Here is a 234,144-nt window from a genome sequence, read left to right on the forward strand (position 1 = left end):
CAATTGCATTTTATTGTTCAAGTTTACATGCAGTATGTTACATGAATTGAAAGGGGCAGAAATCAATCTACATCCTATTAACAGTGGTGGCACCACATCTATAACAAGCAAGGTATAAAAAAATAATAAAATGAATGATGTCAGCATTATAAGCTAAAATTTACCTGAGAAATTGCATATTTATGTATTGTTATATATTTATTGTTATAAATATATTTTACAGCAATTTTGTCTGTCCATAAACACTGTATATATCAAACCTAATTAGATTTGAATTAGTATAAAACTGCTATGCAAGTCTTTTCATCTCTCCAAGCAGGAAAACTTACTGTGAGTGTGTCCAGTTGTTGCTGAGTTGAGGGCTTAGTTAAAACAAATGAACACGAAAAGTATTTTTAAACATAGAGAAATCATTAAAAAATCATTTTAAAAACCCTCCACTGATAAGCCTTACTTAGTGGAGTTCAAAATTAACTAACCTCTTCACTATGCATTAAATAAGGTATTTAAATAAAAGCTTTGGCATTTAATTATAATCAGTCAAATCCACGACATTTCTAAAATAACCAAATGCTGATTTTAATTCAACTGAAGAAACATGGGGACATATGACAGAAACAGCAACAAAATCAGGGTAGAAGGTTGATTATAACAAAACTCAAATATCCAGACTGGGAAAGAATACAATAGAGTTTGAAGGGACCTTGGAGGTCTTCTAGATGAGCCCCCTGCTCAAGCATGAGAACCTATACCATTTCAGACAAGTGACTGTCTAGTCTCTTCTTAAAAACCTCCAGTGATGGAACACCCATAATTTCTGAAGGCAAACTGTTCCACTGGTTTAGATTACTGAATTTCTCAGACTTGATCAGAAAAAGACAGCGTGCTTGCCTTTTATCCTACAGACACTATTACATCAATCAGACAGACAAAATGTATCAGCAACATATATTTTTTTGAGTATACTGTTTCACTGAAACTACATTGATACTATTTGCATCTTTTGAATATTTGTTGTGAATTAGGGCTCTTAAAATGACAGTTCTCAGGATTTCCTGAGAAAAGAGAAAAATCATATTTCTTTTGATACCATTCCTTTATTTAAACACTCTTGAAGGTAGAAAACAGTACATCAACTGATTAGTGTTCATACATTTATATTTATTCATTAGATTTATATCCTTTTCTCCAAAAGCTTAAGGCATTATACATAGTATTAGGGGCATCTGAACAATGTTTTTAACAATGGTTTACAATTGGCTGCAGTGAGAGGGAAAGATAAATGAATACTTCTGATTCCAAGAATGGATCACTGATCCTCTGTGGGAGGAAGAAAGAGACATGGCTTGTGTGGCCCTAGAATATTGGCAAAGTGAGAATTCCTATCTAGATCAAGTTGCCTACAACTATTCAGCTACAGCATGTGGGGTGGGGGGGAGAAACTATATTTGCTTCATTTCCAAATCAATCAAAACCTGATTATGATGGTTAAATCATCAGTCTAAATTTCCCTTAGAACTGAATGTGACTTGGCTGAAAACATGTGCTGATTTGCTATTGCGGAGTGGAAAAATTAATTGATCAAGTAAACATATTCCTATAGTGGAATTTGGTCCCCGTTTCTCATAATATTTATGTACTTACAAGCTACTAAATTGAGGTCAGAGGTGCAGTAACCCAACTGAATGTCAATGTTTTTTAAACATGCTTTCATGATTTGCTAACTTACTGTTAGTTTATGGGGACAGTCGCCCATGCAGCAATTAAGAGCAACTCTCATGGCACTGAACTTTAGGCTCACTATCCAAATGAGAGCACAGTCATGGAAAGTTAAACGACAATATGTACAGTTAAAGCCATGTTTTTATTTATATTTAAATTTTTATTTTAATTTTATTTACAATTAAAACCATGTTTGGATGAACAACTTTGAGTGCATCTATGCCCCCTGAAAAGGAGACTATTTGTTCAGCCAACTCTGAATGAAGAAAGTATCCGCTTGGGGACATGCAGCGATCCAATAAAAATTAGGGTTTAGGTGTACACACTTTAGAGTAAATGGAAAGTGTCACAAGTCACACGCTTGTGGTGCTAGAATAAGGCAACTTGCTTTTATGTATGTTGTCCATGTACAGTACTACCTTTTCTCGTGTGTTTGATTTAAACTTTTTTCAAAATGATTATACTAGCTACTATTGATGCATTGTTATTCCTGATGGTTGGGTTGTATTAGATATGGCATCTGCAAGTAGTTGTTTGGCCTCCTTTTGTAGGTAGGAAACACATTATAATTTATGGAAGATTGGTCCCATTTTGGACAGGACATCTAATGCTGATCCTATTTCAAGCTCCAACCCACAAAACATTTATCTAAAACTGGTGTGTCCAATCTATAGCCCACAGACCACACGTGGTCCTGGACAGTTAGTAATGCAGCCCCCAAGATCATAATAACAATATTTAAAATAAGTTTTTTATATACATCAATTATATATTTTATATTTTTTAATTTTATTTTAATTCCATTTATATCCCGCCCTTCTCCGAAGACTCAGGGCGGCTTACAAGCTTAGCAGTATGCAGCCCAAGACAATTCCTCTTCACTTAGCATGGCCCAGGCAAGCCAAGAGTTGATCTAAAATTTGACCTGATACCTGTGCATTAGAATATGGGATATATAACTTTTTATATTGAAATAAGAAAATTAGTTTGATTTATGCCTATCCTGTCTACCCATAAAGTGCGGAAATAGTCAACAGTAAAAATATAAACAATTAAAACCAGTAAAAATAACCCAGCTATGACTAATTCAACCCCAATGCTTAGTGAAAGAAGACTGACTCTTTCCCTGAAAGTGTAAATAGAGAAATTCCTGAGTGAAAACTTTAAATGATTTTGCTATGGAATGGCCTCATATATATAAAAATACTTGTATTTCTGCTTGATATACAATATTACATTTCTCCCTTATTTGAATATCAAAGTACTTACTGATTTGTACAATTTATTTTTATTTTTTTTATTTATAATCAAGGAAATTGAAACATTGTAACATTAATTTGTATATTTGAAATGTATTTAAGCTGTTTTTTTTTCAAAAAAGTAGTTTAACTTATGCTTAAAATACCTGAAAAATAAAATCAACAATAAGATTATCTTAGAAAATAAAATTGGAGTGACTAGACAAATAAAGCTTTCAGTCACAATCTTTCTTAAAACAGGTCTTATATCTCTGAAAAAATGCATTTACACTCAGCATCAAACATTATACTGAAATAATATTTGAAGAAATTATGTTACTTCCAGCTTTTATGCCATATCTGGCAATATGGAAAAAACAGTATACATATTCCTGTTGATGCACTGCAGACAATTTTAAGTAAAACTTGGCCCACATTTAGAAATGGCTTTAATGTCAAGCTATTTATCGACTATTGAGCAAAAAGACTACAAATGACATTTCCTCAAAATATCCCATGTCATAAAAGACAAATGAACCTTCTTTAAACATGTCTTTAACCTAAAGTTGGTCTCTTCAGTTATTGCATAAGTTCTCTGTTGAACAGACCATAATTGAAATGTGGCATGTTTAAAATGTCAATGCTGTAAATTGTGGATCAAACCCAGCTGTGAAATGGGAATATTTGACACTTCCATCTCCATCAGAAGGAGGCTGTCAAGAAGCAGCTCAGGTTCTTCATCAGTAATCTGCACACCACTTTGGAACAAACAGTGGTTAGCGCAGGCACTCACCAAGTTCACATTTGGGTCATTGCAATCCACAATACTGCAAGCATATGGCTGCCATTAACTCTTTGTTCCTGCTTTGGTCCCCAAATCAAGAGCACCATGTGACTATGAGAGGTTAATCAGGGTTTTGATCGCTTTCTCAGAGAAAGAAATTCTGCCACTGAAATCCCTCTATTGGTGGCATATAGAAAAAGAAACACTGTCCTACTGAGTGATGTGGAATTGTCCTCTATGAAAAGTTATTCATTATACTAAAACACTGCTATTGCAGAAACTAGTTAACTTTCAAAGGCCTTTCATTTGGACTATTTAGCATGAAAGAAAAATGTAGAGGAGGGAAAAAGTGGCTTTTTGGAGGTTGCAAAAAGCTTCTTACTGCCTTTTTATGCAAAGCATCTTCATAATGGCCTTTAGGATATTTAGAATACAAATATTTTAAAACTGTTTATTCACCACCAAGAAAGTGTTTCATCCAAACTTAATCCACCGAATACTGGCATAAGGAGAAATAAACAATACTGAATTAGGCTTTCATTTACCTTTTTTTCAGGGTTGATGAGGGCAGCTGACTTTGCGGGAAATGGAAAAGGGGTCTTTTGGGGTAAGGCAGTGAAAAGACTTACTTTTAGTTCCTTTCTCAGCTTTATGTACATTGTAGGCTTGTACTAAGCACCCTCTTTTCAATTACACGACATGATTTAAAATAAAGATCTCTAATTTTGTAGATGCAATTTCTGATTTTATTTTCCTTAGTTTATAATTATGCCCAGTTGGGACTCTTAAGGTATGGTTGGGAGAAAAGAAAACATTATTTCATGTAGTTTGTTTTTTTCTGGTAATTACAGTTAAGAAAAGACAGACCAACATATATCTCAATTTTTGTCTAAGACAAAAAAGCTATCTAGAACATGAAAAAAATATCACACCAAATAAAATATTCCTAATTTTCATTCAGCTTCTTATTGTACACGATAATAGTAGCCATAATAAAAGCAACATAGTCTGTTAAGAAAATACTAGCTTTCCGTGGCCAACTTGCCATGGCCAACTTGTGGCTGGACAAAAGGTACACTAATAACAAAGAAATTGTGGAACAGAAACATTAAAGAAAGGGTGCAAAAGGAGTGACAGAATTAAATGTGATCAACAAAAATTTAAATATTTTTAATTTATTTAAAACAATTAAATAGAATTGTTAAATTGTTCTGCAGTGAGTTGTCCCAGGGCAAGTTGTCCTGCAGCGAGATGGCTACATGGCTATGGCGAGTTGGCGGTGGCAAGTTGTCCCATTTCCCTCCCTCCCTCCCTCCTTCATTCCTTTTCAAGTCTAGCAACCGATGCCTGGCAGAAAGTGATCATATAAACCCCACAAACCATGGCATGTAATAGAAATCTAAGACATCCACTCAGTGTTGAAAACTGGCCAATATATTTGAATAATGCCCCAAAGAAAAACAGATCTCTTATTTATCATATTTTGATTGCAATTTATTTTGCTCTTATTATAGGACTGCAAATAAGAAACCTAGTGAGACCTATCTTTATTTAATATTAGATATATAGTGGCAGAATTAAAGCAAAGTAAATAATCCTGAGAAAGATTTATTGCCTAATATTATTCAAATATGACAAGTTTCCACTATTTATTTATCAAATTTACATGCTGCTTATCTGAGAACTGAGAACAATGTCTCAGTTTATTACCAAAGTCAGTATAAACTTTTTTTTAACATTACAAAATGATTTGGAAAAGAGCCTGACATATTTTTTTATCCCTTTGGATGATATAAATCAGATATAAATGCAAATAATTTTCAATATTGACACCTTTTGGATGATAATCTCTGGTTTTCTGAAGTATTATCCTAATATATACCTATAATTAATATCTATGCATTTGGTTTGTTTGTAGAAAACTATGCCATCAATATTTGTATGAGACAGAATTTACTCCTCATTCTCCTATCATATTACAAGTATCCACATGTTTTTTTAAGATTGTATAATCTTAATTAGACATTTTCTGCCAGTTTAACTTGAAGAAGACTAAGCAAAGTTATTACCAATCTGACTGAAGACAGATTGATCAATGCTATGATAGATAGATATACAGACAGACAGATCCTGTAAGATCCAAAGTGTGTTTTCAAACTGGTAGCAGACTGTGAAACTATGAGAAATGAAGTCCACACATCTTAAAGTTGGCAAGTTTGAAAAACACTGATAAGGAGACTAAAACTTTCTTGGGCTAGAATTATTTTCAACAGATCTAAACCTTGCTTGCTCTGCCATCAAGTGGCAAAAAAGAAACATACATTTGCAAAGCTTTCTTAAGCAATTAATTTCAATGTTATCAAACCTGATTGGATAAATGTTGGGTAATATGCATCAAACTGTGTCTGTTTTTGCAAAATACCCAGGAGCATTGGGAATATGTTACAAAAGTTGATATGCAATATTTCATGTATAATCTTTTCATTAAACCTCCCATCTTGAAGAGGCATGGTAAATCAATCGTGCCTGATATCATATGCATTGTAGGCACCGATGCTGACAAGGGAGGCACCAGCAAATCTCAGGCCAGAGAGAGAGCTAAGAGTTACGTAAGCATAGTACAGATGTGAAAGTCTGGGGGGAGACAAACACATGCCTGTAATCTCAGAGGGATGAGAGGAAATTTCTAGGATTTAATCCCTCAGTTACACACACATGCTTATGGTATTTTCTTTTTTGTGCAATAGCTACATTTTCTATATACATATAACTTTCTTGCTTGCAATAAGCCAAAGTATCTAGCTGTGTTAATTCTGTGAAGTTTAAACTTTAGCTAAAGGATTTTTAAAACATTTCTGGAGAGTCAAAATTTATTGTCATCCTGGTATGAAGTTTAATATACATTAAGAAGAGGGATGATCATACTAATCTTTTTCCAGGTCTAAACCTAAAATATGGAGTTTTGTGATCAATCATATCTTTATATACCATTTCTGGTGGGACCAAATATTGTTCTTGGACTCAGGCAACAAAATGATACTTAGGACAGCATATTTAGGACTATGTAGAAGTGTACATCCTACTAATTGTACATCTTTATGCAATTAAAATAAAATGCAACAACAACAACATCATCAACAACAACAACAACAACAACAACAACAATAATAATAATAATAATAATAATAATAAAAATTAAAATAAAATGCAAGTAGAAAAATAGGAACCAATACGGTGGGAAGGTAACAGTGTTCCATGCACCTTTGGCGTCTAGTCATGCCGGCCACATGACCACGGAGATGTCCTCGGACAAGCGCTGGCTCTTCAGCTTTGAAATGGAGATGAGCACCGGCCCCTAGAGTTGGAAACGACTAGCACGCATATGTGGGGGAACCTTTACCTTTATGCAATTAATTAAAATACATTAAAATACTTTTGCTACATTTGACATACAGAGCTTCCAAAAAATAGTTGAAACTAACTTGATTTAAATATTTGTGAAATGCCTCATTCCAATAGTAGAAGATTCAAAAAGAATTAATCAAGAACAGAGCTTGTGTCTTTCTAGAAAAAAAAATTGATAACAATTTTTTTAAAATTATAAATAACATTAGCAGGAATAGACCATAGAGGTGAAAATATTTGGCTTAGATTGAAATGAGTCTTGCTGAAGACTTGTTATAGGTATAGTATTACGGTATATGTTACAGGGCTACTTCAGGTCACTTGCATTATAACAGAGACAGATTCTAGTTAAACCATGCCATACTTCCTAGGATAGCCAGATGTTAGGTGTTGTCAAGTTATAGTTTAGTATTTTCTCAAGTGAGATGTCAGTCCTCTTCAAAAAAAATAAGGCTGAAATAGGCCACAATTTGTGTGAAAACAACAGGTCAGTCCAGAGGAAGTTTAGTGGAGGTCATTAGAATTAACAAGCCTCCCAGTCTTATTTTATACTTCCCCATTCTTCACAATTGAAGCTCTGTATTCAAAGGCAATATATACTACTGGTTCCTGAGTAAATTTGGACCTTGAGTAGTTGGGCTAAATGTATTTTGATGAGAGTCCCTGATACTGTGTCTATGTTCCAACACTCAAAAGAAATCAAGGCTGGAATGGCTAGTATGAAATGAGTTTTTGATTTTAACTACACACAAAAAAGGAAAGGGCTTTTATAACATGGGGATAACAATTGAGGTTATACAGATTAGACCAGCGGTGTCAAATTCACAATGTCATGAGACGTGTCGCATCGTATCACGACTTTTTCCCCATTGTCCGCAACGGGGTGGGCGCAGTTTTGTCATGGCGCATCCGGCCCGTGGGCCGGCAGTTTGACACCCCTGGCTTAGACTGATGGTAAATACTCACCACTTATTTAATCACAATTCTCTATGGAGAATTCTCTTCCCCTTTGTAGTTTTATGGTTGTGACTAGTTGGGTAAAAGTATTTCTGGTCTAGAGACAATAGAAATGAACTTCTCTACCTTTCCTTCAGGGACAATCTATTCCTTGTGTGTCTAATTACACTTGGCCAAATAAAGTACAGTACAATACAGTATGGGACTTAAAATTAACTAGTTTGTATCTAAAACTAGTGGCTACATAAAGAAAGGGGTTATTTTGCTGCTTCTAGGTAAAGCTGAGTGTTTTCCAAACCAGATTAAAATACAAAAAAGCAATTTATCCCAGCATCATACAATCAGCACCAAATTCAATAATTTATTTGCAAATATATTTGTATACTTTCAAAATTTTAAAACAAGCAATACTGAGAAAACATGAACTTTGTTGCAAGCCACACTCTATCAATGTGATGGGGATGAAATAGGGCCATCTTGTCATGATTCACTGTAAGTCATTGCAAGGTTTATGATATAATTTGTACCTGCCTCCTTATCCCATCGCTTGCCTGTCTCTGCTAGTTTCCCCGTTTCCTATTTGACTGAACGATTCAGTACATTAGTCAACTCACAACTTAAAGAACTTTCTATATTGTTCATTGTTTTGTGTTAACACAAGAAACTGCATCAGCTAGACAGATGCATTTCTTCCTTTGTCTATTTACTGATTAGAGTTTTCTGATTTTTCATCTAGTCAATAATAACCATCTCTAATAGTACCTTAATAAGCAGAATATCAGCCGGCAAATAATGTTAACCTCCATGCTGTGAGAAGCTGCTCTTCAATGGATCCAATTGCAGTAAAGAGCATAAAAACTATTTTATAGTTAGGATTAACATAAAGCAAAACACAAGTGCAATTTATAGCAAAAAAGAACAGAATGCAGCAAAGTATCAAGCAACATAAATATAATACTTCTATAATATACAATACTTTTACTTTGCGAGGTGCACTGACTTCCAGCAGTCTTCCAGATGCAGTTCAAGTTATCACCTATAAAACCCTCTACAGCAGGGGTGTCAAACTCGCGATGTCACATGACGTGTCGTGACGTATCATGATGTTTTTGCCATTGCCGGCAAAGGGGTGGGCACGGTTTCGCTATGATGCATCCGGCCCGTGGGCGGGCAGCTTGACACCCCTGCTGTACAGTATAGTACAGTCATTTGCAAGAAACCCTATCTCTGGTGGTTTCTACCCACCCTACACACTCCGGTTGAGTGGACATGTTCCAGGTTCCTTCCTTAAAGCAATGTTATCTCGTGACACCTAGGAAACATACCATTTCTGTGATGGTACCTTCCTCCTGAGATATGAGTTGTCCCAATTCTGTTAGCCTTCAGGAAGTGACATTGGGACTAAAGAAGCTCATTTTGAAATTTGGAGTCTTATATTGGTGCACCCCAATTATTTGGTTGTGTTTTCTGTTCTATTGCAATTTTGTTTATTGTTGGACACCGTCCAGTCAGATTTTTGCGAGTTAGGTATCCACATAGATCATGAAATTTTATTAGAAATCAATTGCTATTAAATTCTATAATACATACTTTTAATTATTCATCATGTGTGTGAAAAAGCCACACAGCAGATAAGGCAAACAAGGGTTCAAGCATGCTTTCTATAACCACAAATTCATGATGTCACCTAGTAAGAATATTTCACCTTGCACAACTATCTCCGGTGCTGGCATTTTACATTTTGGGTTAGAACTTTGTTTCCTAGTCATGTGCTGTCAAGAGTCCTTCTCCAGTTTTCTTCCCACCTAAGTGACATTTGTGTTCCAATCATGTGACAGTCCTGTCCTTAGAAGACCCTACCAGGAAAGAGTGAACTTATCCTCCTGACACTGGAAGAAAAAAATAGCTGGCAATTGAGAGCAGCAGTTCAGCTGAATTTTAAAGCAGTAGCCTTCTATTTTGTACAGAATTTCATTGCTTCCCAGAATTTTATTCTACCACCATCTTAAAATATAGGTGTTCATTTATCTTTGAGAACACCTAGGCATGCCAATTAAAATATTGAGGCAAAACATATTTGCACATGAAAGGGTTCTTTTCATAGTTTAATAGTATATCCTTTCCCCAGGAAACGGGATCACTTCAGTCCAATATTGACAAATAAAGGGCCTTAACAGCAGAGCTAGGAAAATCATTGTTAGGCTTTTACCAATTAACATAGACAATAAGCTAATTTGATCTGATGTATTGACATATATAAACAACAAATACCATGTGCACCTGAAACTAAAATTTTCTCCAAGATAAAGTAACTTTATGTAAAAGGGACAATGTTTCAAAAAGGAAAAATTAAACTTGTTAAACTACAGGTTTTTCTTTGCATCTGACAATCCTATATAAAATTCTCTGTAAATCAGGGATTTTGTTCCACGCCCAAACAAGTTATATCAGTAGTTTCTTAACATACAAGACTCTTTTAAGAAGTGCTAAATTTATGATATGGTAATTCTTGCTAGATAATTGTGTTTACATCATACCAAAGGCAGGTTTGGCCCAACCTATTCTCAAGCTTACAACCTGGCGTACAAATATGTTACATAAGTATTAAAAGATGCCAATTCACCTCTAGGTCATTTACTGTTCATTTACATTTCCACACAGCTAATTGTGTTTTCACCTATTTATATTTACGTTTGCTATTATTCTATCCAATTAACAATCCAAATTTTCTGCATTGTTACAAAGTTATTAAAATAGAATAAAACAGAGAAATAAAATCTAATTAATAAAGAGCCCATTAAAGCTTTGCAGTATAGCAACATCAGCGTGGGCTGTAAACTCACAAGTTACGTGGTTGTTTTTTTTTAACGGCCAGTATCATTCTTACTATACAAAGTTACCCTATAAAGGCAGCTTATAAATATTTTAAATGACTAATTAAAGCGACCTCTTCTTTCCCTCTCTGTGTGTAAAAAAAAAAAAAAGATTGATGGCATTTCTCCACTGGGGTCACCCGTAAATCCAGGTGGAGACCGATTCTGCAACTTAATTCTATAACCACGATACGCGGCCGGATGTTTCGGAGACAGGAGAGGGAAGCGCTCGTCTAAAGTTTGAAACGGGGCAGCGGCCTTTCAAGGGTCCACTCTATGGGGATCGCCCCCTCCTCCAAGCCAAGCGCGCATCTCAGTCCCCTTCGCCTGGCGCTGCCGGCGAGGAGCCTCCAAAGGGTTAACGCCTCGTCCCGAAGGACCGCTCTTCTCTTCCTCCCCCCCCCCGCCCCGTCCTACGCCTCCCTTGTTGCTATTAATACGGCGAGCACATGCCGTGTCCTAACGCTTGAAGGGGACCAGATAACATGAATGTGCCCTTGCCGGCGACCCTCGCTCAGAGGTTGCCCCATCGGGAGGAGGGAGCAGTATGGCGCCCTCCCCACAGTGCCCTCCAAGGATGGGGGGTCCTAGCCAATGTGCTGGCGGGTCAGTCCCCCCCCCGCCCCGCCGGTCCTCCTCTTATCGCGAGACCCGGAAAGGCTATAAATAGTTGGAAAAGGTAAAGGGCTGTCTGTCCGAAGCTGTGTGACCCGACGGGGGTGTAGAGTTGGTTGGGGAGTTGCCTACTCTGTAGGGACTTTTTTTTTCTTCCCCTTTCTTTTCTTTTCTTTCTTTTTTCTTTTTTTAAGGGAAGGGGATTTGGAGCGTCGCTCTCCTTAGTATGGCTGACCAGGCTCTCAGTTTTCTTAAGGACTTTTTGGCGGGGGGTATCGCTGCTGCCATTTCCAAGACGGCTGTAGCGCCTATTGAAAGAATCAAGTTGCTGCTACAGGTGAGCCGAGTGCCTGAATTTGGCGATGTGCTGATGCTCTCTATCCATAGAGTTTGGGAGGAAAACTGCTCAGATATTAATCTGGCACCTGCCATTGGAAAGGCTGTTTGGTTTGGCCGGCGTTTCCTAAAAAGTAGAGAGCGAAGACATTCCTCCCTGATGGGAACATGGAGAAAATTACTTGGGGACTCTTCCTGATACGTTTCTCACAAGTTTCTTCTAAGACATGTTGGAATAATAGAGCAAATCTGCTCTCCCTCAAAGCAGTTCTCTGTATTTCTAGCAAAAAAAAAAAAGTCTCCTTGCATGGAGCCAAGTGTGAGGTTGTTAATAGGAGTGGAGTAGGAATGTTAGTGTCAGATGAAGTGACTAAATATGGAAACTGCAGTTGTGCAGTTCTGATGACAGAAGATCAGTGCAGCCCTTTTTCTTGGCTTAGTGTACGGCAGGCGTGTCAAACTCAATTTCATTGAGGGTCGCATCAGCATTGCGGTTGCCCTCAGGGGGCCGGGTGGGTATGGCCTGGGTGGGCATGGCCTACTGGGTGGGCATGGCTAGAGTGCTTATGGCCTACTGGGTGGGCATGGCCAGCTCTACATCGTTCACATCAAGGGTGCCTATGGGGGCCTGGGCAGGAGTGGGACAGATCTGAGGGTCTCTGGCAGAAGGAGGGTCTCTGGGCCAGGGCCAAGGCAGTGGGGGCCGTTCCCTCACTGTTTCCAGGATGGCTTCGCGGGCCACATGAAACCACTTCGCGGGCCGGATCTGGCCCCCCGGCCTTGTATTTGACATGTCTGGTGTACAGCAAGCTACCCTGGGCTTGAGGAAACTCCTTCAGGCCTTGTTTATTCTCTTGTACATGCGGTGTGCCATGCAGCCCAATCCAAAGTAATACTCAATGGGCAGTGCAACTGGTACTGTGCCCTGCTCATATATTTCCTAACCTAGTCCATTTAAACTATTCTGTTGCATAAACGTTTGTTGCAAGGCTCAATGGTTTGGTAACTTTATGTAGATTGACTGAAAGAACTAAATTCCCAAAAGAGAAGCTTACGTGAAAGAAAGCTTGCGTGTATATGAATCGGTTCTTTTTGTTTGAAATAATATAATCTCTTTTTATTTAACATATACAACCTATAAAAGTGGTGCAAAGGGGTGCTTCACAAAGTGCTGATATGTAAACCAATGACAAACACAAAGTGTATTGGTATGACAAAAGTGCACTTCCTTGAAATAGTAAAACAGGTGTGTTCTGAAAGGTTAACACTGCTGTTTTGAAGGCAGTCCCTGACTGTCCGTATTGCATATTCATACAAAGAGAAAACTGTATTGGCAGTCTCAGGGAAAGTGAAGCAACTGTGCCTGCAGCTAAGGACAACCTTGAAAGAATCCATGCAGGGTTTCCAGAGGACACGGCTGCTTTAATACTTCAGAAATGATGCTTTCCTTTTGGTACATGTTTTGCAAATGCTCCTTTTCAATAGCTTTGTATAATTTCACTGTCTAATCACCTTTTAAGATATGTACATATAGCTCCCCACAGGCTCCCCATGAGCAAATAAGAACTGGCTAAAGGAACAAATATATTTGTTATATTTATTTTTCTCAGATCTTGTGTCCAAATAAATTAATAGAGTTAAATGCACTGATGCTATTGCTGTTAATTTTGAATTGATAACTGATTTTGATATGGAACAAAATTCCACATTTTGCAGTGAAATATAGGTATGTGTTCATAGCTATGAGGAGATTTACACAAGCAACAATTATCCTTTCCCTTTCCCTTCCTTTTGTGTTTTTCCCCTCCCTTTTTTGTTTCATTCTTTCAACAGGTCCAGCACGCTAGCCAACAAATCACAGCTGAAAAACAGTATAAGGGAATCCTAGACTGTGTGGTAAGGATTCCCAAGGAGCAAGGCATCATTTCCTTCTGGAGAGGCAACTTGGCCAATGTCATCCGATACTTCCCCACCCAGGCCCTCAACTTTGCATTCAAGGACAAGTACAAGCAGATTTTCCTTGGGGGAGTGGACAGACACAAGCAGTTCTGGCGCTACTTTGCAGGCAACCTGGCCTCTGGAGGTGCAGCAGGTGCAACATCTCTCTGCTTTGTGTATCCTCTAGATTTTGCCAGGACTAGGCTAGCTGCTGATGTGGGCAAAGGGCTGAATGAGAGGCAGTTCTCTGGGCTAGGCAATTGCATTGCTAAGATCTACAAATCTGATGGCCTCAAGGGTCTCTACCAGGGATTCAATGTGTCAGTCCAGGGCATCATCATCTACCGAGCTGCTTATTTTGGCGTCTACGATACAGCTAAAGGTAAGAAACAGAAATCTAGTGATGCTGAAAGAATGATCTGATCAGGCTTCCCCAAGATGGGGCCTTCTAGATATCTTCCCAGCTAACATGGCTGTTGGGGGCCCAATGAAAGGAAGGCTAACCTGAACACAGCTTTATTTATTTATTTATTTATTTATTTTATTGGATTTATATACCGCCCTTTCCCGAAGGACTCAGGGCGGTTTACAGGGTATTTAAAACAAGGAATACAAAAGTTAAAAACAATTCAAAAGATTAAATCAATCCCTGAAAAAAGTAAAAACCCCAATTAAAATTAAAATTCTCAGCCTGGGCCAGAGAGCTCGAAGAGCCAGGTCTTCAGGTCCCAGCAAAATGAACGAGTTACATTTCAATTGATGGGATTTGTAAATGCTGCCTAAAAATGTATGTCTTGAGTGAATCAACTTATAATTGAGAAAGATATAGAACTCAATTTTCCTTTTGATCTGTAATTTTCAATGGTTTATGATAAGTATGATTTCTTCTATATGAAGCAATAAATTGATTTTCTATGGTTAATCAACTTTCTATGGTCTATCAACTTAAATTTAAATAAGTCTTTTAAAAAAATAATTATAGTAATAATCTCTCAAAGTTAGACAATTTGGTGTTCCCTAATGTTCCAAATATCATCATGGATAATATCTATGTGGTTGCTAAAATCAACAATAACTTGGTGGCACATGCTGAAATCAAAATATACCAGCCTACCTTGGTACAGTTTTCCTAGCCTTCAGCAAGCTACATCTTAATCCTAACCATATTTCTATAAAATGTAAGCCAAAGTTGTGAAACAAGCCATGATGATTTGGGCTAATGACAGGCAAATTCACACATATCACTGAATTATAAAGAAACTACAGTGTAACTTAGCAATATGTGTGTAAATAAGGTGACTCATTTCTGAGTTTAAGAGATGTTTTAAGATGGCAATATGATAAAAATCTCCTTGGACTGAAGTTGATTTGTTGTGAGGTACTCTTGACAGCACTATAGAAGTGGTTTGCTCTTGTCATCTACTGGGATTGTATTTTTGACTTGCATTCTAATCATCTACTCTGGTATTTCCAAGTACTAACAGGTCTGACTCTACATACAGTAGGTTCCCAGTCTCAGCAAGGTTAACACAATTCTGCCATCTGCAGAAGCAGAATGGCAATGCAGTTAAGAAACAATTCTTTAGATCTAGGACACTTCTTCAGACACTACTCAAGTATAAAAAAATTGGCAGTATACTACAGTTTTTCAAGATAATGATTACACTGCAGTGGTTAGAATGTTGCATCTGAATAGTGGAAGACTACAGTTGAATTCCTGCTTAGTCATGAAAGCTCACTGAGGGCACAAAGCTACAGTAACTATAACTCTCGAAACATCCCATATAGAGCACCGGTCTCCAACTCCTGGTTTGTGGACTGGCACTGGTCCTTGGAATGCCAGAAACTGGGCCGTGCAAACAAGCAAAGCCCCATACGTGGGATGCAGGCAGCACCCAAACCCAGACCCATGCCCTCTCAGGTCTGCAGAAAAACCTCTCTCCACGGAACCAGTTCCTGGTTGGGGGCCACTGCCATAGAATATCAAGGCTTTTTTTATTTAAAAAATAAAAGTAAAAATAAATAAAAATAAAAAATGAACTGAAGTTGTATTTTCCAACTTGTTGCAGATGGTTGGCAATTGGCATGTATTTATGACAGTTACAATGTCAAGGGGTCATGTGTTCACCTTTTGCAAACTTCTGGCAAGCAAAGTCAATGGGGAAGCCAGATTCACTTAACAACCATGTTACTGTCTTAACAACAATAGTGATTCACTTAACAGTTGTTGCAAGAAAGATCATAAAATGGGGCAAAACTCACTTAACTGTCTTGCTTAGCAACAGAAATTTCGGGTTCAGTTGTGGTTGTAAATTGAGGACCACCTGTAATTGTATAAATGGACTGACATTAGTAATGTCTGACATATATTCTTTTTTCTACCAGACAGCTCTGCAATTTTGCTGTGGCTTCAGGGTAGAGACAGTGTGCAGACAGTATCATAGATCTGCTGGTGCATGGAACAGAAATTATAAATGATACTGACAATTTCTCCCTTTCTTCCTGCTTTCATCTTTGGGCAACTTTCCCTTGATAATAGGCATGCTGCCTGATCCGAAGAATGTGCACATCATAGTCAGCTGGATGATAGCCCAGAGTGTAACTGCAGTGGCAGGTCTGGTATCGTACCCTTTTGACACCGTCCGACGTAGAATGATGATGCAGTCTGGTAGGAAAGGAGGTAAGAAAATAACCAATTCCCTCATCTCTCAGCACTTTCGCTTTTCAGACAGTAAAACTGGATTTGATATCATTGGGCACAAAGCTCAATTATTTATCTAATCTAAAGAGTCTGTTCCTAGTAGGTTAGTGGGTCTTGCTCATTGACCTCAGCTACAACCTTGACTTAGTGACTGTTCAAAGATACAATGGACCACCCCAAATGTACATATGATGGCTGCCGAACCCCACTCCTCCAGTTATGTGACTATATTTTGGGCGTTCAGCACCTGGCCCACATTTATGGCCATTTAGTGTCCCTTGATCACATGAGCAGGGGATGCCGCAAAGAGGGGGCAACTTATTCTCCAAACCACCAGAAGGCAGGACAAGAAGCAAAGAATGGAAACTAATCAAGGAGAGAAGCAACCTAGAACTAAGGAGAGATTTCCTGACAGAACAATTAATCAGTGGAACAACTTGCCTCCAGAAATTGTGACTCTCCAACACTAGAAGTTTTTAAGAAGAGATTGGACAAACATTTGTCTGAAATGGTATAGACTGAGCTTCCTGCCTTAGAAGGGTTGGACTAGAAGACCTCCAAGGTCCCTTCCAACTCTGTTATGTTAGTCTGTTATTTGTGACATTTTTGTTGAAAATCAGCATTTACTTCTGTTTTTTGGCAAAAATGCCACATAGCGAACAGGACTGCTGGGGCTTGATTTAGCTTCCCAGCTACCTCTAGTTCCCCATCTCCAGGAGCATATAGTTGCCAATTTAATGCTAAGAAAGCTTCAGTTTAATTTCTGCTTTTTTATTTGGAATATAGCAGTGAACACAAACATTATTGCGGAAACACAATTTGCAAAATTTGAAAAATGTTATATTTATTTGCATTTGTTCTGTTACAATATTGCCTTCAGATCAGTTCAGTTCTTAAACACAGAGATGAAATTATCTCTTGAGCTTCAAGGTTAAGAGGAAAAATGCAATTTTTATTTTACAACCTTTTGAAGAAAGAACTAGAGAGCAACTATCCAATAATGATTTATTTGTTGGAATTAGAGGAATGATTGTGTTATACTGATCTATTTCTCTCTTTCCAATGATTTTACCTGAATATGTTTACTTCCACAGCTGACATCATGTACAGGGGTACAATTGACTGCTGGAAGAAGATTGCTAAAGATGAAGGAGGCAAGGCTTTCTTCAAAGGTGCCTGGTCCAATGTGCTAAGAGGCATGGGAGGTGCTTTTGTGTTAGTCTTGTATGATGAGATCAAGAAATATGTCTAAGCAAGTCAAACTACTTGCCTCTTATGTTCTGTTTAGTTACATATTTACATGTGAGTTAAAAGGCAACTAAATATTTCCTACGGAAACAGAGGTGGCTACTGTGGGTCAAATCCAGCTGAGAGGTCAAATTGTGGAACTGTAAGATTGCTTGGTGATGGTTTATAACATAAGTCAAACTTTTTTGTATGGAAAGCTGAAGAGGTCTTTGTATATATACATTTATTAGACAAATATCAATAATATATTCCTATGAATAAAAATATTTCCTGAGGGGGTATGTTGATAAGTATTTAAACAACTAGAAAAGTGAATTTAATAAATATTATAAATTAAAACCTTTTTTCTGTGTGATAAAGCCACTGCAGAAGTTCTTTCAAGATTGTAGCTTCCAGCTGCTAGTGAAGAATGTTTTCAGAGATGGGTGTGTGTGTGCAACTGTGTGGTGTTAGGGTAGAAGAGAGGGGGTGGGGGGTGGCAGAGAACAGGTTTCTCTTTCTCACTCTAAGCTAGCAACAAAATGTACAACTATGAGGTTGATTCTGACTCATAAGAAAAAAACAGCTAAAAGCTGTGCAGCAAATAGCAAACCACAAGAAACGCTGTTCTTCATTTCTCCTAATTTTATCTCTAATCGCTTTGTTCACACTTTGGAAAAAATACTTATGTCAAACATAATTTCCTTTTTGTCATGTTAGGATTGCAATGCTCATGCACATTCCCAGAGATGTCATAGTCTGGATGAGAAAATCTAATTTTCCCCCCCCCCCAGGCCTTAATATCTCTAAAATATTCAGTAGTGATTACAATAATGACCATACTTTTTAACTTTGGGATCATATCCTCCTGGTGGATGCTAAAAGGAAGTTTGCTGCTGAATGTGTACAGCTAGTCCTCGACTTACAACAGTTCATTTAGTGACTGTTGAAAGTTAGAACGGCAATGAAAAAAAGTGACTCATGACCATTTCCCCACACTTAATGACTGTTGTAGCATCCCCATGGTCAAGTGATCAATATCCAAATGCTTGGCAGTTAATTCATATTTATTATGATTCGAATGTTCTGGGGTCATGTGATCACCTGTGACCCTCTGACAAGCAAAGTCAATGGGGATGCCTGATTCACTTAACAACTGTGGCAAGAAAATGGAGAAAGGTTGGGTTCAATTGTGTTTGTAAGTTGACAACTACCTGTATAGTCAGATACAGCTCACCTCTTATTCAATTTAGTATTTGTATGATCATCAACATATGGTTAACAGCATCCATTTTATTTTCTTTGTTAATTGTTGGAAAGAGCAAAAGCAGTTTGAGCTCCTGGAACATTCAGTGACGGTAGTCTGTTTGAAATCTGTGCCTTGACAGATTTTGTCTCAGAATAACATACCGCATGCATTCAAAACTGAGGAGTCATTGTTCCCATGGGACTGAAATTTGGTAAAGTTGTCACCACTTCAGTGCTCCTTACACTTCCCAGAAACCCAGAGGTTGCATGATACCTCCAATCAGCCAGCAACAAGGCCTGACAGGTGACCAGTGAGGGCAAAATATGAACTCTTAATGGCATTGGGTGGTGAGGGAAGGATAAGAAAGTGACTCAGATGCCTGCTGGAGGTAGAGCTGGCTAGGGAGTGCCAGTGATCAATGGGTGAGCCCTCTTCCTTCCTGGAAGAAAGGGGCTCTTGGGGACAATGTGGGGTTGGGGAGTGAAGGTAGTTCTGCTTGCATTCTGTGGCTCCCTTTGTTTCCCCTACCCCTCAGCAAAGTGGCAGGCAATTTGGCAGGTGAGGAGGCGGCTGCTTCATCAGGGCTCTGCTGAGGGTCATGAGGAGAGAGGTTCTGGCAGCAGCCTATATGTGAAAAGGATGACCCAATGAGTCATGGGTTGTCTACTACTGTCAGCCTTTGTGATGGAATGTGTATCTGGAGAAGCAGTGGGGGAATTTTGGCAATACAAAGTTTTCCCAGAGAGGTTCGGATTAAGACTTAGCAATCCTGAGCTGGATTAGGGGAGGTTTAAGGCAGCCACATCTACAATCTCTCAGGATATATCTAGTAGGTTAGAAGGTGATAGGCTGAGTTTAGCAAGATTCTGTCCATTAGGTGTAAGCAAATAAAGGATTGAAGCCAAGTGGACTTCACTGTGTCATCTCTGGCCTTGGGTCCGACAGCCCATCCAGGTAAACCAGGCACAAAACACAACTAGATGAGTGAATTCCACTTTATTGTAAGGCTACATTAATAAAATCTTTCAGGTCTAAAGGTACAAGTTTATTTTCTCATATTTTTTGCTCCTTTCCCCCCATTACAATCTTCTTCAACCTTATGGACTATATCTAATGAGTTTCTTGAAATATAGATACCATTTTTTGAATCATAATTGGAGGCATTCTAGAAATAGACTTCATGACATCAGTGTGTGAGAGAACTGAAATAGAGAAAGTCAATGTGCAAAAAAAGTATTAATCTCCTAATTAATGTATTTGGAAACTTCTGTCTTCCTCTAGAAATGTCTATTGTTTACACTGGGTTTTGCAGTATCCTTCACAGTTGGGAGCTGAATAGATGTTAAATTTGATTGCATTTTCAGTTAAAAAACGCAAAACAATTGTTCATGCATTTAGTACTTCCCATTTATGCCATATCAGAAATTACAAAAGAGTGAGAATTTTTAGAAGTTATTCATTCCTATCTAAAATCTTTTAGAAGCTATATATAGTTCTGGAGTTGTGTACCTTTGCATTACTTAGTAGTAGTTCACTGATAAAACATATATGGGCATATAAAATGTATTACATCCATTTCCTGATGTTTTCTGATGACTAGAATATTTACTAGATATAAATTCCTTATGTTCTGAGGAGGTTGTTTTTCCACAACTGTTTAAAATATAAAGCTGGATGGTACTGCAAATAAAATGCTAAAATGAACTCTAGTACCTTATTTACAGGTGCAAGTACCATAGCACCTTTTGAAAAAAACCATCCATTTGCAGAAGTGGTGTTTGAAATCATTAGGAAATATGCTGAAATGACAAGCATGCTGTGAGAAATAAATGGTTTCTAGATATTGTTGCATTCTCCCTTTATATTGTTCCTATTTTTAAAGAAAATCAAGCTTATCTCCATAGTTTTGCTTTTGTATTACTTCAATACTTAATTAATTGTAATTGCACTGTCTTGGTGCCTCTTCATGTAAAGCTTATGTTCATTAAAATGCAAATGTTTTGTTCATGTATGCAATTTATATACAAACATGAATTTACTGATGTATTGTACAGATAATTATGGACAGATAATTGAGATAGACTAGAACTCAACCTAGTCTATTACAACCTACCGTAGAAATATAAAGATAAATGCGTATGTAATTCAAACAGGAAATTAACTAGAAATTGTTTCTTAAATCAATGAATGATGGGGAATCCAGATAATATTCTGGAGCAGACAACTATTACAAATATAATTAAAAGTAGAATGTGATTTTTAAAACCAAGTCACAATATTTGGCTCAAATTACAGGAAAAAATGCACGCTAACGCGGTTCAATCAAATATTTTACTTAATTTTTAAAAGACAGATGCACAATTTTCATACCTTCCTAACTAATCACTTTGTAGTTTTTGTCAAAGAAAAATATGCTTATGGAAAGATTCCAAAGTGCCAAGATTTAAGAAGTGCACCCACAAGATTTCTGTTCATTTTTACTTCAAGAAACAAAATTTTAGAGAATTTAATAAATATAATTGTGCAAATACATCACAGACCAAAACTGTCAACACATTACAGTACAAGAGTTCTAGATAATAGACAATACTTTTTACCTTTATTTAGATATCTACTGGTTATCTAAAATCCACATTTTTAAAATTAAACTAGAATTAATCTGAAAAGATTCAGTTTATGTTTTCCATGTTGCAACTGATAGCACCAAGGCCAAGTTGTAATATGTTCACTCCATCTAATATTTCTGTTAGATCTTGTAAATTATGAAATTAAAAGTTTGCAATAACAAAGTTACATTAAAATTCATGGTAATTCAAAATTTAAGACTAAACACAAGTTTTCAAACCTAAATTTCATTTGATTTTGAGAAAATAAGGTTTGCAATATTGTCACTTTTTAATACAAGTATTAAGAAATACTGACTATAAAGATACTGTCCAACACATACTAGAAAGATGAGAAAAAGAATCAAGATTGTATCCATTTATAGTTAATACTACTTTCCAGTATCCTTTAATTATTCAATATTACAACAGTCCTGCACAGAATTACAGTAATCCCCAAAACATCAGAGTTTAGAATTCTGATAGCAAAGTGCAAATTATTTATAACCAGGCGCCATGAATGTTACTGGGGTTCAACTGCTGCAGTGCACCATTTATCAAAAACTGGATTTTCACTTCTTCGATTTATAGTACTGGATGCACTATGACTGGAAGTTCGGGATGTACCTCCTGTCAAAATTGTACACAAGAGAGATCATATGAAGCTTTAAGTAAACAATATAAACTTAAGCAAGTTTAAACAGTATACAGTTTAAATCACATAGCAGAGTAGGATCAGAAATGCTCTCTGGATTTGAACACCAACAGGTGGGCTGCTGCTTATAAAGGTAGGCTTGTTCAGTGGTTATTGCTGCTACTTGAGATATAGTCACTCATTTATTCTGGGCTCAGGAGATCAACATGCATGTAGTATAGAGGGCTTGGCAATATGTAGGAGCAACTCACTTTGGGTAAGTGCTAATTGTATTGTACAATTTTTAGATTCAATCCTTAGGGTAAATGATATTATTTGTCATCAAAATGACCTCAGTGAACATGTAAATATTAAATACCCTATAAATACTAGAAAAAGTACAAAAGGAGATATACATAATTTCCTTGCATAGTGAATAGAAATTAAGGCATAGAAGATGATCAGATTTGATTTCATCAAACAGTAGAAATGAAGGCCAGTGAGGGGTTGTTTTTCACACTTCAATCAAACTGAACTTAGCAGATGAAGATTCTGGAATGACTTACTAGATGGACTATGATGATTCAAGGCAGACATTCCTCGCCTCGGAGTTCCAGCAGTGCGAAAGTAGCCCATCTGCCGCTGATAGTCTGTGAGCTGTTCTGAGCGCTTCATGCCAGCTGTTGGTTTCACTGCTTCAAGTCTTTTCAAAAAAGCCTTTAATAACACACAGACACACCTTGATTAACAGATAGTGCATTCCATTCACATTATGACCTGAGATACCAGAATCTCTTAACCAAAACCAGGCCTCCACAATATCTGATGTCTTGGATTACAATTCCTTTAATTTCTCACTAGAATTATAACACTCTAGTTCAACATATCTGGAATACACTAATTTGAAAGAGTTATTAGGAAGCACTCTATGTAAGAATGGAGAAACAACAGGGCCGCTGGGAACACTCATTTGGTGGCTTTGCCTTTGTTCATCATCTACATAAACATTTATATAAAAGGCAAAACCTACAAACTATAAAGCGACGCCATAATGGCCTGGGACCAGTGCTTTCCATACCGAGTAGCTCAACCTTATCATGCTGACTATGAGAGTGTGAGCGAGGCCAAACAAGCCTCACTGGAGATGAATTTCCATAGGAAATCACAGATGAGGGTGCCCTTGCTCTCACGGTCATCTAATTTCTTAGCACAGCAGCAGAAAAAGCCAAAGATGTTCTAAATCAGGGGTGTCAAACTGCCGTCCTGCAGGTCAGATGCATCATCTGGAAGCCGCAACCACCCCATTGCCGGCAATGGCGAAACAGCCCCGAAACGTCTCATGACGTTGCGAGTTTAACATGTCTGTTCTAAGGAGTTGTGAATTTTACTTATAAAGCTCTTACATTCTATGCTAGTTACAGGCAACTAGTTTGCACTGTTATTTGGAACAAATACTTGTTTGTTTACAAACAACTTGCTTGTTTACTGTGTTCTATCTAGTACATTTTGTGTGTTCTAGTACTACATTTTGTGATTTGAAGAAATGGAAACAGAAAGATTGTTGTGTATGGAGCAGGAATCTTGTGCATATCCCAGATCAGTGATGGCAAACCTTTTAGAGACCGAGTGCCCAAACTGCAACCTCAAACCCACTTATGTATTGCTGGGTGCCAGGTGGGCGTGGCCCACTGGGTGGTCGTGGCTGTGGTGGTCATGGAAGATTGTGTGGGTGTGGCCAAGGTGGATGTGGTCACCTTAATGTCGCCCGTGGGGAGGGACACTTGTGAGGGGTGGGCAGGGTTGGGGGAGCTCCAGGAGGTCTCTTGCAGGTGGGGCGGTAGGCAGAAGACTTATCCTGCGGGGTGAGGCGAGGCAGGGTGGAGGTGCCATTGCCATGGGGCAAGGCAAGGGCTGGGGTGGCTGTTGCCTGGCACCATCGGCCCCCGCACACAGAAGCCAGCGAGCGCATGGGGGCCAACGGTATCCGTCAGTAGCCACAGCCTGCCAGCCCCTTGACCGGCACACTCTGAGACTCCGCAGCCCATCACCAGCAGTTCAAAGAAGCCACCTCTGAGATGGATGGCCGGCCAACAGCTGAGGAGGCGATGCAGTGGGTCGTGCCTGAGAAAAGGAGAGTATGCAAGGCCAGGAGGGACGGGGTGGGGGGGGAGGGAAACCAGCCATGCTGGGATGCATCTGGCCATGTGGGACCTCGGCAAGTTAGCAGGCGGCTGGTTGAAGAGGGACAGTTGCCACCTCCGAGGCATGGCGCGGGTGCCCACAGAGAGGGCTCTGAGTGCCACCTCTGGCACCCATGCCATAGGTTCGCCACCACTGTCCCAGGTTATTATGCCAGAATTTGATTGTTCAAACCAAGTCAGTCTTCCAACCACTTTCTCAGGAATCCCAAATGCAGACGGTTTACATGTACTATAATTATTCCATTTCAAAAGAATGGAACAAGAGAAAATGTGCAGAAAGAAGTCATCTGAGAGATTTCTTGGAGTTTCTTGTTCTCTACGAGTATGTGCATGTATTCATGCATTTTTGGAATACCATATTAAAAAGGGACTAAATGTTGTGGCTTTTGATTGCAGCCTAAAATTCTGAATATTTTAGAAACAGTATATAGCACCGAAAATCAGAAACAGGCGGCCAATTTCATCTGGGTAAATTCATTCCCAGTCTTTTCTATGTTACATTGCAGATCCAATAGAAATTTTTTCTTCATGCAAAATTACATCATGAATATTTGACCAGTTCTAAAGAACTATTACACAGAAGACGAGTTTTCATTTGCCTCAAGATATGTTGCCATGGTTACTACAATGCTTCAGTGATATAAATGTTATTAAATTAAAAAAATTAATAGTGGAATGAACAGCTACAGAAACTGAAATTGACTGTTGGCTATGTTTTCAATTATTTTCACTTTATATTAAGTTGTGAGCTATAATTGTGTGTTACTGACAACATCATGTGTGTTTGCTGATCAATGGCTAAAATAAAATGATGGAGTGACTTAATATCATCAATCAGTTTTTTTCTTGCTTGTTACCAAGATCACTGAATTCCTTTCCGGTTAATTTTTCTTATATCTAAGATAGATGCTCAACTTTGAAAAGAATCATGTCATTTTAGGTTCACACACACACAATATAGATAAATATATGTACACATGTACACACAAATGCATATCAAGATACTTCAACAACTTTTTTGCATAGTTCAAAGATATGCAAATACTATTCCAATGAAGCTCAAACATTTATTCTTTATACTATAGAGAAATCAAAAGGAAGAGAAAACTGGGTTAAAGCCACATGTTCCATAACCCAGCACAGAGTTAAACTTGCTTAAATTTAAGTGAAATTAGTGCAAGTAATGAGAGCCAGTTTGGTATAATGGCTAAGGCATCTGACTAGAAACCAGGACACTGTGAGTTCTAGTCCCACCTTAGAAACAAAGCCAACTGGGTGACCTTGGACTAATCACATTTTCTCAGTCCTACAAAGGAGCCTGTGGCAAATCTCTTTTGAAAAGCTTTGCCAAGGAAACTGCAGGGACTTGTCTAGGCAATCTCCAAGATTTGGACACAATTGAGCAGAAAAAAGAAAATGCAGATAAATAATTATACTGGGCAAGAAATTGAATAGGAAACAAGCATATTTGATGGGTTAAAAGAATTTTTCTGTCAATTGTATTAATTTTAAATAAAGAGCAAAACAAAATAAGTCGTATATGACAACCTATAACCAAGGACCATCAGTTGAGGAACCACTGGAAATCTCATTGTGCTGTTAAAATTTGAGATAAGCAGGCATCTTCAGGTTTGGGTACCATCTCTACCAATCCTGAAGTTCATTATGGCAGTGGTTTTTTTAGTGCCTCCATATATTTATCATCCATATTTGGATACTTTCAGATAATGGATTTTTATCTCTCCCACCCACAGCAAGCATTTATAAATAGGCATTCAGATGATAGATTTTCTTCCACTGCTAGTACAATTGAATTACAGGTCAGATTTTTGATTTAATAAGATTATACCCACTTTTCAGAGAACAAAACAATGATGCGTTAAGTCATAGTTTGCAAGCCCATGGTTTATAGTACAATGCAGGGCTTTTTTTCTCATAGAACGCTCAGAATGGAGTTCCGGCACCTTTTTGGGAGGGAACCTTGTAGGGTAGGCAAGGCGGGTTGTATGACATGTGTGAGTTCTGGCACCTTTTTCTTTTACAAAAAAAAGCACTGGTACAATGCAATACAATTTGCTAGGTGCTCATCTATCATGAGCCTCAAACTTGTGTGGATAGACTTGCCTAACATACTAAGTTGAAGAAGTCTAGTTTTTAATTAATATTGTTAAATCCAGAACTTCCAACTAACCAGATTCTCTCTGTCGATCCTCTGCTGTTCCCTCTGCCTGTTGATGGCACTGTGGTACATTTTGGGTGCTGAGCCTGAAGGTTTTTTCACTGAAGCACTTTTGTTTCTGGGTTTTGCAGAATGCTTTGTCAATTCTTTTAAGAGCCTTTGGTTTTCCCGATCAATTTGCTGAACTTCCTCATTTGTGAATGAGTAGTTTTTCCTTGATCCTAGAGAAGACTGATTCAAAGCCAGTTCTTGTTGATCCTTTTTCTCCAACTGCAGAAAAGCTTTGGACACAAGTACATATTTAAGAAAGCATGTAGCATGACTAGGCTTTTAAAAGATCACTTCAAAACTATAAAACCTATTTTCAGATTTAGCCACACAAACTATCTTTGTTGGCCCCCAATTCTGAAGTTGGTAACAGAAGTTTATTTATTATATTACAAGACCCTCTTACACAGCCTTTCTCAGGTTTATAATCACCAAATGTGCCAGACAATAGCTCCCATAATTTCTAGACAGCATGACATTTGGTGGAAATTATAGGACTTAAATTGCAAATATATTTGAAGGATTTAAGATAAAAAGGTCCAAGCATATAATATTTCTGCAGTCGGGATAAAATGCAACCTTATATAAACAAGGCAGTGCCATTTCCTTCCAATAATTACAGAGCTCAAGTGTAATGCACCACAATTTTTGCTTCCAGAAGAAACACACTACGGTATAAACATTCCCTACAATCACTACAGAATTAGTATACATTATAAGGCAGAGACAAAATGAAGCTTATTACAAAAAGAATTAATTCATCTGATCATTCTTAAATTTGATTTGGAACTAGGCAATGTGAACACCAGACCCAATTAGAAATATAAAGTGCATTTGTAAATAGAGCTGAATATTTATCTTACTCAGTACTAAATCAAATTATTCATATGCTATCATCCATCCCTCTTTAGCAGATTATCGGCCAACCAGGAGAACTAAAGGAGGTGCTGACTTACATTCTCACAATTTTTAGTACAGAATGGTGAGCAGGAGATGGACTTTCCCAACATTCTGATTGCAGAAGTTTCAGGTCTACTTTTTGCATATCTAAATAAGTGTCAGGTATGCAGTCACACTTAAATAGTTTCAGATACAAAAAAATCAGTTCATGACAGTAAGTTGTGCACAATCTTAAAATTGCCATCTATTTTTCTTTCTGAAGATTGTGACATTTCACATTTTACTTCTAGAAATGTTAAGAGTTTTGAAATTTCTTAAACATGTCTTGCCTACTTTTAATCTATAATCGAAGTGAATTTCTCACCCCTTCTCAGATCATTAATTGATTTGCTGTTGATATACCATAGTTAAAAAGCCTTTGGCACTGATATTTAATTTCTTTTGTGTTACTACTCTTCTACCAAATTTATAAATCACTGATTCTGTAACATAGTTTGCAGCAAGCTGGTTACCATCTGTGTGACAGATGACTTGGATAGATGACTAAGCTGTAAAATATTTGAAAATAACTTCAATGCCAGAGAGCCTGAAATTGCTGAATGTATTTAATAGAATTATTACATTGTTGAATTTATTTTCAAAATATCATGTGAAGATGTGGTATGTACAAAAATGTTGCAGAAAGTTAAATGTAACAGTAGGAATTGTTCCTAAACAGATCCTTCACCACTTAGTTAGAAAACCACCAAAACTTCTAATTCACTATACTATATTGCTAAATATATTTAGGAAAGCAGAATTTTTGGAAAAGGAATAGAGAGGTAAGAGTAGCATGTGTAGATGGTACTCGGGATTCAGAAACATAAAGGATACGCCAATGCACAATAGATAACAGGGAAGAACGTGGAAGTTAAGGTATACTTTTGACTTCAGTAATATAGAAAAGGTGCATAAAAAGAATGCATATGGAGAACAGCACCATGAGATACATTTTGTAAAATAAGACAACAGTCAAACCATTGGTTTACAATAGAGATACATCCCTTTCAACTGAATACCATTGAAAGCAAGGGGTTTGCAAATACATGTCATAATTATATCAAAGACAAGTTCCAAGAACTAATATTTCCAAGGAATGTACAATAAATATAAAGTTTCCGTAACAAATAAATAGTTCTCTCCACATTTATGTGGAACTCCATATGATGCAAAATTAATCACTACTGGTATCAGTGAAACTATTTTAGACATCATTTAGTCGACAAACATTTTCCAAATTTGAGAATGTAGTAAATCTTGCAAGACACATAAAATGGAAATTACAGTACTTTCAAATCAGTGATGTCTGTTAAGAGGTGGCACATTAAAAATAGCTATTCTATATGTATTTTTGCCAATTATCCCTTAAATGATATATAATGTATCTATAATTTTGCTTTAACAAGCACATAAGCAGTCTGTTCCTCAATGTATACCTGAAAACAGTGCTAATTTGGATTAAATCTGGAACATTTACCATAGGGATATTGATGTAATAATTGGTTATCATCTGATAAAGATTCAGGGGATAATGATATAAACAACCAGCAATAAATCCTTACTACTTCACAGGAAAGCTGTTATAAAATTAAAATGTCTTACTCATAATGTTCCAAAAGATAAAGAAGTTAGGGTAAAGAAGAAGTGCATGCATATAGTCTGAAACAACCCTTCAGAAGAATTTATACCATCTTAGTAGAAACTAAAATGCCCATGAACATTAAGAACAGATGGGAATGGAAAGGATACTACTCACGGAAGTTGAAAACAATTATCCTATAACGTCCCATTTAACATGGGAACAAGGGACCCCCAGAATAGCGTCTGGGCCAATACAAACACAGGGAAAATGTTGATATTTCTGTACTAGTACAAAATTAGGGATTGATACTAGAAAGAGATTCTTCTCTGTTAAAAAAAGGTAAAAGGTTCCCCCGCACATGCGTGCTAGTCGTTTCCAACTCTAGGGGCCGGTGCTCATCTCCGTTTCAAAGTTGAAGAGCCACTACTTGTCCGAGGATGTCTCCGTGGTCATGTGGCCGGCATGACTAGATGCCAAAGGCACACAGAATGCTGTTACCTTCCCACAGTAGTGGTCCCTATTTTTCTACTTGCATTTTTACGTGCTTTCGAACTGCTAGGTTGGCAGAAGCTGGGACGAGTAAAAGGCACTCACTCTATTACGCGGCACTCGGGATTCAATCCGCCAAACTGCTGACCTTCTGATCGACAAGCTCAGCGTCCTAACCCACCATAGCAGAATATCCTTCTCTGAGAAATTCAGATGTCCTGACCCTGATGCTTTTTGGAAACTTATCAAAAGGGACCTTTTCTGGAGGGCTTTTAATTAATTAGCCTAGTCCCACTGTAATTGTTAATTGCAACTGGGAAGTTGTTTTATAACCATAATGGAGCCTGCCCATCATGATTATAAGTTGTGATGGTTGTAAAGTGAGTCTCCCACGATTGACCTGATGTTTTGATTTTTATTGCAGTCAATAAGTGACTACCATGATTGTTAAGCGAACTAATGGTTCACTCTGGTGTTGCCAAAAGTAGAAATAAATACCATTTTTTGATAAAAAAATCGGACACTCGACTATGGGACACTGCAAATGGCCATTAATGCAGGTAGGTTGCTGAGGGCCTGAAATGTGGTCATGTGACTACACAGGGGGGGCATCAGAATTTTGGAACCAGGTCATAAATATCCCCTGGTGAGATCCATGTAATTTCAAATGTTCGTTAAATAACCAGTTGTAAGTCAAGGACAACCTATATATTGTGTTGTGGATTTTTTATTTCTGTAAATTGCTGAGAACATGAGATTGCACAGTCTAAACATTTATTCTGTATATAATTGAGTTTTAATTTGCTTAAGCTTTAATAAAGAATTAAAATATGGCAAAACATAAAACATGCTATGCACTTATGCTTTAGCTATTAGAAGTCAAGCATTGTGGAGTTATTTTTTTCATCAAAACTGTATACTAGGGCTACAACAGCACAGTACTATTAAAGGAGGATATATTGGGACAACATTTGAAATTTGTGGGTACTACTGTATAATTGTTTGGCAGAAGGAATAGTGGAGATTCTTTTAGCATGGTTACAAGTATCTCACTTCATGTCTTGAAAAAAATATTTAACCTTTGCAAATAGCTAGTCAGGTATCTACCATATATTAAATTGCATAGGAAGAAAGAATGGAGCTAATAATATAGTTCAGAGGTACCTTATTATAAAGCAGTGCTACCAAAACATGCTAACAATAACACAGATAGCAGTATTATAAATACGGACTTGAACTAATCTGTTCATCCTTCTTTCTCCAACATGGCTTTAAAAAAAATTGAAGTTTGCTTTTATGTCTCTAAATTCATAGAGACTGTGGATTATTTTGTATACCGTCTGTGAAACATAGTTTCAAACTAGAAATTATGAAATTGGCTTGTTATAATTAACCATTTAAGATTAACCAAATTAACTGTAACTAATATGAATTTTTTTTAAAAAAAGGAGTGGGACTGTACAGACTGGAGGTACTAGAACAAGCCTCTGCAATCCTACTGTTTAGTCCACATATTTTACGATAAACATCTGGATTCTGAAAAGTTATTTTTTGCTAGCTGAAATCATTTACTGCTTGGTGTTTCTCTTTAAATGGATAACTGATAAATCATGAATTTGTTTCAGCAACTATTTTTAATTAGTGTTTGTGTATTTAAAATTAGATTTCAGCCATTTTGCTATCATATTGCTATGGCAGCCTCTAATAAGCATAATGAGAATAGTTAAATAAATAAATGTTCTAGAGAAGAGAGCTTCTAAATGGGAAATAGTCGTGTTGGTGAAATTCATCACTTTCAATATTATCTCCATAAACCTTGTGTGCGAGAACTTCAGTTTTAGACAATCACCAAGCAGTCTTGATAGTTGCTGAAAGTGTCAATGCAGTGTGAAAGAGCTTTAAAGCTGAAGAGTTAAGGTGGGACCCAATTTGTCCAACACCCCACCTCTCTAGAGAAGAACCTGTGACCATGTTGAGTATTACTTGAGACTCAGCTCAATTTAGAAATTGTAGAGAATATTTGTAGTTCGGGTTGTAGGTTTAGGCAGAGGTTTGTTCTCCAACTTGCTGCTTGGCTTCTGGATGTTTTGTCACCCAAATAGGTAACATCTTCAACAAGATGTTACCTAGTTGGGTAATGAAACATCCAGGAGCCAAGCAGCAAATTCATGCGCTCGTGACCTCCTGGTTAGACTACTGCAACGCTCTCTACATGGGGCTGCCCTTGAGGACCACTCAGAGGCTTCAACTGGTGCAGAATGCAGCCGCGCGAGTTGTGATGGGAGTTCCCCGATACTCCCGTGTAACACATCTTCTCCGCGAGCTGCATTGGCTTCCAGTTGCCTTCCGATTGAGATTCAAGGTGCTGGTGATGACCTATAAAGCCCTAAATGGCTTGGGTCCGGATTATCTGAGGGAACACCTGCTGCCGGCATCAACTTCCCATCGTCCTGTGCGCTCCCACAGGGAGGGACTTCTTAGGGTACCGCCGGTGAAGGATTGCCGGCGGGTGACCCCCAGAGAGAGGGCCTTCTCGGTGGGTGCGCCTGCCCTCTGGAACCAACTTCCGATGGAACTTAGGACTGCCTCCGACCTGCACTCATTCCGCCGGGACCTGAAGACTTGGCTCTTTGAGCTGTCGGGCCTAGACTGAGGGGTTTTAATTGGGTTTTAATGTTTTAACTTTTTAAATTTTGGGCTCTAAATTTAATTAACTGTTTTAATTAACTGTTTTAAATTTTTTAACTTTTGTATGGTATGATTTTAATTGCCCTGTAAACCGCCCTGAGTCCTACGGGAATAGGGCAGTATATAAGTTAAAATAATAAATAAATAAATAAATAAATAAATAAATAAATAAATAAATAAATAAATAATAAATAAACAAACAAACTGAGCTCAGTGCTGGAGCACCGTGGCTGTCTATGGGGAAAGTAGCAACAGAAATGTTTTCATTGTTTCTATTCTGACACTTCATGAGATGTCCAATGGTGGCAACTAACCACCACATTCCTCATCACTTTGGATCTTCCCAAAGAAAGGCCAATGCTTTCTGACCTTGACTAAGGTATTTGGCTTGATCAGAAAAAGGAACTTTTGCTATAGAAAATGTAGTGACCAAAAATAATCATTTTATAATATTAAAATTCTATTTTTATATTGAAATGCAGAGAAACAGCTACATGCTATTAAATATTAAAGAATAACTTACACATCTCAACCCTTCATTGCTTGATGCCTCTCTATTTAGAGAATGTCTTCTATATTAGAATGCTTTATCTTTCTGCAATGGATAAATTACCCCAGTCTTGCTCTATCATACAACCCTACGGAGTACAGTTGGAAATACATTAGTACTTGATACATAGTAATTCAATTAAAAAATGTAAGTAAAGGCCCCAAACCCCAGATTAAACCACACTTCTTTTATGAGTAACGAAAACTTCTAACATTAGTCTATACCACAGGTCTACAACCCGCGGCTCCGGAGCCGCATGCGGCTCTTTCAGTCGTCTCCTGCGGCTCCCAGTCCTCTGCCATGTGCAGTCCCCCCCCCCAAAAAAAAGTGAGACTAAAAAATTTCAAACAATCAATTCAAATATGCAGGGTAGGTGCATATTTCGCCTTGGCTCCACTCTTCAGTCAAACCTTGTTCTGCGCATGTGTGCATGTACACGCATGCGCACACATTTTTTTTCGGCTCCCAGTTTTTCCTTTTGTGAGGGAACCGGTTCCGAGTGGCTCTTTCACTGTTTCAGGTTGCTGACCCCTGGTCTATACCAAAAAGCATTAAAAAATATTCTGACCTTCCCTATAAATAAAGCTGTGGACAAAAAAAATATTATCAAAGACCAGCAGGATAATAGGTTATTTCCTATCCTTTTTTTTTTTTTTTTTTTACAAAAAATGGGTAGGTAGCTGGGAATGCTGAATATAAGAATTCTTCAAGGAAACTGACTCAACCACTCTAATGCCATCTTCATTAAATGGATTTACTCCTTTAATGTGCTGCCCAGTTCCAGATTAGAAAGGAGATAAATTTACTTTCTCTGTGGGTGGATGTTAGCAATTTTTAAGCTGTTATCTAAAAGCATCCCAGGAAGGAGAGTTTCCTTATTAATACTAAACTGATAGGCTGAATCTGGATGAAAAAAAAAACTTATTTAAGCATTGAACTAGTGAAATAACTATTTCAGGCAGCCCAGAACATCCCATTTCTTAACCTCAAGGAAAAAAAATCTACAATACATTAACTATAGATTCATAGAGTTCATGTACTGATGAAGATCTTGTTTGATACTTGATAGAGAAAATGTTAACATCCATCCAAAACTGGTGTCATAATACCCTAAACTGGGACCCAGAATATATAGAGAAAAAAGCAAGTTTATCAATTAATTTAAAATTCACACTGTCAATGAAATGTCAAATGTTGCTCTAGATATTAAATAATGCCAATGTAGACAGCCACAGAAATTTAAACATGCTAAACCTGGATATCATACAGTCTGTTATATTGGATGTTATTTTTTTCCCTTTAAGCCATTTCCCGAATTTGCTGCTAATTCCTTTTGCAGGACTATGGCATCTACTACTGAGAACCAAAATAGCTTCTTCCTAAACTCTAATATATAATATCTGGCTGAAAAAGACAGAGATGTATATATTTCTATGACTCTGGCAACAGGACAGCTATGGCAATCACAAACAATACTGAAAAGACTGCAATTAGACAATATGCAAATAAGTTTGTGGAAAAATAAATCTTATATATATTTCTTTAAAAAAATCTGACAAAAAAATCTTCTTTTACACTTCGCCTAAAGTTCTAAACATTTTAATTTCCCTTTGTTTTTCTCACCTATTTTCTTTCAACACAGAGAGAAACAGATACACAGATACTGTATATGTTTTAATAACATGAAGAAATCCTGCTTTCAGCTCAACTCTTGAAACATTTCTAACTGCCAGCCTGCCTTAATAAGAATCTGCTTACATCAGCAATACATCACAATACCTTTCTACAAGACTTCTCCTATCAATTGAAGAACAATTAAATGGGACAAAGTATTTGAAGATCCATTTATTGATTTTACATTTGCAATTGAATTTATGATTAATAGCATTATAAGGTTTTGTTTTAAAAAAAAGGTTCTTTAAAATGTAGTAACTTAGTAAGCACATAGTAAATTGATTTGGTCAGACAATAGCTATTTACAGTTATAAGACAAATATTTTGGACTGAACCCAGAAAACAATTCACTGCAGGTTTTTCAATTCTGTGTTTTAGTTAACTTCTTCTCACATTTTAAATTAACTGAACCTTTTTGGTATCTTTCAGGGATAGTCCTCCAGATTCTGTTGCATCATCATATAATTAAGTATGAACATTAGGATTTCCAAACTTTTGAAGTTTCGTTTAAATGAAGCTTTGAGTGAAGCAGTCCATTAAAACATTGTGCCTCAAACTGGAGGGCTTGAATGACTGTGGTATGGGGGCTTTTGGGCATGCACAAGTTTATGAGTAAAGATCAATAAATCAGTTTTTATTTTAGTGCTTCGCTGAGGAAGAGTATCTCATCTCTTTGAGGCACTTTAATCACAATAAGGAAAAGTAATGGATCAACTGAGATCCTCATGGTCTGAATGAATAACAATTGTCATATTAGATAAATCAGTGCTGGTATAATTATGTCTACCCAGATGTTCTTCTTTCTACTATATGAAGATCTAGGAAAGGAGAATCAAATAGATTTTGCAAGCTATAAATCTGATCATTTAGGGGAAGCACAATCTCTTCCAGAAAAGGTTAAGAAACTACATTTCCAGTCTACTAATCTCAATTTATCTAGATTAAATTTCAACTTGTTCCTCCTCATCCAACATTATTAAAATCAGATAATATTCCAGAAAAGTTAATGATTCCTAACAAAGAGTAATAGAGCTGAGAATCATCGAGTTCTGGATAATCTCAATGATTTTATGTACATATTACCCAATATGCAAGAAAGAACACTTTAGCCAAGAACATTAGTGCTGAATGATGGTCCCACAGCACCACCTCCTAGAGCAAAGGTCCCCAACCTTTTGGGCACCAGGGACCGGTTCCGTGGAGAGAGGTTTTTCCATGGACTGGACGGAGTGTGGTTTTGTGTGCTGCCTGCATCCCACGGATGGGGCTTTGCTTGTTTGTGCAGACCAGTTGCTGGCATGCCACAGCCTAGTACTGGTCCACAGACTAGTGGTTGGGGCCCCCTGTTCTAAAGAACATAACAGTAAAGATGTCTATTTCTGCTATACAGTACAGTATTGCTGAAGCCCAATCCCACAGTTGTAAGGTAAAGGTAAAGGTTCCCCCGCACATGCGTGCTAGTCGTTTCCAACTCTAGGGGCCGGTGCTCATCTCCGTTTCAAAGCCGAAGAGCCAGCGTTTGTCCGTGGACGTCTCCATGGTCATGTGGCCGGCATGAGTAGACGCCAAAGGCGCATGGAACGCTGTTACCTTCCCACCGTAGTGGTCCCTATTTTTCTACTTGCATTTTTACGTGCTTTCGAACTGGTAGGTTGGCAGAAGCTGGGATGAGTAACAGGCGCTCACTCTGTTACGCGGCACTCGGGATTCGACCAGCCAAACTGCTGACCTTCTGATCGACAAGCTAAGCGTCCTAACCCACTGAGCCACCGCGTCCCTCCTTCCCACAGTTGTACTATTATCAAAATAAACAGTACTAAAAGTCTAGGAACTGAAAGAAGACCCTCCTCACCAAGGCACAATGTAGATTATTCACCAAAAATGATCAAAGTAATGAATTGAAACTTAAGGCCTAACTGAAATGCATTTATAATCAAATATACCTCAAACTACAACAGTTTTAATTGAGTAAAAGACTATTACTGCTCTTTATCTAAGAAGATACATACTCTTCCAGCTTTATTTCTCCTATATCCCTATGTAAAAGTAAAATAATACCAGATGAAAAATCTCGAGAGGTTGTAATGGTAATTTGGAAATGACTTTGGGGAGGGGCAGTGTAGGTAGATAAGAGGGGGCTTAGCCCGCAGCTGCCTAAAAGAGAGAGAAGAAAAACTTAGAAAGGAACCTCCCTAACTTATCAGGCAATAGAAGAGACCACAGGAGATCTGTACTTTCAGACATGCAAGATTCTGTTAATGTAGCCTTACTATGAAGTAGAATTAGCTCATCTGGTGTGTACTCTGTCTGATCTACCTGGAAAAGCTGACAGAAAAAGCATTTAAAAAACCCCAAAACCACCTCAAAGCCAATTGTTCACAGCACACCCATCACGTCTTCCAATTCCCAAGGTAGTACTCTTTCCATAAGCTTCACAGAAATACCAGTATTGCTTTTACATAGGTGATACTTTAACATCTTTCTCTAAAACTAGATGTCATGTTTATAAACAAAAAAAATTAACTGGTCAATGGTGCATTCAAAGCTTTAGACGCAACAGTGGACAGAAAAACTAGAGCAACCAAATGCATTCTCATGATAGGCTGCAAGTGTTTGAAGTAAAATATGTGGTCATAAAGATACAATTTTATTTACATATGCATGTCAGCTCTCTGTGTGGGTTGTGTGTGTGTGTTTGTGACTAACCAAGCCCAGCTTCGTTTGAAAGATACATAACTTATTACAGAATTTTAAAAACTAAGTTGTGTTTATTTCAATTCATACATTTTTACTTGACATTACTATGTCTAGAAAACAGTGTAAAGAATGAACATAATTTTTCATATTCAAAGCAATCCATAAAGCCATCCTTCCCTCCCAAATACTATATTGTAATGCACTTACAATGAAAGTATAAGGAGAAAAATAACACTGAAGAATTAAAAGAAAAAATACCTTTCAAAAGGTTATTCAAGTCCATAGCTTCATGCAGTACCTTTTGAAGACATTTGTGATTTACCTCAGGTTCTAATGAGAAAAAAGTATAAAGAATTATATTAAGCCTAGTGTTTCTGCCATGTATATGCTTTAATAAGTTCTGCAAACTTACCATATAACTCCTGGCTCACATTTTGTTGTCTTTTAACCTTTAATTTGTTATCATTGGATGCTGCTACTTCAAAAGATTGGATGGGACTGATATCCGGTGTTGACAGAGGAGTTACATCAGTCACTGTATCTTCAGACTCTTCTGCATGGTCACCCAGTTTTGATTTTATTTCCGACTTCATTCCTTGGCTTGACTGTTTTTCTGATGAAAGAAGTGGTGATGTTATGTTTTTCTTTTCTGAAGAACATGATGAGTCTGACAAGCAACCATCAGAATAATCTGTATCAGAACTAGATGAGGGGGAAGAGGAGGAGGAAGAACTAACTTTCCTATTAACTTTTGCACCATTAGGTTGTTTAGAGAACTTACTATGTCTAACTCTCTGATTTCTGCTATCATCACTACTGTCTTCTCCATCTGTGTAGTAATTTTCTTCACATTCTTTCTTTCTTAGGGGAATATGCACTGGAATGTTTTCATGAAGGGCTTGTTCATTTTGTGCTGTGATTCTATCAACTGGATCCTCCAGATTTAAAGAAGCTAACAAAGAAAGAGCATTATTTGAATTATGCGCACCACTGCCTAACGTATGTTCCTTCTGAGATTCTGCCCGTTTAGATTGCTTTTCTTCCTCAGTACTGTTATCCTCCATCACTTTAGCTTCCTGTTTCAAATGACAATCATCTGTAACTGAATGTTTTATTTGTGCATGCCCAGAATTTTCCATTTTATCTATTCCTGTTGTTGCTCTGTTTTTCTTCACCTCTTCTTCAAAATCACTATCAAAGAAAGAGTGATCCACTTCACAATCAGATATATCTTCATATCGGTCCATACTGAAGTCAATACTGCTTAAGTGTTTTTCCTACAAATAGAAAACTGGAATTATTATACCAATCACTGAAAGAAAAATCTTTTTCTAACCTTTTATTACAGCAAATTTCCCCCCCCCCAAACACATACCGGTATTTTAACTTATCCTCTTGCAGTAGCAGCAATTACAAGTACAGCTTTATGCAATATTCTGTTGTTTCATTAGGTACAATCACATAACCCAAGTTGCTTTAATACTGTTCAATATTAATTATATATATTGGAAATATAAGTTTGTGGATTTACTTTTATATCAAGTGAACGACTATGTAATTTAAAATAACATTAATTATAGTATTATTAAAATCCAATAATAATATATGCACTAATTTAAAGATAGAAATAAAAATCATAGGTGGATGATATAAATTCAAAATGTCAGGAGCAATGCAAACGTTTAAGAAGGCAGGAGACTGGGGAAAAAAACAAAGGTTTCTTCCCCCCAAACGTACTGAAAGGACCAGATCTGGGTGGTACCTTGACATTTTCAGAACTGAAAAGAGGGAATAATTTCATCTACGTATAAAGTTTGTATGATATCTGCACCCTCTATTATTGACTAATTCATTTAATTTGCCATCTTCATCTGATACAACGTATAGGTTTTTCCATTCCTTTTTTCATTCTCTCCTTTTTTGTACCACCTAGACTGGCAAGCTCCTTGTTTGGTCCTAGTAAAAATAATGTCCAACTATGGCTGTTATAGTAAAACAGTATAATACCACATTAAGGAAAAGAAGCCTTGATTACAGTACTTGTGTTCCATTACAGTGAAATAAAAATGGTCATCTGTTCTCCATTTACAATAATATACCTCCAGTTGATATTTAGTTGGAGTATTACCATCCTTTAGACATTTTATTGATTAGTTCCAAAAAGATTGAATAAAATACTTTTATAGCGTAACAGATTTTTCAAGACATTGTTGAAGCAGCCTCTCACCTATGAATGCTTATGGACACAATAAAATAGACAGCCTTTGAGATATCAATGTGCCTCCTTTCAATCCAGTTTGCAATGTTAAGCACTTCACACTGGAAGATCGCCTGAACCCTTTGCTATAGCTTCATTGAGTCAGTGATATTTGAAGGAGGCTTCACATTAATTCATTAATTGCTATGCCAGGCAATAATAAATTATCCTTTTTTTTTAAAGGAAAACTGTATTTTAAAACTTTTCAATAAAAAAAAAATTAGCTCTTTTTCATATGTTATGGACAATACAAAATCAGGTATATAGTTTTAATTATTCCATTTCAGCAGAACAACATAGAGCTAAATTACATTTAATGCACTAATTCTGATAATAAATATTTCAGTAGCTTTGGGAAAAAAATAATAAATTATCCTTCTCTAGTTCAGTTGCTATGACATTGCTGTGAGCTGAGCTGCTGATTTTTTTTTCTCAAGACAGGGATATTAGTCATGACACTAAACTCAGAATATATGTTTAATATATTCAGGAATAGGCCGGAGATTATTTCTGGATATTGACACTAGTTTGCCAAAAGCTTGTTTCCTTCTCAATTGTTTATAATAGCAACAACAAACAATCTCATACTCTGTCCTACACTGGGCTCAAGATTCTTAATCAACAGTAACTCAGATACAGATTTTCATCCATGCAAGTCATCCCAGGGCATGCCTGGTCCATGGAGTACAAGAGATACCTGGATCCCCCCACACCCCCAACCCAGGGCTCCAATTATTGTTTTGTATACAATTCTATTGATTGTACTAAGAAAAGCACTATTAAATTATCCCTAATTACCCCCTAGTTAATTTCCATTTAACCTAATACATTCTCTACTTCTCCAAGAACTCTTTTCTAGGTTATTTGTCTATATTTAACAACACATTTTTGTAATCCTCTCCACAGACTACTTACTGTAAGTAACAAAATGGCTGTTGCTCCTAATATTTGTTTTCCCCTACATTCACTTAGTAACTACAGCAAAGCTTATCAATGCTTATGACATGAGGGGGAGTGTGTATTGTCTTTTTCAAACAGGGCTTGTTGTGGGGCTTTGAGTGGTCAGGGTTAAGAGGGAATGACTAGGCCTTTAAAATAACCCTAATAAATAGCATATTAAAATAAAAATAATAAAAAGAATGATTAGGGCTGAGAATGACTAGTTATAGGTGATCCAGCTGCCTTGCATGCTTAAATAAAGATAGAATCAGACCATCAGACCTTAATAAATAAATAAATAAACAATACACTTATGTGGCTACTCTACTGTAGATAACAAGGTTCTAAATACGCATACATGATGCTACCTACATGTTTCTATTATTCTTCGGAAGTACAGCTACTTTTTAATTGAGCTGTATGGCATATATAGGCATAGATGGACTTTTAAAAATTGGTTTCATAGTATATCCTTCCCTATCATTTAGCATTACCAATTCAGCCATGAACTCTTATTACTGAAATACGGAATATTTTCAAGTGGGACGATGAAGTTTCTTTCTTACACCCCCCCCTAGGTATTCACAAAGTTTGATTTAAAAAAAAAATAGATGGCAACTATGCTGGTACAATTGAACCCCACTGGTGTTTTTTTAGGTATATTGCAAAGCACATAAAAACAGGCAAAAAGTTTAACTTTTATCATGTTTCCCGTCTTACCTTTTTAACCATATTCTGCAGACACCTATGCATTCCACATATTTTGGTAATTTAAAATTTAAAGAATTTGAAATTAAAATAGATATCATTACAAAACACTGCATATGCCTGTGCTGATACACCTACACAATCCTATATAAAACCTTATTTCTCTGTCTCCTTGGAAATGCAACAGAGAAGTAATTGCATTTAAAATTAAATTTGCACCTTATAATAACTGCTGTGTAGGATTATTGAAGTTGAGGGAGGCAGGCTATGGAGAATATTTTACAACTGTTTTAACATATGTATAGCACAACTGCAGTTGTCATAACAAATTTAGTTAATATTTAGCATCCAGTCAACCTGACCCAGAGTTAAGGAATGATACAGACAGTGATTTTCAAAATGTGGTCTAGGGAGCCCTGAGATTCTTCCAGAAGACTATGGAGACAATATTTTAAAATCTTTGTCTTAATTTCTAATTCAGTAAATATTGATAGATACAATCCACATAAACCAAAGCTCTTTGGGCCCCCTCAATCATTGTTAATAACACAAATGGGTACTGACACTGAAATGCTTGAGAACATCTGATAGAGATAAATGCCAATTTTTCATCTGTCTGGTAAGTCTTCTTTCAGCACTGTTAAAGCCCATTATTTCAGGTTTTAAAAAAAGAGGAATAAAGTTCGTGTTTAAACCTTTGCTAAAATTTGCTCATCAGCCATGCTCTACAACCCACCCTGTGTAGGAGACTTCATTACTCAGAAACAGCTTTCTCTAACACATATTGCTTTGCTAGGGCAGAACTATCATTTCTGTTGTTTTAATCTCTTCAAAACAAGACACAAGGGAGATAAACCACTTTGACGGTTTGGGGAAAGGTTTACAAGCCAACAGGCTATTTCACTCTCTCAAAAAGTGAGGAGAGGAAGGAAAACATTTGTCCCTAATATATTTTTCCTTCCATCCAGTCTTTTCTTGCAAGAAGCAATATGGTCTAACTTTAAAGCACGGTACTGGCTGAGGAATTCTGGGAGTCGAAGTCCACAGTCTTAAAGTTGCCAAGGCTGAAGACCCCTGATTTAAGGAATTAAAAATGATATACATCTTGAAATGGTAATCAGTTTGCTCTACTCCCATGATCTACAAATATCTAGACGAGATCTCACTTAGAATTCGCAAACTGCTTATTTTTACATTTAATTCATGCACTGCATTAGAACACGATTTGCACTGTTTTAAATAAAATATAATTGCCTGCGGTAAGCAGAATTAACTTAGCTTCGGCAAAGCCCCCCAAACCGCTTTATTTTTAGCACGTTGCAAAATCGAGTCATCTTCTGCAGCCCCGAAATACACGCCTTCGAAGAAAACATCCGACGCGACAGCTGTCCTCAGTGTGTCCTTACAATTAGCTGGATAAACTGCGACTTCTTACGGAAAGGCAAGTTTGCGAGTCGATTTGGAACGATTAGTCGTAACCCCGCCACTAACAAGTCAGATTCTCACCGAGCCCTCAGCCTCTTCCGCAGTTTCACCAAAACACCTGACGGCCCCCACATCCGTTCTAAGTCCGAGTATAAAGCACGTTGGTTGCAATTTGCACGTGTAAAAAAAAAACTTACAAATAAATTAAAAATATAACTCTTGCTAGCTCCGATAAGTAACCCATAAGAGATAAACAGATTTGCTGCATTCAGGATGGCTATTTCCCGAGGCACAGCCCTCGGGACAAAGGGACGGAATTTCGCCCACTCTTCTCCGGTACTTCGCTAAATGTTCTGTCCCTCCATTCCGAAACGGCGATGCGCCCGCATCGAATCACTTTCGCGGAGGGGCGACTGGCCCCCTAACCTAGCCACGAGGCCGAAGCAAGGCTGTGCCCGGGGATGGGCTGGATACTAACCCGCAGCCGGCAAAAAGAAAGGCGTTTTGCGCGCTCCCTCCACAATTCTCCAGTCTCCCGCAAGCGAGTCCGGACTCTCCCTCCCGCGCTGTGTTTGCGTAACCAGGAAAGGGAGGGATAGAAGAGATGGAAACAAACATTTCCGTCTCCGCGTTGGCGCGCCCGGGCTCTCTTTTCAAGCGGTAGGGGGAAACACGGAGTCTTCTTGGTCGCTGGAGCTGAGGCAAAGCGGGTTCGCCGGCTAAACGAGCCAGCATCCTATGTTTGACGCAGCCTTAGAAATCTTCGCAAATAACTTTTGTAAATATATGGCTTTCTAAATCATGTGACACCACCCCCCCCCCTTAATGTCAAATTGTATTGTATTGCTTGGTATTTCCCCAAATTAAGCTCAGCTGAACAGGCAGCTTTAAAAGCGTTTCAAGAGATCGGATTAAAACACTTTAAAATGGTGTTTTTCGAAATTGGTAACATGCTAGGGCAGGGGTAGGCGACCTTGGCTCTTTTATGACTCGTGGACTTCAACTCCCAGAATTCCTGAGCCAGCATGGCTGGCTCAGGAATTCTGGGAGTTGAAGTCCACGAGTCATAAAAGAGCCAAGGTCGCCTATCCCTATGCTACGGAATGCTGGCTAGGGAATTCTGGGAGTCGAAGACCACAGACACCTTAAAAGTTGCCAAGTTTGAAAAATACTGCTTTCAACACTTTGGCACCAGCTAAAATAGAATTCTTTTCTTCATAAATTAAGCGCCAGAACTATATATAGCCACCAGGGTTTGTAAATAGTGTTGTGAAAATCTAAATGATACCTACTTGGTGTACTACCCCAAAATGAATAATGGGTTGCTTCGTTAGGTGAGCAAATTTGCAGATGTCTGTGTTATGATGCTGTCATTAGATGTATTTACTTCCCGGTCGGTTTCACTGGACGGCGAACCGTAACCTGAGAAAACATTACTCAATTACTAGGTAACCGAAGATGTTACCTAGTCTGGTAATAAAACGTCGGCAAGCAAACAAGCTGAGAGAGTATCGAGGACTCCATTAAAAAAAACATTTCTTGGAGCGTGGTAGGACCGGTATTAGCCATGTGTCTCATTGCAGGTAGCTATTCTGCAACTGCACGTCTACTTGGGCTAAGGATTATTGCACTAATGCAGGGGTCTTCAAACTTGGGCCTTTTATGACTTGTGGACTTCAACTCCCAGAATTCCTCAGCCAGCGTGCCTGGGAGCGTGCCTGAGGAATCCTGGGAGTTGAAGTCCACAAGTCATAAAAGGCCCAAGTTTGAAGACCCCTGCACTAATGCGTAAGGCTGGATTGCGCAACAGAAGAGCGTAGAAAATAGCCTATTACAATGACACCCCTCCCCCTCCCTCGTACTTGGAGGCGCGTAGCGAAGAAGCAGCCCTGCAAATCACTATCGAAACGGCGACCAAGAACAGTCAGTTGAAGGTTTCAGAGAAAAAAAAAACCCGGTTAGCGCTAAGATGGATGTAACCATCAGCCAAAGGAAGTAAAGGAAGGAAGGAAGGCGGTCCCGCTCGCTGCTTTTAGGCGACTGGTTCCGCCTTGCTTAGCCGGCCCACGTGGCTGGGTTTCCGGCCGCGCTGTCATTCAGGCCCTCCCTCCTCCTCCTCCTCCTCCGGCTCCTCCCCGTCTGCAAACCTAGCCAGTGGGGCCTCGGCTGCCTCTGAGGTCAGTCGTACGGAGCCGGCCTCTGTGGTTGGTGTCAGGAGCGGAGGGAAGGAGGCGGGGACGCTTCCTTCGCTCCTCTCGGGCATGAGCAGCGCCGGCTTCTGCGCGCCCAGGGGCTTGAGCCGGAGGTTGAGGAAAATCCCCCTCAACGGGGGAGCCGAGACCTTCCGAAGAGGGCCCCGGCGCGGGAGATGTGCTGCTTTCCGGCGGCTCCTAGAGCAGCATGTTGCCCGATACTGGCGCTAACACCTCCTCTGGCAGGGGCAGCGGGCAGGTGGAATCCGCGGGCGCCGCGGTCGGCTCTGGCGCCTCTGGAGCCCCAAGTCCCGGGCGCGGAGAATCCTGCAAGAAAAGTAGCAGCGTCCCGGCCGCGGCCGAAAGCGACGGCGAAGAGGACGAAGAAGAGGCGGCGGCGGCGGCGGCGGCGGCTCCCATCCTGTGGACCCGCTCCATGCTGGCTACCGGACTGGGGATGGTGGGCTTGGCCGTCCTCCTCTTCCATCTGGGCCAGCAGAAGCCGCCGCCGGAGAAGGAGGAGGAGGAGGTCGGCGGACAGCTGTACGTGGCCTGGCTCCTGCTCCGCCTTGTCCTGTACCTGGTTTGTGCTGCCGGCGCCTTCTTACTCGGTTTACTGCTGGCTTTGAGGAGCCAAAGTCGGGGCCGCCTCCGCCCCCCGCCGGGTTTCCTCGCCGCTTGGAAACGCCGTTACCTGGGAAGAGCGAGCGCGGCGTCGTTCTGGCGAACTGCCGGGGTAAGCGATTCTCTTTTCTCTGACCTCAGTTGGTTTTTCTTCTCAGCCTCGACACTTTTCGACTCGAGGCTGGTGATTCCCCCCCCTTTTTTTGGGGGGAAACGGGGCTGAGTTTAAGCCGGGAAGCATCTTGGCTCAGCCCTCTTTTGAATCCAAGTGCCTTGAATCGATGAAACAACTGAGACCTCCCATCTACTACCTGTCGTTGGGGATTAGAGGCCTTCAGGTATTCTGGGCTTTCAACAAATCACTGTTGCCTGACATTAAAGCTCTATTGTACCTGTTACAGAGGGTCGAGGAAAAATGGGAAGAGGGGATGTGGGTGAGTGGGTGGGTGTGCGACTTTCATTTCCCCTCTTTGGGAAAATGTTACTTTGGAAAAGTTGAGGAGCTTTCTGACACCTGGGTGTGATGGGGAAGTCAGTGTATTTTTGGTACACAGTCCTTCACGGTACATAGCCCTTGCTTAGGGGCCACGATTGGGATGGCAATTTGGTTGTTAAATGAAGCAGTTGCTAAGTGAAACTGCAACTGTGCTTATCTTGTTTCAGCTTTCCTTTGCTTTATAAATGGATGTAGGCTGTAAATCTGAGAACTGATCATAAAGTGAATTTTTCATCAGTGTCATAACTGAATGGTTACTAAATGAGGCAGTTGCTAAAGGAGGACTTACCTGCAGGATTAACTTGGGTCACATTGCTAGCATGACCAGATGTTTGATTACCGCTGGGTCACAAATAAAAACAAACACTGCAAACCCATTGAAAAGCCTTGAGAATTGCATACCTTTAATTTAAAAAAAAGATTCTGTGTGCCTCTGCATAAAAGCTAACTTACAAACTTGCAGAACTCTCTGCATTGTTTTAGCTCTTCAGTCTGGAACAAATGGTAAAAAGAAGCAATGAAGTAGTAATTTTTAGCACATTGATAACGTGGGCATGTTTTTTTCATAACCACTCCTTCAAGGTGATACATAGGCTTCCATGGGCAGGCCTGTGACCTCCTATGGTGAAAATGGATTGCTTGACAATATATTATCACTGTTATTGGGGAAAAAAGCTACTGGGGTATGGCAATTAAGATTGTTGGATTTTGATTAAGCAAACTTAGCTTCAGTTCTCTTTTAGCCATGGAGTTAGCTGGATATTCCTGGCTAGTTTTCTCACAATATTTCCCACAGCTAGCAAGGTAGTTGTTGTGGGGATAATTTGAAGAGGAAGGTTTGAAGACAGCAAAGTCCACATTTTGGACAGAGAGGACCACTGGTTTGAAAGAAGGGTCAAAGAGGCCATCTATGTCAAAATTGAACAGCCCTCTTTCAACAGAGGAGAAGGGATATGACATCTATCTCTAGTCTACAACACAGTCCTTTCAGCAGTTCCAAGAAGGCTCCACACCCATTTATACTACTCAGGTGGCCCCAAAGAAACAGATAAATCTCCAAGTGACCTCAATGACTCTTTAAAAGAATGCAAATGACCAGCTGTCTGCAAGGAATATAAATCCTTCCATTCCCGACCATCCAGTCAGAGTTGAAGAAGCTTCTTGGATGAGAAGCTTAACATCTTCAAAGAAAAAGTCCAATCGACTCTTGAAAAAGCATCTTTGAGACAACCAGGACCTGGATGACTGAGAATCTCCATAGACAGATTCCATATATTCTATTTTGAGATTAATTTTTCCTCAAATTGAAGTTGATTCTTGGTGACTTCATGGGCAACTGTGGAATTTACATTGCCTTTTTTTAAGAATATTTTTCAGCTTTGGGAAAGCTTAGAGCTCAAGAGCTCTCTAAAAATCTCTAATCGAAGTCCTAGCCAGGTACAAAATCTACTTAGTTAAACCCTCATCAGTTAAATGCTGCTACTTCCTTTATGCATCTTGATGTGTAATCTTTTTGTTATGGTTTTGATTACATGTACCCAGGATCAGAATGATTGTGGTTTTGTTGCACGCCAACTTTTTGTACATTTTATATAGAAATTATATCTGAAGGAAAACTGCCAATATAAAACTCAAAAATTTGTTAATGAATCTGATTCTATACCAATTAGCATCTGAAATTGAAAAGCAGCTTTTGTGTGTTATATGTATGCACACATTTATCTTACATATTTCTAACTAAATTAATATGTACATTAAATGAGAAGGTTGTGGTGCTACTGTGTTAATGTGGGATGTGCTGTATGTATGTTTGCTATGTATAATGGTGTAGAATGTAATAATTTGCTACAGATAATTGTCAATATGATCTCCTTGCATTTTGGTTTGTTGTTTTTGTACCTTTAATGGCTGATGTTTATGATATCGGATGTGTTGACCATAATTAGCAGAATCAAATAAGTGACCATATCTGTTGAATGTAATCTTTTCACTTGGATGTGTTATCTTCTGAAAGGGAGTGCTGTTATTGTCAAGATTTTAAAAAACACTGTTATTAATACAGTCTCATTGGAAATTAATATTTTAAACATCCTTGTATTCCAGCTGCACCTTATAGAACAATATTGCATATAAGTCGACAGGAGTTATGAACTTACAACATGTTGTGATTGCTAGTCTTGAGTCTTTAACAATTGTTCATTGGCGAATCTGTTTTTGTGTGCAAGATTATTCATTATACTGAACAATTCTTTTATTGATTTGTATATTTACATAACTAATTAGGCCTTAGTAATGCAAACGGTTTCTTAAGTGAGAGAGTTTGCTGATAACTGCTATCTTTGGACAATGACGCAACATTTCTTTTACCTTCTAGATTTCAAGAATGAAGGTTTCTTGTTCTTAGTCTATAGAAACCATTCAGATAGGATAGATGGGCAAGTGATTGCCTATAGATTTCTAACCTTGGACTGACAGCTTCAGCTGTGATAATGAAACTCAGCTAAAAAACAATAGTTTTGCATAGTTCTCACTTTTTGAGTGTCCCTTTATAATTGTTGTTTTGGCTGCTTTCTTTTCCAATAAGTTTAGTTTTCTTTTAGATTCACTTTTTCATAAAATATCCTGTCTATTTTTTATGTAATTGTCCATCTTATCATGTCAAGATTTTTGTGTGTATCATTGGGACAACATTTAAAATGTTCATGAGTGCTCTGAAAATAAACTCGTCTTTTAAATCCTACAAATACTACTGCTAAGCTTGTAAGCCGCCCTGAGTCTTCGGAGAAGGGCGGGATATAAATGGAATTTAAAAAAAAAATCATCTATCTGCAGACCAAGATTGAGCAATGTGTAGAGGGGAAAGGACCACACTGATAGATAAATAAAAATCTTCCTAGTGAGCTGCAAAAGAATGTCTGGCTCACTTAATCAGCTGTTCTGTGGCCAGTGAAGCAGTGTTTGTCCTGGAGAAAGTAGTGGTGAGGCTCAGGGGCATTCAGCAGCCCATCTTTTTGGGATGGTGTCCCCATAGATATTCAGTAAGTTATAGATGTTACAGTAATAAGTAAGAAAAGAGAGACCATCCCTGTATCCTATGTGTTTCAGTTATGAAATACTGATATTTGCCTTTTTAGGTTATGTATAGGAGTGTACATTATTTTCAAACATTTAAATGTACTATATATTATCACATTTTATTTACAATTGTTTATATTTCATAGAGACACTTTATGAAGGACAGATATGGAAGGTAGGATATAAACCAGGGGTGTTGAGGGCCGCATCAGCATTGCGATTGCCCTCAAGGGGCCGGGTGGGTATGGCCTACTGGGTGGGCGTGGCTAGAGTGCATATGGCCTACTGGGTGGGCATGGCCAGCTCTACATCGTTCGCATCAAGGGTGCCTATGGGGGCCTGGGCAGGAGTGGGACAGATCTGAGGGTCTCTGGCAGAAGGAGGGTCTCTGGGCCAGGGCCAAGGCAGTGGGGGCCGTTCCCTCACTGTTTCCAGGATGGCTTCGCGGGCCGCATGAAACCATTTCACGGGCCGGATCTGGCCCCTGGGCCTTGTGTTTGACATGTCTGATATAAACTGATTTTGTTTTAATGTTCACATAATCTACTGAGTTTTTAAAAAGCCAAATTCAGATATGGATTCTATGATATAAAATTGCATAAACATTAGCTTGGAAGGAAATTTCTTATTTAATTATGATAACTTGTACTTAATACTTTGTACATTATATCAGACTTAGCACAGTTTGTGTTGGATGCATTAGTCAATTCTTGTTCTATGCAGTATTCAACCATGTCTATTATGGGTGTATCTTTTTCTGGCTTTTAGAACCTCATATCTGGAAATGTACAAGAACCAGTCCAGTCAAGGAGAGTGGTAATTTCTCATAACATGGACAAAGCTCTGAAAGAAGGTAGGAGTCTTCTAAGGTCTTTTTGAAATATCTCATACTCTTATTTTTCTCTTTGCTCAAATTTGAACATTTAGCAAGAATTACATGTATTTTCAACATCTTTTATTTTCATCAGAAATAATTAAACCTCTGTTTACCAGATTTCAGTATCGTAGAATCTAGTCTGAATTTCTATTCCAGTTTGCATAACAAACATGTAAGTGATGCAATTGCATCATTTGCATCACTTTATGTCATTTGCATATTGAAATAATAAAGCATCTGACATTTTGCTACTTGATTTATGTCCACATCTATCTCATTATAGAAATATGAGTTGGCATAATTTATACAAAGGTCCCTCAAGTATACTTAAAATGCATATTATAACTCTGTCAGTTGGGAAATGTATTCATTTTCTACAAGTTAGGAAAAAAGAGTATCCAGGGTGGAGTATGCATTGCACTTGCTTGCTTTGACAATGTCAAAATGATCCTTGCCAAATAATGATGACTTTGGCAGCTCTGGAATAAGAAATTCCATGTTTGACATCTGTAAACAATAACATATACTGCCTCTTCAGCATTCTTTTTTCCTCCATGCCTTCAACTTTAACCACTATTACAAAGTCCCTGCAGTATTCCTGGCAAAATTTCTGAAGTGGTTTGCTACTTCCTCTGTCCTAGGCTTGAGGGAGAGTGACTGCCCCAAGGTCATCCATCTGGCTTTGTACCTAAGACTAGAACTCAAGTCTCCCAGGTTCTATCCTGATGCCTTCAACATCTACACCAAGTCTAAAGTCTCCATGGCCACCGGCCTGCTGTCTATATCAACCAACACCTTTTCTGGGCTCTGATGAGCATCTGCATCGGGCGCCTTAACCCAGCATTCGGTTCATCCCGCAGCGCCAGTTCTGCTTACCAAAAGTGGCCCACTAGGTATCTCGCATTCCACGTCCAGCTCCATGCCAGCGAGCTGGGCTTCTTACCCATTTAAAGTTTGAGAATAGGTTGAGATTGTTTTGGCCACAAGACCTCTAATCATTCGCTTGACCGGATGATTAGATATTGTCCCCCTGCAATGATTTGGAAACATGCAGCCCCAGGTAGAGATTACATTGAGTTTTAAGGCTAATAACCTTGATAGATTGTCACCTTAAACGCATCCAAGTTAGTGGTCATCTTCTCATCGTGTAGTAATCTATTTCAAGAGTTGATTAGAATTTTTTTTAAAAAAACCCAATTTTTTTGTTCTATCCTTCTAGTCAGCTTCATTGAATGATCCCCAATCCTAAGTCTTTACACTTTAGCTTTTTATGCCATTGCTATTCACAAGATTAACAGCTGCTTTCTAGAGAGTGAATATACACAATCCTGTCTCAAGCCTCAATGCCAGAAGGAGACCCACAGCATTTTTATTTGTGTCAGTATCAGTAAATACCCTACTTCTCATACATTCTAGGATTACGGCGTAAGACACCAGGAAGATGGGGGATGCAGCACTAAGTACAAGAAGAGGTTTAATACTTCCAGTGTTTCACTGCCTCAGATTGTTATCCTAACTATAGAATACGTAAATCCTATTGGCTCTGTTAATTAAATGATCAAGTTCTCTAGTGTATTATGAATTAGCTGTCTGGTTACTGGACAGTGCACTTTAAAAAAAAGATTATTGGAATAATGAAAAAAAAAGATTTACATTAGTAACAGTTGAATAGCACAAGGATAAATACAAAATAGATGAATAAAATAATTTTGAGCAATTTTTCTACTAATACATTTTTCTATTCATTGTTTTTCCAGTTGCTGAACAGAATCTATTTATACTTTGAACATTATATATTGTTGCTAGTATCTATTTAAGTCTTTTCATCTAATATCTTTGATTGGTCTCATTAGTTTTTTCTAGAAATCATGCTCCAATTGTCTAAATTTGCCCTATATAATATGTAGTGTACAGTATATGGGAGTCATTCTTGCTCAAATTTGGTTGTATTTCCACTATAGATACACTGTATGCTTTCAGTCTTGCCATCGCTGCTTATTGTCCATTGTTAGCCTCCCAATCTTACATTATCAGCAAAGTTCCTCTTTTGTTCCAAATTGGAAGATACTAGATAATTTTCTGGACAGTAACATTCAAGTATCTGGCAGCTGAAGACATGGGAAAGGCAGTATCAGAATAGTTCTTGGTGTGTTTTCTTATTGTCTATTGTGCTGGCTTCTATTATAAGATTCAAATCAACAAAGCTGATAATTCTACAGTATACTGCTGAAGTGACCAAATGAGAGTGGATTGTGCCCAGACCCAATTTAGTCTGGCATTTGTTTTCTCACAGTAGCTAATTGGATGCTTCTGAAGTGATTACAGGGAGGAATTAGAAATATATCCTCTTTCCCATTATTGTCCCCCTGCAATGATTTGGAAACATGCAGCCCCAGGTAGAGATTACGTTGAGTTTTAAGGCTAATAACCTTGATAGATTGTCACCTTAAACGCACCCAAGTTAGTGGTCATCTTCTCATCGTGTAGTAATCTATTTCAAGCGTTGATTAGAATTTTTTTAAAAAAAACACCATTTTTTTTGTTCTATCCTTCTAGTCAGCTTCATTGAATGATCCCCAATCCTAAGATTGTGAAAGAAAAAAATAGATTGTGTAAATACAGAAAAGACTAAGTTAGTTATATGACCAATAGATTCCAGTGTCCTTATGCAGATATAAAGAATCAAGAGGAAGGTTTAATTTAGGAAGTCAAATTTGAGGTAACAGGCATTACCTACCCTTGGTGGGATGAAACCCGTGAGTAAAATGCAAGTTTTGTAGGAAGCAATTTATTCAGAAAAAACAGGAACAGCAACAACATACAGTAGTTTTTTCTGTGTGAGAATAATCAGTGACGATGCATTATTATTTTAAAATGTTAAATACATTGATTTAGACAGGTTCATTAATATTTGATATTGTTCACTTGGAACCTTCATGAATATTGAATTCCTAGAGAGGAAAGAATCAGTTGTAGGATCCTGCTATTGGTGCAGCCATTCCTTATAAAACCAATTTTCAGGCATTGGGATATGGTGGGAGGTAAGAGCAACCAGAGTAGAAGATCCTGGTTCCTAGGAAATTATAGAAATAAGGTGTAAAAGCATGGTTATACATTATTTGAATCAACTCATCAAATGATTGTAAATTTGATAACCAAAATCAATTCTAGTATAATAGGTGAGGTAAAAGTAGAATGCTACACGATGTCAACTATTATAGGAGCAGATATTTGTATACTTATGAGCCTTATGTTAAATATGCAAAACAGAAGACATTGGTTGCCAAATTGAGAAATAAATTTGTCAGGCTGAAGGTAGGTGCTGATCATTTTTGATAATTTTTTCCCAGAATAGAACTTGATTTTGCTTATGATGCATTTTTGACAGACCTACTTTGTTCCAACAATTATGGTGTTTGGTTTTTTTAACATGAGATTGGGATAAGTCTCTTGGACTTTCCGTTCAAATATCTGGCTGAACAAATCCACTTACGAGCTTTCTGTGTTGATTTCCAGTAATTTTTTCTTGGATTGCGTTTCTTGTGTTGTAAGATTGCCATTCTTATTTTAGAGAAGGAAGAAAATGTAAATGTTAAAAAAGAAAGTTGGCAGCTTTTTCAGGTATAGTTCCTACTTGACTTGGCAGAGTCAGGGAGGTGTTAAATATGGATTCATCCTGATATTTTTTCTTTCTTGCAGTTTTTGACTACATCTACCGAGATTACATTTTGTCTTGGTATGGAAACCTCAGTAGAGATGAAGGACAGCTGTATCATCTACTGTCTGAAGACTTTTGGGAAGCGGCCAAGCAGCTGCGGCACAGGCTCAGTCACATTGATGTAGTTAGAGTCATTTGCCATGATGTAGTGAAAGCTGTGCTCAACCATTTCTGTGATCTTAAAGCAGCCAATGCCAGGTAATAACACATCCCACAAACACACATATGTATCTTTTCTATTTGTGCGTTAGTTATGGTTACTTTTTTTTTGCTTGTGTCTGAACTGTATTGAGATGGCAAAAGCAACTTTGAGGTAGTACTCGTGGAAGCATCAGTGGTGACATGCCTTCTTGACAAAGGTGCTGCAAGCAGGTCCAAAATGTTGGACATTATGTCTCAGTATCATGCTGCTGAATTACAGATGGTCTGCTCAAGTACAGCATTGTTCCAGAGAGATTCAAATTCTGGATTTCACTAAAGCCAGAGCTATGATTAGGCTTGTTTATAGAATTTTATAAATTTCAAGAACATATATCTGTATTTAATTATTTTTCCAAATATACTTCTTCTGTTTGATAACTCAGGTTTTTGCTCTTTTTTAAAGTTGGGCAAATAAGCTTAACAAATATTAACTTTTGCCATTAATGCTTACATTTTTTAACCAATAATCATGTTAACTAGGGTTATAAGATTTGAAATCCAACACACATATATGGCACTAAGTGTATGCATTAAGTATACATTAAGGTAGTTTCAGACATGGGTGCCTGACTCATTCCTTCTATTCTTGCAAAGAGATTAAAATCTTCAGATATCTGTTCCCAGGGTCATTTATATCAGGGGTCCCCAATCTCTTGGTGCAGCCTACTACTATTTGGAATTGGGCCACGCCAGTGGCTGGCCAGAGCGTGCACACGCATAGCTCAACTTGTGCAAGCAGCAGGCTGGCAGGCAATCACACATGTGTGCGCTGGCCCGCCACTCGTGCAACCCAGTTCCCCCCTCCTGCCCAGCTGATCCGCCAACCCACAAAGATTGGGGACCACTGATTTATATGAACTCCTGCAATGACATCTTCTGTTGTAATTTTAGATATCCTTTTTGATTCTGCTGAACATTACAGCAATGGTTGGTTGGAGTAGTTGAAAGGATTACTACTACAAGAAGGTGCTGATATCCTCTGTTTCCTATCCAGGGACATTGTCTACTTTCTCATTAAAGCAGTTTATGGAAAAGTGAGTTTCCCTGTCATTTGCACCTTATGTGGCAAGAGACTGTATTAGTAAAGGATGCTAATGCTCAGAACTTAGACGAAAAAGCTTGGGATTCTCTTCATCTTCACTCCCTCCTCCTCCTCCTCCTCCTCCTCCTGTCTTATTTAAAATGATTTAATAATTGAGTAGCAGTCTTTAAGTTAGCATGATTTAATAATGGTTGTAGTATGAAAATTAGAAAATTGAATTTCAAGGCCATTGAAACTCAATGGATAATTATAGACCAGTTGTTTTCAATTTGTTGTATTTATATTTTGATGAGTTTTCCAGGAAATGTACAAAGTGAAAAAAAGCCAATTAATTGGATTAAAAAGCAGCATCACATACAAGAACATGGAGGGAAATTATCAGAGCTGAATACAAAATGACTTGGCCCTGGAAATAATAGAAAAATTGGCAGCAGGGTTTATTTTGCTATAACCTATTTAGTAAGGTGGTCTAGGCAGAAAAGTAGGGCCATTATGAAAGAAGTGATGTTAATTAATGTGGTGATATATGCTTTTAGTCATTTTGATAATCTTACTTTATTTAGTTTACCTGATTTAAAAGACATGGCTAGTATTCTCTGGAAGTATCATAGCCAAAAAAAATCATTTATTCTAAGTAAAAGCTTAATTGAGACTGCTCTAAAACTGCATCTTGTGTTCATGCATTGTAGAGATTGTTTATCTATCTTTCTCTGCCTAAAATCTTACTGAGGTGATGCAAGTAAATAGATTACTTTCTTCTGATGAAGTTAGCTTTCTTCCGTAAATTGAAATAGCAGTTGTGGAATAATTCCTACATTAAATCTCAAGACAGACTTCTACTAAAAAGATGTGCATAGTGCTGCTTTGTTTCCAAAAAGCTAATTTATGATTATGCCACAGCCCACTCTCATTTTTTTTTTCTGGCCTTGATAGTAATTAAAGGTATGAGTTTATTTTAGTTACATGTTCAGTACAACCTATATGATTTTAACATTCTCATGTCTTGTGACAAATTATATGCAAGTTGCTTAATTGCCATTGATATTCTTACAGCTTTAAAAATGTGTAGAAAAATCAAATTCACCTGAGAAATAGATTGAAAGATAGTTGAAGTACTGTTTGTACTCTATCCTTTGCCTTCCTCTAATAGCTTTTCCAGTACACTCATTTTAACGCATGTAGCAAATGTGGGAAATATGAGAGGATTTTTATCTGTAAATCTTTAATGCCTGTCAAAACATTCTAAATATAGGTAGAAAATTGATCTTCTCTAGTCTACCTTTTTTAGCTAACTTTAACAAACTGAGCATCCATTTTACTGCACATTCTTTACAGTTGCTAGCCTAAATTAAATCTTATCCATAAATTCCTAATCAAACATCTTTTAGTTTAGCAATTTTTAAAACTTAGGTATCTGAGATATGCAGATAAAGCTATGAAGTTATGTGCCCTAATAGAAAAGCCAAGGAAAATTTTAGATTTATTGTTGTGGAAACCACCTCTCAGTTTCAAGTCATGCCTGTTAGGGATCACAAGAGATCTGTCAAGGTAAAGAAGTATCAAGATAACTTCAAAGACACATCTTTATTTAAGGATGGAATTAAACTGATAAAATGCTTAAATAAAACAAACCCAAGTTCCCTTGAAAAGGTTTGTTTTTTTTTTTTTTGCTTTCCTGGACCAGTTATTAATATATAGTGCTGTGAAAAAGAAAGTACACCGTCTTTGAGTTTCATAGTGACAAATCAATGTAAACTGATTTTTTTTTCTGTATCATAAGTGTACATCTTGGTTCCCAGAGACACTCAGTATTTGTTTTTTGAAACTAAGGTATAGTGAAGATGAGTCAGGGTTGTGAAATATTTTACTGCTATGTCTTTTGGTACTTAGCACTGTAAAAAAGTTTCCAGTTTTTAACACAATCCAATCCAAGATATTTTTATATAGTTGCCCTCTGCATGCAGACTTACATTGGAAATATTTTACTGGTTGGTAGTCTGGATGTCTGCTAAATAGATCTCACATTGATATTACAGGTTGTTCTGAAAATTGATGGCTTTTTATAAAAAAACAAATTAAAACCATCCATTATGTCCATAAAAATAGAAATATTACTTAATAAATTTTATATTAAAATGTAATAAAATGTAGTTTGAAACTACGAAAAAAATAAAATTGTGGTTTTCTCATAAGAAATGTATGTAAGAAAACTTTCTTTGAGAAAAGAAATAAAATAATATGATGGCTTATTCAGCTAGAATATTTATTGTCAAGTACAATCCCAAAACATCTGGGATCTCCAGTTATACACTGTCGGAAGATTAATTTAGAACAGTTTACATCCTGGAATGATATCTTTCAACACCATCAAACAAAATCTACCTACCCTAGGTCCTTGGGAAGGACTTGATAGATGGACTAAAATGACAATTCCAGTCTAAACATGTGACTGACTATGCAAACAACAACAACAACAACATATGCTAGCACTTCAAGATTGATGGAATGTTACTTTCTTAGGATTTGCAGATTATAAAAGCCGGAAATAACACATGGGCACATGGAAAACTATATACAATAGTATATTAATCAAAATTTAAATGAGATAATGTAATTTGTTACTGAGTATATGAAACTACCCCCTTCAGAAATTAATGATCTATTAAATAAACTTGTGGGCTGTTTTTCTCTTTAATTCGATTTTTCCCCCATCAAAGTGGAATAGTTAGTCTGTCCTGCTCGACTATGCTTCATTTTTGTTTTAAACAATAGTGCCTTATTATTATATTTTATTTTTAATCACAGCAAAAGTGAGAGTTTTTAAAAGATTGAACTGTTCAACTTAAATTAATTCTTTGTATATTCTTATTGTTTAAATGATTTGCAAATCCCCTCTTTAAAACTTTTTCAATGTATAAGGGCTGAATATCACAGTACTTTGATCTTTTTTTTGCATGATACGGAAGATTTGATGTAAACATTATTGTTCTTATTTCTCTTGTAAAAATAAAACTAAACCCACTGACAATTTTGTGATAATTTTGTTTGAAAATAACTTGGATGTTTACTGGTTCTGTAGATGGATATAGCATGTAGAACTGTATGTCTTCTTCTCTGTGTTTTTTCACTGATTATACTTGGGATTTGGGAGATATAATTAGCTAATGTGAAAACATCTCTTAAGATTATCCAAGAGCTGGAAGGCAGCATAGTCCATTTCTTCTGGCAATGCCACTCTTAACCTCCTATCCTTTTCTTTCTTTTATCTCTATCATAGTGGAGAATACAGGTTATGTGAGAAGTTCATAGAGAAATTCCTCTCCCCTTTCCTTTCCTTTGTGCCTTTGACCATATTTAAGGGATGGCACAGCGTAGGATTTTGTTGGAGCAGTTGTTGGCCCTGTATACCTCCCAGTAAATTCATAGGCATTGTATGCAATTTCTTTCTTGCATACATCTCTTTGGGAAATGTATTTGAAAGATTAAGGTGGAGCTCATAAGCAGATACTACATATCTGTAATTTGCTAGTCACTTAATGCCTAAAAGTAAAACAAAACAAATATGTCTGGAAGCACTGTAATGCTTACCATTACTGTGGTACTTGCCTAACTAATAGACATTTTTTAAAAACAACAACAACAACAACAGTGTATCACAATCAAGCCAGGTTTTGAATGTAAGAATGTTTTAAGTTACTGAATAATTTAAGATAGAGGTTTAATGGTAAATGTCTAAGTATTAAATCCACATAAGTAAAAGCTTTGAATAAATTTAATAAATTTCACTGTTACTGAATTGCACAAAATTAATGTACTGTAGTACAAAGAAATTGGAAAGTTCAGCTTTTCTATATTATGAAGCTGCTGCTTTGTCAGCGATAAGTGATTGGTTTAATTTAACACAAGTGAGATTACTAAATCTTGAAGGCCATGATTTGTTATTTGGTTGGCATGCATATTTATTGTATGATAAGAAGGTGGATAATGTGTTGAAGGTACATATTTTAAGGCATGCTCTGTTGCGAGTTTGGAAAAAGTATAGACACAAGTTAAATTATAAGATACCTATATGGGCAATACCGAAACACGCAATAGAAAATATAAGTGTTGGGTTTAAACATGATGTGACTACATATAAGGAAATTTTAAGTTTGGAAAGGAATGTATGGCAATTAAAGCCATATAATATTTTAAGAGAAGAAAAGATTGTACAAACCTGGTTTCAGTATGGGCAATTACAGGCCAGGTGGAAGGAAGACCAGAAAATTGGTTTTTCAATGATTGATGAAAATCTGGTAAAGCAAATTAGAGATCAAGGTCAAGCACATATTAAAAGGATATATCTTGCATTGATAGAAATTGATTCAGAGACAGAACTTGTTAAAGACTGTATGATAAAGTGGGCTCAGAATTTTCAAGAAGTCATTACAATGGATACTTGGGAAAAGATTTGGGTGAGAAATGTAAAATTTACGCAGGCTCAAAACTTAAGAGAGAACTTTTATAAAATAAAAGGTGGCACTTAGATCCTAAAAAATTAGCAAGCATGTATCCGAACTGCCAGCCCAAATGTTGGAGGTGTGGCGGTGACGATGCAACGTATTTTCATATATGGTGGACCTGTAAAAAGGTTAAAGCTTTTTGGATTAAAATTTGGTGGAACATGCAAAAGATATTCAAGAAAAGGATAAAGTTTTGTCCGCAACTGTTTTTACTGGGCATTATTACTGATACTACTGTTGTGGACACTAAGCTGATGTTGAACTTAATTACGGCAGCGAGACTTTTAGTAGCGCAATATTGGAAGAAGGAAGAACTGCCGACTATAGAATAATGGACTTTAAAAGTTTCCAATCTGGCGGAAATGGCAAAGATCTCAGCGTACTTGAAAGACCAGTCGCAACAGAGATATATTGTGGAGTGGAGAAGATGGATTGATTATATTCAGAATAAATATGGGACTAAAATGTTTCATCTAGCATTTGAATAAGTATTGATGTGATATTTAAATTGCTTGTAGTTATTTTATAAGAGTTAAAGTGCGATACATTTAATATTTTATTGTTGTTTGCATAAGGTAGACTATGATTGCTTGTATTTTAATACGCTGTATTGAGCTCTGGGAAGTCGGGGAGGGGGGAGGGGGAAGGGAGGTAGGTGTTGGAGAGGGTTGGGGAGAGGGGAGGGGGTTGGGAGGGGTTTTGTCTTTAAAAAAATGTATTGTAAAACTTTTCAATTAAAAAAAAAGAAAGTTCAGCTTTTCTTAGCCCGAATTTGGATTTTATAAGAACTAGTCATTATGTTTTCCTGGTTATGGCTAGAACTAATTTAGAAATCTCTTTCTCTCTTTCTTAGAATAATAAGCAAAAGGCAAAGAATTGTAGTGGAGAAATGAACAGTTATTCCATACGCCATTGTGAAATTTGTTAGTACACAATTCAACAAAAGGAATGCTTTTCTCATGTTTTTCTCTGGCTTGGTAGTTCTAAATAATGGTGATTGAAGTCTAATTGCAATGATATTGTCTCATTTATAGATCGGAAGAACAACCACGGCCATTTTTACTGCATCCTTGTTTGAGGAATTCTGAAGAAGAGGCAAGATTCCTGCAAGCATGCTCTCAGACTCTGGTCTATTGTCTTCTGCCATCAAAGGATGCTCAGTCTTTAAGCCTGCGTATAATCCTAGCAGAGATACTTGCAGCAAAAGGTGAGAAATAAATACCAATGGAAAAGAGTTTATTTGATAATCTCAATCCAAACTGCTATACATGTATTTATCTTGTTTAAGTTAGTATACAAATTGAGCAGTTATGTAAAATACTGGATGGCATTAATTTGAAATTTGTTCTTAGCAATTTTTCTTCTAAAGGTTTAATTGACTGATCAACTGATTTAAAGCTTATAGCACCAGTTTTCCAATGTTATAAGGTGATGTTTACAAGAATAGATTAGCAATATTGTAGTAAATTGATTCTCAAATCACAATTTGAAATCTGTGATCACAATTTTTAAAAGTGTTGTGAACTTTATTTTTTCTGTTTCAGCAAAGGCTATTAAGGGTAGAAGTCGACTTTTAACATAGGAAAAATCATCATGAAATACAATGGTTTTTTCCTGAGTATTGAGTAGAATTATGTTTTAAGAAATAAACTTTATATATATTGAAATAAGTTCTTATTAAAAGTGTTGGATTGATTCTACCTAACATATTTTCTTTTTGTTTTTTGTTTTGTTAATTTTAGTACTGAAACCAATAGTAGAACTGTTGAGTGATCCAAACTACATCAACCACATGTTGCTTGTCCAGATGGAATACAGAGAACAGCTGATTGAGCGTCACAAGAGAGCCTATACATATGCTCCTTCTTATGAAGAGTTCATCAAGCTTATTAACTGTAACTCAGATGTTGAGTTCCTCAAACGATTAAGGTATCTCGATGTTTGTTCCCAGGAAACATAACAACTCCCCCTCCCCCTCTGTTGCTTTAATGGAGGTGGATTAAATGTGTCAAAGTCAAATATTTCAGTATTTATGGCGCTAATGTTATCATAGTCATATATAGGCTATATATGACCTATATATGGTTTACATCTCTGTACCCAAGAATTTGAAACAGCTTATTCTGGTTTCCTGACCACAGAACAGCAAGCCCCAAGAATTTTTATCTTGCTGAACATTCCTGTTGCTTTTTTGAGCCACAGAAAATAACGTTGAAGTTTCTGCTATAACTAAAGAGAATCTGGGGTTTACTTGAACACCAAAAGTCTTGTATATCTTACATCATGTCCCTTTAAAATTTCAGTTTTAATTTTCAGGACTTCAACATTTATCTCATAAAGTGTATTAAAGTTGCCATGTCAACAATTTTCACTTAATTCATAAACTGAACAATGTGTCTGATCAAGTAGTTCAGTTGCTCTTTGAATACAATTTGTTTTCATTGTGAAGAGTTATCTTGGGAAAACTTAGTGGTAAAAGCACTCTTGGTTTTATTCAGCCTTAAAATGAGGAAGAGCATTGATCATTCTGTTTGGAACTGCTGGTGTATGTAACTTGGCAACATCTGGTCTCTTGCAGATTTACCATCTTTCTTTCATTTCATTCTTTAACAGTGATAACCTTGCCAGAATACCTTTTTGAGGCACATGGCAGTTGTGGGAAAGAGCAGTATAACCTTGGCAGTTCTCATCTCTGCAGATAAACTCCACAGATTTTATTTTTAGCTAAAGTTGTACATATGCACATTAACCAGCTGTTTCATATGAACTAGCACTAGCTGTGGTTACGTTGTTTAACAACATAAATACTGGCTTTATACACTGTTTCTCTTGATAAAATATACTGACAAATGTTTGTAGGGTTTTGATAGATTTCTATATTATGCCAGAATTCTGGTTATGGGATTTAATTTTAGTGTATACTGGCAATTTTCATTACTTATCCTGTTAGAGCTGTTCTATTTTTCCCAACCAGACTTATAATTTGACAGAATTTCTAGACTATTCTCAAGGTTCTATCCCATCCACTTTCTAAGTCCACTATCTATATTGCATATATTTCAGGTTATGTTTTCCAGTTTATTCTACTAAAAAAAACAGTCTTTGATCATTGACAGATGACATCTTAGTAGTATTCTTTTTTTCTGAGAAACTTAACTCAGGAGAAACTAAGGCTGTCAGTTCAGATGTATAATATAGGGTTGGCTTAACTGTTTATTCCCCCCAGAATAAAATCTTCAAACATTTTAGCAATGTTCTGATAAAATAATTTGTTTTTTTAAAGTTTACAATTAGTCCTCAACGTACTACTGTAATGGAGCCTGGAATTTTTATCAGTCATGATGGTCATAAGTAGAAGCATCCAAGTGACAGGACCTGATTTTATGACTTTTTTGCAATGTTCATTAAGCAAATCCATACATTATTTTAGCACTTTCGTTAGAAACTGGCTGGAAAAAATTGGGATACCGGCAAAAAAACCCCAAAACAAATACATTATAAATTGTGGTCATTGATGTTGAAACACTGCAACCAAGCATAAAGGTGAAGTGGTTGCCAAGCACCAAAACTGTAGTCATCTGAGTGCAGGGTGTGTGTGTGTGTGTGTGTGTGCAGTTTTTGGAAGTTGCAGAATCAGGATGTAAATAATTTTTGGGTCTGTCTTTGTCTTGGAACGATCACCAAGAGACTGGTCATTAAGCAAGGACTACTTGTGTTTTAGAATTATTCCAAGTGATACCAAACCCTCCTGCACAGACAGAGTTAGCATTTATATTAATATATTAATAGTGCTATATTTATCAACTTTACAGGCAGTGGATAAAATTTGAGTCCAGATACCCCCTGCAGAACATCTACATCTGTTAAATTTAGGTTTCATAATGTTTCTGGGAAGATGGGGGAGCAGGCTGATGGAAGATTTGGCAGCAGTGTTGGAAAGATTGGATGTAGATGAATCGGTGAGATGTGTCATGATTTGAAGTTGGCACTAATGAGAGCATTGTTGGGAGGACACTGTCTTAAGATTGCATTTGCAGTGCAGTGGGGCACTTTCAGCTTTGATTTTGGAAGTTGTAGAAGCCCTTCCTATTTCCTTAGAGCTGCCATATTTCTCCAGCCAGTCCTGTAGCAAGTGAGCCAGGTGGTAGATAGGGTGGCAGCCCTAGAATAGACTCAACTGACTTGAAGGAATCTGAATTTAAGTGGAAATCTGAATATTATAAACTATTACTCTAATTGAGTTTTATGCAACTTACTTAGATCTAGCTTACAAAGAGAAACTGCATATTATTATATGTTTTAAAACTATAAAAATAACATACTGATGTGGGTGATGTATTTTTGTGGTTGTAGAACTGAAAATTTTATGAGTGACCTGTGAAATAATTTGCAAGAGCAAGAAGACTGCAACAATTTTTTTAAAAAAAGTGAAGCCTGTGTGCACTTTCAAGACTAACTCATTTTATTTGAGGCTTCATTAGAGCCTTTATTAGAGGCATCAGCTTAATATCAGATACATAAAGTGGATTTATCTATAGTATTTCTTAGTAGTTTTAAATGTTTTGATGGTGTCTATGTATGAGAGAGAAAGACTGTGTCACAATAATAAACAATCTGTTTTACACACACACACACACACACACACACACATGTATCAAAGCAATTTACAAAAAAAAAGATACCTTCTTATATAATGAACGGTGTATTGGTTTAAGAAACATGGGTATCTTTTTAAGGAATTCATCAGAGCAAAGCCCAGATTTCTTATCCTTGATATTGCATAAAACCAATATCTCAGTCTTATTCCCTGAAAAACCCTAGTTTTCATTATTTCTGGAAAATGTAATACTGAGTTTACAGAAGATTATGTCAGCAACTTGGCCTTTTCTTCTTTTTGAATTCAGGTATCAGATTATGGTGGAAATAGTTCAAGCAACCACTATCAGCAACATCCCCCAAATGAAACGCCAAAAAGGTAAGTTTTTTTTTTACGACACATTTAAACATATTGCTAAATTGTGCTTATAATCATTTGTGCAGAAATGGCAGTGACTGACCATTTGTAGTTGTAAAATTCTATATGACGGTATGGATTTCACAAAGCATCCAGTACTATAGGAATCAGACAACTACTAAAAAAAAATAAGTCTAAGGATTTCTGGAATGTTTTCCTCAAAATAACAAAATATATTGCGTGCAGCTGACTTTTCAAACCAGTGAGGATTTTAAAAATATTGATATATTGTGCGGAATCAACAGTTCAGTCAGACTCAGACATAGGAAAAGCTTTATGGCAAGAACAAAATCGAATAAAAAGATGGAAGAAGGAGACCACTTAGAAATTAATAACATTAAAGGAAGATATGATTGAAGGATCCAATCTCCTTTATACTACTTGGAGAACCTGAATAGGATGAGGGTTGAAGTGCCTAAGTGTAAAACCGATATGCTGAAGTGGAAGCTCTTAGCCATACAACATGCTATGTGAATGTGGAGAGACACAGAGCCCAGCTCATTTGCTGGTATGTTGGCTACTACCAGAAACATACCAATAATAACTTACTTTGACCAACAACAAAGCCATGAAGGTATCTTCATTCTGGCAGTTTAAAGTTTGATCTGGACACAGCAGAAAACCATTTTTTTCCCTTTTTAAGTCAGAGTCTTGTAATTTATTACAGGTAATCCTTGATTTACAACCATTCGTTTACTGACTCTTCAAAGTTACAATGACTGACTTATGACCAGTTTTCATACTTACGGTCACATGGTCAAAATTTAGGCTTTTGGCAACAGGCATGCATTTATTACAGTTGCACTGTCTTGGGAATGCTAACTATAGTTGATATTTGCAATTATGTGTGATCTGTATGTGCTCTGGAACCTTTGGGGCACCAAAGACTGGTTCCGTGGAGAGAGGCTTTTCCGCGGACTGGAGGAGGCGTGGTTTCGTGTGTTGCCTGCAGCCTGTGCATGGGGCTTCTCTTGTTTGTGCAACCTGGTTTCTGGCATGCCGCAGCCAGATGCTGGTCCATGGACTGGGGGTTGGGGACCCCTACTTTGGAACATCCTCAGGAGGATTACAGGGGGGCAGATTTATCTTTAATTGAGCACCAGACAAACATGCTTTATTTTCTTTTTTCAGATTTTTAAATATTTTGCAGTTTGAGGAACTTTTTTTCAGACTGCTACTTTTATTTGATTGCTTTATTTGTTTCAGAAGTTTCTGATTTTAGAGTGTTGTAACATGCTCCTCAAAAACAGCTTTTCTTAAGGCACCACAGGTATTTTCAAAATAAAACTTAAATAAAAAAGTATTTTGTATAGACTATATGATGCTATGTGTCTAATGAATTTTTTAATACTTGTTTCATTGCCTACTTTTTAAAAATTAGGTGTGCTTCTATAGTTTTTAATCATTCTAAATATTTTATTGATTGTTTTAAGCAATTAAAGACATCCAAACCTATTGAGAATCGGGCAATAGATAAGAAGTTGTTGTTGTTGTTATGCCATGTGTGCTTTGATGTCAAGTTTTAAAAGATTCAGGTCCAGTTAAGTGAAGCACTTTCATTATAAGAACAATGCTGGATAATTAAAATAATGCCTGTCTTAGACTTTTTAAATTCTGCAGAAGCAAAGAAACCACTTTCATTTACAATCCCAGTACTCTTAATAAGAGTTGTGTATTTTGCTTCTCTTACTGTATTTCTACTTGATGTAGGTTCTGTTGCCTTAATTGCCTTTTGATCTTTAAGAAAAATATTTCCTTTCTAAGAAACCTCTATTTGTCCAGTTTATCTTTTTGGAAAAAGATCTGTTTCCCTCTTATGTATGCATACTTGCATTTATTAAATGTGCATAATTTCATTTTCTATTTTGATGAGTTATTCAGGTTATTGTTCGTGTTCTTAGAGGAACACTATTTATAAAAATAAGATCAATGTAGAAGTATGAAGGATATGTGAATTAATTTACTAAAATGTCATATAATAATAAACAGAAGCTGCAGAAACTGGAAGCTAAAAATAAATATGTCTGTCTTAGCTGGTAGTATAAATAGATCCTTGTGTGCTTTATTTCTTTAAAAAAACAACAAACTTAAAATTAACAATGGAGGTCTTGAAGCTTGAATAGTAAAATAATTATTTGTTCAATTTTGAGGACCTTTGTTGTTCTGAACATTTTTAAATGGCCAATTTTGTGTCGTTCCCTAGAAAAAGACTGTTGAAATGTATATTTTTTTCAGATTTTAGTGGAACAGAGTGACTTCTCTGCTGATAGCTATTGTTTTGTAAAAGAGGGAAAACACAGACAAAATCTTATTATGTTATTGGACATCTGCATCACTTGGTTTCCACAAAGGCAGAACACTTTTTAACATCTCTTTCAGCTGAATTTTAGAAATATGTTTCCAAACGCTTTGGAAGAAAAGCTTACAGGGTTTACTGTGAACACATTGGGTTCTTTGTTGCTTCCCTTTTGCAAAGTATCTGAATGGGTAGATAAGTAGAGAAAGACTTAATAGAGGAAGACTATGGTGCGTTATAAAAGGGACGCGGTGGCTCAGTGGGTTAGGACGCTGAGCTTGTCGATCAGAAGGTCGGCAGTTTGGCGGGTCGAATCCCGAGTGCCGCATAGCAGAGTGAGCGCCTGTTACTCGTCCCAGCTTCTGCCAACCTAGCAGTTCGAAAGCACGTCAAAATGCAAGTAGAAAAATAGGGACCACTACAGTGGGAAGGTAACAGCACTCCATGCGCCTTTGGCGTCTAGTCATGCCTGCCACATGACCACGGAGACGTCCTCGGACAAGTGCTGGCCCTTCGGCTTTGAAACGGAGATAAGCGCCGGCTCCTAGAGTCAGAAACGACTAGCACGCATGTGCGGGGGAACCTTTACCTATGGTGCGTTATGGTCCCATTTCTATCAGGCATTTGTATCAGTGGTACCCAGAAATTTTGCTTTAGTTACTTCCTAGTTAAAGTCTTGATCAAATTTGCAAGCAGAATACTGCAGAAACTTTATTTTTTCTAGAAGAGGTTTTCAATTTTTTGGGGGGGCAAACTAAAACACCTACAGTACATTTTTAGGAATCTCTAGGGTTAATGCAGCGGGTTTTAAAGGAAGCAGCTATTCCATATCCTATATACAAAAGTCAGCCTGCACAAAGATTGGTACTTTATTTGAAATGATTTATACTTTTCATTCAAGGCAATAAAACTAATTGGGCATAATATAATCCCAAAATTAGTATTTTGGGGTTCCCTCCATATTTTCGGGGTTTGATTGTTTATTCCAATGGATAAAAAACTATAGAGGAAAAATATCACTGATGCAGTATAAATGTAGGCACATTTAACCTCCAGGCCTCTCTGATCTGATTATATCTTTGGAACTCAAATATAGGATAGGTTCAAAATAACTAATCTGATCCTAATTCCTCACGTTGTGCTGAAACTGCTTGTATAACTTTAATGTTGTTATGCTATGCCTTGGCCCTTTGCTATACATCATTTAGCAGACTGTCTTTAAAATATGGCAGAACTAATTGTGTTGACAAAACTAGCTGAAGTGCTTGAGGTGTAATTTCTTTTATTGCTGTTGAATAATGCTGCTGTTTTGGGTGCAGTGTAAGGTAGAGGTTAATCTAGTATTTGTCTGCAGGGAGTTTGTGTGATTTCAGTGGTCTTGGTGGGAGTGGGTCTTAAGTGGATGGCTCATTTCTTTCAATATTCCAGCTACCCAAAGGTCTTAGTGGGGCTGATGATAATCCTCCAGGAAAAAAACAGCAAGACTAATTCTTTCATGAGTGGCACTCCCTATTAAACATTAGTAGTAACTCTGATATGAGATCACCACAAATAGTCATGCTGGGTTCTTGGCATTTTCTGGGCTTGTTGGATTTCCTGCAGAAGTTTGATTACCCGGCTAAATAACATCATGGGAAACAGGCATGGGAGATATGATACACAGATTGATATGGCGATGTTACCTAGCTGGGTAATAAAATATCTGTAACAACAACCAGGTTCAGGTAATAGTAAGAGCCCCGCTACATATATTCTCTACTTTGGGTACTAGATCTATGTTGGAGTTAGAAAATATTTTTTTCCAATGTCATTACTCAGCCGGTGGAGCTGAGGACTGCCCCCGACCTCCGATCATTCCGCCGGGGCCTGAAGACCTGGCTCTTTGAGCTCTCAGGCCCAGGCTGAGGAGAAATTTTTAACTGGGGTTTTAAGTATACAGGGTCAATTTAATATTTTTTAATTTGGTTTTTTGACTTTTGTATGGTGGATTTTTTAATTCCCTGTAAACCGCCCTGAGTCCTCAGGGAATAGGGCGGTATATAAATGTAACTAAATAAATAAATAAATAAATTACTATTTTTTTTAAAAAAAAATATCATGAATAGGTATGAATGATGGTTGGATTATTTTTACTCCAGCCTTGAATCAAAAAGGCTCTGACAGTAACTTACAAATACAATATTTTCCTTTGCAATCTGAAAGAAAAATATACAAGAGATAAAATGATGAGAGGAGAGGAGAAAAAAAGGTAAGCACAGCCACTATGTTCTGCTGTGACCAGTTGGCGAGAGTTAAAATAAGGGTAGAGGCAATTGCTTCTTTTCCAGGAGCCTTGGTGGAGCAGTGGGCTAATGCCTCCTTAAGTAACACCAGCTGCCTGCAATTAGTGCAGGTTCAAGTCCCACCAGGCTCAAGGTTGACTCAGCCTTCCATCCTTCCCAGGTAGGTAAAATGAGGACCCAGATTGTTGGGGGCAATTAAGCTGACTTTGTAATAATGCCGCTTGGGTGTGTGTGTGTGAAAGCCCTAATAAGCAGGCATATACATAGAATGAAGGCTACTGCTAAGCTTGTAAGCCGCCCAGAGTCTTCGGAGAAGGGCGGGATATAAATGGAATTAAAATTAAAAAAATTAAATTAAATTAAATTCTGCCCTCCAGCATCATGACTGGTAAGCATTGCTACTACACACTTTCCTTTAAGTGCCCCTTTTGGCTAATATATCTCTCCCCCCCCTCCTTTTCCCCCCAAAGAGAGATAAATCCTCTTCTCTGCAAAATGATTTCAGCTTCAGATGTTTCTTTCCTATATCCTTGGCTAAACATTCTGCCAAAAATGGCATTCTGACAAGCTGACACCTAATCCTTATTGAATTTTTGCAAAGATGAGAATGAAATGCTGGACATGGCATAAATATCACAGAGCTTTTCTATGTAGCTTTTCGATCTGAGTGCATCTCTCTTTCTTTGACAGGAAATTGAATTTTCCCTCAATTCCAATGTTCTATAAAATCATTAAGAGGTGTTATTGAAAAATCATACACCCTGGATATTCTCCTCTAGTTTAAAAAAAGAAAAACCAGAAGCTAGCTGTCTTTCTTTGCAGAGGAAACATCTTTTCACGTGCTTTATTTGGATGAAGTAATGGGATTTTGAAAGATAATATGGTTTGTTTATTAAATTAGTCTCTGACTGTAATCAGGCTTCATATTGGCTGTTCTGAAAACATAACTTTATACTTTTGGACACCTAGTTCTGGGGATTCTAGAAGATAGTGACAGGATAGCTGATTGTGCTGTTACTTCTTCAAGGTAGTCACCTCTTATTGAAACCAACTTGACTGTGACTGCTCTCTAAACATCAATATCTGCAGAAGCTTTCAGAATTTTATCAGAATGACAAGACAGCATTGCTGGATTTACATTGCAAGCCCTGTCCATTTCATATAAGTGTGTCATGCGTAGCGCACTTATAAAAAAGATAAGCTTGCATTGTGCAACTTTCATCTTTCTGTCTTCCCTTGGCCCTCACGCAAATGCTTCTGCTTTTTAATTCTAACCACAGTTAGCTGGATCCAGAATAGAGTATGATGGCAGTCTTAGTTCACAACATTTGCCCTCCCCTCCACTTAAATATATTTTAATGATCAGTATGTCAATTTTTAAAATAATGCTTCGTGACTTGCAGGATATTTTATATTTGGTCTGGAGAGGAAAAGGATTAGAATAATTCACACAATTCAGTGTTAATTATATATTACTAGATATTGCTAGAGGATTGTTTGCTTTATCTTTGATTGGAATCAGCCCAGTCTGCCTTTTGTCCACATGGAAAACATGTGAAACTGGAGAAGCAAGTTGGTTATAAGATATATTGGGTTTAATGTGTTTCTGGACCAATAAGACATAATACATGTGGTTACAATGAGTACTTATTTTGGTTTTAGGTTTGAGCTGAATAATAGGCTCATGCACTGACATTGTATCAGAAACAAGCACAATGTGATGAAATATCAATCATTTTATCTCATAAATATATGCTATTCCACAAAGTTTTAATTTTAAGCTCATTCAGAAAGAAGAGGGAGAATGGAAAGACTTTAAAAGAATGGTGGTATTCTTACATATCAGCCTGCCAAGTGCTTTCAAGGAAAGGTGTGATTAAAGACATGTATTTCTTTCTTCTTTCACCTACTTGGTCATGGGCCACTAGGAGTACCTGTTTGCTGTACTTTTCAGCATGAGGTTAGTCGTCTCTTTCAAAATTTGAACAAACACTCCATTAGTGAACATTCTTTTTCAGAAGGGTTTGTTCCCACCTCTACTTAAAAGAGATTTCAGTTCGAGTAAATACAGTAGTATCAGTTAGTGTCTCAGTTAATTATAAGTTAAATTATATATGAAACAGCTTTCTGCCCCCTAGACATTTCCATGTGGATAGGTAATGTATGTGTAGCTTTTAAGCTGTTGTGGGAAAACACACAATTCTGTAGGCAGAAGAAGCTTACAGGTGGTTCTAGGTAACAAAGCATTGCCAATTTTAATTCTGAATTTTTTAGCTATTTTATCATATTTTACCATTTTTGCATCATTTCTATCAGGAAAAATAGATTTTTGGATGACAATAATGCATTAGAGTTATAGCAGTGTATATCCCCTATTTTGTAAGTTGCACCCTGCCTATTAAGTGTTTCACGGGTTTTAACCTAAGCTGGCAGAGGGAGATGGAAAGAGAATTAATCTGATTTTGGAATGAGCTGTTCCAATCTTATCAGAAGTGTTCTAATACAGAGGTCTCCAACCTTTCCGTGCTCACGGCTCGAAGGGAAGGAGAGCAGCTTCTAAATTGGTGTGCACACCATGCAAATGGGGTAGAACACACCCGCCCAGCACTAGCATGCACAAACGGGCTGCATACACCCACCTGGCGCTAGCAGTCCCATTTGCACATGGGCAAACGGGCCTCACACACCTGTCCCCGCTAGCAGTCTCATTTGTGCATGTGCAAACAGGCCGCGCACATCCACCCAGCACTAGCAGCCCCATTCGTGCATGCGCAAATGGGGTCACAGGCTCTAGTATGGGTGGGGGGGAGTACATGCATACATGTGCTTGTACCGTCCAGCCATTGCCGTGGCCCACTGGCCAAGAGGTCACGGCCCATAGGTTGGGGACCCCTGCTCTAACATACAAATGGCCTGTTCTGTTGTTGGAACATATCTGGAAAAGTTGGAACAGCTGAAGTCAAGATGTTTTGATCATTAAATATTTTGTGTTTCATATATTTCTGATTTGGAAGAGAAGAATCATATTAGCAGTCTGGTAGCTTCTTTTCTAGCATATTGTATGAAAAGATGAAAACTAAAAGTCTGCAGTTCATGAAAGCCTATTCCTTTTAATAAAATTTGTTAAATGGTAAAGGTGCTACCAGACTTCTTCTATTTTTTTTCCACAGCTCTGTAATTAATTACACCATTTTCCTCATTTCTTTGAAACAAATTTAAGGAAGGCCAGCATGTATTTTTCAGAGAGACAATAATAATCGTGAAGTCATCCCTTTTTAAAACTTTTGGCACATGATTTTCATGGATTAACCTATACTGAGCTAATGCCGGTAGTCACTTGATTTCATAATATGATTGAAAGTTAACTGTTGATACCTATCCCCTTTCCTTTTTTTTTGTAGCATCCTCTAATGGTGGTAGGAATGACCTTAGGAGATAGGTGGAAGAGCCATGAACTAGACCTGGGGTAGGCAACCTTGGCTCTTTTATGACACGTGGACTTCAACTCCCAGAATTCCTGAGCCAGCATTGCCTACCCGTGAACTAGACAATAGTCAGACAAAGGTAGCTTAGTCCACAAAAAGAATGTGGGTATAAGCAAACATCTCAGAAGGGAACCTAGGCATTTTTTGGACTATAAAGTTGAGGAGGGAGAGAGGTCCTTTTACACTAGCAGGATTCCCTTAATTAAACTTACACTAAAATTAGAACTAGTACTTCTAGGTGTGCTTCTTGTCTGGACTGCCTCATAAGGCTGATGTATCCCCTCTCTTCTTTACTCCCTGGCTTAAAAATCTAACCTGGGTTTTCTCCTAATGAGGGTTTTTTAAACCAAAATAATTTCAAATTCTGATTAAGAATTAAACCTGCTAAACCTTCAGTAACTGAAGAAAGTAGGGAAAAGCACTAGGCCACTCAGGTATGAATTAAATCATATCCCTATTGAATATACAGTAGAGGTGACAAATAGATTTAAGGAATTAGATCTGATAGGCAGAGTGCCTGAAGAACTATGGACAGAGGTTCGCGACATTGTACAACAGGTAGCAACCAAAACCATCCCAAAGAAAAAGAAATGCAAGAAAGCAAAATGGCTGTCTGAGGAAGCTTTGCAAATAGCTGAGGAAAGGAGGAAAGCGAAAGGCAAGGGAGAAAAACATAGATATGCCCAATTGAATGCAGAATTCCAAAGAATAGCTAGAAGAGATAAGAATGCCTTCTTAAATGAACAGTGCAAAGAAATAGAAGAAAACAATAGAATAGGGAGGACCAGAGATCTTTTCAAGAAAATTGGAGAGATGAAGGGAACATTCCATGCAAAAATGGGCATGATAAAGGACCAAAATGGCAGGGACCTAACAGAGGCAGAAGAGATTAAGAAGAGGTGGCAAAATTACACAGAAGAACTATACAAGAATGAGCTTAACGTCCCTGATAATCACAATGAGGTGGTCACTGACCTCGAGCCAGACATCCTAGAATGTGAAGTGAAGTGGGCCTTAGAAAAGCTGAGCAACAACAAAGCTAGTGGAGGTGACAGTATTCCAGCTGAGCTATTCAAAATCTTAAAAGACAGTGCAGTAAAAGTGCTACACTCAATTTGCCAGCAAATTTGGAAAACTCAGCAGTGGCCACAGGATTGGAAAAGATCAGTTTACATTCCAATTCCAAAGAAAGGCAGTGCCAAAGAATGTTCAAACTATCGCACCATTGCACTCATTTCTCATGCTAGTAAAGTCATGCTTAAAATCCTACAAGTTAGACTTCAGCAGTATGTGGATCGAGAACTACCAGAAGTACAGGCAGGATTTCGAAGAGGCAGAGGAACTAGAGATCAAATTGCCAACATACGCTGGATCATGGAGAAAGCTAGGGAGTTCCAGAAAAACATCTACTTCTGCTTCATTGACTATGCTAAAGCCTTTGATTGTGTGGATCATAACAAACTGTGGCAAGTTCTTAAAGAGATGGGAGTACCAGAACATCTTATTTGTCTCTTGAGAAACCTATATGCGGGCCAAGAAGCAACAGTGAGAACTGGACACGGAACCACTGATTGGTTCCAAATTGGGAAAGGTGTCCGGCAAGGCTGTATACTGTCGCCTTGCCTATTTAACTTATATGCAGAGCACATCATGAGAAAGGCAGGGCTAGATGAATCAATAGTTGGAATTAAGATTGCTGGAAGAAATATCAACAACCTAAGATACGCAGATGATACCACTCTAATGGCAGAAAGTGAAGAAGAACTAAAGAGCCTCTTGTTGCGGGTGTAAAAGGAGAGTGCAAAAGTTGGGTTGAAACTTAACATTAAGAAAACCAAGATCATGGCATCTGGCCCTCTCAATTCCTGGCGAATAGATGGGGAAGAAATGGAGGTAGTGACAGATTTTGTTTTCCTGGGCTCCAAGATCACTGCAGATGGGGACTGTAGCCAAGAAATTAAAAGACGCTTGCTCCTGGGAAGGAAAGCCATGGCAAATCTAGACAGCACACTAAAAAGCAGAGACATCACCCTGTCGACAAAAGTGCGTATAGTCAAGGCTATGGTCTTCCCAGTTGCAATGTATGGCAGTGAAAGTTGGACCATAAGAAAGGCTGAGCGCCAAAGAATTGAGGCCTTTGAACTCTGGTGCTGGAGAAGACTCCTGCGAGTCCCTTGGACTGCAAGGCGATCAAACCGGTCAGTCCTAGAGGAGATCAATCCTGACTGCTCTTTAGAAGGCCAGATCTTGAAGCTAAAACTCAAATACTTTGGCCACCTAATGAGAAAGAAGGACTCACTGGAGAAGAGCCTAATGCTGGGAAAGATCGAGGGCAATAGAAGAAGGGGACGACAGAGAATGAGGTGGCTGGATGGAGTCACTGAAGCAGTAGGCGTGAGCTTAAATGGACTCCAGAAGATGGTGGAAGACAGGAAGGCCTGGAGGAACGTTGTCCATAGGGTCGCGATGAGTCGGACACGACTTCGCAGCTAACAACAACAAACCTTCAGTACTGGTACCCTTAGGGAAATGTAGTATTTAATCACCATTAAGAGAAATGCTATGCCTTTCTGTTTAAACAGGTGACAGCAAGAAGCTGACTGTGTATCAACTCTGCATCTAAGAAGGATGATCAGAGCTGATTAGTACTTGCATGGGATAAATTGATATCAAAACCATTGCTCCTTTCACTGTGATCATGTATTCTAAAAATCTCCAAGAATGCGTTGCAGAATGCAACAATCCTTGGTTTTCACTCAGATTGAATTTAATTTATAACAAAAATCTGATCGATCCTTATTACTAGCTCAGTTAGCCAAAAATCAAATAATTGTCTCTTGGAAATTGTAGAAGAGCAGGAAAACAGAATTTATTTTCCTGCTTTGGGGATCTTTGTGCCTGATGGGCACAGTCCCACAAAAGCACAGTATGACATTTGAATACATTTATTGATTATTGGTACAGTTCCCTCTTTAATATATTCCTTAACTTCACTGGAACTAATTAGAGATGTACATTGTTCATGAACACAATTTTTCAACTGTATACACTTTTTAGACTGAGCATTCAGCTTATGTTTATGAGGCTTATTTATTATTTTATTAAATTTATTTGCTGCCCATCTCATATTGAAATGACTGTGAGTGGCAATTATTAGCCATCGTGGTCACTAGAAAGCTTCATTTGCTGGAGAAGCTTGCAAAGAACTATCCATTCAACCATGGATGATCTCTGATTCAACCAGTTACTGGTTTCTGAATATCGAAAGCACCCATCCAGCAGAAAAAAAATAAAGAAATCCCTTTTAAAGTCTTCTCTTTCTTCAGAGAAAGGAATGAAGTCCCATAATTTAATGTCTGTAGGAAAGATTGGCAACATACAAGTCTAAATAAATAAATAATAGGAAGATGAGATTTTCTTCCCAAATTATTTCCTGTAAATTGAGTTAGGGATTCTCTTAACATTTGTCGAAAAGGATAAAATGAGCAATAAAATAGAAGTGCTTCTCAGTTCTCAAATGTGTGGATTTCAGCTTCCATGCTGGCTGGGGAATTCTGAAAGTTGAAGTTGACACATCTTAAAGGCCCTGCAATTGAGAAACAGTTTTAGATTTGACTGAAGATCAACTGCTTCAGGGATAGTTGACCTGGAAAATTTAACGTTTTTGTAATTTTATAATACAGGGTTCATTCTTCTAAGATGCACACATGTAATGGAATGGCTGAATCCATTGATAATTCAAATTTGAATCACTGATTGTGACATGGGTGTTGTAATCAGTTATGATGAAAAACCATGGGGGTATTACTGCAAGCACTCAGTGGAATTTATATTTATGAACTCTTACCCATTGCTACCAAATACTGTAGGTAGTGGTAATGTTATGCTCTGACCTGAGAGTTTGTATATTAAGCAACTAATGCAATTTTAATTGACTACTATGTGATCAGTATTTTGCATTTCATGGACTGCTATGAAAAGAGGATAATTGCTGGTCTGCAATTATTTGTTGTGGTTCTTGCTGGGAACTATCACTGAATTGGTGGAGGGAATTCAGGATTTGAAAAAAAAGTTTTCACAATATATATTATACTTTATTAATATTTTGAATGCTATTTAACCAGCCTCGCCAATCACCTTAAGTATTACGTTTGGTTTCTCAATGTAATATATAGATCAGGTCTGTATTTTCATTGTTCTGAAAATATCGTCTTAAGCTATTTGAGTTAAAAAAACAGAATTATTGAGTGGCCTCAAACCTGATGCATACAAAGGTTATTTGAATGAACAGTTCTATCTTTTGCTCTTATGTTTTTTTCAGCTTCAAAGTTTGCAACAGCTAAACTAAAATGTTTAAATTACATATATTTCCATCTGACAAGATTAATCATTTTATGCATATTTAAATGCAGCAAGATTGTTATTTGCTGATAAATATAAAATCTGCACCTTAGTTTGATATAGTGCGATTATGTATGATTATGTGGAAAAAAACTTCTTGTCTGATTTTTTTTTAATATTCAGGTTTAGAGTGGCACAAATATACAGCAATTTCCTTCAGCTATTTTGAATAGTTGCTATGGAAGCATCATTTACAGTCAAGATAATTTATTTGTAGAGGCAGCCTTCTTGGTTTTTTACCTATTATCTTTTCATTCCTTTTCACTGGTATGTTAAAAAATGGTTTGTGGGATTTTTTTAGAGTAAATTATAGGGAAATTAGCGATTATTAAAAAAAGATGCTTCATTTGGGAGCACAAAGACTACACTAAAATATATGAAGAGAATGATTGATTATACGTTTGTATATATGCTTTTGTGAGCAATACATTGGTGTAATGTTAATAAAAAGTACTGTTTTTCCTCCAGATTTTACTAGCTAGGATAATTTGGATTTTATTAAAATCAAAAAATAAAGGAAAACTAGAACTCTTACAAATCTTTTTGGCTTGTTTGCTGGAGATAATTCATATTTATCATTGATAATTAACCAGGATTGTTGACATTGCTTCCCCTAATCTGAGGAAGTTTTACTCAACCCAGAATATAGAATTAAATGCTAAACCATCTAACTGACCACATTTAGAAGCAAATACCTATGTTATCTTATGTAAGGTAACCTTTATTGTCATTTTTTACTATGGACACACTGGCACATATTAAAAATGAAATTCTGTTGCCTGCTGTCAAAAGTGTACACGTACATATCATACATATAAACATGCTATATACATGCATATGTATATACCTATACCCTTACATATAAATACATATAAACATTAATCACTGTGCATCTTGAATACATAGCGGAAAGAGGAAGCTTAAGAATTCACAAGGTTGATACTGTATGGAACAAAACTGTGACTGAATCTGGATGTTGTGCTTCGGACCCTCTCAAGCAATGCTTATATGCCATGTCCGGGATAGAAGGGACTAAACTGCCAATAATCTTTTCTGCCATCCTCACCACTCTCTGCAGTTCCTTCCTCTCTGAAGCAGTAATGCTTCCAAACCAGACTGTAATGCAATATGATAGGATGCTCTTGATCGTCCCTCTATAGCAGGGGTGTCAAACTCAATTTCATTGAGGGCCGCATCAGCATTGCGGTTGCCCTCAGGGGGCCGGGTGGGTATGGCCAGGGTGGGTGTGGCTAGAGTGTGTATAGCCTACTGGGTGGGCGTGGCCAGCTCTACATCGTTCGCATCAAGGGTGCTTGGGCAGGAATGGGACAGATCTCAGGATCTCTGGCAGAAGGAGGGTCTCTGGGCCAGGGCCAAGGCAGTGGGGGCCATTCCCTCACTGTTTCCAGGATGGCTTTGCGGGCCACATGAAACCACTTCGCGGGTCGAATCGGGCCCCCAGGCCTTGTGTTTGACATGTCTGCTGTATAGAAAGTGGTAAGGACAGGGGAAGGAAGATGTACTTTTCTCAGGAGATGCAGAAAATGTAGGCACTGCTGTGCCCACTTCACCAGTGTCTCGCTGTTGAGTGACCAAGCCAGCCTACTTCTATGGATGGACTGCAGTATGTAATATTTCAATATGCATTTCATAATGTAAGACATTCAGAATTCCATGCACTGTGATTTTAAGTAGATTTTACTGCTATATGGATTAAAATGCAGTCTATATTTTTTAATACCAGACATTTAATTTTACTACAGAGAACAAGGTTAAAGAGACTGCTGCAATGAAAGCAGATCATTTGAGGGCCAGAAATATGAAAAGATATATTAATCAACTAACAGTAGCAAAAAAACAATGTGAAAAACGCATACGACTTCTGGGAGGCCCTGCTTATGACCAACCAGAAGATGGTATTTTTGAGGATAGCGAAGGTCCTCAGAGCCAAAAGGTAAGAAAGCTTTGTTTGAGGTGGGGCTGGCTGAGACATATGGAGTAGAGGGAATGAGTGAGTTGCCACGTGCAGAGTATTTGGGTTTTAATTTTAGTAGCTAAGTAGTGATTGCACTATGCCTCCTCCCTATAATACTCAAAAAAATTAGAAGCATTTAGACTGATTGGGGGAGTCAGCACTGCACTTTTTTCTCAACCAGCACTTAGTCCAGTTTCTACCAAGCATGCAATTGCCACTGAAAAGTGCTATGACATGTTTCCTTCATGCAAACGTCCAGTAAGAGTGATCAATTTGAGAAAAGGTTGCATTGTTATAGCTCATGTGTTGTCTAAAAAAATAATCAGAAGGGACTTGTTTGCGTGCCTAAAAACAGTTCAGAAGTTAAGCCATTGCTGAACATTTTTGCCATGACTCTCAAGAGACATTTTAGTGTGTCCAGTAGAGCTGGTCCAGAACTAGCACATTTACTAAAATGCATGGGAGAACAGAATAGAAGGCCTGCCTAAAATTATTTGGAGAACAACAGAGACAGAGGTTCATTTTTCTAAAAACTGTTCTGTTTTTTTCTTTACTATTTTTTTTTCTGGGGGAATGAAAAGTGTTGGTGGAACCAGTCAAAAAATGCAAAAGTACATTTATTTGGAGGCCTCTATATAAATCAGTAAAGGAGGCAAAATGGATAGGACAAGTGGCATTTGTAGAATTGGAAGGATACAAAAGCAATAGCATTAGGCTTATATATACTGTAGTTCCTCACCACCACCACCATTCTGCTTTACATCACTCTCTGGATGGTTTATAGTGTTGAAGCACTATTTTTGCTTCAACAGTCTGGGTCTTCATTTTACTGACCTCAGAAGGATGGAAAGCTGAGTCAACCTTGAGCCCTGTCAGGATCAAACTCCAGGCTGTGGGCAGAATTTGCCTGCAATACTGCACTTTAACCACTGTACCACCAGGGCTCTTCCCAAAGAAATGGTGCTACCTTTTCTTCTTTATGTTGCATCTAAAACATGATTACTATCTTTGGGGGGGGGGAATCCAAAATTTGAGATGGGGAAAAAAGATGTTGCTCTGCCATGTAGTCTATTGAGAAAAGAGTATGGAAATGGCATATCCAAGCCAAGATTCCAGAATCAGTTTCTATACATATAGGGACGTATGTAGTTACCTAAAACTTAAAAGAGATTCAGAGGTGTAAAAATCTTAAGTTTCTAACTTCAGGAACTGAAATAAATGTTAGTTTATAGACAATGGTTTGCCTTTTTTGCCACTGATGCTTATACTTTCTTAGGGGCTTAATAGTGATGTTACTGTACATTGAATTTCATTCTTATAAAGCTTGGTGCATATTACATTTCAAGGTTTTCCAGGCTTTTTTCAATATTGAGAAAAGGTTGGAAGAATCAAGTTCACATTGTCTTTGAAAACCAATTGGGAGGTCTTGCTTCGTTCCTGGTGCTTGACACCATGGGATCAGGGAAATGTAGGAAACTCTTTTTATTTTGTGCTTTTGAGTTGGTCTTGACTTCTGCTGATGGCCTAGACTAGTCCCTGCTGTTTTGTTGGCAAGATTTTTCAGAAGTGGGTTGCCTCCTTCATAGGGCTGAGAGAAAAAGTTACTGGCCCAAGATCACCCAGCTACCTTCATGCCCAAAGTGGGACTAGAATTTACCATCTCTTGAATTCTAGCCTGGTGCCTTAACCACTACACTAAATTGGCTCTCTGCAGACTAAAAATGGAGATACCAATTTTTAAAGGTATGTTTTTGACTCTTGCAGTTCACTTCTAGGTAAAACCATTGCTGGCTGTTCCTTTGTACTTGGTGCAACTCAAGAAATGTCAGTCATATACAGAGTATATTCATGGCAAGCGTGCAAATGTTATGATCCAGGTTGCCTAGGCAGAGGCAGGCTGTTGTGATTCAGGGTCAGCCTGTGGGTTCGGCAGTTGGGTCGGACGACTCAGAGGAGGAGGAGGGGGGTGTTGAAGAGCTTGCTGAGAATAATATTGAGGCTCCACAGAGCCCTCAGCCAGGCCCCTCCCACCTGGTCATGACGCAGACCCAGCTGTGTGAGCCTGACAGCGTGGATGAAGATGACCCACAGCTGGCCCTGTTCAAGGACGCAGGAGGCAGTCAATCAGGAGTAAACAGAGGAAGGCAATGGGGCACCTCGGAAGGAGGCAGAGAGAAGCCACGCCCTGAACTGTATAAAAGGGGAATGCATGGGAGGGCTGGTTTGCTGAAGGCAACCGCTTGAATAGCTCCTGTTTCATGGTTCGTGTCTTGTTCTGTTTGCTTTTGTATCCATAAATTTGGCAGGCTTAGTTCCAGCCTTTTGCCTTCTTGTAAAAGGGGTTGTCCCTGCCTTTTCTGCAGGGCCGGTAGCAGGCTGGTACAGAACACAGGCATCCTTTATTGCTCTGATTAAATGCCACAACAACGAGCCCTACTGTGGCCAGTAAGGCTCTACTCTACACTACCGAGAAGGCAGCCACCCTCAGTCCCCCAAAGCCAGAAAGCAACAAAGAAAGTCCAAAAAGAAGGTGCAAACTCACGGGGCAGTGTCCAGAGTCCAGGTACAAAGGGCAAGCCCTCCTTTGAGCTTGCCTCTGCTCTACTCTCCATGCGCTTGGATTGAATGAGGGAGGCAGCTGTTCCACATCAGCGGGGATCTGCTGCTTATTAACATCACTGCCTATCTGCAGCCAATCCTCCCCAATGTCTATGAGGGCAGGCAGGTCTCTGTCCGGTCAACCACCTCCCCCAATGCCTGAGGGACCTGGGATAGCATCATCTTCAGCCCCTGGCCTCTCCAAACATTCCAAGGGAGACGTGCCATGCCCATTGGACGGTCCCGGTTCCAATTCCTGCTCCAAACCAGGCTCTGATGGGGCGATTTAATAATTTAATAGTTTAATTTAATAATTTGATTTCTATACCGCCCTTCTCCCGAAGGACTCAGGGCGATGACAGTAAGCCTTCCAGAGGACATGGCTATTTTAATGCTTTAAGGAAATCATTCATTCATAACACAGTTGAAGGGCATAGTGCCCCTTTCACATGTTTCCAGAGTCCTTTCAAATTTAATTTGCTAGGTAGCAGGTCTTAATGAATTCAGTGACATTTATGAAGAAATGTGGCCAAAACTGCCATATTGCTAGTAGTGCAGTTTGTACCACACTGTCCATGTAGCACTATTTGAAACATCAAATGAAATACTCTGCATGCTGTGTCTTATATTTATGGATAAATTGCACATTTTAAGACACAAAGAAGCTAAAACTCATATCCTAGAGGACATTAAACTAATGCTCATGCCAGAATTATTAGGACTTAGTCTATGAGATACTGTTTCAAGAACGGGCATTATTTGTGTAGAATATCTAATTTGAGAGTAATACAACTAACCTGTCAATTATGACTGCAATCTTTTTACACCTCTCCACAGCATGTAAGGGGAACCTATGCATTATCTTTCTATTTTCTGAGTGTTTATATTATTGTATTCTTACTAAAATTTGAAAAAAAGCTGAAATGCAACTACTTATACTATCAGAGCTACTAATCAAAGAACGTGAACTTATTGACATATGCAGATTCTCACAAATACTATAAGGAGTTCTTTTGGATTGAAGGAAATATTTTTCTGCTCTAACAGCATGGCATGTTTTTAGAAGAACGTTGAGTTTAGAGGGTATTATAAAATCTGTGAGGCACAAAAAAGGTTTCGGGATCCAACAAATTCTTACTGCTCCTTGCAGCCTTAAGTAAGTAATGGCATGTGTGGGTTTATTCCATGTAATAGAGATTGTAACCAGTCGGCTTGCTTATAAATAGTTAACTGTCATAATGTTACTCATTCCTACCTCTCAGATACTTCAGTTTGAAGATATATTGTGTAATCCATCCTACAGAGAGCACTTTCAAATATACATGGAAAGAATGGATAAGCGGGTGCTGATCAGCTATTGGGAATCTGTAGAATACTTGAAGAATGCTAACAAGGTACATGAATAAGTATGACAAGTGTGGTTACTGAAAATTAGTCTTTATTGTGGCAAAATTTAGTTTGTAAGTGTTGCACCAAAATACTTAAAGGCCTTTCCCGTTGCTATGTTTGAATTGGCAAAAATTCAAAACAGGTATGAACTGTTGGTAATCTCATTGTCAATTTCTATCCTGTTTCAATTTCCTACAGTGACTTCTCTCCAAACAAATAGGTGACAGATGGCCTAGCAGATTTTGTATACCTGTGCTGCCCTTGGATCATGTTGGAATAAGAGAGAAAACACTACAAGCCCATTTAAGAACAACTTAAAGTATCTCATCTTTGGGCTGTATGACGGCAACAATGTGGGGATGTGGCAGAAAAACAGTGTTGCCAGACCATCTTGGCTCCATGTTTATATGCAAATGGAAAAAGACACTTTAGGTTTTTTTAATGCAGCTCATAAATGGCAGTTGCTTTAGTACATAAATCATTTCTTTGATGGGATGATATAGGGGACAGACCTCAGACTCATTTATCATATGAAAAGAAGAGAGAATTAAGAAAATGAGGTACTGAAAATGTAAGCTATGGTATCTGATGATTGAATCATGGGTGCTAATGGAGGCTGGAATTCAAATCCAAAATTTTATAGCTGCATGTTTTTGTTCCTTGTTATGTTTTAATTCTAAAACCGAGAACTGAGTTGTGTTTTATGAATATTATTTTGCTGCTTAATTTAAATTGACCCCATTATGATCATCCTCCTGACCTGATGCCTCCAGATGTGTTGCGTATGTACCTCGTACAATTCTCAGCCAACATGTCAGCATATCTGCACTATAACTGGTTAAGGAAGGCTGTTAATATATTTCCTTCCTATTGAATGCCTGACATTCACCCAATTTTTCAAAAGTAATAACAGGAAAATAGTTCACCATATTTGGGTATCAATATTCCAGTGGAAAACTTGATTTTGTTTTATGAACTCTCTAGCATATCATATCTGTAATCTTTTGTTTATTTATATATTTCACTTGAATTTGATATTGTCATTTACACTTTATTAAATTTATTCATGATATTCCCTACATTCCAAAGTTCCTACTTCTTACAATAACTTTGTAGGATTGATTGAGTTAAGAGACAATGATTTGAATATGGAATTCAATACTCTGAGATTGTTTTCCATTGTGGTGCTTTTAGGGGCACTGCACTATTTGAGGACACAGGCTGGTGAAGAACAGTCAAACCGCCAAATCTACAAATGATACAATTGTATACAAATACAGGTATATTAAATTGGGACTCTGCTTCAGAAAATTGAATTAGGGTAATAAGATCCAGAATCAGTATTTGGCAATCATCAAAACAGCTAAGAATATTCAGTTTGTAGAACAAAGAAAAATATGAAAGCTTTTGAGTTCTGTTCTACCTGTAGGCAATAATGATAGCATATACTTTGGTTTCTTTCATTATCTGCTGTTTCTTGACCATCCTCACCCATTGAAAAACTTTGGAGAACTTCAATATTTTGAGCCTGTTCTTTCATTTTGGTTGTATCTAGTGAAGTTCTGTGGAATTTTATTTTCTCATGTAACTGTTTTTTGATCATTGGGTTAGAGGAGGAATTGTCAGTATAATGTTAAATTTTCAAATTAAAACAATATTGTATTGTGGTTCTCAGCTGGAACAAACATTTAACAATTGCTGATGATTATGGATGTTTTTCTTCTCAGGCTGAAATACCTCAACTTGTGAGTCAAATCTATCAGGATTTTTTTGTGGAGAGCAGAGAAATTCCTGTGGAAAAAATACTCTACAAAGAGATACAACAGAGTCTTGTGGGTAACAAGGGCATTGAGGTGTTTTATAAAATTCAGGCTGATGTTTATGAAACACTGAAAGACAGATACTATCCATCATTCATTGTCAGTGATTTGTATGAGAGGCTGATCAAGAAAGAAGAGAGGAGTTCTGTCCAGATGGCATCTGATGACAAAGATGATGTGAGTTGGGCCTACAAATGCCTTTCTGCTTTTTTCCCCCTTTGTCCAGGTAGCTCTTTCCTTTACTAGTATCCCTTACTGTATTTCAGGAACTTTCAGGTATCTTAGACTATTTTCCAATTACCTTTTCCTGTTTTAGAGCCTTTACTGTAATTGTTGTGAAATTACTAACATGTTTTATCTTCAACAGCAAGACGTATTATGTTCTCCTTTAATTTTCTTTAAAGTCCAAAAACTCCAGTTCTAAATGGTCTCATTTTGCCAGTGAAACTGTTTTCTCAATCGAATAGCATGACATTCACAGATAGATGATTCTCTTACTCTACTTTTTGAGGAAGGAGGTTTTATGGAAAACAAATAAGGAAATTCTTGGAAGAACTATGCCTGGGAGAGCTTGTTTCTGAAGAGATGAAGATAGTTTCCTATCTGATTTATATACACCTTTTAAGGTGAAATAACCTGTTTCCTTATGATTGCCCTTAACTTTTTTCCTAGAAATTTCTTTTTTAAAATAAAATACGATACATTTGTCTTTGATGGCCCTTTTTAAGGTAACCTGCTCTCTGGAGTGGGGGATAAGTGACAGGAACATTTTTTGACCATTGTGAGGATTATTCTTGCTATTTGACTGTTAAAGTGGTTCAGATTCACTTGGAGGTGGCTTCCAACTGGACAATTCCAACAGGGGTACCTGGGGCAGTTTTATAAAGTTGCCTGGAATGTATTTTTGCCTGTAATTCCTAATCAAGTGGGCAGGATCCTCCAATCTGTGAGCTCAACCACCTGTTTGTTAAATACATGTCCCCCCTCCCCCCATTGATCAAGGCTTTCTGAGAGGTGACCTGCCATTGGGTCCGTGTAGTGATAACTGTATGAAGGGGATTGTCTTTGCAGTCTTGAAGGTACACCCTCTCCTCAAGAGGCCATCACTGAATCCAACAATTCTGGACAATTTCCATCTACTCTCAAATCATCCTTTATAGGAAAGTTTGTTGAGAATGGGGTTGGGCTTCAATTCCAGAGCAGACTGATTATCTGGACCCTTTTCATTTGGCTTTCAGGCCAAGTCACATTATTCAGCCAGCGTTGGACATTCTTGTGGATGACCTTGAGTTCTCAATGACTTTTAATACTGTCAATCACAGCAGCTTGAGATTTGGGGATGGGATCACTGTTTTACATTGGTCTTCTTTTTCTATGGCCAGTTTCAGTCAGGGCTAAAGGAGATGGGGTGGAAATTGAGGTTTCTGCAGGGCTTGATAGGTGATGCTGCTTCCATTTAACATCCTCATGAATCTGCTGGGTGAGGTTATCTGTTGGTTAGGATCATGTATCATCAGTATACTGATGATTCCAAACTATGCTTCTTGGTTCTGTGTCAGTGAAGTGATGCTATGTCAGTCAAGTGCTTGTCCCATTTTCTGGAGGCTGTTTGGTTTGAATGGGAGGCCAGACTCTGGCTCAGTCATGACTACATGATGCATGACTACATATATCTGACTGCGGAGAAATTTCCTTTCTGGTCTGGGAAGGGGTTGCACTTCACCACACGAGACTAGTGCACAACCAGCAGGTGGCAGCTGTGATCAAAATGGCCTTTGTACAAGTGTACTTAGTGTGGCAGTGCCTACAGACCATCACTTGTGCCCTAGTTACCTCATGAATGGGTTACCATAACACAGTTTACATGGGGTTGCCCTTTTTTCTTTTTTATATATTATTTCTATGGCCTTTTCATGATTTTTTGTGTATTTTTTAAAAATTGTAATTGTAAGCGACCAAACATAATGGATATGAGGCAACCTATAAATTGTATAAATAAATAAAAAGATTTTTTTCTTACCTTCTTGCTGCTTTTAGTTATGACTAATCTGATAGCAATGTTCCCAGCTAGCATATTATTATACTTGCATTAGCACAGGTAGAGTAGAATGTTCATGCATGTTTCCTAGTCAAGCATTCTTTGGTACATTTATCATAATTAGAAGTTGTATGAACTCCTGATTTTTGAAACCATGTTCCAAAATGAGAATAGAATGAGCAAGTATTCTACTATTGCAGTTCTATATATAAGACTTGTATTAAAGTATTAGAAGATGTAAGAATATAATATATAAAACATTTGAGTATTCTACACCATTTTGAAAACAAATACACTTTCTATTGATTTTGAGAACAAAATCAGAACTAAAATTTTATGACACTTCTGGTGAAGACGCTTTGATTCTCTTAGCCAAGGACTTCTGTATTTGAGGAGAAACATAAGTAAAGTTATGGCAAAGGACTTGTCGTACACAGTTACAAGGCTGTAAATCCTAAATATGTTTTTCATCTGTGAATATAAAAAATATTGATGAATAGTTTTGTAAATATTATGGGTGTCTTTATTTATTAATATTTTCATTCTCTGCTCAGAAACTAAACATACCAAAGGAAACTTGCCTGAACTGGCACACTTTCATAAAGTCAAAGAGATTTAAATCAAAATCTCATTTTAGTTTCATATCTTCATTATTAGTTTGCACTTGCTGTTCTTTACATGATAACATGCCAGGCGTCCATGAAACTCTTACTTGATAATATGCCAGGCATCCATGAAACTCTTACTTGATAATGAATTCTGTTTTTCCTAGAGACATGTTTGTGAAGAAGTTATTGATGGAGGAAGCTCAGAAATTAATGAGCAGACCAGTTATGCTGTAAATAAACTACGCCTATTAAATGACAAACTTGAATATAAGAGACAAGCTCTAAATTCTCTCTGCAGTTCACCAAAACCTGACAAAAAGGTAGATGGCTATATTTTTTTAAAGCATATCAATCAATGTATTTTAGAGTAATAGGTAGTTTTGCTTAAGGGGTCTTTCCTTCAAAGGTAAATTTAAGTGTTGCTATCCTGTCTTCTCATTTACTATTGATTATATATTACTGCCTTTGTAAAAATCTTAAAACATGTATGGAATCCATTCAATATCAGTATTTCCTCCGGTAGGTGCGGTAATTATTTCTCTATTGATGTCTGTTTTATATTTATTGGTCTCCAAATACTGATTCCTAGCCTGAAATCCTCTTACAAAATACCAGTGGCTGGCAAATAGTTTTGGAACATGAAGATCCCAGATTTTTGTTTATGTCACAAAGCCAGATTTCATTATTTGCTATTTGGTTCTGTTCTGCACTGGACAAAAGAGAGAAAATTGGATCAAAGCTGACGGAGTGCACGTGTGTGTTCTTTCCTTCACTCTGGTCATATTGTCTTTGATTATGAAGATGCGAAATAACATATCTGCCAGAAAAGCCATTGGCAACATCATCAGTTGCCTTGATATCCAACTCTAAGCCAGGTACCTGATTTGAGAGTGTGTATGCAATTTCTTGTTAGTTTCTTTCCACACTTTAACTATTTTGCCTTGTTCCTTTGTGGGTTGGAAATGGACTTAGAACATAAAAACAAACCAGGAATAAAAGAGACCAAAACAATCTGGGATTGTAAACAAGTTTAATCCCTGGATACAGAGTGAATTGTTGCTCATACTGGTGTTTCTTGATTTCAGCAAATTTAAGGTGTGTGAACTTACACTGGGTAGGGAATCAAAGGAGTTGAAGTCCTCATATAAAGTTGCTGAGATTGACTAACTTACTTTAAATAAACTGGTTTGCTGAAAACTGCTACTGATCATTATCAGTTTAAGGCTTAACACTGATATCTAAATCAACTGTGCAGATATTTTTCCCTTGGCAGATTGTTTCTAAATTGAAAGATGAAATCAGTCTGATGGAGCGAGAACACAGTGACCTTCAATTGCATATTGAAAGAACAGATTGCTGGTGTGAAAATCTTGGCATGTGGAAAGCCTTCATTAATACTGGAGAGGTATGGCATGTTCTTTCATCTTTTTGCTGCTGCTTCTGTTAAATGAATGGAGTCTTGCTAGTCAAATGTTTACTTCAGGGGTCTCTAAGAATGAGGTAGAGGGACGCGGTGGCTCAGTGGGTTAGGATGCTGAGCTTGTCGATCAGAAGGTCGGCAGTTTGGCGGGTCCAATCCCAAGTGCTGTGTAACAGAGTGAGCGCCTGTTACTCGTCCCAGCTTCTGCCAACCTAGCAGTTCGAAAGCACGTAAAAATGCAAGTAGAAAAATAGGGACCACTACTGTGGGAAGGTAACAGTGTTCTGTGCGCCTTTGTTCTGAACCAGCCCTCTTCTCGCAACCCCTATTCAAAAAGAAGAGACTGGAAAGCGTCCAAGGCTAAAAGGCTTCTGCCAAGATTTAATTACGCAGTTAACAAAAACACTAGAGCTTGTCTTCTCAAGCGGAAAAGTTGCTTTCAGCAACCAGCCCCTCCCCAAACACTCCTTTTATAGAGAGCTCAGGGCGTGGTCTCCCTGTGCCTCCTCCCGAGGAGTCCCATAGCCTTTCTTTGTTTGTTCCTGCTCGACTGCCTCCTGCGTCGGGCGTCCTTGAACAGGGCCAGCTGTAGGTCATCATCCTCCGCACTCTCGGGCTCACACAGCTGAGAAGAGGTCCCCGGCTGAGGACTCTGCAAAGCCTCCAAATCATCATCAGCCGGTTCGTTTCCCTCCTCCCCCACATCTGAGTCATCCGATACATCGGAGCCGGCTGTCGGACCCACAGGCTGGCCCTGAGTCACAACACTATCCCGCACCGCAGGGCCCTTCCCCCGGGTCTGCCGATCCGGATGCGGTCGGGATGGGAACTGTTCGTGAAAAGCAGTCACCAACGCAGGGGCATGAACGGCGGTCGCGTCTTCCCATGTGAAGTCCTCCGGCCCGTACCCTTTCCACTCGATCAGGTACTGGAAGCGACCTTTCAGCCAGCGGGAATCCCTGATGCTGGCGACCTCGTACTCGGGGGTGCTGTCGCCATCACGAGGTCCTGATGGGGGAGGTTCCGCTTGGCGAAGTGGACAAGCCGGTTGTTCGGGGACCAACAAGGACCGATGGAAGACGGGGTGCACGCGCAGGGAACGTGGCAGAGTTAAACGATAGGCGACCGGGTTGATGACGGCCTCGACTGGGAACGGTCCAAGGTAACGGTGGTCCAGCTTCCTCGCCGGCCGAGTGGATGGTAGGTTCCTGGTGGACAGCCAGACCCGATCCCCCACCGATAATGGAGGCGTATCCCTTCTCGACCGATCGGCGAACCTCTTGTAGTCGGCCTTGGCCTTCTCCAGCTGCCGTCGCACCAACCGATGGATCGCCTGTAACTCCGCCATGAATTCGTTCGCTGCCGGCTCCGGTGAGTCCACGGGAGAAAGGGGGAAAAACCGGGGGTGATAACCCACGTTGGCCAAGAACGGTGTCATCTGCGTAGAGGTGTGCTGCGAGTTGTTAAAGGCAAACTCGGCTATGGCCAAATAGTCCACCCAATTGTCCTGCTGCAGGTTAACGTAGCAGCGCAGATACTGCTCTAAGATGCCGATGACCTTCTCAGTACCCCCGTCGGTCTGAGGATGATGCGCGGACGAGAGGCAAACCTTAATGTCCAACGCCCGCATCAACTCCTGCCAGAAGCGGGCTGTAAACTGGGCCCCCCTATCGGAGACGACTCTATCGGGAAGGCCGTGCAGCCGGAACACCTGTTGGATGAACATGCGACTAGTGGCGCGAGCTGACGGTAAGCCGCGACGGGATGAAGTGCGCCATCTTGGTCAACATGTCCACCACCACAAACACTGTCGTGAAGCCGGAGGATGGGGGTAGATCCGTCAGAAAGTCCATGGGCACAGCCCCCCAGGGTCTCTTGGGCGTTGGCAAAGGCTGCAGTAAACCAGGCGGGGCCCCTGTCGCTGACTTGGCCTGCCTGCATGGGACGCAGGAGGTGACATAAGACTGGACATCGTGTCGGACTCGGGGCCACCAGAATGTACGGGAGACCAGGTTCAGAGTCTTGAACAGGCCAAAATGCCCCGCAGCCGGGTTATCATGACATTGGCTGAGGACGAGTCCCCTGAGTGGCCCTCCTGGAGCATAGAGCCGGTCACGATAATACAGGAGTCCATCCGTGACAGACCAAGGCGAATCTGGCCCCACCTCTTCCTTCCGCTGAGCCACCCACGCCTCCTGCTGCTGCGCCTCCCGGATCCGAGCCCGTATATCCACCGGCTCCCGCACCGCAGCAAAAGACTCGACGGGGATCACTGTCCTGGGCGGAAGCTTGTCTTCCACTCGGGTGTACTCGGGCTTCCTGGACAGAGCATCCGCTCTCTGGTTGTGCCTGCTTGGTATGTACCGCACCCGGAAGTCAAACCTCGCAAAGAAGAGGGACCACCGGATCTGGCGTTGGTTCAAATTCCGAGCGGTCTGCAGGCTTTCCAGATTCTTGTGGTCCGTCCGGACCTCGATTTGATGCCGCGCCCCCTCCAGATGATGCCTCCAAGCCTCGAACGCCGCCTTGATGGCCAGCAGCTCCTTCTCCCAGATGGTATAGTTGCGCTCCGAGGGATTCAATTTCCGAGAGTGATACGCGCAAGGGAAAAGGGTACCGTTGGGCGTCGCTGCCTGGAGTAACACGGCCCCAATGGCAATGTCGGAGGCGTCCGCCTCCACGACAAACGGCCGTTGCGGGTCAGGATGCTTCAAGATGGGCTCCTTCATGAAGGCGTCCTTCAAAGCTTGGAACGCCTGTTGTTCGGGGGCGTTCCACTGGAACCGAGTCTTCTTCTGCAGGAGCCGGGTGAGGGGGGCTGTCAAGGCAGCAAAGCCAGGGATGAATGTCCGATAGTAGTTGGCAAATCCAAGAAGTCGCTGAACATCCTTCACGCGACGCGGGGGTTGCCAACTCTGCAACGACTCAACTTTACTCGGTTCCATGGCGATGCCCTCAGGAGAAATGCGGTGGCCCAAGAAATCAATGGTCACCTGGTAGAACTGGCACTTCTCCAACTTGGCAAACAGCCGATGTTTCCGGAGGCGCTGCAGGACCTGACGGAGATGCTGATGATGCGCTTCACGCGACGGGGAGTAAATCAGGATGTCGTCCAGGTAAATCACAACAAACTGGTCCAACAGATCCCGAAAGATGTCATTCATAAAATGCTGAAACACAGCGGGGGCGTTGGTCAGGCCAAACGGCATCACCGTGTACTCGAAATGTCCATAGCGAGTACCAAACGCCGTCTTCCACTCATCACCCGGCCGAACCCTGACGAGGTTGTAAGCTCCACGCAGGTCCAGTTTCGTGAAGATCTTAGCCTCCCGGAGTCGGTCCAAGAGCTCGGGGATGAGGGGCAGCGGGTAGCGGTTACGCACCGTGATAGCGTTGAGTTTCCGGTAGTCACAGCAAAGCCGTAACTCGCCCGACTTCTTTTTGACGAAGAGCACGGGCGCAGACACTGGCGAGGACGAGGGCCGGATGAAACCACGAGCCAAGTTCTTTGTCAGGAAGTCCCGCAATGCAGCCAACTCGGGCTCCGACATGGAGTACAAACGCCCCACTGGGAGAGGCGCATCAGGGACTAGGTCAATGGAGCAGTCGTAGGGCCTGTGCGGGGGTAATTGGTCCGCCTCTGACTCACTGAACACGTCAGCAAAGTCGGACAGTTCGGGAGGCAAGGAAACCCCTGGGGAACCCTCCACCTGGCCGGCACAGATATGGCGGGTGTGGTCCACGCACTGCAAACTTGGGAAGGTGACCAAGTTCTGAGACCAATAGATCTGTGGATCATGCGCCCGGAGCCACGCCAGTCCCAAGACCACGGGGAAGTGCAGTTCCGAAGTGACGTAGAACTGAATGGCCTCCACATGGGTACTGATGGCCATACACACGGGTTGCGTGGCGGCCGTAATAGGCCCGGACAGGAGCACTCGACCATCGATGGTCTCCACAAGCATGGGCGGATCCACTGGACACTGGGGAACAGCCCATTTGGCCACAAAGGCCGAATCCATAAAGTTAGTGGTAGCCCCAGAGTCAATTAAGGCATGGACCGGAATCCCCTCTGGCTTGCCAGGAAGGATCAGTCGTGCCTCCAAAATCAAATGCCGTGGAGGTTCACAGGCACCGTCGGAACGGCGTCGCTCGGCGTGGTCGTTGTGGATCGCCCGATCTTTCACACCGTCTAGATCGGGCTCGGGCCGTTTCCCGACAGCAAAGCAGGGGACTTTCTCAGGGCCGGCTTGGTCACTGACGCCCGCTGACGCTTCTTCGGGCAAGAAGCAGCCAAATGTCCAGGGTCCCCACAGTAAAAACACAACCCCTCCGATCGTCGTCTGTCCATTTCCGTCACCGATAGACGGGACCTGGCGGCACCCAGCTCCATTGGCTCCTCCCTCTGGACTGGGGGCTCACGCACAACAGGGGCGGCAGGGGTCTGTGGGGTGGCACGGCGACTCTTACGCTGCTGCAGCCGGGCATCGATCCGCAGACAAAGATGGATCAGCCCATTCAGGTCTGAGGGAATGTCCACGCGGGCCAGCTCATCCAACATCTCCTCTGACAAGCCATCCTGAAAGGCATCCACGAGCGCAGCCTCATTCCAGGCGGAATCCTGGCTAAGCAGCCGGAAATCGCTGATATAGGCCTGTAGAGGGCGCTGACCCTGCCTCAAAGCTTTCAGGCGTCGGGTGGCAGTCTGCGCCTTAATCGGGTCCTCGTACATGAGGCGCATATGGTCACAAAACCCCCCAAAGTTATCCAACAAAGGGCTAGGCTGTGCCAACAGAGGCGTGCCCCAACGAGCTGCATCTCCCGACAGAAGGCTCAACACGAATCCCACCTTATCTCGGTCAGTGGGGAAATCAGCTGCTCTCACGCTGATATAAAGCTGGCATTGTCCCAGGAAGGCAGGAAACAGTTCTGGTTTACCAGCAAATTTATCCGGCATAGCTATCTGACATTTCCTCCTGGGTGGGGGGGCAGCATGTACCTGAGCCTGCAGTTGTGCCACCTGAGTGGCCAGCAAGGTGAGTTGCTGGTTGAGCTGGGCATTCTCGGCAAGAAGCTGCTCCATCGTAGTAATAAGGGGTGGGTGGCTGAAAGCAAACTGTTCTGAACCAGCCCTCTTCTCGCAACCCCTATTCAAAAAGAAGAGACTGGAAAGCGTCCAAGGCTAAAAGGCTTCTGCCAAGATTTAATTACGCAGTTAACAAAAACACTAGAGCTTGTCTTCTCAAGCGGAAAAGTTGCTTTCAGCAACCAGCCCCTCCCCAAACACTCCTTTTATAGAGAGCTCAGGGCGTGGTCTCCCTGTGCCTCCTCCCGAGGAGTCCCATAGCCTTTCTTTGTTTGTTCCTGCTCGACTGCCTCCTGCGTCGGGCGTCCTTGAACAGGGCCAGCTGTGGGTCATCATCCTCCGCACTCTCGGGCTCACACAGCTGAGAAGAGGTCCCCGGCTGAGGACTCTGCAAAGCCTCCAAATCATCATCAGCCGGTTCGTTTCCCTCCTCCCCCACATCTGAGTCATCCGATACATCGGAGCCGGCTGTCGGACCCACAGGCTGGCCCTGAGTCACAACAGCCTTTGGCGTCTAGTCATGCCGGCCACATGACCACGGAGACGTCCTCGGACAAGCGCTGGCTCTTTGGCTTTGAAACGGAGATGAGCACCGGCCCCTAGAGTTGGAAACGACTAGCACACATGTGCGGGGTAACCTTTACCTTTACCTAAGAATGAGGTACAGGTAGGGGTTGTTTCATTGTTTAGAAATAAACCATAAAGAAGTATAGTATGTCTACTGTGATGTCATCAGGTGTAGATGAAGCTGCAATATTCTATAGTTTTATTGTTAAAACCTTGGGAAAGGCTATTGAAAACATGCACATAAGACTTGTATCACCTCCTTTGTTTCTTGAATTGTGTGAAATGAGAGACAGAGAGCATGCAAAGGCACAGCTTATCATTTATCCCAGCATTTGAATGTGTGTTCATACAGAGACAGTTGGAGCAGCTTCTGAAAATGCCACACAAGCATGGCTGCCAGAATGTTTCTAAGAAAGGTGCTTCATATGTATTATCCCATTGTAAGGATCTCTTCTGAACAGTCTGCCAGTCCTAATGCAGTCTTTCTTTCTTTATATATTTCCTATCCAGAGCCAAATAGGAATATATTTGTTTCTTACCTTCAAAAGACAATTTGAATCTTCTGTATTTCTGTCATACATGGAAAATAAGCTTGCTACAAAATCTGTTAAGTGCAATAATTCTTGTGAAAATATAAACAAGTTAATATAAATGTTCTTTAAAGTAATGGTCTGTAGAATTAACATTGTATAACTGTTTTCCTAGGTCATTGAAGAAAATGGTGAACAAGTGCCGTATTATTCTGTTGTAGTGATATTACGGGAGATTGGCATGGTTGAAGTGAAGGAGTGGACAGTTGTCCGAAAGCTCAATGAGTTTCAAAGTCTGCATCGAAAACTCAGCGAGGTACATTGAAATTGTGGAGAGAATTCTTGCTTACCTTGAGAGTTCTTACTGAAATAGTTTAAATCTTATTTAAATAGTTTAAATAATATTTATAATTTTATTATGAATTATTTTTAATGTTTGTTTCTTTTTATAATCTGTTTTGCCCAGAGTCTCGTTTTGTGTGATGGGTGGGCTGTATAAATGTGATGAATAAGTAAATCAGTAAATCAGTAGGTGAGTTTTTTGGATGTAAGGGCACTGTATAGTTTCATTTAATAAGGCAGGACTTGGAGGTTGCCCCAAGTGGAAAGCTGATTGGGTGACTTTGGCCAGTCAGTCTCTTCCAGCCCAACCTACCTCACAGGGTTGTTGTTGTGGGGAAAATAGGATGAGGAATGAGTATTATGTATGTTTGCTGCCTTGAATTTTGTATAAAAGTAATAATGGGATTAAAATAAATAAATTAAAAAATAGGAGCTGTTACAGTCCTTAGGCTGTTTTAGATGATGCCTGTGGGTTTTTTTTTGTTGGATTGTTGGGTCTTTGGGCTTATTTAAGATATTTTGGAGAGGTTTAATTGGTTTATGTGCTATGGTGATGTTATGCAGTTGTAAAAATCTGTTTCTCAGAGATTTTTTTAAAAGTATCACAATGTTATCTTGCCTTGTATTGGTATAACATGCAGAGAAATTGAAAATCAGGATTACCTAGTCATTTCATTTAATACTTTGTTGGCTTTAGTTAGGCCTATCAATTAAAATGGATTAATAATTAGGAATTGCTTCTTCTTACCTAGTGTTTTCCATCATTAAAGAAAACTCAGTTGCCATCACTCAGCAAATTGCCCTTTAAATCTGTAGACCAGAAATTCATGGAGAAATCTAAGAACCAATTAAATAACTTCTTAAAGGTAAGATTCCTTAATGTGTTGATAATTCCAGAGAGTTCATTGTAGAAGTTTCCCCCCACCTTTTTACTTTTTCCGATAATACATTGTTTCACACTGCATTCCAAATTCAGCCTCTAGATTGATAAAATGACCTAATTTTGTCATCAGTCTATATACCTTTTCTTTCACTGGGATTTAATGTTTAAATATACTTTTGAATAAATAGTGTGACAGGTCAGTGTTTCAAAATATGTTGAATGTAAATTCTTGTTAAGGAGATAGAATTGGTTAAAAAAAAGGTAAGCTTGCATTTATCGTGTTATATTCTCTAAGGACCTATACTTTGTTCCATTTTTGCATCTATAAGCAGATACTTTCTGATATGTTTTGGGAGGAAAGACTACAGACTCTAAAAAATACTCTTAGTGGCTGTCTTTTAATAAGTTCTGTTGTACAGGTAGTCCTAGCTTAATGATCCTAATTAGGACTGGGATTTCTGCAAAGTGGCGAAACATCATGTGATCATAACCTTCTCTCCACTGCAGCCTACCTATCCTAGCTCAGCTGCCACCCCATCTGATCATCATCTTCTTCCTCCCACTGCTGATGAGGCCTCGTGAAGAGCAAGTGCAGGGTGGTCAAAATGGCAGAGATAGAGGTGAGAGAGGTGGGCCTCATGAAGGGGCATCAGCTGCCTCAGCCAGGAATGCTTCATCAGCAGTGGGAGGAAGAAATTGGCAAAGATGGAGGTGAGATAGATGGGATGGGGAGAGTTGAAGGACATCTGTGGTCACAAATGCAGGTGGGCTGCCAAGCACCCAAATTTTAATCACATGACCATGAAGGTGCTGCAATGGCTGTTATTTCAAGAACTGATTATAACTGCCTTTTGTTCAGTGCATTCATAACTTTGAACAAATGGTTAAATAGTTCACTGTGCCTACCACAGTGAGACCTCATCAGTGTTTTCCAATCTCAAAAAAAGTCCCAGTTACAGAATTTGAAGACTGAGCTTCCAGATTTGAGATTTTACATTTCTGCTGGATGCAATAATTAACCATAATAACTAATTAATAGACTACAATATATTCAGTTACTACAGAATATTTGTTCCCCCGCACATGCCTGCTAGTCATTTCCAACTCTAGGGGCCGGTGCTCATCTCTGTTTCAAAGCTGAAGAGCCAGCATTTGTCCAAGGATGTCTCTGTGGTCATGTGGCCGGCATGACTAGATGCCAAAGGTGCACGGAACACTGTTACATTCCCACCGTAGTGGTCCCTATTTTTCTACTTGCATTTTTACGTGCTTTCGAACTGCTAGGTTGGCAGAAGCTGGGACGAGTAACAGGCGCTCACTCTATTACGCGGCACTCAGGATTCGACCCGCCAAACTGCTGATCTTCTGATCGACAAGCTCAGCGTCCTAACCCATTGAGCCACCGCGTCCCTTATTTGTTTACAGAAAATCAAATCAAGTTATTACACCAAAAGTGCTTGTAGAATACCTTTTAAAAACCTAAGCCCATGTTTCTTGAAGTGCCTGCAGTGGTACATACACGTGGTCAGAGCTGATGGCCAGCTGGCCGGCAGCTCCAAGGGCAACCAAAAAAGTAATGGATGGACTGCCTGCATGAACACATGCAAGCCATAGGAGTGTGTCCCGCCGATGCTGCGAACAGGACAAAGTGGCGGGTGAAATGCAAAACTATTGACCTCGTGATATGACAGGAATAACGCAAAAAACAAAAAGATATGTGAAACAAGTATTCATAATACAATATATATAACTTAATTTTCTTAGTGTGAAACATACATTTGAGTACATCTGTATCCCCTGATGGAAAAACATTCTTAGGGTATAAATTGTAATCATGTTTTCTTCTTTTTTTTATTGTATACCAGCATTCAGTTCTTTTGTCAGAATGCACTTGGAAACCCCTTCCCAAAACACTGATTCCAGGAATAACTGTAGACTTTACAATTTTCTAAGATGTTGATGCTACTGATAAATATTTTTGCTTTGTTACAAAATAACTAAATCAACTATAATGGATTGTAATATGCAGATATTTCTTTTTTAAAATATAAAATAATCTACTGCTTGGTATCTTCAAATACCATATCATTTTCCTGCAGAAATTGCTTTCTGATGAAAGGCTGTGTCAGAGTGAAGCACTTTATGCCTTTTTAAGTCCTTCTCCTGAGTACCTTAAGATTATTGACATACAGGGAAAGAAGTCAACTTTTTCACTCTCTTCCTTTTTGGAGAGGCTTCCTGGTGACTTCTTTTCTCATCAGGAGGTAAGTGGATGAAGGCGAATTGTTTTTGGTAGATAAGCATTGGTAAATAATGAGACAACTAGACCTAGGTCACATTGTGTTAAGCCATAACATGGTTTGTTAGTTTCTGACTTAGAGTGATATGTCATTCAAGGAAGCAACTAAATTACAAAGGTAGGGGAATAGGTTTGTTAATCTTACTAATGTAAAAAGAGCAGAACATATGGAGTAAATTCAGATAGAATTATGAGTAATTTTAAATGAATCAATGACCAAGATAATACCGGTAAATGTTTTTTAAAAATATTTTGCAATAAACAAAACATTGGAGGATCTGTTGTATACATTGTCTTTAATTTCACTAGTTTCAGAGTGGTTCTAACAGTTAGTTCCTATATTTATCCCACAATATGTCAATATTTGAAACAGCAAATCATTATTCCTGTCTTAGAGACAGAGAGAACAGAAATGCATTTAAAAGTTCAGTTAAATTTCCATGCTATTTTTATGATATCCAGGAAGAAACTGAAGATGATGATCTATCTGACTACGGGGATGATGTGGATGGGAAACGGGATGCCCTTGCAGAGCCTTGTTTCATGCTAATAGGAGAGATTTTTGAGCTGCGAGGAAGTAAGTAACGAACTGGTTGTTTAGCACATAAAAAGCAATTGAGTAGTAATAAGTGACATTAGAACTTGAAAGGCCCAGGTTGAAGTGTGCCCTAGGCAGAGATGGATTGGACATCTTTGGTCTAATTGGACCCTATTTCAGTTCAGTTTAGTTCTTAGCGTAGTCGTTGTGAAGATAAAATGAAGGAAAGTCACAGCTTTTGCTCAAGACAGAAAACTAAACAAATAAAATATTTACATCTTGTATAATTTTCAAACCTGGGAAGATTATTTTTCTGCCTCATTAGATCCACTAATGCAATTTCTGTTGTGGATCTTAAGAACATATCTTTATAAAATAATTTATATATTTATAGATGTCATAGAAGGAGATAAGCATGGTTTTAAAATTGGAGGAAGAAACATCAATAACCTGCAGTATTTCTGATGACATTAGTCTGATAGTTGAAAAGTAAAGGATCTAGAAGTAATAAAATTCAAGCAATACATTGAAAAATGGGACTAAAAATAAATATAAAGAAGAGCAAGCTAATGACAGTAGAAAGAACGACCTACCTTAGAATTGTCAGTGAAAAAGGTAGATAACTTCTACCTTTTAGAATCAGCCATCAATTTTAAAAGAACAAGCAGTCAATAAGTATATTTCAAATCAGCAGTTGACAAAATACCCATGAAGGCCTTGAAAAGATATTAAAAAACTGTGATCTGCCTATACTTAAAAGATCAGAACCAACCAAGCAGTAGTATTACCTTGACATTACAGAAGCAAAATATGGAATTTGAAGAAGCTCGGTAGGCAGAATATTAATGCTTTTGGACCTTTGTGTTGGAGAAGACTCTCAAGAATACTGTGAACACCAAGAAAACAAATAAATGACTCATTGAACAAATTAGCCCTCAGTTCTCTCTGAAGGCATAAATGACCAGGCTCAGATCCTACTTGGGGGCATTATGCAAAGACCTAGCTCCCTAGAGAAAGCCCTAATGTTGGGAAAGGTTGAAGAAAGAAGGGGGCAATCAGCAGCAAGGCAGATGGACTTAGTTACATTTATTCTGAAACAAGAAAAAGCTTATAGCTGAATGTGACTGGTGAATTATAAACAAATACTTGAAATAGGTAAGGTTGGCTGAATGTAAATTTAATTAAAGTGGTTGTTGGAGTTGACACTGATGTTAATACATAATGAAAGAACATCAACTGGAGGTTCTAAATACAGGAGATATAAAAATTCTACACACCCCTGTTAAAATGCCAGTTTTTGACATGTAAAAAAACAGACCAATTTTGAACTGATTTATCTTATTTATCTAATTTTTTGTACATCTCAGAAACCTGGCATTTTAATTAGGGTGTATGGACTTTTTTATAACCATTGTATGATCCCCTACCAGGTTAAAAGTAATATAATCTCTCAACTAACTCAAGAGTAATTTAAGGTATTAAAGGTAATCAAGTAGCATTCTGAAAGTAGAAATGGATTGGTAATTAGTACAATTGTTATACTGAGATTACATGATAGGATCACTTGACCCGATCGTAGTTTTGGTTGCAGACTGCGTGGTGACCAAGGTTGGTATGAAGGACTTTGCAAGTATCCCAATCAAACAGTAACTAATACACTTATCAGGAGAGATTGATCCAGCAGTCATTTCTAATGAGACAGTCACTCCTGTCCCATATCACTATTCAAACAATTAACAAGAAGGCCTGGTGTATATTCTAAAGCTGCTGGCCAGAACAGAATGATGCCTCTATCAATGAGCCTGATCCATAGAACCTCTTTTCATATCTGGATTTAATTTCACTTGTTTATCCTCATTTTACCTGTCACTTGATCTCAGACACTACAGACTTGTATGGCTTTCACAGAATCAGATGACAAGTGACTCAGCTGAATTTTGCCCTTAATTTTCCACTGAATATGTTTGAAGAAAAGTTCTGTACCATCTGTTGAAAATTACTCTGTACAGCCCTGGATTATCTCTCCTCACAATTTCATGTAGGTAAATTATTTGCCCAGGTATACAACAGTATACTTAAATGGACATTAACTGCAGGTTTTGCATTTACTTCTTTGCGCTGCTTGCTTTTCTTTTTTTTAGTGTTTAAGTGGGTGAGGAAGACACTAATTGCACTAGTTCAGATCACTTTTGGAAGAACCATCAACAAGTGAGTGTACTATACTTCCTTTGCTTCTAAAAGTCCTGTCTAAGAATTAGTTGTTTGATGCATAAGCAGTCAGAAGTAATCCAAATAGAGGTTGTGATTGACCTGATCCTAAAATCAGACAAAACTTGTTTCTATAGATGTATTTATTTACATACAAATAGAAAGGGTTCTTTCTAAGGTGTGCTACGTTTTTTTTTTTTATTACATTTATATCCTGCCCTTCTCCAAAGACTCAGGGCGGCAGTAAACATTCTATCCCAAGATATACCAGAAGTTGTGCCAATGATGTCTGGATTTGTAATCTCTTATTGATTTGAATAGAAACATTATTATTCCACGCCTAGAAGTAACAATAATGAAGAAATAACACTGAAAGCAGTGCAACTAACTTCTGAATATAAAGATACAGAATTGCATTGTACTATTTCTTCAGATACAGCAGAGGTATTTAGACAGGAAACAAACCTGCTTCGAAACAGGTTGAGATGGGACCCTGAATTTTTCAGCTGATATCAAATGTATATATGCTTATATACAAATATGAGCTATGAGAGTGTATATAATGATAAGAGTCTGTACGCTAACATGTTTCCGTACAACAACATTTCTGACACACTTTGAAATAAGGTGTACTCTAAATCACGTATGGTCCTAAATCCTGAGTTACCTGGCAGGGGAGATACTTGATCATAACTCCCTTTCTACAAGAAATTGCAAGACTATCACCAGCATTTAATGAGTTTCCATGTATGTTTTGATTTTTAACATTTAAGTGACGTGCATTGAAACAGAATTAAATATGACTTACAGGAATACAGTGCAGGGTACAGCCTCTTTCTTATGTGGATTATAAAAGAGTAGGTGCTGTGGTGCAGTTGGCTCAGGGGAGAGGAAGAAAGAGTCTGGAGATGAAACAATAGTACTTATACTGTTCAGTGCACTTAGGCAGACACAAGCCAACTTGCTTTCAATTATTAAATGCCATCAGCAGGAGACACAAGTGATACTTTTTCTATGATTATACTTTAGAATACACTAATTCAGTGAATGGTATATATTTTGATCAGTGATTGATATTGAGAGATCTATTGTACTGCTCAAAGATAGCAGAAAGTGATGATGATGATGATGATGGCGGCGATAATCATTTTGATGGTAATGCCATTTGTAATATCCTCAGTCGGATATAATGATGGGAAAATAGATAATAAAAAGTTAATCAGGTCCAGTAATGTAGTGTAGTAAGATTACTATCCTATGTGTGGTTGATCAGTCACTGATCGCACTGGGTGGTACCTAAGAGATTTGGCGTGTGATTACATTAGAGGCTCAAAACTGCTCTATTATTCTAAAATATCTATCTAAGGGAACACCTGCTGCCGGCATCATCTTCCCATCGTCCTGTGCGCCCCCACAGGGAGGGCCTTCTCAGGGTACCGCCGGTTAATGAATGCCAGCGGGTTATTCCCAGGGGGAGGTCGTTCTCTGTGGGTGCACCTGCCCTATGGAACCAACTACCCACAGAACTTAGGACTGCCCCCGACCTTCACTCATTTTACCGGGACCTGAAAACTTGGCTCTTTGAGCTGTTTGGCCCAGACTGTGGGGTTGTTAATTTAATTGGGTTTTAGATTTACTCTTGGGGCTTGAATTTAATTTAATTGTTTTAATTGATTTTAATTTTTGTATTTCATGGTTTTAACTGCCCTGTAAACCGCCCTGAGTCCTACGGGAAGAGGGCGGTATACAAATTCAATAAAATAAATAAATAATAAAAAGAAAAAAAGAAAATCAAGTTAGGTCCAAAGGGAAAGGTAGACTTGTTTACTGTTCTGTAGGACTGTGCAAAGCATTGCAGTGGGCATTTTGTGAAGCACATTGGCCCAGTTGTACCAGGAGATATGAAAATGTGGTTGTTTTAATGTCTCAAACAAAGGGGTGTCTTTTGCTTCCTTGCTCTCTACGAAGGATGTGTTTTGATTGCTTTGCACAGCACTCTGTTTAAGGCAAAAGGGAGTTTTTCCAAACTACGGTACAGTTTAGAAAGTTTTAATGGAAATAGAAGTGCCAAATCATTAGTTGATTTTCTGCTGAACAGGCAAATGAGCAGAGAAATAGTGTGAATAGCAATATCTTTTTTTAGCTGTAATGCTGTGATACCGATAAAAGAGAAACCTCAGAAATATTAAAACAGACAAATAATTTTTTTTCAGCATCTAAATAATATTGAACTATGTTAGAATTGCAAGAAGACCTTAAAATGCCTAGAAGGTCTTATATTTAAAATTATTCTTTCTCAATCTGGTGTCCCTGAATGTGGTAGGACCTTAATATCAAGCAGAAAACAACAACCTAATCAAGGAAGTACCAGGGAGAAGACCACATATCCCAGCAATACTGGCAGGGCAAGCTACTGCATATAAACAGAGCAGAATTATTAAATTTAATAGATAAATTCATTATCACTGGAAATGTTATTTTAGTTGGGAAATGAAGCGTCTGCAATCAATGAAGCTCAGAGAGCACTGAAGACTCCACAGTTCAACTCTTAGCTACATATATTCTCTTCTATTAGGACTGTAATTCCTAATCAGGACAACAGCTTGTGTCAACATCTGAGATATCCGCATCAGAAAACAGTCTCCAGAGAAATACTGGAGCTCTATTTTAGCCTATAAGAACAGAATCTTGAAAGCCTAACCGTATTTTTCTTTCCCTCCTCCTTTTACGGAAGAGCAATTTAATTTTTTCCTAACGTTTTCTTCCTTCCCTAGGCTTAATTCATGTTTTGCTAACTGATGTATTCCTTTTCCAAAGACATCTCTGTGGTTTCCTAAAATGTGGGGAAAATTGATCAAATGACCCCCCCCTCTTTCCAATTTACATGAATATAATGTAGACAATTAGTATAGTCTATTTTTTAGTAAATCAGTAAAACACTTGCACTTTTAAACAGTACAGTGGCAAGTAAAAATTGGTAAATGCTGCTTTTTGCATTATTAAACTATACAATTTACTTATTTAGTTTACATCATGCTTCAATTATATTAAAATATTAAATTATATTAAATGGAAAACAATCTATTCAACCTAACATTTATCACCTAAAGCAACAGTGACATAACTAGATTGCATTAAAAAGACTTAAAAATAGACTTTCCAGTGTATTGGTGAGCATTAATGAAAGTGACTTTTCCTGTCTCTGTCTCCATTTCTAGCATTCAGATTCTATTTGTAGAATTCTGATGGGATGATGAATTATATTGTGTCAAACACATTCACTGAAATTAGAAATGATAACAATTTATTCTATTACAATAAAATAATTATTAATATAATTATAATTATAAAAATTACTATTTCCACTGTAATGTATAGAACAAATTTTGCAAATTTATTATTATTATTATTATTATTATTATTATTATTATTATTATTATTATTATTATTTATTAAACTTATATACCGCCCTTCTCCTGTAGGACTCAGGGCAGTTCACAAGGTTTTTTAAAAAACAATACAATTACAAAAATTAAAAACAATTAAAATGATTACATTAACCTTGAATACATAAAAATCCCAATTAGAATCCAATTAAAACCCCAATTAATACTCTCAGTCCAGGCCAGAAAGCTCAAAGAGCCAGGACTTCAGGTCCCGGCGGAATGAGCGAAGGTCAGGGGCAGTCCTAAGCTCTACAGGCAGCTGGTTCCAAAGGGCAGGCGCACCCACAGAGAAGGCCCTCCCCCTGGGTTTTGTCCGCCGGCAATCTTTTACCGGTGGTACCCTGAGAAGACCCTCCCTGTGGGAGCGCACAGGACGAAGGGAGCTTGATGCCGGCAGCAGGTGCTCCCTCAGATATCCCGGACCCAAGCCATTTAGGGCTTTATAGGTCATCACCAGCACCTTGAATTTTAGGTGTGTAGACTTCAACTCCCATAGTTTCCTGGCCAGCTGAATATTCCTGATCATTGTCCTTGTTAGGATTGTGGAAAGCTGATCCGAACAATATTTCATTTGGTTGTTCCACTCAACCATATTTGGTACTGTATAATTATTAGCACTCATTTTTCTAGAAGGATCCTAGTTATAAAATGATTCTTTGAGACTATTTTTATGGTTCTCCTTAGCAATCTTGCTTACAATTTTACTTATTTCCAATTGCTCCATGCTGTATTGCTTGAGTATCATAATATAACATGGGGATGTAAGGAAATTTCATGATACCAACTAGTGTATACTACCTAAAATACACGGTATACAAAAAGTCACAGACTCTTATGTAAATTACATTAAGTGTTCAAATTGGTTGCCATTTTTTCTAAACACTTAGTTTGTCTTCATGACCTCTGAATATTCCTTGGTATAATTATATTTTCTTTTATATTTACAAATTATGATGTGACAGTCTTCTTTAGATTGTCTGACAATGTGGGGCCTGACTTTAGTGTGTGTGTGTGTGTGTGTGTGTGTGTGTATCTCTACAAAGGGAAAAGTGGTTAAAACCTTTTTCTTAATGCCTTTCCTCCAAGACAAATTCGTGACACTGTAAATTGGATCTTCAGTGAGCCAATGCTTGTTTACTATATCAATATTTTTCGAGATGCATTTTGGCCAAATGGGAAACTGGCATCCAGCCCAAAGCCAACAAATGAACAGCAAAGTCAAGAAACAAAAGAGAAAGCACAGCAGAAACTACTTGAAAACATTCCAGGTGAGATATTCTGACATTATTTCAATATTAGAACATTATTTTTTGTTTCAGATTTTTATTAGATAAACTGTTAGGTTTATCAAGATATAAAATACAAAAGAAAATGAAAATAGTGGGAAAATGCAGGAGGAAAAAGGGAAAAAATGTAGAGGGAAAGGGGGGAAAGAAAAACAGTGAGTTCTGATTCTTGAGTGCAGTAGAACAGAATAATAACACTGCAGTCTACAGTCTACTTTTACATGCTAACATATATGTTCTTTTGACAGCAGAGGTCAAATTTGATGAACAAACATGTTTAAGTAAATCTTCTCCTTGGCTATTTAATAGCAATAGGATTTAGACTTACATACCTCTTCATAGTATTTTATAGCCCTCTCTAGCAGTTTAGAGTCAGCATATTACCCACAACAATCTGGGCCCTCATTTTACCAACCTCAGAAGGATGGAAGGTTGAGTCAACCTTGAGCTGGTCAGGATCAAACTGCTGGCAGCCGGCAGAGTTAATATGTAATACAGCATTCTAACTATCACGCCACCACAGCTCTTCCATGGTATTGATATTTCAGAGTGAGGATAAAGAATTTAGAAGAAAGAGTATAGGAACTAGAGATAATTGAACTTCCATCATTTCTTTTATTCTATTACAGTAGTTAGACTATTTTGTTGCCATTGCACCCAGTTTGGATCATTATATAATTGCACTAGTGTGGATATACTCCTATTTAATTATACACTGTATTTTTAGATTATATTCCCTCATAAATGGTTGAAAGTATTAAAATCAGAGTCAGACTCTTTTTTAAAAAAAAATGCTTCTTTCAGACACTCTCCAAAGTCTTGTTGGACAGCAAAATGCTCGCCATGGTGTAATAAAAGTGTTCAACGCACTTCAAGAAACCAAGGCCAATAAGCATCTTCTTTATGTGAGTTTAACTCAGACTCAGCTTGTTATTTAAAACTTTTCAGATCTAGAAGCTTCACTGTCTAATATACTGTTTCATAGAACTTTATTTTTTTTACATAGAATGGGTGAAACCCAATTACGAGAATATACAGTATAATATAGGGATGCGGTGGCTCAGTAGGTTAGGATGCTGAGCTTGTCGATCAGAAGGTTGGCAGTTTGGCGGGTCAAATCCCGAGTGCTGCGTAACAGAGTGAGCGCCTGTTACTCGTCCCAGCTTCTGCCAACCTAGCAGTTCGAAAGCATGTAAAAATGCAAGTAGAAAAATAGGGACCATTACGGTGGGAAGGTAACAGCGTTCCGTGCGCCTTTGGCGTCTAGTCATGCCAGCTACATGACCACGGAGACGTCCTTGGACAAGCACTGGCTCTTCGGCTTTGAAATGGAGATGAGCACCGGCCCCTAGAGTTGGAAACGACTAGCACGCATGTGCGGGGGAACCTTTACCTTTACCTTTTTTATAATTCACACCTAAATGAACTATGGCCATGTTTTCTTCAATTTCTTATCTTCTCTAGCTGAGTAGTAGCTGAAGCAATGAGTACACATGTGCATTTGTGTACTTGCTGTTACACATAATCTGAAGTAGAGCAATCCTGTTCCAGAACATAAGGCCTTCTGACAAATTATTAGGAGACCTTTTCATTATACTTCTCTACACAAAATATTTAATTTATTTAAATTTGATTACAGATCAGGAAACATGCTGTACTGGGCAATAAAGGCTTTTACCAGAAGGCCTTATTCTTTGGAATGGTTATACCTCCAGCCTCCCTGTAACCCCTAAATTGGCCATTGTTGGGTCCCCAAGATGTCCCTTCAGAGGAAGTGTGCTTCAGTCCTCTTTATACTGTAATATTTGATGTTCTAATGTCAGTTTAGAAGGAAAAAAAATCACATTTTAATTTTTCTCTCTTAGGTATTATTGGAAATGCTGCTACTTGAATTGTGTCCTGAACTGCGAATTCATTTAGAAAAGGTTAAAGCAGCTCAGGTTTGAATGTTCAGGTGAATTAGTAAGAAGAATGTCTATTGGTAATAATAGACTTAAACATTTCCCTCTTTTCCACGGAGGGTTGACTGAAAACTTCTGAGAATTTGTATATTTTTCTTTTCTTTTTTTTTAGATTCACACAACGCAAAGCAGACTTAAAAAGAACAGATAATAGAGTAGAATGCCAGCAATGTGTAGTTTCTGGCTTTTATTTAACTTGTTATATGAATAAATCTCTTTAAGATACAGATTGAAATGTGAATGTTAATATAAGATATATGAAATATAAAGTATTTTAAACATTTACAAAAGGCATTTTGCTTTAGTAATATCTTAATGGATGTTGTACAGTTATTTTTTTCGCTGAGGATACTGACTGTTCCTCTATTTTCTTGTGTATTGATGAGCCTTGTGCAATATATGTAAAGATACTGTGTAAATTTTATTGCTTTTATTTTTACCAAAGATTTTCCATAGTTTGCAGCATTTGTAAGCAATAAATTATAAAAGTAGAGTGCACCGCTTCATATTTACAACTCTTATTACAGCTTGAAAGTTGGAGTGTTGTTTCAGAGAAATGTATTTATTTGTTTGAACATTACAGACAACCAAACTTTAGTGCTACCTTGAAATACATTGTGAGCAAATCATCCTTAAGCAGGATATAAATATCTTATCATCCTAATAAATTGGAAGTGCAGTTAAATCATCCAGCCCGTTTTGATGTTCTCCAGGGCATGTTGTCTGCAAACGTATCTCTTTTAAAAGGGCTGTTACACCCATATTTAATCCTATGTCAAGGTTGCCCATTTAGCCATTTAAAGAACAGATAGTAAGCTATTGTTGTTAGAGTAGCAATGTGTATTCTGAACTTAATTTATTAATGTGTTCTGCTAAAAAAAATTACAGTATTTTCAGGGTATGTATATCTTAAACACAATACTACCAACAACAGGTGCAGAGAAGAATCATAATCCAGCAAATTATGAGATGGTTGACCTTTTTATATATTTTTTTAAAAAAACTTAACGATTCACACATTAAGCCAATTAACTTGTTCTTTTTAGCAGCAATGACCTTTATGTAATGATTTTAAATACACAATGTGATTTTATGGTAATTACGGATCCAATACACAGCGGCCTTTACTTCTGCAATGCATTATCTGTATATCACAATTGGTAACCTATTTCAGGGTTTATTGATTTCAAGTAATTATTCAAATGGACGTGGTCTAATAGTAGAGATTGATTTAAACAGATGCAAAAAAACAACAACACCAAATAATTTTTCAGCAACTGTGGAAGAATGCTTTAGGAAGTTAGGCCTTTCAAAGGATGTTTTAAATTTGTTTCTAAAATTAATTATACAAACGTGCACACTGCTAATTTAATGTTCTCAGTGTTTTTTCTAATGTACAATGAAATGTTTTTATATATTAGACAAAGTTATTTCATATATTTTATAGTAAACAAAAATAAGTACTGTGACACAAGCCTACTAATCCAGTATACAACTTGTTAAAACTATATCATCTTAGGCTGTATAGCTAAGTAGTCCATATTTCTTTAAGATAACTGAAGAATTCCTGGCACTTTGATATTCACAAACTGAAAGCACTCTGATGTGACAAATAAACATCCAAGGTTTTCCTGGAGTTTTTTGGAACCCATTTTTTACCTAGAAGACAGAATCCATATAAGCTGTGTGAAGCTATGCAGTACACTGGCCACATTTCCTTTTGTTTGTGGTCAACCTCACAGCGCATCGTAAATAATAAAAAAAAGGTTTTCTGTATTCTGTCCTTTTCTTCAGCATCTGAAGACGCGTTGTGCAGGATTACCTGTAGTGACTTCTGTTTTTTACCAGTGTATGAAAGAAGCTGGTATAGGTTAGTGAATGTATAGGTTTGTTTTCTTGAAGTGTTTTTATGCTTTCTCTTTATCCCTTATCCTTTATGTCATTCGACGTAGAAATGATCTTGCTTGAAATCAGTTCTGAGAAACCCAAGAGAATTGCATTCTCTAAACCTCATGATTATGACAGAATTTGTACTTAAGGCAAGGACTACTAGATGCTTTCTTTTTCTTCCGAGAGGCTGCCAACCTTTCTCCACTATAACTACAAAGGATAACAAGAAATATTATGTAAGGCAGAGTATTGACATAGCACACAGTCTTAACAATGGATAGCTAATTGCAAATGCCTTCAGAAATGTAGTCAGTGATCATCAGTCAACTTTTATTATATTAACAGAATTAAAGAATAGTTTTACAAAAGTAATGGTTATAACTTTACTGAAAGAAATTTATATGCATTACTCTGAATGAAGAAAAGGGAGAGAAAAGAAGTTTGCTCATATTAATCAGAAGCTGAAAGAAATGTGTGCCTCAGATTCAGCAAAATAATATTCTAAATTCTCCCATGATTAGCAGTCAGCTCAAGATCAGCAGCTAAAGCAGGATCCAATCGACATGCCTTTAAAAACAGAAAAATATATTTTAAAAAATAAAATTGATCTTGTGTGTATTGTACAAGCTCACTGTGCTAGTAGATATTGTTTCCTAAGCTTCTTTGGGTTAAATCATTAAACTAAAAATACACTTTTGATCTCCTTAATCTGTTTTTTTTAAAACTCTCAAGATTAACTGATATGGCAAGGTAGCTTTCAAATATGGAAAATCTATCATGGAAAAAGTTAAACTGAATTCTATACTTGCCAGATGTTTAGACTGGATTTTGCATTTTTGTCCATTTATCAAATCCTTCCCAAGAACCTAGGATAGGCACATGTTGTTTAATAATATTAAAAGCATCATTATTACTATTCTTGGATTATAAATTCACTCCATTATTGCTATAGTTAAAATGAAAACTGACAATTGGTTATTTTATTTGATATTTGTAAAAGAAAAACAAGTGATTATTTATAGAGGATATTCACATTTATTCCACAGAAAATGTCCAATCTCAGTCACAAGGTACTTAATTTTTAAAAAATTGAAACACAAACAGGGAACTGAGTCAAGAATACTACTAAATCATAGCTCGACCTAAGTTAGCACATTCCTCCAATATAGCTGTCAAGAAATTTAAATGCTTTCACTTCATTTTTGAGTATTTGCAGCTTGCCTTATGGTCTTAAGTTTGAAGAAAAAGTGAGTGATGTTAACTATACTTACTAGAAACAAGCTAGCTTCAGGCCATAGCTCATAAAACTAATTTATCCACAATAAATTTACTTAATATTAACAAGTGAAGCTTCCGTAAACTTTAATTAATCTAAAAACAGAAGTGGAGAAAGCAGGGAACATATAAACCTGGAAATATGGTAGACTTAGTCAGAAACTGGTATTCCCCACACTTAAGATTACAGTGTCCTTCAAAGCAGTGAGATTGCAGGCTGCAGAGGATACATGCCTTTGATAATCACATGAACAGTAAGAATATCTATTTAGAATTTGTATGATTATGTCTGTACCATCTATCTTAAAGTTGGCTTTGAAATCTTTCACTTCAAGTGGAAGTAAACAACAAATGGGGCACAAACCTAATTTAAGTCAATCTGACGTTTTTGTTAAATTCTTTTCAAATATTTTATAAATGGTTTAATTTTCATGTATAATTCTGTTTCGTATATTACAGATAACCCTAACAGTAAACTTAAGAAAGTAAACTCACATCCAATTTAAAAAGATAGAGCCACCCCTTTCTTACCTTAGAATAATAACTTTTAGCTGCTGTTATATCTTGTTGGGTTCCTCGGCCAAGCTGGAGGCATCTGGCCAAGTAGAAAGAAGCCATTGCAAGTCCTCTGCTTATGTAAAAAGGAAGACAATCTGTTTCCTCTGCTATCTTTTCAACATTGTCATTTTCTGTTACTCTATTTGGAGATGCACCATAGGGTAAAAAATTAGTAACTTCAGAACACGAAAGAATAATTCAAATAATTACTAAGAACAATTTTGCCAAAGACTAGACTTTTTGTATAAAAGTCTAATGGGTAGTCCTTGACTTATGATGGCAATTGGACTGGAATTGCTGTCATTAAATGATGCATCTGTAAAGCACAACCATGTTGCCTAATGATGACAATCCCTATAGTCCCAGTTGCAGTCATTAATTGAATTCCACAGTTGTTAGGTGAAGCAACTTCCTGCTTTCCACACCCAAGCTCAATGGGGAACTCAGCAGGAAGTTGCAAGTTCCAGGCAGGAAGTTAAGTGGCTGCTTCCAGGTAGGGGATACCATGGAACATGGGAAGAGGTAGAGGGTTCATGAGATGCACATGTTGGGGAGGGTGGGGTGTGAAGCATGGCAAGGTCAGAAAGGGTGAGCAAGGGATACAGCATGGGTCAGAGACAGTTTGAGGGTGCAAGAGCGGTATTGCTTGGATTGGGGAAGGTGCAGGGGAATGCATGAGAGGCAGCACAAGGAGGGTGTACAAGAGCGAGAGGGAAAGCACAGTGAAGGTTGGGGAAAGTGTGTGAGTGGCCCGAGTGGTACAAGTGCAAGAGGGGTGCGCAGGTGAGAGAGACCTTCCCTGCCGGGGAAGTGTGTTAGGATTCCCCATTGACTTGGGGTTGAAAGATAAAAAATTGGGAAAAAGACATGTAACTTTGTTTTTATAAATGATACAGCAAGATTATTGCAATATCTATAGCGCAGAAATACTCCGTGAACATAAAACGTGCTGACATGGCCAGATTAACATGTTTTATTAGAAGATATACAGTATATTCGTTATTTTGTTCTATTTACATTCTTTTCATTTTCTTCCTTTATTATTGCAAACAGTAGCCCCACTGTGAAAGAGATGGCAAAAAAATTTAACAGATAGATGATAGACAGACAGACAGACAGACAGATAGATAGATAGATAGATAGATAGATAGATAGATAGATAGATAGATAGAGGTAGGTAGGTAGGTAGGTAGGTAGGTAGGTACACCCAACCAGCCAGCCAGCACCTTGAACTGGACCTGGTAGGAAACTAGCTGTCAATGCAGCTTGTGGAGCAGACTTGTAACATGCCACTACATTCAGTACCATCTGAAGCTTCTGGATGCTATTAAAGGATGGCCCCTTGTAGAGCGACTTATGATCTATGATTATGACAATTAGATAGGATACATTGTAGAAAGAAGAGACTTGCAGAGGTAAATATACAATTGTACTGTACAATTACTATAACAAGATCAGGAGCCAATTTTATTTTATTTTAAATTTTTTCTTTTTCACACTTTAGATTTTTTTTAAATTCATTTTATTTTTTCCTTCTTACTTTAGATTGTATTAATTTTTATTCTTGTTTTGAAAACTCTCAATGACATTGCATTAAAAAGAGCAGAGAATTTGCAAATTTATTTATTTATTTATTTATTTATTTATTTATTTATTTATTATTTATTAATGGGATTTATATCCCGCCCTATCTCCCGAAGGACTCAGGGCTGCTAACAACAATAACATATAATAAGTACAGAAATTAAGATAAAAATAAAATTAAAATCATCTGTGCAATAAATTAAAATTAAAAATAAATTAAAAATTGTAAACATAATTAAAATGCCTGTCTTCGGCGCCGCGCCGCCACCGGAAGTCCATGTAGGGCTTTAAAGGTAAGTACCAGCACCTTAAATCTCACCCGGAGGGCAACCGGTAACCAATGCAGCTCATGGAGCAGAGGTGTTATATGGGAGTATCGGGGAGCTCCCATCACTATCCGTGCAGCCGCATTCTGCATCAGCTGAAGCCTCCGGGTGGTTTTCAAGGGCAGCCCCATGTAGAGAGCATTGCAGTAGTCTATACGGGAGGTAACGAGTGCGTGGGTGACTGTACGTAGGGCATCTCGGTCCAGAAAGGGGTGCAATTGGTATATTAGGCGAATCTGGGCAAATGCCCCCCTAGCTACGACTCCAATATGATCTTCAAAACTGAGTCGTGAATCTAGGAGGACGCCCAGATTGCGTGCTCTATCAATGGGAGGTAACATCTCTCCTCCTATAATCAAAGGTGGAACCTCTTGGATTAAACGAGATGACGGTATGTAAAGCCACTCAGTCTTGGCCGGGTTGAGCCGAAGCCTGTTCTTTCCCATCCAAATCTACCGCTTCCAGGCAACGGGACATCACATTGAGGGCATCACTGGGTTGGTTCGGGGTGGAGATGAAAAGCTGGGTATCATCAGCATATTGATGATACTTCACCCCGAAGCCACGGATGATCTCTCCCAGCGGCTTCATATAGATGTTGAACAGGAGGGGCGAGAGCCCCGACCCCTGAGGCACTCCACAATTAAGGGGCCTAGGGCTTGACCTCTGCCCCCCTGCTAACACCATCTGCGAACGGCCCGAGAGGTAGGAGGAGAACCACCGCAGAACGGTGCCTCCCACTCCCAACCCCTCAAGACGACGCAGTAAGATACCGTGGTCGATGGTATCAAAAGCCGCTGAGAGATCTAATAGGACCAGGACAGAGGAATAACCTCTATCTCGGGCCCGCCAGAGATCATTCACCAGCGCGACCAATGCCGTCTCCGTGCTATACCCGGGTCTGAAACCCGATTGGTACGGATCCAGATACTCAGTTTCCTCCAGGACCAAAGGGAGCTGTCGTGCCACCACGCTCTCAACGACCTTCGCAAGAAAGCGAAGGTTGGAGACAGGACGGAAGTTGTTTAAAATAGCTGGATCCAATGCAGGTTTCTTAAGGAGGGGCCTTACCACCGCCTCTTTCAAGGCGGCAGGGAAGCACCCTTCACTCAATGATCACTTGATCACAGATGCTGCCACCAGCAATAAGTTGTCAAGCACACAGACTGTGATCAGGTGACTATGGAGGTATTCAGATAGCAGGATCTCCAAGAACTAGTCATAGCCACCATTCGTTCAATACCATCGTAATGTCAAATGGTCACTAAACAAATTGTCATAAAGACTGCCTGTACATAAAAGAGATTTTATACAGTCATAAACTATATCCAGAATTAATGTAGTGTACAAGCATAGCAAATACTAATTGCTCATAGATAGGAAAAGTTCTTGCATAAAAATCTTTGTGCCTGAGGACTTTAAAAGCCACAACAGGAGAGATTTTAAAATGTTATTTATTTTTAAATAATGTATATATCACATAGCATCTGAAATACATATGCTGACCTCTTGCCCGTTAGGTACAAATGTTCAGTTGTCTACCCACATAAATACTGGTGAATTTGATTTATGCTTTCTTTTTCTCAATTAGCTTCCCCTTGAAGAACAAACTAAAATGAAATCACCTTTTGGCAAACTCGGCCGCTTTTATAAAACATTTTCTTTTGTAATAATATTCCACCAAATGGCCTTTAGCATAGACATTTCCTCGATCTGATGCCTGATTGAGGCACTCCAAAGCAGCCTTCACGTTTTGACGTATGCCATGTCCGTGAAGATACATAATCCCAAGGATGCCTTGCGATTCCAAGCTTCCATTCCCACAAGCTTCTGAATGCCAAAAGAATGCCTGCAGAAAAACAACTTTCCAAAGATCATTTGGGCGGGAAGAAGAAAGAGATCTTTGCTATATTGAGGCTATGTGGATTGATAGATACAGAGCTAAAGATTATGCTTTGGGTAGACTGGGTTGTCCCAGTCCTGGTCCAATTCCTTAGTCACTATACCACATTGGGTCTCTGTTCTCCTCCTCGTCTTGCTGCCTCTTTTTTTGTCATTTCCAAATGGAAAGAGACTCTATTTGGCCAGTTGAATGCAGGGCTTGGAATAAAACTACCCCAAAGAAAAAGCTACCTTTTTAAGATCCTTAGCATGTGCTGAATACAGCATTCCAAGCGTACTCTGAGCCTTTACACTTGCTTTTGGGTTCCCATGGTCTGCAGCAAAAAGCCATAATCTAGAAAACAATAGTAACATTGATGGATTATTTTCATTCATAGCCGTGTGGAAGTTTCTCAGATGTTGTGAAACTTACTGTACACAGTTCTTCAAAAACCATCAAACTGTAACTAAGCAGTCCCATCCAGCATAACCAATGCTAAAGCATTTTGGGTGTTGTAGTTCAACATCACTGGGAGAACTACAAGTCCCTTATCCTTGCATTAGTCCATTGTGTTGAAATCATGGCTCAGACTATATTATTCTAGTTCGCTGCAAAATTGTCAGGCTGATATGCCCACACATAGATGCATTCTAAAGAAAGGTTACCTTTCAGCTTCTTCTTCAGAAAATTGAGTCCCACGTCCTTCGAAGTAAGCTCGGCCAAGGTTGTATGCAGCAGCAAATTTTAAATGTCTTGCTTTAGGAGAGTCAGAATTGAGAATCTTCTTCATATATTCAGCTCCTTTCTTCTGCAGGTGAACCAAAGCAAAGAGTAAGTGATCATGTCAGGACATGACTCACTTGTGAACAAGCAATCTACTTGCATGCCAGACCAAGTCATGAAAGTTTTATGTTTGAGATGAAATGTTAAAACATTTAATTGATGGAGATACGATTCCAACAGCAATTTCTATTGAGGTGAAACCCAGAGGAGGTGTGTCTAGCTAAGATACTTGGTGCTTTGCAACGTAACATTAAAATGGAATATAAGCCGGAGTTTGATTCTGACCGGCTCAAGGTTTACTCAGCCTTCCATGTTTCCAAGATCGGTAAAATAAGGACCCAGATTGTTGGGGGCAATATGCTGACTCTGTAAACCCCTTAGAGCAGACATGTCAAACTCATGACGTGACGTTGCGCAATGTATCAGGATAGTTTTGCCATTGCCGGTAATGGGATGGGTGTGGCTTCCCGATGAAACGTCTGGCCCACAGGCCAGGAGTTTGATACCCCTGCCTTAGAGAGTGCTGTAAAGCATTATGAAGAGGTATATAAGTACTATTGCTATTTCACTTAAAAACCAGTAGAATCTTCAGGAACAATTATCAAAATTCAAGCAAGAAATCTTGTATAAATAAACTCTTTTATTAAAAGGACTTTTTGGTTCAGAAAATCATAATGAAGGTTTGGCTCTGAAAATTAAGCTATTGCTGCCCTAATGAAAAACATCTTAAGCCAGTTGGGGAAAACCTTCCATATTAATAGCAATCTCAAATCTGTCCTCTGCCATTCCTGACTCTGAATTTACAGAAACCTTGGCAGATCCAACTTAAGTCTTGTGGCCTATAGGTTTTGGAGATGGTTGCCTCTGGTAAGATTTTCATAAACCACTTTTATGGACATTCATTTAAACTGATAGGTGCCTACAGGGATCACACGAATGTGATTTGTGAGCCAATTACAAATCCATCTAGTGGTGATGCTGCCTGTCCCACATTTTCAAGTTTTGACCTACTTGGTCAAATGCCTTAACTGAAATCCAAGTATACTATGTCCACTGCATTCACTAGTCCACTAATTTAGTCACTTTATCAAAGAATGAAATAAGATTTGTTTAACATGATTTGTTTTTGACAAATCCATACTGTCAAAAATGGACTATTCATGCAGAAGATTCCCAGTCATTGTAATTTTGTATTTTGCAGATGCCATATAGGCCAGGGCTTTTCAACCAGTGGTACGGGTACCACCTGTGTTACATTGGCACCTGGCAGGTGGTATGCTACCATCCTACAAAAGTAGTGGGGGAGGGGAATGAACTGAACCGGTGGCAGCACCACACAAGCCTGAGCGAGAGATGGCTGGAGCTGCAGGGCTGTCAGGTCTCAGCGGAAGCACCAGGATTAGTGCCAGGCTCCAGCTGGAGCTCAGCGCAGATCCTGGCGCTTCTGCTGAGCCCAGAAGGAACGCTGATCAGCTGGAATGTTGCAACATCCCCAGGGTCTTGTGATTTACATTCAGATGCTTGGCAACCGATTCATACAGTATTTATGACAGTCACAGTGTCCCAGGGTCACGTGAAGCCCACCCCCACTGCCAGTCCTCAACAGAAATGCTCACAACAATGAAAACCTCGGACAGGAGGAAGAGTGCTGCCGGGCAGGCAGGCAGGTGTCTTGCCCGGCTGTTGCTTGGGGGGCACTTTTTTCAGTGCCATTGTAAGTTTTTGACACCTTGCTAGGCCCACTGGTGGTGCTCGGATGTTGCCATAAACTAAAAGTGGTACAATGGGTGAAAAGTTTGAAAAGCCCTGATATAGGCAATCCACTATCTAGTAGATTTGTAGCTACCTCCCATGAGAGGGGACAACTTCATATATTGAACCATGGAATTAAAAGATTTGCAGTTTCATTCCCTTTGCATTTTTCTTGTTCAGAATTTGTGCTACTGTTGAATAATAAATGTACAGTGAGGGAAAGAATTATTTGATCCCCTGATTTTGTATGTTTGCCCACTGACAAAGAAATGATCAGTCTATAATTTTAATGGTAGGTTTATTTTAACAGTGAAAGACAGAATAGCAACAAAAAATCCACAAAAATGCATTTCAAAAAAGTTATAAATTGATTTGCATTTTAATGAGTGAAATAAGTATTTGATCCCCTATCAATCAGCAAGATTTCTGACTCCCAGGTGTCTTTTATATAGGTAACGAGCTGAGATTAGGAGCACTCTCCTTATCTCAGTTTGTTACTTCTATAAAAGACATCTGTCCACAGAAGCAATCAATCAGATTCCAAACTCTCCACTATGGCCAAGACCCCATTGTCAAACATGAGGTGGAAACATTATGCTTTAGGGGTGTTTTTCTGCTAAGGGAACAGGATAACTTCACCGCATCAAAGGGACGATGGATGGGACCATGTACCATCAAATCTTGGGTGAGAACCTTCTTCCCTCAGCCAGGGCATTGAAAATGGGTCGTGGATAGGTCAGCATGGCAATGACCCAAAACACATGGCCAAGGCAACAAAGGAGTGGCTCAAGAAGAACATTAAGGGCCTGGAGTGGCCTAGCCAATCTCCAGACCTTAATCCCATAGAAAATGGGAGAGAGCTGAAGGTTCAAGCTGCCAAATGTCAGCCTCCAAACCTTAATGACTGGAAAGGATCTGCAAAGAGGAGTGGGACAAATCCCTCCTGAGATGTATGCAAACCTGGTGGCCAACTACAAGAAACATCTGATCTCTATGATTGCCAACAAGGGTTTTGCCACCAAGTACTAAGTCATGTTTTGTGAAGGGGTCAAATACTTACTTAAATCAATGTATAACTTTTTTGAAAGGTGTTTTTCTGGATTTTTTTGGTTGTTATTCTGTCTCTCACTGTTAAACCTACCATTAAAATTATAGACCGAGTATTTCTTTGTCAGTGGGCAAATGTACAAAATCAGCATGGGGATCAAATAATCTTTCCCTCACTGTATGTATATAAATTATGAAAATTAATGAATATTTACTTTCTGGTTACAACTTACAGAATTTGGAGGAGTTCCCAATCCATCATAGTACATTACACCCAACTGATACATGGACTGAAAATCTGTGTTTTGTTCAAATTGTAATAATGCATCTTCATAACGTTTCTGCACCAAGCACATAGAAAATCAAATATTTAGGATTAAATCAGCTAGTAAATCTTACAAACTGCTGAAGCTTTCAGAATATTATTCCTATCTAGATACTATATTCTTAATTTAAAATAATTAAAAGGGTGACTAAGCATCTTAGAAATTTGAAATTAAGTGCATCAAGGACAGTAGTACTTCATCAAATTCAAACAATATTAGGACCTGAAATGATAGGTAAGCATGTTCAGAAGAAAATGCTTATAAGATATATTTATACCTGATTCTGGCTTAGATCCTCAGAACATAAACAAAAGCCTAACAGCAAATAGGTTCCTGGACAGAAACCTTGAAAAAGAGTAAAATGCTTGGATCCAAATCCTTGGATCTGCATCTGCTATAAGATAAATGCATATTTCTCCAGTGAAGAAAATATTCTAGAAGCTAGGTTGGAGAAAGTATACTTCTTTCTATTGGGTACTAGGGAACATTAGGAGATTGTTATTGCACCTAAGCATCCAATCGCCTTGGCTATGTGAATAGTGCAGACTAATTAGGCCATTGTTCTCAATCTACATGGTTCCTATGAAATGAATGGCAGTATCCTTGTTGGCATGTTTGTTGAGTAGATCATTGACCTTTGTGTTAAAAAAGAGGAGGTTGTGCAAACCCTTTGTTAATGACTCTGGATTCCTATTGTCAATCAAACTGGAATCCTTGCAGCTCCCAACAACCCAAGCAAGCATGAGAAATGGTGGGGAATGCTTGGGAACTAAAGTTTTAGCAATATAAGTCAGTGCCACATGCTGCCTACTCCTCGGGTAGAATATGAATGCCTAAACTAAGACCACACATAGCAGTCTTCCAGTATTTGCAACCAATATTTATTGAACAAGACATATAGGCCTGATTTACTTACACTAAATCAAATACAGGACTATGTAAACCAAGCTAGTAGTGTAATTTTCTATATTCTTAATTACACTAAAATCAATTATTTTCTCAAGCTTGAAGCTATTCTACTGTGTTGGAAATATCATACTCCCCAGCTAGTAGGACCAGTAGAGTTGGGAGTTATAAATGCTACTGTTTCTGGAGAGCACCACATTGGGGGAATGAGTTCTAAAATATTGGCATCTGAAATTGTCCTTAATCCTTGCTTTTGATGCTGTCTCCCTCCAATATACTTTACTTTCTTTTAAAAGTTGTACAGTTTCACCTCTTCAAAATAAAGTTGCCCTTTGAGAAAATATGCCAGTGACTCTCCATCTTTGATTCGCTTTTCCAGAAGTTCTTCAGCCTTTGCAAGCAGAAAACTATGATCGGAAGCCCCTGTTTAAAAACAGAGACACAGCTGTGGTTGTTTATGCAATAATCAACATATAAAGCAGATGTGGAGAAGCTTTTTGGACCAGAAAAAATATTTTTTCTTCATAGGCATTTGTTGAAGCTGCATGTCAGTTATAGGTGGATGGGAATCAAACTCATTTAGAATGAGGGATGGATGAACAGAAGAAGTAGTGTGACAAGGATACAAGGAGTTGGATCCAGAGGCCTGGTGACTTGATTAGTTGTCAAGTAGACACATCTTAGGGGTGCGATCCTGATTGTATTATAGAAAGTCATGTTAAAAGCTCAGTTCACATCTCAGTTCTGATATTTTTTCCTTCAACTGTTTTTTCCCCAAGATCCTGTAGGCAAAGAAAATGGCCCCAATCCAAAGATATTTGAGCACAACATGTATGCAGATGGTTACTTAGTTTTGAAAATACTGATCATGCTCGATCATACTCAGGAAGAAAAGAGTTACATTTCTCCTCTCCTTACTCTCTACAACTCTCAATGCTGACTGCATTATCTGTCAGGAAATATACACAGAAATGCACTCCATCATTCATTGTACTACTATGTGGATACCATATTTGTAGGTGGAATACTTCAAGAGGAATCTTACCCAGAAAGCTTGGATTTTTTGCTGCACTGGGGTGTCTAAACTTTAACATTATTTGAATGTAAACTTGACAATGAAATGAAACAAAAAGAAAAAAGCCTCCAAATGAAATGCAATTTGGAGTCATTGATTACATCTAGTTGTTAACTGCATGTCAAAATACAAAAAATAGAGACAGAGCAAATGTGTTGCCACTTATACAACTGTCCCTCCATTTGTTGAAGGAAAGTATTACAAAATAAACTGCAATACCATAAGGGGGTTATTTTCTAAACAAATTCTATGAAATACAATTCCCCAACCAAAGGTCAATGCTTTGCTGAGAAGCCCTGTGGTGTTATTGATATGTCTAACCCTGCAGAGCTATGCATATAGTAGAGGAAGAGATGTAAGGTGGTTTACACTGAGAACTAAATCAAAAGGATCAAATCTAACTGCTATGGTTTTATAAGTTTGTTTATTTGTTTAATTAAACCAGGATTTTATCCCATGTATAATAATTAGCCAGAATTTTCTGAGCAGTGTTTTTGTTCTAGCTGCGAATAATAGAGAAGAGGGAGAAAAAAGCATGATTCCCTGGAAGATTAGCTTATTTATAGTGAGAGGTCAGCAGCATAATCCCTCTAACCTTTCTTGAGAAAAAGAACCGCCATTTTAAAGAAGACAATCTATGACACTGCAAAAACCTCTCTTCCTTTTCTTGGCAGAGGTTCTGGCTATTTATAGCTCCTGTAATTTCGTTCCTCCATTTGTTCAGGAAACAAGAGTGTGGCTTCTTATAATTCAAGTACTATGGAAGTATCCCTTCGCCTTATCCCAACCATGTGATAAAAAATGAACTGTGAAAGCTAGAATGTGTATTGTTTTGTTACCTTGATGGGATAGCCATTGTAAATTATCCAATTCACTACTGGACTCCTTTAAAATGCACTGGAGAACAGTCTCAGTACTATGTTCCCAAGGCAGAGATTCACTGGTTGTCTTCATTTTTCTCTTTTATATTATTCCTGTCTGTAATAAAAACTGAGAAACATACTCAAGCTTGAGAAATGGTTACTTGCTTCGCCTTTAATTCCCACTTTCCTTAGGATACCAGGCTTTTTTTTTTAAAGAATTGCTTCTTGGACTGATTTCCAATTATTTCCCAGTGACCTCATTGGGTAAGCATATTTACTTACTTACTTATTCATCAAATTCATGATTCTGGATTGCTATCAGTGTTAAAATATAAAATAATTAAAAAACCAGAAAACCAAAAAACAACACATAAAGAAGCAGTATTCATGGTTAAAAACGAATCCACTAGTCACAAGTTAACCAAACCTAACCGATGCACTCAGCCACACTCCTCATGATAAAGAACTGACCATACAGAGGTAGTCCCTGTGTAATGATGGCAATTGGGACCAGGATTGCCTGCATAAATGATGCGGTTGTAAAGTGCAATGTCATTGTTTAGTAATGGCAATCTTGGCAGTTCATGTGGCGTAATGGGAAGGTTGTTAGGTAGGATGAGACAGAATATCAGGTAAGGAACATAGGGATGGGAAGTGCCATGGGGTGGGTAGGATGCCAGGGACATCGTCTGAGAGCCAGCAAGGCGATACACTAAATGAGGAATGCCAGGAAAGGGCCTGGGCGTCTTGGCTTTTAATTTAGCACCCATACTACATTGCTGCCTTATATTCCAATTGTGATTAATAGATTGCAGCAAAATATGCATTGTTTTTAACTCTAATATACAACTCTACTTTGACTTTTTATTCATTGTATTACATCTCACCTCTCTTCCAGAGGCTCAAAGCTCTTCCCAGCATTCTCAGGGACTTCTAATTGTATATCACTGGAACAAAAAGGAAACTCCTTGACTTCCAAAAGTTTGACTAGAGAGAATTTCTAGAATTACAAGATTTTCAAAAAGGAGCAACAGTGGAGAAAAAACAAACTTGGCAGTTTTGCCAATTTCACTTTATAACCAGTCCTTGGTATATCTGCCTAGTGATTCCAAAAGCTATTTTACACAAAGTCTACATATTCTTCTATTTATTATGTTTCCATTCAAAATGCGCAAAGGACTTCCATGAAAGCTGTTCCACCAATTAAGGACTAGGGCACCGCAAGAGTTAACAGTTGGGCTCTCGCTTTTTAAAGCCCTCTTCATAATTGTTACTTGGAAACATGTTACTGCAATTGCTAACAAAAGCGGCGGGACTGGAAAAAAAAGAGAAGAAAGGAGCAAAATGAGCCCGCCCGAGTCAATTCCCATGAATTGTGACTCACTAGATTCACCGGCGGTGCCCATCGCGAATTGCGCCCTCCGGCGAGTAGTCGCAGAGAGACGAGACAAGCACGCGTCGCTTAGCAACGCTGGTACCAAGCGTTTCTCCAAAGACCCACGCCCTGCCATCGCCCCGCCTCCTTCACTTTCACGGCCGCGGGGAAATGGGCATGCGCGCACGCTATCAGAGAGGCGGGGACAGCGAAAGGAATGGAGCGCTCGTTATTGGGTGTTCAGTCTCGTCAACGGGGCACTTGAGCGGAGGAGTTGCTCTTTCTAGACTAGAGCCCTGTTTTTCAACTTTTGCAACATTCAGATGTTTGGATTTCAACTCCCAGAATTCCCCGGCCAGACATGATGCACGCCGGTCCTCGTCCTCCAACCCCTGCAATACAATAGAGCAAGCCACTCAAAAAATAGTAGATACTTATCCTAAACGCGTATACCACATTTGATATATAGTCTTGCAAACAATCCGAAAGAGTGGTTCGAAGAGGTGAACTTGTAAATGGAAAGAGAGAGGAGCTCAAATGCCAAAGATGAAGCAATCTGAAATTTGCCAAATTTCAATCCCACGGGAATCATGACTCCCAGATTTTGAGTGCATTCTCTAAATTAGCCCATTTGAGGTGTCTTCGTTCAAACATTGTTGCCTATGATACACTTTCTCTCAGTTAAAGGTTACAGACGTCACATGAGTGTTTTAGTAGTATACAGATGTTAGTCATAATATAGGCAATCTCAAGACAAGCTTGGCTTAGCCACTTTTTCATAGTACCCACAAAAGAGAAGCAGTGAAGTGAAGTATGTTTCTCTTCTGGTTTCCTTTATCTTACATAAAGGAGAGAGGAAAAACATCTGCTGTTAAAATGATCACATAATGCTGGTCTTATTGATACTTCAAAAAAGTAGATTTTGATAAACTTAGAATGAGGATTATTAGAATTTCATGTTAGAAGAAGCTAATGGACAAGAAGGATGGGAGTTTCTAAGAAGGGAGTTAGCAAACATTTCCAGGGAGTGTGTCCATATATAGGGGAAGAAAGACAGCAGAAGAAATGTGGCTGCATAATAGGCTTAGAGAAAGTCTGGAACTAGAAAGAGGAACAGAGGATGAAGGAAGAGGAACAGCATGAAGAAATAGTGCATATTTATAGCCTAGAATTGTAGAATTTATGTCAGAAAAGCTAAGGATCAAAATGACCTAAGGCTTAGTGAAGAATGCTAAAAACAAAAGTTTTTTCCCAGATATGTTCAAAATACGAACAAGAGAACAGAATTTATGGCATAGCTCCTCAGTGCAGATGATAACAGAATAATAACAAATTTACTCAACTTCTTCTTTGCCTAAGTCTGTATATGCTTTCCACTGGGCAACTGTGAGGACCTGACTGAAAGTTTCCACCTTGAGCTTGTTGGAAACAGAATATTGAACCTTGAACTAGTTCGGATCTTCAGGCTAGAGATGTATTGCATATGAATCTGAAGTACAGTATAATAATCAGCCTGAATTTATTTGGAAGAAATCACATTTCACTTCGGGTAACTTCCTAAATATATTGCAGGAACGTATCTAGATTTCTTCAAAGCGATGACAAGATATATTAGCAAGCTAGATGACTATTAGCTGGATGACATGTCTATTAGGCAGACTCATTGCTGGTTTGAGAGAGTGCTTGGAAATGGCACGTCATCTAGAAAGATGAGAGACGCTGGAGGGCTCAGTCCTGGCATTTCACACATTTTAATTAATAGCTTGTGGAAAAGGATGGAAGATTCTGACCAAGCACTACTTTATCAAATTTGTAGATGAAGCAAAATGGGGTGTGATAGCAAATAGAGTAGAAATAAAAATTCAACCTGATTTTAATACAATAAACAAATGGGCTGAAATAACAGACTGAAATTTAATACAGGCAAATGAGAAAACAAAATATATGGGATGGTGGATATCAGACTTGGTAATAATACATGTGAAAACAATCTGGCAAGAATTATAGATAATCACAGATACTACTCAAATATAATTCCAAGATAATTTTGTTCTCTTTGTGAAAGACAAATTGGGATCAGTACTACTTTTAGAAGGACAACATTGAAACTGTCTTACCAGAAGAGACTTAAGGAAGAGATGTACATTTAGCTTTGACAAAAGATAATTGAAAGAATAGAGCTTACAAATAACCGCTATAACCATCATCCCAGAGAGCCAGATACAAAATGATGTTGCAAGATTTTGGCATTGCTAGAAAAACTTCCTAACAAAGTAGTTCAGTAGAAAAACAAATTGCTGAGGAAGGTGTGCTTATCTTGGGCTGTCTAAGTTAACTTTATGTTTCTGTTTATCATTAAAGTTGTATATATATATATATATATAAAACAGCTGGAGTCCTATGCCCTATAGTGTCATTTAATTTAAAAGATGTTTAAGAGTAAGATCTACTGAAGTTTAGGTAAGCAGACATAAGACACAGTATAAATTTTAATATGAATTGCATCTTTAATATCTGAAGGGTGCTGAACTCTTCTGAAACATCTTGCCAAGACAGGCTGAAGGAACTCCATCAATCCACTCAAGAATTAACTGGTCTGTAGATGTAGGAATGTAAAGGGAGGAGTCGGAAAGCAGAGCCATCAATTGTGGTTAACTGTTGTGTATGTGTGATACGTGCCTGGTTGGACAGTGCTGCATGGCTGCTCCACCTGTCCTCAGTATTTCCTGCTCCCTCCTATCTCATAAGCATAACAAGTTCAGAAAAGCCAATCATCTCCCCAGCCAAACAGACTTGCATGTGCTCTTGTTTGTGTACGTGCAGAAACCAGTTTGCTGCAGAGAGGGCGGGACTGCAGCCAGAGTGAGTATTCATGAGCTGAAACTGCCAGTCTTAGAATCAGATGCACTAGCATGCACCACAAAGCTGTGCTCAAGAAGCCTACACCGGTTTTTTTGTGATAAATCTACCAAAGACAAGCAAAAATGCTACTTTGGGATAGCAACTCAGAGGTAAGGAATATATATATATATATATATGTTGCCGTAGGTTATTATTTTTTTAGCAATTTTCCAACTCTATTGCTTGTACAGTTGTACCATTCTCCTAGTAGAGCTCACAAAATCACTAAATTCTGAAAGGGTGACTATCTTGAAAATTGCACTTCTTTTATAATGTTTGCCATTTCTTACTTCTTTGTTAATGAAAGAGCGGTGAATTACACAAGGACTGTACTTCAAATGCTCCTCTGTTTTATAGCCTCATGGTCCGAGTCCTCTGTTGGAAGCAGGGACTGAAGTCAATCTAGCTGCTGCTGCCTTTGTTCAGTCACCAGCTCATCTGGCAGCTTGTGGAGGCCATGCCTTCTTCCTGCTTTGGCAACTACAGACGGGAGCCAATCTGAACCAACAGGTACATTTTTAACTTTTCAGATCATGGAGCTCCAATGGAGCCTGACTTATCCATTTTATGTTGGAAGGAACAGCCACTGAGACTATGAACAAGGCACATGTAACCTGGACTCACACCTAAGTAGTTTAGAACATTCTACTTTACTTTGGGTAAGATTGCCATTGAGTCTGCAGTAGTACTAAAAGAAGCATCATAGTCCTAGGAATAGAAAAATGTTTTGTTCAGAGAAGATATGTTAGCATCTTGTTCCCAGGACTATTTTTCAAAGGACAAAAATAAAATTTATTATTTTCAAGTTAACTTTGGTCATAAGTTTTAGTAGACCCAATCCAGAAGATTGTATTTTTTTAAGCTCATCCTAATGGATATTTTTTTAGCAGCTTGAAAATAGTATCCACTGAGACAAGATTTTGGGATTGATAATTATATTACACCTGAAATTAAACTTCTTTAACCACCAACATTCTTTTAAATATTAACACTGAACAATGATGAAGTGATTGGATTTACAAATGAAGTATTTATTTGTTATTTAGGATTGGAATGGAGAAGCTCCTATCCATAAGGCAGCTAAAGCTGGGAGTTTGGAGTGTCTCACTTTACTCGTTGCCAGTCAGGCCAACATTGAGTAAGTGCATCCCATACTGGTTTCATCAAATAAGTTCACTGGTTTTGCATTAAATTATATGTTCAATTGAATGTAACTTTTTGTCCTAATCTGACTTTCTGAAAGGATGCTTGTGGCAAGCTACTCAAAATGTGAAAAAGCTTGCCTAATTTGTTCAACTTTGAATTTTACAGTAATTTTAAAAAAAAAAACTTATGTTAATTGGGTGCATGAAGTTTCAAATTATTTCTTTTCCAAAGAGGATAGATGTTTAGGCTTAAATTCAACACAACTACATTTATATTTCAATCCACAAAAATTGAGAGACCGTAACATTATACATAACTTGTGGTATTGATTTCAACAGAACAAGCTAGTTATTCACCTAGTTTAATTCTACTTATGCGTATGCAGAAAGAAGTCTGCTTGCAATTTGTTTCAATGGAACTTATTTCCAGTGTAATACAATACATGGTCTTTTTTAAAAAAAGTCCTCTGTGGATTACAAAGCTTATCAATAGACATTTATACATTTGGGTTGTAGTGTTTCAACACAACATTTTATCCAATATTTTAAAAAATAAAATTTTATGATGGTTTAATTTTATGAGAAATGCAAGATTGCCAGTCAAATGAATTGATTTTCTTTTAAATGTGTGCTTCAGCTTGCGCAATAATAATAGTCAAACAGCAGAAGACCTTGCCCTGGCTTTGGGGTTTTTGGAGTGTGCTCAGTTCCTCATGAAAGTGAAACAAATTCAGAACAAGAAAGCAGGAGCAGAGTGTAACTCTTCCTTGCGTGACAATGATGAATCCATCCATACCGATGATTCCAAAATGCAGAAAGGAGTATGTGAAAGGAATAGACTTGTCAACAGAAAGAGAAGGAGATCAAGTGGTAAGTATATTACATAGGGACAGAACTAGTTTAGTTAGAATCTAGGGGATGTTGACCAGGATACTTCCAATCCAAAATTTCAAGCAGACCATGCTATCTAGTCCAGATTCTGTGCACCATACTTCAGGAAGGATATCTATAGCCAGGACTTTGATCACCACCTCATGGCTGCCTTTTGGAGGCCAATCACTGTTGCCGCAGGTGCCCTGCTTTGTGTGTGTTTGTGTGTGTGTGTGTGTGTGTAAATTGATTATGTCCATTCTTTTGAAGCCAATGACTGTCAATGCTAGGAGTATTATTCAGGAGCAGGTCTAATTGATTTTTAGAGGATTATAACCAGTGTTGGGATTCAGCTGGTTCGCACTTCGTCAGAACTGGTAGCTAATTTTTTGTTGCCCAGGCCCAGAATGGACTTACAGAAGCGGCATCCACACAGAGAACCGGTTGTTCACATATTTGAATCCCGCCACTGATTATAACTATTGTACAGTAGAAGGGTTAGGGCTCATATCTGAGACTGGTAGCTTTCTCCCCTCAGTCCAGGTAGTCCTCGACTTATGACCAGAATAGATCCCAAAATTTTTGTTCCTAAGTGATACATTTGTTAAGTGAATTTTGCCCCATTTTGCAGTCTTTCTTGCCATAGTTATTAAGTGAATCACTGCAGTTGTTAGTGACACGGTTGTTAAGTGAATCTGGCTTTCCCATCGACTTTGCTTGTCAGAAGGTTGCAAAAGGGGATCACATGACCCTGGGACACTGCAACCATCTTAAGTGTGAGTCAGTTGCCAAGCATCTGAATTTTGATCATGTAACCATGGTGATGCTAAAACAGTTGTGTGAAAAATGGTCATGCCACTTTTTTCAGTGCCATTTAACCTGACACTAAATGAACTGTTGTACCTGTAGTTGTAGTCTTATGGATCTTTTATACTCATTGTTTTCTTTTAAGTTTTCTGTTGATAATTGCCATGTCTAACCTGGTATGCAGCACTCTAGGAATTTTAGAATGCCGTTTAGGATTCAGTTTTGTAATGTTGATTTAAAGATAAACTCCAAGCTCAGTGAAAGTAATTCTAGACATCAATATAGTGTTAATATATTGTTATTGTTAATATTCTTTTTGTACATTGTCTAAGTGAGTACTTGTTGGAAAAGTAATTAAAATATTGTGGTGGATTGAAGGAAGTTGGATTATTATGGGAGGAAGAACAAGGATCTACATAAGCCAAAAGAGACTAGAGCTGAACTGTTACCTGCCCAGAATTAATTTCTAAGACTGGAATCCGTTATATTGAAATTAAATGTTGTATATATGTTATAGCACATGCTTAATTTGAAACAGGTTCTACAACTGAAAAACAAATCTTTCCATTTATACAGATTTGAACTCGAGTCATGTGAAAATGATGAGAAATACAAAGCGATGCAAAGAAAAACATGAATATAAAGCCCAACGCAAAGTATTTTGAACAATGCCTTCTAAGAAGGCAAGTTTGTTCTTCCTGAAGATCTTTTTATATAATTCCTGCATGTGCACAATAATATACAGTAATATTTTTTCTACCATTGATTCATGTATCATTGATTTTGCGACTGGTACTGATGTTCTTTACTCATGTGAACACATACATAAGCAAAGCAGTAGACAGTATACTGACAATCAACAAATTGTTCAGATTAAACAAATATGTATTATGTTGATAAAAAATGTGTTCTGTAGATGTGCCTACATCTGCAAATTTTGTATAGAACCTTTTTGTAATAACTTGCACTGTAGCTATAGCTTACTTCTGTTGCTGTGAATCTGAGATTGCAAACCTATTCAACATTATGCTGGGAACATGCCACTTTCAAAAGACATATAGAAGTGGGCTGTTAATATTCGATGACAAAAGCAGAAAGCTATTCAACATTAATAGGATATAATCAGATTTTATTTGAAAAATAATCTTATACATAATTTGTGCTCTGAAATACTAGAGCAGCAATTTTATTTCAACGGGGTTGTAAGAAGCATGATATTAAATATAAATAAATCATATATACAGAAACCAACTAGTTTATCACCACTTATCATTCAACATAGGTATTCAAATACATTTTGGTCGCTGAGGTAGACACAGATTATAATAAGCATCTTTGTTCCAGAAATCTGGACCCTTCCAGCCACACCAGCCCTGTAAAAAAAGAGAAGAGAAAATGAAATCCAGTGCTTTAATACCATTTCTGGTGTATTAGTGAAAGAACTGGTTTTATGTTTCCGTACATGCATAAAAGCTAAATTTAAAGCTATAAATAATTACAGCTACTCAGCCGCAGATTTATGCATTTTGAGATAATAGGATTGTATTTGGTTTACGTCTTTATTCACTGGGTGTGTGTTTACAATGTAAATATGGCTAATAAACTCCCAATTTTATATAAAATAAAGCTATAAAAACAGAAAACATTATTTGCCAGAGACAAACTCTTTACAAACTGAATTAGGGTAACCAATTGCCAGAAAACTAGATTGAACTGATAGATGTGCCTTTGAATTCATCAAGCGTAGACCACAAATAAAGGGGATATTAACTGCTTATAGTTTAGTAAAATAGAATAAAATTATTTAATATATTTATTAATATTAATTAAATATAACAGAATGTCCCCTTCATGGATTACTGCCTTGTCGGGGCGAAGGGGCTTGCGTAATTCAATGAAGCTATGAGCTATGCCGTGCAGGGCCACCCAAGACGGACAGGTCATAGCAGAGAGTTCTGACAAAACGTGATCCACTGGAGAAGGAAATGGCAACCCACTCCAGTATCTTTGCCATGAAAACCCTATGGACAGTACCAAAAGGCAAAACGATATGACGCTGGAAGATGAGCCCCTCAGGTCGGAAGGCGTCCAATATGCTACTGGGGAAGAGCAGAGGGCTAGTACTAGTAGCGCCAGAAAGAATGAAGCGACTGGGCCAAAGCCGAAAGGACGCTCAGCTGTGGATATGTCTGGTGGTGAAAGGAAAGTCCGATGCTGTAAAGATTTTTTCTCCATAGGAACCTGGAATGTAAGATCCATGAATCAAGGCAAGCTGGACGTGGTCAAACAAGAGATGACAAGACTGAACATCGACATCTTAGGTATCAGCGAACTAAAATGGACAGGAATGGGTGAATTTAATTCAGATGACCATCAGGTATACTACTGCGGGCAAGAATCCCTCAGAAGAAATGGAGTAGCCTTCATAGTCAATAAAAGAGTAGGAAAAGCAATACTGGGATACAATCCTCAAAACGACAGAATGATCTCAGTTCGAATCCAAGGCAAACCATTCAATATCACAGTAGTCCAAGTCTATGCCCCAACCACCAGTGCTGAAGAGGATGAAATTGACCGGTTCTATGAAGCACTACAGCACCTTATAGAACTAACACCAAAAAATGATGTTCTTATCATCATGGGGGATTGGAATGCTAAAGTAGGAAGCCAAAAGATAACTGGAATAACAGGCAAGTTTGGCCTTGGAGTACAAAATGAAGCAGGGCACAGGCTGATAGAATTTTGTCAAGAGAATACGATGGTCATAGCAAACACTCTTTTCCAACAACCCAAGAGACGGCTCTACACATGGACATCACCAGACGGTCAACACAGAAATCAGATTGACTATATGCTCTGCAGCCAAAGATGGAGAAGCTCTATACAGTCAGTAAAAACAAGACCAGGAGCTGACTGTGGCTCAGACCATGAGCTTCTCCTTGCAAAGTTTAGGCTTAAACTGAAGAAAGTAGGGAAAAGCACCAGGCCAGTCAGGTATGAATTAAATCATATCCCCATGGAATATACAGTAGAGGTGACAAATAGATTTAAGGAATTAGATCTGATAGACAGGGTGCCTGAAGAACTATGGACAGAGGTTCGCAACATTGTACAAGAGGTAGCAACCAAAACCATCCCAAAGAAAAAGAAATGCAAGAAAGCAAAATGGCTGTCTGAGGAAGCTTTGCAAATAGCTGAGGAAAGGAGGGAAGCGAAAGGCAAGGGAGAAAAAGAAAGATACGCCCAATTGAATGCAGAATTCCAGAGAATAGCTAGAAGAGATAAGAATGCCTTCTTAAATGAACAGTGCAAAGAAATAGAAGAAAACAATAGAATAGGGAGGACCAGAGATCTTTTCAAGAAAATTGGAGAGATGAAGGGAACGTTCAATGCAAAAATGGGCATGATAAAGGACCAAAATGGCAGGGACCTAACAGAGGCAGAAGAGATTAAGAAGAGATGGCAAAATTACACAGAAGAACTATACAGGAATGAGCTTAATGTCCCTGATAATCACACTGAGGTGGTCACTGACCTAGAGCCAGACATCCTAGAATGTGAAGTGAAGTGGACCTTAGAAAAGCTGAGCAACAACAAAGCTAGTGGAGGTGACGGTATTCCAGCTGAGCTATTCAAAATCTTAAAAGACGATGCAGTAAAAGTGCTACACTCAATTTGCCAGCAAATTTGGAAAACTCAACAGTGGCCACAGGATTGGAAAAGATCAGTTTACATTCCAATTCCAAAGAAAGGCAGTGCCAAAGAATGTTCAAACTATCGCACCATTGCACTCATTTCTCATGCTAGTAAAGTTATGCTTAAAATCCTACAAGCTAGACTCCAGCAGTATGTGGATCGAGAACTACCAGAAGTACAGGCAGGATTTCGAAGAGGCAGAGGAACCAGAGATCAAATAGCCAACATACGCTGGATCATGGAGAAAGCTAGGGAGTTCCAGAAAAACATCTACTTCTGCTTCATTGACTATGCTAAAGCCTTTGATTGTGTGGATCATAACAAACTGTGGCAAGTTCTTAAAGAGATGGGAGTACCAGAACATCTTATTTGTCTCTTGAGAAACCTATATGCGGGCCAAGAAGCAACAGTGAGAACTGGACACGGAACCACTGATTGGTTCCAAATTGGGAAAGGTGTCCGGCAAGGCTGTATACTGTCGCCTTGCCTATTTAACTTATATGCAGAGCATATCATGAGAAAGGCAGGGCTAGAGGAGTCAAAAGTTGGAATTAAGATTGCTGGAAGAAATATCAACAACCTAAGATATGCAGATGATACCACTCTAATGGCAGAAAGTGAAGAGGAACTGAAGAGTCTCTTGTTGCGAGTGAAGAAGGAGAGTGCAAAAGTTGGGTTGAAACTAAACATTAAGAAAACCAAGATCATGGCATCCGGCCCTCTCAATTCCTGGCAAATAGATGGGGAAGAAGTGGAGGTAGTGACAGACTTTATCTTCCTGGGCTCCAAGATCACTGCAGATGGGGACTGTAGTCAAGAAATTAAAAGACGCTTGCTCCTCGGGAGGAAAGCCATGGCAAATCTAGACAGCACACTAAAAAGCAGAGACATCACCCTGTCAACAAAAGTGCGTATAGTCAAGGCTATGGTCTTCCCAGTTGCAATGTATGGCAGTGAAAGTTGGACCATAAGAAAGGCTGAGCGCAAAAGAATTGAGGCCTTTGAACTCTGGTGCTGGAGAAGACTCCTGCGAGTCCCTTGGACTGCAAGGCGATCAAACCGGTCAGTCCTAGAGGAGATCAACCCTGACTGCTCTTTAGAAGGCCAGATCCTGAAGCTAAAACTCAAATACTTTGGCCACCTAATGAGGAGGAAGGACTCACTGGAGAAGAGCCTAATGCTGGGAAAGATTGAGGGCAATAGAAGAAGGGGACGACAGAGAATGAGGTGGCTGGATGGAGTCACTGAAGCAGTAGGCGTGAGCTTAAATGGACTCCAGAAGATGGTGGAGGACAGGAAGGCCTGGAGGAATGTTGTTCATAGGGTCGCGATGGGTCGGACACGACTTCGCAACTAACAACAACAATAACAGAATGTAACAATTTTTTTGCTTCCATTTCAATTGCCCACTATTAGGGATTGCATCTAAGTCAACAATGAGCTTATTCCAATACTTCATTGAAAGTTGTTATTGAATGTATTTGTTTACAAGAAGAAAAGGTTAAGAAGAAAGCAATTTAATCAAAACCAGGCACAATGTGTTTATTTTCTTAAAGCCACACACTCACACACTATAAGCAATTCATTGTTTCCCACACTTTTAATGACAATTAGAAAACAAAGGAAAACACCAAACGTGGAACAGTTTACCCAGATCTTTGCATGTGAGGGTCATTCTAGCTGGAATTATGAAAACAAGTGTTTCAACACTGTTCCCACGGTGTAAGAGAAAAACTTGCCTTGGTGGAGCAGTGGGCTAATGCCTCCTTAAGTAACACCAGCTGCCTGCAATTAGTGCAGGTTCGAGTCCCACCAGGCTCAAGGTTGACTCAGCCTTCCATCCTTCCGAGGTAGGTAAAATGAGGACCCAGATTGTTGGGGGCAATTAAGCTGACTTTGTAATAATGCCGCTTGGGGGGTGTATGAAAGCCCTAATAAGCAGGCATATACATAGAATGAAGGCTACTGCTAAGCTTGTAAGCCGCCCTGAGTCTTTGGAGAAGGGCGGGATATAAATGGAATTAAAAAAAAAAAATAACAGTATACTGTACTGGCTAAAAGAGAAAACACATTGTTCACTCTGATTCTCTGTTATAAAGAAAATCATGGAAGTTATATGTATTTTAAAACTAGTTGAAGTTCAGGTTTATTAAGTTAAACTATTTCCTATTTAAGGGATTTCCAGTTTCTACTGAAACTGTTTCAGCAATATTCAAGAGGATTTTGTGAACTTGACTGCATTGATTTATGCATTAATTTAAATAAAATGTGTGTTATCACAGTACAGTTATATATTTCTTTGACAAGACCGCTCTCCTATGTAGAAATTAAAATTGTGAATTTTATACAAAATACCAGTACATTCAAGAACAATGAATATGAATGAATACAGTGCTTTTAATAAATCAAAATCTCTGGTACTTAAGTCAATTGTGAACGGAGTCTCACCTTTTCTAATATAACCTGCAGATCCTCAGCACCAGTGTAATGCGGATCCAGAATCAAAAATTTAATGTGCCCAGTGATCTCATTCCATGCCACCCCTAATATAGTGTGTGCCAAGACTCCACCTCCTGGGAAGGCAAGAGAAGAGATAAAGCCGAAGATAAAGTTGAAGCAGTGTGTTCCATGGCAACTCATGGCCACCAATATATACAACTTATTTTCAGTGTCCTTTGCTGCATAATGAACATGTCAATCCTCAATGAGGGATTGCTTGGTGAAGTGGTCTCCTTCCTTTTAGCAACAGAGAATGTCCATGAGGACTTTCTTTGGGATTAGATGTTGGCATGCACTTTGTATTTCACCCAATGAATATAGCCTTTGGGAATGGATGTCAACCTTGCTTCATGGGATCATCCTTTTTTCAAGGGATCATCCTTGAAAAAACAATTAACTGTGATACAGAGAAGATACTTAGCAGTACTATATTCTTCCCAACTCTTTCATTTGTCAAAACAAATAGCAAAGAACATAATGTACGGATAATTTAGAAAGCCATTATGCCCAGTTGTGCTTAGAAAATATATACAATTGAAGGCTATTCCTTTCCCAAAAGCCACAGAAACATCAATGTCAGATGCTCCATAATGTTTTATTTTGCCAAAGATCTTTTTTTTTCTTTAGGCATTGTAACACAGGAAAGGAAGGAAATCATAGGCCAGCAGGGTTTTTTCCTACCCCCAAGCTGCTTGAAAACAATCTAAGACAATAAGCAAAAATAAAGCCATGGTTGTCAAGTCTGTATTTAATTTTTTTAAAAAATGATTTTAATTAATTTTAATTCTGCCTTGTTATATGTTTCCTCCAAAAAATGCTGCAATGTCTTTATCATAGCTTATTTGACTGAAAGATGCATTTTGTAATTTTCTTGCTTTCAACCCTACAAACATAATAACTAGATGTAAATAAGATCAATGTCTAGAGATTGTTTGACATTATTAGCCTATTTGTCCTTGTTTTTCCCTTAAAATAGTTTGAAAACTTGCTTTTTTGCTAACTGAACTTTCAAACATTTTTGCTGATTACTGATAATACTAGCAGAATCAATTTCAACCAGCATGAAATTTCATATAAATAATGCCAATGAACTCTGTGATAATGAAATTCATTGCAAGTCTCTGCATTTTTACTATGAAAGAATTGACCAAAAATAATTCTGTCAATTGCTATAATCTCATTTAAAATTGAGGTTTAAATATAAGGTAATGCAGAATTTCTAAAAATATAAAAGAAGGTGGGATAATGCTAAACAGATCTTTTGTATAAACAAAAGATCAGTTCTTTTCCATCTTAATTTTTCTGCTTCTTGAACATTTAACTTACTGTATTGACTCTGTAAACCTCAAATTGGACATTCAACTTACAAATTCAATTCTGCAGAACATTTAACCTTAAACTCAATTAACATGGAGTTGTAAATTCACATGTTAATTGGGAAACAAATCTTTGCATTTAGTTAAATATAAAGAAGAATGATGCACACTTTTACAGAATATCAAATAAGCATATATTCCAATGTCTGCAACATTTCAAAATGAAGTTGGAGGATCACTATGTCATCTGTAGGAGTGGAGAGTCTATAGCTCTTCAGAAAATTTCTTAACTCCAGAACCATGGGATTTTTTTTTTAAAAGTGAGTGAACATTCTAACACACATTCTAAAATAATATTGTTCAGAGGAATCAAGGAACAAATCAGGATCTTCAACCCACCACTTTATTCATAAACTGCCAATAAAATATTTTAAATTAAAAAAAAATTACCGATCATCACTGGTGTTCCTTCAATCTTGAAATGATTAGCAAGTTCTCTTCCTTGAGAAGCCAGTTCAGATCCATGGCTATGAAAAAAAAAAAAAAATCAGCACCAATGCTACCACTAACTAGCATGAATGGTAATTTAGCACTGGTAATTTAAGAAAGGAATAATGAAATATAGCAACCCCCATTATCAGGTTTATAAATTAGAGCCAAATCAAATCCTCTCCACGTAACTTTTACCATGGTAATTGTCACAAAAAAGTCAAGAATCTATGATGTTTTACCTATTACCCCCATAATATGATGCACAATTAATTAATTAGGTCTTAATCTATGTATTATCTATATAGATCTTCCATCCGGCATTCCTTCCTTCCTTCATTTATCCTAGGTGGTATACATAAGCACACCTTCCTGTCATTTTTTTCACAAAAGCGAAGTAGGTTGGGCTAAGTGGGAATAACTGACCTAAAGTCACCCAATGAAATTCTCTAGCTGAGAGGGAAACTGAACTAAGTCTTCCTGGTGCCAATTCAATACCATACAATACATCACATTGACTCTTATCTGGGCAGTGTTGATGTGGATCCACTAATATAAAGTTGTGAACAGTCCAAATGGAGAAGAGCTTGGCAACTGAGTCATATTTATGACGGCTGCAGTGTCCCAGGGTCATGTATCCTTCTGACAGGTGAAGTCAATGGGTAAGACAGATTCATTTAACAACTGTGTTACTAACTTAAAAACTGCAATGATTCAATGAACAACTGTGGCAAGACAGGTTATAAAATTGGACAAAACTCACTTAACTAATAAATAAATAATAAATTTTGGGCTCAGTTGTGGTCGTAAGTTGAGGACTACTTGTACAGAACTTGATTTTTCACTTTGAAGTTGCTTTGGGATTGTTTTCCTCCTACAATGTCTTATTCACAAAGGTCTAAATTAAATTGTAGGCTACTTGTACAGTAGCTAGGAAAAAGGAAACATCATGTATAAACTTTACTATGCTAATTATTACACCAACAGTAAAAAATTAAGTTGAGTACAAGTTATTATTGAGCAAGTTATTATTAGCAAAATATTTGGTAATGTTATTTTAAAATTAACTGCCCTAAGCAGTTTAACAACTGTAGTATAAAAAGGTCGTAAAATGGGGCAACATTCACTTAACATCTGCCTTGCTTAGCAATGGAAATGTTGAGCTCAATTGTGGTCATAAGTCAAGGACTACCCATGCTCTCTTTCCTCCAAAGAGCTGGAAGGTGTACTGGATATAAAAGTAAGGTAACACAAAATTGTTGGCGATTACTCTGCAATCTTACCTGACAAACAATATTTTTGAAGTTATCCCTAATAGCTGACTCAGCACAAGTTGCACTTCAATAGAACCAATCCATTGGCACGATCCAATAAAGTTGGGTGGCTTGTCTCCAACACTGACAAGGGCCTTCAGTCAGGTCACAAGAGAAAGATGGAAAAGAGTAGCAGTCAGTTGCACAGGAATCTATCAAATCCAATTTAGTAGGGGCCAAGGGCTAAGAAAGGGATTTTATTTTAAAAATTAAATTAGCTCAGCGCTTCATACAAAATGATTGTACAATATGTTTCTTTGGCTGCATCAATATTAGCAGATCCTTTGCAAAAGTCACACAAATGTCTCACACTTGAATTGCTCCTCCTAGAGTTTACTTATAGCTACTGCGGGATCTCTATTAAAATGAAAACCAGCCACCAAGATATTCCATCCAGTGAATCTCAAACTGAAATCTAAACTGACACAAATGAGGAAAAGATTTACAGATTGCTGAGAACCAGGCTTAAGTAAAGATTCGGAAATCTTATGAATTACTGCAGTGATGGAGCACACTTAGAATCTAGAATCCAGAACAAATAGTTGCCTATAAGACAGAACACTGTCAGAATACTGAGAGCTACATGTGGACAACAAAATGTTGGATTCAGGGGTGTCTGTGCTGGGAGAAAAGAAAAACACACACACAATGTTGCAATGCAAACTGCACTGTATGTAACTAGTGCAGTTTGCATTGCAACATTGTGATTTTTTTTTTCTTTTCCCCTCAGCAATAGACACCCCGTACCCAACCCATATTTGGGTGCAACATTGCAATGCAAACATAGAAACAAAAGTGATTAGTTATGTCCCACCATACTCACCATAACAATATTTACATGTAAATATAAATGAAATCAAATTTGATGTTTGTCCTGACCCAAGGCCATCTTTTGGGTATACTATATGGCATCTGGCTTACTCCCAAAGCTAAAGATGCTGCCTATCGCCAAAGACGGCCCTCAGTCTGGAAAAGGACAGGCACCACTGATTTAGAAGTAGTGTGGGCAGAAGTGCTTAAATAAAATATTCCTTCAGGAGCAGCTGTTTTCTCCAGTGGATCCAGATTTAAAAGAACATCTATACCTGTTGTATCTCCTTGTGTGTAGGTATTCCTCTGTCTGTGTACCCTTGATGCTTGAACCAGGAACAGATAGTCTGTAGAGATCGATAAGCACAGCCCCATCCCTTATCATCAATACAATCCTGCATGTAATGATGATAACTATATGTGCCGTACAGTAAATACACCTGTGTCCAAAAAGAGAGCATAATTTGTACATGTCAAAATAACATTTGCTTAAGCTAACATGTTGCCTTTCAGATATGTATAATGAAAATGAAGATTATTTTTTAGTTATTGACTCCATATTTGAAAGACTATTCAAGCTAATGAATCATAAAGTTACATAAGGAGGGAGTCTGCAAATGGGGATTAATGATGATTAAGCCGTGGAACGAGTCTGTCTCTCCTTCTAATGCAGACATGTCAAACACAAGGCCCGGGGGCCGGATCCGGCCCGCAAAGTGGTTTCATGCGGCCCGCGAAGCCGTCCTGGAAACAGTGAGGGAACGGCCCCCGCTGCCTTGGCCCTGGCCCAGAGACCCCGCTCCTGCCAGAGACCCTCAGATCTGTCCCACTCCTGCCCAGGCCCCCATAGGCACCCTTGATGCGAACGATGTAGAGCTGGCCACGCCCACCCAGTAGGCCATACGCACTCTAGCCATGCCCACCCAGTAGGCCACGCCCACCCAGGCCACACCCACCCGGCCCCCTGAGGGCAACCGCAATGCTGATGCGGCCCTCAATGAAATTGAGTTTGACACCCCTGTTCTAATGCTTCCAGATGGAGTAGTTGATAACAGAAGATATCGCAGCAATTCTGTTGTTAAATTAAAGTTCTGGAGCAAGGATTCTCCTTAAAAGGCAAGGTTTACAAAAAGCCATTGTTCTCAATGAACTTTGTAAGATTTCCCAACCAGATTTCATCCACCTCTCCTGAACAAACATGAATGAAGAGTATGATGGTAATTATGATTCGGTCCCTTTTTTGTTATTGTTGACAGACAGGCTGAGGGAGAAAAATCTGGTATTTGTATCTGCAGCTTCTGTTCTCAGTTTCTACTTATGGCTTTTCTGCACTGTAACCTTCAGTTGCTTAAGTTTCAACGCATAAAGCAGCTGGAAATGAAGCCAACTTAAAGAAGTCCTTTTACGCCTTCACCACCCTCCCCATTTCTTCATTCTGCCCAGGTTTTCCCTATGTACTGTGGTCACCCCTGGCTACCACTGGACGGATCTTCTTGCTTCTGTTCCTCTCCCACCTATGTCAGGGAAAGCAGAGGTCAAATGTCCTTCCTTCCTTCCTTCCTTCCTTCCTTCCTTCCTTCCTTCGTTCCTTCCTTCCCTCAGCTCCCTCCCTCCCTATTTCACTCCTTCTAAAAGGATCTTTTAGGTGTGTGTGTGTGTGGGGGGAAACAGTATTTCATGGCTGAAAAGGAAACTTGGCATAATTCTTGTCAATTTCAATTTTAAAAAAATAATCAAGAAACTGTATTTTACAAATCCCAGTACCAAGAAACATCCCCACCCCTCCAAAGGTACAACTTTTCACTGTAGGCAGCCCAATACAAAGGCTGTCAAAGGTGGGATTAGGGTGGTGCGTATATCTGCCAGAGCAGCAGCCACCAAATGGAGCAGAAACATTTTTTTAGGAAGTCATGAAAGGCAGCGGTTAGATTGGGCTGTCCTGAAGTGGGAAAATGCTACTTTTGATGGATGGAGGTCCCCATCCCAGCAGCCAATGGCATCTTCCATTTCTGCCCTTCTCCAAAGGTTGCTGGGCTGCCTTCCATGCTGGGGCAAGTAGGAAGTACAGCCATTATACTTGATATTAGAACAAGCAAATGGAGAAAAGAACTCACCAAACCAGACTCTATTCCAGGTGGATTGAGATGTAGATGTGGGTTTCTGAGATACCCATCTTTAAAAGATTCATCAGGAAAGTGATAGGCATTACTTCTTCGGAAATAAGGCCTATCAAGCGGTAGATTAAATTGCTCATGTAATTCCTAAATGCAAGGCAAACATGAATGAGGGTGAGCAAGTAAATCAATAAAAGATCCAGACTTTTTTTCTCTTTTACTTTCAAAATTAAGATTATTATAGTTTAGAGAACTAAAAACCCTGCATGTTATAATATTAAACCGCCTTTCCCATAATGAGTTCTTAACTATGGAGCGATCACTTTGATACATTTGATTCAGTAGGAGGCCAAAAAGTTTTTTATTTCTACAGTATTGGTGCAATCAAAACTATTTAGTAAGTATAGCATACCAAACAAACAAAAGAGATAATTGAAACCAACTAAAAATCCATTTCAGAATGAGAAACCCATCCAGTTTTAGGCAAACAAAAGGAGTGTCCTTAATTTCTGAGGAAGAGGGCTAGTTTCAAATGTGACAGACAAACAGACACACAATAAATAATCTAGGGCAGGGGTCGGCAACCTCGGCTCTTTTATGACTCGTGGACTTCAACTCCCAGAATTCCTGAGCCAGCATAGCTGGCTCAGGAATTCTGGGAGTTGAAGTCCACGAGTCATAAAAGAGCCGAGGTTGCCGACCCCTGATCTAGGGGTACAATTTTTACCACTTAAGAACATAAATATTGTAGTCCTGTTGAATCAGAGCAAGGGCCATATTTAGTCAACATTTTGTTTTTCACACTAGCCACCAAATGGTTCTGGGGTATTCACAAACAGGAAGTGCACTTACATTTCTCCTAATGTTATTCCCACTACATTTGGAGACCTGCAGTCACCAGCTGGAGATAACTCTGAGTCAGTCTGCCCTTCATTAATGTATCTAAGCTGCTTTTAAAGCCAATCAAGTTAGTGGCTGTTACCAAATCTATAATAGAGAATTCTACAGAATAATTGTGCACTGTGTGAATAAGTGATTTTTGTTGTGTTACAAATTTCCTTCCCTGGAATTCATGCAGCTTCTTGCCCTATTCTTTTATTTTCCAGTTTCTTTTACCTACAAAAAAGTAAAATATCATACCTGGAACCCATGCATTAGAATAAAATCTTGAAATTCATGCCCAGGGGAGGGGCAGAAGGGAATTATATATTAATAAACTTATATGATTTAATAATAAAAGTTTAATAATTCTAAATATTTTGCTTAGCATCAGATACCTTTCGGTAAGTCTCCAGCTGATCATCAGAAATGCCTGCAGGAAAGGAAACCGTTACTAGATGCTTTTTTCCTGGTAACATGAAATGAAATTGTTCAGGCACCACAACTGATGTTCCTCTCATATGTTGCAAAATGCATCTTTCCATATCTGCTAGCTGCCTGTGAATTGCATTCACTAGGAGGCTTCTTACACTGTAAAACAGCAAGATAGACTTAATTTTCCACCCACATTCTCTTCATTAGATTTTCTACACTGAGCAACATCTATAGATATTATCAGTACTTTTTTTGTCATAGAACACATGGAACGGCGTTCAGGCACATTTTTTGGAATGGAAGAACTGGTTCCTTCTAAGCTGCCAGCACGAGTTATGAGCGTTCACTTAATGCTCTCATGCTTCCCCCTCCCTTCCTTCCACGCAGGACTCACCTGGAAAAGGTCTGTCTCCTTTCTGCTGTGGTTCCTGCTGCTGCTTCAATCTGAGGCCAGGGGATGCGTCCACAGCCCCCTACAGCCCGATCCAGGCTCCGGAAGCCTGGAAAAGACCTCTGCCGCCCGGACCTATGGCTGCGGAGTGATTTTACGCCCCCTCCCTCGCGACCCGCTCTGTGCTCTGGAGGCCTTTTCCAAGCCTCTGGAGCCTGGATCCATGGCTGTGGAGCGGTTTTGTGACCCCCCAGCAGCCTAATCCGGGCTCTGGAGGCCTGGAAAAGACCTCTGGAGACCAGATCTGTAGCTGTGGAGTGATTTTGTGACTCCCCAGTGGCCCAATCCGGGCTCCAGAGGCCTGGAAAAGGCCTCCAGAGCCCAGATTGGGCCGCAGGGGTCCTGCAAAATTGTTTTGCAGCCATAGATCTGGGCTCCAGAGGTCTTTTCCAGAGGTCTTTTCCTCCGGTGCCCGGTTCAGGACGCTGGGGGGCCACAAAATTGCTCCACGGCCATAGATCCAGGTGGCAGAGGTCTTTTCCAGGCCTCTGGATCGGGCTGTGGGGGACTGTGGACATGTCCTCTGGCCTCAGAATGAAGCAGCAGCAGGAACCACAGCATAGAGGAGACAGACCTTTTCCAGGTGAGTCCCGGATGGCAGGAAGAGAGGGAGAAGCATGAGGTATCTTAGTGGGTCGGGGAGGCCTTGGGGGCCTGTGCCCTGGGCACATGCCTCGCCCTGCCAGCCCTCCTGGATCGGCTTCTTCGGGGGGGGGTTTACTTAATGAGCCGCATGTTTTAACGAGGAAGAGTGATCTCACTAAAGGAACGAGATTCACTCTACGAGTTTTCGAGTCACGAGTGGAACGGACAGGCTCCATTACCCTTGTAACTTGAGGACTATTTGTAAAGCTCTGGCTTGGTGAAAGGAAGCTGCCCAGGGAAATTGGGGGCATCAAAGGTCGACCCGGAAACATTTCCACAGCTCTGAAAGCAGACCCTCTTCTCTGTCTTGGTTCATGGGGCTCCCCCTGCCACCTCCGCCTGTCCTCACCCCTTTGTTGGCCACCAGGGACCAGGACTGACTCCTGACTCTCTTCCAGGGACCAGGCGCGCTCCCAAAGCAGCAGTGCCACAACCGTCTTCGGTCACTCTGGCTCTGAAGCCTCTGTGTCATCAGAGGCGGAGGAGGATGGGGTGGCAGAAGACATGCCGGCTCCAAACAAGCACCCTCTCAAAAGCCATGGCAATGGCGTCCGTCAGCTGACGGTGCTCATGTGATCTGTGCTTCAGAAGCTCCCTAAAGTGGTTTCTTTTCTTTCCCCCCTTCCCCCACCCCCAGCTCCGTAAAGGGCTTTTGACTGGAGCTGGAGCTGTGCATGAGTTCCAGAATCTTTTTTTTATACAAAAAAAGCACTGGATATTATATAACATATACTGGTAAAGCTGTTTATCAGTGATTTACATTCTTGGTCTCCAAATATATTTCAGAGATTTATATCTGCCTTTTCATTCATTTGTAAGATGGGGCTCTGCTAAAAACTACAGGTTTTTAAAGGCTCTGACCCTTACACTGGATACAGTTCCTAATCCATTTTAGGAAAAGGTGCAGCTTTCTTTTCAGGAAGCATTTCAGGATTTGGCAGATGATATCAAATTTGGAAACGACAGATTTTGGGATATCAGGCAAGTATTTTACACTGTACTTTTAACTACTCTTCAAACTGTAGTTGTAAATGAATGGTAGTATTAAGACTGAATTACAGTAATTCATTAGTAACATTACTCCAGCTAGAATATGACCCTGCAGGGGTAGGCTGTTGTAAAGGACAAGTTATTGTTAACAATTTATCCCATTTTGAAAGCATTGCCAAGAACGTGTAGTGACATACAAAGTTTGAGGTAGCTTTGGACTTGAATGTTTGATATAGGTGCCACGTCGGTTTGGTCTATGGAGACCAAAGTGTGGGAATTTTCACTCCAAGTATTCCAACTGTGAATTCCCTTACTATTCAACTGCAGCTGGCAGAAACCTTTCTAGTTTGAGGCATCAACCATTTTTTTAGTTAAATAGTGATGCTATGTATTTCTGACTTAACTGCACCCAATAATTAATTGTTGATTTTTAATTAATCAATCTGCTTTTGAATTGTTTAATGAGAAGGGAGTCAGCATTTTTTAACAAATAAATAAATGAAAATGGTACCAAATATTCTAAATTGATGAAAACTGCAAAGGAGAACAAACCTAGGTTAATGTTACATGACTGAAAATTCTACCCATTTGGAGATTTGGATGCACATAAAACTGCAACAGAAACAAGCTAAAGAAATCTTAAAAATATATACTCAGTTATTTGTTATAAGTTATACTACTTACTTGCACCATGTTTCTTCAGGAGAAACAGAGACCACAACATCAACCGGCAATGTCATGCTAATGTAGTGATGCTCTTTGCTTTCCTTTTCAATTACTGGAGCCACAGGCTCTAATGAGGTTGTAATTTCCAACATGAGATCAATATTTACTATTGATGGCTGAAAATAAAAAAGACTAATATTCAAGTTGTAATCTAAATTACTCCAAAGATTCTGTTTCTCCTATCAGATAAAGTCACACTGTGGAAATAAAGTTAGATCAGAAAAGTAGCAGACAAGGAATCCCATCACCTTCCCTAGAATGAATTTCCAATATAAATTAAATAACTCAATATTGATTCTAAGAGAAAAAAGGACTAAATATATTATCTTTTTCACAAATACTTGCCTATAAATAAGACTGGAAATAATTCTTTCTTCACATTGCACAGAAAAGTACATATTTCAACAAAAAGGCTATACATACCATCTCTTGCAACTTTTTATCTTTCTTTTTTGAAAATCTCTGCTTGGTGCTCCCTTGTTCAAATCTGGAAAACATTGCCAGAATGATTGCATCATGACAAATTATTATACCATCTCCAACCACAAAATCATTATTTTTGTCTAGCCATACTCACTGAATAAACTGTAGTATCTCCTTGCAGGCAGAGTCATCTGAAAACTCAGTTGCCATGGAGTTCATCCCATTGTTTGGCCACAAATATACTGAGCTATGACAAATCCTGAATACCAGCATGTCAGAAGCCAGTTTAGCTGAAAGATCCTTAAAAATGTATTTGAGTGCCTCTTTTGTGGATGAGTCTAAAACAAATGGAGAAAAGAAAAAAAGATAAAATGCACAGGGAATTAGCTGTAGATTTTATACAATGAGACTTATTTTAGAAGAACAATTGTGAGCTTATCCATTAACTGAAGACTGAAAGAAGTGTTCTCAATTAAGCATTTCAACATGAAAGAATTTCCTAAATAAGAGCAGAAGACCTGTAAACTGCCTAGCCATTTGGGCTTTGGTCCTCAATCATTTGGAAAGGAGAAAGGTCTATTAAGAAGAGTAGAACTTGCTTCTGAATGAATCTGCACAGTTCTATTATTCCAAAAAGAAAAGAAAAGAAAGAAAAGGGAAGGTCTTTTCATACTAACCTTGTTAAAACAGATTTTGTTCATACAGTAGTCATTTTTTAAAACTTTTGTACAGGAAAATTCTTTATAGTATAATGTAACACAGCATTATGTATTTCTACAGACTCACCATCAGTAGTGGCTAATTGAAATGCAAAATCCAAGCCTCCTCTTATTCTAAAAAGTATGTCCATAGTGTCTATGATGACCTATTGAAGGGAGAAGGAGAAAGACAAACAAACAATCCCAGTGTTTCTGGGTTGAAAATTTTCATAAATTGTCGTGGGTTTTGTGGCTCAAAGATTCAAACCTACCATCTGAAAATGTAACAGCTGAATGATTTTCAATTATGATTTGTTTATCCATAAATGTTTGAATTAGACATAACGTTATACCTACACATCACCCTGAGCTATCAAAATATAGGGACTGAATTCACACAACATATTGACCCAAGGCTGGGGACTAACCAAACCATTCTGATTGATCAAGGTTTTGGTGCGTCTGACAATAATACAAAGTGTGGGGGATCTTGGTACCTATGTGAATGTGGCTTCTCATTTTTATTTCCCCCCTAGTGGTTTTGTGAGGTTTCTTTGGTTTTTTAAAATATTAAACTCAATATAGTTTCCCCTATAGTGTTCCTTGCTTCAGACTATTCCTCAATCATGTTGTATCCAGGATGAATACATGTTTATTCACTTCATAGATATGTTATAATTGTTAAGGGGAAGCTTGGCCTCGATCAAAGATCAGACATTTACAAAAACATTAGCAACTTCTACTTTATTTGGGTTCCAGTTATATAGTAGCATCTAGCTGATTCAATCTTGAAAAGCTAAATAGAATTGAATCTCATTAGTACTTGAATAGACTACCGGAAAATCCCAGACCAGGTATTTCAAAAAGATATTCTTGGAAAAAGTCAATAGTGAATTACTTTCATATTCTTACCAAGAAAATCAGTTGTCTGGGAAGTCACCGGGAGTGGAGCTCAGGAACTTCATGTAATTTATAGGGAAATAAGTACTTTTTTATTCCAGTAGAATTTACTTTTAATTAAACTTATAACAAATAAAAACCAAGAAGCAGCATCCCCAATTCTATTCCAAATAGTTGTTGTATGTTAACTACATTTACAGGAGGAAGAATGGCCACCATGAAGTTCTGAAGAAAGAACTTCTATCACATTGAACTAAAAGATTAAATTTAAAAAAGAACAATGGCAAAATTTAAAAAATGCAAAACCCATGACAAATTTCTTACAACTAGGTCAGGTATAAACAATTACCAAATTTTTTACTGTTCTCCCATAAGACCTAAATACTGAGATCTTTCCCTGAGTCCTGGACAGGACATTGGATGATTCCACATGGACTGTAAAACTCTTAAATGAGATACAGATAGTCCTCATTTAGTGACTGCTTCAGACAGTAACAACTGTAATGAAAAAATAAGTTTGTGTCCAATGCCCGTGTTTACGACCTATACAACATCTGTTAGTCATGTGTTTGCCATTACAGTCAGTTAGTATGCATTATTCTATGTAAAATCATAAGCAGTCACATGATTTCCCACCTAGCGACCACTTGGCTTAAACATTGTTGCCGGTCCTAACTGCAGTCACTAAACGAAGACTATCTGTACATCTCTGTTGGTCTTGGTCTTTCCGTCATTGAGGTTATCCTTCCGATTCCGTTCTTCCCTTTGGTTTTTTTAAACTTCCCAAATGGTTTATTATTTTATCATCTTATTTTAGCTTTAGCCAGGGCTTTTTTTCTCATAGAACGCCCAGAATGGAGTTCCAGCACCTTTTTTGGATGGAACCTTGTAGGGTAGGCAAGGTGGGTTGTAGGACATGTGTGAGTTCCGGCACCTTTTTCTTTTACAAAAAAAGCACTGGCTTTAGCTCATTTTGCTGTCAAGCTTCTTAAGATGCTAAAGCAGCGGGCAGGTACATACATTCTAGGAAATTACAGAAATGCAAACTCGTTCGTCAACCTGCCTAACCTGACAGGGTGCATGAGAAGCTCTTCTGTGCCTAATTGCAATTGGGGCCAAGAAGGGCTGCAGGCGCCCCCTGAAGCTCCCCAGCCAGCCGGAGCCAAGCGGACGACAGCTGCTCCTGACCGAAGGAAGCGCTGGGGCTCGGGGCCTCCCTCGAGGCCCTGCTGCTTTCGAGGCAGACAAGACGAGGGATGCCGTTGCTTTAATAGCAGAGCGGCCGCGGGTATCATCGGCCTGACTTACCACGTCCGTCAGTGAAACGCCAGGAAGATGCAATCCCGGCAGCGACATGCTCCTCCTCTCCGATCGAGGCCCTCCCCCCCCCCGTCCCACAAGCTGACACGTTCGCTCTTCCGCTCTACTCTCCCTCCCTCTCTTCGCACAACAAACCGAGCGCTTTTCCCATTCTGTCCTTCAAACTGCAGAACTTCATTTCCCGACTCGCTCCGCTCTTCAGGCGCCGCTGCGATTCTGCGACATGACATCATCGGAGGGAGCGGAGGGAGGCGCCCTGGAAACCATGGCAACTCGGTATCAACAAAGAGTTTTCAAGGGCGGGAGAAACTAAGCGCTGCGATCATAGAGTGCTGGGGAGAGAGAGGCAAAGGAGGTGGTCTTTGCTGTTGAGCTAGCCTAGCCTGTCTTGCGTGGAAGAGAGGAGGGAAAAAAGTGAGAGGGTGAGTTAGAGTTGAGGCAGTCTGAGTCGGCCAGGGGTGACTGGGAGCCAAAAAGCTAAACGAAAGAGCGGGCATTCCGAAATCCCCAGTTGACTCCCCGTATCCCGTGCAAGCCCTCGCTTCCAGGCGTCGTCTCCGTGCTCAGCGTGTATATCTGATACGACTGACGGAGGGATTCCAAAGTTGGATTAGTGTATTAATTTCGTAAAATTGCAGCGGTTTGGAGGAAGGTACAGTAAGCTCTTTTGCAAAAAGAAAAGATGAGGCGCAGCCCGGTACAACTTGGAACAGTGTGGGATCCAAGTGGATTCCAGCTACCCTTGCTAATTGCAAACAATAATTTAGCATATGGTTTTTTGTTGTTGTTGTTGCTTTGAGGTTTGCTTGATACATGACTGGAAGGCATGGGTTTGGTCTTTAATCACACTGGTTGAAGGGATATGATTTAGGCCATAGGAAATGCTTAGGTTTTCAAGACCAGTCACAGTTGTAGATTATGGTAACAGGTAGGATTCCATAAAAGCTCTCTAGTTTATTTGGTTAGATTAGATTTAAAATTCCTGATTTTAAACATTCTTCTCATCATTTTGATGAGATTGTTGGATAAATATATTCCAATGAATTTATCATCAGAAAGCTCTTTTATAGTGTAATTGTAAAAAAATATCCAGAATTTTGCTTTGTGCTCTGAACTTGTTTGGAAAAGCACTTTTTCAGAAAAGCACATGATGAGTTGTAAAATAAATATACCGTTCAACTAAACAGGGATACTTCCCACACTTGGTCATAACAAAAATTTCTGAGAAGCAGTAGAGTTATATAGAGCTTGTCCTTTTGCAGATACATGTCCCTTCTGCTATTTTATTTTGTATTTGTAATTTGAATAAGAGGATAAGGTAGAAAAATAAAATATCCAGGATTTCATATTTAATGTTTCCCCCCCCCCCATATTGTTTATTGAGTATTGACTTCGATGATTGTGAATCCGATATTTAAACCAGTTCTTAAGGAACACTGGACTCACAATCATCGAAGTCAATACTTCAAAGACTGAAGCATTTTAATGTGTATTTCTTTTCTTCTAGGGAACATAAGACTTTAAATATTTTCTAGACTAAAAGTTATCATACAGAAGTAAACATGCCTTCTGAAACAGGAAAAACAGACATGGACAGAATTGGCCTCTTTAGCGAAATGGAATATATTACTATTGGAGATAAATATGTCTCGCCATTTGCCCGTAAGTACATTTTTCTATTCACTTCAGCAAAATAGGATTATAGATTGACTTCTCTCTATTTCAAGAATGGTCTTCCTTGCCGCATTTAATAAATACAGCACGTTGGATGAACACCGAGTTAAAATAGAATGGTTGGGGTAGATTGATTTATGTTCACAATATACCAGGCAGCTACACTGGCACAATCCTTATGTCTAATATGATTACAGATGTCCTAGTTGACTTGTTTCATTTGATTCATTCAAAGTACCATTATAATTTTCTGCTTTTGCTGTATCTCCCTAGAAAACTGGATTATTAGCTCATTTTGTCCTAAATGGCTCTTATTCTTTGCTTTCTTTATTATTTATCCTTAGCTGCTTTAATTTTATACCTTACTCCCATTTGTTTAGATTCCTTCTACAGATTTGGGGGATGGGTTTTTGGTAGTTTATTGTAGGGATGGGTATCTTTTCTTGCCTTTTTTTTCTTTCTTTAGGAGTAGATGTTAGAGTTTAAGAGGTTTTGATTGGGAGTTTCAAATAGAATAACACATTTCCTGATATGTGTTATTTAAGATGTTATTTAAGGGGACACACTATGTTTTGGTTTTTTTGCTTGCTTGTTTGAATGAATGAATGAACCTTTATTGTCAAAGTACAACCATGTATACATTGAGATTGGCTGAGCCTCCCTTTATGCCCCCACCCCCAACTCACAGTGACAACAAACCCTCCATCTTTTTACACCAGACATGTCAAACACAAGGCCCGGGGGCCAAATCCGGCCCGTGAAGTGGTTTCATGTGGCCCGCGAAGCCATCCTGGAAACAGTGAGGGAACGGCCCCCACTGCCTTGGCCCTGGCCCAGAGACCCTCCTCCTGCCAGAGACCTTCAGATCTGTCCCACTCCTGCCCAGGCCCCCATAGGCACCCTTGATGCGAACGATGTAGAGCTGGCCACACCCACCCAGTAGGCCATACACACTTTAGCCACGCCCACCCAGTAGGCCACGCCCACCCAGGCCATACCCACCCGGCCCCCTGAGGGCAACCGCAATGCTGATGCGGCCCTCAATGAAATTGAGTTTGACACCCCTGTTTTACACCATGTGAGGTAATTGCGCAATACACAGGCCTTGCAAGTCAATCATGCATAAAGTTTCTAAAGTTATTTCCCGTTCAAGAGCCTAAGAGCCCATGGATAAAAGCTGTTCTTCAGCCTGTTGGTACGGCTGGCTATACTCCTGTATCCTACCCGATGGTAGGAGAGTAAAGTTTCTTTTGAATGTTCTATGTAAGTTGATTAAGTCATGCTTTAGGCAGTGAGATTCTCAAATTTCTGGAAAAGGAACATTCTCTCCTTCCTTCTTTGATAGTATTAGATTTTCCAATCTGTAACATCTACTTTTGGGAACAAATTTTAAATCTTTAAGGAAGAAGGCCAGGTTTGAACAAGCAGTTTTTTGTTCAGACTTGAGCATGCTGTAATCTTTTTAATGGTCATATGATGATTTGTATTGAAAACTGCTTCTTAGAACAAGTATTGAAAACAATTCATGTTTTCATATTCAGATTCAAGGCAGCTTAGGTGCAAAATGTAAAGCAAAGTACAATCTTCCTTGAGTCAGAGTCAACTTCTGATGACATTATTGAGTTTCCATGCAGTTTCTGAGCTGTTTTCCCCATGGCAGAATTAATACAAATGACTGAATCGATGCTGAAATTGTTCCCTTATTTTAAAGGCCCTTTTAATGAAGCTGCAGGCAAGAATAAACAAATGCTACCTGGAGGTATTAAAGAGAAAGCAGCCACCCAAGCAGGATATTTTGATCCTCAGTTTTCAAGAATTTTTGAAGGTGAAAGTTATTCAAATCCCGTTCAGTTAAGGAGAAGATACCGATTGGCTGAGGCAAAAAAAAATCTGGGAGCCAGACCGTTTCTTCCCAATAATGGAGATAAATTTCCGTAAGTTCTAGGAAAGCCACTATTGTAGTATAAGTTATATGGCATTTATCTACTTATATTGATATTTTCAGTTAAAAATGCATTTTAAAGTTTCCTTTGATATCTAAGTTGCCACAAAAGCTGGTAGGAGATTTCATTTCCTGGTAAACACATATTTATCACTGGATTTTCCATAAATGTTCGCTCCTGTGATTCTAATTATTCTAACTTTCTTTTCTCCCAGATCCTCTCTAGTGCCACAAATGCCTTTCTTCCTCTGAGATGGCTTATTTTAATTTCTGCCAATTTTCACAAACACCCCAGATATCATTTCTAGGAAACATTCTGAATATGAATGGTGGGCACATATTGAAATATGTAGGGAAAACCTATGAAGATGTTTCTCTTTCTAACTGTGTGCTATACTCGGTTAAGCTCCCATATTCCACAATGGGCCACAGTGACTGGGGAATGCTGGGAAGAACTCTTGCCTAGGAAAATATACCAGACTATTTTTGCATAACAAAGCATAATCAGGAGAGAAGGAATTATCTACAAAATATTAGACAGAGCACTTGCTCTGAGGTAGCTTGAGCAAGAAAAGAAAATCAAACTGCAAAGCACCACACTCTAAGCAGCCAACTTTTTTGTCTTAGTGTTTCATTTTGCATTAGTATGATATATGGACCCAGTCACTATGGTTTGCATATGATGGCCATGCTTTTTAAATAATAGCTCCCAAGGATTGCAGGGATGTGTATTGTCAAAACTATAGAATAATTGATAGCTTATTTCTCCAGGTACTTTGTATATTTTTGCCAATAAAGTGGTTTTGATGTGTCTGCCATATTTTGGCTGTGCAATCTAAGAGGACCTAAAAGGCCTCAAAAAGGAATCAGGGAGAACTAGATGTAACTTGCTTGCCTCTGACTTAGTATTATGAATGAATTCAGGTACAGAAATGCAGAATTACATTAAAATATTCACCTAAACAGAAATAAGGAATCTGTTGGCTTTTCTAAATAAAGGTAAGCAAATATGATATAAAGTCTGAGAGTAGCAAGGTGACATCATTAAAGAGAGCAGGGCTCTTTTTCCCACCATTTTTTTTTATTATTTTGGAAGTCTGGGGGGTGATTTTAGCCAAAAAAGAGTATTAAAACTAATGAAGATTTAGTGCACCTTTTCCCCCCCTTTTTTTGAAAAAAAAAATGCAGAGTTTTTGGTGTTCCAGAAGCTGCAAGAATGAACGTAGGGACTGAGTGTGACCTGAGGACTGTCTACAAAACCTAATCTATTTACTTTAAAGCAGAGTCCAATATATATATGTATATATTCAAAAGTAAGTCCACTTACTTCATTTGGCCTTAATTCCAATTAAATATAAATATCATTACCCCTTTAATGTATTTTTAAAAAATAGGGCAGTCACTCTTAGTGGAACAGGTACGCTAAGATTGTAGCTTGTTTATCTGAAGCAAACTTTATATTATATTATATTATATTATATTATATTATATTATATTATATTATATTATATTATAATATTATATTATATTATATTATATTATATTATATTATATTATTATATTATATTATATTATATTATTATATTATATTATATTATATTATATTATATTATATTATAATATTATATTATATTATATTATATTATATTATATTATATTATATTATATTATATTATTATATTAGTATATTATTATATTAGTATTATATTATTATATTATATTATTATATTATATTATGTTATGTTATGTTATGTTATGTTATATTATATTATATTATATTATATTATATTATATTATATTATATTATATTATAATATTATGTTATATTATATATTATTATATTACATTACATTACATTATATTATGCATATTTAATATTTAATAGAGAATGCTAATCTCTGTATTCCTTCTGTGTCTCAGGTGTGGCGTAGGAACCTACTACGGAACATTTAGTGGTCCGTGTCCCTACTTCAGTGCTCAACTGAAAGATAAGATTGCATATGTACAACCAGGGAAAAATCTCTACACCAGTCCAGGGAAGAAAGGAACTGGCTATGGGTAAAACGTTCTAGAATTTTAATATCAAATATATTTTTTTTTAAAGGGAAGAGATAGTTGAATGTTGCTGCCATCACTGTTTTATTTCTGTATCTAGGTATCCAAATCTCACCATAGGTAAACCATATACACATTCAGTTGAATTGTATGACGTAGGAAGAATAAATTTTAAGGTAAAATTCAATTGGATTTTTATTTTATTTTATTTTGGTTGATAATATATCTTATTCCTTCTAAACGGACTTTATTTGGTACCATCCTATAAAATTATACATTATTACCCTTTATTTGATAAATAAAAATACATTTTTGTATATTATTTCAATATATGTTTCATTAATTTATTATGGTTAGTTTTGATGTCATCAGTACAGTAAGTGGTTGGAAAGTGGGTTTTTGCACCTTTACCTATTAAGGTTAACTTCAGTTAAAAAAATTATATAGTAGTGATTGTTCCCAAAATGGTATGGATTGTATTAAAGCCATATATGGATTTATCTTTAATGTGAAACCTGTTTTAGAAAGCCCTTTTAAATGGTGAAGGAAAGGAAAGCCATGCTATTATTTATTAGTTTGCAAATTTATTTGCTTTAATGTCATAGTGTCCAAGGTCCTGCCTTATATGTATTTGGCTTTATAAGTATAATGCTCGTTAATACTTACTTTCTACCACTTATTACATTTATAACTTCAGAAATGCAATCCCATCTAAGTTTGCTCAGGAATAATTACAGCTATGTAGAGCTTATCCAGAAATATGTGAGCATAGAATTGTAGCCTTAATCTTACCCCTAGCTTTGGTTAAGGAGTTGAAGAGCTCAATGTGACATTTTCCATTTCTGATTTGCCCAGAAAATATCTGAAGAACATCGCCATCTGATGAAAGGTGGACCATTCAAGTTAAATCTTTATCCCCGAGAATATTTCAATACAAATCCTTACCATGATGAAGGGCCATTGCCTCCACCAAAAAAACAACCTGAAAAAGTACCCATTCCACATCCTTTCAAGCCAAGTTCTCCAGCTAAAAAGGTGTGCTTGTTAATAGACTTCTCAAGAAATTTTTACTTTTTACTTTTACAGATATATTCTTTTAGCAAAGAAAAGAGATTATGTGTGATATTTACCGCAGTGTAAAGGGCTAAATTTATTGGGGAAAAATAAATATCCAATTAATTTTGGAAAAAAGCACATCTATGGAATCATCATAGCTTTTTCAGATTTAATCCAAATAGAGATCCAAGAACTGACCTATCCTGGAACCCCTTCCTTTATAAGTTGCAGATCTAGAAAAACACAATTAGAAACAAAATCAGCAAAAAAGAGAGAAGAATTTCTGTCGTTGTTCATCTGTGATGAACCAAAATCAAATAATCACACTCATGCTTAATGTGTTGTATGAATGAAACATTATAGTTGTAATTAATGTTATAATTTACTGAAATATATGGAATCTGCTATACTGCAATGTATCTGTAATGTATTTATTGCTATAATTGTGTATTAAATCAGTGTTCCTTTCTTAATTTTTACATCTGCATATGGCTGAAGCAAAGTATGTAGTCATGAATTTGGATCACGTATATCAAACTTCAAATTGGTTTGGCCATCATATGTACCAAGATTGAATGAAATACTGTTCAGCAGTACTCTAGACTTCCTCACAGTGTTGTTGTGAAAATTGTATAAATATATCTTGGAGGAAAAGTAGGATATTACTGTATTAACTAAGGTAATCTAGCATTTGGCTGAAATTGTAATTCAAATGCTACATTAAAACGATAAAGATTCCTTCAAGTTAAGCTTGATTCTTTTGACTATTTGTGCATGCTCACACTATTATCTTGGCAATAATACAGAAGTATTTTACAGTCATCTCTTTCAGGATTTTTTTTACCTAGCTTGGTCTATAGTCCTGCTTTTCGTAGTGGTGTCACAGCCAAATATTATTCAGGACAGACCTGTTTATATTCTTGAGACCAACTCTTGGAGGCTTATGATTTTGTGATTCTCCGTGAAAAGAAATTAGGCGCTATACTTGAAGTAGGCTTTTATATTACTTTGTACCAGCTCATAGTGCTGCTAAATTCATATTTGTGTTTTGTGTAGATGAAGTATTCTTTTGTAAGTCTGCAGTATTTGACATTTCTTCTTGTCCTTTTAGCCAGGAGGCATGAAAGCAGGCACATTTGATCCGTTCCCAACTCATTCTACAGACCCATATGGCATTAGAATGCCTAGGGCTTCCACAACTAATAAACAAGGAAACGTATTTCACCCTAATCCTGGTACTAAGAGCAGACCAGTAAGAAGTATTATGGCCTTAAACATAGAAAAGTAAGTATTGCCAAATCGCAGTATTTAATTTCTAGGAAAATCTCTGCAGTAGATATTCTTGAACCTGGTAGCTATTCCCTTTATTTCTATACACTATTCTGTGAAGATTCTCTTTTTATTTACTCAGTGGGGAGAGAAATGTGTTGAATTTCTCCAGATGTTTTGAAGAATTCTTGTTCTGTTTTGTATAGTTGAAGCTTGAATCCTGAGACTGATGAATAATAATATAATTAAGACTGTTTATTTAAATGTGGGATCCTGATTTAGCTAAATCTAATAAAGTCATTAAGAATCTATATCATGCCTGACCTATTAGACCAAATGCACTGTAACTCAACATTATATAAAAAGGCCTTCTCACTTATTTACATATGTACCCACCAATCTTTGGGATGTGCAGTTGGAAAAGAGGTAAGAAATAGTAAGCCAAGAAAAAGTATGACCTCAAAAAAAAGGGACAGGAAAGAGATAAATCTAATGTACACCAACTATGTTGCTTGGTTTCTTTCTATCCTCACAACCAATCCTTGTTTAACCAATCTATTTACTACCTCATCCATTGCCTTTATCCTTATTTTTTTCAAATGAAAAATGCGTGCCTCTAAAGGCATACAGGAAGTCATATAACATTAGGTTCATTTTGATGAGTTATCTGTGTTACAGACCAGATCTGCACTTAATATCAGTCTTTTAAAGCTGTTTTAAATCTCTCCAAGGCTTAAAGTTCAAGAAATGTGCTTGCTTGTGGTTTCTCTATGCAAACATCTGGGAAAATAGGAATTGAACATACCCCACTTAAAAAATAGCTTATCATAGAACCTGATAAGCCAATGGTAACTTTAATGAAGTGGCTGTAAAAATGTAACGTGAAGACTTGTTATTCAGGCAAATGAACGTTGTTATTCAGGCAAATGAATGAACTGTCAGGACCCACCCCAATCCACGTCTTAGGAAAACAAAAACTCTTGGAGTCAGTTCTAGTCCAAAAGGAATTTTTACTAGGACATGTTTGGTTGTGGAAATACAAGACAGGACCTGGTATTGTTTTACAGATTGAAACTTTATAAAGAGTTCCCAGTTCAACCCCCCCTTCCCTCAACCCCATTTGGTCAGCCCCCCATCATTTACTTCGTGTCATCCCTTTCCTGGGAAAAAGGAAACTTCGAATCTTTACGGTTATTGCCTTCTTCCTTTACAGATTCAAATGGAGACACAGGCCAGATGCCTCCTTCCCTAACCCTCCCCTTTGTTCCCCCAGTTCAAAAGGTTTCCCTTGGTCTTTGAAATAACCTAAGGCAGGCTGAATCCATATCCGCTCCTCCTTCCTCGGGAGATGACAGAATCCAGGGGGGGGGGATAATGTTTTAAACATACATTTATGAATGTGATAAATGGATTCTGACATGAATATTCAGTCCTGTCAATTAATTTACTGGTTGTTTTATAAAACACACACACACACCTATCTTTCCTGCTTTGTACCTTTTGTTAGCTACCAAAGAAGTTTGATGCTAATCCAGTATGATGGAATAGGATGACCTTTGAGAGGTAAAGAGGGGAAGAGGAGATTTATGTTCTGAAAAAATAAACATAAACCTACTTCATAAAATATTGCTATATTGAGCAACTAGCTGCAAAACAGAAAAATGTTTGGGGTCAGTGGCTGGAAGCAAGTTGTTTTTAATCTGAACTTCATAGGATCTGAGTTAGAAAAAAATGCTGCATTGTATTTATTTAAAGAAAAAATATATCAAAACTTGAATTAGAATCTTACTGAAAATTCATAAAATGCAGAATACAAGATTTCAGGCATTCTTGAGAAGGAAATTTTTACCTGAGAAAAATAGAATGTATATATCAACTTAGTCTTGTGACATGTTGTTGTATTTACATTTCAGGTCATTAAATGTAACTAATTACACAAATCCCCGTGTGATGTCATATTAGCTGCAGAAGAGCAAGGTGAAAGAATGTACTTTCTGGACTGCAAACAGTAACAGCTCAAATAAAAGTTCTGTGGCTGAGAGAAATATGTCAGATACAGCTGTCTGCCTTCATTTTATAAGAACTAATTAATAATATAGTTACTGATGATATATGTAAAATGTAAATTAAATTTTGCTATGTTATTTATGTTGTGCATATCGGATATTATTTTTTTGGTGTGTGAGGTTTTTTTTCTGCCATGAAAAGAAATACAATTATTTATTATTGTCCTGTGTCTTTTTTTTAATCTGAATGTAGTCATTAAATAATTGCTCTTTTAAAATGAACTTCCGTGAACTGTAAATGCTCTTGAATGAAAGCAACTAATAATAACCTGGGCAACTCTACACTGAAATGAATATTCTTCAGACATTTAAAATGAAAGCTGAGAATTTAACTTCATACTATCACTGTGGAACCAGACTTGCTAGGCTTCTTCCCCAACTTAGAACTTTTAAAGCTTTAGAATGGGTGAAAAGTCTCAAGTCATCCAGTGAGCTATTGAATCCCACAGTTTGTGATGGAAGTGAAAAGAACTAAAGAACCAGTGTCTTTTAGTCATCATGTCTGTATTTTATCTCTAGATAACAAATAAGTTATCTTTCCCTTTCAATTCCCTTTATTTCATACTAAAGAGCATTTTTGCTGGCTACTGATTGTTTGCTGTAAGAAATAGGCTAGACTTTTGAAGTGTTTCTGATCTAACAGAAGTTTTTCTATGTTAAAGTTTATTCCTGTGCTCATGTGGAAGTAAATCCATTGAAATCATTGCAGGTTCTTTCTAAATGGACATATGTACACTTGTGTTGAATGTCCACCTATGAATGTCACATTCTCATTCCAGTCCAAGGACAAGATGTACCAGCTTTGAAGAGAACGCAATGAACTTTGAGTTTCAGCTGGACTTTAGCGGGATTATCTCTTGAGCAGAGTGGTACAGAATTGGGCTATTTATAGTTTACAGCAACAACAACAACTTTATTGATTAGCCCTTGGGCCATATCAAAGTACAAAGTTCCAGCAACAAACCGTCACCGAAACTAGATAAAAACAATCCGAAATGGAATTTGATAAAATACAATTTAAAATGGAATTAAAATACAATTTAAGTTAAAATAGTAATAAAATACAAATTTAAGATATAGATAAAATATGGAAACATTATATTTCGGAGTCGCCCTTACAATCTACCCCAATCAGTCCCACATATGCAGATCTTAACTGGATCATTTTGTTTAAATACTGTGCTACGTTGAATGTTCTTTTCAAGTTCTGGCCGGACATAAGGTAAGTTATTTTAATATGGGGATCCCAATGGGTCATTCATTTGGTATATAGACCAAGATACCTGTCTCTCACCCTCTTATACAAACAACAGTCAAATAGGATGTGAGCCAGGTCCTCTACCTCTGCCGCTCCGCAAATGCAGAGACGCTCATTGTACGGTATAGCATGAAATCTCCCATATCTGACCATTGTATCAAGCTGTTCGAATCTCGTTCTCGTAAATATCTCCCTAAGATGTTTTGGGAGTTGTGACTTCAAATAACTGTCCACTTGAAAAGTACATTTGTATTTACTCAGCCATTTCAAGTTACCCACCTTACTAAGGATAGCTATATCAGTTTGTGCTTCTATATCCTTAATTCTTTGGGCAACTCTTTTTTTAGATTGTTCTCCTGTTACGCAAGAAACAGGAAGGCCACAGCTTCTTACAAAATTTGTTAGTTTGGTGATCCAGGAGATTTGTGATTGCAGTTTTATTTGCTCTAGTAGGCATAATTTGGGGGAGTCTATCAGTTTCCATTTCATTAACTTTGCACCAGTAGTTATAAGCTCTAATTTTAGATAATGCATGAATTGTATGAATTCCCAATTCAGCTCTAACTGCTGCAGCAGATGTTCTTGGGTCTACACCCAAAATACATCTCAGATGCTGGGACTGTGTTTGTTCTAAAGCTGTGGTTGAATAAAGACCCCAAATTTCTGCTCCATACAAGAGCATTGTCGTAACCTTAGCCTTATAAACTTTGAGTAGTGGAGCTAGGGACCCTGGGTAACTATGGTTCTTTAGTTTGAGCAATAAATTCAAACGGGCTTTTGCTCTAAATATACTTCGTTGATGATGGCAGGCCCAAGATCCAGTCTTGGAGGCTATTTATAGAATTATTGATAAAGTGCTTATAATTATTTTAAAATAATATTCCTAATTGAAATACTGCTAGTGGTTTGTTTATTATATTGATACAAGAATTTAGCTGACACCCATTAACATAAACTTAACATATTTTCCCTGTGGAAAAAAACTTAAAATAATGATCTAAAATATACCTCTCCTTTTGTAATTAATGCATAGGTACTTTTCATTGATTGAAGCTCATATGATTAATCAAGATGTTTGAATAACAAACCTAGTTATTACATTTGTCTTCTTAAAATTCGTTTTGCTCTAACTATTAAAATAACAACATATAACAGCATTAAGGAGAAATCATTCTTTATTTACAGAGGTTTAAATAAGGGTTAAAATTAAAATTTAATTTGATCAGAAATGTTATTCTAGATTGTAATTATTCATTTAACACATAGATGAATGAGGTCCTCTTAACCATCTAAAACCACAGATTAATTTCTGCTTCTATGATTAATTTACGATAGTTAATCCAATAGCTTATACTTAAGCCGATAGTTAAACCAATATTTATTCTTGAGTTGAGTTCTTAAGCTGAACAGTCATAAATATATTTCTTTCTTAACATCTTTGTTCAGAATTTCAAAGGATTAAGGAGCAGAGCAAAAAATACTGCATTTCTTCCACACAATAACAGGAAAGTCCAAGTCCAAGTCATCAGTAATGGTGTTGGAACAGCTGATTGTAAAAGTACTGTGGTGATTCTTGACTTTGCTGTGATTTATCTCTATACTGAGCTCTTCTTCCAGTGTTGTTTGGATTTCAGCAATCTTTCCATACTCTAGCAAATTGCAAATGTTGGGAAAGTAGTTAAAACAAGTTATAAGGAAATTGCTATCTAGATGTGATTTCTATAGATCTTAGAATATAGTATAAGCTTTCCCTACGTAAAGGGTAACACAAAGATGCATTGAGAATTTATTCCTAAGTAGCTTTCATGTAGTACACAGAAAGTCTAATATAATGTAACTTAACAGTCATGGTGTTCTTACGTCTTAGTTTATAGAAGACATTAATGATCAGAGGTTGCCTTGAAAGATAGAAATAAACAATCTTCACAAAATATGCTTGTGTAAACTCCCTCATGTAAGAATACATTGCTGTAAAAAGTGGTAGCTGCCAATGGCAATGTTCCAGTCTCTAAAAGACCATTCAAAATTTCAAACTAATATATATATAAATTAATACAATGATGTAAAATCTCTTTTCTATTCTTTGGAAAATCAAAATTAGATCATAGTCTTTTGATAACTTCCTTCTAAAAATTAATCATTTCATATCTATACTGTTGTCCAATATTCTTTCAAGATAGTTCTTTACGTATACTTTAACTTAAAACGGAGAATTCAATGGTATTTATTCTTAGGAACATGTGTAGCATTGCAAGCTGAACTAGTTTCCTATTTAATATGGAGTGGTCCTGATTTGAAAATGTTGAAATTTTCAGTTCTTCAGATTTGAACATGAACTTATTTTTTTCTTGAAGATATGAGTATAAATGAATTTGCCTTAATTGTAATATGCCCTTCAGCATTTGCAGAAAAATATACCGTACTTAAATTTTGAAATAGAGGTATTTAGTTCTGCTTTTGACATGAAACACACTACTCCTACTTCATTGTGAGATATGGAAACTTCCCTCTACATCTCTGAAGCCCAAAAGACAATTATGCAAGAGAGTGAAGATAAAGAAAACCTCACCTCTCACTTTCATGTCATAACAATAAGGCAGTAAATGAATAGTTACACTGTACTGGGCAAGGGAAATCAGATAGACTGTACTCAGCTACTGTAAAGTGCAAGGGGATGAGGCCTTCTATACTCTCACAATATTTTTATGAAGATTCTACTCAATCCAGCACATTATAGAGCAGAAAAAGCAAGGAATGTAATTGGGGGAGACAGGAAGACTGAGAGGAAATATCCTTTTTGTTTTAGATGTATTTCAAAATACTCATGGCATCTGTTCAGTTACTTTTCAAACGTTATATAAACATTTTATTCCAAATAATATTAATGCTGCAATACATTTTCTCTCTCACACACATACATGTTTTTTCATTTAAGATCTACAAATACATTGAAAATAGTTGCTTCCCTTCGACGAAATTATATGTGTGTATATAAAATTGCCTAAATCCTGGAATTTTCAGATTACCTCTATGGTTAGATTTTTGTAAGTTAAAATTACTTCACAATGCTGTTATCCTAATACATGTTATGAGTCATGTATGCTAATTTAAGAACTGCATTTTTTGTTACTAACAGATTTATGGAGCAGACATAGCTTCTGGAGTGGCAGTTCTTCTGTATATACATTGACATAGATATCTATAATGAAAAATTTTCTACACATAAGCAGTAATTCATGAAATTGATCCTTGATTCTTGAGACTGATGCTATGCAGATTTCCTGATCCAACTATTGGTATGTTGAAGGCAATGAAAAAAATTAATGTGTATCTAAGGATCTTTCACAGTCCATCATTTAAAGGAAAATAAGTATTCTAAGATACATTTTCATTTAGAACTTTAATTATACAAAAATCTAATACAAACAAAAAGAAAACAAGGAAAAATGCAAGGAAAAAAGGAAAAAGATAAGAAAATGTAGAAGGAAAGAGAAAATATATAAAAGTGACTTCCAATGTTTATCATAACAAGATAAATTCAGTGACTATCCCTTCTAAGGTTACAAATATTTTCATTCTATATCCTATTATCTATAGATAAATCATTACAACTCAGTCCTGGTGTCTGCAAAATTTTTTTAAAGGGATGCCAGAGGTAACAACATATTTTGTTTTAACTTTTGATCAAATAAACCAATGTATATTCCTTCCTTTTATTTCTAACAAAGTTAAGCTTCAATTCATTCAAATATTGTCATGGGATTTGATTTCATTTTTTTCTTTGTTACATCACATGGAATTTTTCGACTTTAATAATCTTTTATAAATCTGGTAGAAAAAAATATCTACATCACTCTTGTCAGCCAATTTCTTTTATAGATATTGTGAACTATTCATTTCTAAATCATTTTCTTGCCATCAGTTGTCAATCCACATGTCCACAGAAGTAGACATAATTATTGACATTTTAGCTATTTCCTGATTCCATTTTTTAAAAAATCTCCTTCAGCATTTTCATTGTTAGAATGTTTTATAGGTTTGTAAATATTTTTTTCTGTCTAAAAACTTTAGTCTTGTCTGATGTCCAGTTTTCAAAATCATGGAATTACTTTCTGTTTTATCTTGTAAAACGCAAAACAGAATCTATTTTCCATGCGCTGTTTGCTCTTTTAATTACTTCCAAAACTTTCTTGTAAAAGTTTCAATATTCCATTTTACTTAAAACTCTAGTCTGTTTATAACTTTCTGAGATGACTATCTTTTTTTAGCTTTAGGCTGCTTATTTCAGATACTTTAAATTCTTAAGCTTATGATTAAAACTTTCTTTCATTCAGGCTTGAAGGCAGACTTACCCGGTATTTTCATTTTCTAATAGATTCGAAATGAAATGAACAATTTCTAAAAGTGATTAGAAAGTGACGTTTGCAGACTTAAGTGTCCTTTAAAAGGGTCTGCCCTGGTTGTGAGCAAGATGATTAATACTGTTGTCTCCAGGAACCCAAACCCATAGAAAACTGCTGCCCTGCTGTCTCTTAATGAAGAGCAGCCATCTGGAGCACCTGTGGTCAATCATCTATCCTCTCCTTATTTGGAGAAGTTCCAAGGAACTGGTCTATTCAGTGGTTCCTTAGTCTTTGCCATGGTCATCAGGTGTTTACTTTGTCATCCTTTCCCAGAATTTTCATTAAAAATATGAAAAAGTAACACCCTTCTATGTTTAGTATATTAAATTACTTCAATTATAAGATCAGTAAATTAGAAAGACTATATTAGTACATTAGAAGCAAATATGTTTTTTAAAAAAATTGCATAACTACAAGCCAATTTTCTTGATATAGATTTTGTTGATGGTAATAAATGTGAAGCTCGATAAGAGATATAGCAGCTAAACAGTAAGAGAGGGAAGATCTGTGTTGGAACACAAATAGTCAAGTAAATAGACAAGTAAATGAGAAACCAAGGAAGTTCATTATTAAAATTCCAAATGTGGGGGAAAAAAATCTAGATTTTAATTACAGTATACTACAAAAACACTGTCTTCATAAAATACTGAATACATAAATACTAAGAATAAAATATAAAATGGTTGCTTCTGTAATCTGTCTTAAGGGTATATACATTTAGTTCTATCTTAGATCTTTATTAGTTTCCTATATGAACTATATGAACTTCAAATCGTCTGTTTTAGAGTATTTGGATCTTAACAGTTAAGCAGCCCCACTAACCTAATAATATCCTTGCCATGTTCATGTAGAACTTGTGGTTGCTGCGCATCTCTCTTTTTAAATAAAGTAAGGAAAAGTAAGAGAAACATTTGAATGTACTGTTTTTACAATATGGATAGTGGAGGTGTGCAAATCAGCCTTAATCCTATTGTTTTGATTTAAAAAGCTAATCCAGTTTGATAGTTTGTACCAATCATTAACAACATTTAGATTGATTCAGGTAAAACGATTCAAAATAAATAATTGATTCAGCTTGGATTTCTGAATCTGAAACATTTTGTTTCTGCACATGTATAGCAGCATCTAAATAGTTCAAATTTTTCAGTGATTTAATTTGTTTTAATTCAGAACACTGAAGTAGTTTCCTTTGATTGAACTTTCAGTGAGTCAAATTTTGGAATTGAAGTTTCATCCACCTCTTCTAGATAATTCCTGCCTTTAACAAAAAGCCTATTGTGTTAATGTAGTAATTGTTTTAGCTTTAGCAACAAACTTGCTTTTTTATGCACATGTATGTGGAAGTATATCCCATAAAACTCAACGGTGCTCACTTTTCAGAGGTCGTGAAAAAGATTCTGTAGAAAATATTTTCATCAGTTATGAGGATATTATTATTATGTTAGTTGATCTGACCATCAATTAATTGGATAGAGCAGAGATGTCAAACTCACGACATCACGTGATGTTGTGCAACATATAGGGACAGTTTTGCCATTGCTGGCAATGAGGTGGGCGTGGCTTCCGGATGATATATCTGGCCCATTGGCTGGCAGTTTGACACCCCTGGGATAGAGCTACAATGCTCTCATATGATATTATGTATCGTATGAGAGCATTTTGGCAAGAGTATGTCCGTTTTTAACATGCATTTTTCAATATATGGAAAAATAATAATATTTGGGTTTCTTCAAGGAGTTACTAGGATTTGATACAAGATAATTTAGCTTCTTCCTGTCCATTAATAACATTTACTAGTATTTGTACTATTCCATTACTCAAAATGAAAAGAATATTTATTATTATTATTAATTTTATTTATATACCACCCTTCTCCCGAAGGACTCAGGGTGGTGAACAGGGCAAATATTTAAAAAATACAAAAATACAAAAGTTAAAAGGAATTAAACATATGCCCAACTAAAAACAGTGAATACAAATATTAAAATAACAATAAAAAAAACCCACCCATCCCCCATCAGGCCAGGCCGGCTTGTTCAAATAAGAATGTCTTTAGATCGCGACGGAAGGAGCGAAGGTCGGGCGCCATCCGGAGCTCAACCGGTAACCGATTCCATAGCTCTGGGGCGCCCACAGAGAAGGACCTCCCCCTGGGGGCCACCAATCGACATTCTCTGATCGGTGGCACCCTGAGGAGGCCCTCTCTGTGGGAACGCACAGGGCGGAGGGAAGTTGATGCTGGCAGCAGGTGTTCCCTAAGGTACTCCGGACCCATGCCATGTAGGGCCTTAAACACCATTACCAGTACCTTGAATCTCACCCGGTAGACAACTGGTAACCAATGCAGCTCACGGAGCAGAGGTGTAACATGGGAGTATTGGGAGACTCCCAACACAACTCTCGCGGCTGCATTCTGTACCAGTTGGAGCCTCCGAGTGGTCTCAAGGGCAGCCCCATGTAGAGAGCATTGCAGTAGTCCAGACGAGAGGTCACGAGCGCGTGAGTGACCATACATAAGGCATCCCGGTCTAGATAGGGCCGCAACTGGTGCACCAGGCGAACCTGGGCGAAGGCCCCCCTAGTCACAGCTACTATGTGGTCTTCCAGAGTGAGCCGTGAATCTAGGAGGACTCCCAAGTTGCGAGCCCTATCTACGGGGGGTAATAGTTCACCCCCCATAGAGAGAGATGGAATATCCTGAATAACCCGGTATGCCGGTATGCAAAGCCACTCAGTCTTGTCGGGGTTGAGTTGAAGTCTGTTCCTCCCCATCCAGACTCGAACCGCCTCCAGGCAATGGGACATCACGTCGAGGGCATCACTGGGGTGGTTTGGGGTCGAAATGAAAAGCTCGGTATCATCAGCGTACTGATAATACCCAACTCCAAAGCCACGAATGATCTCACCTAGCGGTTTCATATAGATGTTGAACAGGAGAGGCGAGAGGACCGACCCCTGAGGAACTCCACAAACGAGAGATCTCGAGGTCGACCTCTGCCCCCTGTTAACACCGACTGCGAACGTCCCAGGAGATAGGAGAACCACTGCAAAACCGTGCCTCCCACTCCCAATCCCCTGAGACGCCGCAGCAGGATACCATGGTCGATGGTATCGAAAGCCGCTGAGAGGTCTAATAGGACTAGGACAGAGGAATGTCCTCTGTCCCAAGCCCTCCAGAGATCATTCACCAGAGCGACCAATGCCGTCTCCATGCTGTACCCGGGCCTGAAACCCGATTGGTACGGGTCTAGATAATCCGCTTCATCCAGGACCAGAGGGAGCTGATGCGCCACCACACTCTCAACAACCTTTGCAAGAAAGCGAAGGTTGGAGACCGGACGAAAGTTATTCAACACAGCTGGGTCCAAGGCAGGCTTCTTGAGGAGAGGTCTCACCACCGCCTCTTTCAAGACGGCGGGGAAACTACCCTCACTCAAAGAGGCAGATATAACCGCCTGGAACCAGCCTTGTGTCCTCTCCCGGGCTGTATAAACCAGCCAGGAAGGGCACGGGTCCAATAAACATGTGGTGGAGCTCAGCCTCCCCATAATCCTGTCCACTTCCTCCAGAGTCACAGAATAAAACTCCTCCCAGGTAATATTGACAAGACCACCCGTGTCCTGATTGTCAGACTCTGCCCAGTCAGAGTCCAGACCGGTCCGAATCCGAGTGATTTTGTCCGACAGATGTTGGTTAAACTCCTCGGCACGACCCTGCAAGGGTTCCTCCCTCACCTCCTGATTAAGGAGGGAGCGAGTCACCCTAAACAGGGCGGCCGGGCGATTATCTGCGGACGCGATAAGGGTAGCAAAGTGATTAGATATATAAGTGAAAAGTCATTGTTCTTGATTACCTCTGGAACATTTCAAAAGTTATCATAAAGCTTAAAGAAAAGTGGTAGAAATTAGATAAGAGTTTTAAACAGGTTTCAAAGATGTTTTATTATAGTGTCATTGAAGGATTGATTGATGGAGTTTGCCTGGAGCTGCCTAGAAAAAAAGACAGTTTTCTTTACAAACAAAATCAAAGGAGGCAATTTGTGATAGCAACAAATCTATACACCAATACTGCTAAAAAGTTATCCAAGATATGAACGCTTTCAACTTTTTATCAATATTAATAATCATTTCTAAACAATAGTTCTTGGTTACATTCACATGCCTTCTATTGATTAAAATACATAGTCTATTCCATATTCACTTCAGTAGGTCATCTAAAACTCTTTCTTGCCAGAAACTTAGGACTAGAGCTTTATCTCTTACAAAATATTGACTGGTTACTTTTGTGACAATTTCACTTCCCTAATTTAAAATGCCTATATATAACGTCATATATAAAAAGGTCAATATGAATATACTTACATTTTCAGTTCTCAATATTGGATATACATGAAAATATCTAAAGTTTGAGAGTTTGCAGAAAACAGTCCATATTCATCCTTCTTTTCTATCTGGCTAAAGGAGTATAGTGTAGTACCTGGATAAATCTCCCATTAAAGGTCATGGCTGGTTCACCCATGATTTGCGTATACGTTTGTATGCCTCAGAACAGAAAAGGGATGAGTATTTGTATGCATATGAATGGAAAAGGTTCTGCTGAATATGATGCTGAGCCCCTTCAGTTTGATATATTCATATTGGCACTGGTTTCCTCACAGTTATAGTTTAAATATTTTGTTCTTCTCTAAGAACAATTTACTTAATTGTTTAATTTAATAATATTTAATTTAATTATTCAATTTAATTAATTAATTATTCAACTTAATTTAACTAAGAATTTAACCTAAAATAGACTTTTAGCAATAGCCTTTAGGCTTATATACCAGCCCATAGTGCTTTACAGCACTCTCTGGGTGGTTTACAATGTCATCATATTGCGCCCCAACAATTGGGTCCTCATTTTCCCGACCTCGAAAGAAAGGAAGGATGAGTCAACCTTGAGCTCTGTCATGATCGAATTCCAGGCTATGGCTGGAGTTTGCGTACAATACTGCACTTTAACCATTGTGTCACGAGGGCTCTTAAAATTATATATTAGATAGCAAAACTTGCCTGGTAGATCACGCATTAAAGAAATACATTGATACCTAGATATTTCTTCACAAATCTGAGTAGAATCTATAGAGAAATCATTTTGCTTTTGGCTTCTGGATTTGCACTCTTGCTTATATTGTTCATTGACCAAAGTAGTAACTTGCTCTTTGAGGTTAGCATTGTTCTTTTGAAGACGCTGTGCTTCAAACCTTAGTGCATCTCTTTCATTCTCTATGGAACGTGTTACATTTTCTTTTAGTAAGACTGTTTCACTCAGTTGTCTTATTTTATGTTTGCATTCATAGGTTTCTTGTTTAAATTCATTCAGCTGTTTCTTGAGAACCTTGTTGTCTTCTGTAATGGTAGTTATCATGGTTCTTAGTCGGTCACATTCTCTTTCAGTATTGGATAAAGTAGTTTTCAAAACTCCACCTTCTATTTTTGCATTTTTACGTTCATTTAGAAGCTTTTCCTCAACTTGAGCTTTGTCTGACTGGGCATCCTGAAGTTCTTTCTCCAGTACCTTTTTAGAACTCAGTGCCACCTGTAATGTTTTATCAGAATTCAGTTTTTCATGTTTAAATGATTGTAACATCCTAAGAACAGCTTCCATATCTGATACTGCAATCTTCTCATTTTCTTTCAGTTTTTGTATTTCATTCTGTTTTTCTCCAAGTTCTTTCCCTAACAATTGTTTTTCTTCTTTAAGTTGGCAGACTTCATCTCCCAGTGTCTTTTTTTCTTCTTGAAGTACTAAAACTTTATTTTCCAAAGATCCTAAGGTTGCAATAAGATTACTTTTTTCTTTTGAGAAAAAAGCCAAACTTTCCTGGGCTTTTTGATCTTTCTTCTGAAAATAATTTACATCTCTCATTATCCGCTGATTTTGATCATATAGCTGATCCTGCTTTTCTTCCAGTGCTAACTTTTGCTGTTGAAGTTCTTTGCATTTCTTCAGTAATCGCTTTAGTTCTTTCAGGCATTCCTTGCTGTCTCCATCTGATTTAACTAATTTCTCTTGAAGTTTATTATTCTCATCATGCAATTCCTTAATTTGATTCTGATATTTTGAATTTTGCTCTGTCAGACACTGTATAACATCAGTAAGAGGTTTCATTTGCGTCTTCATATCTTCATGTAGAACCATCTCTTTTTTCTGACCATGGTCAGACTCTCCCAAGGGCAAATGTAAAAGTCTACGGCTTTCAGCATAATCATCAGGTACAGAATTTGTATCAGAGAATTCCAGATCCACATAGTTTTGGAACTCTTGATTTGACTTAAGCAGCTGTGTTTCATTTTTTTTAAGCATCTTGGAGAACAGATTTATCTGCAATTTGTCGATTGCACTATCTTTCATGAGATGTTCTTTATTCTTATATTTGTCCTTGCATGCTGTTTTCAGTGTACTTTGATAATTTTCTGAAGATGAGGCAGTGAGTGTTTGAAACGTATCTGCTGAACCCTCTAGTTCTGAAAACCTCCTCAATTTAAAATCATAATTTGACATATCTACTACTTTTTCTATTAAATCCTGTTCTGATAAATAACCAGAATCATTGTCTTTGCCACTGTTCTGAAGTTCAAGGAAATGTGACAATTCATGTCTAGTAGCCTTTTTATCTTCCACTTTTAAATCTTTGAAAGGAATTACATTGTCTGATAAAGATTCTTTCCCTTCATAATTATGGAATATTGTAGAGGGTTTGTGTTCATTGTAATTTTTTAATAGTCTAAGATGTGTCATCTTTTCTGAGCCCAAACCAATGTATGTTGGAGAAAAAGTGCTGTTGGCAAAATTCTTAATGTCATCATCATTTAAAGAGAGAACAGCTTTGTTCCTAGATTCTTGGGTATGGTTTTCTGATATTCCAGTTACTTTGTATTTGTTTAGAATCCTGTTTTTAAATTCAGAGCTGAACTTGTTTTCTGAACCATGACTGGTATCAGGTTTCTTATCAGGATGAAGCTGCTTCTTAAAATAAAGAGCTTCTTGATATTCTCCTGGCTGAAACAAAGGGAAAAGTAGCATTTTAAAACTTTTTAAAATATTTAAATTCCCCCCCTTGCAAAAAATACATAAAGTTATGAGGATTGTCTTTTTCCAGTTATCTGTATATTTGCTAATAATATATCTTCTAATATTTCTCTTTTCTTTGCCTTACCATTGTGCATGTGTGTTTTTTATGGTAAGAATGGTTAGACAATGTCGGCTAGACAATGTTGGCTGGCGACCCCCAGGGGGAGGGCCTTTTCTGTGGGAGCGCCAGCCCTATGGAACCAACTCCCCCTTGAGCTTCGGATGGCCCCGGACCTCCGGTACTTTCGTCGCGGCCTCAAAACACTCCTTTTCCATCAGGCTGACCTGGACTGACAGGGATTTTAATTATGTTTTTAATTTTTAACTTAATTTTAATTTATTCTACTGGGGCCATTAATTTAATTTCTTTCTAACTTTTGTATTATTGTATTTTATTGTTCCCCTTCATGGATTACTGCCTTGTCGTGGCGAAGGGGCTTGCGTAATTCAATGAAGCTATGAGCTATGCCGTGCAGGGCCACCCAAGACGGACAGGTCATAGCAGAGAGTTCTGACAAAACGTGATCCACTGGAGAAGGAAATGGCAACCCACTCCAGTATCTTTGCCATGAAAACCGTATGGACAGTACCAAAAGGCAAAACGATATGACGCTGGAAGATGAGCCCCTCAGGTCGGAAGGCGTCCAATATGCTACTGGGGAAGAGCAGAGGGCTAGTACTAGTAGCGCCAGAAAGAATGAAGTGACTGGGCCAAAGCCGAAAGGACGCTCAGCTGTGGATATGTCTGGTGGTGAAAGGAAAGTCCGATGCTGTAAAGATTTTTTCTCCATAGGAACCTGGAATGTAAGATCCATGAATCAAGGAAAGCTGGACGTGGTCAAACAAGAGATGACAAGACTAAACATTGATATCTTAGGTATCAGCGAACTAAAATGGACAGGAATGGGTGAATTTAATTCAGATGACCATCAGGTATACTACTGCGGGCAAGAATCCCTCAGAAGAAATGGAGTAGCCTTCATAGTCAATAAAAAAATAGGAAAAGCAATACTGGGATACAATCCTCAAAATGACAGAATGATCTCAGTTCGAATCCAAGGCAAACCATTCAATATCACAGTAGTCCAAGTCTATGCCCCAACCACCAGTGCTGAAGAGGATGAAATTGACCGGTTCTATGAAGCCCTACAGCACCTTATAGAACTAACACCCAGAAATGATGTCCTTATCATCATGGGGGATTGGAATGCTAAAGTAGGAAGCCAAAAGATAACTGGAATAACAGGCAAGTTTGGCCTTGGAGTACAAAATGAAGCAGGGCACAGGCTGATAGAATTTTGTCAAGAGAATACGATGGTCATAGCAAACACTCTTTTCCAACAACCCAAGAGACGGCTTTACACATGGACATCACCAGACGGTCAACACAGAAATCAGATTGACTATATGCTCTGCAGCCAAAGATGGAGAAGCTCTATACAGTCAGTAAAAACAAGACCAGGAGCTGACTGTGGCTCAGACCATGAGCTTCTTGTTGCAAAGTTTAGGCTTAAATTAAAGAAAGTAGGGAAAAGCACTAGGCCAGTCAGGTATGAATTAAATCATATCCCTGTTGAATATACAGTAGAGGTGACAAATAGATTTAAGGAATTAGATCTGATAGACAGAGTGCCTGAAGAACTATGGACAGAGGTTCGCAACATTGTACAACAGGTAGCAACCAAAACCATCCCAAAGAAAAAGAAATGCAAGAAAGCAAAATGGCTGTCTGAGGAAGCTTTGCAAATAGCTGAGGAAAGGAGGGAAGCGAAAGGCAAGGGAGAAAAAGAAAGATATGCCCAATTAAATGCAGAATTCCAAAGAATAGCTAGAAGAGATAAGAATGCCTTCTTAAATGAACAATGCAAAGAAATAGAAGAAAACAATAGAATAGGGAGGACCAGAGATCTTTTCAAGAAAATTGGAGAGATGAAAGGAACGTTTAATGCAAAAATGGGCATGATAAAGGACCAAAATGGCAGGGACCTAACAGAGGCAGAAGAGATTAAGAAGAGGTGGCAAAATTACACAGAAGAACTATACAAGAATGAGCTTAACGTCCCTGATAATCACAATGAGGTGGTCACTGACCTCGAGCCAGACATCCTAGAATGTGAAGTGAAGTGGGCCTTAGAAAAGCTGAGCAACAACAAAGCTAGTGGAGGTGACAGTATTCCAGCTGAGCTATTCAAAATCTTAAAAGACAATGCAGTAAAAGTGCTACACTCAATTTGCCAGCAAATTTGGAAAACTCAACAGTGGCCACAGGATTGGAAAAGATCAGTTTACATTCCAATTCCAAAGAAAGGCAGTGCCAAAGAATGTTCAAACTATCGCACCATTGCACTCATTTCTCATGCTAGTAAAGTTATGCTTAAAATTCTACAAGGTAGACTCCAGCAGTATGTGGATCGAGAACTACCAGAAGTACAGGCAGGATTTCGAAGAGGCAGAGGAACTAGAGATCAAATTGCTAACATACGCTGGATCATGGAGAAAGCTAGAGAGTTCCAGAAAAACATCTACTTCTGCTTCATTGACTATGCTAAAGCCTTTGATTGTGTGGATCATAACAAACTGTGGCAAGTCCTTAAAGAGATGGGCATACCAGACCATCTTATTTGTCTCTTGAGAAGTCTATATGCGGGCCAAGAAGCAACAGTGAGAACTGGACACGGAACCACTGATTGGTTCAAAATTGGGAAAGGAGTCCGGCAAGGCTGTATACTGTCGCCTTGCCTATTTAACTTATATGCAGAGCACATCATGAGAAAGGCAGGGCTAGATGAATCAAAAGTTGGAATTAAGATTGCCGGAAGAAACATCAACAACCTAAGATATGCAGATGATACCACTCTAATGGCAGAAAGTGAAGAAGAACTAAAGAGCCTCTTGTTGCGGGTAAAGAAGGAGAGTGCAAAACATAGGTTGAAACTAAACATTAAGAAAACCAAGATCATGGCATCTGGCCCTCTCAATTCCTGGCAAATAGATGGGGAAGAAATGGAGGTAGTGACAGATTTTATTTTCCTGGGCTCCAAGATCACTGCAGATGGGGACTGTAGCCAAGAAATTAAAAGACGCTTGCTCCTTGGGAGGAAAGCCATGGCAAATCTAGACAGCACACTAAAAAGCAGAGACATCACCCTGTCAACAAAAGTGCGTATAGTCAAGGCGATGGTCTTCCCAGTTGCAATGTATGGCAGTGAAAGCTGGACCATAAGAAAGGCTGAGCGCCAAAGAATTGAAGCCTTTGAACTATGGTGCTGGAGAAGACTCCTGCGAGTTCCTTGGACTGCAAGGCGATCAAACCGGTCAGTCCTAGAGGAGATCAACCCTGACTGCTCTTTAGAAGGCTAGATCCTGAAGCTAAAACTCAAATACTTTGGCCACCTAATCAGAAGGAAGGACTCACTGGAGAAGAGCCTAATGCTGGGAAAGATTGAGGGCAATAGAAGAAGGGGACGACAGAGAATGAGGTGGCTGGATGGAGTCATTGAAGCAGTAGGCGTGAGCTTAGATGGACTCCAGAAGATGGTGGAGGACAGGAAGACCTGGAGGAACATTGTCCATGGGGTCGCGATGGGTCGGACACGACTTCGCAACTAACAACAACAACAACAATTTTATTGTTGTTAGCCGCCCTGAAGATAGGGTGGCATATAAGTCCCAATAACAAATAAATAAATAAATAAATAAATAAATAAATAAATAAATAAATAAATAAATAAAGGATTTCTTTTAATAATTATGTTGTCTACCTTTCAAGGAATTTTGTAAGTGCTAGATGGAAATGAATAGGAATTCATGGAATTTATCTTTTCTATTTTCTTGACCATTTCCTAGAAAATTTATTTATTTATTTATTAATGGGACTTATATCCTGCCCTATCTCCCAAAAGACTCAGGGCGGCTAACAACAATAACATATAATAAGTACAGAGATTAAGATAAAATTAAAATTAAAGTCATCTGTGCAATAAATTAAAATTAAAAATTAAAATAAATTAAAAATTGTAAATATAATTAAAATGCCTGTCAGTCCAGGTCAGCCAGGTGGAAAAGGAGTGTTTTGAGGCCGTGGCGAAAGGACTGTAGATCTTGGGCTATCCGAAGCTCAGGGGGGAGCTGATTCCATAGGACTGGCGCTCCCACAGAGAAGGCCCTTCCCCTGGGGTTCGCCAGCTGACATTGTCTAGGTGACGGTACCCTGAGGAGGCCTTCTCTGTGTGAGCGTACTGGGCGATGGGAATTCGTTCCTGGTAGCAGATAGATTTATTTACATATCACTTTGAGCTACAATGTGTTTTTTAAGTACAGAGTATAACCCAAGTACTGTAGTTGGTTAAACATCACTTTGAGGCAGATTGTTCCATTGGTGAACAACTCTGTATGTAAATGAACCGTTACATCATTTTTCCTGACGTCTAACTGATTAGAAGTTTCAGGGAATGATTGAAGCAGCTAGTCTTTTGCCCCAGTATAGTTAGTGATGATTGTATTACAAAATATGATTAAAGAGTGGTTTGTTTAACTCTTGGAAGAACTGGTCTTTATTCAGTTTGCTTAACTTCCCTCTTATTTTTTTACACATATATATTTCTTCCTTAAAATGAGAGGCTCACATGAGTTCCCAGAAGTTTCTTCTTCAGTTATTATCTGCACTAACACCTGCTGAGATTTAACAGAATAACATTTGTTTTTGTTTTTTTGACCAAGCGCTCTCTGGACTCATATGCTATATTAGTAGTCATTTTGTATTATTCTCAGGGCTCATTGTACTAATACACAGTGATTTAAAGGGACAAATTAACTACAAAATTAATGAGCAATGTATTAACCTTTGTAATTATTAGACTGCCACAACCACAGCAGAAGACATGAAAAAGAATTGGATTGTTCAGGACAATTTAAAGCATTATGCTACAATGTTTTATATAGGACTACATATCACATACAAATGACTGTTTGGATGAAAAATGATGGATGAATGATTCCAAGGGATTGGAAAAAGTTTGATTCTTAGTTTTTCCAGAACAACAGTATATAACTTTTAATATACAAAGTATTTATTAGTAAGAAAAAAAAGCATACCGTAGAAATGTTGATAGATGTGGTGGGAAAAAGTAAATTGTCTGGACTTTTCATATCAGTTATATTTTTATTAAGTATCTCATGAATTTCAGTTTGAACCTGAATAAATGCAAATGAACAATTAAACTCTCCTGAACTATTTGAATTATGATTGTAAGGTATTCTGATATGCATTTTTGTTTAACTCTGCCAATTTAAAAGTAAATCCTACTGAATTCAGAGACACTCAGCCTTGAAGAAATTATCTGTTGCTGTGTTGGATGGACAGTAATGATATTTCTGACTACACAATATATTCTATGTACAAATTGATATGTTTGACAATAAACACTCATAAACATAACATACAAAACTTTTCCTAAATAAAACCACACTTTTTCCTAGTTTCTGTACTTCTTCTGTACTAACCAAATTTGATAAGAGTGTAAAGTTTGGAAATAGAACAGTTGGGATCACCTGCTGGGGAAAAGCCTTTGAAGCAACTGCTCTGATCTTCCAGGACAAGGTGATACAGTAAATTTAATGCTTTGAGAAAGAGATCTTTTTTCTTCTTTTTTCTTTTTTGCTCCAGTGGCCTGGCCCCTATTTTGAATGCTTTACATGGCCCTTGTTTTGAATTCCATTTCTTTTGCCATCTGCTTCAGGCTAATGGGCTGTGGGTTACTCCTTATTTAGAAATGGGCAGTTCAATGCCAGATGTGTATTAGAAGAGTCTTGAGAACACAAAATAATCTAGAGAAAGCTGTGATCAGTTATGCTCACGATCTGCTTGTGGGCTTTATATATATAGAAATCTGACTGACTGATATGATGCAGTACAATGGGTATAGGTAGAAACTAGTCTTGATTTACCAATGTATTTGATCTAAGAAAAGAAAAATCAGGGTAATGTATTAGGAAAGATATTCCATATTCCATTAATATCAATGCTTTAAGCACATATTTGACTTCCTCTCAATATAACCTGTTATGGCAATCCATTTTAGAGACATCGCAAACTGAGGAAGCCTGTAATTCCCTTCCCTCCTGAGAAATTAAATTAAGAAAAAAAAATTGGATTTGCAATGGAAAAAGGTAGGGGAAAGGGGACTTCAAGTACAAGAACATAACAATTTAGAAGAATTCTTGGAATTTCTCACCCTGTATTGAAGTGTATATATGAAATTGATTACGTTTACTTTTAATTCACTTCTTATTAAAAATAAATTATCACATATTCTTTTCTTATTTCATGAGTATTTATGAAGCATTCTTACCATGCTTACATTCTCTAAAGTTTGCTGTTGAAGAGTTTGAAATGATTCCAGTTGCTGTTGTAAGATCTACAAGTTGTAAAAATAGGTAATATTCAGCTGGGAATGTCTATCCTCTTTCCTTATAGAAACCTGTAATCCTGTTTTGTTCTAGTTCTCAAGAAGACAGTGAATTGATATAGCATATTTCATTTTTGTTCTAAACACTCCTATGTACCTTGCACTGAGCTCAGTGTGATTTACTCTAGATAAGTTATGGACAGGACTGCAGATAGAAAAATGTAAAATACTGAAAAGAGAGTAATTAGTGTGTGTGTGTGTGGTGGGGGAGGGGGTAACTATGAGCAAAAAAAGAGAAAAATGTATATACCGTATGTGTGTGTGTGTGTGCGTTATAAATCACATTGCCATCTATCAATATTCCTGCAAAGCAACTTCCTCAAAAATTTCCAGTCTATATATAATTATTCAAATAATTTATCTAGGCTAAGAGCAAACAGTAAATTTAGTTACTCTGCTTTGTAGTTAATTACCTATTTGAGACTTATTTATGGAATAGATTAACTTATGTCTTAAGATATTCTACTCTTAGTATTAAAGAAATATGTTTAAAAGTTTTTGATGTTGAGGGCATAATCAGTCTTTGAGGTGGGAAATAACCTGGGCTATTCATATAATTGCTCCAATGCTCTCTGTCACCACATAGAGCTGGATAGTTCTCTGGGAACTTCTTGACCATAAAATAGCAGGAGAAATATATGATATGACGACAAATAAAAGCTCATGATTAAATTCAACAGAACACAGGTTGGACTATATTTTGGAGATACCACTGTGATGATAGCAAACAAACCATTCTATCAGAGCATCCATATAGCAAGCCTTTAAATTCTTTTTTCTTCTTATTCATTTTTGTTTGTATTGGTTTATATTGTAATTGCAATCTTTAATAAAATTATTATTAAAAAGAGAGTAAGCAACACGATATAATATTTAATCAAAGTAGCTATACTGCTACAAAACCTGCCAGCTCCATGAATGGACTGTTTTAAATGTGATTGCCCACACTCAGCTCCAGATCTGGAAACAAATCATATATATTCAACACTATGAAATTTAAAATAAAATTCCTACTAGAATTAATTCACCTATTCTGCCTTGAGCTTTCCAAATCCCACAAAATATAAAAAAGAATGGACAGTTTTGTCCTCAATGCTTCCCTCAGCCCTAAAACACCTTGTTTTTAAAAGTGTGGCCTATGCTATAAACAACTTTTCATGGATTTGCTCAATGGAAATCATGTGATGTTTTAATAATTACATTTATTCTAATAAATAGTACTTTTTCATTTTAATGTAAAATGTAGGAGCTAGAATTTTGCTTTGGGCAAAGTGCTGAAGACAATCCCTATAGTATAATGAATCAGCTGGACTGACTGTCAGTATAAGTGTAATTCAAGGCGTTATTTGTCAATTTTGAAATGTTTAAGCATGTCTTCCTATATGAATCAGCCTTATCTTTAAACTGCTGTGCCCTTATTATATCTGTTTCTTGATAACATGCTTGCTATGTTGAACTATCTGTCCCAAAGTGCTAACTAGATTAATCTTTTCTGGATCCATGTTCTGCCAGCTTTGCTTTTTACTGCTTAATTATATCTTTTTGCTGCAGGATCTACTGTTTCAAATGTTTGTTATAATAATAACAATAATAATAATAATAATAATAATAATAAAAAACCTTTATTGTCAAAGTACAACATGTGTACATTGAGATTAGCTGGTATCTGTTGTAGATTTAAATTATGTTTGGTATAGTTCTGCAGCTTTTTTTGAAATAAGGAATTATACATTTTAATTAATAAGTCAGAATATACACATGGATAGGAGCTGCCAATTTATTAAGTTCTAACTTATGAATTATTTTATAATGTCTTCAAATCAGGCTATTTTTTATTTATTTTTGCTACATATGAATTGCCTTTCTTCTAAAAAAGTTATTAAAAAAGGAGTAGAACATACCAAACAAAGTAAAAAGAATAAAAACCATCACCACCACAAAGGAATAAAGATAAAAGTAGAATTTCTTGCTACTTAGTCATTAATTTGTTATTTCCTATTTTGGGGTCTAGCTATGTTGGTTTCATGCCCCATAATTCCCAGCAAACACGGCCAAATTATATGAATTGTAATCCAACATATTGGGAGCTACAAGATTAGGGAAGTTCAGAAAAACATAGTCTTTATCCTTACTATTCCAAAGAGGTAAGCTTACTTCCAGTGCTGATTGTGGCTGGAGCTGACCATCTCTTCCTGAAGTTAATATTTCTGAAAAATCAAAACAACAAATCCTGCATATGTAATGTTTAGAGAATTTAAATATTAGGCAAGAAGCCTGCAAGGAACATTAAACAGAAGAACTCAGTTCAGTGCAGAAAGTTTAGTATGTATATTTTGTTAGCTAAATGCATATTAAAAATTAGTTCCCAAGATCTGAGATCCACTCCTATATAGATCCAATTCTTTTGAACGAAATGTCTTTGAATTAATACTTTACACTGGTACAGTATATCAGGCTGCTAATGGGAGGCATAAGCATGTGGCTTAAACTTGCTGTCTCTTCATTGATAACATATATCTATGTGTTGGATGTTCCATAATTACAAACTACAATATCACATTGACCAGAGTTGTCAACTTGCTGCTTTGAAGGATAATGAGCTTAAAATATATTTAAAAAGTCCTCCTGGAAGCTACGGTAAGTCTTTGTTCTCATGTTTTTAGATTGTTCCCTGAAACAGCCATTAGGTAGAGGCACCAAAAGTCACACACTTTCTGTAGGTATTTCAATAAGAGATACAGTTCAGGGGCAGAACACTCTTTCATGCCAATCTAAATCTAGCTTTCTACACATATCCAGTTAGATCAGCTACTTAGCTTCAACTGACAGTTCCTTTGATTGTAGTCTTTCCCTGCAGCCTGTATTCTGACTGCTGTTTTTGCACCCAAATGACATTCAAGATTTCTACATTGAATCCACTCTGTGTGGTTAGTTTATTGTTGCATGAACACAAAGCACTTGATTATCCAAGGCTTAAGTTAACCAATGGCTGACATGCTAAGGTGTGATGTAGAAGGCCAAACAAGTTTAGTCTTTCACAACTGAATATAGCATATACTAGATCAGTTTTTTCAAATTTGGCAACTTTAAAAAGTGTGGACTTCCACTCCCAGAATTTTTCAATTGCCTGGAGAATTCTGGCAGCTAAGTCCACCAATCTTAAAGTTGCCAAGTTTGAAAAACACATTGTATTAGATGATGGATGCAGGGTTCATGAAAAGCTGCTAGCTTGGCCTCCAAAATATAATAGTAGAGCAACAGTAGGACACGACATCATTCAACAGCCAAAGAAGAGCAGTTGTGGAGAGCATCTATCATTTTTTCTGACCCTGTAACCCCTTAATTTGGGGGTAGAGTTGGGATGACTGAATGGAGCTGAGTTCCATTTACTGGCCAAATGCCCTTCCTGATACCAATGTGGAGTTTGCAGCAGGTATTTTCTCTTTGCATCCTGAGAGAGAAACATCTGCCACTACCTAGGATTGAACTCTCAGCCTTCCAAGTGGGAGGTGAATGTGTTCATCACTAGGCCACCATGCCACTGAGGATCATTCATCCTGCCCAAAAGATTTTATAAAATATGATCTAATGCCTGGGTTTATTTTGTCTCATTTTCTGAAACCAAAGGTGGAAAGTAAAAATGCATTTCAATAATGACAAATATATCAATAGCACAGTGTTTATTAAATTATGAAAAGTTGGCATTTTGAGTGGTGAATTTCCTTTTCTAGAATAACCCCAAGGCCAGTGAAGTTCCCAGTCTCCAGACCCCTTGGAAGCTGGCAAAAAGATGAGGAATGCTACATTAATTATAGTTTTATCAAATATTGTTCTGTAACATATTTTTACTATTATGTGTAATTGCTGTTATTGCACTGGGTGCAGCTATTGCTTTTGTACCTTGCTTGGTTTGAAAGGTTTCATCAGTTCATATATAAACAAAACTGACCTTGGAGTTAATTTAAGAGTTTTTTCCAGTGCACTATATTTCTGAATATTCAAAAGCTGACATTATTGCAAAAGTTAGCCTTACTGGGATACTTTTGCACATATATATAGGAATATTAAATGAAACCAGTCGCAAATAATAATATACTACCTTAATTTTAGGTCTTTGTTTATTTATTTATTTATGGGATTTGTATGCCGCCCTATCTCCCAAAGGACTCAGGGCGGCTAACAACGATAAAAACACAAAATACAAACATTAAAAGGTATTAAATCAAATCATCCCATAAATAGTCCAATTAAAAACACAATAAAACAAAATTAAGAAAACCTCCCTTCCATCAGTCCAGGTCGGCCTGTTGAAAAAGCCATGTTTTAAGGTCGCGACGAAAGGAACGGAGATCCGGAGCCATCCGGAGCTCCAAGGGGAGTTGATTCCAAAGGGCAGGTGCCCCCACAGAGAAGGCCCTCCCCCTGGGGGTCGCCAGTCAACATTGTTGGGCCGACGGCACCCTGAGGAGGCCCTCCCTGTGTGAGCGCACAGGGCGATGGGCAGTCGTTCCTGGCAGCAGACGGTCCTGCAAATATGACTTTAATGTTTAAGTATCTACTAGTTTTAGACTGAATCTAACTGTAGATTATCCACACATGATATGATGGCATAAAATGGGAAATATTCCTGTATCATCCCACAGAGGGCAAGCGTGACACTGTCTCCCATCACGGACAGAAACTTGCCTTGCCCATCACCTCTGTAGCACATCTGTAGCAACTGCAGCTGGAGGAGGAATGTGCTTACTTGGACCCCCTGGATGTCGGCTCCCCAAAGCTAGGGTCTTCCTGGACAGCACGAGCTCTTCTCCTTCCCGCAGGGAACCAGAGTGGGCTGGTTCTTCTTGGTCTCCCCGAGTCCCTGCAACAGACTCCGGATTATGAAACGACGCCCTGCGTTTGGAGCGAAAGGAATCCCCCGCCCGCTCGCTCGCCCGCCAGCTTTTTCACCCACCAGGCGGCGCCGCGTCTAACTCACGAGAGTGAAATCTGGCTCTCATCTTGTGTCGCGTCCGCCCACGCGCAGCTCCTCACATTCAAGCGCTGATGCGCAAACCGTCACTGTCCGCCCAAAGCTTCCTGTCGTTGCCTGGCAACGAGCTTCCCTGGAAACGCCGGGAGGGAATAAGGCGGGCGGGAAGGTGCGGTTGGTTGTCCTTCGGAATCCTTGCATTTAGTCGCCTCGAGAAGGACGTGTTTTGAACGGGGATCGCCCTTCCTGAAAAGGCCCGGTTGTCTCCGATTAGCTTTAACAGACTTTAATAAAGCTTTAATAAAAGCTAATGCCCGAAGATGCAGCATTTGCGTGGGTTGTTTGTTCTCTTCCTTGTCCTTTTCTACATCAAAAGGCAGTAAAAGTATTTTTCCAATTTGTACCCAGCCATATATGGTAATGTGTAGGCGTCCTTGACCATCTTAAAAGCTACACAGGCTGTGCAAAATAAAGTAAAAACGCCAGAGTGGATTGCTTATTTCCTATATATGAGACAACCAGACAACTTCACAGTAAGCTTACACTGAAATGCTAAAATAAATAAATGAATTGAAAAGAAAATCACCCCCCCAAAGCATTGCAAATCATCTGGCACTGTTGTCGCCAAAAAAAAGATATGGATATCCTGTGAATTCACCAAGAGTCGAGCTTGATTCAAAAGCAATTTGTTCTTTGGTTCAGATGGAACAAATGGGTAAAGGGTTTAGTTCTATCATGTATTTTTTTTAATAAAGGGAAAGTAAAGGTAGAGTTGTTTTAAGTTTTTATATTATAATCTTTAATTGTGTTCATTCCAAACAAAATACTGCTTCTCAAACAAAATATTGGAATCAAAAGTGAGAATTTCCATAGACACTTCCTTTCCAGATTTCACACACACTTCAGGAACAAAGTCCAAATCAGGAGCATCCCAAGCTGCACATCTGCACAGGAAGGACATATGTTAAAACCAGCATATACACACACACCACCCCCAAGCTCACACCAAGCATCAGTCCTCCTCTAAAACCAAGTCTCTGGACCCCATTTCCCCCCAAACAAATCTCTTTGTTCTTGAGAATAAAATGAATCTTCTTTCTCACAGTATGTCTGGATTTCAATTTTTATTTGGTTTTGCACTATCCCAGTTCGTGGAACCCTCAAATTATTCTTCTAACAACATGTACTAGCAAAAATCCACCACAGAGAAAAAGCTGACATACAACTTTATGAACAAGTCCAGAGTAAGTTTAAAAGGCTTAAAGGCAATTTGTTGCTCTTCTAATTCAATGCTTAGAGGAGCATCGTGACATGCAAATGGTCCTTCAGTTCTTTTCTTTTTCATCTCTATGTGAAGGACTTGGGTGGCCAAAGGTAAGTCCAGTTTGGTGGTAACCACCAGGTAAGGCTTACATGGAGGAAGTGTCTTTGGCCATCCATGTATGGCTCTGTGACACAGTTACCAGAGAACTGGGGTCACAGCATTGAGTACTAATGCCATTAGGATTTTCAGGAACTAGAGAGAGGGATCAGACCCTTTCATCTTTTCAATGATCGGAGATAAATCCAGCATAAGTATAACATGCCTGGGTATTCTTCCTCACATATGCCCCTAATTATAGAGATGGGATATATGTTTGGAAGAATACATCACATACCCTTCCCCGTCAAATAATTATAAAAAATAATACTTTAATTTTGGCTTCCGGTTCCGGATTTTCGGTGCAGCCAGATGCGTGAGGGAATCACTCCTCATGTTGCCTGGATTTCTTCATGGGGGGGGGGCTGTAAAGGGGTCTAAAGTCACCCTGAAGGGGCGATGAGCGGGGAGAGGTCTCTCCAGTCAGCGGTAGAAGGGCTTGGAGCTACTGTCCGAACTGAAGAAGAAAGGATTGGCCACTCCCATGGCCCATCATTTAGCCGTTTCCTGCCGAAGCCAAAAGCACAACAAAGCACTTGAAAACACTTGAAAATTGGGTGAGAATTGCCTTCTTGTTTTCCTAATTGTCTACTTTCCCTGCCAAAAGCTTCTCGAATTTGATTCCCCCTGTGAGGCAAAAGATTGCCTATTTTGAGAGTTCATGCTGTTCTTAGGACAAAGGCCAAACAGAAACAGGCATCCAGTCTTGAACAGAGGTATGATGGACTTTTGCTTTGCAGTTACCATTCATGCAGTACATGGTACATTGCAGCATGTTCCTGGGGTGTACCTTCACCTTGAAAAAGGGGCTATTTTCTATTTTTTTCACACCCCAAAACAGTATGCTTTGGGCTTCATTAACCACTATCCTCAATCCACAAGGCACCAGGCAGTGCAGGCAAGATTGCTTTCTTTATCTCCACCTGAAAGATGAGATGACCAGGCAAGACCACCAGTTGGAGAGATAAATAGCCACCAGCAATCCTTAGCCCTACATGGCATGGGTCCGGATTACCTACGGCAACACCTGCTGCCAGCGTCAACCTCCCTCCGTCCAGTGTGCTCCCACAGAGAGGGCCTCCTCAGGGTGCCACCGGTCAGAGAATGTCGACTGGTGGCCCCCAGGGGGAGGGCGTTCTCTGTGGGTGCGCCAGACCTGTGGAACCGCTTACCGGTTGAGCTCCGGATGGCCCCCGACCTTCGCTCCTTCCGACGTGATCTAAAAACTTATTTATTTGAACAAGCCGGCCTGGTCTGATGGGTTTGGGGTTTGGGGTTTTAACATGGATTTTAACTAATGTATTATATTGGGCATAATTATTTAATGTTTTTAACTTTTGTATTATCGTATTTTAACATTTATTGCCCTGTACACCGGCCTGAGTCCTTCAGGAGAAGGGCAGTATAAAAATTTAATAAATATAATATAAATATAAATATATGATGATAATAGTAACAGCTGTGAGTATTTTGGGGTTTTATGGATCCAATAAGTAAATCATATTACCCTGGGCTTTTTTTGTCATAGAACACCTAGAACGGAGTTCCGGCACCTTTTTTTGGATGGAATCTTGTAGGGTAGGACGTGTGTGAGTTCTGGCACCTTTTTTTTTTTTTTTTTTTTTACAAAAAAAGCACTGATATTACCAAAAACAGCAAAAGGTTACTGAATGCTGCATTCACTGCATATCAGATAGAGCTATGGACTTTGACATCACAGCTATGCCATCTGCATTTGCCAACTAATAATTCTGTGTCCTTGTAGGACTGCAAGATTATAGATGAGATTTCCTTTTTTTCTCTCATCATCTCCACTAGAAAGGTTGCCATCTCTATTGAAAATTCACATCCACTTTTGCTAGTGATGCTATGATATCAAGATACCTATTTCAGCAATGTTACATCATTGTGGTCAAGTATAGATACTGATTCCTTACAATCTGTTTGCGAAGCATGATCTCTCTTTGGAGATAGATTTTCTTTTCTTCCCTTAAGTACTTTTAACTGTATACTCTATAGCAGGTGTGTCAAACTCGCCATGTCATGTGATGTGTCGCGATGTATCACAACTTTTTTTCCAATGGCTGGACCTGGGGTGGGCGTGGCTTCCATGTGATGCATCTGGCCTGTGGAACGGCAGACTATAGCCTACTCCCATGGTGGCGAACCTATGGCACGCATGCCATAGGTGGCATGCAGAGCCCTCTCTGTGGGCGCGTGCCCCGTTGCCCCAGTCCTAGGCCTTCCACTGTGTTTTATAAAACCTTTTCACTTTAGACCTCCACCGCCGTGTCCCCCCCCAAAAAAGGTTCAATCAATCTATCGATTTTAACTTCTCATGGGAAAAAAAAAAGATCTCGCAAAGTTGGAATTGATTGATTGAACTTTTTAGTCCCACACAGTCTGCTGTTACTAATACAGCCACGCCCACCCAATGGACCATACCCACCCAATGGGCCATGCCCACTCGGCACCCGATGATACATAAGTGAGTTTTTGGTTGCAGTTTGGGCACTCAGTCTCTAAAAGGTTCACCATCACTGGCCTACTCTACAGTCAAGAAAGAAGACAATCTTAGAAGTCCTGCTTCAGCACCTCTGAATTGTTTTATTTTATATGCAACCATTGATTTTAATAATGACTTCTGGGATTAGACAAGTAAACTTTTTCATTTATGACCTTTTGTTGTTTTCATCAAGGATAGGGCTTATACCATAAAAAAGTAAAATAGAAGATTTGCAGAAATATTCAGGCTTATATAGTTAATTGTTCAAAGTGGAAAAAACTGTTGTTGTTCAAAGGACAATCTAGTCCCCCTTAGGAGCAGGCATTTCAGGCTACAAATGATCTCAGGCCAACTCAATGAATTTCTGCTAGGCTCCCAAATAACACTTGCATAAACTATGTTCACAAAGTCCCTCTTACACCTGTTCAGTAGCAGCTGTAAAGGCCAACCATTGGACTTAATCCAGCACTATTACACAAGAACAAATATGTCAAATCTATATTTAAGCAGCTCTCTTGCACTGTAATTCCTCCAATGTCTTGATTTGGTTTATTTATTCTATGTCTTACTTCCAGGGATACCCCGTACTATTTAATTCCTGAACCCCTTACTTCAAGCATGATATTGAATCTTATTTCAAGTGGTTATGGGCTTTAACAGGTAGCAGGTCAGTTTAGAGAGCACAAACCCTAGTACTCTTGTATAATTCTGTCTTCTGACTTGTTACCACTTCTTGTTTCCCAGTTTTTAACTGCCTAGGCATTTTGGCTCATTCCTGTTCTGTTTAGTCCAAAAATTAGATTTTGGGGCTAGCATCTCTATTTAAACTTGATATATTGCTTGGATAAATACGGTTGCTGGAATAGTTTTGCTGCAGTGACATGAGAACACCTTAAATCAGCTGAGAGTTTTTGCCCAAGTCAGCATAATCACTTGTGCATTGTCTTAATGCTGGTGATTTGGAGAAGTGTAGAGGATTTACATCACTTTCCATCTAAAAGCTCTTAACACTATTGGAGTAAGATTAAATTATAATGGTATTGGCATTATATACCACGTGTTTGCCTACCTACCTACTATATGAAGGGCAAACATCCACATGTTCCAAAATGGCAGTAAGGAAATGCAGAAAACCCTTAATTCTTTTCTGCCATCTAGTTTGTAACCAAGATGTAGTAGCTGTAATATAATATTCTAACAAGAGATATTACATGTATAGAATAAAATGCGGTTGATGCTGCAGTAAAATATGTTTATTTCAAAGAGATTATTTCTTGGGTTGAAGTGAGGGAAGAAAACCACTCCTATAACCAAGAGATGAAGATGAAATATAGAAAGAAGAGCCACATATTGGCATCCCTATGAAAACAACTTAGTAACATAATTGACAATCAGAATACCTTTCAATAAAGTAATTTACTTCCCCTTCTAAAGGCCTCATCTGAGAGGTGTAGACAAAGTTGCCTGAAACTGCGAATTTAAGATTGAGCATCTTCAAGCCATTATTTTTCCCTGTAATGTTCTATGGAAGCAAAAGTTAACCTTGAAGAAGCAGGAAAGAAAAAGTATTAGTGCTTTTGAACTTTAATATTGCAGAAGATTCCTGAAAATACTACAGTCAGCGAAGAAAACAAAGAAATCAACCGGGAATTCTCTCTTGAAGCATACATGACCAAGCTCAAATTATCCTACTTTGGACACATTATATGGAAATCTAGTTCTCTGGCAGTTTGAAAGCTGGGAAAAGTAGAAGGAAAGAAAATAAGATGATCCGCAGCAAGTGGGAGGGACTTAATTACAGTGGTGAAGGGTTCACAACTGGAAGTCCTAAAAGACCAGACTATGGCAGATTGTCCTGGAGAAAATCTATCTACTCTATGTGGTTGCTAAAAATCAGTACCATCTTAAAGGCATTAATTAATTCATCAATATCAGAATTCTATGGTATCTTGGGAATTGCGTACCATAGTTTCAATTTTTAATACCTGAAGAGGGCCAAGTAACAGTTGTGAGAGGAACAATAAGGTAGATGTGTATTATGCCTTGAAGTTTGTGAAGCTTCTTTATTTTGCATTACTAATGTTTTGCTTCCTTTTTTACCCATGAGTTTTAAATTGTGCCAGAGGACTAGGAAGAGATTTGAGAGTTATCTTGTGAAGGCTTTTGCTATAGATATGGGTCAATGTATTTAGACAATTATACAGAGAACAATCAAGAAATGCCCCACCTCTCTCCAGCTGTTTGGTATATATGAAGGAGTCATAGAGAAGTGCCTTTTGTAATGGTGCAACTTTTACCAGAGAGAAGTTGAAAGTATTTGGCTTGCCCTCTTAACAAAAAATCTTCCAATAGAAGTTAAATTCACACAAATTCCCTCAATATTTTTTTCAACTCATGGAAATCTGAGTGAGCAGCCTAATTTGTGAAACGTCAAAAGTGGTAAAAATATAACCATAATGCCAAAGCTCCCTTTCCTACGGTTACGTGGGATTTTTTCAAAATGTGCTGCCATAGTTTGAAATAACTGGGCAGCCCTGGGAAAATTGCTGCTGCTGGGACCCCCTCCTCATTTAATGTGACAAGTGATCTAGGTATATGAAGACTTTGCTTTTAAATCTTCATACTGTACTCTTTTATTGGCTGGCAGGCTAATAGATAATTAAAGAACAGTTTAGTCATCTCTGTGGGCTCTCTGTGGAGAATTGCCAAGCTGACAATGTTGCATTTTAATTATTAAGCAACACTGATACCTGTCCTTGAAAGGCAACTAAGACACAGATCTCTCATCCAACAGCTCCAATTTGCTCCGTTTAACTTGTTGAATAGTTTTCTGTCAAGCACCGCATGCTAGCTGAAACCTCTGGCACAACTCAAACATGTTTCATGAAGCAAGCATTTGCTACCCATGCCTCTATTTGAAACCTGATATGCTTCATGAATTCATAGATTTTTCTCTACCTTTTTTCCCCCTTCTTGGCCAAGCCAGATATGAGGCAAAATTGCATAATACAACAAAATACAAACAGGCTAATTTTTGGTGGCAGAATCTGTATTTTTACAGCCTTTAGGAAGTTAGGTGTACTTCCATTCTGAGGTGCCATCCTACCCTACTGCTTTATAGTCTCATAATTACCCATAAAGAGAGTCAGGGCTTCCTTCACCTGCAATATCATTCCTGCCATCCTCATATTTCGACATCCCACCTCCCCATGGATGCCACTGGCCACAATTTGGCTTTGATTGGCTCCTGACCTAATTTCTTTTAGAATAAATGATTTTATTTTTAATTTTAATTGGGGTTTTTATTCTCTCAGGGACTATTATAATCTTTTTAATTGTTTTTAATTTTTGTATTTGTTTTAATTCCCTGTAAACTGCCCTGAGTCCTTCAAGAAAGGGCGGTATACAAATCCAATTAAATAAATAAATTTTAAAACATTCACAACACTCACACATTGGCATGGTTTGGTGGTGCTTTGGTTATTTCTAAGTAATGAATATCTTTATTATTGGTCACAGACACACCATGTATATCAGAATAAAACAGTAAATTGGTCCTAATAAAAACATTCTTTAAATGGATTTTAACTGTTTTCCCTTGGAGGATTATCATGGCATTTTCTTTTCAAAATAAAGTAGGCTATTCTTAACTTAAGAATGCTTACTATGAATTGCCACCTCAACAGTCCTGCTGTCAGCTTCTTAAGACATAGGCCAAACCTGCTTGACCTTAGAAAACTTTCTTCTAAAAACATATGAAATCATTTGGGTCCATAGAGAAGATAACTGCTGTTAATTTGTGGTGTTCCCTTGTTCCCTTAAAAAAATGTTGGCGATAAATGTCACCATTTCTCACATGCCTTGTATTCTGTATATGGTTAATGGTAATGTTGCAAAAAGAAACCACTCTTAGAAAACACTTTTTTAAAAAAGCTTTTTAATTGCCTTTATAAGGAGAAATCAAAGAAACTTACAGAATTGCAACTCTTAATAATCAACAACCATTATAATTTCAAATGTATGTAAGACCTATATCAACATACCTTTGTGGCTGAGATTCTTAAAATCCTAATTTTGAACGGCACACTACTATTGAACATAAGCAAAGCCCCTGACCCAGCTTGAGTTGCAGCTAGCATCCTGGATGGACATGTGCTTGCTCATCCACTATGAGGAGCAGGTAGTGTTGCAAAGGAAGAGCAAGTGTGTATTCAGAACTATATCCTTCTACATATATAGATCCCTAACACCAGATCAATGTGAACCATTTGCCCTGAGGCAGAGAATCCCACCATTCCAGAAATGTAATCCCATTTCCGTTTAGCTATCAATTCAATGGCCTGCTGCTTTCCTAGCTGATCTTTCCCTAATTGATTTGCTTAGGCAGCAAAAGGAAATAAGGATAAAAACAAATAGCTCACATTATTTCAGCCTAGGAATTATTTTCCTCTTTTGCTTCCCAAGCAACAAACATGGGAAAGCTCCCCTCCTGATGGGAACAATGGGAGTTGTAAGGCACCAGGCTGAGAAAACTTGGCAGAGCAAGTAAAAATGCAGTTGATAGGAACTGTGACAATACTTAAAAAAAATCAAAAGCCTTGTGATTTGTGGCTGATTTAAAAAGAACTTGCTTTTTTGCTGGGCCTATTTTATACTAAAGTGTGTTTCTATCGCAGCAAACCATTCATTGCCAATATGAAACTGTTACCCTCTCCTACTGCTATGAGTCTTCTTCATTTCTGTCTCTGTCTGGTTTGCTACTACTAGTTTTAATGGCTATGCATTTAGATACTCTACTTTCAGGTACATCTCCTTCTCCCTAGAAGCAGTATACTTTGCCTTGCAGTTGAGGAAAAGATGGCAAAAGTAATACTGTGGGTCATGAAAACCAGCAAGGATGTGGATAGGAACAAGCAACACATTTGATTTATCACAGAGATTTGACACGGATATAAAAGCAAATCAATGCTCGCAAGGCTGTAGCAGGTAGGTGTCGTTAACAAAGGATTTGTGTTTGTGGCTTGGAGGATGAGAACATCAATGGACTGGATCCTTTTTTTAGTAATGTGTGTGCAAACATCTGAACAAAAATAAAACCCACGTGGAAGAACTTTATTTGCTCAATGTAGTACAATCTGTTATGTTTACTCCTGTCAGATTACGCTGGCAGACCTTGTGATAAAGTCTTGGAAAAGCCTATCCCCTATTCCAGACCCAGAACGGTCTACTAAAAACCCCAATCCTTTTCCCTGAGCCCTCCATCCTATCCTCCTTCACCCCTCCCCCTCGCAAAGAGCAGTTTGCTGGATTTAGGCCATTAGCCCTAGAGCTGCTGTAAGCTGAGAATGCCCTGGGCGTGCATGCAGGCATGTGTCTCTCCAAACAGTTAAGCCTTGGGGTAAACGGTGACAGCTTCGTAACCCTCTGGGGGCCTCATGCGAGCCCTGGCGTGAGTTTCACAGTATAACTGCCCCTCCACAAAGAAGTAACCTTTCTGCTTCAGGTTGAGATTGCAGTCGGAACAGATGAAACATTCTGGGTGCCTGTACTTGTCACGGGCTTTTACTACTGTGCCACTGTTAAATGAATAATAATAAAAAAACAACAGAAAGAAAAAGTCAGCTGAATGCAATTTTCAGAGACTGGGACAGAGAAATCAATGACAAGTCTCCTGCTTAGGTTCCCAGGGGTCAATAAATTGTGAGCTTCAGTCTTCTTCAGCTCTACCATGTTCTTGGGCATGGTTCTAATCTCTATGATGGCCATTCTACAAGGGCAGCTTGGTTAGGTTCCCAATTGGAGTTAAACGAAATATTTTTTAAAAAGCTTTGCGCACGCAGGACATGTGGGTTCTATTTATAGCAAGGCCCCATGCTTTCTTCTTTAACCTTTTAAAAATATGTTAGAACAAACGTATACAATGTGTCATGAATAATATGGCATTTTGATTTTATTTGTGAGGTTTCCAGGAATCAGTGGTTTTGTTTGTTCTCTTCCGCTTTTATGTCCTGTCTAATTTATGTCTTGTCCTGTTTTAATCTAGTGGGGAAAACTGAATGTTTGTTCTGAGAGCATTGTTTTGGCTCAACCTCAGAATACAGGTAGTCCTCAACTTACAACCATTTATTTAGTGACTTTTCAAAGTTACTGAAAAAAGTGTCTTATGACCATTTTCCACACTTGCCACCATTGCAGGGTCCCCATGGTCACGTGATCAAAATTCAGATGTTGGCAACTGATATGTATTTATGATGGTTGCAGTGTCCCAGGTTTAAAGGTAAAGGTAAAGGTTCCCCCGCACATGCGTGCTAGTCGTTTCCGACTCTAGGGGCCGGTGCTCATCTCCATTTCAAAGCTGAAGAGCCAGCGCTTGTCTGAGGACATCTCCGTGGTCATGTGGCTGGCATGAGTAGACACCAAAGTCGCACGGAACGCTGTTACCTTCCCACCGTAGTGGTCCCTATTTTTCTACTTGCATTTTTACGTGCTTTTGAACTGCTAGGTTGGCAGAAGCTGGGACGAGTAACAGGCGCTCACTCTGCTACGTGGCACTCAGGATTCGACCCGCCAAACTGCCATTCTTCTGATCGACAAGCTCAGCGTCCTAACCCACTGAGCCACCGCGTCCCTATGTCCCAGGTTTAGGTGGTCATCTTTTTCAACCTTCTGACAAGCAAAGTCAGAAGCCAAATTCACTTAACAGCCATGTTACTAAGAACTGCAGTGATTCACTTACCATTTGTTGCAAGAAAGGTTGTAAAATAGGGCAAAACTCACTTAACAACTATCTTGCTTAGCAACAGTTATTTTAGGCTCAATTGTGGTTGTAAGTCAAGGACTACCTGTATTTATTAATGATGAATGTAAACAAATGAACATAACTTTAAGAATATAAATGAGAAATATCTCTTTTCGTAACAGGCTGTTATGAGCTCTTTTGAAAACCAATGTTATAAATCTATGATAGGAAAGTGAAATATCTTACACAATGCCATTTCCACACTTGTCACACAAAGGCACTTTTGGCACACTTCCTGCACCAGCACCTGTCTTTGTGACGGGTGCTCTTACACTCCTTATCCCACTGGGACGACCATCTGCAAACAAAACAAAGCAATATATATAGTCTTTAGTGACTTTTAAATGACTACCATTAGAAGTTTAAAATGTATAAACATTTGTTTCCACCCCATGTTAGGAGTTTTCATTATAATAGACACTCTTTCACACATAATTTTACCGATGAAATCTGTGTATGTACAACAATTTTTAGTTTCTTCACTATTCAGTTATTTGTCTGTTTGTGTATACTGATTTGCAGGGAGTAAATAATGTTTTCTTATTCTAATAGGAATGTGGGTGTTTTCATCATTGCTAACTTCATTGAAATTACTAGGATTCAAGGAGCTTTCCTTACTCCAATCTGGTGTTGGAGTCCCAAGGTGTTGGAACAATCACTCTTGTGCCTTAGACACAAAGCCAAATGGGTGACCTGTGCTAGTAAATTTATCTCAGCCCCAGGAAGCCCGCAATGGCATATCACACTTCTGAAATCTTGGCAAAAGAACTGCACGGACCTGTCCAGGCAGTCACCAGGAGTCAAAATTGACTTGAAGACATAAAAATAGAAACAAAGCAAATAAAAATAAAGATGGACAAAATCGCTGTACATCATGTCTATTCTACACTTAGGGCTTTGGGGGTGGGGTGGGGGTAAAAATGATGGATTACCAATCAGCAGGGTCGAACAACTCCCTTGAAGATAGGAAAGAAGTAACTGAGGAAGCAGTATTTCATCATTTCCTTTTATAGCATCTACCAAAAGCCTGTCTCTGAAGTATGAATTTGGTGGAAGAATGATTTTTTTTTTACTGGGAAGCTTTTCCCAGATATTCTTGCCTCTTGCAGAACTAACAGAGATTTTCTAGAAAAGCAAAAGACCAAAACATTTAAAAGTTTTCTTTTAACTATCACTTTCCATCTTTAAAATAATCAGAGGGATACTAATCTGTATAACAGAGAACAGGAAAACTTAATCATAGAATTCTTAGCTATTTAGTCCTTACTTTAATTATTCAATACACTGACAAAAGATCAGTAAATTCTGCATTTTTCTTTAAAAATATAAATAAAACAATTTTAATTCAGTGTCAGGGTGGATGCAGGGAGGGGGGGGAATCAAGAAAATCAAGATGGCAGCAACGACCATGCGGTCAATGTCTTGCCCTATTTTACATGCTTCATGGTTGTACTTTGATTTTTTTTCTGCTTCTGTCTAAGAATGCCCCTGTTCAAGTTTTCCTATTCCTATTCGCTATTACATTTGCAATTAAGATAATCTCCAAGTGAGTCTCAAGAGGAACGTGATCTCACAGGTAGCTAACACCTTAAAAAAGCAACAGCTTAATGGGGCTGGATTAAGATACATACATTCCATGTTGATTCCTTAGATAAATTTCTAAAAACACACTATAGTAAATAACACAGTATAATAAATGCTTCTGATAAAAACAGTACAGTATAGAAGTGCACTTAAAATAGTATATTCCTTTCTATTAAAATGTATTTTATTTTAGCTCTCCCTTACTGTTCTCTTTTTTGTACCATAAAAAGTACTATTTTTAATGGCGTCTCTTAAAGTAATACTCCTGACTTATATTTTTATTGATATAATCACATATTTTACTTATGCTTCCTTTTGAGTGCTTTCTTGTATTAGGAATTTAAGTCATCTATGGTCTTCCATATAGATACTAACCAGAATCAAAACATCTAAATTTAGCAAGCTGCTCTATGTTCCCTCCTACAAAAACAGTGAAAGATATAATATGATAACTAACCAGATTCTTCAGAGACCATGTCTTGGAGCACTTTAAAAGAACTGGACTGGCGTGGTTGGCTGGGTCCTTGAGGATCATCATGTAGCATCCTATAAACATCAGACTGAGGCACTGCAGCTGGTGCTGGTTCACTGCAAAGTCCATGCAAGTATGAAATAAAAGTAGTTAATCATTAAAGGATGTTTTAGAAGGACATTAACACGTACATATAAAATGACTCTTGGAACACCTCCTTATATTCATTTTAATACAGAGTGAGTTCAGAAAAATTACTTCAGTTACACCAAGACTTTTGGGTTTACAGAAGGCCTTTTGGAATGACGGGCTTTAAGTACCTTCCAGTGGTCAAAAATATCCAACATATCATAAAATATTTTTAAAAGCCTTTGTGATTTTGATAGCTGTATGTTGTCTTGATACTTGAAATTTATTGAGGAACGAGAATTCAAATGTCTTTTGAGTAGGCAGAACTTTCTACGTGGTTCTTAGGATCAGATTCATAATTATAAATTATTCCACAATTTGATTTTTATTGCACTTGCTTCATAAAACAAGAAAAGAGCTATAGTAACTTAGTTCTGCCCTTGCATATGGTTAGCATTAGGACAAGCTGTGATTAATACAGACTGAAAAGTTTAGATAGAACTTATTTTGGGGGGAAGGAACAGATAGCAATTTCTTCCCAGAGTATATTCTACATTTTTAGTATATGTTGATTTGGAGCATTGGAAAACCCTGGTACTACAGCTCTTTTTGCTCAAAACAGATATTAAAAAGTAAATTAGAAAGATTAAAAAGTAAATTACTATTCTAAAAATAACCATGTAACAATATAATAAAAAATTAGAAGCAATAGCAAATGATCATATCTTCATTTAAACAAATAAAAAATAAAGTAGTCCCCTGAAAATCATTATATGTCAACAAACATATCTAGAAAATGAAGACAGTGTAACTCCTGGGCCTTCCGAAATGCATAAATTAATGCCTAATTCAGTTTATATCTTGATCTGTTATGTTCCAAACAAAATTTCAGGATGGTATTAGTTATTACATATAAAATATTCCCAAGCAGAAAGATACCATCCCTACATTTGAGTCTAATGAAAACAAAGTCAAACAACAAAAGCATTTCAAACTATTTTTTTCTGGAATGGTTTTCAAAAACAGGTTTCGCTATTTGTAAAAAAAATCATTCATAATTCCAGCTTTGATATAAAAAGCCCCAATGAAACATATGCAAAAATGAAACAAGTTGGCAATTTAAACACGTCACATAATTTAAATACAGGCATAAAACATAGTACATCCAATTTAAAAAGCACAAAATCAATGTTGAGCTAGCTATCTCACCGGTGAAAAGATCCTTCAGAATTTATTTAAAAGAACAAGATCATCCAATGACCTTAAGGTATTTTTGTTCCATAAAGCATGACCAGTTTCTCCCTTCCTCCTAAACAAAATTTTATTAATAGACACCAGACAGAAATAACTTTATTAATAATCCAGGAAAAGGTTTTAATGCTTTTAATTGTTAATTAATTAGTGAGACAGGAATCAACAGAAAGCACAAGAATATATATATAGAGAGATAGATAGATAGATAGATAGATAGATAGATAGATAGAGAGAGAGAGAGAGACAGAGACAGAGATAAATATCACTATCATATAAGTAAGCAAAGAATGCAGCCACAAACTATAATTATAAATAATCAGTTACCTTGGAGTAATTCTTAATGCAGTTTTATGCATAGGATTTTTATTGTACCCAACTTCATTGATAGATAAAGCTTTCTGATTATAAATTGGCCAAAATCTTAATACACCTACAATTATAAATTTAAATATGAACCATAGACTGATACAATCTTATTCAATTTTCATAATGAGAATGAAATAAGTTTTCCTTAATGTACTTTAAGTGTTTTCATTTTCTAGTATGGGACATAGCTCATGAAAAAAATAAAAAGAGTTGAAACTGGACTTAAAGAGATCTCTAATGAGATACAGACTTTCTCTGTTATTGTATTTTTGTTTTCAAGAAGCTAAGCAAACTTTTGGACAGATATCTGCAGTCTGCAGTTCAGATAAGATTAATAAAGGAGATGAAATCATCCAGCACTTATTGGTCACTTGAGATTGCTGCAGAAATGCCCCCTCCACTCTAGTCCCTGGCCACGGTCTTTCAGGGTCATCCTGCTTTGGGCACTGTGAACTTCAGATTCTTTCATACCAAGCTCTTCCCCCATGTTCATAGATGAGCCAGCACGCTCAGAGACACGGATCAGGCTGAACAGCAGTGGGGATGTATTAAGTAAAGCAAGAAAGAGCCAGCCTTCTTTCTGCTATTTAAGTGTGTGATCTCCCCATCACACTTACCAATTTTTCTCAGTCTGCTTTTGAACATAGATTATTCTGACGACTGTTAAACCTGTGTTTAAAAATAGCCCAATTGATAGGGAGGGGAGTTCAAGAGCTGCTCCTTATTTTCTCACAACTGCCACCTCCAACCCCATGTGCCTGTTGTTTGTATATTTTCTTTCTTTCTATTTTAGTTTTTGGAGAAGCTTGTATGATTGTAAGCAGTCTGGGTGCCTGTGTGGTAATACTTGATGAGATCAAAGAGCTGACAGAATCAACTTCCTTCTCCTGCTCCCTTTTCCTAGAGATCCACTGCCAGGTTAGTGCTAACTTGAGGAAGCCACCGCATCTGGCTCCTCCTCCTCCTCCTCTCCATGATTTGCTTAATGGCTTGTGCTACAGTTTATGCCAAGAACAATATTGAGAAAGAGGGAGGGCGGTTGACCCAGGATTTAATCAGTGGCTTTGCTTAACATGCTTTGCTCAATCTAAATCAAGATACCAACATCCAACAGATAGCAGAAGCTCCACAGGCAGGATAGCGACCAACAGCAAGAGTAGCCAATAATATGATTTTTTTGATGACTTGAAGACAGGTGAAGTGTTCTTTCACTGAACAATGAGGAAAGGCCTTTAAAGTCGCATGGGATAACTATGCTTAAAAGCCTTAATGAATAACAAGCAAATAGCTGGCACATGGGCAGCATTCTTCATGCAGTATGCTAAGCACACAGGATGGCTCCCATTACCTTATATGGGGTGTTTCCCCGAGTGCTGTAGCAACCTGCCCCTGCAGTGTTTCCATAATATTGTCATCTGAATATATCTGCATAGGAGTATTAAACTGAGCGTGCACAATCTTGACACCAGGAAGCTCCATTTCTAAGGGAATGTTGGGGGCCATCTTAGCTGCAGCTTTCAACTCAGTAGGACAGATAGTGCTAACAGTGCTAATGGAAGAGGGAGTGCTACGTCCACTGCTGCCATCAAAACCGGAGGGAGTACTGCATATGTGATTCAAATCAGAGTGAGAACAGAAGGTAAATAAAAGGCACATGCAGTTTCTAGAGTGATTAAAAAGAGAAGAGGATGCAAATACCAGAATTCAGCACAAGCTTTTGTGTATGCTTTCTGCTGTGTACAATCTGTTGTAAAAAAATCCTCATATTTTGTATGATCAAGTCTCATCACTATCCACTAAAATGTATGCTAAGGTGAATTTGATCAGGTTCAGCCAATTTAACATTAGTGCTGGAACCTTTTGAGGTTAGTCAGTTTAGCCTTAAAAGCAACAATATTCATACTCTTCAGTCCAGAATTATACATACAATCCTATTGATGTATGCCTGCAATATTTTCATAACATTGCAGCCATTTCAGTGTACTGTAATCCGTTTCCTAAAAATTTCCTGATGTCATTATAAATATATCTCATTCTGAATCCTGATGTTCTAAAAAATGAACTCTGAAAACTAGGCTGTTAAATATTTAAATTGTGATGCCATAGAAAATAATTAAACTATGCAAATATATTTTCTTGCATTTGTTTCACATTGGAAAAACATGCACGCTCTTGCAGTGTTTATATATTATAGTGATGAAATATTCAATGGTCCAAAAATCAAAACTACCTAAACGTATGTTTACCATTAAGCTCATTGCAATATTACCATTCAAAATGTCATTGCTAAAAGCAATAACTCTTTGGCAACACCGATTTTATTATTCTTGTCTAATGTTTAGGGGAGGGGAAAGTAAGATTTTAGGTCATATAATTAAAAATAGGAGTAGCCAAAATCCAGAAAATGAATCGTACTTTGTAATGTTAAAAAAATACATACATAGGTATGTTAAAAGCAGGTTCTCATGATACATCACTTTATATGAACAATAAAGAAAACTCTGAAGGTCAGCTTTAAGGTCTCTTATTATTACGCAACATGGTTTAGAGTCCTTTTGGACACAATGTTTCAGCTATGAATGCAATAAAACAGTTTGGACATATTAAGCAACAAAATTAAGGAACTACTAAACATATAGTCACAGGCTTTCCCTTTCAAATATTGCACAATGGGGGGAAAAGCTATAACATTTACTGATCATTGATGTGAGGCTAGTTTTGTTCATTGATATTTTAAAATAGCTGGCTGGCATTTCTGCATGATATGGTACCAAGAAATCAGGAAGTAATTATGATGTGGAAAACTAGCATAAAGTGTTGATTATGCTAGGTGTTATATACAGATTTACGATAAGAGGATAACAAACATTATGGCTTAGAGTCTAACTCTCAATGTGGAAGGAAAATATCTCCAGTCCTCCTAAAATCTATATAATATTATGTTGCCTGTTGCTACCTCTTGATTTGTGATTACAATAAAAACTTTGCAATGATTCTGAATAAATACATAATGAAGAACTTCAATGTACACTCTGGAAAATGAGGTGATATACCAACATAAAAGGTCATAGTAGTGACCTTAAATCCAATTCCCCTCTTAGACATTAACCTGGAAATATAGTGTAACCTCACTTTTCATTGGAAATCTGCCATTGTCTCATCAACAAATCTCACTGTTTTATTGGAATTTGCATCTAGATGAGCAGGTATACTTTAGGTTTGCATTACAAGGCTGAAATTGCATGTATTTAGGGCATAAAATCAACCGATTTCACTGTGGATTGGATTGCAGGCTAAATGTTCAATCTGGTAAATATTAAAAGTGTCAGGTTTTGTGAACTTCTGAAATGAAATCTAAATCTCATCACTTTTGCTGAATGTTGCCAATCAAATACATATGGTACTCAACATTTACTGGCATGTCCAAGCTCAAACAATAACAAGTCAGCCTGTTATTATCACAAATCTTATATGACTGCAAATATTCACTGAATGACACAACTGTATCAGTAAATATTTCTAGAAATACTAAAATATTTTAAATTGAAATGAATGATAACATTTCCTAAGCCACAGATCCTTTTAAAAATTGCAATCAAAATGCACAAGTAATTCAAGGTTGTCAAGAGGAATTCATATAAGACCATACCGGCATACTTTTCAAGAAAACACATTCCTTACTATCAGAGGCAAGGCAAAGAAATTCAAAGCCTTATGTGCTCCAAGCAAGCATGCAGTTTTTCATTTGCCAGATCTCTCAGCCAAATATCCTTAGAAGGGGAGAGCCACACGTGGCATTCCTCAGGAAAAAAGCAAGAACCAGAGCCAATGTTTGGAAGACAAGAACCAGGCTTGTCAGTCAATGGCAGGGTTAATGCTAATAACTTAAATACATTGTCAACACTCTCACCACAAACTTGGCCTTAAGCAACAGGGCCTTCATTAGCAGTGTCAGGAAACAAAAGGATGCACAAGTAACTACGAACTTCCAGTCTTTTGTCTGCAGATATTATGTGTTACTAGGTAAATACAAAAAATATGCTAGGTAGACATGGAGTCATAATTTTCAAACTTTGTCTTGCTACACACTGTTTTCTAAATACAACTGAATGACAAAAGAAATTAAAACCAGAGTACAGATACTTGGTTTCCTATATATTGCAAAGTAATCTGTGTTATATATTTTCAATTCTCAAATGTCATCCTCCATAGATTCTTACAGCAATGTAGGAATTCATAAAGGAAAGTACCATTTCTATTAAATCATATTCTTTATGCATTAAACCAAAACAACAAAAGTCCATTTTCTTGTTTTATTCGCAATAAATGTCTTAGGTTTATCTGTTTCGTTAGCACGGACAATATACAGATGTCCTCTGATGCAAGATCTATTGAACTTAATAGAATTTTGGGAACCCTATGGCCTAAGATGTTGTAACTTGAATCAATATGTATGCTACATTTTTTACCATGAATTTGCATGATTTAAGAACTGGATCTCTTTATTACTTGGGAATCACTGTTTGACTACAGCTGTGAAGCAAGCATTTCATTCATTAGAAGGATTTACAACATACTGAAGTAGCAATATTACTAAACCCCTACTACCCAATTGTAGAAAAAAAAACATGCAGCAGTTACAGGCAAAACTTATGACCTGCTTGGGCTTTGGACTACGAAAGGTTTAGGTCGAACATTATGTTTGTGTTCAAAGTAGCTTATATCCTGGAAAAAAACGGAAAGGGTTACAAAACAACTTTCAGCAAATTACAGTATATTTGTTTCCAAAGAAGATAAGATAATGAACACATTGAAAATTATGGTGTGTAAGTTGTAGAGTAGTAGTATTAGCACATATCCTTTTATTGGAAGAAAAACAGAGTGATGGCTATAGCTTAGCTAAAATCAGGCATTTTAAAGCTGCTGGTCCTACACCATATTCTACAAAGCAAGTCCCATGAAATATACAGATTTAAAATAACAAAAGCATAGGAGTAGGCTGCACACATCTGTATAAACAACACCAGTTGAAATCTGTATGATGTGCAGGTTTATCCCTGTTATGTTTATTCAGATGAAAGTCAGATTAAAACTAAATGGGTTTCAGTTTATAGCATGTGTATATGCATAGAATTATACTTTTTGTGCTTGTTTAGCTTTGTTTTGGCTGGATTGAACTCATGCTGCAGCTACACATAAATTTTATGCTCAAAGTTCTCTAGAAAAGTATGTTCAAAATATTGATCCTTCCTACATAAATATTCATTTGAAGGTAAATATCTTGAAAGGCACTTTTTAAAGAAGTTTTGAAGATCAGGAAAGAAAAAAGAGCAAAAGGCAGGAAGAGATGGACTCAACAATATAAAAAAACAAGGATCCCAAAGGTAATGATGAGAGGCCATCTCACAATGTGGTACTCACTTTTCAGCTGAACTAGGGATCAGGCCACGTAGCTGTCCATGAAGAGCATCATGTATATTGTCAGACGAATAAAGCCCAATTGGAGAATTATAGGCAGAACTCATTACCTGCCTTTTGTCATCAAGGTTAGCTGCTGCAACAAAAGGCTTGGCCTTTCTGTTATGAGTTGTACCAATAGGCTTGAATTCCTGTACATAATAGGCAGACAAAATACACAGAGCTACTATGCACACTTAAGCCAACAGCAAGCAAAACTGACATTGCGGCTAATTATTAATCAAATGCATCAGTCCCAAGGCACAACAAGCCTTGATTTAGTAATCCAGTAAGCAAGCATCCTATGGAAATGTTTAGGGAAAATAGTACCAGTTGTAGGCAGATAAGCTTACAGATGTGACTATCATTGTTATTTATTTGAGGCAGCATTACAAGCATTTGGCTGCAGAATATTGCAGAACAGCCACAGTTCTTCCTTCTCTCTCTCCGCCACTAATATCTAGCCATCCAGAAATCAAAAAGTAAGTGCTGCTATTGCACTACCTCTTTCTCCACTTTTGTTGTTGGTAAGCAATGACACAAGCAGGAATGTGAGGTCAGTGATGTTAACTCACACAAATTTGGGTGACTAAAGGTAAGGGGGCAGGAGAGAAGACAAAATGGGTTACCATGACCTTTCCTGGCAATTGCAATTCTTCTATAAATAGGTGATTTCTTTGTTGCAGATTAAATGAAATGACCGTCTTTCATGGGTCTTTGGCCACAAGGTTTCTTTCAATCAATAAAATCCATTTCTAGATACAGTTTAAATGGTATAAATAACTGAATCAAAGCACAAAAAGTCCAACTCATCCTTTCTTTTGGTTGTAGCACTGCCATAATTTGGTTAGTCCTAAAGCAAGACAGACATAAGGGGACATGCTGCCTTCTGAATAAATTCTAAAAAGCGGTTTTCAGAAGATGTAAAATAAAACTAAGCTGAAAAATGCTCTGCATTTAAATCAATCAGCAGCTTTCTGCTTGCACTATCATGCTAAGATCTAAACAGAAATACAGCATAATTTACTGCTTTCAATCCTAATGAAGCAAAGAACAAAATTGCCACAGGAAAAAAGGGTGGCAAGAAAATCTGAAAGAAGTAAACAAAGCCCTGTTGTGTGTTCTGACTTACAATCTATTTAAAACACACTATTAACTTCCTCAAGTCACTTGCTTTACTAAATTAGTGTTTAAATTGTGTGGGTACTTTAACAAGATCTTTTTTTCATTGCTCCAATTGTTTTAGCTGTGTGTGTTCCATTGATTTAAAACAGTCAGCTAGAGCATAAAATACCGTATCATTCAGTGTCTTGAGAACAAATCTGTAATTTTCTCCCTTTTTTCAGTGTTTATAGCTGAAAAAATACTAGGGTTAAGAGTTCCAGTGATCTGGGAGAGAATTCAAAGGTTCGAACGATGGATTTGATTTTCCTTACGAGCAGCAAAAATAGAATTCTGTACAGTATGAGTTTATTAAGGTAAATCTGTTTGCTTCATAGAAGTTATGAATATTCATTTTTCTTGTTACAGATTTATATTTCATATTTGACTATTACAACCTATTTCAGAACTCGCCACCCAAAAAAAAAATAAAAAAAAATAAAAGTTTAAACATATGTGAGGTTAAAGTGAAAAACTCATCTATGGTACCATTTCATGTTTTTAAGGTCATCCAGGAGGCAGATAGGAGGCTGCTCATTTGAATATTCTCCCACATGGAAAGATTTCTTTAACCAGAAAGGTGAAAGCCTGTTTGGTGTTGTAGTTAAGGCATTAGGCTAGAAACTGGGAGATGCGAATTCTTAGGTGCAAAACCAGTTTGGTGACTTTGGGTCGCTTATTCTCTCTCACTTCTGAACCTTGCAAGAAAATTGAAGGGACTATTCCATGTAATGGCTGGGAGTCAAAACTGATTCAGAGGCATCAAAACAAAAAAACAAAAATTAAGAATGAAATCAAAACAAAAATCAGAAAAATAGCTCTGCGAAATGAAAAATGCAATCCTGGTCTTCTCAGAATGTGTTTTTGTTCAATGGGGAGGGAAAGAGCACGAGCATTCAAGCTTGATTGCATTATTAATGTTAACACAAGTCATTTAGAAGAGCTATATTACTGGTCTTTTCCAAACATGAAGGCGACCTCTTGAAGCAGCATTTAAAACAATGAAGCTACATTGTATTCAGTTGAAGTACCGGTAAATTGGCTGGAAAGTGGCCTTCCATCAAAACAGTGGCCCTCATAATGTTAACAAATAGAATATTTAAATCTAATTGTCTATCCATCCATTTACAAAGCTTTACATTAGTATCAGTAGGGTCTACTTCATATTAAATGTGCTTATTAATCAAAGAGGTTAATCCCCCCCCAAAAAAGAAAAATCCAAATCCTTGGCAGCAGGAAACTATGTTGATTGCAAAGAAATTTTGAAAAGTATATAACCAACTATTTTTAATACTATTGGGAGATATATTACAGAAATAGCATGCAGTATAGCAGCATCAATTTTATGCCAACATACACTGCTGCAATGTGAATTTTGATCTAATTTTCCTTTCCCAAAATATCACCAAATGTGCAGAAACATAAACTGAAAAAGTAAACAAGAGCAAAAAATGTACACAGTCCAGCTCTTCTGTTTACTGCATGTAACAAAACTCTGAAATACTGTACGGTCATCAGTAAGAATCCAAAAATAAGTTATGGAATCTGAATTTGTTAGGGGTGAAATCAGGAAGGTATATTGTCCCAATGTGATGAACCTTATTTATATTTTAAAATTAGCAGAAAAACAACTGTTGAAACATTTCTACTGACCTATTTATTGCTCATCAAGATTATTATTTAATATTTAAAGAATTAAATATCTAATTTAATATTTAATGACTTTTCTTAGAATAATTTGTTAATAACTTGAAAGTCAGTAAGTAGCCAGTATAGTATTTTAATTACATATTTTGTTTTGGCAATAGTTTAGTCATTATTTTGTTGTTTGGATTTCAAATAACGTACTTCCATTTGAATTCCCATTTAGTGAATCTTATTTTTCCATGTACTCCTGTTAGTTTGATTTATTGCATGGCACCTTAGTAAACAATTTTATTTCAGACTAATTAGTCTGAAATTTCAGACTAATTAATTTTATTTATTTGTAAAATTTATTGGCCGCCAATCTTACCTCCAGGTAACTCTGGACGGCTTGCAATTGTAAAAGATAAAAACTATATAAATTAAAAATATAAATAAGTTAGTACAAAAAAATCAAATACTGAAGTGCAATTAAAAGATGGGGAGGGCGGGAGCAGGATACTGGGGAGATGGCTCTGTTGTTAATGGATCGATCACATCCACTGTGATGCTCCCCCATTGGAGGCTCAAGCTAATTGGCAGAGTCAGGTCTTTAGGCTCCTTTGGAAGGTCAGGAAGGTTTGAGCCAACCTCACTCCGGGGGTGGGGTGGGGGGGGCAAGATATTCCAGAGAGCAGGTGCAAAGGCAGAGAAGGCCCTTCTGCTGGACCTCGCCATGCCTCCTCTGCTGGCACAGGGTGAGCCAATCCCAGTGAGTTTGATTTTGTCAATCAATTCAGTCAACATCAAATTCCAAGACAAGCTTACAGTGCCTTTTCAGATATAAACTATCTTGAGTATACTCTTCTAATCTAGTAGTTCTAGATATTTTTGACTTCAGCTACCATAATACTCAAGGAATTCATTAGATGTGGAAGACATTATATTAACTGGTGAATCTATCCAGGGCTCAGTAATTTGATTCATATATCTATTAGAGAAAAAATTATCTACAGAACATATGTGGGGTACTAAGACAGCTAAACTCAAGATCTTAGTCTAGTGATCTGACTAAGTCTAGAGATCTATATATGAGAGTCATCATTTCCAAGGGTCTTTAATCATAAAGGCTTGGGCTTCATTGGTTAAGTGTTGCTGTCACGTTAAGTCATCAGTTAGTAGTAAGTCAACTTACAACTGGTTGCTTAACAACTGTTTCTGACAAACACCACCTATTCAGAAAAAGTAGTTTACACTTACAATTGCAGTGTTTGCTTAATGACCATGAATTAGCTTAACATGTGAGGTGATTCGCTTAATGACCATTACAAAAAATGTCATAAAATCGGGTCCTGTCATGTGAGGGCCTTAACTTATGGCCATGATAACTTATAACCAAAAATCCAGTTCCAGTTGTGGTCATAAGTTGAGGACTATCTGTACAAGTTGGTAAGTAGCAACTAATTAAAAACAGAATAAGAGTGTTGATGATTTAAGAATTACTAGAACTCAGCTGTAAAAATCCAGTCAACCACTAGATGGCAGCGAAGGTATGCAGATAACTTTAGTATTTTCCAGTGTTGAATGCCAATTAGTGGCTATCTGGATTCCTGCAGTCCAAATGCAGCTTTAATTTGAATCAATTGCTACCTGTGGTTCAGCTTCCAAGTTTATTTTGAATGGATGCGGTCTGCCCTCTTCCGCTACTTGTGGAGACCACAATTTAGTTTCTGCCCTGTTGGATAAAAAATGAAGAATGAATTAAGGAATCCAAAACATTTCACCATCTTAGCATGTCATAAGCATTTTATGTATTTATGTCATTACAGATTTAGATTGCATTTGTGTAGAAGTTAACTGGGATTGAATTTGAGGACACTGCTGTCCACATTGACCTATGTTAGTTTATGTTGGTAATTTGTACATTAGATCCCACATTAGAAAGTGGATAATTTTCAGATTACAGTATTTTTAACAATTCTACTAATAGAAAAAAAAAGAAAAAAAGGAAAAACAAACATATCAGGGTTTATCTGCTACAGTCCAAAACAGTAAGCAACATATGGCATAAGAATGATAAACAAAATTGTGAAAGAGTAATTTAGCAATACTTTTTTTAAAATAATCACAAAACAGGAAGGAACCTCATCCCTCAAATAGCTCTGTGTTTGATAAAGATATGTATAATGGAAAATTTCAAGCAATTAAAGCAGTAACTCATATTAAAGCAAAACTAAATGGAATTCATTTTATGTTATTGGTACGGGGAAGACAAACACTGGTTTGAGGAACTGGGTTCTTCTGAGTTAATAAATAAAACTGCCCCAAGTTTGCATCTGCATCAACAGTGGTTTTTTCACAGCAGTTCAATAATTCTTTTGACACAGATGCAATTTCACCAAATACTTTGTCTTCCACTTTGGTAAATGTTAAAAAAATTCTTAGGATTAATTGCATTAGAAAAATTGCAAGATATTAATCCTGATGCATAGTCACAAAATATGATTTATTACATGCCAGGGTGAGCAAGCTTCTCATTTTTGTGGTGACTGAAACATAAATTATGCCACCAAAATGAGGTGACAGAGAAACCAATAATGAGAATTCTTTTTTTTTAAAAAAAAAATCCAACAAAATCATTTATCAGCTTCATGTACTTAGAAAAGATTTTCAAAAATCAGAACAAAAAATCCCAACCACCCCCATGACATCATTATACTACAGACTACTAAAGTGACTTTTTTTAATAAAAAAGGGCAACCTGCTTGACCTATGGAATTCAAGGTCCAGATTTCGGCATTATAATCCTGTAAATCATGAAGAATTACCTCTCAATTTTCAGACAGAGTTGCTGGGCTGCTGCTTTAATTTTCTCCTGGGCATCGTTGTGAGTCATGTTCTCTGTGCTGTGACCATCAATAGCTATAATGATGTCACCAGGACACAGATTCGCTTGTGAAGCTTTACTTCCTGGTGTTATCTAAAAGAAAATCAGAGTAAGTTTTTATGTAATTGTTTAAGAGGTATATGTCCATTTATAGAATCTGTCTGTCTGCTTGCCTGCCTTGACATGTTTTTGCAAGGTAGGAATTACACAATAAACGTTTCTGCCATTAACACTAGTCTCTTCCATTTACTCAAATTCCTTCATCTTAAAAAGATTTAGATAAGTTTTAGAGTTAGTAATCAGCCATAGTCAGCAGATTTTGAAATGCTCAGAAGGCTCCAGGGGATAAAGAATTCACATTCCAATCAATAGAGGTAGCTAAAGGAAATGCACTAAGCATTTTCTGAACTACAGCCATATCTGTGGAAGAAAAATGTTATAGGATAGAAAATCTGGGTCTTCATTTTACCTGATCTTGGAAAATGTTTAGCTTGCTAAAGAAACAACCAGAATGTTTCCTGATTCAACAAAATTGTGGCTTAGTTTAAACCAAGATCAGTTTTTCTCTTGCTTATCACAGTGAGAAGGCATGACATGGCTAAAATTCACAGAATTGCTAAGGCTTAACATGGCTTTTTTCAATATTGATTAGTTTGATGTGTGAACCCACTATCATATTAATAGCTTATGTCATGAATGAACCATGGCACTGCACCTTATCCAATAAATGTTTTAGTAAATTCATATTATCCAATAAATGTTTTAGTAAATTCATATCTAGTCTTTATTAGAAGTCTGACATCTCAAAGTTGAATTCAGATTACTTTGATTGGTCCTATTTCAATAGACTACATATAGGACTGCAGTAGATATTGACTTTATGTCAAGTACTGGCTTACAGATGTCTATAATAACACTGATAAACATTTAAACATTTATATCAGCTTGGTGGCCAAATTTTCATTTGTTCTTTCCTTCCTATAAATCAGGGGTGTCAGACTCAATTTCATTGAGGGCCGCATCACCATTGTGGTTGCCCTTGGGGGGGTTGGGGGTGGCCTACTGGATGGGTGTGGCTGGGGTGGGCATGGCCTACTGGCCAGCTTGACATCACTCGCTTCAGGGGTGCCTGAGCAGGACTGGGGCAGATCTGAGGGTCTACGGCGGAGGGTGGGATCAGGGTGAGTGTTGGGACATGGTCCCTCCCACCCTCCATTCCTTCCTTCCTTCTGTTCCTTCCTTCCTCCTCCTGTTCTTTCCTTCTTCCCTTCCTTCCTTCCTCTGTTCCTTCCTTCCTCACTCCGTTATTTCCTTCTTCCCTTCCTTCCTTCCTGTTCCTTCCTTCTTCCCCCCACCCTCCATTCCTTCCTCTCTATCCCTTCCTTCCTCCCTCCCTCCCTTTTCCCTCCCTCCCACTCTCCTTTCCTTTCTCTGTTCCTTCCTTTCTTCCTCCTTTCCTCTGTTCCTTCCTTTCTTCCATCCCACCCTCCATTCCTTCTTCCATTCTTTCCTTCCTCCCTTCTTTCTTCCCCGTTCCTTCCTTCCTCCTTCCATTCCTTCCTGTTATTTCCCTTCCTCCCTTGCTTCCTTCCTATTCCTTCCTTCTTTCCTCCCACCCTCCATTCCTTCCTCTCTATCTCCCTCCCATTCTCCCTTCCTCTCACCCTCCGTTCCTTCCTCCCTCCCTCCTTTCCTCTGTTCCTCCCTTCTTCCCTCCCACCCTCCGTTCCTTTCCTCCCTCTGTTCTTTCCTTCCTTCCTCCCTTCCTTCCTTCCTCCCTGTTCCTTCCTTCCTCCTTTCATTCCTTCCTCCCTGTTCCTTCCTTCCTCCATCCCTTTTTCCCTCCCTCCCAGTCTCCCTTGGTGAAAAGGCTTTTTATTCTCTCTCCAGAGAATAAACTTCCTACCTCGCTCTCCTTCCTCTTGGCTTGTCTCTCCGGAACAGAGAAGGTAAAATCTTTTTCCCCCAGTCAACCTTTAAAAATTCCTCCCCAAGAGCCCTGCCCCACCACAGTGGATGCCGCCGGAGCTCCTGACCTTTCTGCCGAATCCACAGAGCTCTGGCAAAGCCTCCCAGCCAGCGCCGATCCCCCCCACAACTCCCCTCTCTGCTACCCTTTCTTCCTTCCTTCTCATCTCTTTCCTTCCTCCATGCTCAGGAAGGGATGATGGGAGGGGGAGAGATTGCCAGTGCTGCCATGTTGCCGCCTGTCTTGCTCTCCCGCTTGTGTGTGGGGGGGTCTGTCCCGGTGAAAGGAAAGCCTCATGGCTGCGAGGTTGGCAAGGATGGTAGTGGCACAACCTGGTTGTGTCCTTCAAAGCCAAAACATGCTCAGCCTAAGATCCATTGGAACCAGCAAGGAGCTGCCCTGCCCCCTGGGTGTGTGCACAGGAGATGGCCGGTGTCAGTGTCCTGGGTGAAGTCAGCCTGCAGGACAAGACAGCCAGCAGGGACACCGGACTCTGCTTGGACATGGACCCAGGGGGCGGGGCTGCCCTGTGGATTTAAGGATGAGCGCTTTCTGGCTTTGATGGACGCAACCAGGGTGTACATCAGCACCTGGTCGGCCTGGGCCGGGCCAAAGTGTGGCAGGCCGGTCCTTCACTCTTTCCAGAGCAGGTCCCCAGGCCGGATGAAACCACATATCGGGCTGGATCTGGCCCGTGGCCTTGTGTTTTACATGTCTGCTATAAATGGAAAAACAACAGATGCTGTAGATATCTGAAGATCTGCATAGAAACAAAAGAAATTCAAAATCCTGGAGCACTGGGGAACTACCAGAGGATTGAAAAAGAGTTGATGTGGTGCCCATCTTCAAAAAAGGAAAAAAGAACAGACCCAGGAAACTACAGACCAATCAGCCTAACACCAATATCTGGGAAGATACTGGAAAAGATAATAAAAAAACAGATCTGCAAACATCTAGAATCAAAGTTATAACTAGAAGCCAGCACGGGTTTGTTAAAAACAGATCATGCCAAACCAATTTCATTTCATTCTTTGATCAGGTGACTAAATTGGTGGACCAGCAGAATGCTGTGGACGTGGTATATTTGGACTTCAGCAAGGCATCTGACAAAGTAGATCACAACCTACTTCTTGGAAAGCTTAAAAAAAGTGGGATAGACAGCATCACCATCAGATGAATTTTTAACTGGCTGACCAACTGCACTCAAAGAGTAATCCTTAATGGTACTCCGTCTACACGGAGGGAAGTAAGCAGTGAGATACCACAAGGTTCTGTCCTAGGCCCAGTACTCAACATTTTCATAAATGACCTAGATGAGGGAATATAAGGTGCTTATCAAATTTGCAGATGACACTAAGCTGGCAGGAATAGCCAACACCCTAGATCAGGGGTGTCAAACTGCCAGCCCGTGGGCCAAGTGCATCATGAGGAAACCATGCTCCCATTGCCAGCAATGGGAAAAAAGTTCTGATACATTGCACAATGTCACGTGACGTCGCGAGTTTGACATGTCTGCCCTAGATAATAGGCTCAAGATCCAGAGGGAGCTTGACTTGAACACTGGGCCCTATTTAACAAAATGAAATTCAACATAGATAAAAGTCAAGTCGTACACTTAGGCAAGAAAAACCAAAATACACATATAGATTGGGTGAAACCAGGCTCAATAGCAGCAACTGTGAAAGGAATCTTGAAGTCTTAGTGGACAATCAATTAAATATGAACCAACAGTGTGCGGCAGCACCCAGAAAAGCCAATGCAATCCTAAATTGCATTAACAGAGGGATTTGATCAAGATCATGTGAGGTACTAATGCAACTCTATAAAGCCTTAGTAAGACCACACCTAGAATACTGCAACCAGTTTTAGTCACCATACTATAAAAAAGGTGTTGAGACTCTAGAAAAAGTGCAGAGAAGAGCAACAAAGATGATTAGGGACTGGAGACTAAAACCTATGAAGAACGATTACTAGTGAAGAGAAGGACCAGGGGAGACATGATAGCAGTGTTCTAATATTGGAGGGGCTGTCACAGAGAGGAGGGGGTCAACCTATTTTCCAAAGCACCTGAAGGTCAGATAAAGAATAACGGATAGAAACTGGTCAAGGAGAGATTCAACCTGGAAATAAGGAGAAATTTTCTGACAGAGAAAACGATCAACCAATGGAACAGACTGCCTTCAGATGTTGTTGGTGCTTCATCACTGGAGGCTTTCAAGAAGAGACTGGACTGCCACCTGTCAGAAATGGTGTAAGGATTCCTGCTTGGGCAGAGGGTTGGACTAGATGACCTACAAGGTCTCTTCCAACCTATTCTATTCTATTCTATTCTATTCTATTCTATTCTATTCTATTCTATTCTATTCTATTCTATTCTATTCTATTCCAATTCCATTCTATTGTATTCTATTGTATTCTATTCTATCCATTATTTTACAAAAAGCCCTACTTTAACTTTTATGGAGTTTAATCTATTTGTTCCTTGTATATACTTTTTAGACCCATGGTGATAAACCTATGGCACACGTGCCACAGGTGGCATGCAGAGCCCTCTCTGTGGGCATGCGCACCATCGTCCCAGTCCTAGGCCTTCAGCTGGGTTTTTTGCTTTAGGCCTCCGCCGCTGTGTGCAAAAAAAAAAAGGTTCAATCAATCAATCAATTTCAACTTCTCACGGGAAAAAAAAATATCTCGCCAAGTTGGAATTGATTGATCAAACTTTTTAGTCCCACCCAGCCTGCCGTTACCATTGCAGCCACACCCAGCCAATGGGCCACACCCACCCAGCACCCGATGATACATAAGTGGGTTTTGGGTTGCAGTTTGGGCACTTGGTCTCTAAAAGGTTTGCCATCACTGTTTTAGACTGTACCCTTTGTTTTCCAACTTACAAGATTTACACTAAAATTCTAAATTCATGCAATGATTTGTTTCCTGCAGTGCTAGCATACATTAATTAAGCCTGCATACTGACAAAACACTTATGCAAGAGAAAATCTTGAATAGTATAGAGGTAACAGATTAGTGGTAGAACACAAATAACATGTATGAAAGTATTGTAATCCTAATCTAACCATATTTGGCATCAGTGAAAATATTAGGAGGGTGGGAAAGTAGAAGCTGTTGTAATTTTATGAAAACTAGTATGTCAAAGAATACCTTCTGCCTTATTTTTCATTTTCTTCCAGAGATGAACAAACTGCCAACAATTTATCACACTACATCTCATATTAACATTCCATATTTTAAATATGTGCTCTGTGAAGTACTTACCTTTCCTGATACTAAATAATTGGTATCATATTAGCAAAAACACTTCTTTAACTTTTTTCTCCATAACTTGTCCCATCCATATTTGTTTCTCTCCTTATTTTTTTTTCTTTCTCCAAAACATTTTTGTTGCTATACAGTATCTTTGTACTGTATCTAAATAGCTCCAGCTCTTTGATAATTTTGCTTATCCTTTTTTAGTCTATGGTTATTTTAAGACATAATAACGATAACTGTACATAGTTTCCCACAGTAACCACACTGTTTGTACTAAAGCATTAGGACATAATCAGTGTTTTTTTTTAAAAAAAAAACCCGATTTAATTTTCTGATATTGATCATTAAAGAAAAATGGGAGAAGGAAGAACAACTTTCCAGGTGATCAGAGACTTTATAAATTGGATCGTCCAACTGCCAAGAGATTTATTGAAGTTCAAATGAATACTGTACAAACAAAGCTCTCCTACAGACATGTTATAGAAGGTGGAGTGGTTTGTGGGCAAGGACAGTTCTAGTTTCAGGCCTCTGACGTTTAAGAGAACTCAAACTGGACATAACTTCTCAATTTGGATATTATGAGAAATTATCTAAAAAATCAAAGCATCTTAGTGCACATACTAATTTAAATAAACCCATGCATTTGAACTGGGTTAGTATTCGGAATGATATTTCATTTCAAAATTCTTTGAGGTTACAGGAGAAAATTAATAAGAACGGATAATCAAGTGGCAGCTCAAGCAGAAGTGCTAGAAAGCAAGAGCTTTTGAATTTATTCCTGAGCAGATATTCAGATGTTAACAGAGGTTTAGAGGTCTCTCCCCACACTAGGTTTTTAAAAATACATATTGGAAAATCAGCTTCTGCAAATTGGTCCTTAATTTTTTTGATGAGTAGCTTGGGACTAGCTTCTTCCAGGAACCCATTTGATTCTGTTTCTCTCCCACTCCAAGATAAAGTTCATTTCCCTGTGTTGTGATCATTCCTTTTTAAAGGGCCTTTAAGAGTTCCAAGATTTTTTTTTGTTTGTTTCTTAAAGCAAATATGCATGGAAGCATCTCTGGCAAACAGTACTGTCTACCGTACTTAAGTGAGTCATTGCTTGGTTTTTCTGTAACTATAAACTTTTAGGAAGTTCCAAGCCAAATCTGATCTCTAGCAGGGATGGGAAAACTGGTGCTTTCCACATTTTGAATTTCAATTCCCATGATATTTCTTTTTCCTTTGGTTTAGCCTTTGGTTAAACTGCAGGACAAAGCAGTACTTCCACTGGCATCTTAATTTGTCCAGGAGAATGTTTGGATAGGAATTGGAAACTCCCAACCCCCATTTTACCTCAGAATAACAGAGTTGAAAGGGACATTGGAGGTTTTCTAATGATCTAACCTCCTGCTCAAGCAGGAAACCCTATATCACTTCAGACAAATAGTTATCCAATCACTTCTTAAAATCCTCTAGTGTTGGAGCATCCATAACTTATGGAGGCAAGTTGCTCCACTGACTAATTGTTCTGTCAGGAAATTTCTCCTTAGTTCTTGGTTGATTTTCTCCTTGATTAGTTTCCATGTAATGCTTTTTGTCCTGCCTTCAGGTGTTTTGGAGAATAGTTTGACCCCTCTTCTTCGTTCAGCCTCTTTGACATTGGAACACTGCCATCATGTCACCCCTAGTCCTTCTTTGCATCAAACTACACATACCCAATTTCTGAAACCATTCTTTGTATGTTTTAGCCTCCAGTCCCCTAATCATCTTTGTTCTTCTCTGCACCCTTTCTAGAGTCCCATATTTTTTAATATCGTAGCAACCAAAACTAGATGCAATATTCCAAGTGTGGTCTTATCAAGGCATTACAAAGTGGTACTAACATTTCCCTTGATCCTGATTCTATCCCTCTGTTAATACAGCCTACGACTGTGTTGGCTTTTTTGGCAGCTACAGCACACTGCTGGCTCATATTTAAATGGTTGTACATAGGACTCCAGGATTCCTCTAGCAGTTACGACTATTGAGCCAGGTACCATGTATTTTATGCCTGTGCATTTGGTTTTTCTTGCCTAAATGCAGAACCTTATTTTTCTCATAACTGCTTTTCATTTTGTTAGATAGGGCCCAGTGTTCAAGTCTGTTGATATCCTTCCATATCTTGAGCCTATCTTCTGGAATGTTGGCTATTCCTGCCAGCTTGATGTCTGAAAATTTGATGAGCTCCTCATCTCTCCCCTCACCTAAATCATTGGTAAAGATATTGAAGAGTACCTCAAAAGATCACAACCTTACTGCCAAGAACATGAAATCAAAATGTCCATTTTCAGCTGCTTTCCATGTTTCCAAACAAAAGGCAAAACAGGTGCTTTTAGCTTAGGCAAGACCAAAGATAGCCATGCTGCTGTTTTAACCTTCCACTCCATCACTTTTGGTCTGCCCTATTATGGTGACAGCATGGTATCTCCAGCTCATTACTGGGACATCTTTTTTAAAAAAGTTGCCCAACATTGCTCTAGGAAGATGCATGGCTAAGCCTAAGGAGAAGTTTTTCAGAATATTTTTGTAAGTAATGCTTTTTGAAAATAATGGCACTTACTTTCAAGTAAACATCATCAGATAAATCTGCCAGTCAATTTATCAAAAACTTGCACATTCTTATTGCTAAGAAATGAAGAAATGAAATATATTCTGGGTAGTTTTGCACAGTGGTAGCTTTAACTCTGAGAGGCTTAACTTCAGTCAAGTTAGAAGATACCCACTGGCTTCAGTAAAGCTTGATCCAATAAATTACTCAGCTTTAGCATCACACAGTAAAGATGTTACAGTAATGGATCGGCCTGAAACTGTCTATAGCAGGGGTGTCAAACTCGCAGCGTCACGTAACGTGTTGCGATGTATCATGACTTTTTTTCCCATTGCCAGGAATAGGGTGGTGCGGTTTTGGCATGATGCATCCGCCCTGTGGTCCGGCAGTTTGACACCCCTGATGCATTTAGGTTGGCCTTTTAAAAAAAATGTTGCATAATTATGCAAACATGAAAAACCATTGAACAAATGTTAATGGCAAGCAAACAATATTAATAAAACAGCAGATATTATCTTTACACTTGTTTTTCCTTGTACATATGATTTGCAGGTCGTTGAGGACCTCCAAATGGGCAACTAATAAATCTTCTCATGCAGCTACTTGTCCATGGAAATTCAGAAAGTTTGTTTTACACTAATTTGCTGTAAATGCAGCTAACTCTTTTTTGTTGATATCACTTTAAATTTTACTGTGTGTACTATAAACAAATGCCAAGTAGAAGTCAGACATGGCTAAATATTTTTCCTGAGAGATAATGGGAAGTATTTTAATTCCATAAAAGGAAATTCAGCCCCTAAACACCACAATCTCTCCTATTGTTTTAAACTTAACCTTTGTTTCCTTTTTCCATGGTAGATGCCAAGTGTGTGTGTCAGAGCAGTTTAGGAGTGCCTCTGTGCATTTTAAGGAGGTTAAGCTGTTTAGACAGAGAAACTTTCTGGGAAACAAACGGCAAATTATTTAGAATGCCATCTCATCTTTTTTGTATTAGACTTAATTTGGCAATCCCATGCGTATTTCCTGAGAAGCCAGCCACAGGAAGTTCAACTGGTGTTATTCCAAAGCAGAAACAGAGGTTTAATTTAATTCTTCAAATACAAAACGAAAAGCTTTTGTGGTATCTTTTCTAAAATACAGCAAGCCTTCACAGATGGCAATAATCCCTCACCTCTTTAAAGACTACTTATAGAGACTGCTGTTCTGCAAATAAATAGGGGACCCTTTTATAATACTATTTGGTGACATTAATATGCTAATAAGATAAATGATATCAGAAGTTTGGGACTGTTTCTACTTGATTTTATTGATAAAGGTACTACTCATATTATTTTTCAAAAATCCATTCCATAAAAGTCACTAGTTAGGATTAGAGTTTGGGCTTGACTTATCTACAGGACTAGGTGGGATAAAAAGTCAAATCCGCTATTAGAAAAAATATTTATTTCTATAACACACTTTTTAATCCCAGAAACTTTCAGGTTTGTGACCAATTAAACATTACCTAGTGAGGTAGGAAAATGACAATACAATACAAACAGCATCAGACTACTGACAAACTGTAGCTATTGGCTACATAAAAACAAGTACGGTATACAGAACTGTATATAAAAGCTAAACAACAAATGAGATATTAATATTGAGGAGTCTTGTCTGGCTTTTGGCTGTCCCCAAAGTCTTGGGACTACAATTCTCCCATTTCCTAGCTTTGATCATTCTAATAACACTTATAATTTATTTTCCAGTGAACTTTATATCAAGATCAAGATAACAAATGAGATATGCATTTCTGAATTCGGTCATCTGTTGAGTTGTGCTATTTGAGATGGGGGTTAATTAGGTCAGTATGCCAAGCCCTTGAAGAAGATATTGCACAGTGATGTTTCTGGGCTGGCCCAAAAAGTTTAGGGAAATGTGGTCAATGGAACCATTGCAAAGTTATTTAAAACATTTCAATAGCGTCTGTCATGTCACACATCTCCAGTCAGGGTACAACACTAAATACATTCTATACAATTAAAAGAAAAATGAAATGATTAAAATTAATGAAACAAAACATATCAAATAAAGCAGTAGCCATGAGTTGTGGTACATGAGATACATATGCCAAAGAAAGTAAGTTTCCAACATGTATATCAACTCTGAAGCAAGGCTAGCACATGCTTATATCAAGGTGCTTCACAGAATGGATGCCAGTATGAGTGGCTTGGTAGCCTAATGATGAAGACACTTGCCCCCCACTCGAAAGGTTGAGAATTCAATCCTAGCTAGCGGCAGATGTTTCTCCCAGGGACCCTAGTCGCAAGGAATTTAGATCTTTATATGTAGAACCAGCTTGTGGAACTTTTTCAGTAAAGGTATTATTATATTCCAGGGATCAGCACTCTGCAAAATTACAAGTAGCAGTTTATGATAGCGCTCTTTCAGCCCCATGACTGACCTGTGTTTTTTTACAATCAATGTTTATCACCTGGAGGACATAAATGGAAAGCTGTATTTCTATGTTGGGTGCAAAACAGGAGCCTTACCTCATTAAGTAGATTAGTTTCGCACTAATTAAAGAGACTGAATGGAATGCACCTTCTACTCTCAACCTACTTTCTCACCTGCCTGCCTGCAATTTCGGTTCTCTAAGGCAGACAGGTAAAATTAAGATCAGTTTGAACTCTTCTGGTATTTTCACCAGAAGAGTAAAGTCAGCTGAGCCAATGAGAATACCTTTTGAATCAGCTTCATCAATATATATTTTTCTTAAATGAATCAAACATATTCTGGAGCTTTCTGTCCCACTTTTGAACTGGTTGTCAGAATGTGCCTACAAGTCAATTGGACAAGGGATAGAAGCCAACATTCCAGTAGCCATTCCGTTTCAGCTGTCTAAGCTGTTTCAATTCCCATGAGGGTCTTTGTCTGGTTTTGTGATATGTGACTAAACCTTAAGAGCACTAGGTCTTTGGATGCTTCACATTGCCACAATTTATTTTACCAAGATAGATACAAACTTACTAATTAATGATGACCTAAGGGAGTTCTGAGTCTGCAGACACAGGCCCTCTCTTTCCCTAATTTTTTTCTTGAGCAGGTGTGCACCCTTCCCATCAAAGTACCAAAATGCAGAAAGATGGCATTTTTAATTTCTAAGATCCCCATAGGGCCTTCTTGGGGCCTATGGGCTTTCTTGCAAATAAGGATTGCTGCAACTCTTTGCCATTTTAATTTTCACAATTAATTTGTTTTACCAAATAAACTTAGAAAGGGCAGGGGGAACTTGGAAGTGTCTATAGACACACAGGGAACAAATAGGCTGTGCCAGTGGTTAAAATATACCAGTGTTTACCAACTTTAAAATGTGCAGACTTCAACTCCCAGAAATCTCCAGCCAGAAACACTGTCAAATTCGGGAGAACCAGGGTGACTTATATTAGGCAGGACAAATTGCATTGCGTATACATTTACTGTAGCTCGGTCTCCCAATCTCCTGCTGCCATTCTGGGTATCTGAAGTTTTAAACAGATGCTCTTTTCCCGGGGGTGGGGGAGGCTGAAACTGCCTAATGACAAGGCTGGCCTTATTCATTCCCCCCCCCTCCTGCACTGCCTGGAGCCTGCCTAGGCCTCTTATTTGTTGTGTGTATATGTGGGTGTGGATGAGACGTAAAAAACTCACATTATGATATTAGATATTACAATCTGGATAGCTGTTTAATTATTAGGTGTTTTCAATTTCTGCCTGGGGGAAGGCAAATTCTAAAGGGACTAGAAATCGGCCACTTTTCTAGTTCACGAAAGCACTGGACATCCAGTGTTATCAGTTGCAGTAAAAGAAGAACTATAGAATCAGTGATGTGTTAGTCTCCAGTAGCCAGGAATCTGGAGGGAGCTGGTTAGTGGGAAGGGAAGGCAGGAAAAACCACAGCCAAGCCCTCAACATTTTATTACAAGCATTACTGGATGCAAGAGGAAGAGATATGTTATATGATTAAACAATTTCTCACTTATATAGGGAAGTTACAATGGGAAAAAGAATATTTTTTTATTTAATTCTTATACAAATCCTGGATTTACCTAGGCACAGCAAGCAGGGCAAAAAAAGAGAAAATCCTGCATAGAACAGGCAGTTAGAATCAAACCTAAACTCTCCTTCTCCTGATATTCTCTCCCCCACCCCAGTACTCCAGGCCTAAAAAGCACAATGACCTGTTCCAGGTTGGCAACTGACCCATTACAAAATAAACTCCTATTAGAGTATAGGGTTGCATTTCAACAGTCATAATCTAATTTTGATCCCCAACATTAAGGTGACAGCACAAAGTGCAGTGTTACCCCTCCTACCCTTCTCACTTGGACAATGCAAGATGTTCAACTAAATTTGCACTTAAAACCACTTATAGGAGTAGGTCCCCCTTGTATTTGACACGATGCACATAAAACAGGACTTGATTTACATTTATGTTTTTGTATCCAACCTTTTTTTTTACAAATAAGACTGCAAACATATCCAACACACCTTATTCCTATTTTCCCCCACAACAACCCTGAGAGGTGAGTTAGGCTGAGAGTGACTAGCCCAAAGTCACCCAGTTGGCTTTCATGGATAAGACGGGACTTGAACGCATGGTCTCCCACTTTCTCGCCTGGTGCAGAGGTTTCACATTTAGCAAGCATATCTGCATTGCAATGGTATGCGACTCAAGTTACCATCAACCCAGGCCTAGTAGGTTTCTTTCTTAAGTTTCCCTCCCTCCAAAAACAAAGCCCTGAATTTCCTGTATTTGCAGGGTAAGAAGCATTTTGTATGCTAAGGTATGGATCACTGCTTCCAAGCTTTAACAATACAAGTAGATGGAGTGAAATTTAAAGCAAAGCAGCAACAGAAGGCATTGCTTCATCCTTTCAAAGTTCTGCAAACTTAAGTTTTGCAATAAAAATGCAAACTCAGACGGCAAAAGAATGTCTTAGAAGGGAATCCCTGTGTAGCTACCAGACTACTCTGAACCCTTTCTTCCAACGAATTTTATTTTTTGAGGAAGGTTAAAGAAGGTAACACCTCTAGTTTTCAGTTCAGTGTGTTGGGAAAACTCATTCTCAGAAGTGTAGGGAAAAGAATATCAAGGAGATGGGGCTATTCAGAAATATCTACAAAATACTTAGTTCATCCGCATCAGGACCAGCCGATTCCAACTTTTGTAGTTTGTAAACCATGGTTTTTTTTAAGAGATTAACGTTGTGCCTGAACCAGACTTATTCTCTGCACTACAAACCAGAGGTTGATAATATATTTCTAGTGAACAGAAAGATCCACTAAAGTCTACAAAGTTTCATCACGGGTAGTCACAAGATGATTACAAACGAGAGGATGGTCAAATGACACCTTGCCATACAGACGTTATCTCCCAAAGTTACACGGGAGAACGCCAAGTCCCCTCCCTTTTAGACTTTTAAACTTGGAAACCAGCTGTTGACAATTACTCCTTTCTTTAAAGCAAAGCACCTGCAGCAAACCCAATCCGAACAGATTATTTTCGGCGTAAATAGGAAGGCAAACCTACCCGAAGCCCCTTTTCGACAGGAAAAGCAAAGAGCCGCGATCGGAAAGGACGTACCCGGGTTATAATTAATGGCTGGTTAAAATCGATTCCTCCCGACAGCCTGAAGCCCCAAGGCGGAGGTCCGGGAAGAAGCACGTTTTGTGGCATGCTTATGGCTACTCTGGGGGAACCTCTGCTCCGTCGACTTCGGCTCCGCTCCTAAGGGCGGTTTCGCTGTTACGCTTCAGAGTTGCCGACGCGCAGCTTCGCTCGGACCGCCGCAGGATCCCCTTTGCTCCTTCCGGCGGCGAGAGCACCTCTTATCTGCTCCTGGCTGACGTCAGCGGGCCCGCGTCCCCTCCGCCCCGAGCAGGAGGGCCAACTTTGGTCAACGAAATGTCGGACTTGAGAACTGGCTGGCAGGCTGCATGTTTGGCCGCTTCTCGGGAGTCTCCCCCGGCTGCGTTCGGGCAGCTTCGAGTTACAGCCTCAGATTTTGCTCTTTCTGCAGCCTGCCGGGCGGTGTGGTTTCCCCTGTGCCTCTGCCGGCAGCTTCCGCGTTGCAGCCCGACGTTTCGGGAGGCGACAAGATTATAAATAGTCGGGGTGTGTGTGTGGGGGGAACCGTGTGGGGCGTCGCTTAACCTGTAATAAAGGTCGTAGGGGCCACCTGCCTCGCTTCCTCTGGCTTCTCTGTTTATTTATTTGGATTCCACTTACAGTTGAAAATTGTAAGCTCCTCGGGGCAGGGTGTTCTTCTTTTGAAGTTTATAAAGATCAGACGTATAGCTAATGTTCCCAGCATGAATATTTCGAGAATGGGCAATTTGATAAAGCACTTATTTCTTAAATTAAAGCCATGAACGTCTGTCTACTAACAAGTTATTATTTATTCATGTGATCTAAACATGTTTAGCCATCCTCTTGGACAAGATGAAAGCTCAGATTTTATCCCATATGGATCTATCTTCCTTTGGAGGATCTTGGTGGGAAGATGAACTAATGGTTTCCTTATGGTCTGAATGTCACTCTTGCGAGCTCCAGCCAATCTAGCCATTGATAAAATATTTAAAGATTTGCACCCCAAAACATCTGGCAGGTAGTAAATAGCTTGTCGGATGACATCATGAGAGGTTGATTGTATAATTCTCCCTCCCCCCTTCCCAGTCTGCAGTTGTGAAGGTACTTAACTGAGAATAATCCCCATTCAATTACAAAATGCAAAATAGCAAACTATGGTAGAGCCATTCCACCACTGGATCTGAACTTGGTGCCTGTTGAAATTAGATAGATAACCTTTATTGTCACACATTAAATGGCACACAAAAATAAAATTTAGTTTCTTGCTCTCAGTGTACACATACATAGCACACATTTAAACATACTATATACAACACATGTATAGACCTACACCCTTACATATAAGTATCGTATAAATATTAACATAGCCCTATAACTTACTGATAGGGACGTGGTGGCTCAGTGGGTTAGGACGTTGAGTTTGTCGATCAGAAGGTCGGCAGTTTGGCGGGTCGAATCCCGAGTGCCGCGTAGCAGAGTGAGCGCCTGTTACACATCCCAGCTTCTGCCAACCTAGCAGTTCAAAAGCACCTAAAAATGCAAGTAGAAAAATAGGGACCACTATGGTGGGAAGGTAACAGCGTTCCATGTGCCTTTGGCGTCTAGTCATGCCGGCCACATGACCACGGAGACGTCCTCGGACAAACGCTGGCTCTTTGGCTTTGAAACGGAGATGAGCACCGGCCCCTAGAGTCGGAAACGACTAGCACGCATGTGCGGGGTAACCTTTACCTTTACCTTTATAACTTACTGAGTTAGACTGGGAGAAAATCAGTATACCATAGAGTTCATACTGGTTTTGGTTACATCCCTGGTTAATTTATGAAGAGCAAAAATAGCTCATTTGATTGAAGTAACCTCTCCTCAAAAATGAGATAGGATTTGTCACTGGCAAATTTGTCACTTCTGGCTGAGTGACCAGCTGATGTTATTCAAGTCTGGATAACATTTTCACTTATTTCCCTGAAGATTTAATCCTTCACCACTGTTGCTAGACCAAGGTGGACCATATTTCTTAGTTCTTAACAAACAGTAGCAGCTGCAGGACAAATATGGTGGCATGTCTTCTGTCTGCATATGGGATGCAAGCCAACACTTGAGCAGCTACAGAATCCAGTTAGTCATACTGAAAGTTTAGCCTCAGTTGGCAGATGCAGTGATTTAAATTGCAGTAGACAAAGCAAATAGTTCTTTCTCCCCTCCTCTATCTAATCTATATAGGATCTCCCTGCAGTCTCTTTGGTAAAAAAAGGTAGTGAATGACAGTAATTTTCTATAATGCAGTTTTACTTCAAAGGTCCTTGACACAGGATAAACACAGTTTTATCTGTCCTTGATATATGTGTATGAAACATGTATTTTAACAATTTATCATAACTGGGAAGAAATTGAGAAGTAACTGAAAGGCCATATACCGGTATTTTGATTATCTCAATTGTGGGTTCCAATTGCTGCTATACTATTTGTTTGTTGAATGTGATATTTATCATGCACACTAGGGAAGTTTAAATGATGTTTGGATGCTTGTGCATATTCAAACATTTGTTCTTCAATTTGAAGTGTCCTTAAAAACAAATCAGCAATTAGAAGTTTTTCAGACAAGAATCATGCTGCGGTTTCTTTTGTATATTGAGTTTTTCTATATATAAAAGCGAAGTGATATATGCAAAACAGATTTCTAAGTAGTCTCTAATTGTGGTTCCTAACACTAAAAAAATTGTTCAGAAAGAGTTCAAACCAGTATTTGTTTTCTTATTAAAATGAATAGAAAATGGACATTAAAACATGGTCCACTAAAATAAAACAAATATGTAAAATAATTTTTGTTGAAATAAAGAAAAAGAGAGAGAGAAAGAGAAAGAGAGTGAAAGAGAAAGAGAGAGAGAAAGAAGCAGAAAAAAGAGCCACTGTATCACAGGGCCAATGAATCAATATTCCCTTTTAAGCATCATATTTTTAAGCATCAATTTGTTCCTGAAAAGATATAGAACCATCCAGTAAGTATGAAATAGTAATTTTTGTATATTCTGGAATTTATCATAATTTTATAGAAATGTGACATGTATAAAACATAATGGTCTTCTTTGATGGTCTTCATTCCTTTCATTCCTTGATATGCATTCTTTTTTTTTGGTGGGGGATCCCTTCCTGCATTCTTACTAGTATATTCCAACAGGATGATTATTGATAAAGAATATGTTAAATGATTCATAGTATTGTAAGTTTGCTGGCTATGTTTACACTGAAAATAAATTTTAAGATAGTATTACATGAAGCTGTGGTGTTTAAAAAAGGCAGGATGATGGCTGCTGCAGGGTGACTGAAGCACCACCCCTTTTGCATGTATATCAGTGACTCAGCCTGCTTTGCTGCTATTTTGGCCTCCTCCCACCCCTGCCTGACACTGCTATCTTTCACACCAGAATAGCAGATTGGAAAAGTATAATGTGTATCAAGAATAAGTTCGATGTCCAATGTCCCAGCAATGGAATTAAATGTCTGGGTGGAGTTGCAGCTGAACATGTACAGTAGATTAGCCATTATTAATTTTAAACAGTTATCACCTCAAAGAGTAATTGCATTGTCACATCAGCTATTAGGGAAACTCATTTGCTTCATCCGATTAATGGAGTAATTTCTTATAAAAACTATTTTATCCATTTAAAGGGTGGAGGAAAGGAGAGGGGAAGGCAGTTCTGAAGATTGCTTGAGGAGCCAGGAGGCACCGAAAAAAATATTGCTTGATGTTTTAATCAGAATAGTAAACTCTGAGCTGACTGACAATAGTTCTCCTTTCATCATAATTTAAGTGATGGACATTGACCCTGCCTCTCCTGCTGGCCCTTCCTTTCTGGGTTTTACTGCTCCTTTGTTCTCTTTTGTCTCAAGCATCACTTGAAAAAGCAAGTTAATGTGTGTCCACCTTCAGTACAAGGGGAAGATACCCGAGCTTGCCACTTGAAATGCCATATAGCATATATACTTATGTAATAATTCCACAACCTGAAATTTCTGTAAAGAAATTTTTAGTTAAATAAAGATGCCACATAAAAATGTCTGTCACTCTTCTAGGAATAGTAAAGTGTATATATAGGAATAGGCTGTATATGTAAATTACTTTAGGGAAGTAAACACTTACTGTAGATGTGAGGCTGGCTCAAAAAGTGGGAAATAACAGGTCAAAATGCTGTTGGGTCTTTTCTGATTATGTCCTTAAAATGTGAAAATGGTTCACTTTTAGCCATTGGAAAGGGTGTTGGCTAAGAAGACTATTGTGAAACATCCCAAAAATGCAAAAAAAAAAAAAAAATGAAGAAGAATGCACACTATGTTTGAACTTGTCTTTATGCTATTGCATTGGTACTGTGTGCATTTAAGTCACAGTGCTGCCAAAATTAAGCCCTTTGCAAAATTATATCTTCATTTAACCATTTGTTCAATCTTTGAATGGATGTTTATGGCAGAGATAAATGCTTCATTTTTCTATCAGATCAGGGTCTGCTTCTCTTTGTTTCTTATTAGCCCAATTGGTGAGATGAATTCTATATAGCTATTCTAAGCTATTTAGCTTAAATATGTCTTTCCCAGAGAACTAAAATATCATTTTTCTACTTAATGTTTTTAAATTAAATGTATAGTCACTGTTTTCATGGAGAGAATGTATTATAACAAATTTAATTATCTATAGAAGCCAAAGTGATTTCCATATACTTCAATTCATGTTCATAACACTCTGCTTCAACTTCAGAATTATTTTGAGACATAAGTCTTACCAGTGATTTTTTTCTAAAAAAAAAGGTGCCAGAACTCAGAGGTGCTGTCACTGGGAGTGATGCCGGTGTCTTGCTATGGCATCGCCGCCCGTCCTTTGCACCCCTACCTCTGCGGCTCAGAGCTACAGGCCACAGGGATTCCCCTCCCCACAGCTGCCATGGGGATTCCCCTCCTTGCAGTTGCCACGCCACGGCCTGTGCTGAGCCCCCACCCAGAGTTGCTCTGAACCCCGACCCAGAGCTGTGTTCCTCGTGGCAGCGGTCTCCGGCGTCAAACAGCTGATGGCCTCTGGCACCAGCAGTCATTCACTTACTGCCTCGTCACTTCCAAATGCAGTAAGTGAGCGAGTGAGCAAGTGGCGTTTGGAAGCATTTGGAAGCGATGGGGCAGTAAGTGAGTGAGTGAATGAGCAAATGGCGTTTGGAAGTGACGGGGCAGTAAGTGAGTGAGTGAGCAAGAGGCCTTTGAAAGAGACAAAATGAGTGGGGGAGAGACTGAATGAGGTGCCTTTGAAAGAGACGGAGGAGTGAGTGAGAGCGACTGGAGGTTTTTGTGAGCAAAGTGTGAGTGAGTGATGGGGCTTTTGCGAGCGAAGGTGTGAGAGAAAAAGGGAAAAGTGAGGGGGAGAAGGGAAAAAGAAAAGGCACTTACTTCTGACTTCCTCTGTTGCAGGAGTAGAAGGAAGCATTAACATTGAACCTCAACTTTTTGCTTTTCTATAATATTATAAACTAGCCATTTCTATAACAATAAATGAATCTAACAAATGAAACCCAAAATACCCCCCCGTTTTTTGGTCATCAAGTTTTTGACACCATGTTAAGCACTGGTGGTGCTTGAATATTGTCATGTCCTAAAAGTGGTACAATTTCTGAAAAAGTTGAAAAGCCCTGATGTAAATGCAGCCTAATTGTTTATTGCCATCCTATTTGCAAATAATACCTTACTTACCTAGTTGAGATGGTGTAGTTGGGCAGCAGGGAGAGGTGCAAAGTTCCTGCCTTCGCTGCAGACAACTTGCCTGTGCAATGTTGGGTCTTTTGCACCAGGTCTTTTGGCGCACTCAGTAGCAATTCCTATTGGCTTTCGAAAGCCAATAGGCCAGGGCTAGGCAACCTTGGCTCTTTTATGACTCATGGACTTCAACTCCCAGAAGAGGTTACATAACATAACATCAACTGGAAGATGTTAAACTGTCCTTCTGTTTCTTTCCTTCCCAAAAATTGTATTAATGAGTCCTCTCTAAGCTCTGCTGATCAGGTTGTCCTGGATTGTTTTGCTGCAAAACGGAACTGTTTGTAAGTTGCAGTTGAGACAGCCCATCTCATTTTAGATATATCACATATAATTGAAGATTGTAATTAGTTGCGTGTGCACGTTCAGCAAATGTGATGTATTTGTGCTGGCATTTCTAGGCCTCTTTCCAACCACATCCAGAAAAATTTGTAACAAACATTAGAATTCTCAAGGCCATGTTTGGTATTTCCCAGCAATCTGTTACTGGAAGGAAAAAGCAGTTGCTGCTGCATTACTGATCCCAGAGAAACATTTGCATGTATGCAGGTATCCTTAGGGTGCCATAGTTATGGATGAGAAATATTGGTTGCAAAGTTGGCATTTCTGGATGTAATACAGATATTTTGGACTTATTTTTGTTTCTTTGCATGTTTGATATTTTTAAAAAGGCATATGCTACTGGCTACGCTTATGCACATATGTAACATCTTTTTCTAGGATACATGACCACTGCTTGTCCAGAATGTGAAAAATGAAAGATTGTGACTAAACAAAATTTTAATGTACAGAAAATACCACCAGAAATTATTTTAGCCTTTTTAATAAATGTTGTTATTGATGTTAAGCTCACCATGGAAAACATTGTATATTGTTATGTATATACTAGGTTAATTATTTAAAGACTGAAGTGCAACATAACTAGATTCTAAATAATCTATTTTTCAAAACACACAGCAGTCCAAACAGTAAAAGTAAGGTCCAAATTAAGAATATTTCATTCTTAAGAATTGTTTAATTTAAAGTGGTTTAGTTGTAATAGATGGTTATAGATTCAAAATAGTTTTCAAGAGTATGTACAAAAGATACTATTTTTTTCTAGCATCAGCTAAATTAGACATATTACATTGAGAAAAATGTTTTTCATTTCTTTACTTTTACCTTTATTGATTTCATTGCAGAGATGTTAACATAGGAAATAGATTATTTTGTTATCTAATTTTACCTTCCAAAAGACAGAAGCAGATGGAAAATCTGAGGTTCTTTCCTGTTGGCTTTTTTGAATTAGCTGTTTTAGATTCTAAGTTTAGTTCCTAAAGAAGTAACCTTGTAAATAATTTTAATGTCCTCCTCTAGTGCAGGGTAGGCAACCTTGGCTCTTTTATGACTCAAGGACTTCAACTCCCAGAATTCCTGAGCCAGCATGGCTCAGCTTGGAAACCTCTCTCTTTCCCCTCAGCTCAGGATTTCTGGGAGTTGAAGTCCATGAGTCATAAAAGAGCCAAGATTGCCTACCCCTGCAATAGGCTTTCGAAAGCCAATAGAGGGAGGGGTTTTTTTGCAAAAAAAAAGGTGCCGGAACACCGTTCTGAGCATTCTATGAGAAAAAAAGCCCTGAGTCTTACTTAGAGATTCTACTAATATGTTTCTACCATAAGGAAATGTGAATTCTGAAATTAGACTCATTTGTTGTTTTAAAGGTGATGAGAATGTCGATCTCAAAAGAGATGTAAAATGTTCTTACAGATCTAATACAGAAAAAGAGGGTGTCTATTGCTCTCCAGATATTTTGAACCCCATCCTCCAGAGCATGCTGTCTGAAGCTGCTAAGATTTAAGTCACTGGACCATTTGGATACCCTTAGTAGTACTCGGTATACATTTGGAGTAAAAATAAATAAGTTATCCAGTTGCAGAATTTGCTGTTTTGTTTATGTTCTGAAAGTGTCGTTCTAATCTTGTCTGCTTCTTCAGAACTTATCCTAGTTTGGTTGTCATGATAACTGCAAAGTGTAATCATGGAAGATCTCTTCACGTCTCAGAGGAGCAAACAGTGATTCCTCTCTGTATCTAACAGAGGCATGTCCTGATTCAAGAAGTAACTTCTACATCCCTGAAGACTTCGACATGCATAGGTGAGAATCAGCCTTGCTCCTCAGAGTCTCAGGATCTTCAGAAAAGTTGTGAATGTGAACTAAATGACCTTTAAAAGACATGTAAAAAGATGGGAAAGGAATTATTTTTTTTGCTTCCAAGTGAGTTAAAAAACAAAACAGGGATGAATCAAGGTCAATACAATATAAGGGGAAAAAAACTTCAGTAAGTCTTTTAACAGATGGTGTCTCTTGAGCTCCTGCCTGTATTCATCGCTGTTTCACATTACAGCCCCTTGTGCTGGGACACAGCCTTCCCTGAAAGGCAGTCCAAGGCTGAATAGCGAAATGACTGCAGTGGGAAAGTGTAGCTATTTCTCTCTGTGACTCACACTGAAAAGAGGAAGATATTTACAGGACTTTAGGCAGGCAATAAAACTGAATAAGGCACTAGATGAGGCTGAAGTACAATTTCCAGCAGATCCATCAGCCTGGCTAATGGTGAAGAATTTGAGTTCAACTTCCATTCTTCATGTGTCTTGACTGGTAATCAATTGTGATGAAAGAATCCTCAGATTCTGGTTCATTTTCAGAAGGTCCTAGTATGGTCAGCCGCTTGACTACCATTACCTTTAAACACTTTTACATTTTTGAAGAGTGTGAGAAAGCCATAGGGAGTCACTGCTGGTTTAAGAGTTAATATTTTAATCTCCCATAGTGTCCTGAATGTCACAGCCTTCTATGGCATGAAATACTGCATGGATCCATTTTAATATAAATTTTAAAGCACTCAGTTTCTTGTTTCCATTTTTTATTGTTTCTTCTAGTGTAATGTACTTTCATACAGAGGAAGAAAGCTCCAGTGGAGATGGTTCTTCTTCTTAGCTATAGAAGACAGTTTGTAAATAAGATATTTATCACAAACTTTCAATAGGACACAATAAGTTCTTCTGTGGCCTTTTGGTTTACTTCAATAGAGGACCAAGTTCCAGTCTCCCTCGGCTCATTGACTGGCTTTGCGGGAGTTGATCTTTCTCAGCCCAACCCATCACACTATGTACACAACCTCAAGCTTCTGAGGGAAAAGGAGGATCATTAAAGAAACAATTATATCTATCTCTTATGTTGAAAAGCAACCAGTGAGTAATTAGGACAGATCTATTAATTCACTTTTGTTTATACTGAGGCTGGACCCTTGAATAATGATCACAATGGGAGCATGTGGCATTTATGGAGCTGTTGGAATATTCAAGCTCATGGACATATTGGTCCATCAGATTCTTCCCAGCTGCAGAGATTGAGAAACTGGGTTCCGTTTGGTAGGATTAAAAACAGACACACTCCATTGCGTAGCTCCACTGCTTAGCTTTTCTCTTGCAACAGCCTTTTAACCAGGATTCACTTTCCAAACAGAAGGCTTGGGGCTCCAACACATTTTTGTATCCAGAAAAGGAACCATGTAGTTGCCCTCCTGGTCATCCCATAACTATTCTGGAACAAAATGTACCACCTGCTGTTGAAGTGTGTAGCATAAAAAAAGAAATTTAACACAGGCTGTGCTGGTTCTCAGTGACTGGACTGCAATCTGAAGGCTATTTTGTGCTACAGGAAACCTCTGAATAGCAGGACTTGGATTAGGTAGGGCATGACCGTATCATAGATTATTGCAAATAGCATTCCTAGCATTCCACACTGAACATCGCTGTGTGAGACCTGCCTTTGCCCAGGACTTGGAGAAAGTGCAGGGTATTTCTTATCACTACTACAGTATGTGACTTCAATTTTATTCTTTTGGAATAGAAGTTGCATTTTGAGTTCAACTGTTTCAAATGTACATGGGAAAGCCGTGTTTGTGAGTGTGTGTAAGATTTAGCAATTTCCATTAAAGAAAATCTAGTATTTACGATTACAGGTAGTCCTCAACTTATGACCATAACTGAGTCCAAAACTTTGGTTGCTAAGTGAATTTTGCCCCATTTTATGACTTTTCTTGCCACAGTTATTAAGTGAATCATTGCAGTTGTTAAATTAGTAAGAGTTTTAAACTGAATCTGCTTCCCCAATGACTTTGCTTGGCAGAAGGTTGCAAAAGGTGATCACATGAACCCACTCCAGGGCACTGCAATCCTCATAAATATGAGCCAATTGCCAAGTGTCCAAATTTTGATCACATGGCCATGGGGATGTGAAGGGTCATAATTGTGGGAAATGGTCATAACTCATTTTTTTCAGTACTGTTATAACTTCCGTCATTAAACAAATGATGGGTAAGTTGAAGATTATCTGGAAAGATCTTTTTCCCCTGTCCATGTTTTTATTCTGTTATGCACAAATATAAAAAAATTTCAATAATAATTAGAAGACTCAGAAATGTGCCAAGAATGCTTAAGGAACCTTCAGTAGATCTTCTTTTGAACACTTCTTTTAGTGATTGGTTTATATTATTGTATAATTATTTCTCAAGTGATCCTTGGATTGTTCTACTTTTCACTCTGTTTCAGGGCATTGTTCAAATGCTGAAGCTTGATTTTAATGCTTCCTTTGTGTCTGAGGACTTTAAGAATTGCTTTAACTTTAGGGCTAGTTAGACTTCTTAAGCACTGCTATTCTCAAGGAGTTGGAGGATACTCAATAATTCAATCTGCAGCATAGACCAGCATACTCCATGACAGTCATTTGTGAGAAGCTGCTGCAACTGTACATGAAGATGCCTGTACATGGAGACAGCTTCCTAATTTTCATTGGTTCTCCACTGGGAGCTCATGAGGACAAAAAAGAGGCAACAAGTAGAAAGACTCTGGAGTTATGGCATCTCATTGTAAAAGGTTTCACTTTCCCATGGTGACTTTTAGTATCACACACAGAAAACATATCCTTTTAATGTTTTAAAACTGCTCTGGACTGATAATTGCAACTCACATTTCATCTGTTGTCAGGCCCTAAACCAAGAAAGATATGTGGTGATTCTTCCACGTGGAGTTCTTTAAGGTTTCATACCTATAGACAAAATCTTGCCAGACTGAGCACTCTGCTATCTGCATTTATATATAGACTGTGAATTATTAGGGGCTGACTTCACCCTCTTTCTCTCACACCTGATATCTGGATTGAGTTGTCTCTTACTCCTCTTCAGTGCATTCCTTCCCTCCTGGGAATCCACTACATTCAATTACATCTAATACGGTTTTATATAAAACTTTTTAAAAAGGTTACTGAGTATCTGGTCACATATTATGCCAGCAAGTGTAACTAGTTGCTGAAAAGAAAATTAGGATTTATTTAAGAAACAGAACAAGATCTCTCTCATTGGAGAGGGCCAACCTAGAACTAAGGAGAAATTTCCTGACAGAACAATTAATCAGAGGAACAATTTGCTTCCAGTGAATGCTCCAACACTGGAGTTTTTTAAAAAGAGATTGGACAATCATTTGTCTGAAATGGTATAAAGTTTCCTGCTTGAGCAGAGGGTTGGATTAGAAGACCTCCAATTTCTCTTACAACTCTCTTATTCTGTTGCACACATGACTGATACTAAATTGATACATTGTGTGTGTGTGTCTGTGTGTGTCTCTCTGTGTGTGTGTGTCTGTGTGTACAAATATGAATTATATTCAGGGGTGTCCATAGGATATGGTTTAAAAAGTCAAAACGGCAGCTGCATTGCACATAAAAACATGTGGAACTTCAAGCATAATGTTGTGGCCTTCATTTAGGATTACTCTTACCTTGTGCTTTTTAAAAATGCAACTGGCTCAGGTTACCGACTACTCTGAGGTATAGTTCTGTTTTTAATATATAAGCCAAAAATGCTTTTTATCTAAAGAATGATTAGTACTTCTCTCTCTCTGTCTAAAGTTGAAATAGTTCCTAACTTGAGAGGCTCTGAACTCACTTCAATAGTGCTGCTTCCCATGTATTTGAAGCATGCAATTGATTGCCAGTTTACAGGTCCTGGAAATAATGTTTGTTTTATGAAGTACAGTTAAAAAGAGG

General features: G+C 38.3%; 9 protein-coding genes across 13 annotated transcripts; 4 read left to right on the top strand and 5 right to left on the bottom strand.

Annotated features, from left to right (window-relative positions):
* Positions 1-11,602: 11,602 nt before the first annotated feature.
* SLC25A4 (solute carrier family 25 member 4) lies at positions 11,603-21,329 on the top strand. Its single transcript, XM_083367398.1, has 4 exons — positions 11,603-11,931; positions 13,764-14,250; positions 16,408-16,548; positions 17,664-21,329. The coding sequence occupies exons 1-4, from the start codon at positions 11,821-11,823 to the stop codon at positions 17,819-17,821; spliced, it is 897 nt and encodes a 298-aa protein (XP_083223524.1). The 5' UTR covers positions 11,603-11,820; the 3' UTR covers positions 17,822-21,329.
* Positions 21,330-21,537: 208 nt separating this feature from the next.
* On the bottom strand, positions 21,538-41,286 carry CFAP97 (cilia and flagella associated protein 97). 2 transcript variants are annotated; one of them, XM_083367396.1, is made up of 7 exons: positions 41,246-41,286; positions 38,318-38,606; positions 37,742-37,942; positions 37,588-37,659; positions 26,675-26,943; positions 22,849-22,999; positions 21,538-22,278 (listed from the first exon to the last, which is right to left on the bottom strand). In XM_083367396.1, the coding sequence occupies exons 1-7, from the start codon at positions 41,276-41,278 to the stop codon at positions 22,172-22,174; spliced, it is 1,122 nt and encodes a 373-aa protein (XP_083223522.1). In that variant the 5' UTR covers positions 41,279-41,286; the 3' UTR covers positions 21,538-22,171. The 2 variants fall into 2 exon arrangements, with proteins under 2 accessions (XP_083223522.1, XP_083223521.1); XM_083367395.1 differs by having other exon boundaries at positions 38,111-38,606.
* Positions 41,287-44,858: 3,572 nt separating this feature from the next.
* Positions 44,859-108,545, top strand: SNX25 (sorting nexin 25). Of its 3 annotated transcripts, XM_083368090.1 has the most exons (21): positions 44,859-45,586; positions 49,814-49,898; positions 53,622-53,838; positions 60,420-60,592; positions 61,128-61,314; positions 64,290-64,360; positions 78,627-78,817; positions 82,699-82,830; positions 84,553-84,822; positions 87,456-87,611; positions 88,565-88,696; positions 94,875-94,970; positions 95,070-95,210; positions 95,989-96,102; positions 98,219-98,383; positions 98,881-98,995; positions 101,098-101,164; positions 105,697-105,878; positions 106,701-106,801; positions 107,762-107,850; positions 107,970-108,545. In XM_083368090.1, exons 1-20 carry the CDS (start codon positions 45,059-45,061, stop codon positions 107,840-107,842), a joined length of 3,204 nt encoding a protein of 1,067 aa, XP_083224216.1. In that variant the 5' UTR covers positions 44,859-45,058; the 3' UTR covers positions 107,843-107,850; positions 107,970-108,545. The 3 variants fall into 3 exon arrangements, with proteins under 3 accessions (XP_083224216.1, XP_083224217.1, XP_083224218.1); XM_083368091.1 differs by lacking the exon at positions 94,875-94,970 and having other exon boundaries at positions 107,762-108,545; XM_083368092.1 differs by lacking the exons at positions 94,875-94,970; positions 98,219-98,383 and having other exon boundaries at positions 107,762-108,545.
* A 99-nt stretch (positions 108,546-108,644) lies between these two features.
* LRP2BP (LRP2 binding protein) lies at positions 108,645-122,215 on the bottom strand (the record flags this gene model as incomplete). Its single annotated transcript, XM_083368093.1, has 8 exons — positions 108,645-110,314; positions 111,554-111,719; positions 115,116-115,339; positions 115,624-115,726; positions 116,038-116,213; positions 119,188-119,295; positions 120,497-120,609; positions 122,101-122,215. The coding sequence occupies 8 exons, from the start codon at positions 122,213-122,215 to the stop codon at positions 110,249-110,251; spliced, it is 1,071 nt and encodes a 356-aa protein (XP_083224219.1). The 3' UTR covers positions 108,645-110,248.
* A 4,268-nt stretch (positions 122,216-126,483) lies between these two features.
* ANKRD37 (ankyrin repeat domain 37) lies at positions 126,484-129,887 on the top strand (the record flags this gene model as incomplete). Its single annotated transcript, XM_083368074.1, has 5 exons — positions 126,484-126,510; positions 126,758-126,910; positions 127,447-127,538; positions 128,183-128,415; positions 129,799-129,887. The coding sequence occupies 5 exons, from the start codon at positions 126,484-126,486 to the stop codon at positions 129,885-129,887; spliced, it is 594 nt and encodes a 197-aa protein (XP_083224200.1).
* A 385-nt stretch (positions 129,888-130,272) lies between these two features.
* On the bottom strand, positions 130,273-149,063 carry UFSP2 (UFM1 specific peptidase 2). Its single transcript, XM_083366985.1, has 12 exons — positions 148,915-149,063; positions 146,795-146,873; positions 146,163-146,346; positions 146,009-146,072; positions 145,544-145,701; positions 142,737-142,929; positions 141,460-141,606; positions 139,621-139,785; positions 138,506-138,630; positions 137,184-137,260; positions 135,367-135,491; positions 130,273-130,595 (listed from the first exon to the last, which is right to left on the bottom strand). Exons 1-12 carry the CDS (start codon positions 148,960-148,962, stop codon positions 130,509-130,511), a joined length of 1,452 nt encoding a protein of 483 aa, XP_083223111.1. The 5' UTR covers positions 148,963-149,063; the 3' UTR covers positions 130,273-130,508.
* Positions 149,064-149,214: 151 nt separating this feature from the next.
* Positions 149,215-159,079, top strand: CFAP96 (cilia and flagella associated protein 96). The gene is made up of 8 exons (XM_083367044.1): positions 149,215-149,348; positions 150,434-150,588; positions 152,312-152,534; positions 154,463-154,600; positions 154,698-154,773; positions 155,453-155,632; positions 156,765-156,937; positions 158,836-159,079. The coding sequence occupies exons 2-8, from the start codon at positions 150,489-150,491 to the stop codon at positions 158,882-158,884; spliced, it is 939 nt and encodes a 312-aa protein (XP_083223170.1). The 5' UTR covers positions 149,215-149,348; positions 150,434-150,488; the 3' UTR covers positions 158,885-159,079.
* Positions 159,080-168,591: 9,512 nt separating this feature from the next.
* CCDC110 (coiled-coil domain containing 110) lies at positions 168,592-190,315 on the bottom strand (the record flags this gene model as incomplete). Its single annotated transcript, XM_083368075.1, has 6 exons — positions 168,592-168,638; positions 169,701-171,690; positions 176,857-176,955; positions 178,113-178,178; positions 180,384-180,436; positions 190,261-190,315. The coding sequence occupies 6 exons, from the start codon at positions 190,313-190,315 to the stop codon at positions 168,592-168,594; spliced, it is 2,310 nt and encodes a 769-aa protein (XP_083224201.1).
* Positions 190,316-191,044: 729 nt separating this feature from the next.
* Positions 191,045-222,761, bottom strand: PDLIM3 (PDZ and LIM domain 3). 2 transcript variants are annotated; one of them, XM_083367543.1, is made up of 8 exons: positions 222,267-222,761; positions 208,801-208,952; positions 207,623-207,707; positions 202,389-202,456; positions 199,080-199,334; positions 195,968-196,098; positions 194,113-194,224; positions 191,045-192,703 (listed from the first exon to the last, which is right to left on the bottom strand). In XM_083367543.1, exons 1-8 carry the CDS (start codon positions 222,357-222,359, stop codon positions 192,514-192,516), a joined length of 1,086 nt encoding a protein of 361 aa, XP_083223669.1. In that variant the 5' UTR covers positions 222,360-222,761; the 3' UTR covers positions 191,045-192,513. The 2 variants fall into 2 exon arrangements, with proteins under 2 accessions (XP_083223669.1, XP_083223670.1); XM_083367544.1 differs by lacking the exons at positions 199,080-199,334; positions 202,389-202,456 and adding an exon at positions 203,153-203,340 and having other exon boundaries at positions 222,267-222,759.
* Between the last annotated feature and the right edge of the window lie 11,383 nt (positions 222,762-234,144).

This window comes from Vipera ursinii, assembly GCF_947247035.1.
Source record: "Vipera ursinii genome assembly, chromosome: 7".
NCBI lineage: Eukaryota > Metazoa > Chordata > Lepidosauria > Squamata > Viperidae > Vipera > Vipera ursinii.

Coding starts and splice junctions, on each gene's coding strand:
- CFAP96 (XM_083367044.1), top strand. CDS start 150,489: ATGCCTTCTGAAACAGGAAAAACAGACATGGACAGAATTGGCCTCTTT. Junction 150,589..152,311: donor ATATGTCTCGCCATTTGCCC/GTAAGTACATTT, acceptor CTTATTTTAAAG/GCCCTTTTAATGAAGCTGCA. Junction 156,938..158,835: donor ATGGCCTTAAACATAGAAAA/GTAAGTATTGCC, acceptor TTTACATTTCAG/GTCATTAAATGTAACTAATT.
- CFAP97 (XM_083367395.1), bottom strand. CDS start 41,278: ATGCATAGGTGTCTGCAGAATATGGTTAAAAAG. Junction 26,944..37,587: donor CTTGAATAACCTTTTGAAAG/GTATTTTTTCTT, acceptor TTGTGTCCAAAG/CTTTTCTGCAGTTGGAGAAA. Junction 22,279..22,848: donor GAATCATCATAGTCCATCTA/GTAAGTCATTCC, acceptor CAATTTTGACAG/GAGGTACATCCCGAACTTCC.
- UFSP2 (XM_083366985.1), bottom strand. CDS start 148,962: ATGTCGCTGCCGGGATTGCATCTTCCTGGCGTTTCACTGACGGACGTG. Junction 146,073..146,162: donor GAGATACTACAGTTTATTCA/GTGAGTATGGCT, acceptor AATGTTTTCCAG/ATTTGAACAAGGGAGCACCA. Junction 142,930..145,543: donor CCTGAAGAAACATGGTGCAA/GTAAGTAGTATA, acceptor GCTGTTTTACAG/TGTAAGAAGCCTCCTAGTGA.
- SNX25 (XM_083368090.1), top strand. CDS start 45,059: ATGTTGCCCGATACTGGCGCTAACACCTCCTCTGGCAGGGGCAGCGGG. Junction 61,315..64,289: donor GAGTTCCTCAAACGATTAAG/GTATCTCGATGT, acceptor TTTTGAATTCAG/GTATCAGATTATGGTGGAAA. Junction 84,823..87,455: donor CATCTGATGACAAAGATGAT/GTGAGTTGGGCC, acceptor TGTTTTTCCTAG/AGACATGTTTGTGAAGAAGT.
- PDLIM3 (XM_083367543.1), bottom strand. CDS start 222,359: ATGCCACAAAACGTGCTTCTTCCCGGACCTCCGCCTTGGGGCTTCAGG. Junction 208,953..222,266: donor AGCCATTAATTATAACCCGG/GTACGTCCTTTC, acceptor ATTTTCTTTTAG/ATAACACCAGGAAGTAAAGC. Junction 202,457..207,622: donor ACTTGGAAGCTGAACCACAG/GTAGCAATTGAT, acceptor GTTTTTTTCCAG/GATATAAGCTACTTTGAACA.
- SLC25A4 (XM_083367398.1), top strand. CDS start 11,821: ATGGCTGACCAGGCTCTCAGTTTTCTTAAGGACTTTTTGGCGGGGGGT. Junction 11,932..13,763: donor GAATCAAGTTGCTGCTACAG/GTGAGCCGAGTG, acceptor TTCTTTCAACAG/GTCCAGCACGCTAGCCAACA. Junction 14,251..16,407: donor CGTCTACGATACAGCTAAAG/GTAAGAAACAGA, acceptor CCTTGATAATAG/GCATGCTGCCTGATCCGAAG.